Genomic DNA, 225,985 nt, shown 5'->3' on the forward strand with positions numbered 1-225,985 from the left:
GGGGCTGCCTGGGGGCACTGGGGCTGTCCCTTGGGGTGTCTGTCACTGTGGGCTGGGAACGGGCTCAGCCCTGGCTCCAGACGGGTCAGGGCAGCCTCAGCTCCTCAGGGACCTCAGCCATGAGGTCCCACCAGGAGGATGTGATGTCCCACTAGGATGACGTGTGTCCCGCCACGAGAATGTGATGTCCCGCCAAAGCTGGATCTGATGAACCACCAAAGGAGAATGTGAGGTCCCACCAAAGCTGGATGTGATGTCCCCCCAAAGTTGGACGTGATGTCCCACCAAAGCTGGATGTGATGTCCCCCCAGGAGCATCTGATGTCCCACCAAAGAAGGGTGTGATGTCTCGCCAGGAGGATGTGATATCCTACCAAAGTTGGATGTGATGTCCCACCAAAGTAGAATGTGACGTCCCACCAGGATGACATGCGTCCCACCATGAAGATGTGATGTCCCACCAGAAGGAGGATGTGGTGTTCCCAAAGGAGGATCTGATGTCCCCCCATGAGGATGCGATGTCCCCCCAGGAGGATGTGATGAGGATGTGATGTCCCCCATGAGGATGTGATGAGGATGTGATGTCCCCCCATGAGGATGTGATGTCCCCCGATGAGGATGCGATGTCCCCCCAGGAGGATGTGATGAGGATGTGATGTCCCCCCATGAGGATGTGAAGTCCCACCAAAGCTGGATCTGATGTCCCCCCAGGAGGATGTGATGAAGATGTGATGTCCCCCCAGGAGGATGTTTTAGTTCCCCCAGGAGGATGTTTTAGTTCCCCCAGTGACGATGCTCTGCCTCTCCACTGCCTGTGTCCCCGCAGCAGCGCCGAGCTCAGCGCAGGATCCCGGGTGACCCCGGAGGAGAGCTGAGAACCTGAGCCCGTTTTATTTGCTGTACAACACAACTGCTCCCTCGAGCCTCTTTGTGGAGTCCTGAAGCTTTTTATCGGGCTGGAGGAGTGCGAATAATTGATTTTTCCACTCACTGGCTAAACCAAAATGCTGGAGGGAAGGGGGGAGGAGAAGGAATTGTTTCAAGTTTATTTGAACCAAAAAGTTTTTCTTTTGATTCAGCGCAATAAAAACACGGTGGGAGAAAATCTTTCGGGTGGTCAGAGTGAATATTTAACCCTTTTGAATATCTTTTTGAAAGCATTGGGAGCATGAAAAACTTTAAAAAGATAATAAAACAGAGGGAAAATATTTTGAAAAGGGGGAAAACCATTTGAATTTTTAAAAAGCTCTCTTTTCTAAAGTACAAGCATTTTTTTAAGTGTGCTCTGGATTTACTGATTTTTTTCAACCTCAGTGTCTGCAAAAGCCATTCCTTCCCCCCAAAAACCCCATCTGTTTATTGTAGAGAATGTAGGGGACTTGGTAGAGCCCTGACTCAGCACTGGATCTTTGCCTGAGCACCTTGTGATCCTAAAATCAAACATTTATTTTGTGATCCCTCTGCTTTAGGAGCTGTGGTTGTGCCCCTGGCACACAGCCTGTGGGCTGTCCTGCCTGTCCTCGGACACAGCCTGTGCATCCCTTGGCACAAACACGGATCTCAGGGAAATCCTGCCTTTTTTCCCTGCAGCTGATGGAGAAGGAGCTGGAAGGAAAATTAAAATACATTGTGCAAATGTGCATCCTCACAAGGTACAAAATCCCTTTGGTTCTGCCCATCCTGCCTTTTCCCATCCTCCCAAGTCTCACTGAAAGCAAAATGAGAGAGCACAGACAGGTTCCTGCACCCTGGAATGGCAGAGCCTTGGTAAATCCAGCAGATCCTGCTCAGGCAGAAGTTTTCCATTTAAATTTCTGGGTGTTTTGATTTGGGCAGATCTCTAAGCCCAGACTGGGGGCAGAGGCAGCCCAGAGACCTGTGAGCTCAGTGGCTTGGAAGGGTTTGGAGCTCTTTTTGGCCAACATCTGCTTCCAATTCCCTCCCTGCTCGTGGCTGAGCAGTGACAGAGAATCCCACCTGTGTCCCGCTCCCTTTGCCTCAGGCCTGATGCTGTTGCAACACTAATTTAAAATGCAGGTGAAGACTTTCCCAGTTATGGAAATCAGAGTCACCCTCCAGGCTCCCTGGCAGCTCCAAGTGGGGATTCTGGGGAGCCACAAAGTCCATCCTCATTCAGAAACTGGGAATCCTCAGCTGACCCCCCAAGCCTGCTCAGTCAGGTTTGTCCCTGAGGCAGAGGGAGGGTGTTTGAGGAGCTCTTTGAGGAGGAGGATGGTGATGATGGAGCTGCTGGGCTGTGCCAGAGCTTCCAGAGGGGTGGGAGGTTTTCCTGGTGCCTTTGGGTCCTTCTGCACACTCCTTGCTGAGATGCCATGAGCCCAGTGGTTCACTCATGGCTCCATGAGTGGCTTTGGGCAGATTTGGTGGCATTTCCATGTCCTGGGATGTTGGTCGCTCCCTTGAGCTCATCCTGCTCAGGGCTGGGATCTTTGCTGGCCCAGGGCAGGGCTGGACACTGCTCCTGCTCTTCCTCCTGCTCAGCCTCCTCCTCCTCCTCAGTGCTGGTGTTTACCCACATTCCAGCTTTCCACCCCACAGCTGGAGCTCACCAGGCTCCACTTGCAGCACTCCCAGCACCTTCTGCTGGCTGTGGAGGGAGCTCAGGGCTGCTCCTTGTGCTGATGGTCCCTGCTGGCAGTGCAGAGCCCGTGCCACTGCAGTCATCAGCTCTAACTGGGAATAAATGAACTCCTGGGATTTCCCACTGGCCTGGATGCTCTGTGCTCATTCCTCCCTTGTTTCACCATCACTCAGCGTGGGGCTGCTGGGCCTGCCTGCTCCCAGGGGACGATTTCAAAGGGGATGATTTATTTGTGCTGCCCGAGGAACCGGGAATGAGAGGAGAGCTCATAAAAAACCCCATCTCATTTTCCCTGAGCCTCTGTGTGTGGCACTATTGAGCTGTAAACATTCCCCAGGTTAGATTGATGGGGATAGAAGGAGAACCGATCATTAGCACGATTAATTACTGGTTTTGTGGGTTGTGAAAGTCCAGAAAGTTCAGCCACGCCGCTGAGAGCCAGGAGATCCATCTTGCACAAGCTGGCAGCTCCTTTATTATGTGCAGGAGGTGGCAGAGCTGTGGGAGCTGAGCTGTGGGAGCTGAGCTGTGGGAACTGAGCTGAGCTGGTGGGGCTGGTGCTGCTGGATGCTGTGCAGGCGTGAGCTGGCCACGGGCCCAGCTGGGCTGGCCACACCTGAGCCTCCACCTGGGGATTGCAGGGATGCTGCTCCCACACCCAGAGTCCCCGTGGGACAGACACCCACGGCCTCTGCCAGGCAGGACACGCCTTTCCCTGCAGGAGCTGGGATGTGTGTGTGGTACAGGAAAGGCCCGTGGATAATGGAACTGCAGAGGGACTGGCTCCTGAGGAGCCTGGTGCCCACAGGGCCATCTGGGGCTGTTGCAGGGACCATGAGGACAGCCAGCTCTGTGCAAGGGACTTCCATCCAGAGCCAGGGATGTGCTCAGTGCTGGCCTGCATCCCTGAGGAACAGCTTCTGAGCGGGCCCGACGCTGGAGGAAATTCCTTGGGGAGTTTTCTTCCTCCTGGTACCCGCAGGGGCCATTGTGTGTGCCCGGGCCAGCCCAGCGTGAGCTCACGGCAGCTCCCCCGGTTCCTGCCCGGCCTCTGCCCTTCCCAAACCCCCCCTGGCTGCTGCTGCTCCCCTGGGAGAGGCCGGGGAGCCGGGAAGGAAAGGGAGCTGCCCCGGCTCGGGGTGGGACATCTTCCTGCCCGCCACAGCTGCTGGGATTCGCCCGCCCTGGGCCTGGGACGGAGCGCCCGCTGGCACCGGGCACCGCGGGCACTGCCAGGCCCTCTGTGACCACGGAACACCAAGGCAGCCCTGGGCATGGACCCGGGCCACATCCAGCTCCGTAGGAGCAACAGGGGTAGGATGGTTGGGATGGATGGAGACGAGAGATCTCTGAAATCAGGTCGTGGAATTTGGGGTTTATTGCACAGGGCCGGGGTGCAGGGCCCTGCTGGGAGCTGCCAAACACAGCTCAGAGCAGGCTGAGAGAAGAGAGGGGGAGAGAGGATGAGAAGGTGAGAGAGTAAAAGGGTAAGGGAGTAAAAAAGGTAAGAGTGAAGTGCTCGTTACAATACAATAAATCATCTTCTGTGCTGAATATTCTAATTCTCACTAACCAATCTAGTACAATATACAATATACACACAGCCTGTAAGAATCATTACATTACCGCACTGTGTTACATTTTAAACCCTACAAACTCCTCTTTGGACCCTTCTGCCAAGCTGCAGGGTCTGCTCTGACCCTTGGGCCTGTCTGCAAGCAGAGGGTGTTGTTCCATCAACAGGGGATCGCCTTCAGCTGGCCATGCCATTGTTTTCTATTTGTTCAGTAACTGAGGTATCTCAAAGCTTGCTTTCATTTCAATCTCGCTTATAGTTTCCATATTCTCAACATCTTTTGTCAGACAATCATATTGATAAGGCTTTCCTGTCTCATCCTCCCCAGCACAGCTCCAGAGCCCAGGTGTGCTGCATGGGCACCCTGAGCAGCCTCATCCCTGGGCTGCCCAAATCCACACACAGGGCAGGGGCACAGCAGAGAGCCGGAACATCCGTCCCTTCCAGGACCTGTGGCCTTGGCTGGGGCCACGCAGGCAAAGTGGCACGCACGGGGGCAATTCCCTGCTCTGCGAGGGTGCAGGGATGGGGACGTGGTGGCAGGGCTGGTCCCAACCTCCATGGTGGCTGCTGTGACTACAAGAGGGCCTGGGGAAGGCGCCGGCTGTCACTGCACTCCTGGTGGCACCTCCTGTCCACCTCCCCACCGCCCCCAGGACATGGTGGGAGGGAAGGGATGGTTGGTGCCGCTGGCACTGGACGATTCTGAGCCCCCCATCCCAAAGTGCCATTGGGAATTGTCCTCCTTGGCTGCAGTTGTCCCTGCACAGCTGCTCTGGGGAACAGGGAAGGACCAGGACCCTGAATGGGGCCAGGGCCAATGCACTGCTGCAGCTCTGCGCCTCTCCATGCTCCTCTCTAAAGCTTTTGTCCCCTCACTTTGCTCCCAGCTGTGAATCCCAGATGTTGGCACTCCCCCTGGGCATCCCTGTGGCTGCATTTCATTTTGGGGCATTCATTGGGGCCTGGACAGGGCGTCCCTGTGGCCCAAGCCATGGGATCTTGGTGATGGGGAAGAATGTGGGATCTCCCTCAGGATCAGCGAGTGAAAGGATCAGATTAACATCCATTAGGGATGGCTGGGTCCTGCCCTGAGGTGGGAGGGTAATTAAATGCCTTTTTAAGCCTCCTTCCTTTTTATTTGGCTCATTGACCCCCAGGGAAGGCCCAGATGTCTCCAGAGAAACAGCAGCACAGAGGAAATGATTTTACAGCCCCAGTGGGGAATCAGCTCGAGCTCTACAGGAAAAATGATTTTCCAAGGTGAGGAGTGAAGGGTTTGTGGTTTTTGCTGAATGTCTCATGGGTTCACTCCAGCAAGTGGCACGTTCAAGTGTTTGCTGCCAACAGATGAGGGTCTCTAATCCCATCACCCTTCACCCTCCTGGGCACTCTCCTGTTCAAAGCAGAGCTTTACCTGTTCTGCCTCATTTTATCCCTTCTTTTCCTGGAGGAATTGGCCTCATGGCCACTCCAGGGGCTGCTGGCTCCTGCCAAGGATGGATTCAAGTGCAGCAATTGTGTCTCATCGGGCCCATTCCAGCATCCAAGGGCAGGAGTTGGAAAATCGTGGGAGGGGGGAAGGAGAGGGGACATGGAGGAGAAACTGGTGGGGAAAACAACTGGGAGAGAATGATCCTTCATGGGTTACAGCCCCCAAAATCCTCCCTGAGAGCCTGCGAAGGGTGACAGAGCCCTGGGGTGAGGGGAGCATGGCAGGGAGGGAATGGCCTGGCACTGACATGCCCCAGGAGGGGATTTTCCTTCCAGACCCCAACCAAAGGCAGCACAAACCTTGGCAGGAGCAGGGGGTTCATCTAAAAGTGGTGGAAATAAATGTTTCTTTTTGTCAAATTTCCTGCAAAATCTGCTGGCAGGTTAAAGCTCAGCAGTGCCAGACTCAGCCCCCTAAACCTCAGTTTTCCCTAAATCCCAGATGCCACCCACTCCAATGCCCCTTCCCCACATTCTCCTGCCCAGCCCTGAGGCTTCTCCCTGTTTTAATGGGGATTGACATTTATCTCCATCAGTGGGAGTATATAGAAATCAAACCGTAAAACACAAGCAGAGCAGTGAGGGCTCGAAGAGCTTTTGTGCAGCCCAGTTGAGGAAATATCCCAAAATTTTGTCATCTGAGCTGGCACTTGGCCTGGCAGTGACTCCTCAAGAGGCAGTAAGAGATTTACTGTAAAACTACAGAAAAAATTGTGTCAAGGAGTTAAATCATGCCAGAAAAATCTGGGACTGACCCAACTGCTGACGTGTCTGCCCCATGCAGAGCTGGACCAGGTTCTGCTCTCAAAAAATCCCCACCAAGACCCTGTAAGAGCACCAGGAAGCCAAAGTTTCCTTTGATCACATCTCATTTTAATGAGGGCAGGTTCCGAAGAAGCGAACAGTACATGTTTCTGTAAGAATGCAAACAAGCCAGTACAGAAATGTAAAAAAAATAAACAAAAATAAATATCTCCCCTGTTTCTTTCTCCCCGAGTTCATAGCGCAGGGCTGGCCTGGAGACAAGATGGATTTACCGCTGCAGCTGGGCAGCGGCTGTGAGAAATCAGAGTTTTGGGATGTCAGTGTCTGTGTGCTTTCAGAGAGGTCAGAGTGCCCGCAGATCCAACGAGGAGAGCCTTCCCTGCCGGCCAGGTGAGCAGCTCCCACCTGGGAAGCATCTCCACCACTCTGTCAGCGGCTCAGAGCCAGGTCCTCAAGAGGGAAGAGCTGGAAGGAGAAGAGGAATTGGATTATTTTGGAGTATCCAGCTCCAGCACCACCTCCCTCCCCACGTGGGACCCCGTTTCAGTGCTTAAAGCACAGCTCCATTCACAAGTTTCATTAAATCTCCTCCTCCACAGGCTCAGATGTGACCTGCAGATTCCCTTTCTGCCACCATGCATGCAGAAAAACCCCACGCAGATCAACCCCACGCAGATAAACCCCACGCAGAACCAAATTCCAGGTTTGGACCTGCCCACAGGGTTCCCAGTGGGGATTTGGCTGGGAAATCAGAAGGATTTAATCAAGGGTGTACCCAGGTCAGAGCTGTGGAGCCCAGGACAGCACAACGTATCCAGGGCTGGGCTGACCTGTCTGAGCTTTCCCAAAATGATTCTTATCCCAGATTTCCTCCAAAAAATGAAGTGGGGGAGGAATACAGCTACATGTTTCAGGGGCTGATCCAACAGCTAAAAGCCTCGGTGGATTTCAGCTGGATGTTGGCTCCAGCTTTACATAAGAGGAAAGAAATGTAAAGGCTGGAGCCGGCCCCGAGGCAGTCCCACGCAGCCCGGCTGAGCCCCGAGGGGCAGGAGAAGGGTCCTGAGAGGGGGAGGCCATGCTGGGGTCAGCCCGGCATCACCGGGCTCCCAGCCCCATGGATACCCCATGGACACCCCATGGACACCCCATGGATACCCCATGGACACCCCATGGATAGCCCATGGACACCCCATGGACACCCCATGGACACCCCATGGACACCCCATGGATAGCCCAGGGACACCCCATGGATACCCCACAGATAGCCCAGGGACACCCCATGGATAGCCCAGGGACACCCCATGGACACCCCATGGACACCCCATGGATAGCCCATGGATACCCCATGGACACCCCATGGATAGCCCAGGGACACCCCATGGATAGCCCAGGGACACCCCATGGACACCCCATGGATAGCCCAGAGATACCCCATGGATACCCCAGGGACACCCCATGGATAGCCCAGGGACACCCCATGGACACCCCATGGATAGCCCAGGGACACCCCATGGATAGCCCATGGATACCCCAGGGACACCCCATGGATAGCCCAGGGACACCCCATGGATACCCCAGGGACACCCCATGGACACCCCATGGACACCCCATGGATACCCCATGGATAGCCCAGGGACACCCCATGGATACCCCATGGACACCCCATGGACACCCCATGGATACCCCACGGACACCCCTCGGGCACGGGCAGCTCGGTCCCACAGAGTGCGGGTTTGTGATGCACCTAATGGGGGACACAGAAATCCTACAGTCCTGGAATGGTTTGGGTTGGAAGGGACCTTACAGATCCCCCAATTCCGCCCCCTGCATGGGCAGGACAACTTCCACTACACGAGGTTCCTCCAAGCCCCGTCCAACCTGACCTTGGACACCTCATCCAGATCTTTTTCTGCCCTGAAGGCAAAGCACAGCCCCTACAAACACTCACTTACCTGGTGACGCCCCTCCAAGCTTCCTCGAACCCCAATTTCCTGCTGAAACCCCTGCACGGCTCCACACTCCCCACAACCCGGTGACCCCCAGCACCCCGGGAGCCGTGGAGTGACCGCAGGGCTCCCATCCCGTGCGCCCCTCGAGCGTCCCGGAGTGACCGCAGGATTCCCCATCCCGTGCTCCCCTCGAGCGTCCCGGAGTGACCGCAGGGCTCCCCATCCCGCGGGTGGATCGCGCCCCTCGAGCATCCCCAGCCCCGCGGAGTGACCGCAGGATTCCCCATCCCGTGCTCCCCTCGAGCATCCCGAGCCCCGCGGAGTGACCGCCGGGCTCCCCATCCCGGGCTCCCCTGGAGCATCCCCAGCCCCGCGGAGTGACCGCAGGATTCCCCATCCCGTGCTCCCCTCGAGCATCCCCCGGAGCCCCGCGGTGTCCCGGGCGTTACCTGAGGCTGGCGGGGCGCGGGCGGGGGCCGGGCAGGGGCCGGGCGGGGGCCGCCCCATCCCCATCCCCGCCGGAGCAGGCGCTGCAGGAGGCGCCCCGGGCCGGGCGGCGGCGGCGGGGCCGGGGCGGCGCCCGGGGGGCTCTCCCCGCCGGGATGGCCCGGGGCTGCCGGGGCGCTGTCCCCGGCGGGGCTCCCGGGGTGCCGGGGGGGCTCGGCCGGCAGCTCCCGCCGCCACAGGTAGGGAGAGCGGCGGACCCCCATGAGCAGCCCCGAGGCGCGACCCACCGTGTGGTACCGGGGGCTGGCGACGTGCTTGTACCAGGCGCCCGCCGGGGCGGCCGGCAGCATCAGCCCCAGCAGCACCAGGGCCCCCCAGGCGCCCCCCGACAGCTGTCCCCTGGCCATGGCGCGGGGCACGGTGCGGGCAGGGCTGTGCCCGGCCCCGGGCACCCCAGCGACGGCTGCCCCGCGCCCGCGCCCCGCCGGTTTATAGCGCCGTCGGGAGGGGCCCCGCGGCTCCGCCCCGGCAGCCCCCGGCCGCCCTCCCCCGGCAGAGCCCCCCCCCGGGATGCCGGCACCCTCCCCATGGCCCCCGGCATCCTCTGAGCATCCCGAGCATCTCCCTGCAGCCCGCAGCATCCCGCGCACCCGTCAGCATCCCCATTTAACATCCCCCTCAGCATCCTCCCCATGGCCCCGAGCATCCTCTGAGCATCCCGAGCATCTCTCTGCAGCCTGCAGGACCCCGCGCACCCGTCAGCATCCCCCTTGTTGCCTTCTCATCCTCCCCATGGCCCCCAGCATCCTCTGAGCATCCCCCTGAAACCCAGAGCAGCCCGAGCGTCCGTGAGCAGCCTCCCTGCAGCCTTCAGCACCGTCCCCATGGCCTCGAGCGTCCTCTGGGCATTCCCCCGGAGCCTGGAGCATCCCAAGCATCCGTGAGCATCCTCGTGGTCCCTGCGGTGAAGTGCTCAGGGCCATTTGCAGTGGGTTTGCCAGGCTGCTTGCCCTCCTCTTCTGCCACTCAGATCTTAAATACGATATCACCATCCATTCTGCCTTTGCAGTCAGCTGATTCCCCCCTCCAGATTCCTTAATGAAACCAAGCAGGTCAAGTTTATGCTCAGCAGAGAGCAATTCCAGTTCCTCTTGTTGATTAGGGAAGTTCTTTATATGCTGAACTAGGACTAAATAATTTCTGGGGTTTTTTTCAGGCCACACAAAGATTAATTTTAATCTCAGCATTTTAGAATTACGGAATGGTTTGGTTTGGAAAGGACCTTAAAGCCCATCCAGTTCCACTCCCTGCCCTGGGCAGGGATACCTTCCAGTAACTCAGGGTGCTCCAAGCCCGGTCCAACCTGGCCTGGGATACTTCCAGAGATGAGGCAGCCTCAGCTGCTCTGGGCAGAGGCTGGAATTTCTCCTTGTGGATTTCATTTTAACACAGTCCAAAGGAATCCCATCCAGGCTGCTTCCCATCATTGGGATCCCCCAGTCCTTCACCCTGCAGCCTCCTCTTCTCCCACCCAACAAGCACAAGTCCCCAGTGGAAACTTTAACAGCCCAGCCTGCAGTTGTTGGTGTTCTGTGCCCCTCCACTCTGGGGGATGTTTTTCCAGGCTCACACTGGGGACAGAACCACACTGGGAACCCCTCAGAGTGTGGGATCTGAGCCAAGCAACATCCTGCTCCTGTGGGAGCCAGCCCCTCGGCCCGGCAGGGATCAGGGCGTGTGGGATGGGCAGTGTCAGTCTGGAGCCTCTCGGTTTTCCTCTTCTGAGAAGGCTGGGAGTGAATGCAAATCCCAGCCGGCGGGAGGGTGATCCAGCCTTTCGTGAGAGGATGCTGGAAGTTACGTCTGTTCAGAGCACAACTCGTTCCTGTAATGACCCAGAGCAGAGTCCAGCCCAGGCACGGCCTGAGTTCTTGGAAGCGCCCAGCTTTACAGTAAGGATGCGGCTGCTCCCGTCTCACTGGGAGCCAATCCTGGCTGAATGGGCTATTTTGGTCACCCCTGAGTGCTCTGGACATTAGAAGGCCTCAGCACTTTGCTGTTTGCTGGAGCCATTAATGAATGGCAGCAGTACAGCCCAGCTCACGGAGCAGCCCAGCGCATCCCCGGTCACCTGGCACAGGACACGCTGCCTCCAGGGCTCTGCTCCCTCCGGCTAAAGCCATTACACTGCCTCCTCCCTGCGAGGGAAGGATCGATTCAGGAGCACCCAATGCTCCTCTTGGCTCGTTCTGCACCTGCCCTGTGCCCAAACAAAGGCAGGTTTAGCAGCTCCTGTTTCACTGCAGCCACGCTCCAATGTGGGCTCAACCTTCCCAGGCAGGAAAGGAAGATTTTCTCATTCCCAGAGATCTGCCTGAAGTGTCTTTTCTGTGTGTTTTTGGTGTGACTTGGGTAACTTGTCACCCTGATAAACTCTCCATGAACTGAACTCTTTCCTCCCGGGAATGATCCCTGCTGACAGCCAGCAGCTCTGTCCACAAGGCCGAGAGCCTTGGGATGCAGCACGGCTCCGGATCTCCAGTTTCCTCTCCCAAGTATTTTTAAATATCTTTCCAACGAAACAGCTGATAAGCAATTTGTCTGCTATTTATATTCTAAGTAAGTAAAGATAATTTTAGGATTCTTCTTCCCCTCACAGAAGTCGATGCTCTGCAAATACCGTAGCACGTCAGCGGGCACATGGCACCGAGCTGCTCCGGGGTGGGCTTGTGCCAGGAACTCCCCCAGAGGAGCAAAATCCTGCTTATTTTTGGGAGATAAAAAACTTTTGAAGAAGTCCTGGTTCCTATGGAAGTCTTGTACAGACTCACAGGAATAAGAGATTTCAACCTCTCGGGTAATTTCCATAGCTGCAGGTGTTTACCGACCTCGGGCAGGGTCCAGCTGACCCCAAGCCCTTTTGGAAACCCCATTTTTATGTTCATATTTAAACCCTCAGATTTTGGCTCCAGCATCACATTTTCCCAACCACACAGACACAGCTCCCAGTGCTGGGGTTCATCCCAGTGCTCAAATGAACCTTTAATGATGTCATTCCACATTTGCTGAGGGGAAGAGGAATGGGATCATCATTGAATCACAGAATCCTGGAGTGGTTTGAGTTGGAAGTGACCTCAAAGCCCATCCAGTCCCCTCCCTGCTGTGGGCAGGGACACCTTCACCATCCTGGGTTGCTCCAAGCCCTGTCCAACCTTACCTTGAACACTTCCAGGGATGGGGCAGCCACAGCTTCTCTGAGGAACCTAACCATAGGGATTTACCACGTCTCTGCCGCTGAAATGACTTAAGGTTTTCTTCTCTCATTTTGGAACAAAATCCCTCTTTTTGTAAGAGGAAGGCTCTGCTGCAACCCCCATCCTGCTGGATGCTCAGGTTCTCCAGAGGGTACCTCCAATTTCCTCACAGCACCCACCATCTCCACCACAGCTCCAGAGCACGAACTGGGGCTTGTGGAAAACATCCAGAGGGACCCCACAGTGAGGGGAGAGAGGGGTGAGCAGCTGGAGGCACCACATCTTCACCCCTGCAGTAAACTCAGCCCAGCTCTCAGAAGAGCCTCTCCACCCGATTTCATTCCTGCTGTGCTCTCACCTCCCACCACACACATTACTGCAGCCACTCAGGATTTGTGGCTTTGGAGAATGAGCTAAATGAATTTGATGTCCCAGAAAGAGGCACTTGAAAGCGAAACCGGTGGGGTTTAATGACAGCATTTTCCACATTTTTATGATAATGACTCTGGTGTTTATTGGAAGGTTAGCAACTCAGCGAGCAGGAAAACAAAGCAATCGGAGAGGCCAGCCCTGCCATGGGGCCTCTGCACTCTTGGGCATTAATGCCTGCTCTATTCATGACATTTTTGGGCCATTTGGGCTCTCCAGCATGTCCCTGTGGGAGTATGAGAGGATGGAGGTGACATCACTTGGGATGAAGAGGAACAGAGCCTGCCCTCCTGCACTCTGCAAACTCATCCAACTCTGCTAATTGGGATCATCCTGTCCTTCAGGCTGGGAAACTGAGGCACAGCATTCAGCACATTGCCAAAGACCACCCAAGGAAAAGCAGTTTGGCCTGAGTAACCTGGAGCCTCCTGCTCTGAGGGCCTTCACTTGGCCACTGCCCAGCTCTGCCTTCCTGTGCAGGCTGGCCTTGGAGAGACGGACACAAATCAGCCAAAAGCAGCTTCACCGCTGTGAAATCAGCTGGAGGCACAAAAGTGAAGTTGGAGGTTGGAGAAGGGATGAGTTTTGCCATACCAGGCAGTGCCAGGCAGTGCCCAAGGTGGAGCACAGCCAGTGCTGCTGTGAGGAGGTGATTTCCAGACAAGGCCGGAAGCTCAGCAGCTGAGCGAGCTGGGACTGCAGGCCCCACTCAGAAATGTCACATCTTTGTCACATTTGTGTGAACACCCTGCTGCCCAGGTCGCTGCTGTGATTCCCCAGCCCTGCCAAATTCCTGCACTTCCCCTCCTTTCCCACATTCACATCCCTGCTGCCTCCTGCCTTACTTCAGCCCGGAAGTGAGCAAAGTCTTGATGGCAAGAAAAGGACATTCCCACACGTGTGCTCAGTAAATCCTGGTGTTTTCCAGCACCCATCCCAGTGCTGAGCTCCTGGGCAGTCAGAGCAGGGTTTGTGTGGGGCTGGGATGAGGCACTCAGCCAGGGGGACCCAAACAGCCCCTGTGCCTCAGGTGCTGTGCGGGCAGCACACCACAAAGCCCCAGCAATAACAACCTTTGCCATTTTCTCACATCTCGAGTGTGTCCTTGTGTAACAAACTCGGATCACGGAGCAATTCCTGCCCCCGGTGATTCAGAACGTGATTAAATGCTATTTGTCTGTTCCTCTGAAATAAAGGAGCTGCAGTTGCTACAAACAAATTACGGCTTCAAGCTGTGAGGTAAAACACACCTTGACTCCTGAGAAAGCTGCAGCAGGCTTTGGTGGCTCTGAAGAGAAAGAGAAAACAAGGGGTGTTTCCTACTGTTGCAGATCTTGCTAAAGTGCACTAAATTAATTATTTGACTCCTAAGAAGCAACTTATTCCCCACTATTTTTAGCCTCATGCACTATTTTAAGAGGTTTTGTCTTCAGGGTCCAGTCACGTGCAAGTTAAACAGAAGGCAGTGAAGTCTCCAAAGGATAATAAACTATCTCAAATTACTTTGCTAATGGAACAAAGAGTACTGTAAATGTCACACAGGATAGAACAGGAGCAGGAGAAACCTTTACACGAAACAATGGATCCATTAGCACAAAGGTAAGGAAAAAACCCCACAGACTTGTGATGCTTGTGCAGAGCTCCACGGAGCTGCTGCTCCAAGCCAAGGGAATTGGTTTCCTCTCTTGGATTCTGTGCTGAGCTCACACCACAATCACCCACACTCTCAGGGCATTGATCCTTCAGGATTTCAAAGCCCTTTACAGACAATAGCTAAGCCCCAGGTGAGTCAGTGGAATTATTTCTGCTTCAAACCCAGGTACAGAGAGGGAATCACTGAATCACTGATGGGAGACCAAAACCAAACAGAGGTCCAGACTCACCAAACCCACCGAGGGGTCCTCACCTCCAGCTTAATGAAGTTGTCCATCACCCTGCAAGCTGCAGGAGTGACCCTTCACTCCTGGCCTGACTCATCAGCAGGAGAGCCCAGCTCTGGTGGGGCCTCCTGGGTGAGAGGATGGACTGTGAGACACCATCACCCACCCTGCCCTGTATTTTGCCTCTCCTGCGCTTGGCACAAGATGATAAGTCTTCAAACACATCAAGGGCTGCAGCAGCAGCATCACAGAGTGGTTTGGGTGTGAATAACACCACGGAGGAACCGTGACGAGAAATTCCCCACCATGGGGGATGACAGTGCTGCCTCAGGAAAGCAGCAAAGACAAAAACTCAGAGAAGCAGGGAAAAGAGCAGGGAGGAAAGATGCCATGGGCTGCTGTCTGAAATGTGAGCAGATCCTCAGCTCCCTCCAGTCCACGAGTCAGGCTTTCTCCTGGAAGTAATTCCCAACTCCACCAGAGAGTTAATACCCAGATGTGTGAAGTGCAGAGTACATTTGGCTCTGCTCTGCAGAGTTTGCTGTGAGGAGAAAGAGCTGGGAGATGAATCTTTCATTTGACAGTCCTGAGATCTCCTAACCAAAGTGCACACCACTCCCAAGAGCTCTCCTGTTCTCCTGAACTGTAATTAGCTGAGGCTCTCCAGCACACACGTGTGAGATGGCTGGAGGGCTCGGAGGGGTGTAGATGAGAATAAATCTGCCTTCAGGCAAATCTGCACAGGTTAAGGTTGGAGAAGTCCTCTAAGATCCCCTTGTCCAACCATCAGTCCGTCCCCTCCTCGTTCACCCCTGCGTCCCCAAGTGTCACATCCACACATTTACTGAGCAGCCCGGGGACCCTGACTCCACCCCTGCCCTGGGCAGCCTCTGCCAGGGTGTGACAACCTTTCTTCCATGAAGAAATTTTCCCTAATATCCAACCTGAACCTCCCCTGGTGCAGCCTTGGACAAGGGCCTGGAGAGCCAGGACAGGGAATGGCTTCCCCCTGCCAGAGGGCTGGGTTAGATGGGATTTTGGGAAGGAATTCTTGACTCAGAGCGTGGGGAGGGTGCCCAGAGCAGCTGTGGCTGCCCCTGGGTCCCTGGCAGTGTCCAAGGCCAGGCTGAACAGGGCTTGGAGCAGCCTGGGACAGTGGAAGGTGCTGGGATTGCACTGGATGGGTTTAAGGTCCCTTGCACCCCAAACCATGCCAGGATTCCATGCAGTGAGGTAACTGTGGGAAGCCACTGCTCAGGGGCTGGCTGAGACTCATTTTCCTTAAAACAGAACGCTGAGAACATCATCACTTTCAGCAGAAACTTTATCAAATGAAGACAAATTTCCCCGTTCTGCACTGAGAGCCTTGGCTGCAAATGAGCCGTGTCGGCACCAGGCTGGGAATGGGAAATTAATCCAAGGCTCAACCTTTGGTTCTACACTTGGACAGGATCTCGGCACTGAACAATAAATATCGGGTCTGGGGCTCTGCTGAATGCAATGGGCTTGTTGTGCTCATCTCCAGACTGATCAATTATTCCAAAGGGTATTTATTGCTGATGAAATGACTGGAGAAGGCCTTTCCCTGCAGTTATTATGGGATATTTAGTGAGTAAACATGGAAATCAACTATCCCAAGTGTCAATATTAACCCTTTTACTTGGGAGGGAAACATTACCTGCCTGCCAACACACTGAACTAAGCACCAACTAAGATATTTAGAACCCAGTTAATTCTATAAAATTTTATTTCTTTATGTTTTGGGGTCACACTCGGTGCTAAGATCTGACTCTCATTTGCAATCACCAGAGAAATAAACCGGCATCTTTAAATCATCAGCAAAGAATGATTCAATCCTTTCAAACAGGCTTATAAAAACCTCTCTGCACCACAAAATAAATGAATCTCAACACATGACTCACAGGCACCAGCAGGATGGCTCTCCAGAAGGGTGAGGAGCTGGAAACAGGATTTGGTGAAGTTTGAAGGTTTCAGTGTTGGCTTTTTAGCAATACTTTGTGCTGCTTGCTGATGGTGGGAATGCCAGGAGAGTGGGAATATCTTGTATGATGATGACAAAATGGAACAGAGAGGTTTATTTTGGCATTTTACAGCTGTGGAAAGATGTGTCCAACTGCTGGAAAAGCCATGGTAGCAGCAGAGCTGTGTTAGCAGGATATGGAGCCATGGAATCACAGAATCACTGAGGCTGGAACAGAGCTCCAACACCACTGAGTCCAACCATGCTCCCAGCACTGCCAAGGCCACCACAAACTGGTGTCCCCAGGTGCCACATCCAGGGATGGGGACTCCAACACTGCCCTGGGCTGGACAGCCCGTTCCATGAGGGAATTCTCCCAACATCCCTGAAGGTTCCCTGGTGCAGCCTGAGGCTGTGGTGCCATGGAAGGGCTGCTCCAAGCTGCTCTCTGTGGTGCCTGGAGGAAGAGCAAGAGGCAGCAGTTCAGGACGCCCAACTCTGGCAATGGCACCGTGCCACAAGCAGGATCTGGGCTGGGATGGGTCATCCCATGGAGGGTGTACAGGTCAGGGATGGATCTGGCCTCCAGGAGGAACTCTGGAAGGAACACAGATGATCTGTAAGGTTCCTTCCAGCCCAGGCCATGCTATGATGTCCTTACATGGGTTTTGTGCCAAATGAGTTCCCTGGATCTGAGAGCTGAGGATGGGATCTGACCTGGCAGGAGCTGTCAGAGCTGGGGGAGGTTCACCTGCACCATGAAGGGACATGGAATCTTCAGTGGTTTCCCCTCACCCACTGATTATAACAAGTATCATCCCAAAAGCAGAAAATGCCCCAGCTGAGGAGCTGCTGCCTGCCTGGCGAGCAGCAGGACCAGGAACATCACACCCTCCTCGGGGCAAACCACACTGCTGTGGACACACCGTGCAGGATCAGGGCTCTGGATCAGCTCCCTGGTGCTCCTGGGCTGGTGGGAAGTGATGTCACCACCTCTGAAATGTCGTGCTGAGTGTCCCTGTCCCTTTGTCCTGGCAGTGAGTAATGTCCCTTTCCAGGTGTGTTTATGATCCCGAGCCACGGTGTCACTGCCCAGCCAAGTGACACTCAGGGCAGCACATCACTGCCAGCAGCCTCCAGCTCATTTCATGCTAATTGCTCTCCAAAATTGGGTGATGCAGTTGGGGCACAAAAACATTTTCAACAGTGTCATTAATTCGGGGAACATTTCCTGGAGTAATTACAGCCAGCATCACCAGTCGTTCCTAATTATTCCACGCAGCCCCACCCAAACACACTTCAGCCTTGATTAGCAAGACGTGTGTTATCCCACTCCAGGTTGAGAGGGATAAATGGGGCTCTCTAGGAGAAAGTAAATATTACCTGTTGTACCCAACGATCCAAATCGTTGAAATCCTTCATTATCTGCTCCCAAACACTTAACAAAGCTATTACTTAATTTATTTGATGGCACAGATGTCATTAACCGAGGCTGGTGAACATCATGGGATTTTTTAATTATCTGTTTGATGAGTTGCTTTGTCCTGAAATGATTGTTTATGGCTCAAAGAAAATGAAGAGCAACTTTTTGACTCAAACGACAAGGAATTCAGGGAAAAGAAAGGGACCATAGAGGTGCTAGTCAGACCTTCCAGGAAGACCCTAGGAATTCAGAAGGAATTTCATCATGGAGTGACAGGACACGGGGGAATGGCTTCCCACTGCCAGAGGGCAGGGATAGATGGATATTGGGGAAGGAATTCTGGCTGTGAGGGTGGTGAAGGGGCTGGGATGGAATTCCCAGAGATGCCCCTGGATCCCAGAGGGCAGGGATAGATGGATATGGGAAGGAATTCCTGGCTGTGATCATGGTGAAGGGGCTGGGAAGGAATTCCCAGAGAAGCTGTGGCTGCCCCTGGATCCCAGAGGACGGGGATAGATGGATATGGGAAGGAATTCCAGGCTGTGATCATGGTGAAGGGGCCGGGATGGAATTCCCAGGGAAGCTGTGGCTGCCCCTGGATCCCTGGGAAGGTTGGACAGGGCATAAAACACCCAGGGACAGTGGGAGGTGTCCCTGCCATGGAGGGATGGATGGGGGCTGCTGGCGGAGAGGCAGCAGCCAGAAAAACAAAACAACAACTCAGCACACGCCTGGAGCACACAAAATGTCCCGTGCTGAGTGCCAGGTCCCAAATAGAGGATTTGGGCGTGGCCAAATCCCAAAAAAGGGAATGTGGGTGTGCTAAACCCAAATAAGGAAATGTGGGTGTTGGCTAAACCCAAGTAAGGAAATGTGGGTTGGGCTAAACCCAAATAAGGAAATGTGGGTTGGGCTAAACCCAAATAAGGAAATGTGGGTATGGCTAAACCCAAATAAGGGAATGTGGGTTGGGCTAAACCCAAATAAGGAAATGTGGGTAGGGCTAAACCCAAGTAAGGAAATGTGGGTTGGGCTAAACCCAAATAAGGAAATGTGGATGTGGGCTAAACCCAAATAAGGAAATGTGGGTTGGGCTAAACCCAAATAAGGAAATGTGGGTGGGCTAAACCCAAATAAGGAAATGTGGGTTGGGATAAACCCAAATAAGGAAATGTGGGTTGGGATAAACCCAAATAAGGAAATGTGGGTGGGGCTAGAGACCAAATAAGGAAATGTAGGCGTGGCTAATCCCAAATAAGTATTTAGCCATGCCCACATCTCATTATTTGGGCTTAGCTCTGCCCACATTTCCTTATTTGGGATTTAGCCCCCCTGTGGGTGTGAGAGCCCTGCACCTGGCACCTCCTCAGGGATGCTCCACAGCCCTCAGCTCAGGACGCCCCTGGCACAGCCCCTCCTGCCCCAGGAGCTGTTTGTGACCTCCCCATGCAATTTGAGCTCATTTGGGGTTTGCTGCCAGGCCCGGGGCCAGCAGTTCCAGCAAACAACCAGAGCCACCAGGACACATGGCTGGGACTGGGATGCACAGTTTGGGATTGGGATGCACAGTTTGGGACTGGGATGCACAGTTTGGTACTGCAAATCTTTGCCCTGCAGCACCCCCCAGACTCCTGAGGAGCTCTGGGACAAGGAAAAATTGGTGACAGCGAGTGCCCCAGGCTGGGGGTGGCAGTGCAGGGCTGGTGACACTGGGGACACCACCACGCTGCTCCCAGCCAGCCATCCCGGAAAAGACAAAAAAAATCCAGCACAGAAATCTTTGCTTTGGCATTTCCTGATTGTTTTTAAAGAGGCAAATCAGCCCTCAGCAGAGCTGGGCTTGCATAAGGGGGAAATAGAGCAGAGAGGCAAACAAAGCAGGGAGGGCTTTGAGGTTCCTTCCAACCCAAAGCATTCCAAGGTTTTATGACTCAGTGATCCTACGCTGGTCACTTAGCAGAGATCTGTGGGGGAAAAGAGGTGAGAGGCTGCAACCTTTGAAAAAACTTCCTGTGTGTTCCTCTGTGCTATCACCAAACAAGCTTCTATCCTTTATTTTTCCTATTTTTTTTTCCTTTTTCCCCACTTCCAGAGGAACATGGCTGCTGTTGAAGCATTTTTCCCTGCTCCTGGAGCACCCTCTCCTGTCCAAGCAGCAGCAATTCCCATCTATGAGAAATGCATATTATATGATTGGCTCTTCACAAATACTAAAATTAATGTGTTATATTGGAAAGTTATGTTGTATTAATATTTTTTAGTAACGTTGTATTAATATTTTTAAGTAGTGTGGTAAGTATAGTTTTTAGGCTATAGCATAATATTAAAATAGAAACTTTGTGATGTAAAAATACTTTTTGTAACTAGTTCAAGGAATGGATAAGATAATACAGAAATTCTTCAAAGAGAAAACAGCAACAAGACACTAAGATCTCAAGAAAAGAATTATTGCCTCCTCAGACTTCGAGGAGCCAAGAAAATTGATTTACAAGATGAAGGGAGGAAGTAGACATTAAGCAGAAACACCTTCAGTTTTGGATCATGTATGAGGTGTATGAATATGCAATAGGCTGCTGTTTTTAAGGGTTAATCCTCTGTTAACGTGGGTCCTTTTTTGGGCTTGTGCTGCCCAGAAAAGGTACCCGGACTGTCTGTAACTCTTTGTTTTTATTGTCTCATATTGTCCTAATCCTAATTGTCCAAATTTGTATTACTCTAATTATATTACTATTTTTATAACCATTTTATTACTATTAAACTTTTAAAATTCTAAAAACAAGTGATAGGCGTTTTACACACCTGGGCTGCCTCTGCACAGGGGGAAGTGTGTGGGACTCACCCCCTGCAGCAAATAAAGATTTATTCGTGTTACATACACTGAGCTCGTTTGTGTTCCTGCTGTAGTGGATATCAAACCCCAGTGTCTGCAGTGCTCCAAGAACGTTTTTAACGCTTTTATTTCCCCAATCACCCCCGGTTTACTTGGGAAAAAGCATGGCTGGGTTATAAAATTTAAAATGAAATCAAGCAGCGGAGCTGGCGATAGGATGAATCCATGGAGGATCTGCTGGCACCCCAGGGGAGGCGTTTGATCTGGGAAAATCCCACATCCATCAGCAGCGGGGCACGGGAATGGGCTCAGGGCCCCGTGTCACCACAGACTGAGATACCAGAAGCAGCCTTGGGTCCCCTATGTCCCCACTCCCAGAGGTGGCAGGAGCGGCCCTGGGTCCCTCAGACTGAAGTGCAGAGTCCGAGTCCCCATGTCCCCACAGCCAGGAAGGAGCTGGAGACCGCAAACGTGTCCGAGACCGCCGACCGCCTCCGGGGTCCTCCTCCGCCTCAGAGCCACCACCGAGAGGGAACCAGAGCGGCGCAGCCGGGGCCGCTCCGCCCCGCGCATCTCTATGGTCACCACGCTGCGTCTCTATGACCGGCCGCTGGAGGACCGCGCGGTGACATCAGTATGGCGGCGCTGTGGCCCTGGGGGGGGAATCAGTTCCGGCAGCGCGGCGGCGCTCTGGGCGGAGCTCTATGGCCGCTGAGCGCTGTGTGAGCGTGCGTCTCTATGGTGGGGCGGCGCTCTAGCCCGCGCTCAGTGGTGCGGGCGGGGCGGCGCGGGGCCGAGGCCGCCATGGCCGCCATGGCCGGCGCGGGGCCGGGCCCGGCGGAGGGGCCGTGCGTGCTGTGCTGCGGGGAGATGGACGTGGTGGCCCTGGGCCGCTGCGAGCACCCCATCTGCTACCGCTGCTCCGTGCGGATGCGGGCGCTCTGCGGCGTCCGGTACTGCGCCGTGTGCCGGGAGGAGCTGCGGCAGGTGAGGCCGGGCCCGGGGCTGGGGCTGGGGGGGCCGCGGGCCGGGCGGGGCAGCTCCGGGCAGGGCCGCACCGGGAATGGGCCGGGTGGGACCGACGGGGACGGAGCGCCCGGGTTATCCCCCTGTGCCCCGCTCCCGGGGGTGCCGCCGCCGACTGGGCCAGTGGGAAACAAAACGTGGAGAAAATGGAGTTAGAGCGAATGTTTATGGTGTGAAGTCAGCGGGGCTCGCCCTGGCAGCACAGAATGGAGCCTTTGCTCCCTGCTCCAGGAGGCTGCAGCTCTTAGGGGGGATCATGGAATCGTAAAATCCTGGAATGGTTTGGAATGCAAGGGACCTAAAGCCCATCCAGTGCCATGGCAGGGACACCTCTCACTGTCCCAGGCTGCTCCCAGCCGTGTCCAGCCTGGCCTTGGGCAATTCCAGGGATCCAGGGGCAGCCACAGCTTCTCTGGGAATCTACTTCTAGATTTCTGATGTAGCTTTTGCTGTAAGAACTGAAATTCCGTGCTGTATTTATGTCTCAGCCTGTCTGGGCTGGGGCTGGTGACTCCAGCAGCAGTTCCCGGCTGGCAGTGTGTGCTGGAGGTGGGAGCTGCAGCGCTCCGAGCCCGGGGGGCAGCTGGCAGCAAGGAGATGCCCTGAGTGAGAGGGGTGTGCGGTACAGGGGATTCGGGAGGTGCTCTGTGTTTAGCTCCTCGCTTTCCTGGGAGTCAAGGGAACACGAAACGGTGCTTTTTCCCTGCCAGCCTTAGACACTGAGTCACCTGGAAACTCCCGGTGCCCGTGCGATGCCCAGGGAGGAGCCGGGGGCAGGGCTCCTGGCGGGCATTGGCTGTGGCAGGGGCTGTGCTGGTGCGGCATATTTACTCTGCGAACAGCTGTGCGAGCAAAACACACCAGGAGCGTTTCCTAACCCCGTTCAAACTCCACAGGCCACGCTGCGCCAATCCCTGGCGGGTTGATAAGATGTCCCGTGGCCCTGCTGGCAGCAGGGGACAGTGCCCGAGGGAGGTGACAGCTGAGGCTGGCACAGGGCTGCGGGCATGGGGCCGTGCCTGCTGCAATGCCCGCCCCGGTGCTGTTCCCACAGGTGGTGTTCGGGAGGAAGCTGCCGTCCTTCTCTTCCATTGCCCTGCAGGAGCTGCAGCATGAGAAGAAGTACGACATTTACTTCATGGACGCCGAGGTGTACGCGCTGTACAGGTGAATGTCCCCGCGGTGTCCCCAGCACGTGGTGGCGCACGGGACGTGGCAGGAAGTGCCTGCGGGAGGGCGGGGTGCCCTGCTCTGCTCTCCTGGCATTTGGGCAGCTCTGAGTCACCTGTGCAGGTGTGCTTGGCGAGCTGACAGCTGGAGCAGGCACTGAGCACTCAGCAGCTCCTGGGGCTGCCGTGTTGGATTCCCCAGCACAACGCCTTTGCTCTCTCGATAAAAATCCCTTTTGGCATCTTTAACAGCAGCAGAATTGCTGAAAACCTTCCCCTTCCTTGTGTGGCTGCTGTGGAAATTGATAAAGACTTAATTACTGTTGTAATTGTAATTACTGCTGTGCTGAATAAGGACTAACCAAAGCAAGGTGTGCCAAGTATTGCATGAAGAGTAACAATGTCTTCACACAAAGATCTTAATTCTGAATGGGAGGGAAAAAAGGTGAAGTGAAAAAAACAGTGCAGAATAAAAACGTGGCGTTAGCATCATGTTCTACAGTTATTTTTCATAACAATCCTAATTGGGAAGGCTTGAGATAATGGAAAGAAGAGTGTAAAAGATGCATACAGGCAGTGGAGCTTTTTCCTTGGAGAATTGGGTATTATTTTCACCCTGATTTGGGCTGAGAATGTAACTTTAGGACATTTACAGTTTTGGCTTGATATTTGTGGGAATGAGGGAGTGGGAGTTCTCCCAGTGAGACCAGTGCTCATCTCTTCCTGGGAGCCACTGTGTGGCAGGGTTTTGGGATGGGTTTTTTTCCCCTCCTTTCCTAATACAATTCTTTAATTTCAATTTATCTCTCCCCACTGTATTCTTCAGTTTCTGACAGTGGGAAGTGTACTGGAATTGGAAGTGACCCATCAGGGGAAGGGTTTGTTTCAGTTTACTCAGTTTTGCAGTGAGTTCCTGCTGTGGTTCCTGCTCCATGGCTGCTCAGCTCTGCTCCAGCAGTTGGAACCTCGGTGTAGTTTGGTTCCATCCTGTTCCTGCCATCCAGCAGAATTCTTGCAATAAGCAATTCTTGAAGTAAGCAGGTCACAACCCTCCCTGCAGATTGCAGGGGCAGCCTTAAAGCTGGAGATGCCAGGGATGGAACATTTGTGTTTTGCTGAAGGTGTGGGGGTGCTGAGAGGGAGTTGGGTCATTTTTGGGAATCTCTCTCGTCCCTCAGGAAGCTGCTGCAGCACGAGTGCCCCTTGTGCCCGGATGCAAAGCCCTTCAACACCTTTGCAGATCTGGAACAGCACATGAGGAAGCAGCACGAGCTCTTCTGCTGCAAACTCTGTGTTAAACACCTAAAGGTGAGCTGGGCCTCTGCTTGGATGTGTGGGAAGGAGGGAGTTTCCTTCCATGACCTCCAGGAGTTCCTGGGAAGTGGGAAGGCAGAACAGCAAGGATTTGTGTAAGTTCCCTCTTCCTGCAGTGAGGCCAGTTGCTTTATTTTAAGCCTTTCTTCTTCCATAAACTGATTAATGAAGAGGGCCTGGAGGTTCTCCAGGTTTTAAATTAAACCCCACGGTGGTGGTGCCACAGTTGGTTTGTGCCAGGTGAACTGGAGTTTGCTGCCAAAAGGGATGGGATCCAGGAGCGAGCAGGTTGACCTAAATGAACCCTAATAAGTTTGGGAACTGAGCTGAGTCTTTCCTGTGGTCTTGGAATTCCTGGAGCTGATTGAAGGGAAGTGGGAAACGAGGGCAGGACTTCCTTTGGTTTCTGGTGTCCTTTGAGCTCTGGTGAGGTGCTTCATGCCCAGGGTTCCCTCAGCACTGAGGGAACTTGTTTGCCATTTTCTCTCACAAACAACATTAAAACTGTTGCTTTTTAATTTCAGAATACTGTAGAGATTTTTATTTCAAAGAAAAAAGTCCCATCTTACTCATACCCACTGAAAAGAAACTCCTAAACTCATGAGAGCTTCAGTCCATCAGCCTTGGCAAAGCCAAACCAACCTTTTCCCAGAGCAATTTCCCAGTCCTTATCTAGGCCAGAAATAAAGGGTATTCTGTTCTCAAGGCTGGGTTGATCTTTTTGGCATCTCCAGAACCCTTCCTACCAAAACAGCTCACAAGGTGGTGGGGACAGAGGGCTGGCTTAAGATACACGAGTTGTTCACTGAAGTGAATCCTCTGTGTGCAGATATTTGGGGTGGGTACTGTGAGAGGAAGGTAAAACCGGTCCCTTGGGGTTTCTAAATTTGAGAATGCAAAATACTGTTTGTTGATAAATACATAGTTAGGCTTTTTCCACTCCAGAGATTATAATTTAAATTTGTTACAGCATAAAAAGATTCCAAAGGGAAAAAAGTGAATTAAATTCATTCCCAGTGTTCAGAGAAATGCAAGTTAGATTTAATTTGAATCCATGAGTTAAATTTTACTTCCTGTCCACCAAAAATTTTAGTAGTTGGTGGTCAAGCTGCATCTTTTTGAAGCAAATCTTCCACCCCTACGGATGGAGAAGTTGGACGCAGCCTGGCTTGTTCTGTTTAGTTCTGTGTCCATAGGAAACAGTACAAATCTATAAATACAAATCTCTAAATACCAATGCATTAACACAATCCCTGCCCTCCAGATCTTCACCTACGAGAGGAAATGGTACTCCAGGAAGGACCTGGCCCGGCACAGGATCCATGGGGACCCTGATGACACCTCCCACCGGGGCCACCCCCTCTGCAAGTTCTGCGACGAGCGCTACCTGGACAATGACGAGCTGCTCAAGCACCTGCGCAGGGACCACTACTTCTGCCACTTCTGTGACTCTGAGGGGGCTCAGGAGTACTACAGGCAAGCAAACATTACTGATAGGAGTCCTTTTCCCGGCTTAAATTCCCCTTTTCTAGCTTAAATTATGAAGTAGAATTCCTTGGGTGTGCTATGAATTTAGGGGTAAGTAGTGTTTGAAAGCAGAGTGGAGGAGTGGCAGCAGGTTAGGTGCAATTCTGTAAATAAGTAGCCAAAATATTCACTTTGAGTCTAGTTCATGCTTTAAAATTTTCTTCATTAAATAAAGTTAATTTTGCAGCCTGACAGCAGCTGTCTGGTGTGTTACCTCTAGTGGGGGACAGGATGAGAGGAAGTGTTACGTTGCATCAGGGGAGGTTTAGATTGGATATTGGGAAAAATTCCTTCATGGAAAGGGTTGTCAGGCACTGGAAGAGATTAGCCAGGGAAATGGTGGAGTCTCCATCCCTGGAAATGTTTAAAACCATGTGGATGTGGCACCTGGGGACACAACTTAGCGGTGAACATGGTGGTGATGCTGGCTGATGGTCTTAAAGGCCTTTTCCAACCTTAATTCTGTGATTCCTTGGTCCTGCTGCTCCAAGGTTTGTGTGCAAGGGGAATAGAAGTAACTTTTTTGTTGTGTGCACAACTGGATGTGCTGAGCATCTGTGGGTTTGGGTTAACACCTGGATCATGTGTTGGCTATACAGAAACAGGGCCAGCTGGAAAACATTCCTGGGATAAGGACAAATGAACCACCAGGGCTTGTTCTCACTTCCCCTTGATGCCTTGAGAGTCTGCCTGGAACAGGCTGGGCAGAGCTAAAGGAATAAAGCAGGGATTTATTAAAAGGCCTCAAAGGATACACGTTGGGCAGTGCAAGGGCCTGGCTGTGGCTACACCCAAGATGGACAATGGGTCAGGAGTTTTCACACTTTGATAAGTTTTGGTCCATTTCTATATTGGGGTTCATTGTCCAATTCCAGCTCAGGTTGTGCAGTCCCCCCCTCCCAGACTGCCCTCGGTGTCCTTGGTTCTGGGGCTGGACAAGGATTGTTCTGTGTGCCTGAGCTGTGAGGAGAACTGCTGACACATTCTGTGGAGTTCAGAGCTATGTACCAATGCAGGGAATTCCCAAGAATGTGGGAAGTGGGAGAGCTCAACCTGAAGGCATGACTGTGTCAGAGTGACAGGGCTCAGCTCTGTGCTTTCCCTCGCAGCGACTACGAGTACCTGCGGGAGCACTTCAGGGAGAAGCACTTCCTGTGCGAGGAGGGCCGCTGCAGCACGGAGCAGTTCACGCACGCCTTCCGCACCGAGATCGACTACAAGGCCCACAAGAGCGCCTGCCACAGCAAGAGCCGCGCCGAGGCGCGCCAGAACCGCCACATCGACCTGCAGTTCACCTACGCGCCCCGGCACCCGCGCAGGACCGACGGTCAGCCGGGCTGAGGGGCAGGGGGGGCAGGACTGATGGTCAGCCGGGCTGAGGGGCAGGGTGGGCAGGAGTGATGGTCAGCCAGGGTGAGGGGCAGGGTGGGCAGGACTGATGGTCAGCCAGGGTGAGGGGCAGGGTGGGCAGGACTGATGGTCAGCCGGGCTGAGGGGCAGGGGGGGCAGGAGTGACGGTCAGCTGGGCTGAGGGGCAGGGTGGGCAGGACTGATGGTCAGCCAGGGTGAGGGGCAGGGTGGGCAGGGCTGATGGTCAGCCAGGGTGAGGGGCAGGGTGGGCAGGACTGATGGTCAGCTGGGCTGAGGGGCAGGGTGGGCAGGACTGATGGTCAGCCAGGGCTGAGGGGCAGGGTGGGCAGGAGTGATGGTCAGCCAGGGTGAGGGGCAGGGTGGGCAGGAGTGATGGTCAGCCGGGCTGAGGGGCAGGGTGGGCAGGAGTGATGGTCAGCCGGGCTGAGGGGCAGGGTGGACAGGACTGATGGTCAGCCAGGCTGAGGGGCAGGGGGGGCAGGACTGATGGTCAGCCAGGGTGAGGGGCAGGACTGATGGTCAGCCAGGGCTGAGGGGCAGGGTGGACAGGACTGATGGTCAGCTGGGCTGAGGGGCAGGGGGGGCAGGACTGATGGTCAGCCAGGGCTGAGGGGCAGGGTGGACAGGACTGATGGTCAGCCAGGGTGAGGGGCAGGGTGGGCAGGACTGATGGTCAGCCAGGGTGAGGGGCAGGGTGGGCAGGAGTGATGGTCAGCTGGGCTGAGGGGCAGGGTGGGCAGGAGTGATGGTCAACCGGGCTGAGGGGCAGGGTGGGCAGGAGTGATGGTCAGCCAGGGTGAGGGGCAGGGTGGGCAGGACTGATGGTCAGCCCAGCTCCCAGGGCAGGGATGGGCACCCCACCAGGGTGGGCAGGTACCACCGCAGCTGCTCCAGCTCTGGAAGCATCCTGGACAGGCCTTGGAGCAGCCTGGACTGGTGGAAGGTGTCCTTGCTCTGGAGCAAGGTGTTCTTTAAGATCCTTCCACCAACCAAACCAATCTATGGGTCTCATTCTCTAAGAACGCCAGTGAATATTTCATAGGCATGAAGATTCTTCCCAAACAAGGTAGACAAGCCCTGGAACGGGACCAGGAGCTTGTAGACTTTGAGAAGGCCTCTCCAACCTGAGGGGTTGCAGACTTTGAGAAGGCCTCTCCAACCTGAGGGGTTGCAGAGTTTGAGAAGGCCTCTCCAGCCTGAGAGGTTACAAAGTCTGAGAAGGCCTCTCCAACCTCAGAGGTTGCAGAGTTTGAGAAGGTCTCTCCAGCTGAGAGGTTGCAGAGTTTGAGGATAACCAGAACTTGCCCAGACAAAACCCTCTGATGTAGTTTTAGAGCTGGCCTTGCTTTGAGTAAAGGGCTGGAGCAGGTGATATCCAGACATCCCTTCCTGAATTGTTACAGGATTTTTTCCCTGTGTATGAGTTTAATGAGGACAGGTAATTTTAGAACTGCTGGCTTGGTCATCAGAAAGAAATGAAGATAATTTATTTGTACCAGTATGTTTTTGCATTTTTCAGGCACAGTGTGATGCCCACACTAGAGAAATAACTGAGAGTGATCATCCTTCCCCTCTGTTTTAGGTGTTGTAGGTGGAGATGACTACGAGGAGGTTGACAGGTTCAACAGGCAAGGGAGGGCGAGCAGGTTGAGCAGCCGAGGCAGCCAGCAGAACAGGAGGGGCAGCTGGAGGTACAAGAGGTGAGTAGCACAACCTTGTGGGGAATTTTACTCCAGTTTAGTCTTGGCTTTTATTTACCAATTCACAATATTTTGGTGGATTAGGAGGAAGGAAGTGATACAAAATTTGGAAGCCTCTGTGGTGAATCCTTAGCTGACAGCTTCCAGTCCAAGCCTGTGTCCTGGCTATGTGCTCAGTCATCATGGAGTTATTTTGTGTGAGGTTTCAGCTCAGGAAGCAAACAATGTAACCCTCAACTTTTGGGTCAGATAAACTCAGAACCCTGAATTAATTCCAGCAGCTGTTTTTATGCAAACTTCTCTAAATAGGATTTTCTGAAGTAGGTGACAAGTCTGTGCAGGTTTAATGGAGTTTTTGGTCTGAGTGGTCATGAAATTCCTGTTCTAAGGACCATGCTTTTCATTGAACTAACAGATCTCTGTGTGGCCAGACTGAGTGCTTTGGAAAAGAAAGAGGGTTAAGTATTGAAATGAAACTTGCATTTCTATGTGTCTTCATCCACACCAGACCCGAATGATTTTACATCCTGCACATCTTATTTTCTTCTTTTTCTGGCTGGACGGGCAGCTGGTTCATTACTGGTGATTCCACTGGGGAAAAAACTCCATCCCAAAGCACTCCTCTGTTGGTGTCACATGTGGGTCGTGCATGTGTTGAGAGTTCATGCCCAGCCATGCCTCAAGGAGTTCCTGTGGCCTCCAAGAATGATTCCATACATTTGGAAATGAATGGGAGAGACAGGTGCCCCCTGCATCCCTGGTACTGTCTCTCCCAGTTCAGCCTGGTTTCTTCTGGCCTGGATTGTTATACCCACACGTGGAACTTGGAAATCCAGAGTGGATTGGAGTGGTGGGGCTGGTTTGGGTTTCTCAGCAGGTGGCAGCACAAGATCAGGGATGTCACCAGAGCTGGCACCGCAGAGGTGACACTGCAGCGAGGCAGTGCTCTGTGATCCTTGCTGTTGGACCAAGTGAGTCTGCCCTGTCCTGCAGGGAAGAAGAAGACAGGGATGTTGCAGCAGCAGTCAGAGCATCTATGGCAGCCAAACGGCAGGAAGAGAAGAAGAGGGTGGAGGACAAGGAGGAAGGCAGCAGCAGCAGGGGGAGAAAGGAGGATTTGAGGGATCCCGACGTGCTCAGCTCCAAACGTGTGCCAAAGTCTTCAAATGATGTCACAGGTGAGTGTTGGACAGGTCCTGCAGCTGCAGGGCATCTCAGTGTCTGGAAGGTTCCCTCAGAAAGTTCTGCCTTAGCCATGATTTACTCATTTAAAGCATCATGGATTTCCTGAATGCCACAACATAATGGGCAGCACAGTTAATTGAAGGAAATAGTGATGCATGGATTTAAATGGTTCTTCTGGAATGTCAGTAATGACATCACCAGCTGCTGAAAATAGGCCTTGGTGGTGCTGCAGTCATGGCCATTGATAGCCCCTGCTCTGGAATGAATGGGTTTGGGTTGAAAACAATGTCTTTGCTCTTTCTGTCCCTGTTCCAAAAGAAGCAGCTGCTAACGGAGTGCTCAGCCAGGAGGACTTTCCAGCAATCGGCTCTGCTGCAGGACCTCTCCCAGGGTGAGTCTGCAGGGCTGCAGCAGGGACAAAGCACGTTTAGAAGCTGATAGACGTGTTCTGCATATCTGGGGAAAATAATTTTCCAGATCATTTGATCCCTCCAAAGTTTCCCCTGCCCCGTCCCCTCCTGCCTGGAGCTGTTTCTGTGCTGCTCACCAGCATGAGCAGCATCAGCTCCTGGCTTGATCTTAGAATCATGGAATAGAACCATGGAATATCCTCAGCTGGAAGGGACCCCTGAGGATCATCTGGTCCAATTTCTGTTGTGTCACTCTAAGTGACAGTCTGAGGGGGAGTGGAGAGCTGTGGGTTTGTGCTGTCCCTTGGGGTTCTGCTGCCTCAGTAACTCCAACCCTCTCCCTTCCCCACAGCTCTGCCCAGCCAGCTCTGGTTAAGCTTAAGGATGAAGATTTCCCAAGCTTGTCCTCCTCTGCAGCTCCCAGCATCTCATCAGGGATGTCTCTGATGTACACAGCCACTGCCAGGAAAGCAGCCTTCCAGGAGGAGGATTTCCCAGCCCTGGTGTCCAAAGTGAAGCCCACCAATAGGACAGTAACTCACATCACATCTGCGTGGAACAATGGTTCCAGTAAAAACGTCGTCAAAGCCATGTGCAACCCCTGTGTCAACCAGCCAGCCAAAAAACCATCCTTGAACACCTCCAAAGGAAATAAGAAGAGCAATAAACTCTGTGAATCGGACGACGAGGACGGCAGCGGTGGCCTGACCACCCAGGAGATCCGCAACGCCCCGACCATGTTCGACGTCTCGTCCTTGCTGGCAGCTTCTACCTCACAAACTTTTACAAAAGTGGGCAAGAAGAAGAAGATGGGGGTTGAGAAGCAGAGCCCATCGTCCCCACGCCCGCCCCAGGAGCCACCATTGGCCAGGCCAGGCACAGAGAAGCCCCCGGAGGCCGAGCAGCCCTGCAGGGCCTTCCCTGCTGCCCACGGCCCCCTCGTCAACGGGCACTCAGAGAAACCATCAGCTGCCTGTGCTGCACCCAAAGAGCCCCCCGGCCTTAAAAAGCCCCCAGGGACTAACAAATGCCCTTTACCTCAGGAAGACTTCCCAGCTCTTGGGAGCTCAGGATCAGCCAGGATGCCCCCACCACCAGGTGAGCAGGGAATGAAGCTCAGAGTCGTGGAATGGTTTGGGTGGCAGGGATCTTAAAGATCATCTCATTCCACTCCCTGCTGTGGGCAGGGGCACTTTACACTAGAGCAGGTTGTTCCAGGCTGGCCTTGGACACTTCCAGGGATGGGGAAGCACTGCTGAGCACAGCCAGCTTTGCTTGGGGAGAGCCCAGAGAACACATGGATGTGTTGTGTAAGCTCCTGGCTCTTGTGTGGTTCTGCCACCAGCTGACAGGTAAAGTCAGCCTAGGTGTCACAGGGGGGCTGGAATGTCCTCTGGGACTCACCTCTGCCCCACAGCTGGAGGGGTTTGCTCTCTGGGGGTGGCTCCTGGATGTAGAGCTGGTTTTTCCCTGTCCCCAAGGCTGACACATCCGTGTGCTGTGCTCCAAGATCTGCCTTGGAAGCCGCTGCAGGCAAAGGGAATCTGGCTGTGTCCTGTCCCTGCTGGCACTTGTCACTTCACTTCCTCCTGTGCTGGCAGAGGTTTCCTGCCGTGCTTTTAGCCATGACCTTGTGAAGGCAGGGCGACAGGAACAAAGGTGACCTGGAGTGGTTTTCGTGGCAGAGGGGTCACATCGGGAGGCGCCAGCACCGCTGTTTGTGCAGCCCCTGCTGGGAGAGGCCAGGCTGGGTCTGCTGCCTCCTCCCGTGGTTTGTGTTCACTTTAATAATGCAAAAGTGTTTCTCATTGTGACTTGGAGTGGGCTTTCAAAATTATTTTCCATTGAGAAAGTAAATGAATAATTAAAGCACTTTCTCTGTAGAGGAACATCAGCCACTCTCAAGTGCTTCTTGAAGATTTTTTTTTTAGGTTTTCTCCAATATAGTGATGTCTGCACTGCAAACTCTGCTTGGTGCTTCTGCAGAGCGTGTCAGGCTCTGGTGTGGGTTTTAGCCAGGGGTCTGTGGGTGCTCTAATTCCTGTCTCTCCCTGCTTCCCTCAGGCTTTAACTCCGTGGTGCTGTTGAAGAACCCTCCTCCGCCTCCGGGCCTGTCGGTGCCTGTCAGCAAACCCCCCCCGGGCTTCGCTGTCATCCCATCCTCCACCATCTCTGAACCCGTCACTACAGCTCTGAAAGAGTGAGTCAGGGGCCTGCCAGGGGCTGTGGGACCCCTCACACCTCCCTGGTGTCACAGGGCTTCAAACAGCACACGGGGGGTGACTCTGAGGGATCAGCCAGGGGAGGTTCCCATTGGGAAGTCCCAGGGTGCTGGGGGTTGGATTCAGGAGAATTGCATAAAACAGCTCTGTGTAGTTACAAGTCTGAGGAACTGCAAACCTGTGCAATGTTTTGGCTGCTCAGACCTTGGCCTATCCTGGATTTATTTGGGAATCTGCAGCTCCAACATATTCCTGTACTTCTCATCAATTCTGTGGGAGTCCCAGCAGGAAGGTGCTGAGGTTTATTCTCCTGGTGACCTTCACTGCTCTGGTCTTTCAGGATCTGCTCTCTGGTTTCTTCTGGGACAGAAAGAGGAGTTTTTGGGAAAAGGAGAGGGAAAACTTTGTGTCAGTTTCATACAGAACCTGAATTATCTGTTGGTTTATTCACAGTGAGGTCTTTGCTCAGATCTTTCGAGTGCACCCAGCTCACAGAGCAGCTCGTCAGGGCCATGTTAAACTTGGATTTTAAACGTTCTGTTTGTGTAAAGCTGGAATCTGATATGGAAATCCCATATTTTATTATCCTGACAAGACAGCTGTGTGCTGCTTTTGTGTAGCTGGGTGGAGGAAGGACGTGCAGCTGTAAACCATAACAGCCTTGTGATTTATGTCCCAGGACATCTTTGTGTGACACAAACCAGTGTCAGGGTCACTTCTGGTCTTTTCCAATACAGGCCAAAATCCTGTCATGGATCATACTTGATACCTGAGAACTTCCAGCAGAGGAACATCCAGCTCATACAATCCATTAAAGAATTTCTTCAGAGCGACGAGTCCAAGTTCAATAAATTTAAAACTCATTCTGGGCAGTTCAGGCAGGTGAGTGGCTTCCCAAAGCCTCCCTTTCTGGGAGGCCTGAATTCCAGTGGGATGTTTAATAGATAAATACTCATTTTCCTCTGATTCTTACCCTTCCCTGTCCCCTGCAGGGGCTGATCTCTGCAGCTCAGTATTACAAAAGCTGCCGGGAGCTGCTGGGGGAAAACTTCAAGAAGATTTTCAAGGAGTTGTTGGTGTTGCTGCCAGACACAGCCAAGCAGCAGGAACTGCTCTCTGCCCACAACGACTTCCGGCTCAAGGAGAAGCAAAGCTCCAACAAACCCAAAAAGAACAAAAAGAACGTTTGGCAGACGGACTCCCCCGCCGACCTCGACTGCTGCATCTGCCCCACGTGCAGGCAGGTGCTGACCCAGCAGGACGTGGTGACCCACAAAGCTTTGCACCTGGAGGATGAGGAGTTCCCCTCGCTGCAGGCCATCAGCAGGATCATCAGTTAGCTCTGCCCAGGGCCAGCAGCCGGGCTCTGGCTGTGGCTGTGCACTTTGGAACGAGGCTTGGCAGTAGCTGGGGGCTGGTGCCCTTGGGGCAGAGAGGAGCAGGTGATTTGGGAGGCCCTCCTGGGCACAGGGGTCAGGGGAATGTGCCAGAGCTCGTCCCCACCCTCTGTCTGAGCTCCCAAAGCTGGGCTGGGGTTAGGCTGAGCTGCAGGGGGACGGGCAGGGCTCCTTCCTCCTGGAACATGCAATAGCTGGGAATCCTTCTGGATCTGCAGAATGACAGGGGACTCACTAGGGGAATAAGCTTCTGGTTTGGGGGTTTCTTTCTGGTTTGGGGGTGGGGGAAGTTTATGGATCGCTGAAATGAATGGAGGTGGCTTCCCTTATAACATTCTGATTTTTTTTGTGCTATTTCAGTGAAGATCACACTAGTCAGGGGTAAAAGGTGCAAGAGAGAGTGCTGCTCCCTGGGCTGTGTGACCAGGGGAGCTGCACACACTGGGCTGCAGAGTTTCCCTTTCTGCAGAGTCAGTTCTGCTGCTTGGAGAATTGGGCCGATCTGTGCAAGATTTGAAGCTGCCTCTGACTTTTCCTGTAAAGTTCTTTCAAGAAGCTGATTTTGTAGACCTGCATGTACAGTAACAGCATTAAGGCTTTACTCTCCGTAAAGCACACGGGAATTTTATTTAATGACTGCCATGTTTCTAATTTCTTGGATGTATTACTGGTGGGAGCTCCCAACAGCATCCTGGGACATTAAATGCTGCTGATTACTGACCATGTTTTCTGCAGTGCCTTTAAGTGCATTTATCTGTTTACAGTAGTCTGACACCTGCACCTCCCTGGGTAGCACCGGGCTGGCTTGGCTCCTGTTCCTTGGCACCCCCAAATTCCACCCCAGAGGAAGAGGGGGATCTCTTCCTCCTGTCAAGTGACTCCTCCAGCAGCAGCTCTGAGCTGATGGAGTGCCAGGAGTCCCCCCTGGCTGTAGTTCAGTGTCTGATTCTCTCCCAAATCCAGGTTTAGTTATTTCTGAAGTGTAGGAACAAAGCTCACATTAAGTTATGTAATTTGTAGTGATGAAAACACAGCTTTTCTAGCATCATCATTTCTATGGAATCGAGCTCAGAGTATTACCCAAGAGCTACTCCTGCCCACAGCCACTCTTCCTTGCCTTACCTGTGTTATTTTTGCTTGCTCTCAGGCTGCAAAGTGCTTTGGGTTTATTTTCTTGAATATTTAAGACTGTTGTGACCACCTGTGCACGTTGGGTTTGGCCCAGAAGGGGCTGGGGAGGGTGATTTGGGTGCACGAGCCCCTGGCAGTCCCTGATCCTCACTCAGGATCCTGGAGCTGATCCCCTGAGGGAGCTGGGTGCTGCCACCACTTCCAGCCAGCAGCTGTCCCCATTTGGTTTGCAAAGTTCAGGGAGTGAAATGTCTTCCCTGGAGGAGCATCTTGTCTTCCCTTGGGTTTCAGTTCCTTCTCCATCAGCAGCTCTGAGTTCCCTGGGAGGTGCTGCTGGGAGTTCCCTCGAGCTGCTGCATCTCTGGGGCCTGATGTTGCAGTTTCCTTGTTCCTTGTGCTCACCTGATTCAATAAAGTTATTACCAAATCTTTTTTTTTTTTTTTTTCTATTCATTTTTAGCTCTTTATTGAAAATAAGTTGCAGTTGGTTACACAGACACCGAAAATACAGAATCACAGATTGTTCTCTCAAAAGATATTTTTATATATATAATATATACAAAATTGTAAACATTTTAAACTTATTTCCATACACAGTCCACTTTATACTACACTGCACAGAGGTTAGTGACAACTGCAACTCCTGGAAGCGTCTGCTCGGACAGAGGTATTGGCAAAGAAACTGAACCAGCAGCCCCCGGGTGGGAGCTGTGGAGATTAAAACTCTGGAAGGAGCTGAGGTTTGAATGTGTATTGCAACAAAATCCAGGCAGCTGAGCTGGGGCTTCAAGTTGAGGCAGCGAGGGCTGAGCCTCACTGAGGGGAAGAGGGGCTTGTGACAGACATGGGGACAAAATGGGACTGAGAATGGGACCGGGGGGACCAGAGCCACCTCTTGGGGAGGGGTCTGAAATGCACAGCAGTGTTTATTGAGAGAAATTCCCATTGCATGGAGCAGGGATGGCAATTCCCAGGGAACAGAGGGCAGAGCCAGGAGCCAGCGCTGTGCCAGGGAGGGACAGGGCAGCCCTGGGAGGGCCTGGTGGGCAGAGAACAGCAGTGCTGGGGGTCACTGGTTGTTTTGGCATGGACTGGTGGGAATCTCATCCCAAGAGCAGTGAGATCCCAAATGCTGCCCTGTAGAGGGAGGGCTTTGCTCTCAGGCTCTGCTCCAGCCCCTGGCACTCAGCAGGTAATGCAGGGGGAGGATGTTTTTTACTGAACATCACTAAAGCAGAGCTTCCACCTTTGCTAGGAACAGCTTGAAATGTTGGCAAAAACTCCAAATCTTTTAATATGCCTGAATGCACAGTGCATGATGGGGTGAGCTCAGTGCTGAGGAACAGCGGGGCTGTGACAGAGGCTCCTGGAGCAAGAGGCTGGGTGGGGCAGAACGCTGGAATTCTGCTCTTCACACCCAAATTTAGAGCTAACACCGTGCAGAGGCTTTGGGGCTGGGCTGAGCACAGCTGAGCCCTCTGTGAGCTCTGGGGAGAACAGAGGGCTACAAACAGCCTGTGAGGATGGCAGAGCCCTGGCACGCTCAGGACAGTCCTGGCACGCTTTTGGGACAATTCTGGGACAGCCCTGGCACCCTCCTAGGATGTGGCCTGGGTGCTTACAAGGGGGTGAGTGCTGCTGTTGCACAGCTGGCAGAAAAAGAGGAGAAAAGAGGAAAATTGATGTTCCAGATCCCTGAGCCCCCAGCAGCCCAGGGTCACTGCAGCCATGGCTCTGGTTCTCCATCCACAGCCCCTTTGGGGTGTGTTTGGTGACAGCACTCCCTGCACACCCTGATGGGCACACCCAGGGCTGCCACCAGGCACGGTGACACCCAGCACTGTGGGGACACTGGGGGGACACTGTGGGGACACTGTGGGGACACTGGGTGAAGGCTCCCACCACAGCCAGGGAGTTTGGGGCTGTCCCATCCTGCCTGGTGACACGGCCTTGGCACGGCCCATGGGACACCAGCCCGGTGCCATTCCCTGGAAAAACGCTCCAGGTGTGGCTCCTGCCTGTGCCAGTGCCACCCCAGCAGAGGTGCCACCCTGCCCTGCCTGGCACGGGCACTGTGGGTGCAGAGGAGCAGGGCTCGCCTCCCTCCAGGTGCCTGTTGAGTGCTGAGGCTGACAGGTTATTTATTCCATCTCTGCTTTAACCAGGGAGCAGGTCATTTATTCCATCTCTGCTTTAATCCAGGAGCATCTCCTGTGCTGCCAGAAGCCCCCCAGCCCTTCCTCCTGCCCTGCCCTGCCCTGCCCAGCACAGCAAGGAAAAGGAAACGCTGGGAAGCTGAAACGAGCCTTGGGAAGCACCAGGAGCGGTGCTGGTGCCATCCCCGTGCCCCTGCTGCTGCTCCAGAGGTCACAGCGTGGTGGGATGTGCGTGTGGGGGCAAAGAAAGGCAATGCAGGCCTGGGGGGACATTCAGAGCGTGATATATTCAGCAGGGGGCACACGGGATGCGTCCCGCAGGCAGACACAGCTTTAGCTCTGTACGGTTACACGGAAACTCTGCAACAGTTATATCATAGTTAGAAAAAATACACTGTACCCAACGAACATTGTCTCACGTACAATCAATTTAAACATTTAAATTGATTATAATTTTGCTAAAATATTAACACAAGTACTGTTTGTGCTGCTAAAGTTTCAGTGTTCCCTCTAAGGAAAATATTGCTACAGTTCTACCGTACCCTGTATTAAAATCCTCGGGGTTTTTATTTTCTTTTCTTTCCCGGCAAATCTGACTCCACAAACCCACAAAGATCCCGGAATCCCTCGAGGCTGAGGCTGCTCTGGGCTGGGTGTTCATGGTCAGGCACCTGTGAGGGGCTGGGCACAGCCAGGACCTGGAGCCAAGGCAGGGAACGCCACGGGCAGTGACCTGGGCACGACTGGCTGCTTAATTAGTGCATTTACCTGCTGCTCGTTAATGAGCGCTCTGATCCCAGCAGCAGGACGGCAGCGACCAGGCCCTGTGGCAGGGAGGGGACAGCACAGGGGTGGCTCGTGCTCCTCTCGAGGTCACAAGGCAGTGGTGGCTCTGGAGGAGCCCCCAGGGATGGAGCTGCCACCCCCAGGCTGGGAATTCAGGTTTGAGCCCTTGGGGACACAGCCTGGAGCAGCTGCCACACGGGCAGGGAGAGCTGGCAATGGATGTTTTACACATTCCCTCCTTTCCTTTGCTCTTAGCAGCTGAACCCCCAGCCTGAGCCTCCCTCCTGGCTGCTTTTCACTGACTCTCCCCACACCAAACCCAGCGTGAGCCCACACAGGATGGATGGACTCCAATGGCCTGTGCTGCCTTCCCAGGTCCCTGCCTGAATAATCCCTCATTTCTGGAGGCTGCAGGGTGACACACGTGTCCCCACCTGGGTTCTGCTGCAGCTGCCAGATGGTGGCTGAATAAAAATACAAGTCCAATATTGCTCCTAATGGCCCTGGATGTGGAGTCTGAGCCCCTCATCTCGGTCCTCACCTCTCCAGGGTGAGGATGTGACAGCGCTGCCAACCAAAAATTCCTTGGGAATTTACAAATTTCCCAATCCCCCACGAGGAAATGAACCACAAAGTGCCACATTCCCACTGATCACAGGTTATTCCCAGTTAGCAACCAGCTCCTGCTTGTTTCCATTTCAAACAGACACTTTTTAAATCCTCAACCAGAACCTGCTGAAGCATAGAAGCCCTCTGGATACTGACCCCAACCCCGGCCTGCTGTGCCTCTAAACCAAGTTGGGAAACACCTGTTTGGATATTTGCTTTGTACAGCAAGTATATACAAAGGAAACAACACAGACAGCACTGATTTCCCCGTGGATTTGGCACTTCCCTGGAAGCTGGGCTGGGAGCTCCACGCTGGGAGCAGCCAGGGCCAGCTCTACCCACCCTCCACGGATTCTGTGTTAGCTCTGGAAGAACGAGATAAGAATTCCTCAGCTGCTGTTTGCTGAGAGGAAAAGGCATCCTGGGCTTTCCCAGCAGAGCTCGGAGGGGACATTTGGGACATTTCCTCCTCCTCCTCCTCCTCACGCACAGGCGATGCGCTACCAACCTTCCTTCCTCCCGGCTTAGAGGGAACACTGCTCTTAGAAACCCTGGGACAGGTAAGACAAGAACCAATACCACTGTACAGAATTCACTGCACAACGAGCTAATAAAGGGACCCGGCACCGAGCGGCCACGGCGGGGGGACGGGGCTGGGGACAGCGGGGCGGGACAGCGGGGCGGCCCCGCCGCGGCCCCTCAGTAGGCTGGCACTTGGTAACCTTTGGGGTTGGCCTCTAGGCTCTCGCTGAAGGGCGGGCTCTGGTAGGTCTCGGCGCTCTCCACGCCGCTGCCGCCCGGGTAGCCGGGGTACGAGGCGCTGGGCTCGGCGCCGAACTGCTCGGTGGCGAACAGCGACATGTCCGTGCCCAGGCGGTACCGCTGCAGCGCCCGCAGCGCCAGCACCACCTGCGGCACCGCCACAGACGGACGGAGGGACAGACGGACGGAGGGACAGAGAGAGACAGGGAGGGACAGGGAGGGACAGAGAGAGACAGGGAGGGATGGAGGGACAGAGAGGGACAGCGTCACACGGGGCAGGGCTGAGACCCCACTGCACCCTAGAACACACCCCAGGGCCCCGTGTCCCCCCAGCACCCCGTGTCTCACCAGCATCACCCCAGGACCCCGTGTCCCCCCAGCATCCCCCAAACCTCGCATCCCACCAGGACCCCAGGTCCTCCCAGGGTCCCCAAATCTCCAGGACCTCCAATCCCACCAGGACCCCATGTCACCCCAGGGTTCCCCAAACCCAGAACCTCGCATTCCCCAGGACACCATGTCCTCCAAGGACCCCCCCAAACCCACCAGACCTCAAATCCCCCCGGGACCCTACAGCCCTCCAGAGCCCACATTCCCCCATCACCCCATTCCCCCACCATCCCTAATCCCCCCAGCACCCCACATCCCCCATCACCCCACATCCCCCATCACCCCAAATCCTCCCAGCATCCCGCATCCCCATCACCCCACACCCCCCATTCCCTGCAGAGCACCGAGCCCACGCAGCACCCCACATGCTGCCACCCCACCCTTGCTGCACCCCAGAGCCACCCCAGCCCCAAACCCCACGGGAACGCTCCAGAGCCGTTTCTGTGGGGCAGGGGGACCCCCAGAGCTCTGCCCGGGCTGGGGGGCCCTGGCCGCGCACATCTGGCACAGCTGGCCCAAATAAACACATCTGCTGTGGGGAGGGGGAGCTGCCGAGAGCCAGCCCAGGAAAATAGGTCAGTTCTGCCGAGGCTCCTTCACCCCTTTCCAGGTTGCTGGAATTGAGGCTGGGCGGCAAAGCCGGGAGGGCCCCGAGCTCCTCTCCTTCCAGGAGGACTCATTAACAATTCAATTAGTTTGTAAATGACGTTCTGAGGAGGCTGAAAACGCCTGCAGAGGCCGGGAATGGCTTCCCAACCATCGGGATGGGGCAGGGTGACAGCGGTGTCCCCACGGCCCTCCAGGGTGGGAGCAGATGCTGATGGGATGGGGAGCATCCGTGGCAGAGATGGGGAAGAGCTGGGATTAGAGGAGATTTATTGGGATAATCACAAAGCAGGGAGCAGCTAAACTGGGGAGAACTGGAGCGAGGCTTGTGCGGGAAAGCCTGCCCTGGCTTTGCCCCCGTTCCTTGGAGGCAATGTGGAATTGGGGCACATCCCGGGGCTCTGTGCCCTGGGGAAGCTGGGGATGACCCAGAGCCACCCCTGCCTCTGCACACACAGCTCTGGGCACACATCTCTGCTGACATTCGCCTGCCATTTGCCTGCTCTGTAGTGACTTCTATGAGATCCTTTGGTGTTTCCTCACAGCTGACCCTCATCTTTGCCAGACTGCTGTTCAGCCCTTTTCCAAACTGTTCATGGATATTTTGAACATAAGATTCCTGAGGACTTTGGTACCTTTGTTTGTTACAATTTCTCCTGGTAGATGCCAGACATGCAGGGATTTCCCTTTGTCTTTGAGAGGGCTCCCAGGTGATGGAACCAGAATTATGGTGCTCATCATGCATTGAGGTGCCATTGTGATGTTCTCTCTTCTTTATTCTATTTTCCTATGTTCTGCCTTTCATGTTGTTTTTTGACTGCTGGAGAGCACCTCAGTGATGTTCTCATGGGTCTAGCTATGATAAACACCAAACATCTCCAGGTATGAGTAGCCAGCCAAGGGCTTGTTGTCATGTGTATAAAGTTAGGATTGCTCTGTCTGAGGTGCATGTGGGGGTCCAGGTGAGCTTCTCACAGCCCTGGCTGGAGTCCCCCTGCCCAGGTGGAGCTGGAAATGGGATCAAGGGGGGTTCCTAAGCCCCTTCTCCAGGTGGACAGCAGAGGGGCCAGGCTGGTGTGGCCCAGGAGGAGCTGGAAATGGGATCAAGGGGGGTTCCTAAGCCCCTTCTCCAGGTGGACAGCAGAGGGGCCAGGCTGGTGTGGCCCAGGAGGAGCTGGAAATGGGATCAAGGGGGGTTCCTAAGCCCCTTCTCCAGGTGGACAGGCTGGTGTGGCCCAGGAGGAGCTGGGAGCTCCCAAATCCCCCAGGCACCCACGGAGCTGCTCAGCGCAGAGATCTGCTCAGGGGACTCCCTGCCTCCAAGGAGGCCCTGAAACGAAGGCAGCTCGTGCCTGGCCACACGTTTTCAACAGGAACAAAACCTCCCAGCCCCGGGAGAAAGGGAAGCCTGGGGTTCCCCAGGCAGAGGAGACTGAGCCGAGCTCCCCAGGTCGGAAACCACCGGTTCCACGTGTGCAGGCTCCCCAGTGCGGCCCCTCTGCACCCACCAGGGACCACTTCTGCAAAGGCAGCCCGCCCCAGCACCCCGGGCAGGTTTCATTTCTGCTGTGGCCCCCCCAGCCCCTCACCCAGATGATGATGGAGAAGAAGGAGAAGGTGATGGCCGCCCGCGCCGCGTCCGCGCCCTGCGCGAAGCCGCGCGTCAGCGTCGTCCTCTGCCACTGGTTGGCCAGGAAGCAGAAGGCCACAAACCACAGGAAGGCCAGGAAACCTGCGGGGGAACACGTGCTTGGTGGAGATAATCAGAACTCCACAACTTTTGTGGAAGTTGTAAAGCTGGGATGTTTAGTCCAGCGCTGGGCGCGTGTGGGAATCGTTCCCCTAAAATGACCTAAAATGACATGTGTACCTCTGGGGGCTTCAGGTCCCTTTTTATCCCCCTCTCAGATACACGTGCATACAATTTCACAATAGGCTCATACATATTCATTTTTTACGAATTTCGTGTGACATTCGCCGCTAGTTCTTTATCAGAAAGAATTCCTAGGTCAGCACATCCCCCCTGGACGCCTTGGAGAGGGACTTTGCACAAGGGCACTGAATAACAGGACAAGGGAGGGTGGATTTGTATTGGATCTGGAGGAGAAATTCTGTCCTGTGAGTGTGGGGAGGCTCAGAGCAGCTGTGGCTGCCCCTGCATCCCTGGCAGTGCCCAAGGCCAGGCTGGACAGGGCTGGGAGCAGCCTGGGACAGTGGACGGTGTCCCTGGGACGGTGGGAGATGTCCCTGCCATGGCAGGGGTGGGATGAGATGGATTTTAATGCCCCTCCCAACCCAAACCATTCTGTAATTCTGCGATTCCAGGACACGTGAGAGCTCTGCTCATCCCTGCAGAGAACCCCCCTGGGCCCGTGGGGCTGAGCAGGAACACTCTGGTGATTATTTGATTATTCCTGCCTGGAAGCAAAGCTGGCTGAGCAAGATAGGGCTGCAGCTGCCCTAATTCCATCCCCAGCCACCAGCCCTGCCCAGTGCCAAGCAGCTCAGGGCACAGCCAAGGAAAAGCCAGGAGCACACAGGGCCAGCAGCAGGGGTGTGTTCCAGCTCTGCAGCACCTGGACCCTCCCATGGTGCTGCTTTCAGGGTCCCCATCGTTGCTGATGTCCCAGGTTCTGGGTGTCAGTGCACACGTGGATGTTGGGAGTGCTGAGCTGCCCAGCAGCTCCCAAGGATCATCAGCACAGCAGGGTCAGCAGCCAGGCTGTATTCCTCCTTTAAACCTCCCTTTATTCCCATTTATTCCCATTTCTCTTGCCAGTTTTCCCTAAATATGCCATAAAATGCCTGGGAGCATCCACACCAAGTGCTGGGGGTGCAGGGCTCAAGGCCTTAATTCAGAATTTGCCCCTCACTGCAGTTTCAGACACATTCCCTGTCTCCTCCTGCATGGCTGGGCCTGGGGATTCCCAACACCAGTTCTGGCCATGGAAGGAATCCTCCCCTCACAGGGAGTGAAGGTTTGGTTTCCTTTTCCAAATGACAGAACCTTCACCAAATGCAGCCAAGCCTGTCACCAAACCCACCCAAATCTCCGCATGAGCATTTTCACTTCCCTTCAGCACAGTGCCTGCTTGCCAGCACTAAAGGGCAGAGATTTACTGGGATTTTCTCCTCAAAGGTCACCCTGTAACCCAGGGATATTTTCTGTTCCTGCTGTTCCAGGGGGGCTTCTCCAGCAGCTCCTCCCTGCAATGGGAACCAGCCCCAAAACCTACATTTGTACCTCAGCCACCGCTCAGAATCACACTGGGGAAACTCTGGGAGTCAAAAACCCCGAGGTGAAACAAGAGCAGCTCCCAAAGGTTAATAATTCCCACTGTGGGAGCAGCAGGACATGGCTCAGGGACAGGGCTGGGACACGGGGCTGGCACAAGGGACATGGGGATGGCACAAAGGACATGGGGCTGGCACAAGGGACATGGGGATGGCACAAGGGACATGGGGATGGCACTGTTTAGGCTTAGGGACAGGGCTGGGGACACAAGGCTGGCACAAGAGACTGGCACTGGTTATAGTCAGGGACAGAGCTGGGGACACAGGGCTGGCATAAAGGACATGGGGCTGGCACTGTTTAGGCTCAGGGACAAGCTCTGGGACACAGGGCGGGCACAAGGGACAAGGGGCTGGCACTGGTTATAGTCAGGGACAAGGCTGGGGACACAGGGCTGGCATAAAGGACATGGGGATGGCACTGGTTATAGTCAGGGACAAGGCTGGGGACACAGAGCTGGCACTGGGGCTGGCACTGGCTGGGCTCAGCAATAAGGCTGGGGACATGGGGCTGGCATAAAGGACATGGGGATGGCACCGGTCAGGCTCGGGGACAGAGGGCTGGCACAAGGGGCTGGCACCGCAGCTGGCACTGGTTTGTGGAGGGGAAGCTGCTCCTGTGTGAAGCCCTGGACCCAGCACAGCTCGTCCTCCCTGGCACTGCTCCCCTGCCCACCGTGTGTCCCCAGTGGCACCCCGGGCTCTCAGGGGTTAAAGTGACATCATTTTAACAGCCAGCACGGCTGCGCTGGCAACTGCAGCTGCCACACCAATCCCTCCGCAGCACCGACCTTCCCATTTTGAGCCCCCAGTCCCTCCCAGTATAAACCAGTAACAGCAGCCAGGTGTGGGAGATGCTCGGACAGGAATTTCAAAACCCTCTGAGAGGGCTGAGCTGGCACCGTGGGTGAGGCCGAATGGGCAGCCCCAGCTCCTCTGATGGGGAAAGGAGGGCCAGGAAGCACCGCGGGAGATAACGATCAATTAAGGAGATAATGATCAATTAAGGAGATAATGAGCATTTAGGGGTCTGCAGACGGAGTGCAAACAGCCGGGATGTGTTCCCACCCTAATCACGGCTGGAATGCTGCACACCCTGTCCATGGGAACAGCTGGAGCAGCAGCTGGAGGAGAAGGCTGCAAATGCCGCTCTCAGCGTGGCCCTGAGGCCGTGAGCCACCCAGAGCCACCTCCCAGTCCCTGCCCAGAGGCATTGCAGGAATCGGTTCTTCCCTGGGAGCGTGGAACAGGCACAGGGTGCCCAGAGCAGCTCCGGCTGCCCCTGGATCCCTGGGAGGGTTTAACTGGCTTTGGAGCACCCTGGTCTAGCGGAAGGTGGAGCTTTAATGTCCCTTCCAATGTCCCTTTAAAGGGGAGCTTTGATGTCCCTCCCAAAAAACCATTCCAGGACTCCAGGATGGTTCTCTCCTTTCTCCTCCCATGGATCCACCCCAGGGACAGAGGGACAGGAGGCAGGGTGTGAGAGCAGTGCCAGCCCCGTGGCTGGCAGGGAGCAGAGGCTGCCAGGGTGAGGGACTTCTTTCTCAAAACCCTCTAATTTTATAGATCCCAACATCCCCCTTCTGCTGGAATCCAGGATTTCAGGCACCAAACCCCACGGAAGGGGCTGTAAAATTCATCTAACAAGGGCTGGGTGCTCTAGCACCGTGGAAATGAGCTTTGGAGCGAGGAGGGAAGGGAAGGGAAGGGAAGGGAAGGGAAGGGAAGGGAAGGGAAGGGAAGGGAAGGGAAGGGAAGGGAAGGGAAGGGAAGGGAAGGGAAGGGAAGGGAAGGGAAGGGAAGGGAAGGGAAGGGAAGGGAAGGGAAGGGAAGGGAAGGGAAGGGAAGGGAAGGGAAGGGAAGGGAAGGGAAGGGAAGGGAAGGGAAGGGAAGGGAAGGGAAGGGAAGGGAAGGGAAGGGAAGGGAAGGGAAGGGAAGGGAAGGGAAGGGAAGGGAAGGGAGACCAAAGCAGCACAGATGAGGGTACCTGAGAAGCCCAGGTCCAGCAGCACGGCCCGTTTGCGGTCCTTGACGCTGCTGATCTGCTGGAAGTGCAGGTCCAGCACGAAGAAGAAGATGCAGCCGAAGAAGGCGATGACGCCCACGGCGATGCCGTAGCTGCAGGCACTCTCATTCTCGTTGAAGATGCAGAGCAGCTCGGGGTGCTGGCTGTCCTTGTTCACGTAGCACTCGTTGACGATGGAGCCGAACACCACAATGGAGAAGATCTGCAGGAGCGGGCACAGAGCACAGCTGGCTGCTGGCACTGAACTCTGCTCCCCAACAGCAGTGACAATCCCCTCCTCAAATCCCAGCCCTGGCTCCATGGCAACGTGGCATTTGTCAGATACATCCCAAACGTGGCACTTGTCAGACACATCCCAAACGTGGCATTTGTCAGACACATCCCAAACGTGGCATTTGTCAGACACATCCCAAAACGTGGCATTTGTCAGACACATCCCAAACGTGGCATTTGTCAGACACATCCCGGCTCTGCTCTGGTTGGTGGCTCCAGGCTGCACCTGGGTGTTCCATCCTGGAACCTCCCCCTGCCTCCCAATGCCCTGCTGGGCACAGTGGAGCAAGGACCTGCTTCTCCAGACACGCTGGGCAGGGAAAGGATGCCCACATCCCCGCAGGGACTCTGTGCTGTGCCGCTCTCCGGGCCCCACAAAGCCCCTGGTGTCCCCAGGGACAGGGGACAGCTGAGCAGCTGAGCCAGGGAAGGGCTGGATGGCGGCTGGAGGGGACAGGGGACATGTGTGGGGAGGTGGCACATCTCCCTCACACTGGGAGCCTCTGATCTCATCCCTGCCAGCACCAGCAGCGCTGCTGCCTCCCTGCTGCTCCCAGGCATGCAGGGCAGAGATAAGAGGCTGTCCCTGCAGGGACAGCACAACCAGCACCAGTGTCACACAGTGTCACACAGGTGAAGCCCAGCTGGTGGCTCTCACAGTCACCTGTGTCACCTCCTGCAGCTCCCAGGGCAGCTGTGTCCCAGAGCAGGGGGAACGGAGCAGAGCCCACAGTGGGCAAACCTCCCCCGGGGCCCAACCACCCTCTAACACAGCACTGGGACAGATCTGCTCCTCTTCCTCCTCTGGGAGTCCAGCCATGGCCTGGGGCCCTGTCCCACACCCACCCCTGGCCCAGGTCAGCCCTGAGCTCCAGCCACAAGTCAGGGGCCACCCACGTCACCCTGTGGCACCTCAGGGGCCACCCACGTCACCCTGTGGCACCTCAGGGGCCACCCACGTCACCCTGTGGCACCTGCACCCTGCTCCTCCTGGCGCTGTGCTTGGGGAGCGCTTGGTGATTTATTAAAAATATGGCGGCAGCATCATCATCATATCATCATCATCACCATCTTCATCCCCATCATCATGACCATCATCACCCTCATCGTAACCATCACCATCACCACCATCATTGTCACCACCTTCATCCCCACCATCCTCATCCTCCTATCACCATCATCCCCGCCATCACCATCCTCATCGTCCCCATCCCCACCATCCCCACCCTCCTCATCCTCACCCAGGAGGGGCCGTGTGTAAGGCACAAACAACAACAACAAACAGCCCGAATCGTTTTCCCAGGGCTTTGGCGGCAGCTGTAACATCGGCAGTTGTAAAAATCTGCTCATAAATAATGCAGAATTGTTATTTACCATCAGAAATAGCAGCAGCACGGATGGAGCAGGCCCTGGGAAGGAGTAATGTGATTCTGGAAAACATGAATAATTGAGGAGCTCTGATTCCACACCATCGCTGCTGGGGCAGGGCAGCAAACCTGAACTCAGCTGCTCTGAGAGGTTCCACTCATCCCCCCAGGATTATCAGCCTGCTCCAGGCTCGTGGGGACCTGCTGCAGCCCAGAGCCCTGTGAGGAGGGGGAGCTCCCATAAATATCCCATAAACACAACTCAGGATGGCCCAGCACAGGTGTGGGGTGCCTGCACCAGCTTTGCACACCTGGGGCTCTCAATGTTGATTTTTTTTTTTTTATTTTAAATGATGTCTTATCACTTAATTTCCAGTTCCAAAGGGTTTTGGAAAGCAGAGCATCCTTCCTGCTGCCAGGCAAGCCAAGTGGCTCAAACCATGAGACACAAGCACATTTTAATGTACAAAACACAGCACAGGCAGCTTTTCCTTGGGAGGCCAAAGGAGCCGCAAATCCCAAGGGCACACATTTGATAGAGGAGCTCAAACCATCAGCACTGCCTGGAATATTCCTGTCACATCGTGCCTTGCCACGGGTTACCCCTCCCTCACCCCAGGATTGTAATGTTATGGTTTTTCTTTAAAAACCCACTGGTGCTGGTGAAACGTTTTAATGAGAATAAATTTGGCGTTGTCTTTCTAAGTTTGGATGAAAAAGTGCTTTTATTTTAGGAAAACGTGGGTGGATGAAATAAATGTGGGCAGGGAAATAAACCCCCTGTGTTTTTTCTGAAGCTCCCACAGTACAAGAGCATTTCCCCATCACCTTCACAAACCACAGCGGCTCAGAGCCCCAAGCAGCTCATCAGAGACAGAAAGGGAAAACACAGGGTCAGATTTTCCACTGTGAGCGAGGCCCGGTGGCCTGAGCAGCATCTCAGAGGATTTGCCTGCACAGGACACTTCATTTTCCATCTGAACAACCCAACTCCACCAGCAGCAAATTCTGCTTTTCCTGGCTGAGCCGGTGCAAGGTTAAAAAGTGTGATTCTAAGCAAGAAGAGACATCTCTGCAGGCCAGGCAGCATTTCTGTGACACAGGGCAGTGGGACAGACAGTGGAACAGGACAGTGGGACAGGACAAGGGGATAGAACAGTGGGACAGTGGGACAGGACAGTGGGACAGGACAATAGGACAGTGACACAGGACAGTGGGACAGGACAAGGGGATAGAACAGTGGAACAGTGGGACAGGACAGTGGGACAGTGGGACAGGACACTGGGAGGGGACAGTGGGACAGTGACACAGGACAGTGACACAGGACAGTGGGACACTCTCTCTGCTCAGAGGGTGGGCAGGCCCTGGCACAGGGTGCCCAGAGCAGCTGTGGCTGCCCCTGGATCCCTGGCAGTGCCCAAGGCCAGGCTGGACAGTGGAAGTGTCCCTGCCATGGCAGGGGTGGCACTGGATGGGCTTTGAGGCTCCTTCCAGCCCAAACCATTCAGGATTCTGCTGGATCCATCGGGCAGAGCCCAGGGTGCCCGGGTGCAGACACCTCTCAGAGTGGATGGAGCTGGAGCTGTGCCTGCCCTCCCTCCAGCCCATTTTGCCATCTGGAGGATGCTGCTGCCCAGCCTGCCTGCCCTTCTCCTGGGGCTGTGCTCTGCAGATCCCCATTCCCCCTGAAGCACCAGCAGCCTGCACCCCAGCACACAAACAGTTTTCTCCCTGCTGCTTTCAGCTTTGTGCAGCCCATCCCCTGACGTGTGCTTCAGGAGATCCCTCAGCCCGAGCAGAGGCAGGCGAGGAAAGCAAGCAGCATCAGCACAGATCAGGGGAGCAGGAGCTGGGAGCTCCGGTGTGAGCTGTCAGCCATCTTAAGGTGAGCATTTCCCACTGCTCACGAGCTGCTCTGGCACTTGGGGCCTATAAAAAACACCAGCAGAAGGTGTGGGGTGCCAGGAGACTGCAGAGCCTGGGTTTGGTTACACACACAGATCCTTGTCGGCATGGAGGAGATGGAATCCACGAGGAGAACAGCCCAGAGCTCATCTCCCACAGGTGCAGAGAGCCAGGCCAAGCTCTGGAGATCCCTCAGTGCCCCCCAAACCCCTCCTGAGATCCCTCACTGCTCCCAAACCCCTCCTGAGATCCCTCACTGCCCCCAGACACCTGGAGATCCCTCACTGCCCCCAAACCCCTCCTGAGATCCCTCACTGCCCCCAAACCCCTCCTGAGATCCCTCAGTGCCCCCCAAACACCTGGAGATCCCTCAGTGCCCCCCAAACACCTGGAGATCTCTCAGTGCCCCCAAACCCCTCCTGAGATCCCTCAGTGCCCTCAAACACCTGGAGATCCCTCACTGCCCCCAAACCCCTCCTGAGATCCCTCAGTGCCCTCAAACACCTGGAGATCCCTCACTGCCCCCAAACCCCTCCTGAGATCCCTCAGTGCCCTCAAACACCTGGAGATCCCTCACTGTCCCCAAACCCCTCCTGAGATCCCTCACTGCCCCCAAACCCCTCCTGAGATCCCTCACTGCCCCCAGACACCTGGAGATCCCTCAGTGCCCCTCAAACACCTGGAGACCCCTCACTGCCCTCAAACCCCTCCTGAGATCCCTCACTGCCCCCCAAACCCCTCCTGAGATCCCTCAGTGCCCCCCAAACACCTGGAGATCCCTCACTGCCCCCCAAACCCCTCCTGAGATCCCTCACTGCCCCCAAACACCTGGAGATCCCTCACTGCCCCCCAAACACCTGGAGATCCCTCACTGCCCCCCAAACCCCTCCTGAGATCCCTCACTGCCCCCAAACCCCTCCTGAGATCCCTCACTGCCCCCAAACACCTGGAGATCCCTCACTGCCCCCCAAACCCCTCCTGCTCCGCTCCCTGCCCATCCCAGAGGGAAGGAGTCCCCACCAAATGGGAAAGGAAAACAATTCAGGTCAAATTAGCAGAGGCCAAATCCTGCTTAGCAGCGGGCATTTCCCTAATTCCCTGTAAGCCCCGGGCAGTGCACGGGCCTGGCACGGATCCCCTGGCACGGATGCCCTGGCACAGATCCCCTGGCACAGATCCCCTGGCACGGATCCCCTGGCACGGGGGGCACTCAGCCCCTGCTCCCCCTGCAGTTCATCCTCACAGGGGTTTCCAGCACTGATCTGCACCATTTTGGGGGCTGTGAACCAAAGCTCAGCTTTAGGCCCTGCAGATCTCCCACCACGGAGATGCCACCCAGGGAAGGCCTCTGTGGGTGCTGGCACAGCAAGAGGGGGCTGATGCTGCCTGTAATGGGTTTAGGGCCACCTCCACCAGGCTAATCAGCTTGGGAGGATGTCTGTTGATGGCCACATGACTGATTTTTCCTCAATTACTTTTTCTGATGTGGCAAGGGATGCTGGCTGAGACACGGCGCTCATTCAAGGCTCCCAATCTCGCCCTGCAATCTGAGCACATGGCACAGCAGCAGGGCTTGAAACCAGAGATGACAGAGCATGACAATTCAGAGCCATTCCAAGCTCAGATGCAGCAGAGCTCCCCCATAATTCCATTACCAAAATGTTGAGTTTAAGTTCTGCCTTTAATCCACAGCCTGCAGAAAGAGACAATTAAGGCAGAAATCTGATGACCCTTCTGAAAAGCGGTCAGGACTGGAGTCTGAGGCTGCTCAGATCATGGTAATGGCTCTGAGCACTGCTGGGGCTCCTGGAGTGCCAGGGCAGCCTTGGAGCTCTTCCCTGAGAGCCCTGAGAGCTCAGGAGTCAGTGAAACCCCTGAGGAACCATCCAGAGCCCATCCCCTGCACCTCTGCTGAGCCCCAGCGAGGCTGGGATGGGATAAAGGGATCCATGGGATGGGATAAAGGGATGAGATGGGATGGGATGGGATGGGATGGGATGGGATGGGATGGGATGGGATGGGATGGGATGGGATGGGATGGGATGGGATAATGGGATCCATGGGATGGGATAATGGGATGGGATGGGATGGGATGGGATGGGATGGGATGGGATGGGATGGGATGGGATGGGATAAAGGGATGGGATGGGATGGGATGGGATGGGATGGGATGGGATGGGATGGGATGGGATGGGATAATGGGATCCATGGGATGGGATGGGATGGGATGGGATGGGATGGGATGGGATGGGATGGGATGGGATGGGATGGGATGGGATAAAGGGATGGGATGGGATGGGATGGGTGAGTCAGGAGGATGAGGATGCACTGCTGGGACCCAGCACTGAGCTTCTCCTGCTGCCCTGCATGGAATCACAGGAATCACCGAAAAAGTTTATTGCTGAAAATATTTTCCAAAAGTGCTTTTAAAAAGCGAAGCTAAGCCTGTGTTAAGTGAACAGTTGCCCTGGGGAGCTGAGTGGCCACTTGAAAGGCTGGCTGGCACGGGCAGGGACAGAGACAGGAGCTCATGGTTCTGCAGGCAGCCCTCGTGAATATCGACTCTGTTTGGCTGTGCAGAAAATGTCTCAAAAGGAAACCACAAGAGCGATCACATCTTCATCTGACAAACTGCATCAGACAGAGGGGGAACAGATGAATGAGGAACTGTTAAATGGTTCTTTCCAGCTTTTGATTTCGCAGCTCGAGGCAGGAGCGGTGTTTTTCCCCCTCAGATACTCAGAATTGCTCTCTCAGGGGGAGGCAGAAGCAGGAATCCCCTTTGGGCACCGCTGACATTTGGGGATTTCTGTGCCGGTCACTGTTCACCTGCCAGCCCCCCACATGTCTGCCAGCACAAGGCGGCCTCTGGAGCTCCAGAAAAGAGAACTGGACCTTCCTTTGGTGCTGGGAAGCCCCAGCAGTGGCCATCACCCACAGCAGACGGGGTCACCCACCTCGGGCACTGGGGCTGGCCCCAATCCTGTGGGGTTTCTCCATCACCCCCGCCCAACCCAGCCCATGCTGGCAGCCCTTCCTTCCCCGGGAGAGGCTGAGCCCACACCCAGAGCAGGGCTGTGGCATCCAGCTGTGGGATCCAGCTGTGGGATCCAGCTGTGGGATCCAGCTGTGGGATCCAGCTGTGGGATCCTGCTGCTCGGGGTAACCAGGGCACTGAGCTGCATCACCGAGGCACAGGAAGGAAAACCACGTGAGAAATCCCAGCCCAAAGCTGCCCCCAGCCCAGCAAACACCCACCGTGGCTGCTCCGTGCAGCTCATGCCCCTGGGAGGGCAGGCAGGGAGCCCTGGCAAGGTCTGGCAATCAGGGATGGCACCTGGGCATCGGCTCCAGCTCCTGCCCTGCCACCAGCGCGGTGCCACCACGTGCCACAGCACTGCCACCCGCCCAGGACAGCGGCAGGAAGGCAGCAGGGACCCCAGCAAAGCTTTGGGTGTCTCTCCCACCCAGTTTCTCTGTGCTGGCACGGGTTTGGGCTGGCACAGGGCACAGCAGCAGCAGGGCAGTGCTGAGAGCGCAGCCCCAGCTCACACTGGGCAGGATCACAGATGCTGAACTGGTTTTACACACGGGAAACTGGGCTGGGACACCAAACTGGGGCTCTGAACCCTCAGGCTGGATAAACCCTGACCCTGATAAACCCTCCCCCAGCCCACTGCAAAGGGCAAGAGCTCCCTTTTTGCTCCGTGGGCTTTGGGCAGCTCTGAACGCTGCAAACACTTCTGGGATGGCAGCATGGCAGCATGGCAGCATGGCAGCATGGCAGCATGGCAGCATGCTCATCCCAGTTGGTGCACACTGCTGGCCCTGCACCTGTCTGGAGTTCAGCTGGTGCATTTCTGTGGCTGGGAGCACTCGTTTGTCACTGATTTCCTGGGAGCACAGAGCCAGGAGAGTGGTGATGGGATTCAGCCCTTCACCCCTGAGTAAACCACTGAGTATATACAGGAATATCTCCTAAACTGGGGTTTTTGTTTTGTACCTACATTCCATACTCCGGTCCTGCTTCCCAGCAGAGTCCAACCCCCTCCATCCAACAAGGACGGGGAGCCCTCTGGATGCAGGGTGACACATTTATTTTAGGATTTTATGGGGGGCTGAACTCACCAGACTGATTTAACTGTACCCAAACCCTACAGCACTGCCAGCAAGGAGGATCCAGACCAAGTTCTCTTCTAGGAAACAACTTCTACCCTGGGCCTCAACCCTGCCCAAAATGCCCCAAGATCCACACCAAGATCCACACCCCATCCATGGATCCTGACGCCCCAGATCCATCCCTGGCCCCGTTTTCCCCCATCAATGGCGCTGTGGGCCTCCTGCAAGGCCTGGGAAGGACAGCAGCTCCCCTCAGGCTCACACTGCAGCGTGTGGTTCCACTCTGAGCATGTGACTGCAGCTGGAACCGCTCATGTGCTGCTGCTGGGGCCTCTCCCAGGGCAGCCCAGGCCGCAGAGCCCCTCGGTGCCAGGGCTGTGCCCGCTGGCAGGAGGGCAGCTGGGGATGGCTGCGCCTCCCAGCACGGCTTGGTGAGCCCCCTGCCTCGCTGACACGGTGACACAGGGCCAGCACAGGTGTGACATGGGCGAGGACGAGCCCCAGGCTCAGCCCCCAGCCCCCAGCCAAGCGCTGGAGCCAGGTGAGAGCCGGGCAGATGGCACATCCTTCCCGCAGCGGGGTTTTTGGGAAGGACCTGGCATTCCTGACCTGCCAAGGCCCTGCACACCTGCAGATCTCAGCAAAAGCCAGGCTGGGGGAGGCAAATCAGGGGCTGTGCTGAGCCCTGGGCATCGGGGCACCACGGCCCCGGGGGCACCCCGGGCAGGGACCACCACAGCCTTCCCTCAGCCCTGCACTGCCCATTCCACCTCCTGCTCACACCGGGAATTCACAGATGGGAACGTCCAACGAGCACGACACCCTCTGGGCAGCACGGGGGAGCTGGGCAGGGCCGGCTCCCGGATTTCTGTCACACACACGCATGCACGGAGCGTGGAAGGCAGGAAAATGTCCTCTGCCGGCGGCTCCGAGCCGCATCCTCCGGCACCGCACGGCAGCGGGGTAGCGGCGCATCCCGGCCCCGTTCCCGGGGAAACTCCGTGCCCGCGGGGCTGGGCAGCGCCCGCCGCACCGGCACCGGGAGCGGCTCCGGGAGCGGCACCGGGAGCGCAGCGAGCACCGGGAGCGCACCGAGCACCGGCAACGGCACCGGCAGCGGCACCGGCAGCGGCACCGGCAGCGCCCGCCGCACCGGCACCGGCAGCTCACCGAGCACCGGCAGCTCACCGAGCACCGGCAGCGACACCACACCGGCGCCGCACCAAGCACCGGGAACGATGTACCGGCTGCGATGCACCTGAGCTGCCCATCGCCCCGGCAATGCCCATCGCCCGGGCGCTGCCATCATCAGGCACTGCCATCACCCGAGCACTGCCATCGCCCGAGCACTGCCATCGCCCGGGCGCTGTCCCCGCACCGGGCGCTGTCCCCGCACGGCCGCTGCCCATCCCCGCGCTCCCGCGGCCGTTCGGCCTTACCCAGGTGGTGACCCGCAGCAGGGTCTGCGGCTGCTTGAGGAAATCCACGGGGTCGATGGCCGCCCCCGCCCGGCCCGCTCCGAAGGACGCTCCTTCCATCTTCCCCCGCTCCGCGCCCAGCCGAGCCCCGCCGCGCGCGCCCCGCGCCGGCCGCGCGCCCGCCCGCCCCCCCCGCGCCCCTCCCTCGTGGGCTCGTCCGCAGCGCCGCGTGCGGGCGGCGGGAGGAACCACCCGTGGGGTGAGGGGGGGGCACAGGGGGCGGTGGGCACGGGCAGGTGCGCGCGGCCGGCGCGGGGCGCGCTCCCGGCGCTGAGAGCCCGAGATGAGCCCCCGACACCGGGATGGGGCTGTGGGCACCGTGACAGTGAGACGGGCACTGTCACTGAGCTGTGGGCACGGGAGAGGTGACACTGTGACAGGCACTGTCACCAGGATGGGGCTCTGGGCACTGTGACACTGTGACAGGCACTGCACTGTCATCAAGCTGTGGGCACGGGCACTGTGCCAGTGGGACAGGCACTCTCACCGAGCTGTGGGCATGGGAGAGGTGACACTGTGACAGCTGCTATCACCGGGATGTGGGCAAGGGCACTGTGACAGTGGGACAGGCGCTGTCACCCAGCTGTGGGCACTGTGACAGCCGCTGTCACCCAGCTGCGGGCACGGGCACTGTGACAGTGGGACAGGCACTGTCACTGGGATGTGGGCACGGGCACTGTGACAGTGGGACAGGCGCTGTCACCCAGCTGAGGGCATTGCCACCATGGCACAGCTGTGCCAGTGTCACTGTGCTGTGGCCATGGTCACCATGCTGTGGCCATGTCACTGTGCCATGGCTGGGGACACCACGGAGCAGCCGGGACACCTTGTCACTGCCAGGGTCACTATGCTGTTCCAAGAATGACCATCCTAGGTCATGGTGCTGCTTTTGGGGACAGCAGGGGTGGGGTGTCCTTGCCCGGGTCACCATGCCACGCCAGTGTCACCAGGCAATGGCGACGGCTCCCTGTGAGCAGCTGGGCTGTTGGCAGGAGGGCAATGCCATGGTCTAGAGCACAGGGAGATGACCACGCTGCTCAGCTCACCTCTGCTGTGGGCACTGAGCCTAAAATAAATCCCTTCTGTGTGCAGACCCCCAGAAAGGGCGGCTGTCACCCTTTGGGGACCCTCAGAGGCCCTGCAGCCGGGACAGCTCTCAGACCAGGGCCAGTGGCCGAGAGCAGAGGGCGAGGTTCGGCTGGTTTTGCTCTTTGCTGTTGCACACCCAGAGCTGCTGCAAGAAAAGGGAAGTGAAAATGGAGGGGGCTGACCTCTCGCTTTCCTCATGCACGGAAGGAGCCGCCCAGAGCTGCCGTGGGACGGGAGGAGGCCAAGCCCCATCCCTGCTCCCTCCCATGGACACCAGCAAGGAGGAAAAGGAGGCAGCTCAGAGGGAAACCCCCGATGAGTGCGGATGTCGGGAGTTCCCCCCGCGGCTCCAGGCCCGTGTCCCGAGCTGGTTTTGAGCGATGCTGATCCCGGTTCCATAGCTACCGATGCCATGACAACCCTGACATCATCCCCGCTCCGGACGGGAAAGGCGCAGCCGGGAGGAGCCACCCGCCCTGCTGGCCCGGGCTCTGGGGCTGGGACTGTGGGGCTGGGGGCTCTGGGGGCTTCTCCTGCCCCCACACAGCTTCCCTGCCCCTCTGCAGCCCCATTGCCCCGGCAGGGACCCTGTCACTGCCCCAGCACACGGGGTACCTGTGGGGCAGGTGTGTCACACCCCTCACACATGATGCAGCCCCAGAGCCAAGGATTGCCGGGCGCTGGATCCTGTCCCCAGCCCCTCTTGGCCCTTTGCTGCTTTGTCAGTGTGTTCTTTCTGGCAGGTTGGGATCGGGGTTTAACTGTTGAAGCTCGTAATGGTGCCACGCAGTTTTTCTCAATTACAGGTGAGTCATCATCTCTCCAGGTCTATTTCTGACGCGCAGCAGGAAAAGCAGAATTCAGGCCTTCATTCCTCAATGTCACCAGCTCAGGAACCAGCACATTTTTCTAGGCAAAAAAACCCACAATGGCCATGAAGAAAATGACAGGTTGGTCCCTCCTGCTTTCTGCTGGCAGGATGGCTCGTGGAGCTGGCCAGGGATGGGAGCCCAGTGCCAAGAGCATCACTGCCAGCTCATCCCTGAATTGCAGGGCAGGAACAAAGACCAAATTAACTTGAAGGGATTACCCGAGGTGGGGTTTTCAGTCAGCCTCAGCAGTTTAGCAGCAGCTGTTTCAGCATCCTCAGAAATCCTTTTCATGCTTTGGGCACAAACCATCCCAAGCCCACCAGCCCAGAGTTCCTGGCATGGCTGCCCTGCTCCTCCAGGGTGGCCAGGGCCAGGGAAGCAGAGTGTCCCAGGGATGCTGCACAGGGAATCAGCTCGACCTCTGGGCTCTGCTCCTGATTTTCTGATGATGTTGGGAAAAACACTTCTTTCTCCTTCTAACCTGTCTTGCCCAGCTCATCTGTCCCAGCTGGAATTGTTGGACAATGCAAAGCCCAATAGAGCAGGACACTGCCTGGATCTTTGAAATGTTACCCTGGAACAAATCATGACCATTTCCAGACAGGTATGGGCTTTATAACCTTCCAGGCACTGAAATTTCTGCTCCTAAACTCGTCCTTTCTTTGGGGTTCATCCCCCAACTTCTGCAGCGTGCAGGGTTTAAAGAACCATTGCCCACATCGTGGGGTGCCAGTTTTCTCCCCCTGCTCCAGCCCAGACAGAGCACAGGAGCTATCTCCAGCCCACATACAAACTGTCTTTCTGCCTCGCTTCCTATTGCTGCAGATCAACAGATACACAGAGCCAGCCAATAATGGGGAAGGATATTGCAACTTCCACATTTTCCCCATCAAACAGAGAACAGCAGTGTTTGGAAATGGCCCTTCCCAGAGCGTTTGTTTGATTTGAACAAGTTTTGTCTCTGTTTACCATTCCCACTGGATTTCAGGGACAGGGAACAAGGACAGGAAGCAAACAGAGCAGCACATAGACAACTGCCCAAGAGCTGCCCATGTCTTTATTTTACATGAATTTAATTAAAGGTAGTGGAAAACCTCTATTTGCTTTCTGCTTCTTCTGGTCAAGCCAACTTCTTGTCTTTGTCTCTATCACAAAAAAACACATCAGGTTTTCTCAGGGCTAAGTATGTGGACATGAACAACCTGGAGGAGACAAGATGCGGGGCTTCCTCCTTCTTCAAAACCTGTTCCAATGAGCCCAATACCCTGTAGGATACCCTGGGAGGGGCTCCAATGAGACCTTGGAGCCTTCTCCTCTCCAGGCTGGAGACCCCCGGCCCTCCCAGCCTGGCTCCAGCGCAGAGGGGCTCCAGCCCTGGGAGCAGTGACCCCAACAGATCCATGTTTTCCTCGTGTGTGGGGTCCCAGAGCTGGACAGAGTGCTCCAGGTGGGGAAAGCAAGGTGAAACCGCCTTGCTCTGGGAGCAGCTGCCCCAGAGCGTGTTTGGAGTGAGCAATGCCAGCGTGCAGGACACAGCCTGGCTGCAGAGCCTGGACAAGGCAGCTGGGCAGGCTCTGGACACGGATTCCAGCAGCTCCCCATGGTCTGAGCTGGCCCTGGCACGGGCGTGGGTGGGAAAACAGCTTGTCCTTCACATTCCCCGGGCAGCAGGCTTGCAGCAGCACTTGGAGAGATGCTTAGTTGTTGCTCTGAAATGCTTTGCTTGCCCTTCATTAGAGCTTGGCTGACGCTGCTTTTGGCCATCAAGTGAGGAAATGAAAATGAGTTGATGGGAGTATTGAGGAGAGCTTAGAAGCCCATAGGGCCCAGGGGCAGGGAGAATGGGCTCCTGATGAGCAGTACCTTAGCCCACTGTCATAGAAAGCTCTTCATGCTTTCCACACTAAAAATATCTGGATCATCCATTAGCTGGTTACTCATCTGCTTGTGAAACATTTCTCAGGTGGGATTCAGCACTTACTGTACGTGGATAAACCCAGGATAAGAGTGCCAGAAAAACCTGTGGAAAACTTTGCTGACTGAAATCACTGAAGGAAGGTTGGGGTAACAGAGCTCAGTGAGCTGAGGCAGCACTGGCTTTGAACAGGGGATTGGTGTCTCAGTGCTTGCGTAAAACCCAAACTGAACCCAACCCCAAAGGGTTTCAAAACTCCTCTCAGGGGTGCAGCCGTGGCCTCAACACCTCAGGAGGGAACTCAGCCTCTGCTCCCCCAGCACGAAAATTTCGGGGCTTTTGGCAAACCAGAATCTAATCCGATTCAGCCACTGCTGCCCACCTTGGGAGCAGCTACCGGCTCCCCCATTTTCCCCTTGAAAAAGGGGAACAAGGTCTTTGCTGTCCCAAACTGGCCTCCCTAGGAGCACACCATGCTGGGACGTGCCAACCAACAGCTGACATTGGTGCCTGTCACCTGCAGCTGTGCACAGGTGAGCAGAGCTGACAGGTACAAGGACGTGGGGCAGCTCAAGCCATACTGGGCGTGAAGAGCATCCACAGCTACACCGAGCTTTGCTGCCAAAATACACTGAAAATAAGAAAAGCTTTGTTTAACTGAACACAGCCCCAACAGGTCCTCAGATTCACGAGCAGGATGCGACCTGATGGAAAAGAGATTTGTGGGATGGATGGAGATGAGGGATTTTATAAGTGTGAACGTTCTCAGGCCCAGGCTTGTGCAGCACAAGCCCATTAAAACACCCTCTCTGAAAGAGATTTTCATAAACAGGAAATACAGGCAAAGGCTGCCCTAACAGCTATTTTTATCCCCTTATGCAGAAATGAAAGTGGAGCTGCAGAAGAAGAAGTGACTTACCTGGTGTCTAGCAAGAAGCTTATGACTAAAAAAGAACTGAATTTTGATCTCTAGAGCCTCCAGCCACGTGCTCTGGCCACAAAGGCATTGTCTTTTATTCCTTGTATATCTTTCACACCATCTAAGCAGCAGAACATGAGGCACAGTCACAGAATCCACTTTCTTTTTTATTTTTTTTATGTACATCTGGATGGAAAAAGCAGGGAAAGCCCAGCTTTGCCTGACCATATTCACAATTCACAGGGCAAGTCTCCACCCAGCTGTGGGACTCGAGCTTAGAACTAAAGCTTGGTGTTCTGGGGAACATGGAAAGTTTAGGGGCTACATGAAATGCCTGGTGGGACAGACATTAAATTAACTGGAAACAGCATTTTATTCTACTTCCAAGTGCAGATTTCAGTGGCAGGCAGAGGAGTAACACATCCCTCATTTTGGTAAATATAAAAGAGGCTTGCACACTCGTTCAAAAAGTAATTGAAGACACCAAGATCTCCTCCCAAAGTCACAGGAAAGGGACGAGGATGAGGTAAAACACTTGGTATCCAGAGCAGTCTTGTTCCAGAGATGGGTAAGAGGTGGGAAAGTCAAGGAAATGCAAGGAAGTGCAAGGAAATGCAAGGAAATACATGGCAATACATGGAAATACATGGAAATACAAAGCAATACAAGGAAATACACGGCAATACATCCTCTGTTGCCCTCTACTGTTGGCTTGGTCAGATGTGGAGGGAATTTTCCCGGTACCTCCCCATAGGAAGCACACTGCAGCCAGGAACAGAAGCCAAGGAGAATCACGGGATGTGCTGGATGGGAGGGAAAACTGGGACCAGGAGGGAAAACTGGGATCAGGACGGGGCTTCTGGATTTGGAGTGCTCGGGAGGAAAAGCATCAGCCTGCACTAGCACAGCACGTGGGAGGGGAGGGCACCTTTCCATAGGAAGCAAGGGCAGAACTGGGCAGGTGCCAGTGCCAGGGAGCCCTTTAGGGTGCCAGCCCGTGCCAGGTGCTGAGCCCAGAGAAATGCCAGCAAACTTTCGGGGCTGGATCAGCCACCCCTCAGCAGGACTGTCACATGCCAAGGGGAACACAGCCCAGCAAAGGCTGGTATGGATGGTCCCTGTGGGTCCCTTCTGGCTGAGGATATTCTGCGATTCTACTTGTGGAAATCTTAACAGCGGTTACAAATGTTCAGAAATGACAGAAAAATCACCTCCATCTGGGCTGGGGGTTATTTTACATGCATCAGCACAGAGTAGGGTACAAACCCCATTTATCTTCAGCAAACAGCCTTTGTTCACAGTTTTGCAGAAGATGCCAGCTAGCATCACCCCTCAGCTCCCTGCACTGTGATTAACAGCTGAACTGAGGGCTGGCCAGCCTGGAACCAGGGTCTGGTGCTCATCAACACTTCCCTGTGGGACTGACCCAGAGCAGTGCCCCAGCTGGCCCCAAGGCTGACTCTTACCCCCTTGGATTACAATTTAACTGATTTGTCTCCGTGCCATTATTTGTGGTTTGCTTTCCATGTTTTATTACTTTTCCCATTACCCTGCAAAATGAAGAGTTGACTTTACATCACCTTGTTGGCTGTGCTTAATCCTGTCTTCAAATAATAGTGGACAGCTCCTCTCCATCCTTCAGACAAAAGCCCTGAGCAGCCATTCCAGGAACGGAATAAAACCCCAACAAAATCAGTGCTTAGAGGGAAAGGAAAGAAAATCCTAAAAAATCCAAAGCCTTCCCTCTCCAAGCCTGTAAAACTCCAACAGGAAGGATCTCCCACACTGCCTGGAACAGACTGAAGCAGAGAAAACAAAGCAACTCTTGGGAATCCTTCTGCAAACAGGAGCCTGCGTACGCCCAACGCACTGCAAAGGAACAGCTAATCCCTGGAAAAATGTCAAAGGCACAGCGCTGCTCCTGCCAGCATCTGCAAGCCTGCCTGCCATCCGTGGAACAGATGATTCCCCCAGGGCTCCCTGCTCTTTGCTTTTGGGCAGGGAATAAAAATTCAAAAAAAAAAAGAAGGAAAAAAAGCAAAGCACGGTTTGAATGCAAACCATTCTGGAAACAGAGCAGTTTGGGAAGCTGCAGGGTTGGTCAGGCTCCTGTCACACAGCAGCAGCTCTTGAGCAAGGTCCCACAAGCCCCTCAGGCAGCTGTTGACTCTGTTCTTCCTCACAAGGGCTCCTTGCATGGAGAGGAAGCAGCTTCCCCGTTCCAGGCAATGGGATTGCCAACCCTGCCCCTCAGGGATGCCACCCTGCTCCAAACCAGCAAGAGCTGAGCTACTCCCAACTCTAATGCTGCCCCTCACGCTGTCAGCAAGCCAAAAAAATCACTGGCATCCCATAAAATTCCCACTGTTCCCCATATAAAAGCAAATTCTGACCTGACAGAATTCCTGTCAAATTCCTGCATTTTTGTAGGGCCAACAGAGAACTGCATCAATTCAACAGCACAAGAGGGAAGGACCAGGAGCAGCCCCAGCTTGTCTGATCAATCCACACAGAATCACACAATTTACCCGAGCCACCAAACTATAATATACACATATATAATTATATTTATATCTATATCTTGTTTTTTATATATAACAGTAGTACCTTGGCATGCAGAGGTTGGACCCACCAGCTCAGCATGACCCCTTTTCCTAAGATCCCATGCAGCAGGAGTGAGCCAGGAGTGAACTCAGTTGCTTTATTATTTTTACATCAACAGGAAATACAATTTGAATACAGAGATGTTTTAAAACTAGATTTAATCAAGTGCAATTAGCAAAGAAGTCACAATTTTCTGTACACGAGTATGAGGACCTCCAAAGGAAATTCCTTACCCAAGACTAAAACTTGTGGTACAAACAAGCAGCAGAACAAATTCCCCCAATCCTCACATGGTCAAGTCCACAGAGCTGAGGATATGCCTGAGAAACAACTACATCAGAGCTCTTCTGCCAAGCCAAAACAATGAGAGAACAAAGTGCAAGCAGAGATTTTATCAAATGGCCACTTGGTAAAGATAGAAACTGCCCTAAAAGCATCCTGGCTACAGCTGGTGGCCTCATTTTTGGGCAGGATTTGCTAAAGACACAGACTCAGCTTGAAGGCTGTTCCCAAGCTCTGCCAGGACAGGAGAGCTTTTCCTCCTGCACTGCAGCACCGCCTCCCTGAAGGACACAAAGTGACAGAAGGTGTTGGGTACACCCTCCCTTTCCCCTCTGCACTCAGGGAGTGGACAGGAGTGCTGGCAGGCTCCGTGTCCCTGCTGGCCCAGCCTGGGCCCCTGGCAGGTGAGGGTGACAAAGGATGGGCAGGTGTTTCACCAGCCTGCTCGTTTACACTGAAACAAACGAGGGAGAAATCTCCTCACCTGCTCCGTGGGCGAGGACACTGTCACACACAAGAGCGGAGGGCAGATTGGAAAGGAGGAACACAGAATTCCTGCTTCAGCACAACCAAACCCACAGGGAGATGCCTGCCCACACCTCCCTCTGCTAAAAGTGTCCTGACAGAACTGAGTCAGATGGGTCCTACCTGCAAAAAGGGAGGGCTGCCCTTTTGTTGGTCCTTTCCCCTCTAGTGGATCCCAACAGGCTTTGTTTGGGGGACTGAGTTTATTACCAAAAGACAAAAACCCAAGAGCTGAGGTTTATTTGTTCTAAGAACCTCAACATGCTGGTAAGGAAATTTTCTGAGCACTTTTAATCACCTGAGTGACACCTTCAATCACACTCTTCATGCAGCGTCTCGTTATCAGTTCATTTGGGTTTGTGTTTAGAAATGTTACGACACAGAAGTTTCAGAAATCATTAGTCCATAAAAGTCTCACATTAATTTAACAGATCTGACTTCAAAGGCCTTGACTGTGCCACAAAATATTAAAATGTGTCCAGAGGTGTTCCTGGTTCTCTAACCACTAAGGAGCCCACAGAGTGGTGTGAGGACCAAAGGTTCAGATAAGAGGTGCCTCTGCTCTAGTTTCAGCAGCACCATGAAACCTTCCAGTCAAAACTTGCCAAAAACTCCAAGGCTAAATTCACAGGTGTGCTGTAGGGCATGAGATAAGGAAGCTCAATAAAACAGACAAGAAAACCTTAGCAGGAAGCGGGGAAGGAAAAAAAACCTGTTGCTGTCAGGGTTTGTGCAAACCTCTCCCAGGCAGGAGTGCAGGAAGGGATGAGATCGTCACCTACGTGAAGAACTTGAAATTATTGTGACTCTGTTGTGTCCTCTGACATGTTAAGTTGAAATACAAAACCAAATTGAGAAATCTGGGCTCCATATTTTAGTGTTTAAATTAAATGTACTTGCCCTCAGGACTTTTACCAAGGGAACTGGACAAAAGAGTAACAACAAATGTTGGAGATGCTGGAAAGAGAAATCCAGGGGTACAGACTTGGCACAAAACCCAGCATGAGTTTTCTCTATCAAAACAACTGAAATTAAAGTGACAATTAATCAGATGTATTTTCTAAAACATCAGGCAACGCCTTGGAGAACATCACTGCATTCAGGGAAAATTAACTCTAGCTACAGAAATAAGCAAATGCCCCCAAAATCAGGAAATGTCATCATGAAATGAGTTTGTCAGTGACCCAGTCTCAGCGGTTTCTGGCAGCCTCAACCCCTCAGGTACCATTACTTATCAAAATATCATTGGGCTAGGATCTTCAATTCTCCTTTTGGCCTTGGATCAGCTCTGAATCAGTCGCACACAAACAGAGTTATTGGCTCCCTCTGTCCCTGCAGCAACCCCCCAGGGACTGCACTGCTCTGCTGGATTCCCAGAGCAGTCCCTGTGGGTTAATCACAGCTGCCATCCTTCCAGCCATCCCTCCAGCGCTCATCCACGCGGGAGCAGTCGAACTGCGGCTTGCCCAGCTTCCTGTTCACCTCGTTGTGGAGCAGACACAGCCACCGGGAGAAGTTTCTCCTGGTGCTCGTGTCGGGTTGGTTCGTCCGTAATCTGCAAACGGGAACGGGAAACAAATCAGTGGAAACTTCTGAGAAAGAAGCTGAGAGCAGCAGAGAACCTCACCACAGAATCCCAGGATGGTTTGGGTTGGAATGGACTTTAAAGATCATCTCATCCCAAACCAAATCAAACACATCAGCCCATTTCAGCCCTTGCCTCCACTACTCAGATTGCCAATACAGGGCATTTTAGAGGGTAGAAGAACACTTGTCTCCTGAAAATTATCCCAGTCTAATTCTATAACTGTTCACAAGCCCATTTTGAATCAGAAAACTCCAAAATCGCCTCAGGGAAGCCTTGGAGGCAGCAAAGAATCCAACAGCATGAGGACAGGTGTTTGTTTTTTGAGTAAGTGCATCTGTGATTGATGCAATAACGGAAGAAACCAGTTCAGGTAGCTACAATCCCCAAGTGCAGGAAGAGCTGCTGATATGCAAACTATCTGCTGCAGCCCAGCACTTCTGGCAAGCCCCTCCAGCACAATGAGATGCTGAGGCTACTTACCTTTCCCTCAGATCTTCAAAAAACCCACTGAGGAAACTCACCTTTTCTCAGATCTTCAGAAAACCTGCTGAGGCCACTCACCTGTCCTTCAGAGCCTCAAAAAACCCACTGAGAAAACTCACCTTTCCCCAGATCCTGAAGAAACCCTCTGAGGGTTTTCCCACTCACCTCTCCCTCAGGTCCTCTGCGCAGTGCTTGCAGGGGTAGAACTTGGAGAAGAGGTTGATGAAGTCCTTCATCTCCTTCTGCTGTGTCCCGGTGGGCCGGTCAGGGTAGTAGGCAGCCATGGTGTGCAGGAAGGCCCAGGTGCTGCGGCCCAGCTGCTCGATGTCCAGGGGACAGTCCCGAGGGGGCTCTTTCGCCTCCTGCAGGGGACAGAGGGGTGTGAGGGGACACCGGGGCGGGTGGGGAAACAGCCCTTTTGTGCTGGGTGGGAAGGTGAGCTGGGGGAACAGGTCCTTCACGTCCCTTCTGAGGTCATGGCAGAGCCCCCTCACACCTTCTGTGGGGACATGGCAAAGTCTCCCTCACACCTTCTGAGGGGACAAGGCAAGGACCCTTTCACACCCTCACGGAACATGGCAGAGCCCCCTCACACCCTCAGCGGGGGCAATGGCAGCGCCCCTCACCCCCAGGGATAAGATGGGGACTCCTTTCCCATTCCCACTGAAGGAAGCCCTGTCCCCGGCTCCTTCACACCCTGAAGGGAACACCCAGCCTCGTCCCACTTGCGGGGGCAGGATGGAGGACGGAGGGAGCGCGGCAGGGACCGGGGGTCGCCAGGGGCCCCAGGGAGAGCTCCCGCCGCGCCTCACCGCGGTGCCCGGACCCATCTGCTTCCTCTGGTGGCGGAACCAGCTCTTGAAATCCATGCAGGCTCGGCATGGCTTCTTGGGTGTCTCTTCCGTCTCACCCTGCGGGACGGCGAAGGAGAAGGAGCCGCTGTCGGTGCCCGGGAAGGGCTCGTAGCCCCGACCCGCACGGCCCTCGCTGGGCGCCGCCATGATGGCGCCGCGGTGCAGGACGGGCCGGGGCGGTGCCATTCACGCCCGGGCGGCGTGAGGGGGCTGGGACCCGGCACGCGGCCGAGTGCCATTCCTGGTGGTTTTTTTACCAAAAAACAGCAGCAAACTCTGTGTTTAAATGTCGTGTGTGAGGAGAACATCCGGTCTGTGCATCCTCGGTTTTACTTCACATCGCCCTTGGGGTGTGGTGGAGCTGTGCTCACCCACACAGCGGAAGGCGGAAGGGGGTCTCCCTCTGCCTCCCCTCTGTGTGAGGGGGGTCGGCCATGATCCCCCTGAGGGTGTGAAGGGGCTCTGCATTGATCCCCCCGGTGGGTGTGAGGGACTCTGCATTGATCCCCCCTGAGAGTGTGAGAAGGACTCAGCCATGATCCCCCCGAGAGTGTGAGGGGCTCAGCCATGATCCCCCCGAGGGTGTGAGGGGCTCAGCCATGATGCCCCCTGAGAGTGTGAGAAGGACTCTGCATTGATCCCCCCCGAGAGTGCGAGGGGCTCAGCCATGATCCCCCCGAGGGTGTGAGGGGGCTCGGACATGTCCCTTCAGTGGGTGTCAAAAAGCAGTTCCCCTCCTATAGCCCTCCCGAATGAGCACAAAAATACGTATAAATATGTGTTCCTATGGGGTCTGTAGTATCTCTTTGATGAGGAGAGACTGCAGGAGCTGGGCCTGGTCAGTGACCTGGCCTGGCCAGGGGCTGCACTGGGTGATCTCTTCCAAACTCCACTATTCTGGGATTGTAGATACTGTGTGTGGCAGAGCCCATGGCACACAGCAGCTCTCCTTCGTGCCAGCGGTGCTGACGGGCACCTCAGCGTTATCTCCAGCAGACTCATGCAATCAACAGGGCGATTTTATGGACAAACAAGTGGATAACTCCATTCATCTCATGCTCCTTTATAGCAACACGCCCATATGAAGTTCTCCATGCTTTTAACACCCGTCACATGCTTGTAAATCCATACTGAGGGAGGATTTTCCTCTTTCTGGGAGCGCTGGCATGTGTCACACCAGGGCAGGCACTGTCTGGGAGTGGCTGGGCTCTTTGGGGTGATGGAGAGCCAAACCTGGTCTCAGGGCCTGGGTCTTGAGTGGAAATTTAGCATTTTTTCTTTTATTCCCAAAGAGCCACAGGCTTGTGAGCACATGAGGGTGGTAACCTGGGCAACTGTGCAGCCTGGCATCAGACTTTGGAGCTTGCTCTTTCACCCCTGGGAAATGTTAATTAGCTGTGGCCTTACAAAATTCCTAATAGAGGTCAGAGAGTGAAAACTTGGAGAGCAGCACAGACTTGCTAACATCCTTCTTTTTGGCTTGATTCTGTCATGCTCTTAAAGGTTTGAGAGCCACAAGTGTCCTACAATGAACAATATGAATTTTGTATCCACTTCAAGTTTTCTCCTGTTCATCACCTGTAGGTCAAGTGAAAAATATGATTATTTTGTTTAATGCAAACAAATCTATGTCCAGGATGGAGCTGGATCAAAATTTAAAAAATACATAGAAATATATATAAAAATATAAATGAAAAAAATATATATGCGATTTATTTAACACAGTGGGGTGTAAAATGTGTATTAGAAAAAGCCTCATTTTAGAGAAATACCTCAAAGACTTGCCCTCAAAAATACTTCAACACTTGTTGTGTTTCATGTGGAAATGGCTGAGCTGTTCCTGCTCTGTGGAGCACTGAGCTGATGGTCTGGATCTCCATCTTGGGGTCTCTATTTACCAGTGCTCCTTTATTTTTATTTATTTGCAGTTTCTTGGGAATACTTATTTGCTGATTTTTGTGAGGGAGGGAGAAGACACGTGAGTAACTGGTAGGAGCTGCTGGAATGGCTTTGTTTAAAGTTGTAGGCAACTGTAAAGATAAATTTCACACGCAAAAAAAAGATCAAGTAGGGACAGCAACATTTTTATGTCTGTTTTCCTTGCCCACCAATAAATGTTTTATCTGATGCTCATGACCTCATTAATTTTTGTAAAGTCAGGAAAAAAGAGAATGAGATACTGAGGGAATTTCCTCTAGAGCTTTATTGTTTGGTCTTCAAGCAATTAAACAGGCACAGAGATGTTTCCAAGTCACAGCAATCTCCTGGTTTGACCGTTAGCAGACTTTGCTTCCTTGATTGTGATTTAATTTACGGATTCAGTTAAAACATCAGCATTTTTATTGAAAAGGAAAGGCCTTGAAGGAGGCTGTTGGTTACAGAGATCTGTGCTCCACGTTGCTCCCCTTGCCCATTTCCTGCTCAGCTCTAGCAGCAGAGCTGGCTCTTTAGGAAAAGGTCCTCCCAATTTTCTCCACTTGCCATCACCTCCAGCATCAGCTATGATTTCAAAGTTTAAAAAATAGAGAAATGCTCCAAATGAAGTCAGAGCAAGGAAATTCACTTAACTGTCTCTAATTGAATCCAAGTGCAGAGCCAAACTATTTCCATCCAAAGGAAGGAATGTGGTGCAGAGCCGAGGAAGGATGAGGGGACATTCCCTCCTGCTCCCCTTTGGACAGCCCTAACCTACCCAACCCTCTGCTCCCAGCACTGATTCAGGAGCTGGGGTGTGCTAGAACCTGTTACCAAACAAACTCCTCACACAAATTCAATTCTGGGGAGCAATCCTTCCCTGTGAGGGTGGGCAGGCCCTGGCACAGGGTGCCCAGAGCAGCTGTGGCTGTCCCTGGATCCCTGGCAGTGCCCAAGGCCAGGCTGGACAGGGTTTGGAGCAGCCTGGGTTGTATTCCTGAAATACAGCAGGAAGCTGTCTTGTATTTACAGGTAAGAGTATGAGCCGAAAGTCTGACCAGTGATAAACCAGCACCAGGAATTAGTCATAGACTTGCTTGAGAAATTACAGCCAGCTAGGAAATAGCAACAACAACAAAAAAGACGTTTATTTCTAGGTATGTGAATCATATTGATCCTCTCTGCCTGCGTAGAAGAACTTTATCACCTGCAAAATTTCCCCAAAGCATGAATTTATCCCTCAGATATCACGAAGAAGCCTGCAGCCCCCTGCCAGGGAATGGGTGAGGTGTGTCAGATCAGATCCATCCAGAACTGTTGAAATGTGTTCAGAACAGTCTGAAACACAGCACAAGGCACTGCCTTGCTCAAATCTGGGCACCTACACCCGACACTGAGTTTGTTCTTTTAAAGTTGGTGCCATTTTTATGTGTAGATCCTTTTGCTGATTAAAATGAGAATCCATGAGGAATGGTGATGGCAGGGGCAGAGGAGAAAACCAAATTATTTATTATTTCTGTTTGTGTCATGCTCCAATCTATCTCCTCCTTCCCAGACCCACCCTGAGCTTCCCTGGAATCAGTTCATCCATTCTGAGGATAAACACAGCAAAACTGGCCGTTCCTTTTGTGCTCTTGAAAAACAAAGTCTTCAGTGAGGAGCTCCTGTTCCTCTTGGCTTTGCAATAGGAGAGTGGCCCCCGACTTGGGATAATTCCTTTTTTCCAGAGGAAGGTCAAAGGAATTCAACAGGAAATCTCCTTCAGTGGGAGAGGTTTTCCTCAGGTAACAGTTGCTGTGTTTGGATTCATTAAGAATTAAACGTAAATGAAAGAACAATCCCTTCCACATTGCTCTTCTCCCACCAGGCTTTTGAGTGAAGATTGGGTCTGGTTTTCCCTGGTTTCTGGAGGGGCCAAGGAACACAAGTTGCTGTCTTTGCTCTGAAATGCAGGTGGACATTTAGCTGGTGAAATCCCCAGAAGAGATCAGGCTTTGCCTGCTCTGCTCCTCGATGGCCGTGGGGAATGAGGAAAGGGAAAGAGTGGGATGAGCATCTCTGACTAATCTGGAAGGAACACAACGGTCCTGTCTCCGATCAATTTACTATATTTAGCGTGATGTAAGAACAGATTTTCCCCAAGTGAAAACAGTATTTCTTCATGTTCACTCGTGCTTGCTGCGCTTGCTGTTGGCTGTACTGGTGTTGCTGGGATTTTCTCCCACCAGATTTTGGAATGTGTAGGGCAGGCTGAGCACTGCAGAGCCTCAAACGTCCTTGGAAACTCCACCCTGCTTTTCTTCTGCCTTCACATCTCATTTCTGGGTCACAGCACGTCCACAAAGCTCTGCCCTCGTGCCATGCACTCATCAAACACAGCTTTTTAAAAAAAAAATAATTCAGGAAACCTCCTCTTCTTGAAGCAGCTTAAGTTACATTCTCACCCTTTCTGGAAGATTCCTTCTCGAATCACGCTTTTGTATTTTGCATAACCTTAGGAAAACATGTCACTTTTATAAAACAACAAGGAAATTATTTCAACAAGTGCTTGGTAAACAAGAGCCCGTCCACTGTGCGTGCCCCAGGCAGCGAGCAAAGCTCCTGAGACAGGCAGAGCTCTCCTTGGGCTGGACAGGGCCATCCCAAGGGCTTTGCAAAGAAAATGACACCTCAGGAGTGAGGTTTGAGGGAGTTTGATGCCATGCTGAGATTTTGGATCCTGAAATAAAGCTGCCTGTGAGGAGTGAGTGACCCCCTGCACTGAGGAGGGATGTGCTCCTTGGGAAGCTCCTGTGATGGAGTGGGAAAGGGCTGGGCTGCTCCCTGGGCTCAAAGGCTTCCTGAATTGGGTCTGCCACAGAGAAATGCTTTAGTGCCTGCAGCAGCTGCTGGAATTAGGATAAAATGAAATACTTTCTTCTGGATTAGTTACTGCAAAATCTCTCATCCCAGCCTGTGTGAAAGTTCAACTGCTCCCTTTGTTCGTGATGTGAAGGAGACTTTTGTCAACTCCAGTGTCTGGGTTTTCATTATTCTTTTTAAATAAAGGTCTGTTTCTCTATTTATTAAAAGTCTAAAACCTCTTTGTACTTTTAAAATCGGCTTTTAGCATCTGGGCTTTTCATTAAAGGTGCTGATGGGTCATGTGTCATCACAGGTGACCTTCAAGAAAAGTAAAGGGCAGGTTTTGATCCTGAAGGTGAGCAAGGGAAAGATGAAGCTTTCCCACCAGCTTTGTTCCAGGCCCCCTTGGCTGTGCCCACAGCTCCTTTCTGTATCTCTTCCTTGCAGCTGCAGTGTCCTGAGGGTGGCTTGAGGACTTTTCCTCTCTTTGCCTTTCCTGTGCCGGCCATAGAAGGAGAAATCCCTGATGCACAGTCCCACACATCGTCAGCCATGAGGGGCACAGGTCACTCAGCAGCCCAGACACAACCTGTGTGTGTGGGACAGATGTTCAGGACACAGCTGCTCCTCTCCAAGCATTTGGGACAAGGCTGTTTCTTGCTGGACCTGGAAAATGGCTCAGGAGGAGCTGGAGAGGAGCTGCCTTTGGCTGCCCCCGAGCATCTGTGCACTCAATTCTGCTTCTGCTGAAGTTACTCCTCATCCACACCGAAATGAATAGAAAAGAGAGCATCAGTGTTTATTTGTCATGGAATGAGGCTGATCCTGGAATGGAAATACTCAGTGGGACAGCCCTGGTGACTCTGGGGCCTTCCTCCAGCCTCTGGGTGACCTCCTTCATCTTCCCAGCCGTGGGCAATGTGGGGCAGGCAGCCTGGTGTGAGTCCCTGTGACAGTGCCTTAGTCACCTGCTGTGACACAAACATGTTTCTGTCCCCAGAGGAGCTGTTTGTGGCTGGAGTGATGCTCCTTGAGCGGCACAGCTGCACCTTGGTGGGGTGCAGGAGGCTCTCTTGGAGCAGACTGCAAAATTATGGGAGTCATTGTGGAAAAATCTGTGTGTCCTGCATCTTGGCAAAGCTGGGCAGTGCACTCCTGCGTATTGCCTGTTAATTTATGATCTCTTTGGTACCTTGTAAAACAACTAAAGGAAAATTAACTGCTGCCCTCAGAGCTGTGTAAATAAATATCAATGATGAAACAGCAGCATCCAGTAATTCCTGCTGAGTATCACTTTTTCTGGGCAGCCCCCTCCTCCCCTGCCATTAATTATTACCCACGAGAGGCGCTGATTTATGGCAGGATGACACGGGAACTGTAGAAAACACAAAGTAAACTTGATAATGCCGGAAAAACAATGTTTGTCTTGTTTTTTATAAGCGAGTCCAAACGCATCCAGCAGAGCAGTGGAGTTGTGGCCTCTGCTGGTGGGTGACCCATCCTTGCCAATGGGTCCTGCCATGGCTGGGAGTTGTGGAGAGCTTTGAGGAGCACTGTGCCCATCCAAGGCCATCTGGCCCAGCCTCCTTCCAGTTTCATGGGCAGTGTCACTGCAGAGGTGACGTGGCTCCTGAGGTCATCCTGGAGCTGACAGTTTCATGACATCACCCTTGACACCGCTGGGACACCGATACTGCTGTGACAGCTGCAGAGCTGGAGCTGGGCCCTGCAGGTGACTCCGGAGGTGTTGGTGTCTCAGAGGAGTGGCAGGCTTTCCCCCTCCCCTCCCTGCACCTCAGTTCTGTGTCACAGAGACCTTCACTTCCACAAAACATTTTCTCAATAACCAATTATTAAGTTTTGAGCAGTTTTGTTCATGTTTGGATTTATACAACACCGCAGTCACCAGCAAGCTCAAGTCAGTCCAATCTTTTCCAGAAGATCAGCTCTCCAAGCTGCAGGGCTGGTCCTTCTGCCTTGGGTGAACTTGGAAACCCCTGTGTAGCTTCACCTTCCAGTTGTAATATTCCATTAGATGTTTTCCACACCCCCTTTCTGCTTGAATTCCCTGAGAATGATGAAATACAGCAAAACCAAGGCCATTTCCTACTCTTCTGGTTTTTATGGCATCCTCAGATCAAGGTGCTCTCCGAGCCTCCCCAGCTGTCTCCTCATCCTGCAGCTCCTCCAAGGCTTTCCTTGTCTTTGGCTTTTCCCAGTCAGGATAAACATGCTTAAACCTTTACATTCTTGGAAATACGTCGTGGTTTGTGTTTGCTCTGAGACAGGAAACCAAGCCAAGGTGTTTCACTGGGAGTCTTGGTCCCAGATATTTCCAAGGGCCACTTAACAGAGCCACATGAGGGGGAGCTTGGCCCTGGCTTGGCTGCCCAGGAGAAGCCAAGGAGTGCAGGTTTGAGGACATGGAGTCAGCAAAGGGTTTTGGCACCTCAGAGACTGGAACTTTCTAAAGAAGTCTGCTGGATGAAGTGATTTCCTCTCACTCCATAAAATCCTCACTCTGTGATTTGGGGAGATGTACCAGAGCATGGTTTGGCTGGAGGATGGAGGGTCTGATTCCAGGGCTGTGGAGGGCAGGGAGCTGCTCCAGATCCCTTTTTCACAGGGCAGCTCCTGTGCAGCTTCCTGAGCCAGGAAATGCCTTGGACATGCTGTGGGACAGATTTTCTCTCCAAAATCCACACTGAACCAAAGTGCTCTTTGGATAGCTTTCCCTTTTTAATGCAGGTCAGATATCCAGCAGCAATAAATCCAACTGCAATAAACCTGCTTTCTTTTCTTTGTCTCCAGAAACTGCTGCCCTGCTGTGTGGGAGCAGCCTCCCTTGCTCATGGATCACAAACCAAGACCCTCCTGACTGTATTTTCCAGAAGGAATCTGGTTTGGCTCCCTGTTCCAGTTCTGGGGGGGTTTTTGGTAGATGAAAAATCATCTGTAGCCATTGCTGAGGGTTTGAGACACCAGGTGTAGCTGGGAAATGAAAGGGAGGCACGGCCGAGCCTCTCAGTTTGGGTTCCAATAATGATAATGATAAAGATAATTATAGTGAGAATGGTCCAATTGAGGCTTTATCAAAGAAGAGGCGCTTTGATCACTCGGTGCCCATCAGCCCTGAGGTTCAGCGAGAGGACAGGCTGGCCAAGGCTGGAATTATCTCCGCTGCTGAGCCCCTGGGCAGTGGAGCTGCTCCTTAGGAAGAGCTGCTGGCTGCCCTGGGAGGGTGACAGGGCAGAGCACTCAGAGCTGAATTTCCATCACCTATTTACACCTGAGGAGCTTTCAGTCTTTTAGTTACATCCTGGGAAAGTGTCTGTTCATTACATCGGCATCTCAATGGAGTTACTGATAAAACTGTCTGAAATCTATTTAAAGTAACTCGGCAGGTGGGACAAAGAAGGAAAAATATTTGCAACAAATATTACTCACATTTAATGGTGCCTGATCTGTGTTTTACAACCCACGTTCTAAGTCAGCCTTTGTGGCTGGAGTGAGCTCAGCCCGAGCTGCAGGTTGCGTATTACAGCCATAAACCCTCACCTGTGTCCCGGAAACATCTCGGGCCAGGTTCTGCAGCCCCCGTGACCTACTCTGCCCCAGCGCTGGCAAACAGCCCCGCTCCCTTCCCTGCCTTCCTTCCCGGCACTGCTGAGTAAGGATGTGATAACAGAGCGTGTTTTTCCTCCTCGGCTCCCTGAACTCTGTCCCTCCTGCAGCCGGCAGCATTTGCATGTTAGAAGCGGGGCGAAAGGTAAAAGGCACGCGGAGTTTGGCAAATCGCGGAATTTCTGCCCGGCCTGGGCGGAGGAGGAAGCTCGGGAACACCTCTGCCCTGCCTCCCGCTCCGTGGCATTTAAATTGGGCAGTCGGGCTGGAGCTGCATCTCTGCTCACTCCAGCTCCCATCGCTCCAGCTCCCATCGCTCCAGCTCCCATTGCTCCAGATCACATCCCTCCAGATCACATCCCTCCAGCTCCCATCCCTCCAGCTCCCATCCCTCCAGCTCTCATCCTTCCAGCTCCCATCCCTCCAGATCACATCCCTCCAGCTCCCATCCTTTCCTTTCCATCGCTCCAGCTCCCATCGCTCCAGCTCCAATTGCTCCAGCTCCCATCGCTCCAGCTCCCATCCCTCTAGCTCCCATCCCTCCAGCTCCCATCCCTCCAGCTCCCATCCCTCTAGCTCCCATCCTTTCCTTTCCATCCCTCCAGCTCCCATCCCTCCAGCTCCCATCGCTCCAGATCACATCCCTCCCTCTCCCATCCTTCCCTCTCCATCCCTCCAGCTCCCATCCTTCCCTTTCCATCCCTCCGTCTCTCATCCCTCCAGCTCCCATCCCTTCCTTTCCATCACTCCAGCTCCCATCCCTCCAGCTCCCATCCTTTCCTTTCCATCCCTCCAGCTCCCATCGCTCCAGCTCCCATCGCTCCAGCTCCCATCCCTCCTGCTCCCATCCCTCCAGCTCCCATCGCTCCAGCTCCCATCCCTCCAGCTCCCATCCTTCCAGCTCCCATCGCTCCAGCTCCCATCCCTCCTGCTCCCATCCCTCCAGCTCCCATCCCTCCAGCTCCCATCCCTCCAGCTCCCATCCTTCCCTTTCCATCCCTCCATCTCTCATCCCTCCAGCTCCCATCCCTCCAGCTCTCATCCCTCCCTCTCCCATCCTTCCCTCTCCATCCCTCTGGCTCCCCACGAAGGAGGAGCAGCAGCCGTGGGGAAGATGAGCTCTAACAGATATCCCGTGGATGTGAAGGCTGTGGGCTTCATGCAGTGCAGAAAACAGAAGGTACTTTAATTTTTATTCTTTTTTTTTTTTGGCTTTGTTTTCTTCCTTAAATATAATTTACAAACTGGGAGACTAGATGATTTTGAATTACTCTTCCAGGGGTATGTTTGCTTATTCCCCATAGTATTGGGATTGGAGCCTAGGGGTCTAGGATAAGGGTACTTGGTTTTTAATGAGCTTGATATCTTGGGGTTTGCTCTCTTTTTGTCACCATAAAATTCTCCTGGTTTCAGCAATCATTACCTATTTGGGACTATGAAATTAAAAACATTTTTGTAGGTTTAATGCTTTATTTAACTTTTTTTATGTGACATTAAAAGCCTCAACTAAGCCACAGCAAATGCTAATTATCTGGAAGCATCTAAAATTGAACATTGTGAATAAACTGCTTTTCTTTTCCCAGAACTACATGATGTTTGTGTCCTGGTCAGATCAGAACAACATTCTCATCTACAGGACGTTTGAAGACTTTAGGAAATTCCATGTAAGTGAATTTCCAATTCCTGAAAGTTCAAGGTTCCTGTCCTGGGGAGGGGAAGGAGCCCAGCCATGTGTCAGCTGTGAGGAATCACTGTTCTCTCCTTCTCCTTGCTTTTAGAAAGAGCTGAAGAGAAAATTCCCCACTGACAATGGGTCACTGAGGAGTTTACCCAGGTTTAAAGGTAAGGACAAATCTCTGATGGACCAACAAACCCAAGAGTGATCAGGGACAGCCACAATCCATGATAGAGCCTGAAGCCTCTGAGTCTGACCTTCCCCTGGAACAGATCAGGGGCTCACTGCTCCTGCCATGGCACCACTGGGTCACATCATCATGTTTGGGTCTAGTACAGACTTAAAATGACCCAGAAAGGCTTTTTTAATAGAGACCTGCACTTAGCAAATAATGCTACACTTCAAATATTGACCTAGAACTTCTTGAAACGTTACATGTGAAAAAAAGAGAAATCTTAGATGTTAAAAAATCCTATCAGGAGCTGTTAAAATGACAGGGAGGCAGGGACTGTGACTTTGTACACTTTGGGCTTGGGCAGTAACGGTGGTGGCTGAGGGCACCCACTGTTCAGGGAAAAGATGCTGCTCCAGGGACCCAGATCCACTGCTGTCCTCTCCCAACTGTGCCCTTGTTATTTTGAAGGAATAACTATGCAGCAGAGGAAGGGTGGCAAGCTGAACAGGTGCCTGGAGATCCTGAAACTGCTGGAAACCTATTCCCAGGAGCTGCTGAAAACTGATGTGAAAATCTCCCGGGGTGAAGAGGTGATTCAGTTTTTCAAGGCACAGACTCAAGACCTCGATCCCTCCTTCCCTGAAAACAGGTGTGAAATATGAATTGTATTTTTTTGTTTGTTGGTGAAGCAAAAATGTCATGGGATATGGATAGAAGGGAAACACCAGGTACACTCCAGGGCAGTTCAGCTGGGTGCTTTTAATTTTGTTTCTGGTGCCTGAAGCTTTTCTCAGCCTACTGCAGAAATGATTTCACCAAAATCAATACTAAACTCAACCTCTCACGTGAGTTTTTGATGTGCACCTTCACCTTCCAGTGCTGTGATCATGCCATCAGTGTTCAGGAGGGAGAAGAGCCCCCGGCCCCTCTCCATCACCCTCCCTCAGGCGTCGCAGAGCTACCGCTGCATCGAGGCCTTTGAAACCAAAGACACAAAGAACAAACCCTTTACAGTGGCTCAGGAGGAGATTGTGGAAGTGCTCATCAAGGACATGACTGGTAGGTCTGAGAGGATTCAGTGCTGGGGTGGATGGGCAGATGGATTCATAGCTTGGCAAATGCTGAGGTAGTGTCAGGGGTTCAGGCGTTTGCACTTGTCCCTCCTGTCCCTTGTGTCCCCTACCCAGGGATTATTGTCATGTCTTGACTTGCAGGCTGTTAAAGTCGGGGTGTTCTTCCTCTTTGTAGGCTGGTGGCTGGTGGAAAATGCAGACAAGCAGATAGCCTGGTTCCCAGCCTCATACCTGGAAGAGCTTGATGCCTGTGAGGACATCCAGAATGACTTCAGCTCAGATGAGGAGGGTGAGTCTGTTCCTCCTTCAAAACACGAGTTCTGTAAACCCCCACCACTTTACCCACTGCCTGGAGTCCCTGCCTGGACCTCTGACTCTTCTGGTTGGCTCTGCCACCACCTGTGGGTCATGGAACCCTGGGCTGGTTTGGGTTGGAAGAGAGCTTAAAGCCCATCCAGTTCCAACCCCAACACCTTCCATTGTGCCAGGCTGCTCCAAGCCCTGTCCAGCCTGGCCTTGGAGACTTCGAGGGATCCAGGGGCAGCCACAGCTTCTCTGGGCAACCTCTTCCAGGGCCTCCACACCCTTTTTGTAAAAAAAAACTTCTTTATATTCAACTTAAATGGATCAGACTGGGGTCCCTGAGCAAAACAGTCACTCTGAGGGACAGCTGCCCTGCAGCTGGGCTGGTCTCTCACAGGGATCAGAGCATTTTCTCCACAAGCATTTTCTCCAACCTTTCCCTCTCTCTGCAGGTAGTCTGTATTTTGTGGTGCAGGCCTATGAGGCCCAGAAGGCAGATGAGCTCTCTCTGAACCAGGGGGTGGTCGTGGAGGTGCTCAGGACGTCCCACAATGGCTGGTGGCTGATCAGGTGAGGCTTTCCCAAGCCCAGCTGCTTGCTGTTCCTCCTGTGTGGGATGCACAGGAGCCCCCAGAGCTGGATGTCCTTGGCTGGGGATGCTTTCCCTGTCCTCACACCCCATGTACAGCACTGACCTGCTCCCCAGGTGCTCCCTCCCCTCGGCCCGAGGTGCTGGAAGGGTTTTCTCAGCGTTTTTCCATCCCTGCCCTCAGGTACAACGGCTGCACTGGCTACATGCCCTCGCTGTGCCTCCGGCCCTACCAGAACCCTCACCACAGGCTCCAGAGCATCCTGAGCTGCAGCCGGCACACCTGCACCCCGAGCCTCAGCCCCCGGGAGGAGCACAGCTCTGCCAGGAGCAGATCCCGCTCCCTGCCCCAGGCCAGCTCCACCCCAGGGCTGGATTTGGGCCTGGACAGCTCCTCCCTGAGCTCGGGCAGCAGCAGCAGCAGCGCCGGGAACGCCCGGCTGGCCTGGACACCCCAATTGTCTCGGTCCCTGCCCGAGGTGGAGCCGGCCAGGAGCTCTCCCGGCCCGAGCCACGAGCTGGGCACACACAGCAGCAAATCCCCAGAGCTCGGTGCCAGGGACAGGAACGACTCCGGCTTCGTGGAGCCCTCCACAGCCGCGCCAGCCGCGGGCGTCCCCAGGGTGCCAGCCCGTCCCTCAGCCCAGGAGATCCTGCAGCGCTGCAGCACCGTCACCAAGCGAGCTGTGCAGCACTCGGCCCCCCGGCCGGCCCTCCCGGACCCCAGCCAGCGTTAGGGGCCCTGGCAGGGGACACGGGGACAGCCCTGACACCCTGGAGCCCCCTGGGCGCCGTGGGCAGCAGCTCTGGACGTCAGGGCTTGGGACTGTCCCTCCCCAGGGACACAGAGATCCATCACTTCTGGAGTGCCAGGGCTTGGGACTGTCCTTCCCCAGGGACACAGAGATCCATCACTTCTGGAGCATCAGGGCTTGGGACTGTCCCTCCCCAGGGACACAGAGATCCATCACTTCTGGAGTGTCAGGGCTTGGGACTGTCCCTCCCCAGGGACACACACACATCCACCACGTCCCTGGGCAGCTGCAGCTTCCCCAGGGAGTCACCAGGACAGGGCTGAGTGGGGTCACTCAGAGCTCTCCCCCAGGCAGGTGCTCCCCTCCCTGCAGTGCAGCTGGGCTATTCCCCATGCCAGGATCAGCTGGCACAGCCACAGCCACCATGGAGGGCACAGGAGGGGCACTAGAGTGCCTCAGTGTCCCCTGGCACAGCCACGGGACTGGGGAGAGATGGGATGTATGATGGCACCTACTGAACCCCCTGTTTTATAGGTATTTTTAAAAACTTTTTGACTTTTGGTATTGGTTGGAGGTTTTTTTAATAAGTTAGTGGAGAGGTCATGAAATACAGGGATGGGCTGGATGTGCTGAATGGTTGTGAGAATAAAAAACCTGCTGGGGAGGAAGCTCATCCCTGCTCCCTGCAGGCACAGGAACACAACCAGGGGAGCCACAGCTCCTGTCCCACCTGGGGCTGGGAACAGAGGTCACCTTTATGGACAAAACATTCCTCTTTCCAGGGGACTGGCTAGTTACTGAAACAACAATTCTAATCCTCAACTCATTAGCTAGAAATGAGTTAGAAAAAGAGTTACAGGAAAATCAAGACTTTTCTCTACACTGATGGCTTTAATTGTACTTATTCTCCCAGGTATCTGTTAATATTTTTATAAAGAACTTGTGAGGTATTTGTGTTGTTTGAATTTTATACATTTTTGTCTATGAAATAAAATACATGTAAAGATCTCTGAAGCCTGCTTTTGTTTTATGCTTCAAAAATTTGCTATTTGGGGAATTTAAATTGTGCTTCCTTCCTCCCAGGTGCTAAATTTTGGGTGGGCACAGGTGAGACCCCTGCCTTTGCCCAAGCAAGATCCCAGCTCCATGAACCCTTTAAATCCCAACTGCTCATTGGGATTTTGCCTTTTTTAAACCCCAAACTGCCTGCTGTTTGTGAGTCTGAAAATTGAGGGTGTGAAAACACAAACCCTGGCTCGCCCAAAGAAATGACCTTTTCCTTTCATTCATCCCTGAGGAGACTGAATGTTAGACTTGGCTTAGAAATGAAAACATTTATTATAAAATACAGGAGTAAAAATCCTGGTGGGAAAAGCTCTTTGGAAAGAGCACTTGGTGGGAGGAGGGAGGGTCACAGAGTGCCCTGGTCCTGCTGGGCCACATCTGCCAGCCTCATGTTGTGCCACATGAACTCGATGAAGGTGGAGGCCTGGAGCAGGCGGCTCAGCCTCTGGAAGTGGCGCTCTGCAGGGAGGGAAGGAGGGCTCAGGGAGGCACCAGAACCCTGCCCTCGATTGTGGAGCCAGGCTGGGAGAGCTGGGAATGGCCAGCCTGGACAAGGGAACACTGCAGAGGGGCCTGAAGGGGCTCCAGGAGAGCTGGAGAGGGACTGGGGACAAGGCATGGAGGGACAGGACACAGGGAATGGCTCCCACTGCCAGAGGGTAGGGATGGATGGGAGACTGGGAATTGGGAATTGTTCCCTGGCAGGGTGGGCAGGCCCTGGCACAGGGTGCCCAGAGCAGCTGTGGCTGCCCCTGGCAGTGCCCAAGGCCAGGCTGGACATTGAGGCTTGGGATGGGGATCCCACCCTGGGATGGAGGCTGGGGATGGGGATCCCACCCTGGGATGGTGGAAGGAAGGTGTCCCTGCCATGGCAGGGGTGGATTACCTGCCCTGCCCCTTCCACCCCAAACCATTCCATGATCCCTGACCCAAGCCAGCCCCTCCTGTCCCCACAGGGCCTCACCTGTGTAGGGCAGCAGGGACTCCACGGCAGATTTGATTCCTGAGAACTGCAGGAGGGTGTCGGGGGCCTCGTGCCTCAGCAGGGTCTCCATGACAGCCTGGGCCTCGTGGCAGTTCCTGGAGTTGGTGTTCCACGTCACCAGGAAGGCCAGCACGGCCTCTGTGGGGGGAAGGAAGCCTGGCCAGGCTGGCACACAGCACAGCCCACACTGAAAACAGCCCTGGGCTCTCACCGAGGTTCAGGTCCCACTTCCCATCCCTGCAAGTGCCCAAGGCCAGTCCTGCTCTACTCAAGGTGTCCCTGCCCATGGCAGAGTGTAAAACTGAACACTCTCCCAACCCAAACCATCCCAGGATTGCAGCATTCTGATTTCAGTGACAGAAAAGCCTCTGGCCTGGACACTTTCAGCGCTTCAGCAATGCCACAAACCTTTCTGATCCTTGCGGAGCCGAACAATGTTCTCCTCCAGGCGCCTCCTCCCCTCGGGCTCCCTGAGGATGGCTGGGGAGAGAAACCACAGCAGGGGCACCCTGGTGATGGCACTCAGGGAAAACTCAGGATTTCAGAGTAATTACTGCCCTGAGCTGGCTGGAAGGGGTGTGCAGGAAAGGAGGGAGGGCAGGAAATGCCCTGGACTCACCCTTGACCACGGTCAGCACCGTGTGCGGCCGGTCCAGGGAGATGGCCAGGCCCAGAGCTTTGAGGAACCTCTTCTCATGGAGAAGGTTAGACAGCTCCTGCTCTCTGGAAAACAAATCAGGAGGGAGAGTGAGACAAATCTTCAGGTGCTGGAAAAACCAAAACCACAGAAAAAGCAGCAGATTTGGAAATAAAAGTTAAGGAGTTTGTGGTGCTCGTCAATAAATGCCCTCACTCCAATATTGGGATCAGGTGGAGCTGGATGGCTCCAGGTGGGGACAGTTCCACTGCACAGTTTGCCTTTCACAGCTCTTCATGACACAAGATCAACTCACTTCATAATCTGCTCCTCCTGTTTAGCCTGTGCTTCTTTCTCCTCAATTTCAGTCACATCCTATTAAAAAAAAAACCAAACAAACAGGTTAAAACTTTATCAAATCCTGCTTTAATATAGAAGGGTTTTGATTTGACCATCAAGTGATGTGGGACCAGTTTCTGCAGCAAAATCTTGGGGTCAAGTAATTTAAATGTTAAATTTCCAGCTTCCCTCCGAAGCTCATTGCTGGGGCCCAATTGCTACTCTGAGGAAATACAGAATGGCCAAAAAATACCCTGAAACCACAAGGTCAGCCTTGTTAACCTAGTTTCAAACTGCAGACAGGGAGAACACATGAAAAACAAGCCACTGAGACCCTGAGCTCTCCAATTACCCCCATTATTAACCCAGGGAGGAGGCAGGCCCTGCTGTACCTGCCACAGGGTGATGCAGGAGTCACTGGAGGCTGTCACGACCATGTCATCCTTCTTGTTGGAGTGAAGGCCCCAGATTTTGTCCTCATGACCATCCAATGTTTTCACACACTCGTTTGTTTTAATTGTCCAGAGTTTTAAGAGACCGTCAGATCCACTTTTGGAAGAGAAACACAACAGAAAGAATCACTGGACAGATCCATTCTTGCTCTGTCCCACCTCAAATATCAGATGGACTTGAATGAATTGAACAAATATCCCAATTCCTTCCAAACAGGAGCAGAGTTAACCAAAAATGTGGAGGGCAAGATGCACCCTTGGCTTTGTTACTGAGTTTGTCCCAACCCAGCAATGCCACAGCAGCCACATGGAACCCATGGGACACCCGGAGAGGAGGAAGATGAAAATAACCTCCACAGAAAGCCTGGCCTAAACATGGCATCTTCCTATAAACCTGTCCAAAGATTCTTTGGACACAGGAGTGTTTCCTCTTGGTGCTGCTGATGGGCTCAGACATTCCCTGACTCTGGAATCAGGCACAAACCTGCTGAGCAGCTGAGCCCCTCGGCTCACAAAGATGATCTTCAGCACTGAGGCATCGTGGCCCTCAAAGGTCTGCAAAACACAAAGGGAGCTCAGCAGTGCCAGGCCTCTGGAGAGACCCCAAAGGATCCCAGTTACTCCCAAAGCCCAAAGGAATAAGCCCCAAATTTTGGAAGGATCCTTGAGGAGTCCCAAGGTTTTGCCCAGGGCAAGAGGCAAAGCTCTCATCACCTTCAGACAGCTGAAATCCCGAAGTCCCCAAAGCTTCAGGGTCCCATCGGCCGAGGAGGTGGCCAGGACCTGGTCCACAGGGGAGAACTGCACGCACCAGATGCCACGTTTGTGCCCAGAGAACACCCCCAGCAGGGAGCAGTCGGAGCAGGACCAGAGCTTGGCCAGCCTGTCCTGCGAGCCCGTGGCCAGCAGCTTGTCATTGGGGGACACTGCCACGCTGTTGATGTCCTGGGGAAGCCACAAGAGGAGGAGGAGGAGGAGGGAGAGGGTCAGGCCTGGCTGTGGGACACTGAACAAACAGAGGCTGAAGCACTGAAAGATCAGCTGGAGCTGTACCTTGTCATGGCCCCTCTCAGTGACCCTGGCATGGAGGGGCTCTGGGCTGGAGACCAAGGCTGCTTTAGCTTTGGAAGTGAGGGATTCCGGGATGTTCCAGATCTTGATGGTGCAGTCCTGGCTGCTGGTCACGACAAAGCTTTCCTTCATCCTGAGAGCAGTGAAAGCGTCAAGGGCAGGGAAACAACTCCGTGGTTTCTCCTCCCTGACCGGGATCCCCACACTCAGCCACTGCTGGCTGTGGGAAATGGTTTCACGGCTCTCCAAGCTCTTTCAGAGGGACTCCCCCATTTCTGGGAGGATCCAGGGCCAGGCTGGACAGGGGAAGTGTCCCTGCCCATGGCAGGGGTGGCACTGATGACACCTGAGGTCCCTTCCCACCCAAACCACCCCACGATCCCTTGCCAGCCGGGCACCAGGAGAAGCTGGGAGCAGGGCTGAGGAGCAGCACAGCTGGGAAGGGACAGCACCCCAGGACATTCCCCTCCCTCCCTCCCTCCTGTGTTACCTGGAGCAGGCGACAGCGCCCACGTCGTGGGCATGGCCCAGGCCCTGTGCCACACAGGTGACCCTGCCAGCCCTGCCCATGCGCCACAGCCGCACGCTTCTGTCCTGGGGGGCACAGAAAAGCCTCAGCTGGCTGGGGACAGCAGCTCCCTGAGCTTTCACCCCATCCCTGAGCCCCGCTGGTGTCTGCTGCTCCAGCCTGAACCTCACAGCAACATCAGCCCTGGGGCTCCAGCATGGAGGGTTATTGCTGCTTCTCTCAGAGCTTTGGGTTTGGCTCTGTCAGGGCTCTTGGCACCTTTTCACAGAATCACAGAATTTCTAGGTTGGAAGAGACCTTTAAGATCATCGAGTCCAGCCCATGTTCTAACACCTCAACCAGATCATGGCACCAAGAGCCACATCCAGTCTTCCCTTAAACACATCGAGGGATGGTGACTCCACCACCTCCCTGGGTAGATGATTCCAGTGTTTGACCACTCTTTCTGTGAAAAACTTCCTCCTTAATTCTAGCCTGGATCTCCCTTGGCGCAGCTTGAGATGTGTCCTCTTGTTCTGTCTGTTGTTGTTTCCCTCATCAATCTCACACTAACAACTTTTCTGAACTCTAACACCAAACCAGAATGTTTGGAGAAGGAAATATCTCCTTCAGGCCAATAAAATAAAATACAACCAATTTTCCCAGGGACAATGTTAAAAAGGGACAGGGGGAGAACCCCTTTGGGGCATGCAGCAGACTGAGACTGTATGAACAGAAAACCCTTTCTGGATTCCTAAAATAACGGAATTTTGCCCACCAGGTTCAGTAGGAATGAAGAGTTTCATTAAATGGAGAACAGTGACACACCTTGGCACAGGTGACAAACATCAGGCCTTTCCTGAACACGTCCAAAGCCAGGATTGTTTCTAAAGAGAAGAAATAAAAGCTGGTGGGTGCAGAGCAATGCTGAGATGGGACAACAGAAAGGGAGGAGTTAATGAGCCCAGTGCTTAATGAGCCCAGTTAATGAGCCAGGGGACAGGTCTGGGACACACTGGTCCCTGAGGACTGAGCCTGTCACACATCTGCACCTTCAGCTCCAGCTTACACTGATCTCACTGCCAGGGACAGGGACAAAGGGACACGTCCTCTCCCCACACAACTCCCAAACCTGCTGTGGTGCTGCTCCACCAGGAACTCGGGGACTGCTCTCCACCAGAGCTCCAGGAGAAGCTGGACAAAGGCAGGGCTGTCACCCACCTGTGTGCCCGTACAGGATCTGGCAGTGGGACGTTGCCAGCTCAAACACTTTCAGCTGGGGGCTGTTGGTGGCCACCACGATGTGAGAGTCACCAGGGCCCAGGAACTTCACATCCAGCACCTCCTCGTTGTATCCTGCGAGCTGCAACGGCCCAAGGGGGAAATGGAGCTGAAGGGGAGGTGGGAGTGGCTGCTCTTCATTTCACACTGTCTGTAACTTCTACACACAGGAGGCATTTCTGGCTTAGTCTGTCCTGCTTTCTGCCTCCTGTGCTCATCTCTGGGCAACATTCCCCCAAAGCAGTGGAATTCCCTGCCCATGGAGCAATCCCAGAGCAGGCTGGAGCCAGGGGTGCCCTTGGTGCCTCTGCCAGAGCACAGCTGGTCCTGGAGCAGGGACAGAGGGACAGGGAGGCTGGGGCTGTCACCTGCTTCCTGAGCTGCAGGCTCTGAGCATCGTAGAACAGGATGTTGTGCTCCATGGACACGGTGAGGATCTCGTTCCTGGCGGGCACAAACTGGCACTGGGAGAGGCTGCGCTCGCTGGGCTCCTCCCGCAGCGCGAAGGGCACGGCCTGGCTGTGCACACAGGCACCCGAGGCTGCCTCCCACACCCTCAGGATGCCTGGAAAAACAGGAGAAAACAGGAGAAACCATGGCAGGGCCACTGCTTCACACAGGGAACAGACAGGAGAAACCATGGCAGGGCCACTGCTGCACACAGGGAACAGACAGGAGAAACCATGGCCGAGCTACTGCTTCACACAGGGCACGGCCTGGCTGTGCACACAGGCACCCGAGGCTGCCTCCCACACCCTCAGGATGCCTGGAAGAACAGGAAAAAACAGGAGAAACCATGGCAGGGCCACTGCCTCACACAGTGCATGTCCAGGGAACACCATCCAAAGCACAGTGGGAAAAGCCACCCAGCTCCAAGGCAAGACTGGGCAGGTTGCAGTGGCTGGAAAAGCCCCAAGGGTTTGGTTGTTCACTCAAACTCATCGAGTTTGAAAGTGGAGATAAATGTGTTTGAGTGGTAATTGGATCTGTGCCTGCTCCATCCTGTTCCTGCTCACCCACCCTGCCCAAGGAGCTCAGGAGCAGGCTCTGCTCTCCACCCAAGGCTCCTGCCATGGAGAACACACAGCCTGGCAACAACAGCAGTGAAGTGACCCAAGTGCCACCCTTCAGTGTCACTCACCTTTGCTGCCAGCTGTGACAAAGTGCAGCCCTTGATTCTTCACACCCAGCTGAGAGAAATCTCCCTCCTGAGGCAACAGCACAGCAGCTTCCACGGTCTGCAAGAGTCAGAGAGGCACAGGCTGAGCTGAAAACCCCTGGGAAGGGGGAGAAACCTGATTTCACAGCATGCAGACCCTGAAGAGGGAGAGCATGGCCTCAAAGGAAGGGACAAAGGGCAGTTTCACCTCGTAGACAGGCACAGTTCGTTTGCTCTGCCTGCTCTCCAGGTCCCACACCATGCAGATCTTGTCACGGCCAGAGCTGCAAATGGAAAGCTCAGTTTTAGTGCTGAACCTGTCCAGCTTGGCCCTGGGCGCAAATGTGGCACTGTGGGAGCTCAACACCTCTCTGCAGAGGCCATGGGAGAGAGAGCAGCAGCATTCCCTGTGCCAGCACAGGATACTCCCAGGAACACAGGCAGGTGGGATGGGGCTGGGAGCACCCTGGCACAGTGGAAAGTGTCCCTGCCCATGGCAGGGTGGCACTGGATGGGCTGTAAGGTCCCTCCACCCCAAACCATTCCATGGTTCCAATGCACACCCACCGAGCACCTGCACCACCCCTTCCCCTGAGAGCAGAACCCAGCCAGGCCCCGCAGGAGTGAATGGATGGAGGTGCAGCCCTGCCAGGATACCTGAGGAGGCTGCTCCCATCTGCAAAGGCCAGCGAGGTGACAGCACTGAAGTGTCCCTCCAGCACTGCCACACACCTGCTGCAGCTCAGGTCCCAGATGCGGATCTTGTAATCGATGGAGGAGGAGAAGAGCTGCAGGCGGGAGATGTCGGGGTGGAACTGCACCAGGCTGGGCAGGGCAGAGGACAGCACAGGAATAAACCCCAGCCTCTGAATAATGCACATCCCAGAGCAGCCTTTAAACCATGCACATCCCACAGCAGCCTTTAAATCATGCACATCCCACAGCAGCACAGCTTGGGTGGGCTCACAGCATCCTGGCCTACTGGGAGGTGTCCCTGCCCAATAATTCTGTGAGAATTCTGTGAAACAATTCCACAAAAATTCTGTGAAACAACTCCACGAAAATTCTGTGAAGAAATTCCACGAAAATTCTGTGAAACAACTCCACGAAAATTCTGTGAAACAACTCCACGAAAATTCTGTGAAACAACTCCATGAAAATTCTGTGAAACAACTCCACGAAAATTCTTGACCAGACTGTTTCCTCTCTGGGCACAGCCAGCCATAACCCTGCTCTCAGACAGCAGGAAGAGCCCAGAACCTGCTGGGAATTTGCCTTCCTGCTGCATTGACTCCAGAATTGCACCTCAATCTCAATGTCCCAGCACAGCAGGGACTGACAAACAGCACAGCTCCTTACTGTACCACTCCAGAGGATCCCTTCAGGTTGTGTGTGCAGTAGTGTTTGACCATGTCCCAGACCTTGATGGTGCTGTCACAGCCGCCTGGAAGAGAAGGAAGGAGGAGCCCTGAGCTCTGGAGGGCAGAGCCGGGGGAGCTCCAGGCTGGGCACAGCCCTGGGACAGGGTGGCTCGTACCTGTGGCCAGCAGGGTGGCCGTGGGGTCGAAGGCCATGGTGGCCACGGGCGCGGTGTGCACGGCGCGCCAGCTGCGCTCACACCTGGGCTCCCTCCAGCGCCAGCGGCGCAGCAGCAGCGCCCTGCTGCCTGTCACCAGCACCTGGGGACATGGGGACAGCCCTAACCATGGGTAACAGCGCCCTGCTGCCTGTCACCAGCACCTGGGGACACGGGGACAGCCTGAGACACGGGTAACAGCGCCTGGGGACATGGGGACAGCCCTAACCATGGGTAACAGTGCCCTGCTGCCTGTCACCCGCACCTGGGGACATGGGGACAGCCTGAGCCACGGGTAACAGCGCCCTGCTGCCTGTCACCAGCACCTGGGGACATGGGGACAGCCTGAGCCATGGGTAACAGTGCCCTGCTGCCTGTCACCAGCACCTGGGGACATGGGGACAAGGGACAGCCTGGGCACAGGATGGGTTTGGGCTCCTGTCAGTGCCACACAGCACAGGGAGCAGCTGGGGGAGCTCAGGCTCTGGGCAGGTGTGGGTGTGAGCCAGGGCTCTGAGTGTGAGCCACAGCTCCCAGGGCACCTCAGGAAGCACACGGGGCATGGAATGGAACCATGGAAGGGATGCACAAGGATCATCGAGTCCAAGCCCTGGCCCTGCACACACACCCCAAAATTCCCCCCATTCCTGGCTCAGCCTGTCCCAGGCTGCTCACAGCCCCCAGCACAAACCCACCTCGTCATCAGGGCTCAGCACGAACGCTGTGACATCCTCTTCCTCATCCTGGGAAAACAGAGGGGAAATGCCACAGCTGAACCATCCCTGCAGGGATCTCCGAGCTCCCTTCTCCAAGGGCTCTGCTGATCACCCCAGACCTGTGCTTGCTTGGTTCCCCCCTCCCTGCGCTCCTCACTCCCGGGAGCTTTGTATCCACAGCGAGAAACCCCCCCGGGCTCCTCGCAAGCCACCCAGGAGAGGCGGATGCCGGTCACCTGCTGGAGGCTGTGCAGCACCGCTCCCGTTTCCACATCGATCACGTTGACTTTGCTCCCGCAGGGGCAGAACATGAACTTCCCATCGCGGCTGATCTGGAGAAAGGGATGGGGAACGTTAGAGCCGGGAGGCGCGACATGCCGGGATGTCCCTCCAGAGCCGGGGTTACCTGGATTCGCCCTCCTTTGTAGAACGGCTCGATCTTGCGCGTCGCGGCATAACTGGAAGAGAAAGAGACGCGCCGGGAGGCTCCGTTAAAACGGAGCGGCGGCGGCCCGGGGGCTCCGGTCCCAGCCCAGCCCGACCCAGCCCGGCCCGGCCCCTGGCTCGCCCTCGCAGCCCCAGCCCGGGCCCGCGGCTCCCTCACTTGCTCTTGAAGCGCACGGGAGCGGCGGCGGCGGCCGGGTCCGTGTCCGCCATGGCCGCGGCCCACGTGCTTCCGGTCACCACTTCCGGGAAGTGAGGGAACACTTCCGGTCCCTCAGTGACGTAAGCGAGGGGCGCCACCGGCACCACGTGGGGAGCGCTCCGGAGAGCGGGATGAGAAATCCCGGTTCCCCCGGGACAGCGGCCACAGCCCGGCCCCGCAGAACGGGATGAGAAATCCCGGTTCCCCCGGGACAGCGGCCACAGCCCGGCCCCGCAGAACGGGATGAGAAATCCCGGTTCCCCCGGGACAGCGGCCACAGCCTGGCCCCGAGCGGCCCCTGCGCTGCATTTTTCCGCCATCCGGAGCGTTCTCCAGCACAACCGCCCCTCCCCGCCGCAAGGAAGCGTCAAGTAGAACTCCCTGACCACAGCGTAAAGGAGAACTTTGGACAATGAGAAAGAAGAAAGACGCTCCATCTTTTAATCATTTCATCTTTTATTGCACATCAAAATACAAAACCGAATCGTTCCCAGCTGTGACTCCCGTCCATCACGACAGCCCCGTGCTCTTCACAGCTCCTCCGGGGACGGGATCGCCGTGAAGTGCCAGCCCAGCCGAGCCCGTGGCGGGGCCGCGCTCTCAGCGCCCAGGAACGGCACCTGGATCAGGGAACAAACCTCAGACACAGCCCCACACCCCGCGGTGCCGGTACCGCCGGGCACGGCGCTTATGGGAACATGGGTTTCATTCCCCACACACAGCCGTGGGAAATAAGCTTAATGTTCCCGATGCTCTGGGCGCCGTTATCTCACCCGGGGCCACCGCAGACCCCGAGTGATTTTCAGACAGCGCCGGGCACAACCGCGGCCCCCGGAGCGCCTTCCCGGGCAGCACCATTCCCATTCCCCAGCAGTTTTACAGCGGCTGAAGGCGCAGGGCAGGAGGGAGGTGCGGCAGTGCCCTCACTCCCGCCCGCACCCGCAGCTCCTCACGCCAGCCCCTCACCTGTGGCCGCCGCGCCGCGCTCTGCGCGCTCCGCCCGTGCGCGCCCCTACACCCCGGGCGCCGCGCCCGCCCCGCGCTCTGTATAAATAACAACAAACCGCCCGTTCCAGCCCGCAGTTATTCCTCATCCAGCGCGCAGGGCCCACTGGCGCGGCTCTCGCGAGATGCCCGCGCACTATAAATACCGCGCGGTGCCGCGGCGCGGCCTTCTACGCTGAGGGATCACGTAAGTATGGCGGGAGCGGCGGCGGCGGCACCGCGCGGCCCGGACCGGCATCCGGCCCCATCCGCGCCCGCCGCCGCCCGCCTGACGTCCCGCTTTGTTCCAGCAAATGGCGGACGACGCCGGTGCTGCGGGAGGAGCGGGAGCGGCCCGCGGGGGCTTCCGCGGTGGATTCGGGACCGGGCTGCGGGGCCGCGGGCGCGGCCGCGGGAGAGGCCGTGGGAGAGGCCGCGGAGCCCGCGGAGGGAAAGCCGAGGATAAGGAGGTGAGTGGGGAGCGGGGAGGGGGGCGCTGCCAGCCCCCGGGATGGGCCAGCAGAGCCGGGCCCCGGCCGGTGCTGGCACCTGGTGACTCTTGCCCCTGGGTTTCTCTGCCAGTGGATTCCTGTCACCAAACTCGGCCGCCTGGTCAAGGATATGAAGATCAAGTCTCTTGAGGAGATTTATCTCTTCTCGCTTCCCATCAAGGTGAGTTGCTGTGGACATGGAAGGGAGGGGTCAGGGAGATGCTCCAAGGGGTGGAGGCAGGCAGGGAGAGCCGGGGTTGTTCATCTGGGGAAGGGAAGGCTCTGGGGACACCTCAGAGCCTAAAGGGGCTCCAGGAGAGCTGGAGAGGGATTTGGGATAGGGTCAGATGGGATATTGGGAAGGAATTGCTCCCTATAAAGGTGGTGAGGTCCTGGAACAGATTCCCAGAGCAGCTGTGGCTGTCCCTGGATCCCTGGAAGTGTCCAAGGCCTGGTTGGATGGGGCTTGGAGCAGCCTGGGACAGTGGAAGATGTCCCTGCCCTTGGGATGGGGTTGGATTAGCTGATCTTTGAGGTCCCCAACAACCCAAACCATTCCAGGATTGTGTGATTCCTGTGTGCTCAGTGCTGACTCTTGCAGGAGTCGGAGATCATCGATTTCTTCCTGGGCTCCTCGCTGAAGGATGAGGTGCTGAAGATTATGCCTGTGCAGAAACAGACCCGTGCTGGGCAGCGCACCAGGTTCAAGGTAATCCCCTTTTTCTGGAGTCTCCTGCTCACAACCTCCCTTTCTGCACTTTCAGAGCCATTTTAATCACTCCAAATCTCTGTTACTGTGGCATCTAGTAAATAAGTATTTTGTTAAGAAAACTTTTCTGACACTGCAAAATTCAGTTGTTCTTGCACAGCAGTGCTGGGTTTTCATGGAGAAGTTTTGGGTGTAAGCAGGGACTGCTGTTGGAGAATTGTGGGGAGTTCTGACCATAGTGAGGCTGCAGCAAGGAATTGAATTCCAGTGCCTGGCTGGTTCTGCCTGCAGGATGAACTCTGAGGGGAGAAACGGGTTTTGAGAGCTGTGTGTAAGGTTTGGGGGTGAGCTGTGAGTTCCTGCTAAGCACACGCCACCATGCATAGCCCTGGCTGGAGCACTGAAAACTCCTCTTGTGCTGCAGGCCTTTGTCGCCATCGGGGACTACAACGGCCACGTGGGGCTGGGGGTGAAGTGCTCCAAGGAGGTGGCCACGGCCATCCGCGGGGCCATCATCCTGGCCAAGCTGTCCATCGTGCCCGTGCGGCGCGGCTACTGGGGCAACAAGATCGGGAAGCCACACACGGTGCCCTGCAAGGTGAGAGTCCTGCTGGCCTGGCCCCGGGCTGAGCTCTGGGGCTGACCCCGCCGTGTCCCTCTGCTTGGGGCTGACCCCGCTGTGTCCCCGCAGGTCACCGGGCGCTGTGGCTCCGTGCTGGTGCGCCTGATCCCGGCCCCCCGTGGCACTGGGATCGTGTCCGCCCCTGTCCCCAAGAAGCTGCTGATGATGGCCGGCATCGATGACTGCTACACGTCAGCGCGGGGCTGCACGGCCACCCTCGGCAACTTTGGTGAGCTCTGGGGCTGCCACGGGGTTTAGGGACAGTTGTGTCACCTATGGGGCACAGCAGCTCCATTTGTGCAGTCAGTGCTGCTGCAGGTTCTGCCAGAGTTGGTGCCAGAGCTGTGGGGTTCAACGCTCCCGGATCTCCCAATCTGCGCGATTGCACTTGTGTGCCGTGGTGTAATCGTCGTAACTGGAGAGAGAGAGCAACCTGAGCTTTGTGGGTTCATCAGAGAGGCCCTCCCTGGTCTCCCTGATCCTTTCAAAGTTCTACATTTTTGTAACCGGGGGCTATTTTGGAGCTGTGGGTTGATCAGTGGGGTGGTTCTGCAGCCGTTGGCGGGCACTGTGTGACAGTGTGTGACATCTCTCTGCAGCTAAAGCCACCTTCGATGCCATCTCCAAAACCTACAGCTACCTGACTCCTGACCTCTGGAAAGAGACTGTCTTCACCAAGTCTCCCTACCAGGTAAGAGTGTTTTGGTAACTTAGAACTCAAAATTGCCCCTAAAATTCAGATTTCTGTACCCAAAAGTTCAGTAGCTATAAAGTTGAGCCACCCCAACCTCAGTGCACACGAGGGGTGGGAGTGGTGCTGAGGAACCCGTGAGGGGTCTGGGGGAATAACCCCGTTGGTGTTTCTTGCAGGAGTTCACTGATCATCTGGCCAAGACCCACACCAGAGTGTCGGTGCAGAGGACCCAGGCAGCCGCTGTGGCCACCACCTAAGGGGTTTTGTAGGTCAATAAAGAGATCAGAGAACCAGGAACCCATGCTTGGTGTGATGGGGGTTGGGGCAGGTGGGTTAAACCACCTGGGGTGGGTTGGGAAGGACCTGGAAGCTCATCCAGTTCCACCTTACACTGAACAATGCTGCTCCAACCTCTGTCCAGCCTGGCCTTGGGCACTTCATCTTCACTCAGTGAGGGAAGTCAGAGCCAGGGCAGAGCAGCACACAGAATGTTCTGGAGGCTCATGGAGGAGAGGAGGACAAACCCCAACAGTGGTGGCCCCAAGTGCCTGGAGCTGAGGGCTTGCAGAGCTCTTCAAAGAATGAATACAGAGCCCAGCTGTACAGAGGTCTGTTTATTGTGGAGGCCAAGGAAGCAACATGCACTGGGATACCAGCACCACGGAGGGAGGAACTGTGTCAGGGCCGACCTGAGCCAGTGCCTGGAGGGCATGGATTTTCTGCTGCCTTCCTCTCCTCCATCATCCTGTGCTTCTGCTTCATCAGGCATGTCCGTGCATTGCCATGGAAACCCAGTTCACCGTCTGAAAAAGAAAGGGGATGCCTGAGCAGTGCCTCCATGATGAGTGTGGGATGTGATTTCAGAGCCCCTTCCCTGGGCTCAGAGCCCTTGCCCTGTGTGCTGCTGCCACACTCACATCTGTCCTGGTAGGCCTTGGTGACCTGTTCCAGCAGCTCCATCTCCTTGGCACAGTTCTGGAACTGGTTGGGCCCTTCCCTCTGCTTGCACGCGGCCATCCTTTCCCGGACTATCTCCACAATCTGCTGATCAACCATCCTGCAGGAAACGGGGTGAGGAATGAAAAGCTGAACCAAGGGCTGAGGACGCCCTGTGGAATGCCAGCTCTGGGATTTTCAGTGTCCTGGTCCCTAATGGCACCGGGCCCAGACGTGCTGCAGGGACAGCAGGACACAGATGTGCCACGGGTGGGCTAGAGGTGGTGCCTCAGCACCCCAGCATCCCCCAAAACGCTGCAGGTCCCAGGGCTGTGTGCTCTGCTGTGAGCTGGCCGGGGACAGTGCAGGGGCAGCCATACCTGTCCCTCCTCCACTGAGCCTCGGCCTCGTAGTAGCACAGGTAGTCGCCCTCCAGGCACTGGCTCAGGTCGGGCACACGGCGGAACTTCTGGTGGTAGTAGTAGAACTTGTTCCTGTTCTGCCACCGCTCGATCCAGCCTGCAGGGACAGCCCGGTCACACACCTGGCCCAGCTCTGAGGGCAGCACAGCCCACACAGGGCTGGCACTGTCCAGTGCCACCTTCCCTGGCAGCGGCAGTGGCTCCGCACTGTCCAGCTCATGCCCAGCTGTGTATCTGCCCCTCTGTGCTGTGTCCCATGTCCTGTGTCATTGTGTCCCTGTATCCCCTGCACACTCCCAGTGTCCTGATGTCGCTGTATCTTCACAGTGTCCATGACATCTCATGTCCCTGTCCCACTACCAATATTGTGTTCTTGTCTGGGTCCCATGTTCCCATGTCTGTGCAGTGTCCCATGTCCCTGTGTCTGTCCTATCCAAGCTGTGTTCCTGTCTGTCCCATGTCCTTGTGTCCATGTTGTGTTCTACCGTGTGTCCCCCGTCCATGTCTGCCCGTGTCCATGTTGTGTCTCATGTCCCCTGCGCTGTCCCTCTGTCCAGGCCATGTGTGTATCTGTCTGTGTCCCATGTCCCTGTGTCCATGCTGTGTTCTTGTCAATGTCCCGTGTCCCTCTGTCCCAGTGTCCTGTCCCTCTACCGTTACTGTCAGGACCGGTGTCCCTGTGTCCTTGCGCGTGCCCTTTGCCTGTGCAGGTGCCCGTGTCCTCACGCCTTTGCCCCGTGCCCGGTGTGCCCATCCCCGTGTCCCCGTCCCCGCGCCGCTGCTCAGCTCCCAGGGGAGGAGGACAGGGAAGGGTATCTCGTCCTGCCGGTACCTCGGATTAAGGTGACGGGCGAGTCGAGGACATAGTTGAAGGCGCTCTGGAAGTAGTCGACGGGGTTGGGCACCGAGGTGGTCCTCTCGGAGACGGGGGTGCGGGTCGGAGGCACCTTGTACGCCTCCCAGTCGTGATCCTCCGGCATCGCGGCGGCGGCGGCGAAAGATGGCGGCGACCCCTGAGGGGGCGGGAGCCCGGGAACATGGCGGCGACCCGAGGGGCCGGGCGCGGGAATATGGCGGCGGCCCCGGGGCATGCCGGGAGTTGTAGTGCGGGTGTACCTCATCCGTGAGGGGAGCCCGGCATGGGGCGGGCCGGCAGAGCCCACAGCGGGTCCCGACTGTCCCCTCACTGCTCACAGGGTGTCCCGACTGTCCCCTCACTGCTCACAGGGCCATCCCGTCTGTCCCCTCCCTGCTCACAGGGCCATCCCGCAGCCCATGGCACAGTGCTGGGAGCAGATGGCTTTGGGATATCCCCGGCGTGGGAGACTCCACGCCCTCTGTGGGATCTGTGCTCGGTCACTGCACAGGAATAAAGTTCTGCCTCGTGTCCAGTGGAACTGTCTGGGATCGGTTCTTGCCCATGGCTCTGGTGCCATTGCCATTGGGTCCTGCACACAGGGACACCCCGGCTTGAGTGAATGGGGCTCATCCCTGGAAGGTGTCCCTGCCCATGGCAGGAATTGGCACTGGATGATTTTTAAGGTCCCTTCCAATCCAAACAGCTCTGTGATTCGGAGGTGCATTGTCTCAATCTCTTTTCCAGCTAGGCTCACAATCCTGGGCTGACAGACTCTCAGCCTGTGCTGGGGGTACCTGGTGCAGGTGTTCACAGCTCTGGGTGTGTGGTGCCCCTTTTGGAAACTGTCCCGAATGCAGGAAACTGCCCCAATTCCTGCCATTCACACCAGAGTTGTTCAGGAGGGAGCAGCGTAAACTGAGCCAGCAGCAAGTGACCTTTACCACGCCACAACTGTCGTGTCCAACCTGCCAGGAATGAAATGAATATCGCGGCGGGTGAAGCGAGCGGCTAAATTTGTGTCTTCAGACCCATTCCCATCTCAAGTATTAATCTGGGGAGGCACCTCCTGACAGCCTCTCTCTGCTGCTGCCTGGCCTGAAGACGTCCCATGGTTGGTAGAGCGCTGCTGTGTGTGCGAGGGTCGGCGAGCAGGGCTGGGTTGTGCTCCTGGTAGTGCCACAGGAACGGGTCAGAATCCTCAGAGCTCCACTCAGGCTGGAAAAGAAGCTTGGTGGAAAGAACAGCTGGGCGCTGGCACTGATCTGAGCTAGGAAGGAGCTGCAGTGGGTGCAGGACTAACTCTCCGCTGCTTGTGGTTGAGGTTTATGTGTTTATCTCTTCTCACCTGGCTTTCAAGGTGCCTGTAGAACCTGTGCATGTTCGTGTTGCCAGTTCCTCTGGGCATCCTTTCCCCTGTTTTCCCAATCCTTGGCTGTGCTTGTTCTGTGCCATTTGCCTTGATGACATGAAGCCCAGGAATTCCAAGCAGGCCTTTTTGGTGCTAGAGGATACAAAATAAATTGTTATCATTAAGAGCAGAGAAGGACAGACCTAGTAAAGAATGAACTTCTCCTTCAATGTTTTTTGTAAGTTTTTTATTTAAGTGGCATCATTTCTCCAGAAATTTAGTAAATTTGCTGACAGAGAGTAGATTTAGAAAGGGTGTTAGGAAGAAATCCTTCCCCTGTGAGGTGGGCAGGCCCTGGCACGGGCGCCCAGATCAGCTGTGGCTGCCCCTGGATCCCTGGAAGTGTTCAAGTGATGGGGCTTGGAGCACAGTGGAAGTGTCCCTGCCACGGCAGGGGTGGCACCGGATGGGTTTTGAGGTCCCTTCCAACCCAAACCATTCCAATATTCTATGTCATTTTCCATGTACGTGACAGAAGCTTGAACAAACCCCTGTCCTGTTGGGACTCGGTGAAGAGCCCAGAACCTCCGTGCCATTCCACTCTGAAAGGGGGGGATTTTTGTTGTGTTTTTGTCGTGTTTCTGCCGTGTTTCCCTTATCCCCATTTCCCTGAGCTGAGCGCGCAGCTCCCTCCGTGTTCCCCTCCGCAGTCCCACCGCAAGTTCTCGGCTCCCAGGCACGGCCACCTGGGCTTCCTGCCCCACAAGCGCAGCCGCCGGCACCGCGGCAAGGTGAAGGCCTGGCCCAAGGACGACCCCAGCAAACCAGTGCACCTGACAGCTTTCCTGGGCTACAAGGCTGGCATGACCCACACCGTGCGCGAGGTGCACCGGCCCGGCCTCAGTAAGGCTGGGCTGCGGCGGGAGGGAAACTGGGAATGGGCTCCTGGAAAAGAAAGGCTCCTCATGGAAAGGGGGGTGGAGTGTGGTGGTGTTCACAGGGGTTCCAGGATGAGAGATGAGATGAGAATCCTGAGTCCATGTTTCAGAAGGCTGATTTATTATTTTATGATATATACATTATATTAAAATCGATTAAAATATATTATAATGTTAAATATATTAAAATATATTAATTTATTTTAATATATTAAAATATATTAAACTAAAAAATATATTATATTCTTTTAATTATATATTATATAATATATATAATATATTATATAATATATATTATATATTATATTATATAAAAAGAAAATTATATATTGAAACTATACTAAAAGAATAGAAAAAAAATTTCATCAGAAGGCTAGCAAGGAAAGAAAGGAATGGAATGATAATAAAATCTTGTGACTGGCCATATTATTATTTTATGATATATATTATATTAAAATATATTAAAATATTAAATATGTTTTAAATATATTACATATATATTAAAATAAATTACTTTATATTTTTAACATATTAAAATATATTAGAATATTAAATACAGGATATTAAAATATAATAATATATTATATGAAAAGAAAATTATATATTAAAACTATACTAAAAGAATAGAAGAAAGGATTTCATCAGAAGGCTAGCAAGGAATAGAAATGAATGGAATGATAATAAAATCTTGTTACTGACTAGACAGTCCGATACAGCTGACTGTGATTGGCCATTAATTAGAAACAACCACATGAGACCAATCACAGATGCACCTGTTGCATTCCACAGCAGTAGATAATTATTGCTTGCATTTCGTTTCTGACGCCTCTCAGCTTCTCAGGAGAAAAAAATCCTAGCAAAAGGATTTTTCATAAAATATGTCCGTGACAGTGGAGCCCACAGCGCTGGGTTAAATCCTGGCTGTCCACATCTTGATGGTCAAAGCTCAGCATGGGCTGAGTGTGGAACTGTGCACACTGGGATGGTGAGTTTGGGATGTGAGGAGGCTGTGGCTGGCTGAGATCAAACACAAGCTCGCCCCCAGCACTCTCTGTGAGAGCAGGAATCCTCCAGGGAACGATCGCAGAGGATGCCCAGCACCCCTTCCCTTTGCTGCCCTGCAGAGGTGTCCAAGCGGGAGGAGGTGGAGGCCGTGACCATCATCGAGACGCCCCCGATGGTGGTGGTGGGGGTCGTGGGCTACATCGAGACCCCCAAGGGCCTGAGGAATTTCAAGACCGTTTTTGCCGAGCACATCAGCGATGAGTGCCGCCGGCGCTTCTACAAGAACTGGTACGGGCTCCCAGAAAGGGTCACCAAACACTGGGAATGCCCAGGGAGGTGGTGGAGATGATCAAGGCACCCCTGGGTGTGGCACTCAGTGCCCTGGGCCAGGGGACAAGCTGGGGATCAGCCACAGGTCAGACTGGATGATCTGGGAGGGCTTTTCCAACCTCCTGGGATCCCCAGAGTGGGGTTTTCCTGTGGGGCTGCCGGTGAGGGATCCCTGGCAGGAATCCCACAGGCTCCCCAGGATGCCCAGACAGCTCAGATCCCGAGGAGTGAGCCTGCTGCCTGTTTAGTCATGCACAGGGATACACTGCAGACAGCCCGGTGCTGGGGAGCAGCGTTTGCATATGTAAATTTATTCTAATAGCTGAACCAAGTTAGCTCTCTCCACAATATCGTGTGGCAGGTTCCTTTTCCCTCGTGCAGCTCCTCGGCTCCCCAGTTAACCAGAATCCTTGAGCTGGACTGAAACCAGATTTGCCAGGGGGAGAATTGATGCAGAATGTGGCCCCTGACCCCTATAAATATCAACACCCCTCAGCAGAGAGGGAAGTGGGAACATGAATTTCCTGGCTGTGGGAATTGTGTCTCCTGTCCCAGCGCCATGGAGACCCACCCACCACGCTGATCCCTGTTTGCTCCTGTCAGCCCTTTTCATGCTCATCCCTCTTCCCACCGAGCCCTTGGCAGGCAGGTGAGGCTCAGGTACCCACAGGTAGCAGGGAAGTGATTTCCTGGCTGCAGGAATCCCCTGTAAGTGCCATGGGGACGCACCCACCCCAAGGCTCTGTCCCTGCTTTCTCCTGCCTCTGATTTTGTGCCTGTTCTGACGGTGCTGAGTCAGTCAGTGGGAGAGAACCGCATTCCTCATGCAGAAAGGTTTGAATTACCCTTGAAGGAGCCCTTTTCAGGGCTCATTATCCACCTCCCTCTTCCCACCTCAAGGTCCTGACAGTCGGGTGAGGCTCAGGTATCCACAGGTTCCTTGTGGCACCGAGCAGGTGGCAGCCAGGGTGACCTGTCCCCTCTCTGCAGTGTCACCAGCCCTTTATCAGCTCTGATGGCTGCTAAACCACTCCTGTCCCTAGGCACAAGAGCAAGAAGAAGGCGTTCACCAAGTACTGCAAGAAATGGCAGGATGAGGCTGGGAAAAGGCAGCTGGAGAAGGATTTTGCAGCCATGAAGAAGTACTGCAAGGTCATCCGTGTCATTATGCATACACAGGTCAGAGCCTCCCCCTGGCAGGGGCAGGGGGCTTGGGGGCTTCCTTGGCTCTGAAGGGCCTGGAAATGGGATCAGGGGGTGTTTTGGTGGGGTCAGAGGGGCTGAGAGAGCAGAGGGTGTGAGATGGGGATAGGAGGTGCTGGCTGACCTTTCCAGCTCCCAGAGCCCTCCCAGCCCTCTGCTCCAGGGCTGCCATGGGGGCTGTGGTTTGGGATCCCTGGGGAGCCCCCACACCCCAGTGGGAGCCCACACACCCCATGGAGGAGAGCAGGAGCCGGGCAGCGCCTGGGCAGGTCCTGAGTCCTGTGTCAGCAATGGACCTCATGATCACCTCAAATTAGCAACTGGTGTCAAATGTTTTGGGCAAAAATAACCCCACGGGCAGGCACAGTTTTGCCAGATGCTGATTCCTGGATACACACGGGGCCATTTTAATGCTGATCCCTGGAGTTAAGGGCTGCTTTGGGGTCTGGGGGAGAGCTAAGCTGGCTCAAGGCCAGACGGGGTCTCTGGGCTCAAGGACAAGGAGTTGGCTCCATAAAATCCCAGCTATAAAGAGCTGCTGACCCAGAGCTGCTATGAAAGGGGGTGGCTGTGGCAGAGAGATGAAGCAGTGGCCCTGCTCACCCCTGTGCCCCTCACAAATTGTGAGGGACCCATCCCTGCGGCACCCTCCTGTCTGAGGGGCGAGGATCCACCCTAAAGCGCGGTGTGCTGCAGATGAGGCTGCTCCCCCTGAGGCAGAAGAAGGCCCACATCATGGAGATCCAGCTGAACGGGGGCACGGTGGCTGAGAAGGTGGACTGGGTGCGGGAGAGGCTGGAGAAGCAGATCTCTGTGCACAGTGTCTTCAGCCAGAACGAGATGATCGATGTCATCGGCGTGACCAAGGGCCACGGCATGAAAGGTACAGGGCTCTGGGGCTGTGCTCCTCACAGGGCTCGGCCCAGCAGCTGCTTTTGGGGTAGGGGAGTGTTAACCATGCTGAGAACCCCTCACTTTCTGTAGAGGGAGCAGCAAAAAGCCTCAGCATCTAAAGCATGACATCCAGTTCTGGTGTGGCAGGGCTCAGCTTCCTTAATCTCAGCAAGGGAAAAATCCAACAGGGGCACCTCTGGTGTAGATACAGAGGAGCTGACAAGGTAATCTCTGTTGGAAGGATTTCCCCTGAGATTAAGGCCAGTGAAGGCCTCCTCCCAGGAGGCTCTGAGGCACTGTCAGTGCAAAGAGCAACCAGGTCTAATGGGAGGTGTCCCTGCCCATGGCACGGGCTGGAACTGGATGGTCTTTATGGTCCCTTCCAATCCAAACCATTCTGTGATGGTGCCAATTTCACAAACCCCACATGTGCAGAGGTGTGGGCATCCCTGGGTGTGTACGTGGGACCTCCAGGTCTGATCAGAGCCCTGGAAGGTGAGAATAGCTCCTAATCTCCTCCCAACACGGCCTCCTCTGATAACTGCAGGAGAGCCATGGGACTGTTCCTCAAGAGAGGCATGGGACTGTCCCTCAGGGACTGTCCCTCAGGGGAGCCACAGGACTGTCCTTCCCAGCCCCAGCCCTCCCTGCTGGCCCTGCTGACTGTCCCCACGCCCCCAGGGGTGACCAGCCGCTGGCACACCAAGAAGCTGCCCAGGAAGACGCACAAGGGCCTGCGGAAGGTGGCCTGCATCGGGGCCTGGCACCCGGCCCGCGTGGGCTACTCCATCGCGCGGGCCGGCCAGAAGGGCTACCACCACCGCACCGAGATCAACAAGAAGGTATGGCCAGGGGGCTCCATCCTGTCACACCCTCCTCCCCACGCTGCCCTCAGCTCCCTGCATCCTCATGGATGTTCCCCTGGACACCTCCATGTCCTTCCTGGTGATTTCCTGCTGATTGAGGGCATGCCAAAAACCTGTAGGGCAATTCGGTATGGGTTAATGAAGGTGGTATAGGATGTGACCTTATCCCACAAAGAGTTGCAGCTGAACCAATTATTAAAGATTAGGAGCTGGCCTGATGTTAACAGGCCACACCTCTAGCCAATAAGAAGAGTGTTATAAAATAGTGGATTGGTTGGTTGAGGGGGAACTGAGAACTGGAGTCAGTTGGTTCCTGTGAGGACAAGGCAGGGTCAGTGCCTGGAGGAGCTGTCTACAAGAAACATCAAGGAGTATGAAACTCTAGCAATATGGAACCCTTGCAATGTACTGATAGAGAGCTTCTGCAATATAATGACAACAAAAACCACGTGGTTCTGTGGGAGATTCTGGCACCCTGTAAGGCTCCTCAGCAAGGGGCAGGAGAGCCTCCATCCCCACTGCCTGTGTGTCCCCAGATTTACCGCATTGGCCACGGGATCCACGTGGAGGATGGCAAGGTGGTGAGGAACAACGCCTCGACGCACTACGACATCACCGAGAAGACCATCACGCCCATGGTGAGGGCTGAGGGGTGACAGGGCCGTGCCCCCCTGACCCTCCCAGCCAGCTCTCCTGCCCACCCACCCCTCTGCTCTCCCCACAGGGTGGTTTCCCTCACTACGGGGAGGTCAACAACGATTTCCTCATGCTGAAGGGCTGCGTGGTGGGCACCAGGAAGCGCGTGCTCACCCTGCGCAAGGTGAGAGCACCTGGGATGGGCTGCAGCTCCCCAGGAGCACATTCCCCACATGGAGAACCCTCCAAGTGCTGGGCAGGGACACTGGGCAGGTCCTTGGTGCAGTGTCAGCAGGTGGATGGAGCTGGAGAGCTCTGAGGGCTGTGGTTCATTTCAGAAATGAAACCTTGGGTTGTCACAGCAAGGTGAGTGGGCACTGGAATGGGCTGCCCAGGGATGGGGTGGTGGAGTCCCTGGTGTTTAAGGACAGAATGGATGTGGCACTCAGTGCCATGGTCTGGGTGACAAGGTCAGGTCATAGGTTGGACTTGGTGATCTCAGAGGTTTTTCCAGCCTGGCTGATTCTGTGATTCTGTGCAATGCTGAGCAAAGAGCAGCTCTGCAAGCTCTCTCCCATCTGAGTCCCAGGGTGTCGCTGTGAGAACACAGATTTTTGAGGGGATGTTTTAGAGGATATTCCAGCCCTGTTTCCATGAGACCAGCTGTTCTGTGACACTTCCCCTGCTGTTGTGGCTGTTCTTTCCCAGTCCCTGCTGGTGCACACGAGCCGCCGGGCCCACGAAGCCATCGAGCTCAAATTCATCGACACCACTTCCAAATTCGGCCATGGCCGCTTCCAGACGGCTCAGGAGAAGAGAGCTTTCATGGTGAGTTCCTCAGGCTGCCGCTGTCTGACTCCAACCAAGCATCTTCCATGGGCAGGGAGGTGGAACTGGATGAGTTTCGTGTCCCTTCCAACCCAAACCATCCCAGGATTCTATGATTCCATGGTTCTGTGTTGTGTTCATCAACACAACAACAGCCAAGTGAATGTTTGAGGCTCTCTTGCCTAAAGGCAGCCATGAATTCCGTTCACACAGCAGAAATGATGCTGAGGAAGAACAGGATGGTTGTGTGAGTGATCCAAGACAACTCAACCAGCAAATAAAAGACCATATGGGCAACCAGTTCACATTCACCATGGGAAGTTTTAAACAAGCAGTTAACTTGGCAGGCACTGTCTTGGCCATATGGTGCCTTTCACTCAGAATTGTGCACTGCTTTGATTTGTTTGGAATGATTTATAGCTTTAATGTTCTCATAGGAAAAAAGTTTGGGTCAAATTCAGATGCAGATTCATGGTGCTTTTGTCAGAAGCTTTCAAGAAGGCCAAGCAGTGTATTTTTCTTAAATCCAAAATAATATAATTAAATAATCCAAACACAGCAGTTTCCTGAATAGTTTTGCAGCCTTCACCAGGCTGGGGTGAGTCTGAGTCTGAAGCGGAGGAAGCACTGAGTAAACCATGAGAGGGAGAAGGGAAAGAAACAAGTGTCTGTGTCCCACGCAGATGTGAACTGGGTCTGGCTGTGGCCTGTCAGCCAGAAATGCCATGTGAAGCTGGCTAAGCCTCCTTAGTGCTGCCAGGGGGATTGGTGAGGCACTGCCTCTGCAGAGCTCTTTAGAGGTTAAGCTGATTTCCTTCAGCTCAGTGTCAGGAGCCTCTTGTGTCACTGCCAGCCTGAGCTGCTGTGACAGGAGGAGGTCTGACCTGGGTGCAGCTCTTTTCTTTGCCATTTTGCCCCATGGACTCTGTGGTAAAACATCACATTTGTCTGGAAGTTGAGGGACACAAGTAATTCCTGCCACCTGCTCCCGTAGGATTGATTTGCTGTGGGATAATCCCATTTTTTAGCTGATGGCCCAAGCTGCCTTTCTGGTCACCACAGCCCAGACACAGCCAGGTCTGTGTGTCCCTAAATCCAAACTCTCCTCTCTGCTCTCTTCCAGGGCCCCCAGAAGAAGCATTTGGTGAAGGAGAAGCCAGGTGTGCGGGAAGAGCTCTGAGGACAGAGATCCAAGGCTGCCTGCTGGGCATTTGCAATAAAGGGGCTCCAAGCCATGCCTGCTCCTCTCTCCTTCTGGAAGGGTGTCCTGCCTTCCTGCCTGTTCTCAGGCTCCTCAGCAGCTGGGGATGGGAAAAGTGGCATTTGGGACTGGCCCACATGGATGGGGACTAACTGGGACAGCCAAGTGCCAGCTGTGCCCTCAGGATCCTCCCTTTCCTCTCCTCCCAGTGAATTTTTCCCTCTCACCCAAATCACCACAAAGTCTCCCCCATCTCATCCAGCAGAGAGCAGAGCATGTTCCAGCACTTCTGCCCCAGTTTCCACTGGGAATACTGGGCCAGCCCATGGCCTGGCTCTGCCCAGCTCCCCGCCTGTCCCCTCCTGCCTCTCCCACACACCTCCAGCACTGCTTTTGCCAAGCTGAAGGTGCAGCCTGGGGGCTTCTCCTGCTCAAAGCCCCCTGATCGTGGCTGGGACCCTGGCAGAGGTGGGAATTGTGCACAACAAGAGGGCTGCCAGGCAGAGATGGATTTATTCACCTGGGAGCCTTTCCCACCCGTGCTGTCCTTGCAGCCCAGCTGCCTGTGGGGAGGGGGCATGCCCCAGAGCTGGGAATTCTGGATCAGCAATGATCCCAACTCCTTCAGTGCCGTGATCCAGGTGTCCTGCACCCTCTTTGGAAGTAGACAATGGGAAGCCCAGCCCTCCCGTGCCCCGAGCTGCCTGCTTGACCAGGAGTCCTGGAGCGTGGCCGTGGAACCCCTGGGTCTCCAGCAGCCTGGCTGTGCCCTGAACGTGTGCTTGCAGGATCTGAGGGGGCTCATCTGCACAAGCAGAGCGTGAGGATGAATCCAGGCACAGCCCTGGCTGCAGGCAGTGGCCAGGCCTGGCTGTCCCGTGTCCCAGCGAGGTCCCTGAGCTCTGGGCAGTGTCCCTGCCCCTGGGCTGTGCTTCAGAGCCTCCTGTCCCCCGTGGCTGGTGGATCCTGGGGCGGTCCCGGGCTGGGGGGCCAAGGATCCAGGCCAGAGCGCATGATGGGCATGATGAGATCGTCCATGTTTGGCATCACCAGGATTTTCTGCAAAGAGGAATTCAGAGTGACAAATCAGTGGGTTTGAGCAGCACGGGGACACTCCTGGAGGTGGCTTGGCAGGAGCCACGTGGGGATAAACTGGAGGTTCTGGGCTCCCACCCCACAGCAGCAGCCCCAGGAGGGTCCCAGCTCTGGGTGTCAGGGTGGGGACAAGCAGGGACAGTTTGTCCTGGCCACCTCAATGGCTGCAGGGGTGGCCACAGCAGAGGGGAGGGACCAGCATTTGGAAACCATCCAGATGGGTGGCTTTTGGGGGGCCTTAAATATCTGTGGGGATATTTCTGCTTTTAGAGCAGAGCTGAGAGGCTGAACACAAACCCTTGGGAAGGCAAATCTCCCAAACATCCCCAAAGCAGAATGGACAGGTGAATTCAGCTCTTCTGGGGCTGAACCCTCCCTGCTTGGGGCAGGGCTGCAAATGATGGGAGGAAATCACTTTTCCTCAGCCCTTGAACTCGTTCTTTGGGTTCTGTGTTGTCACTGCTCCAAGCTGGCCAGACCAGACCAGTGCTGGCTTTTTGCAGAAACAACTGGCCCCAACTGAGGCTGCCTCTCCCCGATGGCAGCAATGCCCAAGGCTCAGCAGGGCTTGCTGAGGCCCTGAGCAGCAGCCCAGGCACCTGGAACTCGTGCTTCAGCTTCTTCTCGATCCACTCAGTGACGTGCAGGAATGTCACCTCCCGCTCGCCCAGCTTGGGGCGCACCCTCAGCTCCAGCTGCGGGGGCACTCGGAAGCTGTACCTGTGAGGGGAGAGCAAACAGGCAGAAAGCATCACCTGCATCACAGCTGTGCCACAGCCACTGCTGGGTTTAGGGAGGGAGTGACAGCTCAGGGTGCCCAGATCTGTGCTGGCCTGGGTGCAGACCCAGAGGAATGAGCTCTGTGAGCCCCTTTGGGGAGCAGCTTTGGGTTGTTGTTGCCAAGATGAGCCCAGAGCCCTGGGATGGCTCCTTGCAGGGAGCAAGGGGCTCTGGCAGCGGGATGTGATGAGGGGAAGGAGAGCTGGTACCAGACACGGTCGGTGGGTGGCGGGGGGATGTTCACGGCCAGGGTTCCTGCCAGCTCCTGCACCTCCACCGTCAGCAGCAGCGGCGTGTTGGACACCTCCTCCATCTTCTTCTTGATGAACTCGTTCTCCGTGGCCTTCTGGAAGTACTTGGACTTGGCGATCTTATCCACGAAGCGCAGGATCCTCCTGCTCGTGCTGTTCCCACTGACGTGCCTAAAGCAAGGGGGGCCCCAGCTCAGCCCTGCTGGGTTGGGGGGTCCCCCTGCCCTCTGCCACAGCACAGAGGGGGACAGAGGACGGGGACAGAGGACAGGGACAGAGGACGGGGACAGAGGACGGGGACAGAGTCCCCTTTGGAAGCTGCCACAATGTGCTGTGTGTGTCCTGCCATGGACACCATCCCCATGCCCCTGTGCTGCTGTGGCACTGTGCGCCCCCATCCCCTCCCTGAGCCCCCCGTGGCACAGACAGACCCCAGACAGACCCCCAGCACCCCCGTACCCCTCGGTGCCGGGCGGGGGCAGCCGCTCCCCCGGGGCTCCCACGGGCTCTGCACCGGCGGCATCGTCCTCGTCGGAGGAGCCGGCGCTGGAGGACTCGGCGTCGCTGTCTGCCAGCAGGATCAGCCGTGGCCGGGCCCTGCCCGCCCAGGAGGTCACAGCCAGCTCGGGGACAGCGGCCTCGCCTCGCCGGGGCAGGAGGAGCAGGGTGAGCCCACCCACGGGCAGGTTCCTTACCCCTCTCTGCCTGCCTCTGCAGGGCCGCTCTCCTCTGCAGAGCTCTCCTTCCCCAGCTTGCTGAGGTTCATCTTTGTCTCCAGTGTCATCTGCAAGGAGCCGCTGTAGGTGACCTCCAAGTCCACCCAGAGCCCTGCCAGGGAGAGGGACAGGGTGAGATCAGGTCAGCACCACAGGGGTCAGAGCTGCTTGGGCACTGCCAAGCCCTCCCAGCTCTGGGCTGGCAGCTCTGCAAAGCCATCCTGGAGGCAGCACTGGGGTCCCTGTGCCTCTGGGGGGCTCTTACCTCGCTCATTGATGGTGGGGCTGGAGGCACTGAGCACTGAGGGGATGGATGTGCCCATGTCCAGCTCTGTCAGCGTCAGCTCGTTCATGAAATACGGGAGCTGATGGAGGGAATCCCCCATGGGGACAGTCACCACTCACCGTGGGGCCTTGGGAGCAGGGCTCCCTGAGTGATGCTCCTGCCTCTCACCTTGATCTTGCTCAGCTTCTTCTGGATCTTGTTGGACACCTGCTCTGCCCAGTACTGCTCCCTCAGGAAGTCCCAGAAGATGCGTCCCACCAGGGCGTTCATCCAGGCCATGCTGGCCGTGTCCTCCTGGGAGGGGACAGCGGCCACCAGCCCCTGCAGAGAGGTGGCTCTGTGAGCAGTGGGACCTGCTGTCTGTGCTCCCTGCCCCAGGGCTTGGCTGCTCAGACAAACCACACACTGGAAGCGTGGCTCCAGCAGCCTCCAGCCCGCTCCCAGGGCTGGGTTTGTCCCTCTCACCTTTGTGGGCGTGGGGCTGCCCAGAGCTCCATGAGAGGGGCTCCTCTCCGGGCTGGCTGCCCCCTGTGCTGGCACAAATCGGGCCATGTAGGTGCTGTAGTCCAGGTAAATCTCCTCAGTGCTCCCTGACACATCCCTGGAGGGATCTGTGGATGGGATGTCCTCAGTGCTGCCCCCGCTGCTGCTGCCGCTGCTCTGTGGGGCCCATCCTGTGCCTGGGGAGGTGGAATCACGGAATCACTGAGCTTGGAAAGCCCCTCTAATGTCATCGATCCACTCCCCAGCACCACCCAGGCCAGCACCAACCCGTGTCCCCAAGTGCCACATCCACATGGCTTTAACTCCCTCCAGGGATGGGCACTCCAGCCCTGCCCCAGGCCTGGACAGCCCTTTCAGTGAAAGAAATGTTCCCAATACCCAACATTCACTAATACCCAACATTCACTAATATCCAATATTCACTAATATCCAACATTCACTAATATCCAGTCTGTTCGGTCAGGATGGCATCAGAGGTGACATGACGCCTGTCCATGACACCAGTGACATGCCACCCACCCTGTGCTGACCACCTGAACCCTCCTGGCTCCACTTTGGGCTCCTCCCCGTCCCCCCACACTCCCTGCTGCCCACCAAGGCATTGTGCTCCTGGCTCAGCCCTGGTGGCTGCCCCTCACCTGCCCTGGTGTCACCGTGGCCGCTGGCTGTCCCACGGGAGGCTTGCACGAGGTGCTGGTACCACTCCTCCTTCTCCCGGCCCGTCCTCCCAAACAGGTACAGGCACCTGTCCCTGCTGTCCCCCGGGCTGTCCTGCCCGGCCGGCGGCACCTTCCTGCTGCCCTCGTCCCCCTGCGGCTCCGTGTCCCCCTGCTCCTCGCCGCCCCCTGCCCCGGCCGCCTCGGGCAGCAGCACGCAGATGGGATATTTCTTGTTCCACGTCCGCTTTCGGGCCAGGCTGGGGGGGCACAGGAACACCTGCGGCACCGAGAGCGGGGTGAGCCAGGCTGGGGGGCACCGAGAGCGGGGTGAGCCCGGGCCAGGCTGGGGGGTCCCCGTGGGAAGGAGGCTCCTGGGGACCCCCGGGCTCACCTTGGCGTCCGTCAGGTCGTAGCAGCGGTGGCTGACGAACACGGCGTCCAGGATCTCCTCCTCGAAGGTGGCTCGGCGCGGGATGTTGCTCTTGGGGTAGGACAGCTTGAGGGTGGCCCCGTCCAGCACGGCGAGCACCGAGTGCGTGAGCGACGGGTGGAAGAGCTCGGGGTCGTAGGCGTGCAGCTGGTTCATCCAGCCCTGCAGGACGGGGAGAGGCAGCCGGCTGTTCCCCTCCTCACCAGGGACACCCCCAGCCCCCATCCCGGAGCGCCCGCTCCTACCTGCAGGTGCGGCGCTTCCCGCGGCTCCCCCGGCAGCAGCTTGGGGCGCAGGCGGCCCCAGGGTCCCCGAGCGGCCGGCGGAACCCTGGGCACGAGGAGGAGGATGGCGAGGAAGCCCAGCAGCAGCCCGCAGAGCAGCCCCAGGCCGAGCCCGGCGGCGTAGGGCGGCAGCGGCAGCACCAGGTAGCCGTAGGCGAGCAGGGCGATGCCGCCGAGGGCCCTGCCCGGCACGGAGCCCCCGGGCCGCGCCGCCGCCGGGGCCTCCTCGGCCGCTGGGACCGGCGGGGGCTCCGCGTCCCTCTGTGCCACCTCCACCACCTGGATCACGTCCCCGTAGGAGCAGATCTCGTAGCGGCAGTTCTGCGTGGGCTCCCAGGGCGTCCAGTCCCGCAGGCGGCGGCCCCCGGCCCCGCGGCCGCCCCCGGGGCTGCCCCCCGGCTCCCTGGGCCCGCTCTCCTCGGCCATCAGGCGGCTCAGGCGGCTCAGGGGCTCCTGCACGGCCTCCGACAGCCGCCGCCTCGTGTCCTCCAGCCTGGCGTCGCGCAGCCGGAGCAGCGCGGCTCGGCTCTCGGACGGTGACACGCTGGGCGACGGCGGAGCCGTGCGAGACCGGGCCGGGCTCAGCCGGGGCTGGGGGGCCCGCGGGAGCTCGGCCAGGAGCATCCCCGCGGGCTGGGGCGAGGGGGGACGCTTCGTGTCCCCGTCTGCCGAGGGAAGGAGCCCGCAGCCGTCCCGGCCGCCCGCGTCCTCCCGGGCGTGCGGCGTCGGTGCCTCCGCGTCCCCGCGCCGAGGGGAGCCCGGGCTCGGTGCCAGGGCTGGAGAGGCCTCTGCTGCCGCCGCAGCCGGGTCTGCCATGGCTCGCATCGCCGGCGGCACTGCCGGGGGGCAGGGGAGCGGCTGTCAGAGCTGGAAGGGCTCCGTGTCACCTCCGTGTCACCGCGGGGCACAGAACATCCATCCCTGCCCTGCTCCTGCATCCCCCGGACCCTCACGCCGGCCTGGGCGCTGCCAGCCTGTTCCCTCCATGGCTGCGTGTGAGAACCTGCTTGTCCGAGGAGGATAAACCCCAGCCAGGCAATTATCCACGGGGCTGAGAGAGCCCGGAGCTGCCAGCCAGGCTGCAGCCAAACAGGGGGATTTTCCACCCCGGGATATTCCCCTGCTCCCAGTGCCAGCCCAGGGCTGCCAGGCCGGCGGGCAGGACTCCCTGACTCCTCTGAACGTTCATGGTTTGGCCCCAGCTTCGAGCACTGCATGGATCCAAACTGGAGCCGGCCCAAGCTGCGGCCCCAGTGCCCAGTCAGCAATCTCTGCCTTCACTGGGGATGCAGAGGACAAAAGTTTTTCTAACACCAAGTTTCCATTGTCCTGAGGGTGTCCATGGCCTCAGGGAATGCTGTCCTGTCCCCACCACCCCTCACTGCTGCTCTCCATGGGCTGGCCTGCCCTGAGCCGTGTCCCCTCCGTGATTTTGGGAGGGAGAAGGGATCTGCAGGACGGGCTCTGAGGGCACCGCGGTGCTGAGTCAGCCCCCAGCGGGTCCCTGGAGCTCTCAGCCCCTCCCTGTCCCCCTCCCCTCACAGCAGCCCTGCAGCAGCAGCAGGAATGCATCCCAGGGACCCTGGGGCTGCCTCATCCTCCCATCGCACCGCCCTGGATCTTCAGAGCTCCTCGGTGCCAGGAATTAATCACAGCCTGTGCCGCAGCTGCCTCCAGCCCCCTTTATATAATCTCAGCTCTTGCTTGGCTTCTCCTTTGCAGGAGCCACTTGTTAACCCCGGATCATCCACGGGTGATTGCCCCAGCCCCCGGCAGAGCCTGGCTGGTGCTGGTGGCACTGCTGGCACCATTGGCAAGGCACCAAAACCGCCAGAGGAGGAGTGAGCAGGGCAAATGAGCAGTGGGGGCCCTGCTCTAGGGAAGGTGCCCCTGTCCATGGCAGGGGGGGTCTTTAAGGTCCCTTCCCCTTAAGGTCCTTTCCAGCCCAAAGCATTCCGTGTGTGGTTCCAAGGGACCCCTCCCCTGACCCTGCAGGGCCCTGTCCCCCTCCCACCCAGCACTGCAGTCCCTGCCCCTCACCATGCAGGGTTCTCATGGCCCCATCACAGCCACTCCCAGTATGCCCAGTATGCCCAGTATGCCCAGTGCTGCCCACCACCCCGGGCTGCTCCTACCAGAACGGCCCTGGGCTGGTCCCTGGAGGGTCCTGGCCGGTCCCTGCTCCGTGTCCCTGCCAGGTCAGGGGACAGTGTCTCCCTGTGCTGGCCTTGGTGCTCCTTGTGGTGCTCACTCCACCGTGCCCAGCTCTCCGTTCCCACCACTCGTGGGTTTTCAAAGCTAAAAAAAAAAATAAAAAATAAAAAAAAAAAAGGAAAAAAAAAAGAGAAGTCTGTTTCCTGAGAGACCATTAGCACGGTGGAAGACAGAGATAATAATAGCCTAGGTTTGTATGGGAGTTCTCCTCTGGCAGGGATGGTGAGTACGGGGGGGGCTACGCTGCTGCTGCTGCTGCTGCAGCCACCTCTGGGGAGGGTGGGCAGCAGGACAGACCCTGCTGGGTGTCCTGGCTGCACCCCAGGGGCAGGTGCAGCCCTGGGGAGGCTCTGCTGCTGCCTCAGGCTCCGAGAGCCAGCACTGAGTGTGTGGGTGCCCAGCACTGAGTGTGTGGGTGCCCACGCTGCGGCCCTGCAGGATCAGGGGGATCTTTGTGCTCTCTGCAGGATACATCGGACATGAAGGTCCTTGCAGGGGTTGTCACGGGGGCAGCGGGGTGGGTTCATGGGGGCACAGGGCAGTGGGGATGATGGAGGTGCCAGCAAAGAGCTCTCAGGGGTGATCCCACCCCTTCCAGGACACCCCTGAGAAGGACTGGGGCTGAGGGGATATCTGCTGAGTGGGACACCCAGCCCAGGACGGTCACACCTGTGCAGGGCAGGGACACAGGACCCCCAATGACAGTGTCCCCCCTCGCTGTGTGAGGACACACCAAGGCCATGACCATCAGTGAGCCTCTCCCTGGATTCCAGCCCCAAAACTCCTCTCCTTGCTCCCAGCTTTGGTTCAAATCCAGGGCCTGACACAACCTGACAGAGACAAGCTGTGGCCCAGCTTGGGCTGGAGTCCTGGAGTGTGTCCCCCTGGAACATTCCCTGATGTGGCCAGGGCAGCAGAGGTGGCCTGGCACAGCCTGGCAGGGTGGCAGCTCCGGGTGGGCACCGCCTGCCTGGTGTTTGCTCTGCTTGTAGGATCAGGGAGTTAATTGAAATATCAACTTCATTAACTTCCCTCAGTCCTCTGTGGTTAATTAGGGCGGCAGTGGCACCACAGCAGCGCTTTCCTCACGCAGCCAAAGGAGCTGGAAATCCCTCTCCAATTATCTGCACAAAGCACCGTGACAGAGCCGGCTGTCCCTGCATTATCCCGGGATCAGGGAGCACTGGGGTGGCTCTGAGGGAATTCTGCAAGCTCAGATGTAACTGTGGCCAGAGGGCCGGCCAGGGTGGGATCCCAGCTCCATCCCCTGCCCCCAGCTCCACATCACATCGCTGCTTCTCAGGGGTTTTACTGGTGGATACTGGGGTGGGTTTTGTGCTGCTGGGGGAGCAAGGAGCCAGGTGAGCTTTGGAATGCCTGAGAGCCAGTGAGCCCCAGGTGAGCTTTGGAATGCCTGAGAGCCTGCCAGCCCCAGGAGCCACTGCCAAAGCCTCTCCAGCATCCTGTGGATCCCAGGGCTGGAGCTGAGCCCTCCCTGTCTCTGGGCTCTGCCTCACTCCTGTGTCTCAGCCATTCCCAATTTCCATTCCTCTTCCTGAGCTGCGTGGCCCCTGCAGCTCACAGGGGCTCTGAGCCATGGGGCAGGGTCCAGCCACTCCCCACATGCATCCCGTTCCCTCCGGCACAGCCTCGCCGCAGGAATTGCAGGGAGCAGCAGTTTCCCGGTGGATGATGCTGCCGGGAGCTCCTGGCAGCTGCAGCTCCTTCCAGCGCCTGCAGATCCACAGCGCTGGGCTGTGCGGGGCCCTGTTTGGAGTCTGTTTGGAGCTTTCCCTGACATCCCGCTCCTCTGATCTCGGTGGATCTTACGGGAGGCGCTTTCAAAGCAGCGCATCCCCCCCCCTCCCTGCCTCGCTCCGTGCCGTGCCGGTGTTGCTGCGGGTCCCCGCTCCCGTTCCCCGCCGTGCGGAGCCCCTTCCTCCCCCTGCCCGCGCTCCTGCCCCGAGCCGTCAATCGCGGGGCTGCGGCGGGAGCTCAGCCCGGCCGGGCTGGATGAAGCCTGACCTAATTCCGACAGGGCAGCGGCCCCACGCCGGGGTCCCGCAACGCCCGCCTGCATTTGGGAGCGGGGATCCATCCCCGCAGGGCCGGGGCGGCGGAGCCAGAGCCGCCTTTTGGCCAAAAAGCACCAAAATTTCTTCCTCTTGCACCAAGGAAGGCGCCGCTTCCAGCAGAGCCTAAACCCGGGCACTCACGCCGGTGAGAGGTTGTGGATAAAGTCCCCGAGCAGGGATTTGTGCTGCTGATCTCTGCAAGGATCAGAGGCTGCAGCAGCTCAGCCCCTTTGGAACCTGCCCAGGTTCACCTTCAGAGCCCTCACCTTGCCACACTCCGGGCTGTCACCTCCTCCTCCTGCGGGGATCCCCGCGCCCACCACGGGCCCGCTCAGAGCCCGCATCCCCCGGGGGCCCCGGTCGGACCCCGCATCCCCCGGTGACCCCGGTCGGACCCCGCATGCCCCGGGGGCCCCGGTGGGACCCCGCATCCCCCGGTGACCCCGGTCGGACCGGGGGGTCCGTGCTGTGCCCGCTCCCATCCCGGGACAGGGGGGTCCCTGCTGTGCCCGCACCATCCCCAGAGCCCGGGAGCGCCTGAGGGACCCTCGGTCCGCACCGCCCCCAACCCTGCTGGGCAAACCGGTGCTGCCCGGCCTCGCCGCCCGCCCCGGGCCCCGCAGCGCCGGTACCTGCGGCAGGCGGGGGGCCCGGGGAGCCGGGAAGGGCCGGTCGGTGCCGGTGGAGGAGAAGGACGAGCAATGCCGGGGAATCGGAGTGGTCCCAGTGCCGGGGGAGGATAACGGGGGCTCAGTCCCGGTGCCGGGGACACGGGACCTTGTGCCGGGGAAGGAGAGCCGGTGCCGGTGTCAGTGAGGCCGGTCGGTCCCGGTGCCGGGATCCAAGGACTGGTGCCGGTGCCGGGATCGCAGGGCAGGAGCGCTGCCGGTACCGGTGGCGGTACCGCCGTTGAAGAGCCGGTACCGGCGGCTCCGTCGCGGTCGCGCTGCCCGTTACAGACGCCCAGAGCCGGGCTGGCGCCCGCCCCGCTGCCACCGGCGGTGCCGGACGGAGCATCCGCAGCCCCGAGCGGGCTCCGCGCTCCGCCCCGCGCCCCCCCGCGCCCCCGCCGGGGCTGCCCCCGCTCCGCCGCCGCCACCGGGAGCCCGCGCGGGGGCTGGGCCGGGCCGGGGCTCCCGGGGATCAACGGGGGGCTCGGAGCGGGGTCCCCCCGGTACCGGGACCGCCCCGGGACCGCCCCGGGACCGCCGGGCCCGCAGCGCCCTCTGCGGGCGGCGGGGCGGGACCGGGGAGGGACCGGGGAGGGACCGGTGGATGGGAGGGACACGGGGATGGCACCGAGAGAGGCGGGACACGGGGGCGGCACCGAGAGAGGCGGGACACGGGGATGGCACCGAGAGGGGCGGGACACGGGGGTGGCACCGAGAGGGGCGGGACACGGGGGTGGCACCGAGAGAGGCGGGACACGGGGGTGGCACCGAGAGGGGCGGGACACGGGGGTGGCACCGAGAGGGGCGGGACACGGGGATGGCACTGAGAGGGGCGGGACACGGGGATGGCACCGAGAGGGGCGGGACACGGGGATAGCACCGAGAGGGGCGGGACACGGGGATGGCACCGAGAGGGGCGGGACTCGGGGGCGGCACCGAGAGGGGCGGGACAGGGGGGTGGTTCGGGGGGGGGGGCGTGGCGGGGGCGCGGCCGGGCCGGCGGAACGGAACAGAACGGAACGGAACGGAACGGGCAGCGGGCGCAGCCATGTCCTTCTGCTCCTTCCTGGGGGGAGAGGTGTTCAAGGACCACTTCCAGCCGGGTGAGGGGGCTCCCCGCGGGCTCCGGGGGGGTCCCAGCGGGGCGGAACCCTCCGGGGGAGCGGTTTGAGGGGGGTTTGGGGTGTTTCCTTCTGCGGAGCATCCGGGCGGGGGTCCCCTCTGTGCGGCCCTTGTTGGGGTGGGAGAACCCTCCCGATGGGGACGGGGGTCCCGATAGGGGGTTCCATCCCTTGTGGGGATCTGCCCTGCGGGAACCCCTATGGGGAGTGGGGGTCCTGCCCCTCCACACCCTGCCTGGCCCTAGGGGTTCCCTGGGGCTGTCCCGGGGTCCGGCAGCCGCAGCTGGCAGTGCCCCGTGTGAGTGCTGTGTGTCCCGTGTCCCCGCTCTGACCTGACCCCGCGCTGTCCCTGCCGTGCCCTCTCGCAGGTATTTACGTGTGTGCCAAGTGTGGCCATGAGCTGTTCTCCAGCCGTGCCAAGTACGAGCACTCGTCGCCCTGGCCGGCGTTCACCGAGACCCTGCGGGAGGACAGCGTGGCCAAACGCGAGGAGCGCCCGGGGGCGTTGAAGGTGCGGACCCCGAACTCTCGGGTGTGACCAGAACACCCCCGGGCTGGCTCCACACGAGCCCCGGACTGCTGCAACCCCTCCTTTGCTCCCCCAGGTGACCTGTGACCAAAACACCCCCGGGCTGGCTCCACACGAGTCCCCGATTGCTGCCAACCCCTCCTTTGCTCCTCCAGGTGACCTGCGGCAAGTGTGGCAACGGGCTGGGCCACGAGTTCCTCAACGACGGCCCCAAGAGGGGCCAGTCCCGCTTCTGAATATTCAGCAGCTCGCTGAAGTTCGTCCCCAAAGGTACCAGCGCGGCTTTGGCCCCTGCCCAGCCCAGGGAGTTGTTTCTGGCACGCTGAGAGCGCTGCACTGCTTGCAGCAGGGCGGCTCTGGCCAAGCTGATAAGGGCAGGGAGCTGCTCCTGGGATAAATCAGGCTCATTGTGCTCAGCTTGAGGCTCCCCGAGCTCAGCTGGAGCTCGTGGCTCTCACCAGCACCCAGGGATTCCATGGATTTGGGGGTGGCTGAGTTTTGGGGGGTGCAAAGTGAGGGCAGGGATCTTCTGTGCTGGGACTGAGGGGCTGGGGGGGTTTGCTGGGCATTCCCTGGGGAAGCTGTCAAAGAAAAAAATGTCGAGGAAAGGCCTCAGCACAGCCATGAGCTGCTGTCCTGCTGGTCAGGCTGTGGTGGTGGGAATGTTGTGTAACAAAAATCCCCAGATAAAAAGGGCTGCTGGTTCTGGAGGAAGAAACACGAGCCCTCATTGCTGCTCCCCTGTTTTTAGGTAAAACTGACCTGAAGGAGAAATAAGTGAGCTGCTGCACCTGCCACTGCCCTGGGCTAATCCTGCCTCCACTCCTGGGATGCACTGACCTGCCAAGGGACCCACAGCAGGAGCAACCCCAAGGAGGCTCCTGGTCTGAGTTTCCCCTGATTTCCTGGTCACGGTTTCCCCTTGATTTCCCTGTCAAGGTTTTATTCCCTCATTTCCCTGTCAAGGTTTTATTCCCTGATTTCCCTGTCAGTTTTCCCTGTTGCAGTTCCCCTCGATTTCTCTGTCACGGTTCTCTCCTGGTTTCCCTCTCACAGTCCCCCCTGGTTTCCCTGTCCTGGTTCTCTCCTGGTTTCCCTGTCCAGGTTCTCTCCTGGTTTCCCTGCCCAGGTTCTCTCCTGGTTTCCCTCTCACAGTCCCCCCTGGTTTCCCTGGCCCGGTTCCCCCTGGGGCTGTTCCAGCTCCACCCAGGAGCTGCTGTGCCTGTGCTGAGCCCTGGATCTTTGCTGTGACAGTGTCCAGAGGCAGGCAGGCTGTGCTGCAGCCCAGGCAGGCTGTGCTGGCACTCCCAGGCACTCAGGCAGGATTAGCTGGGCTCAGGCTCGGGGTTAATCCCTGGAGCTATTCTGGGATCATGCTATGAAGTGCCCCATATAAACCCTGCCAGGGTGCTGGGGCAGGGATGTTTGATGGTCCCACTGGCACATCCAGGGGTTTCCCCCTGCCCACCCTGCAGGGACGGTTCCACAGCGCTGACCCCGACCCTGCCTGGCCTTAGCCCTGACTCAGCACTGTGCAATCCATCCCGGGGGCACTCGGGGCCCTGCTGGCCCTGCCCTGTGGGAGGGAGCTGGAACTGGGCCCAGGGGCTGCCCTCGGCACTGCTCAGGCTCTGGGAATTGTGGCTGTGCTGCCTCGGTGCTCCCAAGGGCTGCCACACTCATTCTCCTCAATCCAGTGCCTCGTTCCTGCCTGTCCCAGGAGCCAGATCCTCCTCTGGAATGGATACACCAGGATTTCAATGAGGGAAGGGGCTGCTGCTGACCCCTGGGGTTTGGGGGGCTGCACCCACACTTGGGGACACCTTGGGGCCTTTTCTCTCCCCGTGTTTTCCCTCAGTCCCACAGATCTGAGGGCACCGGGGGAGCTTTGCCACCCCAGCTCATTCCCTGGAGCTCACTGCTGGACCTGTCCATGCTGAAATAAAGCACTGATTCACTGTGTTGGAGTGTTGAACACGCTGGGAATGGCATCCCAAAGCCCTGGGCTGCTCCTCTGCTCCCTGGCTGAGGGCTGGGGGGTGGAGGTGTGTGCTTTTACCTGGAATCTCTTCCCATTCACCAGGTTTGCCTTTGCAAAGGGGGTTGGGGCATTCCCAGAGCCAAAGCTGCACTGGGAAGGTTTCATTTCACTCCTCTTAGCACTTTTCCCCAAATGAAGCCAGTTTCAGCTTGTTCCAAGGGTGTTCTTGGTCCTTCCTGGGCACAGGGAGCTGAGTTTCTCGCCAGAACTTCCCTGCACAGTCTCTGCAGGTCTGGAAGCCACAGCCCTCGGTCTCACAGGGGATCTTCACCCCTTGGAGCTGGATCCTGGATCCCTGGAGGCTTGAGCTGGGCTTTGCTGGGCTCCAGTTCCCTGCTCCAAGGGGTGAAGTCCCCTCTGGAGCTCAGGAGCCAGTGCCAGCTCTGCCCCCATTGCCCTCAGCTCGGGGCAGCCTCCAGCTCTAATTATTCACCAGGTTCCAGTCTGAAGGTCCAAAGTGCCTTTTCACTGATTAATCCTTGGGTCTTAGGGCATTAAGGGGGGAATTGTTCCCTGGGAGGGTGGGCAGCCCTGGCACAGGTGCCCAGAGCAGCTGTGGCTGCCCCTGCATCCCTGGCAGTGCCCAAGGCCAGGCTGGACAGGGCTGGGGCAGCCTAGGACAGTGAAGGTGTCCCTGCCATGGCAGGGGTGGCACTGGGTGGGCTTTGAGGTCCCTCCAACCCAAAACATTCCAGGATTCTCCAGGTCAGGTAACATCCATGGGGGCCCTGGAAGGGTGGCAGGAAGGGATTTTTGGGTGCTGCAATGGGAGGAAACCTCGGGAATGCCAGGCATGAGGGGATGGCAGAGCTCCCTCCGCATCGTGGGCAGCTGTGCCAGGGATCCAGCTGGAATTGCTCCATCCCATCCCTTTCCTGTAGCCCGTGCCAGGGGGATTTAGCCAGGATTGCTCCATCCCGGCCCTGCCCGCAGCAGATCCAGCCCGGATTCCAAATTGCTGCTGCCTTGCAGTTTGTGGATGCGGGCACGGGAGGGTGCCAGTGCCTTTCCCAACCCTTCCAGCAGGGAAGGGAAGGAGGAGGATGCTCCTGTGGGATCCCTGCATCCAGCCCTGCAGCCACGAGGAAATATCCCCGGAGCCAACACCCCCTCGGGGATGATTTAAATAGGAGTGGGGTGTTTTCACGGAAATCTGGCTGGAGATGGGGTATTAGCAGGAATGTTGAAGTCCTGAGGGTGGAGAGCTCCAGGCAGCGCCTGGTGCTGAGGATTTAGGATGCAATCCTGCAAGAGGGATCCCATCCATCCCATTATCCCATCCCATCCCATGCCATTACCCCATCCCATCCCATTATCCCATCCCATTATCCCATCCCTTTATCCCATCCCATCCCATCCCATCCCATGCCATTACCCCATCCCATCATCCCATCCCATCCCATCCCATCCCATCCCATCCCATCCCATCCCATCCCATCCCATCCCATCCCACCATCCCATCATCCCATCCCATGCCATTATCCCATTTTCCCATCCCATCTCCCGAGCACCCTCAGCCCTGGGCACACACTGTGACCCCTCCCGGACCCCGGGGCACTCAGAATTCCTCTTTTCCCCCCTCACTCCCGGCCCGGCCGTTCCCTGTGCCGTTCCCCCTCCTTTCATTACCCCACTAATGACAATTCCGCCCGAACCAGAGGATTTTCCCTGCTCGGGCGCAGCCGCCCTGGCCCGGCTTTAACGACGCAAATTCAATTACGTCTCCAGGCCGACACAAACTTCCCTGATTGTTTCAGAAATCGCTCATTTCCTCGCCCGTAGCCTCCAGCTGACCTCCCTTTGGAGTTTGGCCGGATTTTCCCGCACGCCCCGCACGGGACCTGCCCCTGACCCTCCCGGGACGGCTCCAGCCGCCAGCGCAGCATCCAGAGCCCAGAGATTCAGATTAATTCTCCAATAAGACAACACAGCCCCACAGAAATGATATCCGAGGGAAAGGCGATGACCTGGAGGCGCTCGGAAGCTCCAATTACCGCTGCTCCTCGGAGCCGGTGCCCGGCTGCTCCTGCTGCACCCCTGGAACGCTCAGTCCTGGTTCCAGCGGCTGCTCGGCATGGCAGGGATGGCTCCTTCCATATCTGTGTGATTTTATTTCATTTTCTTTATTAATGGATTTTATTTTTATTTTATTAGTTATTTAATTTATTTTATTTTTAATTATTAATTTTATTATTATTATGTATTATATATTATATACATTTATTATACATTATATATTTATATAATATATAATATATATTTATTATATATTTTTATTTTTAGTTTTAGTTTAGCTTTTTATTTATTTGTTATTTAATTTATATTATTTTTAATTATTATTTATTATATATATGCATATATCATATATAAAATATAATATATTATATATTATATATTATATATTGTATATAATATATAATATATAATATATAATATATAATATATAATATATTATATATTATATATTATATATTATATATTATATATTATATATTATATATTAAATATTATATATTATATATTATATATTATATATTTTATACTATATATTATATACATTTATTAGATACATTTATTTTTATTTTAGTTATTTTATTTATTTATTAGTTATTTTATTTTTAAAATTAATTTTACTTTATTTCATTTATTATTTTACATTTCTCTTTATTTATTTAATTTTATTCATCCTCTGATCCACGTTTTTTCCTGCTCCAAAAGGCCAGGACCCCAAAGCAGCACTTTTAGGGGGTTACACATCCTTGTGGACAGGAGCACAGCCTGGTTTGGGATGCTCTGGCACCCTCATCCCAGCAATCATTGCCTTCATGCCAAGCTGTACCACCTCCCATCCCTTGGTGTCCTTTGTCATCATGCCACGCTGTGCCAGCTCCCATTCCTTTCGTGGCCTTTGGCACCATTTTGCTTCGAAGGGGTTTATTTGGGTTTTTTTGGAGGCTGTGAATATGCAGGTGTTGTGTTAAATATGGGAAATAAAAGGATGGAAATTAAAAATTATCCCACCCCATCATGATTTCCTGGGGCTGGCAGGAGGAGAGGAGCCTCCATCACCTCACCTGTCCCAGCACCTCCAGCTGCAGAGAATCCAGGATTTCTTTATTCCAGTTTATCCAGCAATAACAGCTCCACCCTGTCCCAAACCCCCTCCGGCTGGCCCTGCCCGATCCCTTCCCCGGCTCTGGTTGAACCTCCCAGAGCCACAAGGTGGGGAAGTTTATTTGTTTGGGGTTTGTGATGTGTGTTAATTAGGGAGATAACGACTGGGGACGCCCACAGCGAGTCTGAGCACGCCGCAAAAATGTTTAGCCCGGGGAAAATTTTAATCCTTTTTTTTTCCCCCCCTTCCCTGGCTGTCGAGATGTGACTTTTTAAGGCAATTAGTGAGGGTTTAGCTGTTAATCAGTCATACTTAGACGCTTGCTTTGGGCTCCCATCTCCTGCTCCCAAGTGAGCATCGCCTGGAATCGCCAGCTCCGTTTTTGATGTGGGAAAATCAAAAATGCCTGTCCCGGGTGGGGAGTGCCTGTCCCGGGTGGGGAAAATCAAAAATGCCTGTCCCGGGTGGGGAATGCCTGTCCCGGGTGGGAAATGCCTGTCTCAGGCCTTAAAGGAAAGAATTAAACCAATTATTATCTGTCTTTTTGTGATTGTTGTTTATAGATACGATTTTTTAGAGTGTGTTGTTCATAATTCACTAACAGTGTGAGAAGTTTTTACTTTGAGGCTAGTCAAGTCTCAGTTTAGTGAGGTGCATTATAAAGAGACATGTTACTCTCTATTAAATGTCTTTTTTTCACTTTTCTTTCCATCCCTGACTCAACAGTGACAGAGAATGTTCCAGGCTGTGCCAGCATCACTCCAGCCCCGTGCCAGCATCAGCCTGGCCTGGGAGTGCTGGGCCAGGCTTGTGCCAGCACCAGTCCAGCCCTGCCAGCACCAATCCAGGCTGGAGAGCATCAGTCCAGCCCTGCCAGTACGAATCCAGCCCTGCCAGTATGAATCCAGCCCTGCCAGCACCAATCCAGGCTGGAGAGCATCGGTCCAGCCCTGCCAGTACGAATCCAGCCCTGCCAGCACCAGGTCAGCCTTCCCAGCACTGCTCCAGTCCCACACCAACACCACCCCAGCCCTGTGAACACCCTGTGAGCCCCATCTCATTCCTGTGAGCCTCATCTCACTCCTGTGAGCCCCATCTCACTCCTGTGAGCCTCCTCTCATTCCTGCGAGCCCCATCTCATTCCTGTGAGCCCCATCTCATTCCTGTGAGCCCCATCTCATTCCTGTGAGCCTCATCTCATTCCTGTGAGCCTCATCTCAGCCCTCCCAGCAGCATCCCAGGCCTGCCATCATCATCCCAGCCCTGTGAGCATCATCCCAACCCTGCCAGCTCCATCCCAGCCCCATCCCAGCTCCATCCCAGCCCCACATCACCTCCATCCCAGCCCTATGAGCCCCATCCCAGCTCCATGAGCCCCATCCCAGCCCTGTGAGCATCATCCCAACCCTGCCAGCTCCATCCCAGCCCCATCCCAGCCCCATCCCAGCCCCACATCACCTCCATCCCAGCTCCATGAGCCCCATCCCAGCCCTGTGAGCATCATCCCAACCCTCCCAGCACCATCCCAGCCCTGTGAGAACCATCCCAGCCCCATCTCAGCTCCATCCCAGCCCCATCCCAGCCCCACATCACCTCCACCCCAGCCCCGTGAGCCCCATCCCAGCCCCGTGGCCACCCGGGTGTGCCCCCATCCCAAGCCCCTTTTGGGGAGGCCGATGCCCTCCGGGGCTCTGTCCCCACGTGCTGCCGTTCAGACGATCCCCTGCGCTGTCTGCAGCCGTGATTTGTTGCTTGTAAAGCCGCCGTGATTAAGTACAGTTTAGCCTGCCGGTTTCATGTCTTATCATGTTTCATCTCGCACAAAAGACATTTTCGGTCTATTTTGGACTTCAAAGCGAGCGCTCCTCGCGTGACCACGGGGCGGGCGGGTCTTTGAGCACAACCTGCACGGCATTAGCGTCCCTTGATGTTCCCTGCCGAGCGAGGATGGATGGCTGCCCCGAAAGGCAGCTTTTTCCTATTGTTTTATGCACCCGTGATTAATATTTCATGTTCCCACTGCTGCGGATTTGCTGGCTGGCACTGGCCTGCCCTGACAGCGCTTTCTGCATGTTTTACATGTCCAGCTTTGTGCTCTTGGACACGGGGAGGGCGGCTCTTGGCAGGGTCCTCGGGGCTTATTGAAGCCTCCTGCCCCAAGTTTTTGGGTTAAATTTGTCCTGATGGCATCAGGGAGGGTGGGGGGCTCTCCTTGCCCACCCTCACCTCTGTCCTGTCCCTCATGGAGCGCCCTTGGCTGGCCCAGATTTTGGGGGTGCTGTGGCCCCACGGGATGGGCACAGCAGGGATGGCACCAGGGAATGGATTCTGCACTCTCGGGTTTTGGTTGATATTTGCTGCCTCCAGATGTGCAGGGTGTCTCTGCTTCAGCCCACACAGCTGAAGAACGAGTCTGGACTCTTCACTTTTCAGTCTTGAGGTTGTTTATTAATTATTATATATAAAATTTTCTCTCTGCCCAGCTGAGATCTGCTCAGCAGGGCAGCCACAGGCACTCTGTGTTGTCCTTTTATACAGCAAACTACGTATAACATATTTACACTGAATTCCCAATGCCCATCACCTGTGTTAGACAGTGCACTTGTACTCCAAACCAATCCCAAAGTGCCAACATCACTGCAGAAAATGGAGAACAAGGAGAAGGAGAAAAAAGGCTGGACATGCCCGGTTTCTTCCATTTTGCCCCCATAACCCCCGTACCAAAAATCCTGAAATCCACACTTTCACCCTGTGATAATTTTATTATTATACCGTTCAAACCTGTGTGACTTTCAGGTCCTCATACAAAGCTGGTAACTTGCTCCAGGGGTCACAATCAAATCCCCAGGGTCTCTGATCCCCACAACGGGGTCCTGGGCAACTCTGGACACCCAGAGGGATGCACTGAGCTCTGACATTGGTGCCACCCCCTGTGACACTGGTGTCACCCTGGGCACTGCCACCCCAGCCTGGCACTGCCATGGGGCTCTGCCCCCCAGCTCCAGAGGGAGCCTTTGCACGGGATCCACCACCCCTTCCACACCACCATGCCCAAAAAAACCCCCACGGAATTCCCACCCAAATAAAATAAAACAATAACAATAAAATAAAAACCATTTTATAGGATAAAAACCGTTTAATAGAGAGTAACATCCCCAAAATTTTGTGAGAATAAAAACTATTTAATAGAGAGTAACATTCCCAAAATTTTACAGGAATAAAAACCTTTTAATAGAGAGCAACATTCCCAAAATTCTATAGGAATAAAAACCGTTTAATAGAGAGTAACTTTCCCAAAATTTTATAGGAATAAAAAGCACTGAATAGAAAGTAACATTCCTAAAATTTTATAGGATAAAAACCGTTTAATAGAGAGTAACATTCCCAAAATTTTACAGGAATAAAAACCATTTAATGGAGAGTAACATTCCCAAAAACCCCACGGAATTCCCACCCAGGGCAGGTGGAAAGAGCCCAGGACCCAGAGCAGTAAATGAGAATAAACCCAGGGGCTGTGAGGGCAGGCTCTGCTTATCCTCCAGCCTGGAGTTCACCTAATTCAATTAGCCCGAGCAGCAAATAGAGCCCGTTTGAATTCTCATCCAGGGGCTGCTGTGGCTTGGTCCCTTCATTTCAGGAGCAGGAGCAGCTGAGGGAATCCTGCCAGGAATCTCTGCAGGGCCCACGATGGCCCTGGTGCTCAGAGCTCACCTCCAAGTGATGCTTGGGATGGGGTGGGAGCTTCCCAGAGCACCTGGGAGGGCGCAGGGATTTTAAACTGCGTCATTTTTGGGTGGAAAATAAAGCTTGGAAGGCACCAGGAGGGAATAAGTGGCGGAGTTTATTTAAAGAGGAAAAGCGACGCTGGGGCCATGTGTCTGCAGGGCTGTGCTCATTCCTCCCCAGATTATTTTAAATTCGAGCATCTTTTCTGCATCACAGTCTATCTTTGTTACCCTCTGACGTCTCGGGGTTTTACGGCCGGGGCTGTCGCTGCCAGCTCTGCTGGAAATCAACTTCCCAAATCAACTTTGAACCCAATCCTGCGGCATCCCGCCCAAAACCGGGCTCCAGATCGCTTAATCTCGCCCTTTATCTGCGCCCTTTGCATCCCTTGGTCTCCTCTGGTAGTGCTCTTTATGCAAGAAGCTTCAGAAATTTGCATTTTCCTACGCCCTTTGTACCACGGCAGAGGTGTCTTAAGTAAAAAGGTTAAAACTCAACACAGGCTAAACTTTACTTAATGCTTAATTCACATCGCCGATTCAAGCGAACTCCAAAAATCTCGATTTCACTGGGGCAATAGCTCGGCTGGCTCCGGGGTCCTGCTCCCCGGGGCAGCCCCGGTGACCGCAAACCATAAATGAGTCTGTAAAATTAGCGGCTAATTAGCAGAGACTGCGGGGCACCGCGGGCCGGCTGCGCTGCTCCGGAGCCGCCGCCTCGGAATGGCAAAATTGGGGCAAAACAAGGGGATTGTTGATATGAGGAGATGGAAACACCGCCCGGCAGAGCTCTGGCAAGGCCACAGCAGGGTCTGGTGTCGCCTGCCACCAAATTATTGTCCCCTGATGGGCTGGCACAGAACGGGGAGAGGATGAACCAGCAAATAAGCAAAGAAAAACCCCCATGGAACAACAAATAACCCCTGGACACGGGTTCTGCTGGAGCCTGTGCAGGGCTGGGGTTTTCCCTTTTTCCCTTCCCGCCGCTCCGAGCCGGGCAGAGCCGAGCACTGCAAAGCATTTGCTGCAAAATCCGAGGAATTCGGAGCGAAACCCCCAAAGAAATTAAGGACAGATGGGTTAGAGGAGGGGATGAAAAAAAAGGAACTCAAATTCCTCCTGCTGCTCGGTGCCTGCCTCCGGGGCACTGCCTGGGCCCTGCTGGGCTGTGCTGTGCTGAGGGACGGACCGACGGACAGATGGATGGATGGAGGGATAAATGGATGGATGGGCATCTTTCATGCCAGGCAAACACTGTGAGCACAACTCTGCAGCACCAGGGCCATCCCCAGCCGGTCCCGGTGGTCTCGGGGTCTCCTCTGGGGATCCCCGGTTCCCATCCCGCCGTCCCCATCCGCTCCTCCAGCGGAGCAAAGCGAGGGACGCGTGGGGAAAATGAAATTTTCCTCATCCAACCACCGGAGCCCCATCCCCAGCCCGTGTTTATCGCCCTAATCACCGGGATTAGGGGTTTTCTGCTCGGGCTGGCGCTGGCAGAGTCACCCAACACCTGCGTGCTGACTTCAGCACCTCAAATATTTCTGATGCAATTCCTTTTATTCCCCTCCCGAAGCGAACGCGATGTGCTAATGGGTAAGAGACGAAGCATAATTGCTCCTTTGTGCGGGATCAGTCGGGGGAAATTGCAAAACTGGAGCTGCAAACAGGTTTGGGGTGGGACCCGCCTGGGCTTGGGGTGCCCCCCTGGAGACAGGGAACCTCCCGTGGGGTTTGTGGGGTGGAAATTGCCGGGATAACTGGCTGGTCACCACAGTGACCCAGAGAAAAGTTCCAAAGTCTCTTTTCCCAGCCCGGCGCTTGAAGAAAGAGTCAGGGCTCTTCATTTCTGGGTCTCAAGATTGTTAATTGCTCCTTATCTATAAAAGTTTTCTCCTGTCCAGCCGAGGTCAGCTCAGCAGGACAGTTCCAGGCACTCTGCAGTGTTATGTCTTTATACTAAAATCTACATATACGATATTTACAATTACTTTCCAACACCTATCACCTGTGTTAGACAGCGAGCTTCTACTCCAAACCAATCTCTAAGTGCCAACATCACAGCAGAAGGTGGAGAACAAGAAGAAGAAGAAGGAGAAAGGCTGGACACGCCCAGATCCCTCCATCTTGCCTCCTGAACCCCCATACCAAAAACCCTAAAATCGACTTTTTCACTCTGTGATAACTTCACTAATTTTCTACCTAAACTGTTGTGGCCTGCAGATCTTCATGCAAGGTTGGTAACTTGCTCCATGGGTCACAATCAAACCCACAGGGGCACCTTGGGCTCTGTGCCAGGGTCCCTGAGCCCCCCGGCAGGGTCTGGGCTGCCAGGACAGCCGAGGGATGTGCTGGGTTCCCACTGGGGTTATCGGGCATCACCTCCTCTGGGGCCAGGGCTGCTTCCCAGGCCGGGCTCGGTGCGTTCCCGTGTGCCAGGCTGGGGAAAGCAGCTCCAGATGAAGGCAGCGCCGGGGCTGGTGGAGGCTCCAGATGCGAACAATGCGGCCGGCGGGTCTTGATTTCATCTGCGGGGTAATTGGGCTGGCAGTCTGTGATGCTAATGACTCCACATCAAGCGCTCACATGTGACCCATCCCCGGCCGGGGGCGGCCGCGGTGGCCGTGATGAATGTCCCCCAGATGTTCTGGCCCAGATGTTGTCCCTCCCGGGGAGGCCAGAGCCGCACGTGTGTGTTAATAACGCCGAGATCTGAGGCTGGCAATGACCGCGGGGCGTTCCTGGGCGGGGCCGGTCCTGCTCTGAGCTCGGGGCTGCCCGGGGTGGGGACACCCCTGGCTCTGAGGAGCCCCCTGAGACCCCTCCGGGCAGCCCTGGGTGCTCTGGGAGGCAGGGGATGCTCTGACAGCCGTGAGAGCCAAAGATGGGGGTGACACGAGGGACAGGGATGCTCTGGGAGGCAGAGGATGCTCTGAGGAGCTCCAACAGCCACGAGAATCAAAGACGGGGGTGACGAGAGGGTCAAGGATGCTCTGGGGAGGCAGAGGATGCTCTGACAGCCACGAGAGCCAAAGACCCCGATGCCAGAGGTGTGTGAGCAATCCCGGGTTGCTGGAGCAGGAGGAATTGAGCCGGGGCACATCCCGGAGCAGATTCCGGTGGTGTGTGAGCAATCCTGGATCGCTGGAACAGGAGGAATTGATCCAGAGCAGATCCCGAGGATGCATGGGCACTCCTGGGTTGTGGATGGTTTGAGCAGGAGGAATTGATCCCGGGCAGGTCCCGGGACAGATCCCGGTGCCAGAGGTGTGTGAGCAATCCCGGGTTGCTGGAACAGGAGGAATTACAGCCTGGGGCACATCCCAATGGTGTGTGAGCAATCCCGGGTTGCTGGAACAGGACACATTGACCCGGGGCAGATCCCGATGTTGTGTGGGCAATCCCGGATTCATGGGGCGGGAGGAATCGATCCCGGGCAGGTCCCGGTGCCGGGGCTGTGTGGGAATTCCCGGATTGCTGGAACACGAGGAATTGCACCCCACGCCCTCCCGGCTCTGGAGCCGCCCCAGCCCTGCCCGGGATCGCTCCGCGTGTGCCCCGCAGGCGATGAGGGACGAGCGGGGCTGGGCGCGGCTCTGCCGAGCTCCGCTCTGCTCCTGCTGCCCCCCGAAGGCCGCGGTTGGCTCAAAACAGGGGGGGTTTCACCCAGAATGTGAATGTGGCCCCAGCAGGACCTGCTGCCCCCCGAGAGCCGGAGTTTGCTCAAAACAGGGGAGTTTTCACCCAGAATGTGGGTGCCGGCCCCAGCAGGACCTGCTGCCCCCTGAGAGCGGGGGTTTGCTCAAAACAGGGGATTTTTCACCCAGAATGTGAATCTGCCCCCAGCAGGAGCTGCGGCCTCTGGGTCCCGCTCAGGCTGCATGCAGTGATGGGGAAATGGGGGTCACGGCGTTCTGGGCCGGTTTGGTTGGGTTAAATCCCATCCAGCACCGCCTTCCCCTGCCCCAGGCTGCTCCAAGCCCTGTCCTGGACACGGGCAGGGATCAGAGCTCAGGGAGTGGGGCTGTCCCTGAACGGGAGGGTGAAAATTCACCATTCCGGCCTAGATGGGGGCCTGACTGTGCTGCTACTGCTGAAATTCGGGCTTTAACTCATTAAAGCCTGGAATCTGTGCTGCCCACAGAGGAGGTTTGGCTGGGGTGCAGCTGGCCAGGCTTTGATCCAGGGCTGGGCTTTGTGTCCCTCTCTGACCCCTCGTTTTCTCCTGTTTCCCAACCCCACTGAAAGAAGGACACTGGGAGCCTCCTTCTGCTTCTGATCCCCTTCTGAATCCCCCTTTCCCTCTGCATCCATGAGTCATTCCCCTCCAAACCTCACTTTGCGTTTCCCCGCGCTTGGCTCTGCTCCAGGTGTTCCAGTGCTCGGTCCCACACCTTTCCCTCCCTTTGGCCACTGGGTGTTTGCCTGAACCTGAGCCAGAGGAAAGCTCCCCCCCACCTGTGCATGGAATTAGCACGGGGGGCATGCCAGACCTCCACAGACTCCCAAACGTGCCCACCTGCACCTGGCAGCAGGATTTTTTAATGGCAAACAAGGAAAACACCCCCTGCTCCTAAATGGGTTGAGGGGCTTTTTTCCCCCTCTGGAAAAAGTAGGGGGGAAAAAAAGGGGGGGAAACCTGTAAATTATTTGCTTGGATGCTGTTACTTCTCAGGACCCCATTCCCCCACCCTAAATCCTATTACTGCTTAGGACCCCATTCCCCCACCCCAAATCCCATTATTGTTCAGGACCCCATTCCCCCACCCCAAATCCCATTATTGCTGCTCAGGACCCCATTCCCCCCACCCCAAATGCCATTATTATTGTTCAGGACCCCATTCCCCCCACCCCAAATCCCATTATTATTGCTCAGGACCCCATTCCCCCACCCCAAATCCCATTATTATTGCTCAGGACCCCATTCCCCCACCCTAAATCCTATTACTGCTTAGGACCCCATTCCCCCACCCCAAATGCCATCATTATTGCTCAGGACCCCGCTGCTCCCAAAGGGACATTTCCCACTGGAAACGCCCTTGGCTGCTCCACATCCAGCCAGGAGAGACAAATCCCTCTGGTTCCTCAGACCTGTGTGCCCGCTGGCTGGGTTACAGCAAATTAAACACCAAAAAAATGTAATTTTTGTGCCTCCTCCCATCCCTGTAATTTTTTCACTCCCAGGACGGTGTGAAATCCGTGTCACAGCTGTGTCCCCGCCCAGGAGGGCAGAACTGAGGGGATGAGTGCTCCCAGTTTGTGTCAGATGGGCAATGAGGAGGGGACAGGGCAGGGATGGGGTTTGCCCCAAGCCCTGTGCCTCTGCCCCTATAAAAACTGCATATTTCATCTATGGTATTTTTTAAATTGAAGCTTAAAAAGTAAAAAACCCAAACCAAACCAGTGGGTTTTGGCTGCCTTATCCCCTTATTGGGATGATTTAAATCAAAAGCAGGGACTGGGGGGAGGCTCCTTTTGTGGCTGCAGCTGGGTGGGAGCCAGGCCTGGCTCTGCAGCCACGGGGTGCCTGTGCTCCTGCAGCCCCAAATCCCCAAATCCCCAAATCCCACGGGGACAGGGACACACAGCTGCTGCCCCCACATCCTTTTTGGGCTGCTGGAGGTGCCCCAGCCAAAATCCTCCTTCCTGGGATGCTGCTGCCTTCCTGAGCCAGGGAAATGGGTTTGTGCAGGCTCCTGGGATGCTGCTGCTTTCCCAAACCATGGAAATGGGTTTGTCCAGGCTCCTGGGATGCTGCTGCTTTCCCAAACCAGAGAAATGGGTTTGTCCAGGTTTCTGGGATGCTGCTGCTTTCCCAAACCATGGAAATGGGTTTGTCCAGGCTCCTGGGATGCTGCTGCCTTCCTGAGCCAGGGAATGGGTTTGTCCAGGCTCCTGGGATGCTGCTGCTTTCCCAAACCATGGAAATGGGTTTGTCCAGGCTGCTGGGGTGATGCTGCCTTCCCAAACCATGGAAATGGGTTTGTCCAGGTTTCTGGGATGCTGCTGCCTTCCCAAACCAGGGAAATGGGTTTGTCCTGTCCACGCAGGCTCTGCCCCAAATCCCCGTGAGCTGAGGTGGCCAAAGCTCCTGTTGGGGACAGGGACAGCTGGAATTTTGGGGTTTTTGTGCTCCCCCTCCCAGCACGGGGCTGTCTGCAGCTCCCCACGAGCCCTGTACCCACGGGCAATTCTCTGTGCTGGAGTTTTGCAGAACCATATTAAGCAAAAATCTCGCCCTGGCGCTGCTGGCTCGGCTCCAGGCTGGAAATTGCATTCCCCTGCTTGAAATTCCTCCCGGAGTTTCAGATGGAGAATGTACAACTTCACTTTCCATCTTGAGCTGCTGTCACACATTTTAATAACAGGGCTGGGCTCCACCCCAGCCGTGGCTGCGTGCCAGGGCTGTGGAGGCAGCGCTTGGAGCTGCTGCTGGAGCTGGGGCTCAGCCCCACGGCCCAGCTCAGCCCCGCGCAGCCAGGCTGGGCTCTGTGCCTTGGCTTTAACCCCTGCTGCTGAGGTTTTGTGTCCCATTTACCCCGGGTGATGGGGAGGGGATCAGCTCTGTGTGCTGTGATCCCAGTGAGGGGATGTGATCCCAGTGAGGGGATGTGATCCACCCCTCCTTGCACCTATCCTGATTCTGTGAGCAGCCCTGGAGAGCTCTGCCACATTGGGTTTTCCCCTCTCCATCCTGCCTTTCCCCACTGCAGAACTGGGACAAATCCCCCTGCACCCTGACACTGATGATGGTTCTTCCCCAAAATCCAGCAGACAAACCTCAAGTCTTGGGGAAAAGCTTTTGCTGAGACCTTGGATGGGACAACAGCAGCAGGGTGGCACTGCCAGAGCTGCTGGGGACACCCCTGTGTGGATGATCCCATGGTGGGGACAGTGAGGGGTGACCTTGCAGGGCCGTGTGGCTTTGGGGACATCCTGAGGTTGGGACATCCCTGGAGATGGGCATCCATCCATCCATCCATCCATCCATCCATCCATCCATCCATCCATCCATCCATCCGTGCATGGATCCATCCACCCACCCATCCATCCATCCATCCATCCATCCATCCATCCATCCATCCATCCATCCATCCATCCATCATCCATCCATCCATCATCCATCCATCCATCCATCCATCCATCCATCCATCCATCCATCCATCCATCCACTCATCCATCCGTGCATGGATCCATCCACCCATCCATCCATCCATCCATCCATCCATCCATCCACCCATCCATCCATCCATCCATCCATCCATCCATCCATCCATCCATCCATCCATCCATCCATCATCCATCCATCCATCCATCCATCCATCCACCCATCCATCCATCCATCCATCCATCCATCCATCCATCCATCCATCATCCATCCATCCGTGCATGGATCCATCCATCCATCCATCCATCCATCCATCCATCCATCCATCCATCCATCCATCCATCCATCCATCCATCCATCATCCATCCATCCGTGCATGGATCCATCCATCCATCCATCCATCCATCCATCCATCCATCCATCCATCCATCCATCATCCATCCATCCATCCATCCATCCATCCATCCATCCATCCATCCATCCATCCATCCATCCATCCATCCATCCATCCATCCATCCAGCCCCCTCCGAGCCCCAGCAGTTTTGCCCTATTTGTCCAACAGCGGCTGCAATCAGGGAAACAGCGGCGCTAATTGGATTGTGCCGGCGGCGCTAATTGGCTGCGCTAATTGCGGCTGTTTGGAGCAGCCGCTCCCCATCAAGCTGTGCGAGCCTTTCAGAGCCCTGCGAGCCTTTACCAGCCTGGCAGAGTGCGGAGGGGACCTGCTCAACGCCTTCCTAAAGGACTTCTCCTCCCCGCTGATCCCCCCAGCCCTTTGCTTTCATTTTCTCTAATAACAAACTGGGGAAATCCCAGAAATGCCCGAGCAGCCCCTGCCTGGGCTGGGCTGGGGACCCGTGGGGTGGCGGGGGTCCCATCCCGGTGGGTTTGGGGCGGGGGAGAGGGTGGAGCTGTGCCAGTGCTGCTGGGTTCGGCCCTGGTGGCACTTGTCATTGTCCTGGATCGGGCAGGACAGTCCCCTGCTGCAGGACGGGGTCTGGGGGAGGAGCTGATCCCAGGGAAGGAGCAAGGTCTGGGGATCCCACTGCTCTGAGCGGGGTTTGGGGAAAGAAGAGCTGATCCCACTGCTCTGAGCAGGGTTTGGGGAAAACCCCCCTGCTGATCCCACTGCTCTGAGCGGGGTTTGGGGAAAGAAGAGCTGATCCCACTGTTCTGAGCAGGGTTTGGGGAAAGAAGAGCTGATCCCACTGCTCTGAGTGGGGTTTGGGGAAAGAAGAGCTGATCCCACTGCTCTGAGCAGGGTTTGGGGAAAGAAGAGCCGATCCCACTGCAGGACCAGTTTATTTTTGTGGGAAGAGCTGCTCCCACTGCTCTCACCCGCGTTTGCCCACTCTCCTCCATGCAGCCTCTCCCTGCCCATGGCCTCCCTCCTCACCAGCCCAGCCCTGGGGCTGCCCAAGGGCTGCTCACCCCTGCCAGGACCCAGGGAGGGAGAACCAGCCCTGGCTGTGCTTCCGTGGGGACCATTGAGGGTGGCGAGCCCTGGCACTGCCACCCTTGGGACACCAAACATGGGGAGGACGCTGCAGAACTCATTTATTTCACCCAAAGTGCTCTGATTCTGCTGAAAACCTGCATGTGAGCTGCTCACCCTCCATGGCCTGGGCTGCACCCAGGGACCCTCCTGCAGGGCCCCCCAGGCAGGGGCTGGGGTGACCTTGGGCCCATCCCAAGCCCTCGGCGCCAGCCCTGACCGCAGACTGGTGCCCTCAGCCGTTTTCCCCAATTTTGGAGGTGAGAAAGGAAGGCTCTGACTGCTCTGTGGGGAGCTGGCGGTGCCAGGAGGCCCCGTGGCACCAGCCCTGGCAGCCCCCGTGCTGAGGATGAGGAGGGCGAGGAGGGGGAGTGCCCTGCTCCCCCCTCGCGGAGTCTCCCTGGCTGCGCTGGGACAGGAGTGTGTGTCAGGATGGATCTGCTGCTGCCAAACGCTCCCACTCTGACAGATTGGCATTTTCCAAGAGCAACATTGGCCCTCCCAAGGCAAACAGGGAGCTGGAGCAGCTCCTGTTTGCAGAGGCTCGGGGAAAGGCAGCCAGGGCTGGCCAGGCGCAGCGTTTGGATGGGGCTGTGCTGGTGGAGCTGCTCTGATGGGGATGCCTGGGGAGGCTGAGTGAGAACAGAGCCTGGGCAGAGCTCAAGGATAAAGCAGGGATTTATTAAAAGGCCTTAGTGGATACACCTTGGGCAGTGCAAGGGCCTGGCTGCGGCTACACCAAAGATGAAACAAAAATGGTCACAGAATGGATGAGGTCTCACATTTTCATAAGTTTTGGTCCCTTTGCATATTGGAGTTAATTGTCCAGTTATAGCTTTAGGTTATGAAGTTCCATCCTTCTTGTTTTTCTCCCCTCTATTCCCTGTTGTTTGCACTTTCTGGGCTTTAGCTGCAGCGGTGTCCTTGGTTCTGGGGCTGGACAAGGATTGTTCTGTGCGCCTGAGCTGTGAGGAGAACTGCTGACACTTTCTGTGGAGTTCAGAGCTCTGTACCAGTGCAGTCCAGAACCTGGGAAACAGGAACAAACCCAAAGCATCATTGACAGCTGCCGGCCCTGGAGCTCGGGGCTGGGCTGGGAGGGCTCTGGGGCTGTCCCGGCCCTCCGAGAGCACCGCGGGACCGGCCACGAGAGGGCACAAAGCCCCGGCCCTGCGGCCAGGCAGCCGTGTCACCGTGTCCCCTGAGGCCCCGTGTCACTGCCGCCGTGCCACCCTGCCATCCCGTCACCGTGCCACCCTGCCATCCTGTCACCGTGGCACCCTGCAGCTTTGTCACCTCATAGCCATGTCCCAGTGCCACCCTGCAGCTTTGTCACCCCCCAGCCATGTCCCAGTGTCCCCCTGCCACTTTGTCACCCCCCAGCCCTGTCCTACTGCCACCCTGCAGCTTTGTCACCTCATAGCCCTGTCCCACTGCCACCCTGCAGCTTTGTCACCTCATAGCCATGTCCCAGTGCCACCCTGCAGCTTTGTCACCTCATAGCCATGTCCCAGTGCCACCCTGCAGCTTTGTCACCCCACAAGTCCCCACTGGTGCCACTGTGGCCCTACAGGACCTTCACGGACCCCAGCCCAGCTCCGCTCCCCCCTGCCCATCCCAGGCCATGGATCCCCGTCCCCAGCTCTTGGAGAACCCGGGGATTAATTAAACAGAGTTAATTACATTAATAGGCTAATTAAGACACCAGCCTGGGAGACCCTGCTCTGCTGCTGGAGTGGGACCCTTCCCCAAAGCAGCCCCCGGGAATGGGGAGAGGAGGAGGAGGGAACACGGGCAAGGAGAAAAATGGATGGGAAAAATGTGGTGAAGTTTGGAGAAATGATGTGGGAAATCATGGGAAACGTGTGAGAACACAGGGAAGTGTGGGAAGCGTGTGAAAACATGGGGAAGCGTGGTAAAAATATGGAAAAATAGGGGGAAATGTGCGGAAAGGTGGAGAAATAGGGGAAAATGTGGGAAGATAGGGGGACATGTGGGGAAATAATGGGGCAAAATGGGGGAAAATAGGGGAAAAAGTGAAAACATAGAGTAACATGGGGAAATGTGGGGTAACATGGAAAACCAAGCAGAAATGTGGGGGAAAAAAGGAAAATACAGGGAAAATGTGTGAGAACACAGGGAAATGTGGGAAGTGTGTGAAAACATGGGGAAGCATGGTAAAAATGTGGGAAATGTGTGGAAATGTGGGAAAATGTATGGAAATGTGGGAAAACATGGAGTAACACGGGGAAATGTGGGGTGACATGGAAAAACAAGCAGAAATGTGGGGGAGAAAGGAAAATACAGGGAAAACCATGTGAGAACACAGGGAAATGTGGGAAGTGTGTGAAAACATGGGGAAGCGTGGTAAAAATGTGGGAAAATAGGGGGAGATGTGGGAAAATGTAGGAAAAAATGAAAACATGGAGTAACATGGGGAAATGTGGGGTAGCATGGAAAAACGAGCAGAAACATGGGGGGGGAAAGGGAAAATACAGGGAAAACACGTGGGAGCACAGGGAAATGCGGGCAAACGCGTCCCGTGCGCGGCAGGGCCGGGGCCGGGAGCGCTGCCCCGCGTGGGGGGCGCAATCCCCGATCCCCGATCCCGCGTGTGCCGCGCCCCCTCCCCGCTCCCAGACCCCTCCCCGTCCCTTCCCCGCCCCACGCGCGTGTCCTCGCCCTCCCCCGCCCCGCGTGGGGGCGGCGCGGCCGGGCCGGGCCCGGGGGGAGCTCGGGGGGCCGCGGGGCCGGGCGGGGGGCGCGGGATGCGCGGCCCCCGATGGGATGTAGCGGGCGGCTGCTGGGAGCCGCCGGGGGCCGCGGCGCCTCGCTGCTGCTCACCATGATCCTGTTCTTCACCTACTTCTTGTCCTGCCTGCCCGGGCCCTGCGAGCCGCTGCCGCCCGCGCTGCTGCCGCCGCCGCCGCCCGCTGCGCTGCCCGCGGGCCCGGGGGAGGCGGCGGCGGGCGCGGCGGGCGCGGGGGGCGGCAGCCGCCGCTTCCCCCAGGCCATCATCGTGGGCGTGAAGAAGGGCGGGACGCGGGCGCTGCTCGAGTTCCTGCGGGCGCACCCCGGGGTGCGGGCGGTGGGCGCCGAGCCCCACTTCTTCGACAGGTGCTACGAGAAGGGGCTGCGCTGGTACAGGTGGGTGAGGACGCGGCGGTGTCGGGAGGGCTGAGGGGGTCGGTAATTAGCGCGCCGTTAATTGCCGCACGGGTTGGGATGTGGTAGGTCCGCAACAGGCGGGTCCCGGGAGAGGAAGGGGGTCCGGGGGGCAGCTCCGAGCCTCGCCGGGGTTGGGGCTGCTTTTGGGGGGCTGTCGCGGCGTGGTGAGCGGTGTCCTTGTCCCCGCGTCGCTCCTGTCCCCGTGTCCGTCCCTGTCCCCGTGTCCCTCCCTGTCCCCACACCTTCCATCCCGCATCCCGCCCGGCCAGGGACGAAAGCGGCAGCAGAACTGCGCTCGTTTCACTCCGCAGCCTTTGAGGTTTTAACCTTTAGTCCTTTACGCCCAGCCGTGCCCCCGTCTGCCCACCGCGCTCCTTTAGGAATTGTTTTATCGGTGTGGCTTCTGAAAAACAGAAATGAGCGAGGACTTCAGGCTTGATCCTGAGCGAGTCCGTGGGATCCCCTTGGGCAAAGGGCAGAGCTGGAGCGATCCAAGGGTTTTGTTTTTTGAGAGTTTCCATGGGATTGAGCTTTTGGGGCGATAAAGCGTTCGGAGGAGCAGCTACTGTGCATGTGGAGCGCATTAAACTCCGTCTCCCGGCCAGCTCCGGAGCGCTGGGCCAAGGCGGTCGGCAGCGATAACTCCCTGCAAGCCGGGGGTGGAATCTGAATCTGCCCCGTTATTCTGAAGGCAATCCAAACGTGTCGATGTATGAAAGCGCCGTGGTGCTCTCGGGGAAACATCTGAAAACAATCAAAGGAGCAGCTCTGCTGTCCTTCCTGCCCCCCATCCCGCTCTCCCCGAGCCCCGCGTTTCTCCCTCTCCATCCTTTGGGGGAGGCTGCGGCTTCCCAGCCCTCGCCCAAGTAACAACCTGTGAAAAATCAGCGTCTTTAATGGCAAGAGTCATTTTAGCGGTAATTTTACCCGCAGACTTTCAGCTCTCCGAGCCCACATCTGGGGCCGTAAAGTTACGACTTAGCACACCTTCAAACTCCAGTAAGTAGCGGCGCTCATTTTTACGGCCGCATTAATATTGCCGTGATTTACGAGCTCATTCCTCGGCTCCGCGCCGCTCCAGGAGCAATAATGATGATCACCAATCTTTTTTGGGGCGAGGGCTGCGAGCTGGCTCTCGCTGCTCGGCAGAATGGGGCTTTAATGACTGCGAGCGCATAATTAAAGCGGGGAAGGGAAGATCGAACGCTTTCATATCGCTCGGGAGGCTCGCAGGACGGAGCTCAGAGAAGGAGCAGAAATAAATCTGAGTTTGGATGGCTCTGCCGCGGGTTTTAGTGCTGGAAGCGCTCGCAGGGAGCCTGGCCTGACACCAGGATCAGGGCGATCCCGCATGTGGTTGTGGTAAATTTGGGGAAACGGAGCGGGGAAGGTTTGCTGGGCTGGGGAGAATCCGCATCCTCCGGGGCGAGGCAAAAATCGGGAGATGTTTTACTGAAGTCTGCATAAAGTGTGGTTTTAATCACACACACACACACAAGCATTTCCCTTCGCTTCCTCTCCTCTCTGCCTCTTGTTTTGTCTTCTCACAAGACCTCGCAGCACCGAGGGATTTTATCCCCGGCAAAGCCAGACAGAGCTAAATGTTTAAAGCTGGGGTGTGCTGCAGTGGAGGGGAAGAGGAGTTGGACAGAAAATCGGGTTTTTCCTATGGATATCTCCAAAGTGGCGTAAACATTTTTAAAATATTTGAACTTGCTAGGAAACCGAAATTACACCAAGTGCTTCTCACGCCAAGATATTTGGCCCGAAGGCACCTGTAGGTTGTTGCTTGTTTTGAGCAAATGTGGAAGAAGAATTCCCTTGGAAATATCACTCCAGAATTATTTTGTTGCTCTGTCCCGTAGTGATTTCCCTGCTCTGGCAGGAGCATCTCCTCGTGGGTGATGAGCAGTTTGTTGTAAGTTACTGACTGAAATAACTTATTCTTTCTGGATTGCTTTATTCAATTTAAATTTGAAATGGCCCAAAGCCCCCCTTGGTTTTGGAGTAGCAGCGAAAAGAAAATGTTCTGCAAAAGCTTCTCCTACAGAATTCCTTGAGTTACTACAGCTTTAGCTAATTCTAAGAGGATTAGACACCTTTCGGAGGCTGCAGCATAAATGATTTAATGGCTGATCCAAGCACGATGGGATGCTTTCTCCTCAAGCAAAACACAATTTTAATTATTTTTTTTTGGCACTCAGTGCTGCTTGAAGGAAACCTACATAAAAAGAAGAGAGGATGCTGGGGTGTCTGCTGCAGTTTGGGGTGTGGGGGCCTGGGACTGTCTGTGGTGTTTTGTGGGAATGCAGGTGAGGAGAAATGGTAAAAACTGAATTGAATCCGAGCAGTTTGGGGTGAGATTCAGAAATCCATTGCAAAACTTGGAGCACCTGTGAAGGTGTGGGGCCAGGTGCTGCCTGTGGGGATGGAGGAAAACAACATTTATGGGGTGAAGGGGTTTGTGGCAGCATCAGCTCAGTGTGAATGGGCTTCTCCCGTGGCTCAGTGTGGATGGGCTTTTCCTCTGGTTCGGGTTTCCCTGTGAGGTCTGGGGTCCCTGTCCCTCTCCCCCATCCCATCCTCCTGCTTTTCCCAAGGGCCAGAGGAAGGTTTGGGCAGGAATGGTGCTGGGCCAGGGCTCCCTGCACCCCGTGTGTCCCTGGGCTTGAGCTCCTACAATCTGTAGGGATTGTAAAGGATCCTCAATTTTCACACAGTTTGCATCAGAAGTATTTAAAAGTACCGGGGGATGTCCGGTGATTGTCCCTCTGCAGCCAGAGGGACACGAGGGGCTGCAATCCCACCGAGCATCCTCAGGCCCCGCAGAGCCAGCCCAGAGCTCCGAGACACTCCGAGGCCAGATTCAACTTTTCACTGTAATTTCCCCGTCCCATCCAACACGAAAGCTGGCAGGAGGAGGGAGAAACTCTCCTCAGGGGGCTCCTCATCCCCCTGCGCTGCTGCTGGGCCGTCGCAGATCGGCAGCACCTCCGGGAAGGTGCAGGGGGAGCAGAGAGCCCTTCCCGGCCCATGGGCTTCGCCCCCTCCCCTTCCCAGCCCCATTCACGGGAGCTCGCAGCGCTCTTGAAAGGCTTCCAGCATTTCTTGGGGCAGACTTTGTTATCTCGGAGCCCCTTTGAGCGGCAGGGGCAGGACGCGGCTGCGGCGCTGCTCTTTTGACTTCTGCGTTATTGGCAGCTGAAAAGTGCGGCTGAGAGCGGGTGCCCGGAGGGGTTTTTGTGCGTGCTGTGATTGCACAGACAGATCGCGACGCTCCATAGCCCTGCTGAATGGGAGCGGCTCCTCCGGAGCCACCGGGCTGCGATTTGGCACCGCTTGCAGGGCGAGCTTGGCTCGGCTTTCCTTTCCTTTCGGGGAGCGCAAAGGTGGGGACGGACAAAGGAATCCGGGCCGGCGATGCTCGGGCTGCTCCGGGACGTTATCTTTATTCATTGGCACCGCTAATCTCCCCTCGCGATGGGCTCGGTTTCAGGCTCAGAGCCGCCCTTGTTCTCCGGGGCCGCTCGCAGACGCTCGGCCCCGCAGCTTCTCGCCTCTATTTCTGTGCGATCTTTTCTCCTTTTTTTTTGCGCTTCCATTCACAAGTGAGACCTTTCTGTCTCAGCTTGCCGGATCCTCACCCCCGTGTTTGGGAAATGGAACCCCGAGTACAAAGAGAACATGCGGGAAACCTGAGAAAAAGCTGATTTTAACTAAGAACAAGATACACTAAAGCTTTTATTGAAGGCGGAGTGTTTTGGATCGGCTTTTATGCGCTGTTTTAGCCCCAGCCCTACCCTTAGGACCAGGTTTAAGCTCTGGGCAGCCGGATGGGTCTTCCTGATGATGTGCCCCTGTTTTCTGCTCCCAGCACTTGGGAAGCAATCCATAATTCGTGCAAAGTTTGGGTTTCTGCAAACTGCTTTCACGTGGGATTAAAAATAGCTTTTACTGCCACGATGAGGAATTAACATTTGAAACCATTTAAAGAGCTCCCAGGCAGGGACTGCTGCGGGTGGGGAGGGACAGGGGCTGTGCCTGTCCTGGTTTGGGGGGTCGGGGATGGGGTGAGGAGGAGCTCAACCCTCCTGCCCCCCAATTTCACGTTATTCCTTGATTTCCACCCGGCCAGGTTTTCTTCCCGGTCCCATCAAGTGCTTCTTGCTGAGCCAAGCAGGTTTGGGGGCCCGAGTTTGGGCCTGAATTTGGGTCTGGCTCAGCCTCCAGGCTGAAATGAAGTCGGGTTTTCCTTGTGCTGCTGCTCAGATCGCGTCAGGCCCGAGCGATTGGAGCTGCGTGTTAATGCTGGCTGGGATTTTGGGGATAAAAGCTGCGACTTGCAGTGTGGAAGGAGCTCTCCCCGCCTCAGGAATGCTCTCCCTGTCTCTGCTCTGTTAAATAAATGGGGGGATTGCACCCGGGCTGGGCAGGGGGTGTGCAGGGGTTAAGGATTTCACATCTGCCAGGATTTCTATCCCAGGCTGCTTAAACACACCCAGAAATCACAGGGCTAGTTTAAAAAAAATAACATTATGGGAATTAATACCTTTGGAAAAGGCTTCTTCATTCCTGTCCTTTCTCTGGTTGTAACCTCAGGGGGTAGAAATTGAAATATTGAAACGTGGCTTTTTTTTTTTTTTTTTTTTTTTTTTTTGGTCCATGTAACTCCAGGGAAGTTTTGAAAATATGTCAAATATTGCCAAAAAAATTCACCAAGAGCCGGGAAAGCCACAAGGCTTCTGTTAGTGGAATTACTGAAAGCTTGGAGAAATAATCACTGCAGTGTAAAGGAAAGTTTGGGAGTTTCTCCTGCGAGGCATTAGGTGGATTTCTTTTCCCTGGATTTTTTCTTGATAGTGACAGAAGGTGGAAAAGGCCGGTGGATTTAGAGGGTGCTTTCATGCAAGGAGAGACAATTACTTAAGAGAGTTCAAAGCTTATTTATAAAACAGTAATTACCTTCCCCTGGGATGGAGACGGGCAGCTCTGGCGGCGGGGAGGGGGTTCCAGCACTTAATTGGCAAAGATGCTTAAAAGCTTCCTCCTGACCTTTTCAAAAACTTTCTGCTGCAACAGGCTCGGGCAGAGATTGAAAAGCTGCCCGGGGAAAGGCCAGGTTTAATGCCGGGACTTAGCTTTAAATGGCTTTTCAAAGGGCTGTGGAAATCCTCCTGCTCAGGGAGCTGGGGGTGTCGGAGAGAGGAATGAGGGATGAGGGATGGATGGATGGATGGACGGATGGACGGATGGATGGATGGATGGATGGACGGACGGACAGGGATGGATGGGTGAGGGTTGGATTAGGGATGGATGGATGGATGGATGCACAGATAGATGATGGATGGATGGATGGATTGATGGGTGAGGGTTGGATTAGGGATGAGAATGAATGATAGATGGATGAGGGATGGACAGATGAGGGATGGATGGATTACGGATGGGATGGATGGATGGACGGACAGACAGACAGGGATGGACGGATGGATGGGTGAGGGTTGGATTAGGGATGGGAATGAATGATGGATGGATGGATGGATGATGGAGGGATGGATGGATGGACGGATGGACGGACAGGGATGGATGGGTGGGTGAGGGTTGGATTAGGGATGGGAATGAATGATGGATGGATCAGGGATGGATGGATGGGTGGACAGACAGACAGATGATGGATGGATGGATGGATGGATGGATGGATGGATGGATGGATGGATGGACAGATTGGTGAGAGTTGGATTAGGGATGGGAATGAATGATGGATGGATCAAGGATGGATGGATGGGTGGATGGATGGACGGACAGACAGGGATGGACGGATGGATGGGTGAGGGTTGGATTAGGGATGGGAATGAATGATGGATGGATCAGGGATGGATGGATGGGTGGATGGATGGATGGATGGATGGATGGATACATGGATGCTCCTTGCCTGCAGGACAGAACTCTGGGAACAGGGTGGAACCTGAGCCTTGCAGTTCCCTCCCCACATCCCGGCTCTTGGGATGGCCAGAATATTAAAGTGAGGAGCACAGGGATGCTCTGAGAGGCTTCTGTGGGGCCTGGCTGGAAGCCTGCTCTGGGGGGTGAAGGCAGCCAGGGCTGGTCCATGCAGGGGTTTCAGATGAGTCCTCCCTTTCCTGTGGGAATTCATGGAATGGTTTGTGTTGGGAGGCACCTCAAAGATCAGCTCATCCCACCCTGCCATGGCAGGGACATTTCCACCATCCCAGGCTGCTCCAAGCCCCAGTGCCCAGCCTGGCCTTGGGCATTTCCAGGGACCCACAGCTGCTCTGGGCACCTGTGCCAGGGCCTCCCCAAATTCATGAGGAACAGCCCAGACCCCCCAATCCCACCATGACAAACTCGTGGTGGTCGCAGCCCTGAGCTTTGCCCGTGGCAGGGTTGAGGTCTTGGCTCAGGTTTTACACACTCACCTTTTGTGGTGATGGTCCTGAGTGGGACACTCACAGCAGCTCCTTGGACTTGCCCTCCTTCTCTGCTCAGAGACAGCTCAGATCACAGGAATCCTCCAAATTACTCATGCATCCCTGCAGTGAGTGACTCTGACCCGTTTGAGATGGAAATTTGGATGTGGCACTGGGACTGTGACAGGGCACAGGGGAGCTGTGGGGTCCTGCAGGTCACCCCAGGACTCGGGGTCCGTGTCCAGCTCTGTGTGTGGTACCAGGGCTGGTGGAGAGCAGGGATGGGCCAGGTTTGCATGGCTGGGATGGTCCATGGAGAGCAGGGATGGTCCATGGAGAGCAGGAATGAGCCAGGTTTGCATGGCTGCGATGGTCCATGGAGAGCAGGGATGAGCCAGGTGTGCATGGCTGCGATGGTGCAGAGCCATGGAAAGCAGGGATGAGCCAGGTTTGCAGGGATGAGCCAGGTTTGCATGGCTGGGATGGTCCATGGAGAGCAGGGATGAGCCAGGTTTGCATGGCTGGGATGGTCTATGGAGAGCGTCCCTGCTCCACCACAGGCTGTGCCCTGACCTGGAGCTCAGGGAGTGCTGGTCCCAGATTGAAATGCAGGGAAAATGGCTGAAATTCAGAAAAATTCACTATCTGGGCTGTTAGAGCCCCAGCACGGGATGTTTCAGGCAGCCTGGGATGAGAGCAGCACTTTGGGAGTGGGATGAGCTGCCCGGCTCCTCCTGGGAGTGATTTTGGTGGGCTCCACCAAGGAAATCTCGTAATAAACTCCTCTCTCCCTGCCAGCAGCTCAGAGGGAGGGGTGGCAGGAGCCTCCCACGCCCCCGGGGCTGCTCTGCATCTTAGCACACAGAATTGATCAGGAGCAGGAGGGAATTACATTCATACAGTCACTTGTCACTGAGGTCTTATTAGGAACCTGCGCTCATTAGCGTGGGGAGAACAAGGCTGTGACCTTGTTAAGCTCCTTGGGCAGGGAAAGGCTCATTGACCACTTTGCTGCTGATTTATCCCCGAGCCCCTGAGCTGTGTGTGGCACACCTGGCCCCGGGCACACCTGGAGGGCTTTTCTGTAGCTGGAGTGAAGAATTGGCGTCCCCTCCCCTGCCCCATCCACACCCTCCAGGCTGATCCAGCCGGCAATTCGCAGCCGCGTTATGCAAATAAAATAAAATAAATGAATAAAAGCAGGCGGCGGTGATTGATGGGAAGGGCCAAGGCAAGTGACAGCGCCCGTCCCCGGGGGGCACATCCCGGCTCTGCTCCTGCCTTGTGCAACCTCCCAGCTGCTCCAGAGCCGCGGCGTCCCAGAGCCATCCCAAACCTGTCCCAAACTGATCCCAAAACCATCCCAAAGCCGTCCCAAACCTGTCCCAAAGCCATCCTAAAGCCATCCAAAGCCATCCCAATCCTGTCTGAAAGCCATCCCAAGCCTGTCCCAAAACCATCCCAAACCTGTCCCAAACCTGTCCCAAAGCCATCCCAAACCTGTCCCAAAACCATCCCAAACCTGTCCCAAACCTGTCCCAAAACCATCCCAAACCTGTCCCAAACCTGTCCCAAAACCATCCCAAACCTGTCCCAAACCTGTCCCAAAGCCATCCCAAACCTGTCCCAGGGCTTGGCTCAGCTCTGGGGACAGGTTTGGGCACGGCAGGAAGGACATGGAGGGGCTGGAGCGTGGCCAGGGAGGGGAATGGGGCTGGGCAGGGGCTGCAGAATCCCGGAGGGAGCCGGGCAGGGGCCCAGCCTGGAGCAAAGGGGGATCAGGGGGAGTTTCTGGCTCTGCACAGCTCCTGCCAGGAGGGCACAGCCGGGAACAGGGGCAGGAGCACAGGGAACGGCCTCAGGGTGGGATTTTAGGGAAAATTCCTTCCCGGAAGGGCTGCCCAGCCCTGGCACAGCTGCCCAGGACAGGGTGGAGTCCCCATCCCTGAGGGGATTTGACAGCCCTGTGGATTGCTGGGCTGGGTGATCTTAGAGGGCTTTTCCAGCCATGATTCCACAAGTCCATAATTCATTCTGGGGGTGAAATCAAAGCACCATCGGGGCAGGATCCCGAAATGCCTCTGCCATCTCCACAGATTATTTAATTTGATTTTATTTTCCTCTCTCTGGAGGCTTCTGTGCCCGCATGTTTCCGTGTCCCCACCTGCCCCATCCCGCCTGAGTCCCCGGTAATTCCGAGTGACAAATGTCCCCTCCAGGGCCACCCTGCCAGGCAGGAATTGTCCCTTAAGTGGCGGCCAAAGAAATCCTGCAATTCCCGGGGGGGGGGGCTCGGTCAGTGCCATCGATCGATCGGCCACTTGTCACTGTCAGCGTGATGGCTCAGTGCTGATAGTGCCTGGGGACGGGGAGGGGACACTGCTGTGCCAGGGCACGCTGCTGTCTGAGGATGGCATACTGCTGTCCGTGGGGACACTGCTGTCACACTGCTGTCCTGGAGAGGGGACACTGCTGTCCCCACTGTCCCCAGCGTGCCACAGTCTCTCCAGGGCTGTCCCCCCTTTTCCTGCAAGCGCCAGCCTAGCGGTACAGGGGAGGGGGCTTTATTTTTCCTCTGTCGCTCCTCTGCTTCCCAAAGTCGTCCCCCAGAGCCACACAAGCCTGAGAAAAATTTCGAGGGGCCGCTGCCAAGGACTTTGAGGCGAGGTTTGGGTTTTGTTGAGGGCAGGCAGGGTTTGTGTGCATGAAAAGCCGGGTAGAATGTCCCCCTGCAGTGCCCGAGCCCCGAGCGTGACAAACCCGCATCCGCCGGGACACAAAGGAGCCGGGAAAGGGGCTGGGATGGGGTGGGATGGGATGGGCTGCTGCCAGTGGGACAGGGACACAGCCCATGGGACACAGCCCACAGGACACAGCCCGTGGGACAGGACACACAGGTGTCCCCATCCTGCTCCCTGGGGTGGGACACAGGGCTTGCATCAGCCCGGGAAGGGCCCTGCACGATTGGAGCTCTGGGTATTGGGATTTTTAGATTTCTGTGCTGACAGACTCTGACTCCCAGGAGGGCACTGAGTTTGTCCTGAGGCCCTGGAGAAAATTCCAGAATTGATGGATAACACCAGGATTGCAAGTGTGCAGTTGGTTGGAAGTGTGTCATAGCACAGAGTCAAAAACTTCAAGTTTTAGAATATAGTAATATATAGAGAGTTGAGACACAAGTTTTAAGACAATAACTAATCTTTCTTCTTCACCTTCTTCTTCATTGAGTGGTGTTTTGGGTTAGGGCTGGGGATTTCACCTGCTATGCTCAGGCACTGTCCTGCTCTGGTCTCCCAGGGTTTTTTGGGGATCCTGGCTGCCCCTGGCTTTGGGGTTTGTTTGGAGCTGGTGTGAGGGAGTTTGGGGAGCTCAGAGCTCATTTTGGATGGTGTGGGATGGATGGATGGATGGATGGATGGATGGATGGATGGATGGATGGATGGATGGATGGATGGATGGATGGATGGATGGATGGATCCCCAGGGCAGGGGACCCCCAGTGGGTCACCCTCGTTAGCCTGAGTGTGACATGGCAGTTAATTACCCCCTGTGCCATCAGAGGGGACGTGTGGGGCTGGTGTCACTGTGCCACCGCTCTGTGTTTGATCCCCGTCTCGTTACAAGGCAGATAATGAGGGACAGCCTTGTTCTGGTCCTGGTGTGAATATTAAAAATTCATCTTTGGCTGCTTTGAGGAGGATCAGGAGCGTGTGAGGGTGCCCTGCATGCACGGGGCTGAGCAGGGATCACACCCAGGCCTCGCTCATGTTAGAGCTCATAAAACTTGAATTACTGAGCAGACACTGGCCAGGGGAGATTCCTTTCACCATTAATCACTCCGATGGTGCAAGACCTTTTCTAAACATTTTTTTTCCTGGGCAAAATGCCTTTAAATGAAGGCTCAGAGGCTCAGTGAGCACCTAATTCCAGCTGTGCCCAGCTGTGCGAGCCTCATGTCAGCGCCACAACCAAACAAATTCCTGCGAGTGTCAGCACACGCCTGGCTGTGGGGGGTTTCTGGTTCCTGACACCCAGGGCTGATGAGTTCCACGCTGAGCTGTGTGTGTGTGATGTACCCAGCCCTGAGCCCACTGCTGATGGCTGCAGGGCTGGGCAGGGCTCTGTGGACAGAAACCTGGCTGTGAGACCCTCTGGGATCACTGGGGAGCTCCCAGGGACAGATCTCACTCTCTGCACGCAGCTGAGAAGAAATTAAAGCACGATCTGGGTGGAGGACAGGGTGGGAGCTCCTCTGATTTAATTCGGCATCCCCAGGGATTTGATGATTTTTGAGCCTTGGCACGGGGGGAGTTTCAGTTCTTGCTCGAAGCCAGCGTGTCCTGAAGACAAGAAAACTGTTCCAGGGACAGGAGAACCTTGGCCCATGTGAGCATGCACAGCTGTGCTTGAACACACTCCCAGTTTGGGCTGGAACTGGGCTGCAGGTGTGTCACTGTCACATTTTCTGCAAAAATCCCCTTTGCCCAGGATCCTTCTCCTGGGATGCTGAGAAGCCTCAGAGAAAAAGGAAAACAATAATGATCTGATTTGCTTCTCCTGTGTTTTGCTGCTTTGGAATGTGGTTGGAGATTGTTTCCTTGGATTCTGGTGTGAGTTGATTTCACTCTTTGGCCAATTACGGTCGAGCTGTGTCAGGCTCTGAAGAGAGAGTCACGAGTTTTCTTTATTATCTTTTAGCCTTCTCTAAGTATCCCTTCTGTATTCTTTACTATAGCTTAGTATATAAGAATATACTATATAATATACAGTAATATATAATATATAGTACTATATAATATATAAGAATACTATAGAATATAGTATCTTAAAATAATAAATTAGTCTTCTAAGAACATGGAGACAGATTCCTTCCTGCCATACAAGAGAGGTGGTTCATGATCTTCTCACCTGCAGAAAAACTTCAGCAACAGAGGTTAGGAAGCCATTTGGAGATGTAAACATCTCCCAGACCATAAAAACCCCCAAACCACCTCCCATACCACAAAAACCCCCAGCCCACGCTGGCAGCCCAGTGAGGAATGGTGGTTCCTGTGGTCTGAGGAGCTCAGCGGGTCAGATGAAGGCAGGAGGGAGCAGCAGGAGCTGCAGGTGCTGCAGGTGCCCCACAGCCAGGCAGGTCTGCCCTGCCCAGCCCAGGATGAGCCCCACAGTGCTGTCCCCGAGCAGGACAGAGGGGAGCAGCCCTCGGAGAACAAGGGGAGCTGCTGCCACTTCAAAACCCGCCCGGGAATCGATGCCAGGCCTCCAGCAGGCCGATGCTCCTTTCTTCTCCCCGTTAATTAATTCCTGTGCCTGCAGTGAGTTTCCATCTCTTATTTGTGTGGCAATCAAAGGCTGCGAGCGGCGAGGCTCACATGAGGAACAGACCCATCCAAACCCTTTTTTCTCCTCTTCCTGCATCACTCCTGGCCCTCTCCTCGGGCAGCCACGCTGCAGCTGAGGCACAGATGCCCAGAGATGGCTTGGCTGGGGCAGGAAGGGGCAGCAGAGCCCGGGGTGGCTCCCAGCAGGTCCCCTTGGCTGTGGGGAGGAGGGAGAACGGGGCTGGGATCTGCTCAGAGACACAAGTGGGCAGTGAGGGGTCACCTGGGAGTGCCTGGGGATTTACAGCCTCGACAAAAGGGGATGGGGAAAGCAGGGAAGGTTTGTGGGATCTGCATGGAAACCCCTGGCCTGACCCTCACACCCCAGAGAGAGAGAGACTAAATATCCAGGGATGCTTTGGGGGACAGCCCTGCACATCTGGGGATGGCTTTGGGAGAGCCCTGCACATCTGGGGATGGCTTACCTAATTCTTGGGTGTTTTCCTCTCCCTCTCTTTGGGGGAGAGCCCTGCACATCTGGGGGAGAGCCCTGCACATCTGGGCATGGCTTTAGGAGAGCCCTGCACATCTGGCCGTGCTTGGGCTGACACCGAAGGCCCTGGACCTTCCATGGGATCAGGGAATTCCAGACTGGATCGGTGGGGAGGGACCTTAAAGCTCCTCCAGCTCCAATCCCAACACCTCCCACCCCCCCAGGCTGCTCCAAGCCCTGGCTTTGGGCATCCCGGGGATCCAGGGGCAGCCACAGCTGCTCTGCAGATCCATCCCTGTCCCTCCCCACCCTCCCAGCCAGGAATTCCGCCCAATATCCCACCCAAACTCCCCTTTTCTGAAGCCATTCCCTGTGTCCTGTCCCTCCATGCCTTGTCCCCAGTCCCTCTGAGCTCTCCTGAAACCCCTTTGGGCCCTGGAAGGGCTCTGAGCTCTCCCTGGAGCTTTCCCTTCTCCAGGCTGAAAAAGGAGATTTGTGGCTCAGGGAAAATATAAAAATTGTATTTTTAGGTGATTTTTATGTAAAAAACCCCAACCAAAATACCTGTGAGGGCAAGGGCATAGTAGAAGCAGAAACTGCAGTTGCATCAAGCTGGAAATCCTAAATAATCCCCAAATAACCCAGGCTGCAGGTTTGGAAGTTGCTTCTTTTCCTTGTTTGAGGAAAGGGAGAAAAAAAATGAAACCTGTGTCTAAAGCCTGTTGCAAGGAAATGAATTGCAAATAAGAAAAACAAATTGGAGTTAATTCCCCTTTTCCAGCACGGCTCCATTCAGTGTTCTGGGAGCCAGGGGATTTAGGGATCTGCAGATAGCTCAGTGTTTTTGGGTAACAAGTACAAACTGTAGCAGCTTTTAAGGCTTCAGAAGCTGTTTTTGATTAGGATCTTTTCTTTTGACAACTTTTTTTTCTTTTCAGGAAAGAAAAAAAAAAAAAAGGAGGGGGGAGGAGGAAAGGGCTTTTTGTAACAGAGTTGGGTTAGAGATGAGGGGAAAATCTGTTTGAAATATGCAGGGACCTGAAAGCAAATCTTGAGTGAATAATAAGTTTAACTGACCTTAAAATATCCCATTGCCATGAGGGATTTGAGAGTAATACTTCAAATGGATTTTTGATGAGGCTCTGCAGGCTGTGGGGAATTGAATATTTTTACCCAACACGTTTTCTTATCTAAAATTTTCACAACAACTAGGGGGGGAGAAAAAAACTATTTGGGAATGCCCAAAGAAGGGTTGGGGTTGTGTTGTTTTATTCTAAAGCTGCTGCTGGGCAGGGAAAAACCAATCTGCTGCAAGGTCACTTTTCAGGAGGACTTTAATTCACCAATATTTGAATTTAATCCTGCAGCAGGATTCCTGGGTGGCACCCTTGGCATTCCTGGGTGCTTTCCTCATTGGGAAAATGGATTTACCTGATCCCAGGGGGTTTTTCCATGGATTTACCCGATCCTGGGGTGTTTTCCTCATTGGGAAAATAGATTTACCTGATCCCAGGGGGTTTTTCCATGGATTTACCTGATCCTGGGGTGTTTTCCTCATTGGGAAAATGGATTTACCTGATCCCAGGGGGTTTTTCCATGGATTTACCTGATCCTGGGGTGTTTTCCTCACGGGGTCCTGGCCAGAACTCAGCTGCAGCTTTCCATGGAAATGTGCAAGAATCCCTATTTTTAATCCTCCTCCTCCCTCAAATCTGGAATGGGCTGGTGGGATCTGACAGGGCAGACAGCTGGACAGACAGACAGACAGACGGAGCGTGTGATTGCTCCAGCCACGCTTCCTTAGGAAACCAGGCTAAAAATAAGCAAAATCCAGTTCTTTCCCACAAAGTTGCCACAAAGTGAGGCTTTTCCAGTGGAAAGAAGTGTTTTGTTAGAGAATTCCCAGTTGTTCCTGCTGGAACGGGGAGCGAGGGAGCCCTGACAGGACAGACAGAGCCCCCGTCTCCATCACCTGGGGCTCACCCAGAGCTCTGGGAGCTGCAGAAAATTCAGGATATCCTGGAATTCCGGCGTGGTTTGGGTTGGAGGGACCTTCAAGCCCATCCAGAGCCAAGGGCAAGGGACATTTTCTGCTGTCCCAGGTTCTCCAAGTCCTGTCCAGCCTCTCCTGGGACATTCCTGAGCCTTCCCAACGTGTCCACAGTCCCTTTGGCCATGGCTGGAGGAACAGATTTCCCTTTTTTTTTGTGCTGCAAAGTGCATAATCCAGCCCAGCTCCCTGCTCAGGGGGCATTTCCTTCACCTGGGGACCAGCTGGGCAGCAGCATCCCCACATTCCCAAACCTCCCACGTGGATTTGGGGGGCTGCTCCCTTACCTGGGGCAGGCTGAGGGGCTGAGCAGGTTAAGGAGACCAGAATAATTTATTCCATGCTGGGGCTCCTCTCCCATTTCCCTCCCACTGGGATGGGATGGCACAGAGGAGTTTGGGGATGCTGGCTCCCATCCCTGCCAGGCTGTGGGTGAAGCTCCTTGCCAGGAAATGAGGCTTTTTCTGATAGTCACAAAAAAAAAATAAAAAATAAAGCTAAATTTGTTTCCCATCTTCCCTCAGGCCGGATTACAAATTTGACCCAGATGGGGAATCTGTGTTGTTTCTGTGGAAAACTGGATGCATTTTCCTTTTCCATCCCAAGGAGAGTGGCGTGACAGCGTCAGGCCCGAGACAAACAGCACAGAAACCAGTTTGGGGTTTGGAGGAGAGGAGAGGGCACAGAGGAGCTGCTGCAGCCTGGAGCACCCTGAGCTGGGTGGGACACGGGATGAGAGAGGCACAACCTGCTCTGGGGGGACACGGCAGCCGAGGGGGGCCAGGACGGGGCTTTGGGGTGATGCTTTGCAGGTTTGGGGTGAGGCAGAGTAGAAATTTCCCAGGGTAGAAATGCATTTTGATTTAGGTGAAATTCTTGCTCGCCCTGGCTGTGCAGGAGCAGGGTGAGGGAGGGGACAGCCAGGGGACCCCCAGCCCTGCCCACGGTGGCCTCGGGGCCATCTGGAGAGCCCGGCCGCCCCTGGCCGGGGCTCGGCCCCATCCCGAGATCAAATAAACACAAACAGCCTGAAATTATTCATGGCTCTGGGGACTTGTCTGCTGCCCGTCAGCAGCTGCTGAGCAAATCAGGGCAGCTGTCAATGGGGCAGCGGGAGGGGCTGCCTCTGCCTGACATGTGTGGGCAATTCCTCCTCCTCCTCCTCTCCTTCCTTCCTCCCTTCCTTCCTCCCTTCCTTCCTCCCTGCTGCTCCCGCACCTGCGGCACTGGCACGGGCAGGAATTCTTTGGCTGCACCCCGGGATTGGGACTGGGACAGGGAGGGACCCCCGGGAGCCACAGCCAGAGAGGGGATGGGGGTCCTGCCCTGGTTAATTAGGCTGGGCTAATTAGCTGGGAGTTGGTGGGCTGGGAGTGACTCCAGGGAGTGTCCCCTGGGATGGATGGATGGATGGATGGATGGATGGATGGATGGATGGATGGATGGATGGATGGATGGGATTTTGGGAATAAATCCCTCCTGGAGGGTGGGCAGGCCCTGGCACAGGGTGCCCAGAGCAGCTGTGGCTGCCCCTGGATCCCTAGCAGTGTCCCAGATCAGGTTGGAGGAACCTGGGGTAGTGCAAAGGGTCCCTCCCTCCCTTTTCCTTCTGCTCAGCCAAGCATCAGGAGATGGAAGAATTCCTATTTCTGCTGTCTGTGTAACTGTAAACTGCAAACCTGGAAACCCCAGTGATTTTTGTGACCCTTTTATGCCTTTCCTCTCCTCCATCAAGGTGGGAAACCAGGCAGGACCAGCCTGTTGCTGTGAGGAGATAATTTAGTGAGAACTAATGAGTGTAATTTTAAAATTTGTAATTGAAACCAAGATCTTTAGACAGAGTGGTCTCAGGAATATTTTTTGCTGTTTTTTTTTAAAGAAACCTTGGGCTAGTCAGGGTTAGCGGGGTCCCCTCCCTCCCCAGCAGCTCCAGGAGCAATTTTCCCTCATTTATCGGCGCTCCCAAGGACCCCGGTTCCCAGGGGGATAAAATCTGTCACCAGTGTCTGTGCTGCAGGTTCACAGGAGGGTAATTTGTGTTTCCCCTGCTCAGACAGCAGGTCAGGTCATAAAGCACCAGATCCGCGGGGAGGGGAGAGGCTCTGTAAAGGCTGCCCGTGCTGAAAGGTGCAATAATCCCCCGGATTACTGCCGGGGGAGCTGCAGGGAAATTTACTGCCTTGCAAAGGGATTATCCCAGCGCCGCCGCTGCCAGCGGGTTCCTTCCCTTTCTTTCTTAGAGGAAGGAAGTTTTTCATTGAATTCCTGCTGCTGGAGCCACCGTGGGGCTGGGAGGGGAGGGATTGGATCCATCCCACCGAGCCGGGGTTGTTATCCCATCTCCCCGGCTTATCCCATCATCTCCCCACCCAGGTGGGACAGCGAAACTGGAGCTGGGCTGGGATTGAGCTCCTGCAGGGGTCGAGATTGCTGCAGAGGGATAAAACAGGAGGATGGATAAAGAGGAGAAGGGATAACCAGGAGGAGGAATAAAGGGGAGAAGGGATAACCAGGATGAGTGATAACCAAGAGGAGAGATCAAGAGAAGGGATAACCAGAAGGAGGCATAACCTGGAGGAGGAATACAGAGAAGAAGGGATAACCAGGATGAGAGATAACCAGGATGAGGAATAAAAAGGAGAAGGGATAATCAGGAGGAGAGAGAACCAGAAGGAGGGATAGCCAGGATGAGGAATAAAAGGGTGAAAGTATAACCAGGAGGAGGAATAAAGAGGAGAAGGGATAACCAGAATGAGAGATAAGCAGGAGAAGGGATAACCAGGAGGAGGAATAAAGAGAAGGGATAAGCAGGATGAGGGATAACCAGCAGGAGGGATAAAGAGGAAAAGGGATAACCAGAAGAAGGGATAACCAGGATGAGAGATAACCAGGATGAGGGACAACCAGCAGGAGGGATAAATCCTCTCCAGAGCAGCTCCAGCTGCAGGAACAGCCTGTGCTTTACTTTGAGCACTCCAACCCCAAGCATCCCCTCCTGTGAACGGGGACCAAACCCAAGAGCTCCATCCCCCATCCCAAGCAGAGAACGGGGCTGGAGCAGCTTCCCAGGCTGGAGCAGGAGCTCAGGGCCACTCCCGAGCTCCCGAGTCCTTCAGCAGAGCCCCCCGGGGCTGGGGAGGGTTGGTTTTGTTTGATTTCCTTCCCCTGGAAGGCAGGAGAGGGGGCTGGGGCAGGCAGGGCCTTTAATTGTGTGCAATGAAGGCTGACAGTGCCGAGGCACGGCCTTTAAAGGGGGTACTGAACCTTTAATTCCTGAATAAATCATCTCCAGTCTGTTGCTCCTTCATCTGCAAGCTGTTTGAGGGGGCACACGGGCACTGCTGGGAAGGGTCACGGCCAGATCAGAGCCCAGGTCACAGGCAGGACACCTGCCACAGGCTGTCCCCTCCCTCGGCTCAAAGGGACACCCAGAGGGGAGGAGAGGACATTCCTGGCTGCTGCCAGGCTGGGGGGCTTCATTCCAGAGGGAGGGAGAGCTGCCAGGGCAGCCCTGTCCCCACCGGGCACAGCCCAGGGTCACAGCAGGGTGGGCATGGGCCAGGCCCCATGGCTTGAGGGGTTTGGGGATTCAGTGCCCCATCGTGGCTGGGCACCTTCCAACCCCATTTCCTGACGGGTTTTTGGGGATTCAGTGCCCCATCATGGCTGGGCACCTTCCAACCCCATTTCCTGATGGGTTTTTGGGGATTCAGTGCCCCATCATGGCTGGGCACCTTCCAACCCCATTTCCTGATGGGTTTTTGGGGATTCAGTGCCCCATCACGGCTGGGCACCTTACAACCCCATTCCCTGACATGTTTGGGGATTCAGTGCCCCATCACGGCTGGGCACCTTCCAACCCCATTTCCTGAGGGGTTTTTGGGGATTCAGTGCCCCATCATGGCTGGGCACCTTCCAACCCCATTTCCTGACGGGTTTTTGGGGAATTTCAGTGCCCCATCATGGCTGGGCACCTTCCAACCCCATTTCCTGACGGGTTTTTGGGGATTCAGTGCCCCGTCATGGCTGGGCACCTTCCAACCCCATTTCCTGACGGGTTTTTGGGGATTCAGTGCCCCATCATGGCTGGGCACCTTCCAACCCCATTTCCTGACGGGTTTTTGGGGAATTTCAGTGCCCCATCATGGCTGGGTATGTGCCAGTCCCCATTTTCCTCGGGGAGGGTTGGGGTGACACAACCCCCCCTCCCCTTTTCCTCCTCCTCTGGGACTCTTCATCCACCCAAACCCAGCCCAGGGACCCCGAGGGGTGGCACTGGGAGAGCTTTGGGGTCCTTGTGTGGGCTGGGGACCCTCCCTTGTGGTGCTCTGTGGGGTGAGGGGGGAATTTGGGGTTCTGGGGGGCAAGAGGAGCCCCCGGGGATGCCCCAGCTGGGAGCACGACCCCCGGAGCCCCTCGCTGTGTGATGTATCAAACGGTAATTAGGAGCAAAGGGCAGAGGGGCGCAAAGGAGCATTAATAAATTATCTGCCTGCCTGTTAATTGACGTGTCTCAGTCAGCCCGTGGTGGAGCCCAGGGCCCGGCTCCCCTTCCAGCGCATCGCGGCCTTGTTACTGCCCTCATCAGCATATCCAGGGCTCCCTGCTTAAAGCCAATTAGCTCCCGGCCAGGCCTGATTGGGAAGCCGCGGCCTCATTTGCACATTTGTGAATCGGCGAAAGAATCAGAAATGATGGGGGCAGCTCGGGGGTGGGGAGCGCTGGGGGGGCTCTGCCAGGACCTGCCGGGGAGGGCGAGGGGCAGCAGCTCGGTAATTAGGGGAAAAAGGAACGTGGGCTAATTGAGTCCCGGGCGGCTCGGGGAGCTCATCCCTCCCGGTTCATCCCTTCCCATGTTCCTCCTTCCCAGCTCTTCCCTCCCGGTTCATCCCTCCCGGTTCATCCCTTCCCATGTTCCACCTTCCCAGCTCATCCTTCCCAGCTCTTCCCTCCCGGTTCATCCCTCCTGGTTCATCCCTTCCCATGTTCCACCTTCCCAGTTAATATTTCCCGGTTCATCCCTTCCTAGCTCAGCCTTCCCAGCTCATCCCTCACAAGTTCTTCCCTCTGGCTCATCCCATCCCTTCCCAGTTAATTTTTCCCAGTCCATCCCTTCCCAATTCATGCCTTCCCAGTTCATCCCTTCCTAGATAATATTTCCCAGCTCACCCCTTCCCAGTTAATATTTCCCAGTCCATCCCTCCCAGTTCACCCCTTCCCAGTTCATCCCTCCAGCTCACCCCATCCCTTCCAGTTCAATCTTTTCCAGTTCATCTCCCCCAGTCCATCCCTTCCCAGTCCACTCCTCTATGCCCTGCGCTGGTTCCTGTGGCAAGGAGAGGTCCTGGAGACCCCTGGGATGGGCTCAGCACATCTGTCCCCCCTTATTTGGGATCAGGGCTCTGCCATTCCCGCAGCAGTGCCCAGCAGGGATTCAGGGCTGCAATTCCTGTCCCTGCCCCTCGCACCCTTTTCCCCAGCGGAGGGGCTGCAATTTGAGCTGTCTGCAGGAGAAGGTGGCTATCTACACTTGGCAGCTCCAGTGTGACACCCGGAGAGCCCCGCGGGCACAAAGGCAGCCTTGTCCCGGCTGTGATAAACCCGGCTGTGATTGATAAACCCCGCCAGGATTCCTCTGCAGATCCGATGGCACCGGGCTCTGCCTGCAGGATCGATGTCCCGAGCCCTTCCCGGTCCCAAACTATTTTACATTCACACAAAACCGGCTCTGTCCCTGGCCTGCTGCCTGTCACCCTGCCCGGGGTGTCCCCTGGTGTGATGGTGTTCGCAGGGGTCCCAGGATGAGGGAAGAGATGAGAATGTTGACTCCGTGTTTCAGAAGGTTTGATCTATTATTTATTTTATTTCTTTTGATTTATATATTACATTAAAACTATACTAAAAGAAAAGGATTTCATCAGAAGGCTGGCTAAGAATAGAAAAAGAAATGATAACAAAGGTTTGTGACTGAGACAGTCCAGATAGCCAGACTGTGATTGGCCATTAATTACAAACAACCCCATGAGACCAATCCCAGATGCACCTGTTGCATTCCACAGCAGCAGATAATCAATGTTTGCATTTTGTTCCTGAGGCCTCTCAGCTTCTCAGGAGAAAAAATCCTAAATGAAGGATTTTTCAGAAAATATCATGGCTACACCCTGGAGCTGGGGGTGTCCCCTGCCTGCCCTGGGGCCGGCGGAGCTGTCACCCCTGAGCTGCTCTGGGTTTGTCCCCAGCCCCATCCCAGTGCCTGGAGGAGTCACTTTGCCATGCAGAAAGCTCTCAGCTGTGTCCCCTCTCTGGTAGAAACCTCTGCTTTTCACTCCTTTGGGCTGGGCTTTTTGGTGAGGGCTCATTTTGTAAAAATAGTGGTGGAGAGGGGAATTTTTATCCCCCTTTTTGCTCATTTTGGTGATAACATGGAACCTGCAAGCCTTGACCCCGCAGCACCCATCATTTCCACCCGTGGCTGGTCTGGGGTTCTGGGCTCTCCCAGCTCAGGCAGGACCTGTGTCCATGTGGAAATTTCTCCCTGGCAGAGCCCGTGCTGCTCTCCTGCTTTGGGCTGGGATAGAGTTAATTTAACTGCTGGAGCTGCCCTGGGTGATAACTCAGCGATGCTTTGGGCTGGAGACTTGTTTATCTCCAGAGAATGCATCCCCATCGGTGCTGGGAGGAGTTCTGCTCCAAAAACCATCAGGAATCGTGAAGCAATTAACTCTGGAAAGTTCTGTTGGCCCGGTTTTTGAGTCTGCTTTGATTCCCTGCCTGCTGTGGCTGTTAATCACTATTTAATGCAGCTCTCTGCATTTTTATCATCATTTTGTCTGCTGTAATTTATTGCGTGTTACCTTAACCGAGGAAGCATTTTCATGTGTTGAATGTCTCTGTGCAGGAAACCCCTGCTCCGATGCCTCTCAAGTGCCAGTTTTATTAATTAAAAACAAACATTTATCACTTAACAGAGAGGCAAAAGGGTTGTTATCCCTCCTCCTGGGCACACAGCCTCCTCTGGAAATCCCAATTCCTTCCAAGGCTCCCCAGTGCCGCGTCCTGTACCTGCAGGCACTGCTTGGCATTCCCAGGGTGCTTTCTGAGGGTCAGGAAGAATTAACTGTAAATTTAATTAACGTTCCTAATGTTTGGGTTAAAGCGGAGCCCAGCAAAGCCGGCTCTGCTCTTTGGCGGTTTGAGCCAGAGCTGGGTGTTATCAATAATTAACTGTGCTCATTTAGGGGAAGTATTGGGGCGTTAATGAAACTGTGAAATGTTTAATTGTTGTGCCAGGAGCTGGGGCTGCCGAGGAAGAGGAGGTGTGGCACAATTAATGGCTGTTCCCGAGGGGATGTCCCTGGGATGAGGAAATTCAGGGATGGAGGTCCCCGCACCCATCAGAGCCACAGGAGCCGCTGGGAGACCCCTCCCAACCCTGGTTTTCATTAAAACTTCTGTTAATTACCTTGTAATTAAGCTGTGGGGGGTGTGGATGTCCCCGTGCAGGACAGGGAGGGATAGGAGGGGTTAGGGAGAGATAAAGACGGGTTTTCCAGAGGGGCTGTGCCTGTCCCATCCCTGGAAGGGTCCAGGGCCAGGCTGGGTCGGGTGAGGATGAGGATGGAGCCGTTCAGAAATCCCAAGGAAACACAGAATGGACGCCCCAGGAAGGTGCCAGGAGAAGCTGGTGGAGCAGCCTGGAAAGCCCGGTGCCATTTCCTGCATGGGATTAAAGTTCAGGACGCTCGGCTGGGTGGGAAGGCCCTCAGGAGGGTGGTGGAGCTGTGCTGTGCTCCCAGTGAATCCCAATCCCCGTCCCGTGGGTTTTCCTGGGCTCTGGGACAGGGGTGGGTCTAATCCCGGCTGGGAAGGTGATTCCCAGCAGGAGCTGTGTCAGTCAGCCTCTGGTGAGTGCAGTTATTTGGGGAAAACCGCTGGAAATGATGGGAAAAGCAGCTGCGGCTGCCCTGGGATCCATGGGCACCCACTGGTGCCAAACAGGGGCTGTGCTGCCAGGTGAGGGCACCAGGGATGGGAAATGCCTCTAAAAACGCTGGCACTGTGCAAAAATTAAAATAAAAGCGGGGGAGAAGCCACAAATGGCTTTGGCTCTTGTTTGGGGGAGGGAGCTGTGCGGGCCCAGCGCCGCTCACAAATGCTTTTAATAAAATGTTCTTTCCTGAGTCCAGGGGAAAAATCCCGGAAACCTCAAGCTTTCCCCATGACATAAGGAGCAGATGCTGCTGGGCACAGCCCTGTCCCCGTCCCCAGCTCCCTGCCAGGCACAGCCCCAGCGCTGGGATGCAATTCCCAGAGAATCCCCGGCTCTCCCTGGCAGTGCCCGGGGCCAGGATGGGGCACCGGGGGGCAGTGGAAAGGGTCCCTGCCCTGGCAGGGGTGGCATCTGTGAGCTCCCTTCCTGTTGGGGAGGATGAAACAAGAAAGCCTTATCAATATGATTGCCTGGCAAAAGATTTTGAGAATATGGAAACTGTAAGTGAATTGAAATGAAAGCAAGCTTTGAGATCCCTCAGTTACTGAACAAATAGAAAACAATGGCATGGCCAACTGAAGGTGATCCCCTTCTGATGGAACAACACCCTCTGCTTGCAGGCAGGCCCAAGGGGCAGAGCAGACCCTGCAGCTTGGCAGAAGGGGCCCAAAGAGGAGTTTGTAGGGTTTAAAATGTAACACAGTGTGGTAATGTAATGATTCTTACATGCTGTATGGAAATGCTGTAGGATTTGTATATTGTACTAGATTGGTTAGTGAGAATGAGAATATTCAGCACAGAAGATTTATTGTATTGGAACGGGAACTCTTAGCTCTTACTTTTCTATGCTCTTACCCCTTTTATGTTTTTACTCTCTCACCCTCTCATCCTCTCTCCCCCTCTCTCAGCCCTGCTCTGAGCTATGGCAGCTCCCAGCAGGGCCCTGCACCCAGGCCCTTTGCCATAAACCCCAAATTCCACAACCTGGCTGCAGAGATCTCTCGTGTCCGTCTGTCCCGACCGTCCTACCCCCGATATTCCTACACCTTCCCAAACACTCCGGGATTTTGTGGGGGGCAGCAGGGCAGGTGCCTGTGCTGGTGGCAGGGAGGACCCGCTCTGTCACACGGGGTGACACGGCTGGGTAATTTCTGCGGCAATTAATGCCTCATTAAAGTGCACGAGGGAACAATCAGAGCAGTGAATTTTACCCAGCACAATGGCTGGGCCCTCAGGGTTTTTTTTCTGCCTTTCTTTTGAAAAGGAAACAGTCTTTTTCTGGCTTTAACTGCTCCCTGTCTGGAGGCAGAGGAGGAGGAGGAGGGAGCCTTGGTGGGCACCTCCGCTCCCAGCTGGTGCTTGGGCATCACCTCCGTGATGGGATTTCCCGGGATTTTCCTCCGCAGTCCCACGGGGACGTGAAATCTGACTCGAGGCAGGGATGAACACCAGCCCCGTCCCAAAATATTTGTGTTGGGATGGAGGCGGGAGCAGGCAGGAGAAGGGCAGGAGGGATTTGCAGGGCTGGGGAGGGATTCCAAGGGGGAGCAGCAGCCTGCAGGGTGGGACAGGGGGACACTGGAGGGGACAAAGGGAATGCTGAGGTGGGCAGAGAGCCTGGAGCTCGGGGCCTCCTAGGAAGGGTTTTAAAGATGAGAAATGACCAGAGGGATGTGACAAGGTGGGGCAGGAGGGAAGGGGAGATGTGGCTGTGGCTGGGTGTGGATGTTTGCAGGCAGCCTCTTCCTCTTCGTCTGGAAGACACGAGAATCCGACTCCATGTTTCAGAAGGCTGGTTTATTATTTTATGATATATATATTATATTTAAAAATTAATGATATATTAAAACTATACTAAAAGAATAGAAGAAAAGGATTTAATCAGAAAGCTCGCAAGGAAAAGAATAGGAATGGAATAATAACAAAAGTTTGTGTTTGAGAGTCTGAGATAGCTGAGCTGTGATTGGCCATTAATTAGAAACAACCCCATGAGACCAATCCCAGATGCACCTGTTGCATTCCACAGCAGTAGATAATCAATGTTTGCATTTCGTTTCTGAGGCCTCTCAGCTTCTCAGGAGAACAGATCCCGGCAAAGGGATTTTTCAGATAATATCACGGCCACAGCTGGGAAGCCCCTGAGCATTTCTGGGTTTTGGGGTTGTTCCCACCCGTTGAGACATCAGGTGGGAGCAGCTGAGCCCTGACTGTGTCTGTCTGTCCTCAGGAGCCTGATGCCACGGACCCTGGATGGACAGATCACCATGGAGAAGACGCCCAGCTACTTTGTGACCAAGGAGGCCCCGCGGCGCATCCACAACATGTCCCGGGACACGAAGCTGATCGTGGTGGTGCGCGACCCCGTCACCCGCGCCATCTCGGACTACACACAGACCCTGTCCAAAAACCCCTCCATCCCCAGCTTCCAGGCCCTGGCCTTCAAAAACCTCAGCACGGGACTGATCGACACCAGCTGGAGCGCGGTGCGGATCGGCATCTACGCCAAGCACCTGGAGAACTGGCTGCAGTTCTTCCCCCTCTCCAGGTTCCTGTTCGTCAGCGGGGAGAGGCTGGTCAGCGACCCCGCCGGGGAGATGGGCCGTGTCCAGGACTTCCTGGGGCTCCACAGGCTGGTGACAGACAGACATTTCTACTTTAACGAGACCAAGGGCTTTCCGTGCCTGAAGAAGCCCGAGGGGGGGAGCAAACCCCGGTGTCTGGGCAAGTCCAAGGGGCGGCCGCACCCCACCATCGACGGGCAGGTGGTGCAGCGCCTGCGCGAGTTCTACAGACCCTTCAACATGAAGTTCTACCAGATGACAGGCCAGGATTTTGGGTGGGACTGAGCCCATCCCCAGGGCACGCTGCCGGGCTGGCACCTGGGTTGCCAGGACTGCGGTCCAGGGATGTCTGTGGTCATCATTGGCCAGGGATGCCTGTGTTCACTGTGATCCAGGGATGTCTGTGGTCATCGTGGTCTGGGGATGCCTGTGGTCACTGTGATCCAGAGATGTCTGTGGTCATCATTGGCCAGGGATGCCTGTGGTCACTGTGATCCAGGGATGTCTGTGGTCATCGTGGTCTGGGGATGCCTGTGGTCATCATTGTCCAGGGATGTCCATGGTTACTGTGGTCCAGGGATGCCCGTGGTCATTGTGGTCAAATGATGCCTGTGGTTATCATTGTCCAGGGATGCCCATGGTCATCATGGCCCAGGGATGCCTGTGGTCAATGGATGCCCATGGTCATTGTCCAGAGATGCCTGTGGTCATCATGGTCCAGGGATGTCCGTGGTCATCATGGTCCAGGGACGCCCATGGTCACTATAGTCAAGGGATGCCCGTGGTCATCATTGTCCAGGGATTCCCGTGGTCACTGTGGTCAAGGGATGCCCGTGGCCACCCCACCAGCACCCTCCTCCCTTTGTTCTAATTTATATGGGACCTTTTCTGGCAAGAAACAGACTTTTCTGGAGTAGAGAGAAATATTTAATAAAACCTCAGATGAGCCCTCTCCCCTCCCTGAGCAGATTAAATATTCTTCCATATAAACCTTGCTGATCTCCATTAACTGGGAGCGTTCTGGGTGGGACTGTGGGTTTGTGTGCACGGGGATCATGGATCCATCCAGAATGAAACCTTTGGAAACCTCTGGGTGACACAGCTGAGGGTTCTGGGGGTGACACAGTCCCTGGGCAGCAAACCCCAACCCTGGGAGATGTTTTGGAGATGGAAAAGAGTCTGCAGGAATTTCCCAGCTGAGCAAAACAAGGAACAGCAGCGGTTCTGAATGAATGCCAGGTGCTGGCTTAGGGAGAGGGAGCTGTGGATCACCTGCCCATGTTCCTGGAGTGGCCCAGCTGGTAGGGCAGGGCCTTTCTAACCCTTAGCAGGAAAATTCCAGCTTCTCCACAATTTACCCAGCTCTGCCCTTTCAGTTCAATAATCTCAATAGTTTTTCAAACCTGCAGCCATCGAGGGTCATCACGGGAGGCTGCAGAAATTACTTTAATCTCTACTAACTAGTTTTCCCTTAATTAAAGATGGGGAAAACATTTAATTAACCTCTATGATCGTATTAGTGACTTGTATTTGTCTGTTTAATGAGCTAATTATGAGTTTTGGAGGGCCCTCAGGCCCTGCATTATTTGCAGATCAGCTTTGGCTGTGGTTCCTTCCATCATGCAGCATCCCAAGGCTGCTGAGGTGCCTCCTCTCCTCTCTGCTGCTGCCTGGGCAGGAGGAGGGAGCAGGTCCCACTTCTGGCATGTACAAGGGGCCTCATCCCTTCTCCTCCCTGCTCCAAGGTGCTTTCACACCCACACCTGCAGTTTCATCCCACACAGCTCTCCCTGTCCCGGCTCCTGGCACCTCCCTCGTGTCCCTGGGGGTGAGCTTGGTGTCCTGCCCCATGCTCCAGGTGCAGGTGAGGTTGGGCACGTTCCTGTTCACTCCCAGGACAAGTGACACCTGCTGAAAGTGATGCTGCAGGGAAAAGCAAACCAGTTTCTGTGTGGATTGGGCCATCGAGGAGGTGACAGTCCCCAGGGCTTTCTCACCGGGGTAAAACAGGATACTGCCAAAGCGGTGAGAGGAGATGGTTGAAATCCCAAAGTCCTGGGAGTGATGCAGCTGTTCTGGGATGGGCTCAGCACCCCTGCCCTGGCTGTGACACCTCCAGTCTGTGACCCCAGGCTGTGTCACAGCCACCAATGTCCCCCTCAGGCTGTCCCCCCAGGCTGTGACCCCCTTGCTGTGTCCCCCAGTTGTGTCCCCCGGCTGTGTCCCCCCTGTTTGTGACCCCAGGCCATCAATGTCCCCCCCAGGCCGTGTCCCCCGGCTGTGACCCTGGCCGTGTCCCCTGTTTGTGACCCCCCAGCCATGTCCCAGCCATCGATGTCCCCCCCAGGCCGTGTCCCCAGGCTGTGACCCCCGGCCGTGTCCCCTCCAGGGCGGGATGTCGCAGCGGCTGGAGCCCCTTGTCAGCCTGGCTGGCAGCTCCGCATGATGGACTGCGCTCTGCTTGTTTAGGTTTTGTTTCCAGCGACGACATTCGACCAAATTATTCTCCGCGAAGGGCTTTAAAGTTTCCCAAGTGCCTGTGAAAGGCTGGAAGCGCTGATAGTGATCCTATTTCCCAGCTGAGTGACTGCATTCAGCCCCGGCCCTATTGATATGCAAAACCTTGAGGGTCCCGGCTCTAAAGATGGTTTCTGTCTGCCCTGTGAAAGGGAACCATACTTTTTTAAAGCCCGGCCCTTTCTAAAGCCGCACAATACCATATAGACTATGCCATTTGAAGCATCTGAAGCGACCCAAAATGTATTGAAAGCTCGCTTTGCAGACTCATTAAGACTACTCAATGCGCTCTGCCAAATACCGTGCCAGGGCTGACCGCACGGATTAAGACTTTTGAAGTGTTACACAAACCCCCTGCTTAAACTAATTGCTGCCCCGCAGCTCACGAGGTCAAGTATTTGTATTCATTGCCTCCGAGAGGAGCCACTTATGGCTCTGTCCAGGTGAAGTCTGCACTTCATTAGATCAAGACAATAAAAGCAGCTTTGGTAGGAAGGGGATGAAATCTCCCCGGCTCCTGCTCCGAGCTCAGCGCGGGTTTAAGTCCACCTCGGCGGAGTTTGTGGTGCTTTCAGGAGGGATGTGCTGCCGAAAAAAGCGTGTCACTGGGGATGGTGACAGCAGCCCTGTCCCATTTGTGCCGTCCTGGAGGGTTCGGCTTGAGCAGAGACTCCTTGGAATTCCCAGTGCTCACTGGGACGCTTCATTCTCCAGGGTCATGGAATCCTGGTTTGGGTTGGAAGGACCCTAAATCCCACCCAGCGCCGCCCCTGCCATGGCAGGGACACCTTCCACTGTCCCAGCTGCTCCAAGCCCTGTCCAGCCTGGCCTGGGGCACTCCAGGGATGCAGGGGCAGCCACAGCTCATCCAGGAGGAATTGCTCTGAAACTCCCACAGAGGCTCAGAGAGGTGGCACTGCTGGATATCCCTGCTTAAAACCTCTGGGAATAAAGTTTTTTATAAAGTTACAACGAGAGGATGCTGGGCTGTGCTGGTGTTTTTGGGACACAGGGAGCTGGGGCAAACACCCCGTGCTGGTGGAGCTGGAAAAATGTCCCAGGTTAATTGGGGCAGTGCCAAAACAAGAGGATGATGAAGATCCTGCTTTGCAGCCAAGTATGAAGTGAAGTTTTCATCCCCGTCTCAGTTAACCAGAGTTTCCATTTCTAGACCCAATTTTGTTTTGAAAATCCAGCTATCCAAAGTTTTGTGGTTCCTGAGCTCTGGGCCTCCCTCTCCATTCCACTCCATAAGCCAGGAAGAGCAAGGCTGGAAAGAGCTTTCCAAAATTCTTTATTTGCTCCTTTTTCTGTTATACCAGATTTAGGAGGACAGAAGGGAAAGAACAAAAATAGGGAAGAAAGAAAGAAGAAAAAAAAAACCTCCAAAAGCAAGAACTTAAAACTTCCCTGCTTTTGCGTGGGTCTGGAAATGAGGAGAGCAGCAGGGCTGATTTGCAGTCCCACATTTCATCTGGAATGTTTGTAACCTGTGACAGGGAAATAATGATCCTGCCTGGAAATGCCCATCAATCCCCACTTCCTGCTGGCACACCTGTCCCAGCCCACACTCCCCAGGTGAGGCTGGTGCTGCCAGGCACCTGGGGGCTATAAAAGCTGGGAGGAGGCACCAGAACCTCCTCCAGGATTTCCCCCAAGGTGCAGAGGCTGTCCTGGCCCAGGGAGCAGGAGCTGGCACTGCCTGGTGAGTGGGGGCTGTGCCAGGGCTGTTGGGCATCCTCCCTGCTGGTTTTGGGGGCTGCAGCAGTGTGGTTGTGTGCAGCCATCATGTGCAAATGCCAGTTTTGTGCTCTGATTTGAGCAAGGCATTGCCTCGCTTAATCAATTTATATCAGATAAAGGAATACATGGATGCTTTTCTGGCATTATTCCCTTGGAGGAGGTGAGCTCCAGGCCCTGACTGTGACCCCCTCATGGCTGTGGGGTGGATGGGGCACTGCCACCACTGCCCCTTCCCCAGGGGATGGGCACACAGGGGTAGGGGATGGCTGGGCTGGCTCATGGTGGTGCCACAGCTGGTGTTGGAGGAGAGACTGAAGCTGAAAGGGCTGATCCAGCCCCATTTTTCCCAGGTTATGTGGCTGGGAGTGCCTTTGACCCTATGAGCTGGACAGGGGAAGTACATGTATTGACCCAAGTGAGATCTGTTGTGCAGCAGAATGTGGACATCAATTGGAAAGCAGAACTGTACTGTGACGTGACCTGGATGCAGGACGTGAGGAAATTCTAAGAAAGTTTGTACTAAGCAGTGATGGGAAGGATCAGGCTGGCACAGCAGCTCTGTGCCAGCACTGCCATCCAGGCTGGCAGCCATGCCTGCAAATCAACAGCGACGGAATGAGGGAATTCCCCCCCTTTTTTTCCCTTTTACTCTGAGTTTAAACTTCCATCTGATGGCTGATTGCTGCAGACCCCCCCTGGCAGCCCCAGCACGCTGCTGGCAGATGCCAGAGGGAAGGAAAGTGTGAGGGATGGAGGGCAGCAGGAGAGAGGCCGGGAAACTGGGAAACACTCCTGGTGGGGATGGGAGAGGGGCCTGTGCAACAGCCAGCCTTTAATTAAGGGTCTTTAAAGAGCTTTCCCAGCTGGTTAGCATTGCCTCGCCGTATTGGAGTGGTTTAGAAGCAATGCTCCTCTGGAGTGGCTCCCTTCCTGTCAGCCCTGTGTGTGTGAGATGGGTCCTGGTCCCTCAGCCCTCTGCAAAAATGGGGCTGAGAAAAACGGGTCCGTGTCTGGCTGGAGAGGACAGGGAGAGCCCTCCACCCAGCCAGGGGAGAAGCTGTATTTTCTGTGCTGGTTGCTACACACAAATGTCTTGAAAGCAGCTCAGCAAACGCTGGACTTGGGATGCAACTTCCTGGGCGCTTATCTCATCCCTTTTGGCTTTATCTCTCATCCCCTTCCTTCCTGCATCCCACTCTGGAATTGCCCTGTACAAAATCCTCTTGGAGGCACAAGCAGAGCTGCCCATGGGCTGGGGACCCTAGGGTGCTGTCCCTGTTTCTGCAGGAGCTTTATGGGTGCCCAAAACCTCCTGCTGAGGTTTCAGCCTCCAGCTGCATCTGCAGAGGAGAGGGCGATGCAAAGCAGCTCCAAGTGTGCTGAGAGGGTTTTGCTCCCCCTTTCCCAGAAAAGCATCCCTGCATCTTGCTCTGCTGCTCCCTTCATCCAGGCTGGAGCTGAGGGATGCACAGCTGAGCACCATCCTCCTCCTCCTCCTCCTCCTCTGCATGTCCCAGCCTCACCACAGCACTCCCAGCTTGAGGTTCCCCACTCTGTCAGCTCCAAGGACATGGATATTGCTGGGGCTCCCTCTGCTCCCACAGCCTGCTTTTATCTCTGGAAAAACTCCTAATAAAAGCCAAAAGGCAACTTTAATAGTGTAATATTAGAGAGGGCTGGGAGGGAAAGGCTCCTGCCTGGGGCCATGGCACAGCTGGGGTCCCAAGCACGGATCCACGCTTCCATTTAGGGATGCACGGGGAAAATGGGGGGAAAACCAAATTAAATCAATGTTTGCTGGGCTGGGCTGTGCTCAGGAGGGGAGGATGGGGTGGGAGCCATGGCTGAGCTTCCTATTACTTTTAGGACAGGTATTGGGGTTGTTCTGTCTGAGGAAAGCCCAGATGTGACCCTGCCTGTGGAAGGTGAGGTCCTGGGCATCCCTCAGCAAGGGGCACAGCCAGGCAGCAGAATGCGGGCAGGGCTGAAGGAACCGGTGGAAAACATTCCAAGTCCGGAGAGGCTTCGCAATAATTTCCACATTCCGTAATTTTTCTCAAGAGGGGAAGAGAGGCAAGCCTGGAATAATTACCCGCACAAGCAGCCATTGAAACGTTTCTGTGCTGTGAGTACTGATCACTTACTGTACTTAACAAGACAATTTTGGCTCTCAGCACATAAAAGCAAGCAGTGATTAAAGCTCTTGTTTGCAGGATCCCTGAGCCAAAGCACAAAAGTCTGTTGCTCGATCCAAATGTGGGCTTGGCAAGCGGCTCCTGCGTGGGGAGGGAGCCAAGGTGGAGTGGCTGTGCTGGGGATCCGTGGGGCTGCAGGGCTGCTCCCCCCTGCTGCCAGCGCCAGGGCTGGGGGCCGAGCTGTGCTCCAGCCCCAGGGATGCTCTGCAGGGTGGGGAAGGTGTGGAATTCTTTGGGTGAGCCTTCTGGGGTGCTGGGCTGGAAATGGGGTCACTGGTGTCTGCTGCTGTCTGCCCACGGAGCAAGAGAAGGTAAAAAGTGCTGCTGTGGAGGATGAGAAGGCAAAAGGCCCTGCTGTGTGCAGGCAGTGCTGCAAAGTGAGGGCTTGGCTGGAGGCAGAGCCTCTGGCACCTCGTGCTGCCTGGATTTGGGGATCCCAGCCTGAGGATTCTGGGTTCGCAGGGTGTCTCAGACTCCAGATAAACTGGAGGAGCTGTTCCCTGCGTTGGGATATCAGGATTGCCCACGGGGAAAAGTGCTGAAAGTGTCCTTTGTGCTGTGCTGGGCACCACCCTGCTGGGAAAGGCTGCCCTGAGATGAACTGGGACCAGCAGGGCCCGAGCTCTCAGCAGCACTGGGGGTGCTGTCTCTTGGAATCCCTGATCAGGGGCTTTCTCCCAGCCTGGTTTGTGGCTGACACATGAGTTTGGAATCCCTGATCTCTTGGAATCCCTGCTCAGGGGCTTTCTCCCAGCCTGGTTTGTGGCTGACACACCCTGGGCAGCCCTGGCACACCCAGAGCAGGGTTTGCTGCAGCACAGTCCTGTCTCAGGGGCTTTATTTTACCCTGAGGGTCTTCATGCAGCCCACGTCAGTGGTGCAATGCCCGGTGTGAGTGTCCCAGGATGGGATGTGAGTGCTGATGTCCTGTATGGCTCTGCCTGGGGGGACAGAGGGAGCTGGGAATGGGTTGGAGCCAGCACACCGGGCATAAATCAGCCCTGTTTGGTTCAGAGCAGCTGTGTGATTGAGATCAGGTCAAGATCTGGTTCAGATCTTCCTCTGTGCTTGTTAAGCTCCCGTCCTTGAGGACAGTGTGGGCTCACCTGGGAGGGAAGATGAACGAGTCCCAGTGCAGCAGCACTAAATCTGTCTGGCCTTGTGCTGGGCTTCCCAGGGCTCCCTGTGCTGCAGGACAGGGAAAGCATCCAGGGAAATCCTTGGGATGGCTCAGAGACACAGCTCTGCATGGAAGCAGTGTGCAGAGTCCCCTCTGGCCTTTCCTTGGAAAAAAAAAAGCAAGAATTCAGATCCTGAGTAAATTCCACAGCCATTACCTATGCTAAATGAGTAAGTGCTTGCACAGGGCTGTTACTGCTGCCTTCTCCTCAACCATCAGACCAGATCAGGTCCTTGCAGAGAGGTTTTATGTCAAGCAGTGGCCTCCTGGCTGTCCTGGAGCACTGGGGGTGCTGTGGAGGTCCAGATCTGGTGTGGCTGTGTCCCTTGGGTGCCTCTGCTCCAGCTGGGGTGCAGATGAGCAGTTGTTTTCTGTTAAAGTCCTCCTGGCATGAACTGGGAGCGTGCCATGGTGGGCAAAGGTGTCCTGAGGGATGTCCCTGCAGTACTGGCCATCCTGCCAGCCCAGGGCACAGCTGCCACCAGGACCCACTTGGGAGCTGCACTTGGCTTTCTTGGCTGCGTTTTGGATGGAAAAGAGCATTTCTGGGGCAGGTCTGGCAGCGCTGGAAGGGCCCTGGCAGATGGGCAGCCTTCATGCAGGGCCCTGCTCTCTTGGATGAGTTGTGCTTGTTGGAATTATTTACTGCACTGGTCGATAAACACTCTGGGCGCTGGGCTGTATTTCATGAGCACCACGCTCTCCATGTGCCTGCTGTTATATTTCAAGAGCATAAATAACAGTGGGGCAGCAGCAGAAATTAAAACCAAACACACACAACGATTTACACCCAGAATTCTTCAACACAGAAAGGAAGGGAAAAGAACACCACCCCACTTAAACCTTGCTCCTGCCTTTCCTGGGGTGCTGGTGCCTCTGGCTTTGCTCCTGCTTCCAGCTGGGGGGGTTTTGGCTGGGAAGGGGATATTGGTTCTGGGAAGGGGATGTTGTTTCTGGGAAGCCACCTGCTTTGCCCACATCCCCTCGTGTGTGGGGACACAGTGCCAGGCTGGTGCCACCATTTGAGAGCCCCCCTTGGCACATCCCGCCTGCCATCAGCGCTGCCACCCCGGCGTTTGTTTTCCTAGCAGAGGGAAACATCCAGCAGCATGTGCTGCAGCCTCCAGGTTGTTTGTTTTCCTTGAAAATGCAATAGAGCTGTAATGAGATGAAAACAAACTCTCCTGAGGAGCGGGGCTGCTCGGAGCAGGCAGCCAGGGCTGGTTCCCTTCCCTCTGGTAGCGTTTAAGCGTTTCCCCCGTGCGGGTGACGCAGCCGTTCCCCATAAATCAGCCGAGGTAGGAGCACATTTGCTCCCCTGGCTTTGAAGAGGCGTCAGATCTCCGAACAGAGGCTTCTTGCTGGGTGATCCTCCGGGGCTGGTTCTCATTTCCTTGTAGGAGGTGGGTCTGGAGCCCATTTTGTGCATTTGGGAAGGCTGGCAGGGGGGGAAGGGGGAGGGAAACGAATGACTTTGCTTCGTTGACAAAAAAAACGTTAAAAGAGCCTCGACACCACGAGCACTGTGCCCCATTAACGTCCCACTGACACAATTATTCACCAGGAAGGCGCAGATATTGATTTGGCAGGAACTGCACATGGCAGGGCTGAGGGTGGATGGATCCATGGACTGAAAGTGGGATCCCTGCAAACCTGGGGTTAAGGCTGGGCTAAGGCCACCCTTTGAGGCATTGCTGTGTCTTTCACCCCTCTGGTATTTGAGCACCATTTGAGGTACTGCTGGGCCTTTCACCCCTCTGCTGTCACTGCTGACTTTGCCATGTGCCCAGAGCCACCATGGGGTGGTGGCACTGAGGGCTGTGCTGCTCTTGGTCCTTGGGAAGGGTCTTTGGGGAGCCACCTCCCAGGGGATGGGGATGGATGGGGGTACTGGGAGGGGCAGCTCCATCAGCCAAGGAATTGCATTTGTGCATTTTAATAGATGGAAAACTGCCAAGGTGAGGTGTTGAGTGCCCCAAAAATAGAGGTTTTCTGTTCAGTTCTGCCCAGTTTTTATGCCTTGAAGAGAAGATGTTAATGCACACTAGTAGCACAAGGCATCCATTGCTGTCCCAGCCATGCTCATACCCCTCCCAAATCTCTCCTGTGCCTGCATTATTTGGGAAGGCCTCAGAGATGTGTCCCTGAAGAAGCTTCAGCTCCGTGTTAGGGGCAGTTTGTTTTAAAATGAGGCATTTTCATCACTTCTAGGTGTGGCTGGGCTCTGAGGAGCTGGACACTAGGGCTGGACACCCTCTGGATGTGGCCTGGCACACACTTCCACCTGGAAATGCTTTGGCTGCTGCCCTAGAGGAGCATGGCAGGCTGCAGACAGAACCATTGCGCTCATCCAGGCAGCAAGAAACTCCTGGGAAGGATTTGAAGGCATTCATCTGGCAGGTTTGGAAAGGTAATGGCCATGCCAAGGTGGAGCTGGAACGTTTCTGCTGCTCTGGGCCGTTTGCAGCGAGAGGAGCTGGCAGCAGGCGAGCTGCTGAGTGAGGAGCGGGCGCTGCCATATGGAGCTGCTCGCTCGTGGAGAGCTCAGCAGGGCCAGGGCTTGGCAGCCCCTGAGTGGGGATAAATAAAGGTTACGCCTTGCACAGAGCCCCTGGGTGGGGATAAATAGATGTTACCCCTTGCACAGAGCCCCTGGGTGGGGATAAATAGATGTTACTCCTCGGGGTACTTGGGATTGCAGGATCTGCCTGCAGGCAGAAAGAGCCACGATTTGGCCCCACTGCAGGGGAGCAGCAAATGAGACTCCCCAGCTGAAGTCTTGTCTTAAACTCGCTCTCTGCTGGGTCTGAGCTTTCATCTGGCTTGATTTTGTGCCTTGGGTCACCCTTGGCTTTCCCAGTGCAGTGGCCTCCTGTGCTCCATGGAGTTTGCCTGAGGCAGAAGGTTTGTGGAAGGGAATTTGGGATTTGCTGAGGAAGGTGGCAATGGGGAGGCTGAAACAGGCTGGCAGGGTTGTGTTTTATTTCTGGTGATAAGAGCAGGGAAGGGGGAGGAAGAAACTGGCTGGAATTGGAATATTGGGCATTTCAGAATGGTAAAGTAAAAAAAGCTGAACCAAAAGCGATTTTAAGCTGAAAAAGTCTGTGGGAGTTTGTAGTCTCAAGGTTCTCCAGAATCTGAGCATGGGAGATGAGATGAGGAAAGCATGAAGTGCAGGACTGAAGTCACTCTGCTGCTGTTAGGTGGGAGATGCATTGGAAGGGAATCAGAATTGAAATCTGGAAGTCCCAAACTCACCCCTTGCATCCCAGCCCTGTTCTTTGCTGCCTCTTTTGAACCACGGGTTTGTGGCTGCTCCTCCCTGGCAGTGCCCAAGGCTGGACAGGGCTTGGAGGAGCCTGGGACAGTGAATGTGTCCCTGCCATGGCAGGAGAGATGAGACTTTGTGAGCTTTAAGATCCCTTCCAACCCACCCCATTCCAGGGTTTATCCATGGGATGGGATCCTGACCTGCCTGTTGTGGGTTTTCACCTGCACAGCCCTGGCTGCTCCTCTGCTCCTGCCCTGATCCTTAATCGAACCTGAGCTGCAGTGGAGCTCCATCAGGGACACATTTGGCCTCCAGCCTCCTCACAGAAGGCCCATTCCCCCTTTCCTCCCACAAACAGGGAGCTCAGTGCATCAGGGAGCCCCGTGATGGGACAGGGACCGTGTGGGAGAGCTCTGGAAAGGAAATGCTAATGGAGAGCGAGACAAGAGCAAATCCCAAAGAACAGAGGAAACCCTTGTTAGATCGGGCCGAGCCAGGGGGTCTGGAGGTGGTTAGAGCTGTACGGAACACAGCAGTCTGTAATATTTTATTCCAGGGATGTATATTTCCGGGACAAGTTGTTAGATTGACCTCTAGTGTTCATTTTCTTAAGGGAGAATTCCGCGATCCAGTCCCGTTTTGGTCGAGCCCCGTACCTTTGCACTTTGAACAGGCTTTGAGGGGAGGTTTTGCTTTTCCAGTGGATAAACCCTCCAAATGTCAGTGTGGGTCTGCAGGAGCTCTCTAACGAGCTGCCTGACGGGCAGCCAGGAGGGCTGTGGAAATGTTGACACACGATTCCCTCGGAAGGAAGGGCTGGATGCAGTCCTGGCTCTCCCTGCAGCGGGAGCCCTGCCACCGCCAGGCCGGGGCCAAACGCTCCGCCAGGAGATCAAAGGTGGATTTGTGCTGCAAAGTTTAGCTTGGATGGGCCCTTTGGATTGCTCTGGTGCTCCCTTCACTGAGTTCTGTGGTGAGGAAAAGTTTGATTTATTCTAAGGTCCCAGTTTTCCTTTACAGCCACCCTCATATGTCTTTGGGAATTATATCCTAAAGTTTCCTTGTGAACTGCTCATGCAGGGACCAAATTTATACTTGGTTGGAAACTGGAGCAACTGGAGTTTGGAAGGTTTTTTCCCAGTATTGTCACTGGGAGATGCTCATTCCATGCGTCCTAATTGGTACTGGTCAGCCTCATCTGTCTCCAGCTGAAATCCAGATAGAACTTGGGTTTGGTTTCATGGATTTGAATGGCTGGAACTGTCTGAATGGCAGCCAACAATGCTAAATATCTCCTTTTCTTCCCCCCTCAACGCATTCTTCCTCTGTGTCAGGGAGCTGTCACTAAAACTATTTTTAATTGTTGTGTGCTTTAATTCATGATGTTTTGTTGGAAAATATTCATCACTTGTTTGCTCAGAGAGGGAGGAGGAAATTCTGGTCTTGGGGAAAGTGATGAAAATCCAAGTCATTTCACTGAGCTCACATTATTTTGGAATTATGTGCAGGAAAAGTTATTCTCTGTTGCCTGAAGGCTCTAAAAAGAAGAATTTTGAATTTCTGTAGTCTCAGTCAAGTTGAACAGCAGACTGAGGGCTTTAAATCTTGGGCAATCAAAGCCTGAGCTTCAAAAAAGGGAGAAAATTGAAGAAAAAAGGCCTTGTGTCAATGCTTTCAAGCAGTGAGTTTGTATATGGGCATCTTATTCTGCTTTTTTGGTAGGAAAACAACACAGGTTGGTTCTGGGGTAAGTTTATTTGCTAATTATACACTAAAAATAAGCTGAGTGCTTAGTGATGATCCAGGAGGTCTCAGATGCCAGCTGTGGTGTTTCTGTCGGGCTGTCACTCTGCCCTCGCCCCTGAGGGGAGCTGGTTTTGGGGCAGGGGCTGGTGCAGATGGCTCCTGCTCCTCCCCGGGATGTGCCACATCCTTTCCGTGACATTCCTGCTCCACCGCTGCTGCAGAAGGGATTCATTAGTGATGGAATCATGAGGAGCTGAGCTCACTGATGAGCAGACATGATGAGCCTGGGAGGGAGAGGAGCAATGCCGTGCCAGGCTCCAGCCCTGACAATGCCATTCCCTCCCTGCCCGTGGGCACAGCAGCTACATGGCCCACAGGGATTTGCACCTTTAAAAAAAAAGCTTTTTTATTTTGGTCTTTGCCAGAAATGGAGCTTTTCTTGTGCAGAGAGAGCTGTTGGCATTCCCAGCAGAGCTCCTGGCCTGTGGTTCTCTTTGCTCATGCCCGTGTTGGGGTTTGAGCTCCCTGCAGGCTGGTGCTGCTGCCACATGAATGCACCAGCCTCAGGTCCTGGCATCTCCCTGGCCCCAGAAAGGCAGAATTAGCCCAGGTGAGGTGGGAACAAACCATGGGTCATGTTAATTTTACAACAAGGCTCTGGGTTGTTGTGTTTTTCCATGCTGCAGGTGGTGGTGGTGCTGCTCCCACTGAAACAGCACTGGGATGGCTCCAGTGCTGGGGTGGAGAACCAGGCTGGAGTGAGAGCTGAACAAAGACTGGGAGAAATTTGGATTAAATATCCCTAAACACACACTGAGCACCTGTTGGCTGCATCAGCGCCTGCACTGCTGCTGCTGAAGATGTCCATCCTTATTCCATCAGTGCTCCCGAGGCTCTGCCAGCTCAGGTATCAGCCAAAACCACTGAACACTGAGCACCTTCAATAATTTGCTGCTCTTAATGCATTCAGTCAGGCCAATTACATAAAATTGCATGTCTGCCCTCTCCATTTTACCAGTTCTTTTGGTCTTAAGGATGTATAAATATTCAATAAGCCCTCTCAGTAAACGCTGTGGGCAGCGGAAAATGCACAGAGCAAATATTTTTATATTGCTCTGGGTTTGGAAATGATTTCAGAAATGTCCCTGCTAGTGCTGGACTTTCTTCCCCTGAACGCAAAGTGTACTGATGGTCACGTAACAAATTGCTAAAGTGAATTACGAAATGGCATTTGCACTGCCTGGCCATGCCAATGAGTGTAATTTAAATAAATCTATTCATGAAGGCTAATTAGCAGGGACTGGGCAATTTGCAGCCCAGTGTACGGGGAAGCTCTGCCAATCACAGGAGGAATGGGCAGAGCGCTGAGTGCTGCTGAAGTGCTGCAGAGTTCAAACCACTTGGAGCTTTCAGGGATCAAGCACTAGATCAGAAAAGCACTGAATTAACACCGGTGCTCTCCCGCGGGGGCTGCTGCTGGAGAGGGCAGCTGGTTCTGTGTGGCTCATGGATTGTAGGAAACCTCTTCTGGCCTTTCTCTTGTCTGTTTTCCCAGTTGTCAAAGGGAGATAACGATGCTGATTTCTTTTTGAGACCACTTTGAGGTCAGCTGAGGAGGAAAGGCTGAGTAAAGCAGGATACAAGTTGAATAACATTTGTTTTTACAGATGCTCTCCAGTGTTTGTATTGAAAATTCCTGGCTGGGAGAATCAGCTGGCATTGTAAATCAGCGGGATAAAGGCAGGTTAGACATTTGTTGGTTATAAACACTAAAAAAAGGTGTTATTTGTTTGCAGTAACCACAGAAGTCCCTGGCAGTCCCTGAGGTGCCATGTGCTGTGTGAATGGCAGAATTCACAGTGTCACCTGAGACAGGTACGGGCATCAAACGAGTCCTTGGCTCAGTATCTGCAAGGCAGAAATTCAGCATCTAATCAGACATCTCAGAGGGAAAGAGCCGGGTCTCACTTTGTCCCCTGCCTTTGTGCCTCCTGTCACGATGGCTCTGATAACGTCTTCCCAGCAGGAGCTATCCTGGGAAAGTAAAAAGCAGCTTTTTTTTTTCCCCCCCCCCAAAAGTAGATTGAAAATAGGAGTGGAAGCAGCCCACAAAGCAAACCCTGCCGGTGATTATGGGGAGCCAGGAGAGGCACAACAGCACCCTTGTTCTGGTGGCTTTGAAATGGAACAAAGGCCTGGAGGGGACACGGCAGGGTTGGGTTTCACCTGCCCTTTGTGCCTGTGGGAGAAAAGCAGCTCCACCTGGACAAAACCCACTGGAACTGGGGACCTACCCATGCACAGGATCCCTGCAAGGCTCCACTGCAGCAGGTGCTCGTGTCCCACCAAAACCTTGCTGAGATACTGGCCCAGCTCAGCTCCTGCAAGCCCCTGGGCTGTGGTGCTGGTTTGTCACCTTCTGCAGCAGAGGACACCCCACAGGTCTCATTTCAGGGATTCTTTTTCCTGTTTTGCATTGAGTGGTGGCTGTAAGAATGAGACCTGTGCCTTTGCCAGCATTTCCCAGCCAGTGTCCAGGTTCTCGTTCCCATTCCATTGGGATCCTATCACCAGGCTCATTACCTTCTGCTTGTTCATTAGCTTGAGATAATGAAAACAGCAGAACTGACAGGAAAAAGTGCCATGTTCTGTTTAGTGGAGACATCAAACCTACAAAACAAAATTAGATCCATGGATCATACTGTATAAAAGGTGACCTAAAAAGGAAAAACCCCACCCAGGCTGTCAGTTCCCTGGCATCCTGTTTGTCATCAGCACGGGATAATTATCGTGGATTTTTGTGACACAGTAAATGCGAAAGCACAGGTGGGATCCATTTTCAGCTGTTTAATTGAAGAAATGAAAGATCCTGTAAGACAGAGTCAACACAGAGAATTTGTCAGGCTGTGCTGAAAACTTCCAATAGCTGAGACCTTGGGGTTATAAAATTACTCATCAGGAGTAAAGTTTTTTTATGCGCAGAAGTGAAGGGTATTGATTTTATAAAATATAATTTTATATTCAATATAAATGGAGAAAACCGCTCAAGCCAGCCTTCTGCAGAGCCTGAAAATATAGAACTATTGGGTGTAAATCAATACAAATAATATCTTTAACCCAGAAATTTTGATTCATTTATAAAATACAGGCTGCAACTCTTTTTTTCCCTTACAGCTAACATTTTTAAAAAAAGGAAGTAGGGAATGGTTTCTCCAGGGATTTCTGCGACTTGCTTTGTCTTGCTGGTGCATTGTGTGTTTATATTTGTAGAATGAACCTGATTTTTAATTCCTGATATGGTAAGTCACAGAATCATGGGATTGTTTGAATTGGGAGGGATTTTAAAAACCCTTCCATTACCCCAGGGAGCTCCAGCCTGGCCTTGGGCACTGCCAGGGACCCAGGGGCATTCACAGCTTCTCTGGGCACCCTGTGCCAGGGCCTGCCCACCCTCGCTGGGTACAATTCCAGCCCAAAATCCTATCTAACCTTGTTGTTACCTCCTCAAACCCAGTGACTCCAGGCCTGCTGGAGCTCCCACTGAACGTGCCGGGATGGGAGAGCGTCTCCCCTGAGCCCTGAGGGACGAGGGGGCGCGGGGCCCTTTTCCCGCCACTGCGCCGGCGCCATCTTGTCTCCCTCAGGACCTGAGGGGCTGAAGGGTCAGTGACAGGAACCTGAGGGACTGGAGAGTTCAGGAGGAGGCTGAAAGGTCAGTGAGGGGAACCTGAAGAGTTCAGGAGGAGGTTGGAGGGTCAATGAGGGGCATCTGAGGGGTACCTGTGGGGATGAAGAGCCAGGAGGACACCGAAGGGTCAGTGAGGGGCACTTGAGGGACTGAAGGGTCCAGGAGGAGGTTAGAGAGTCAATGAGGGCAACCTGAGGGGCTAAGAGTCCAGGAGGAGGCTGAAGGGTCAGTGAGGAGAACCTGAAGAGTCCAGGAGGAGGCTGAAGGGTCAGTGAGGAGAACCTGAAGAGTCCAGGAGGAGGCTGAAGGGTCAGTGAGGAGAACCTGAAGAGTTCAGGAGGAGGCTGAAGGGTCAGTGAGGAGAACCTGAAGAGTTCAGGAGGAGGTTGAAGGGTCAGTGAGAGGCACCTGAGGGGAATGGTGGATGTGTGAGGAGGTCTCTGATGGGTTGAGGGGTCCCTGAGTGGGGCAGCTCTGCTCCAGCTCTCAGAACTCAGAGAATTTAAAATCCTAAATGACCATTTTAATCTCTCTGATACAGGTGTTCCAGTGGTGGTTCCTTTTGACACGACCCAGCTGGTGTGGGGTACAGCAGGTAACAATATTTAACTTCTTCTGAGGTGAGAATATTACCCTGCCTTGGAGGTAATTTTCCTACAGAAGGAAACAAAAATTCTTCTATCTAATGGGATGGGAACAGGTTTGAGGGCCCCATTGTTCAGTGGTTTCTGTAAAGCAAATTTGGTCTGTCTCTCTGTGAGAGTGTAGTTTGAAATGCTCTTTTAGAAAAATCACTTGGTTCTCAGATAACTGCTTATTTTTCTTTAAAATGTAGACTTATTTGTTCTCTAGTTCAACAGACCTTTATCCTAATGCCTGATGAAATGGTTAACAATTCTCACACGAGGTTCCAGGTATAAAGATTGTGAAAGCCATTCAAGATTTTCTTCTAAAGATTGAACAGGCATCCTCTGAAAAATGTCAGCAGTTCTCTCCTATTAAAGGTTATTAAGATTTGGACAATGCCATGGTTCCTTTTACAACAAAAACCAGAATTTGACAACCATTTGTTAAGTATCTAAATGTCTCTGAGGAACCCATGAAATAATAAGAGGCATTCAGAGGGGCTAAAAAAGCACCCATGGCCCCACTTCAGCATCTCCAGAGAGATCCTAGGTGTTCTCAGGGCTGGGCAGTAAACGCCACATTGGCAGCCTGAAAAAAACTTGTTTTCACAAATTTTATTTTAATAAATTCACAACTTTTCTATTTTCAGGAAGCAATAAACTCACATTTTAAAGCAGTTTAATATTTAGTCCAAAACCTCAGTTAAAGGTGCTTTGCAACGCAACACTTCTCTTTTCTCACATATAAATTGCCTTTTAAATATGAGCTGCCTCATTAAATTCAGTTGGCTTCCCAGAGAGAAGGAGGGTAAATATTTTTCAGAGCCTGGTGCTAATGGAGTCATTTAATGATGAATAATAAATAAAAATTACAGGCCTTTATTTGAGAAGCTTAGGTAGAGCTGTCACAGTAAAATTCATAACTTCCATCGCCAAATCCAAACAATAAAGAATTGTCTACTTCAGATGGCTTGAAATGCTTCTTATTGAAAACAGATGCTATTAGGTCAAAACATTTATGTTAAAAAATAACTTGTTATTCTCACTGTGAGTGGTCTTAAGTGATTTGTTTGGATATTTACAAAATCTGAGTCAGTTTCCTTCAGTTTCAGATAAAGAATGGCTCATTCTCGTTCAGCACGGGACTTTGTTGCACTTTCAGATCTGCATCCAAACCTTGCTCGTCCTGTAAGTCTCACAGCCTTTTGTTCCCAGAGGAAATTGTATCTGAGTGTCTTATATTACTGCAAAATTATGTAATTGATGTGTATTTAGGTACTGGTAGCATTAGTGCAATTGTTGGGTAGAAAGGACCTTCCCTTCTTTGTGTGCAAAGCAGCAAAATGAAAATTGATGCTGTTGCTGTCCACAGCCCATGGGTACCACAGGCACAGATATTGACTGGACAATTCCATGTATCAGAGGCTCTTTTGTAGCACTTGAAATGGATGTGCTGAATTAGTGAAGACATTATTGAGGACATGACAGAGTCAGCATTATGCAGCCACAATCATCTGGGACCTCAGCAGGCTCTCGGGCACACTGGGAAGGCAGGGTAAAAACCTCACAGTTCCATGGCAGGGCTGGTTCTGTTTCTTTGGGATGAAAAATGGGTTTGCATAGGATCACAGATTGGTTTGGGGTGGAAGGGAGCCTAAAGCCCATCCAGTGACACCCCTGCCATGGCAGGGACACTTCCACTGTCCCAGGGGGGCTTTGGGCACTGCCAGGGATCCAGGGGCAGCCACAGCTTCTCTGGGCACCTGGGCCAGGGCATGCCCACCCTCCCAGGGAAGGATTTCTCCCCAGTATCCTAAGCCCACTCTCTCTGTTTGAAGCCATTGCCCCTTGTTCTGTCCCTCCATCCCTTGTAAAGAGGCTCTCTCATGTTTCTTGTCAGCTCCTTCAGCCCCTGGAAGCCACAATTAGGTGACCCCAAAGCTTCTCTTTTCCAGCATGAGCAATCCCAATTCTTTCAGCCTTTCCAAACATCCTGGAGCCTCCTCTGGACTCACCCCAAGAGCTCCAGGTGCTCCCTGTGCTGGGACCCAGGGCTGGAGGCAGCTCTGCAGGTGGGGTCTCACCTCAGCAGAGGCAGCATCCCCCCTCCCCTGCCCCAGGGAAACTCTGATGTTCCTGGAAAGAGTGAAAATAGGGAGTTTTCCTAGTCCCACCACTTTTTATTTGGGATGGCACAGTTTATTTTCTCATTTACTTTAAACAAATGAAAGAGGAACTCACAGAAAAGGGATGACCTAAGAGAAGTTTTCTATCTCCTTAGAGCCATACTGATCCAAACTGGTGTTCAGCAATGCTAATCTAACCTGCCATTCACAGTTCCTCCCAAATAATGATCCACTAATCCAGTTAAAAGCTTTTATTTTGCAAATAAAAGCTTTTATTTCACAAATAAAACTTATCTTGAGTATTGCAGTTAGCAACACACAGCAATGAAAGTATTTTCATAAAATAATAATTGATGATAGAATGATCAGTGTGTGTTGTGTTAGGCTGTGAAAACAGCTGAACACACAGTTTGAAGTATCCAAATGGCACGGTTTATGAGTTTGCTGTTTATTTTAAAAAGTGAAAGAGATTCAAGTGTAAACACTTGCAGTGCTCAGGAGTTGGTTGAGCAGCCTCAAGCAGAGCTGTGCCAAAATAGGCACCATAGGGGGGGTTCCCCTCCTCTTCTGGGGAAATGAGTGCTTGGGCAGTTGCACAATGAGCTGATCAAGGAAATGATCTCTGGAAGTTTTTCTGCCTTCCTCAGTCCAAAATAGTTTCCAGCCAGATCAATTCCTTCTGCCAGTTCCCCATGCAAGTTTGGGGTTGGAGACACAGAGGTGAACATTTCTACAGCAGGGCCAGGGCAGATTTCTTTGGGAAATTGGATATTTACACCAGAAATTAGGCACAATCAGCCTAATTTCTGCAGGCACTGATCCTAAATGTTAGTTCTTTTGACATTTGGTGGTGAAATACAGGGAATGTTGCACTCTAATTTAATAGATTTTTTTTTATTAATTAATTAAGAAACAAAACCCAAAATAGAAAAACAAAATCCTAATCAGGATCACTGCATGCAGTGGACATAGAGCATTCGGTCTGGAAGGGGGATATTACCGTGCTGCACGCAAGTGGCCTCTTGCTGAGTGTGTCCCTCCCTGCAGCATAAGGCAGTGCCCGTGCTCCCTCTAGTGATCCCAAGGAAACAGGAGAGCTGCTGGTTTGTGAGCACGTCCTCGACATCGTTGCAGTGAAGTCAGGCAGATCACACTGGTTTGGGAATAGGTACAAAGTGAATCCTGACTGCGTTATTGACCTGCAGCCCTGCCCTTCCCAGCTGGCTCTGGAATTCTGCTGGAATGGGACACTCAGGACTGCCAGAAGGGCTCGTGTGAAGGAGCTGGGGCTGCCACATCCCTGGGAGGGACCAAGGCCAGCCTGGACAGGGCTTGGAGCCCCCTGGGACAGTGGAAGGTGTCCCTGCCATGGCAGGGTGGCACTGGATGGGCTTTAAGGTCCCTCCAACCCAAACCATTCCAGGATTCTGTGATGAGGAATTGAGGCAGGATGCTTCACGTTTGAAGGATCCTGGCAGTATTGCATTGTCAGTCTGTTCTTCCAGCCCTTGTCCCACTCTGATTGTCCTTGCTGAACTCTTAAATCCCAAATGAGCACTGCAAAACTCTTCTCTACACCAAGGACCATCCGAAAAACAACAACAACCCACCACAGAGCTGTTATGTTATGTTGTAGATAGACAGATAATATATCTATACCTACATGTGTGTGTTTGCTCCCAGTAGTTGTGTTTGACAATTGAGAACAGGATGTTTTTACACAATAGACACAAGTTTAGCAAAGCAGAATAAGATTGATTTTGGTCTGAATCAACAGAAAAGCTCCTTGCCTCGGCTCCCTTGGAGTCACTTGAAAGATAGCAAGAGAGAGGCACCTGTAGAAATTTAGGCAGCTTGGCTGAGGCAGGACAAGCTCCTGTAGGTGCACATGTGTGGCTAGTGGTGCTGAGAGCCAGGAAAACCTTGGACACTTCACTGTGAAATAAATCCTGTCCAGACTTTGCATGGAGCATTTGAGGAGATCTGAGACCTGTGCAGAGAGCATGAAACAACAACATTGCTGCCTACCTGAGGAGAGATTGCTGTAAAACAGCCAAAATTCTGAAGGCTTGGGGTGAACTTTTGTCCTCTCATTTTCTTTGCAAACAGAAACAGATGCATTTATTTTAATATTTTTATTAGTCACAATTTTTTCCTAAAGTAAACTTGTGTGTTTATATTTTACTCTTTAGCTCATACAGTACTGTAGGATAAATAGATTAAAATGATTACCAGCCAGAAATATGTTTATTATCATCAGCAGAGTATAATTCCATGAAATCTAATTCATCATCTACATCTGGGTTTAATACTTGTACTCTATAATCTTTTTATTTTTCAGAATGTAATCGGGCTGGTTATTGGGAAAACAGATGTCAGAAGCTTTCCAGACCGAAAAAGTACAGTCCCTTTAAACTCTTTTTACTTCATTTTCTTCAACGGTGTAATTTGGCAGAGATGACTGAAATCAAGGTTTAAATGATAAACAGATTTCTCAGTGTAAAATGGATAGAATAAAATGCACTCAAAAAAATGGTGTCTGTTTGAGAACCAAGATGAAAGAGCAGCATTGGTTTGGCTGAGCCATATCAATTAGAAATTGGAAAATCTCTGTCATGGAAGAGTTTCATGCTCTGAAGATGGAACCAATATGAACCCAGTCTTCCATAAATACTGCTGGAATGGAGCTGGTGCCTTCATATTTGTTCTCTCTTAAAACAGAAATGTTGAGGACATGTCTTGTGGAGTGACACAAGTAATTTCTGGCCTGAGTAGCAACAGCTTCATCTGGGACAAAATGGGAGTTATATGTTATTAATAATGTTAATTGGAAATTGAAATAACAAGTTTACAGTCAGGGTTGGTGCAGACACTGTCAGGGAGCACCTCCAGCCCTGGAGAGCCATTCCAGCTGCAGGAGAAGGGCTCAGTTTTTCTGCTGCCACTGGCTCCTGCTGAGGTTTTAGGGGAAAGTCATTGTTGTCACCCGGAACTGGGGCCAGCCTAGTGCAGAGTCCACAGAGGGCTGTTGGTGTGTGTGCCCCATGGGCCTGCACTCAGGGCACTCTGGGAGATCACTCGAGTTTTCCTGGATAATTTGGTCATCTACTGCATCATGCTGTGATCCTGGAAAGCTTTATTAGTTACCTGTATGCGACAGGGCAGGGATGCAGACGCCAATATCCTGAATTTTCCACAGCACTGGAAACTTTGCTTTATTGAATTGCCCCCACTGGCAGTGACCCTGCAGCCTGGGCCATCAGCCAGCCCAGCTCCCACAGACCTGGGGCTGTGTGACACAAACAGCCCTGGTGTCACCTCCCACAGCTCCTGCCCCTCTCCTGTTTGAGGTTCACACCTGCGGGGTGCTCAGGTACAGCCACAGCAGGAGCTGCAGCCCATTCCCAAACACCACCGTGCTCCTGCACCACCTGCTGGCCTCCAGCGGGAGAAAATTCCTGCTTAAACACAGGAAAACCCCAAAATAGTGGTTTTTATGCACATATTCTAGTTAGAAATCAAGCTGTGCTGAGCAATTGCTGCAGCCCTGTTTGTTTTTGCAGACATTGGCACTGAGAGATACACCTTCAATTTCACCATTCGTGATTCCCCAACTTATTTCATTAATGTCCAGTCCTGGGGCAGAGAAGAGTACATCAGATCCCTCTCAGAAAGCTTCAGGGTTGGTGACTGTGGTGAGCTTGTTTATTTTATTTTATTTTATTTATTCCCACCACGTTTCTGTTTGCATGGCAGTCAGGGTTGTGCTGGTGGCTTTGCTGTGTTTTGCTCTGAGGACTCACAAACAGCCTAATTGGAAACAAATTGTTCAGTTCTGTTCAATAGAAAGAGGAAAGGAACAAGATTCCAAGGATTTCAACTGAAGCCCAGTAAATATGTCAACAAAAGAAACCCACTGGGTGCAGCAGCTCAGAGCTGGCCTGCAGTTAATCAATGTCAAAGCTCACATTATATTGAGGTCTTAAACATGATGAAAAATAAGCTGTAAAGCAGTTTGCTGTTTGTCTTCCCTCAGTTATAGATATGACTATGATTGCTGATAAAACCACAACAAAAATCCTGTATTTATTTACAGGATGCATTTTTATCTTTTTTAAGTTCATTGAAAGATTTTGCTGCCTGTGGTTGTATGAGTAAAACTTGTGAGCATACAGACTGTACACACAAAAATATCTATAACTGCACCTATAATCAATTTCTAACATTACTTATCAATGTTTTATTTTAGTTACAATTGAAAATCCATTAATTCAGTCAAAGGAAGCAGAAAGAGAAGAAAAATTCAACCCTGTAACTCCTAGGTAAACTTAAAGCATAGAGTGGTAGTTCTTTCTAGAAAGATCAGAGTTAAGACTTGCTTTAATTTCCAGCCACATGAAATTGGTAGAAATTTTTGGTGTTTTCTTCTTGTGTAGCTGTACCTCCCTCCTGTGCTCAACAGTGTCTGGTCAAATCTCAGAGGAGAATATATTTAATAAACAAAAGGTCATAAAGCAATAATGTTCTTTGTTACTAAAGAGTAAATTTCATTCTTTGAGTAAAATTGACAAGCTTTTTTTATACCTTTAGGAAAAACTGTACTGGAATAAAGTTGCTTTTCCATATGAATGAACATTTTACACTGTTGATACCTCAGTGAGTGCTGTGCTGATCCATGGGATTTGTTCTGTTCTAGTGGCTACAAATTATTGCTCAGTGAAAATCACTCTGTGGTTAAAACCTCCTCCTGCTACGACACAGACACCAGGCTCCTGACCCTGCTGCACCTGCCTGTCAAGGACCCTCAGGATTATTATTCCCTGGGGGACATCGTGGCCAATGGACAGAGCCTCCATGGGAGAGTCCTCAACGTGCTGGCAGCTGTCATGGCAGTGAGTGAGGAGCATTTCTGTGCTCTACCACGAGTAACTTCATTGTAAATCTGTGTAAATGTGGATTTGGGGCTGTGATGGCAGTGAGTGAGGAGCATTTCTGTGCTCTACCACAAGTAGCTTCATTGTAAACCTGTGTAAATGTGGATTTTGGACTGTGATGGCAGTGAGTGAGGAGCATTTCTGTGCTCTACCATCAGTAACTTCACTGTTAATCTCTGTAAATGTGGATTTTGGGCCTCACAATCCACATTTTGGATTTTGGGTCCTTTTGGAGTGGCCAGGACTCCATTTGTTCAGCTTGGCAGCTGAGTGACAATAACCACACACACCTTTTGATGAGATTTTTATCAACAAAATGAAGGGAAAATGAAGTGATCCCACTTTTAGTAGTCTAGAGTCTTTCTTCCCTTTTCTAACCCTTCTCTAGGTTATGAGTTTTATTCTTCCAAACACTGAATAGAACACAAGTGACTTCTCTTTCTTCCTCAAGGTTGGGGAGCCAAAATATTTCATGACTTCGGACAAAAGGAAAGGCCAGAGGTGTGAAGTAAAGCTGTATGATGAAACAGAGAGGTCTTTCCCAATAGTATGGTAAGATGTTCTTTAATTGACTAAATGTTCTTTAATTCACTAAAAATATTATGCAAACATGGATAAAGAAATTAGCTATAACACACACTAATTAACTATAAACCCGTCTTTTAATTTAAATATATTGTTTTTTAGAAGGCAACTGAGATGAGGCAACAATGCACACTGAAAAGAGACTTAAAGAAGAGATTCATTAGAATGTCCTTATATATCTTGTGCAGTTCTATGGCTTGCTGACAGCCTGCTGGCTCATGAATGGCAAAATGAAGCTCAGTTCCAAATAATTCCTTTTTTTTTTAATGTGGACATTTGAGCTAATTCAGGAAATGACTTTTACAACCAGCTGCAGAGGCTGTTTTGTCTCTTCCACAAGCACGAGGGCAGGAAAATGAAGAGCATGATCCATTTTTAAAGCCAAGCAGAACTGCAAGTGGAGTGGAAATAGGTTGAAATAGTTTTTAAATATTTAAAATAATGCAGAAACATTTTGATGTGACTTTGGCTGTATTTTGAAACTTTGTCCTGTTTACAAACACAGCTCCACTGAGCCCATCCCTGAACAGGGCCTTGTTCACAGAGGAACCTTTGCATTTTGCCCAGAGTTTGTTCAATAAACTCGTGGCTTTTACAAGTGCAGGGGCATGTGGGGCTGTGGTGTCCCCTTGCCCTGGGATTGCTCTTTGGTGGTTAAAAAGTGACTTCAGGGACCTTTGTTCCCTCGGGGGAAGCAGGCAGCCAGCCCTGCACTGTGGGCTGGGAGCTGTGTTACCACCAGGGATGTTTAACACAATTCATGGCCACAAACCAAGAGAAGCAGCTCTGGGGTGAGCCCCTCCAGCCCAGGGTTCATTTGGAAATTACCTCCTCCAGCAGCCCTCTCAGTGCTGGCACTTGGGCACTGTCAGGGGATTCCAGAGCCCAGCAGTCAAGAGCTGCCTGGGCAATATCAGATGAAAAGGAAATATCTTAAATCTTTTCCCAAGGATTAAGGAGAAAACCCACCAGAACAAATCTGTGCTTTGGCTGTGCTCTTGCCAGCCAAATTTAGGAGGAGCTGAATGAGATTTTATCAAGAGACCATGAAATTACCATTTTTGAGGGATGTTTCTGACCTCACTCCAGTCTCATCATCCCCAGCCACAAAGATCCCAGTGTTGGAAGTGCTGAACATCTGGCCTGGGGATCTGAGCAATCAGCCTGGCCCAGCACACACAGCTCCTTTAACTGGGATTTGCTTTAGCTAGAAATGACTTGGATAAAAGCTGAAACACAGCATTTTCCCTGGTATATTCTGCATTTAGACCATCTTTATTTTATCCTGTTTGAGATAAAGCAGGAATTTCATGGCACATGGAATTTCAGTGCCATGTGTGTCACAAAGGAGTTGTGTCCCCTTTGGCCAATTTTATTACAACTACATTATTTAGTAATTTAGTACTAAACACTTTGAGTGCTGTTTCAAAAAATGTTTTCATAATCCACTTTTGTTTAATTTAGCTGGGATAATGAATCCATCCAGCTGGCACAGAGTTGGATCCCCCAAGAAACAGGTAAAGCAGTCTGGTTTATGGTTTTATTGAAGTTCTTCATGTGATATTTATTCTCCAGTAACATGGGGGTGTTTTCTGCACAGTTATATTTGCATCAGATGTGAGAATCAATTTTGACAAATTTAGGAACTGCATGACTGCAACTGTGATATCCAAAACCATCATTACAACTAACCCAGGTAAGAACTGCTCAAGTATTTCTTTGTTTTTAGTAATTATTCTAGTCTAGAATGCATTAATTAATCTACTGGAACTGTGATTTCTTCTGCTTGCTCCTCACAAAGCTCCCTGCTTTTTGTCTGCTATGTGATGACCAAGTCTTTTGGCTTCTACTTTTATTTTATTTATTTCTTTATTTTATTTATTTTATTTGCAACCTTCATATGTTTATTCCATGCAGGATTAACAGTAAAAATAAAAAGAGAAAAGCAAATCTTGGCTAATTCCAATGTGTTGGTGCTACCAGAATAAAAGCTTGTAAAATATAAAAATGCTGTGCTTTTACATGCAACATATACTGATAACTTTTAAAAATGCATCTTCAGAAACAGCAGAAGCAAATGTTCTCTTCAGCTTCATCAAAGAGAGTGCCCAGGCAGGAGCTCTGCCCAGCCCCATGAAGGAGCTGCCAAATGAAACCATTAACTGTAAGCATTTGATTTTATTTACCTGCACAGACTCATTTCATAGTGCAGCTGAAAGAGTTCCTGCTCTGTGTGTTCACAGAAATAAAGCTCAGGTCCAGCCTGGCTGAGTAGGTAAAGTCTGGATGGTTTCTTGGGGCTGTCCCTTATTTTATCTTTATGTATCTCAGCTGCCTGTGCCAGCTGCAGCCTGTCTGCTGTGTTCTTCCTGTCTGCAACCAGCTGGAGAAGTGAGGGGGAAAGCTTTTGTCAAAAACTCCTTTTGGAGGATGCAAAGATTAAATCATAGATATATTCCTGATCTGAACCCCTTTTGTTTTACTTTTTTTCTCTTTTTTTTTTTTGAGGGGAGCTTTACTGCTGCTTTAAATCTCCTTTTTATTGCCTTATTGCCATTGCTTTTTGAGTAATTTCTGGCTCAGACACACTTAACTTGTCTTTTAAACTTGTAGTGGAGACTGTAGTGGATGTCTACACAGTGGAACAGCTGAAAGAAAAAGCTCTCCAGAGTGATGGGAAGCTGGAGCCTGTCCATGGAATTATTTATGGCTACATTTCCACCCTGGACATCGACGAGAGCGTGTCCAGAGTCCTGCGCAACAGATGGTGAGCGACTGCCTGCCTGGAGTGTGTGCTGAAACTGCTTGTCCCTCCTCCCCAGAGCCAGGTGACATGGAGAAATGTTTTAGTCCCATCCCAGAGAAGAAATAAAACTGCTCTGGAGGATGCCATGTGGGCTTCTGGTGGGGGATTTTGTTGTGGGGTTTTGTTGAGGGTTCTTTGTGGTCCTAGAGTGAAAAAGAAAGAGGTCACTTTGTCTCAGACAGACTCAAGAGTTTAGGAGAGGAATAATTTTTTAAAGACAAAGTCTCTTGGGAAATCTCAGTCTAGAAAAATGTTTCAGGAAGAACAAATTGCACATCTGCATGAATTCTCTCCTTGTGTCTCAGCTCAGTGTGCCGGTTCATCGTGAATGAGGTGTCAAACACCTGCACCTTCTGCACCGACGTCTCTCCAGAGGCCAAGTCCACCTTTGCCAGCTTTGACATCCTGGTGGATGTGACAGACCACACAGGCACCCTGCGCTCCTGCTACCTGGCTGACTGTGTGGCTGAGGACACCCTGGGCTGCACAGTAAGGGGCATTGGGCTGCTCCTGCTCAGCTGGGGAGCCTGAGGGGAATTACAGATATCTGAAAATGTTCTCTGTGTGTGGGTGCAAGAGTGACAAAAATGGGAGGGAGGGAGGCATGGATGGATGGATGGAGGGATGGATGGACGGACAGACACACAGAGCTTGGCAGAAGTTGGAAATCACCAGATGCCAACAGGAATTGTGTTCAGTGTAAGACTGAACCCAGTTCAGAACACTGTTTTTCTGAGAACGTGGCTGGAAATCCCTAACTCTGATTTTCAAACACCCTGTAGTTTATCTGGTTAATGTGACTGTCTTGGTACACATCTCATACCAAGCACTAGGTTAAAATAGAAAAATACAGCTTAGAAATGTATAAAAATATGTAAGATGTTCTTTTCATCATCATTCTGTTGTGGAGATGATTTAACCACCTGCTGAAGTGCTCTGTGGTGTCCTGTTAACAGGTCACTGAATTCCTCATGCTGGAAGATGACCAGAGGACTGCAATGAAATGGCAACTCCTCTTGGAACGAAGCAAGATTTATTTCAAAGTTAGTATTTAATGCTTAATTCAAAACAGTAGCTGGTTTTCACTTTTATACTTGTCCTTTTGGGCAAAACTCTTTTTACTCTCCCATCTCCACTTTCTCTGTCCCTATTTCCAGGACAAAATGAAAGTGTTTGACTTCAGCAGTGACAGGCAGATGGCATAACTGTGTACTCACACAGGAAATAATGTAAATAAATCTGTCAAACATCTGAAAATAATCTCTGTCAAGGTGCTGTGATAACAAAGATCCTTAATTATTTTTCCAGGTTACTTCATCACCCAATTGGAGAACTGGATTAAAAGTGAATCTTCTTTCCTGCAAACTGGCAGATCCCATAGAGGCCAGTCAGAGCTTGTTGGGAAGAGACTGGAATTATTTATAAATGCTAGGAAAGGCTTCCTTCACTCTCTTGTTAGAGATGGAATTCTGCTGTTGTTAGGTTTTGCCAAGTCCGTTCTGATGGTAAAGGAGAAGTGCACGTTACAATACCTCTAAGTGAGCTTCTGAGTTAATATTTTTGGGTGATTTTACTTTAATAAGTATACTTGGGCCTCAGCCTAAATGTTAATTCTAAAAATTCAACTCCTTTCAAGGGGGCTGAAAATTTCCTCACTCAGCTGAGATCTTTGAAAAAATCAGAAATAACAAATAGGTTAAAAGAGATCTATTGAACTTGTGTGGTTTTAACTGTTTTTGTGTGAAAGAAATAAAGACCTCCCTTGAAACACTGCCTGGGTTTGTGCTGCATCTGGCTGAGGCCAAACATGGAGCTGTGGGCAGAGGAGGGCTGATTCCCTTTGGGCAGACTAGATCTAATTAGAGCAGAGTAATCAATTAGCAGTGACCTCTGACAAGCAAAAATCAAGCTGAGGCTGTAAGCAGGACTCTGGTCTCCAAAGCTGGATTTAAAGAACCCAGGTATGTATATTTCTCCAAAGCTGGATTTAAAGAACCCAGGTATGTATATTGTGCCTTCTTCCATGTATTTTTTCCCCTGTTTTTAATATATTCCTGTCCATAGCTTCACTCCTGAGCATGTTGGGACTCAGCCTGTTTCCAACAGAGGGAGATCCCCCAGCCCTGCTCTGCCAAAGGGTCTCAGGCCATGACATCCCAGGGAACTCTGATCCCCCTGGTGCCCTCTCGACCCTTAAAGCAACGTGGCACAGAGAAAACCCCCCAGAAACAGGAAATCCTGACAAGCAATCCCAGACTGCACCCCTGGCTCATGGGTGGCAATAAAGACCCCAAAAATGCTGCCAGTGCTGGGTCACAGCATCCCTCTTGTAGCAATAAAGGATTCAACATTTCCCAGCCATAACAATTCCCATTCTGAGGGGAATGTTTCCCATAACTTAATCCCAACTCTGTCAATACCCAGGGCTGGAGACCAAACTGAAAACGGTGCCCTGCTGCTGTTGCCAGAGATGGGAAATGCAAACAGGACAGACACTTTAATTCCATCCCTCCTCTTCCAGAACTGTTCACCCTAATGGCTCTTTTAATTCTGAAGAAATTCTAAAGGAATTCTTCAATTTCTTCTGCCAGTGTGGTGTGCAGCACCCTGGACTGTGCTGCTCCGACAGAGCTGCTTGTCTTTGGGAGACAGGATTTTTCTCTGTAGAACTCCCCATTTTTAAAACCAAAGCTTTTCCTAGCAGTTATTAAGATCTGGCTCTGATAAATGGAAGTGTTTTGCTGGTTTGCATTTATATAAAAACAAAACCAAAAAATTCCATCTGTTTTTATTAGAAGTGAGCCAGTTCTGTGCAACCTTTGAAAATCAAGGTTTTGATGTTTGCATGGGGAGGATTTTTTAAATTATATTTTACAACTTGCTGTTGAATTGAAAGAGAACTCGCTGTCATGCAAACCGGTGGGGAGTGCTGGAACAGCTGGAGTTGGGAACTGGGGAAAGTTACCCAGCGTGGCTTTCAGCAGCTGGAAACACTTAAAACTCAAAATGCTGCACTGCACTGGGTAACAGCAACTGCTGCACTTACTGTTTCACTAAAAATACATTGAAATCACTCAAAAGAAAAGTTTGGTGGTGATCTTTATCCATATGCTTCTTTATTCTTGATCATTTTACATTATTTCACTTTTAGAACATTTTAAAATCTCAGTTTAGGCAAAAAAACAATCTGCCAAACATCTGGCACGCTTCCTGCTGCCTTTGCCCCCTGGAGTGGAAGGAAAAGCCATCCTTCTTTAATTTGTATGTTTGAAAAAAGCAGGGAGGATCACAAAACTAATCCAAAAAAATCAAACATCTTTCTCTTCTAGAGGAAACTCTTTGCGAAGCTGCAATTCTTGATTTAGGGCTGAACATCTTCACATAAACCTTTGATTTTCCATAGCACAGCTGAGCCTTAGCTCCTACATCATCATTTAAATTGTTTTGATCAGTAATTTTTATTTTAAGGCAACACTCAAAGCACCAGCAGAAGAGAAGCACATGCAGAACGACAGCCACACCCACTGCCCTCTCCAATGTCTCAGCCTCCAGTTCCCAGGTACGGTTTTGGAATTAAATGTTGGAATCTGGAGCTTCTGGGCTCCACCTGCTCCAGGCTGGGCCGAACTCCAGGTGTGCTGAAGCCTCCATGGAGATGGGGCAGTGGCACTCAAACACCTTTTGGGCTCTGGGGTTCCGTGCCCTGCACCACCTTGAACCTCATGGACAGCACGTCCCTGATCCCCGCCTCGATCTCATCGTCGGCCTCCACGGACCCCACTCCTTTGGGAGACCCCGTGAGAATCAAGTCCCCTTCTTCCAAGGTGAATATGTGGCTGATGTAGCTGATCAGGTAAGGGATGGAGAAGATCATGGACGAGGTGTCCCCCTCCTGCCTCAGCTTCCCGTTCACCTTCAGCCAGATCTGCAGCTTGTGCGGGTCTGGGATCTTCTCCTTGGGCACGAAGTCACTGACGGGGCAGGAGGAGCCGAAGCCTTTGGCCAAGGTCCAGGGCAGCCCCTTCTGCTTGCACTGCTCCTGGGTGTCGCGGGCGGTCATGTCCAGGCACAGGGCATAGCCCGCCACGTGCTCCATGGCCCGCTCCTGCGGCACGGCCTGCGCCCTGCGGCCGATGAGCACGCCCAGCTCCACCTCGTGGTGCAGGTTCCGGCAGTAGTAGGGCCGCACGATCGGGGCTCCCTCCCGCACGTAGGCCGAGGAGGGCTTGAGGAAGAAGAGCGGCTCTGCGGGCAGGGCGCTGCCCATCTCCTTGGCGTGCTCCGCGTAGTTGCGCCCCACGCACACGATGTTCCTGCCCCACTCCCAGAAGCGGGACAGCGGTTTGGAGCCGGCCATGGCCGCCCTTGCCGCGTCCTTGCGGGTCCCCGCACGGCGCCGCCGCTGCTCCCGCTCCTCCTCCGCGGGCCGAGCGGGCGGGCCGGGGGCCGGGCCCGGGGCCGGCCGGGCGCAGCGCCGCCCCCCGCACGCCGGGCCGGGCCGGGCCGGGCCGTGCCGGCGCTGCCGCCGCCTCCTGGGGCGGACAGCCAAGGTAACCGGGCCGGGCGGGGTGCACGATGCTCCGCGGGGGCTGGCGGGGGCTCGGCACCGCCCTGGCAGCCGGGGCCGTCCTCGGGGCCGTTCTCCGAGCCGGTACGTGCGGCGGTTGCTCTCGGGCCGTGCCTCGCGGCCGCGGGCGTGCCGCGCCCTGGGGCTGACTCACCGCCCGAGCAGGCCGGCAGCTCTGGGCTGTGCCGTGCCGTGCCGTGCCGAGCCCATCGCGGAGGCCCTGCGGAGCCCCGGGCCGGCGGTCAGTGCTCAGGGAGGAGGAGGATGAGGAGGATGGGGGGCCGGGCTGCGTTCGGCGGGTGACAGCTTGTACCGGTGATGGAACCGACCCCAAACGGTCCGAGCTTGCGGTTGCATTTCGGGCCTAAACCCTCAACGCCTCTCCTGGGCTCTCTGGGAATCTCCTCAGGTGGTTTTGCATCGCTGGGGTTTTGAGACGTGGCTGTGATGGGCGAGAATGGCCGGGGTTCTGTGGCAGGGACGCTGCCGAGAGCTGCAGCGTGGCAGTGCCAGACCGAGCCTGTGACAGGTCCCGAGCTCCCAGGGTGGGCTCTGCACCTTCCCCTGCCGGGCCTGGCAGCTGCCCTGGCTTCAGACGCATGTCCTGGAGCCACAACCTCGCTGGGTGTCCCAAAAATCCTCGCAGAGTGTAAAGAGTGAGCGTGGTTCTTGTGAGGCAGCGCAGCAGCTGGGCGTGCAGTCATTTCTGAGTGACAGCCCTGCTTGGAACGGGAATTTTCCACTCTTTTATGTAATGGAGTAACCCCAAACGTTCTGGAGGAAGTGTAGGAATCAGCTGGGTTCTGAGAGAACCTGCCTGCTGACATTAACACCTCCAGCTGCAAAACCTTTCCCCTGGGCTGCTCCAGCTGTGCCCATGATCGTTCCACAAGCCCAGGTGGGTGATTCAGAGCTGCTGTCCCATTCCTCTGGTCCAGACAAAGCTTGGCGAGAATGAATCACTGGGCATTAATGAATTCTGGGGCAGAGCTGTGTGTGTGACAGGATCTGAGCGTGGCCAGGGAGCTCCTCTGGGCTGGACAGGTCTGAGCAGAGCACGAGGAGCTCCCTGCTCTGCTCCTGAGCCACACATGGCAACTCACAAAGCGTGAGTTTCATTCTTGGTGGATGTTTTCTCGTTCCTTTGTTGAAATTACATGTTTGGAAACATTTCCTTATGTGGCGCAGCTTGTTTGTTTGTTTGGAATTTCAAATTACACATGCAAAGAGGCTGTGGGATCCGGGCCGAGGTTAGAGATGGTTCATAGGAAAGAAGCGTTTGAAGTATGTGAATATTTCCTTTGAGTTGAAGTTAAGGTTGGGTTGTTTCCTTTCGTTTGGTTGTATTTTTTTTCCTAGTTGGTGTCTGGTGTGTAAACAAACACCCAGTATAGATAACTCTTGTGACTGACAGATCCAAAAGTTCTCCCTGTTGGTGAGCAGTTGTTTTTGGGCATTTTTTTCCCTCATCAAAGACTAGTAAGGGCTTTTTTGTGTTCTGTTTTTTGAAAGGAGTCTTCTCCAGAGGAGCACTGCAGGTAGGGATGCTTCTCCCAATCCTGTAAATACTCAGTGCATGCCTGTTGTGTTGTGCTTTGGGTTTGCTTTTGGAGCACTATGTTTAATTTCAGTGGTTCCCCATCCCTCATGAGCAGGGATGGTGGAGGTGGAAGGGGAAGAAGCTCTGGGCAGGATGGTTGTGCCAGAGGGCCCTGGCAGCAGGAGCAGATCTGCAGGACCATGGGGCTCTTATCAGGGGTGGGCAGGCTGGGACAGTGGGACAGGGTGGGCACCAGCACAGGGACCCTCCCTGTGGCACGGAGGGAGGTGGCCAAGCAGGAAAGTCAGGAGCCTCTGGGAGAGTCAGCGGTGCAGAATAAAATGGGTCTGAGCCAGCACAGGCACCTCTGGGTTGTGCAAGCACCTCGTGGGTGCTCAGCCAGCAGTTCCTGACCTGCAGGGACTGGCACCTCTTTCCCTGCGAGTGTTGGAGCTCAGCTCTGAGCTGCAGGGCCCCAGCAATGCCAGGCCCCGCTGTCTTTGCTTCCCTTCCTTCAGTTCCTGGGGTAACACCTCCCAGGGTTGGTTATTTCTTTAAGAGCCTGTGCACTGAGCAGTGGAGCCCAGGCTATTTGCATCTGGAGTTTGCTTCTTGGATCTGATTAAACATTGAACCCAAAGCAAACATGGAGGCTCTGGTGTTGCATCAGGGCAGCCATGAGCAAGGGCCCTGTGTTACCTGGCCAGGTAACCCTTCCTCCCTTGGAGAACCTGTTTGCTGTCCATGTGCACTGCAGGATGACATTTCCCCCAGAAATACAAACTGGATATTTCTGTTAGAGCAGTGTATTTCTGTATTTCCCTTTTTTTTTTTTTTTTTTTTTTTTTTTTTGCCCTTCTTCCTTTTTGTTTTTTTTTGGCTCTGACGTGTCCTTTGTGCCTTTTTTGCAAAATCACCGTCCCAGGCTGACCTTTGCCCAGCTCCATTCTGCTCTCCTGCCCCTTGAAATCTCCTCTCTGGTGCAAGTGCAGAGTTGTCCCTGCATGGAAAGCAAAGTGTCCTGTCCTTCTTGGGGCAGCTCTGGAGCACCCAGAGCTCCAGAGTTTTGTCCCATGGTGGCGTCTCCCCTCATGTCTGAAGGGGGCAGGTTGGGCTGTGCTGTGAGCTGGGGCCCCTGCCGTGCCCTGTCCCTCCTGTCCCCTCCCAGGGCTGAGCTCTGGCTGTTTTTGGTGCCCAGGTGCAGCACAGCTGCGAGCTGGATTCCTGCACACCGAGCACGAGCTGAGGGAGCCCAAGGCAGTGAGCCAGGCCGACATGAAGGTGGAAATCCTGCCCGCCCTCACTGACAACTACATGTACCTGCTCATTGACCAGGACACCAGGGAGGCTGCCATCGTGGACCCCGTGCAGCCCCAGAAGGTAACACGCCCCTGCTCTGGGGTGGCCTTGCAGGAGGGAACGAGCCCCAGGCTGCCTCAGGTGTGGGGGGAAGGCTGGAAGGGCTGGCTGGGCACAGGGACAGCCTGGGGACACCCCAGGGACTGCTGTGTCCCTCATTTCAGGGATTGCTGTGTCCCCAGCTCACCCCAGGGACTGCTGTGTCCCTCATTTCAGGGATTGCTGTGTCCCCAGCTCACCCCAGGGACTGCTGTGTCCCTCACTCGTTTCAGGGATTGCAGTGTCCCTCACTCCATCCAGGAATTACTGACCTGTTTTGGGATGTTGGCCTTAATTTGATGTAGGGCAGAAAAGGGATTTCCAAAGGCACTTGGGGCTGGGTCAGGGCTCGTGTGCTCTCCTCTCCCTCCAGCCCGTGTGGCATGAGCTGCTGCAGGGCTGCTGTGGCTCTCTCTCCTTGTGCCCAGGTGCCACCAGGGGTGCTGCCAGCTCATTCCATGGTGTGACTCTCCTCCTGTGTCCCTCCTGCAGGTTTTGGATGCAGTCAAGAAGCATGGAGTGAGGCTGACCACTGTCCTGACCACCCACCACCACTGGTAACCACCCTGTCCTGGTCCCTCACACACACACAGCCAGGATCCAGGGTGATCTCTGAGCAGCAGCTGAGGCAGAAGGACCAGAGCTCATCCTTTGGCCTTGCTCTGAGCTGTGTGTCAGAGCCTTTCACCTTTGAAATGGTGATTTTTGCAGGCAGCCAGTGCAGTGCAGGGTGTGGAGGCAGCTGTGGGTGTGGGAGGGAGCAAATTTGTGCTGAGGTGCCAGGACAGGCCCGTGAGGCGTCCTGCAGTCAGCACTGTGGGAGGATCACACAGGTACAAGTTGGCTCTGCCAGGGTCTAACATGAAGGTTTTGTGTAGTAACCTGTGTGTGGGTCAGAGTGGAGCCACCCCTGTAGCTGGAGAGTGAAACCAGCAGCCCTGAGCTGGACAAAGCAGCAGCACACCCATGCAGGGCTCTGGGCTGGCTCTGTGCCTGCTCCCTGGTGTTCTGTGGGGTGCTGGAGTGCCCATTTTCCACTCACCCCATTCCCTCCCTGCCCCAGGTACTGCAGGGGTTACTGGGAGCCCCTAAGCTGCTGTTTCCCACCTGGGATGGACCTGTCAGGGGTTGATTCCCCCTCTGAGCGCCCCAGTTACTGCAGAAATGATCTCCACTCCTCTTGTTGTGCCTGTCCCTGGCTGTGAGGAGTGGTGGATCCTGGGAGAGGCTGGATCAGAAATGATCACCCGGAGCTCAGCACTGCCCTCCCAGTGACCACAAACCTGTGCTCATCCCTCCCTAAACCCCTTTTTCCCTTGCAGGGACCATGCAGGAGGCAATGAGAAGCTGGTGAAGATGGAGCCAGGGCTGTACGTGTATGGAGGGGACAGCAGGGTGGGGGCCCTGACCCACAGAGTGTCCCACCTGACATCTCTCAAGGTAAAGGGAGGCACTGCGGGGCTCTGGGTGTCCCCTGCTTGTGGCACAGCTCTGTCCCACCTGGGCTGGGCACCTCTGGTGCCTTTCAGCACATGGGGGGTATCTGAAATGCAGCTTTCACCATTTTCCAGCCCTGGGACTGCAACCCCTCTGCCTTGTGTGAGGACAGCACTGGGACACCTGGGACGTGCTGGGTGTCCCTGTGCAGCTGGGGGACAGGGCAGGGGCAGTGTGACAGGGCAGGGATTGTGGGATGGGACAGTGTGACTGTCCTGTCACACTGGACTGGGGCTGTGTGACAGGACAGGGTCAGTGTCACAGGACAAAGACAGTGTAACAGGGTCAGTGTGACAAGGCAGGGACAGTGTGACAGGGCAGGGACAGTGCTCTGCCAGGAGCACAGTGAGATCCAGGAGAACAGATCCAGCTGTTCCTGTGGGATGCCAGCTGGGAGATGGGCTGAGCACAGCAGTGCCAGCCTGGCTGTCCTCTGCTGGCAGGGAGCTGGGACAGGTGACAGCACTGCTGGGACAGGTGACAGCACTGCTGGGACAGGTGCAGGCAGGCATGAAGGGCCTGGGGTGCACCCCAGGAGGGGCACAGCACAGGAGGGAGCACAGGAAGGGGGGCACATGAGGCTGTGTTGAATCCTTGCCTTTTCCTCATCCCCTTCAGCTCCATTTCTGTTTGGGGTTTTTTCCACGCTCCATCAGCTTTGTTTAGGATTCTCTGTTGGCTCCTGCTGCCAGCCAGGCTTTGAGTGCATGGACATGAAAGGATGTGGCAGTTCCCTTTGTCAGGACACCTGCTTGAGGAAACAGCTCCGTGCCAGCCTCCCTCCCTGCCCGGGCTCTCCCAGGAGCAGAGCTGCTGCTTCCTGCCAGCCTGGGGCACATTTAGGACTATTAGAGCACTGAGAGTAGCAGTTCTTCTCTAACCATGCCATTGCAGCTTCAGCTTTAGTGTTCTGCCTTCTTCCCAGGTGGGATCTCTGAGTGTGAAATGCCTCAGTACGCCGTGTCACACCTCGGGCCACATCTGTTATTATGTGACTAAGCCAAATAGCTCCGAGCCACCTGCAGTTTTTACAGGTGAGGAGTTGGGAGGTTCCCTTGCAAAAAACAGAAGCTCCCCCTCTGCCTGGGTGCCTCTGGATGTGCATCCCTCCCTCCCTTCCTGCCAGGATATCCACACCCTGCTCCCCTTTCCAAGCAGGTGGGGCTGGGGAAGCCCCTGTGGATTTGTGAGCCAGGGCTGCACACCCTGCAGGCAGCATCAGCAGCGAGCCCTGCATGAGTCCTACATCCAGCTTTTTTTTTTTTTTCCTGGACAAAAGAGCTGTTGGTTTCCTGTTTGAGGCCAAACTGATCCCAAATCCTGTTGGCTGATCCCAAACCCTGTTGCTTTTCCATATATCTGTGCTCAGGTCTGACAGCAGAGAGAGGAGAGAGTAGGGGAGTCAGGGAGGGCTGGTGCTCCACTGCTGCTTTGGGGCCTGGATCCTGCTTTGGGGAGAAGGATTCCCCTTCCCTGGGGCTCTGCCTCATCCCTGTGTTCTCCAGAAGCTCCTGCATGGAAGAGAAAGAGCCCTAAACGGGATTTTAGGGAGCACTGGTCAGAAAATAGAGGTGACTCATCTTTGTTCAGTTTCACAGCAAAGTGTTCCTTGTCCCCTGTGGAAAGGACAGCAGGGGACAGGGGCTGCCCGCAGCTCGGAGGTGCTGGCAGGAGGTGCCCAGTGAGGCTCCCACGTGTGCCAGCAGTGCTGCTGTGGCTGTGCCCGTGCTCAGCTGCTGTGCTGGGGCTCAGGCTGGTGTGGGCAGCCTGCTGTGGCCTGATGCCATTGTCACCCCTGCAGGTGACACCCTGTTCGTGGCTGGCTGCGGGAAGTTCTTCGAGGGCACCCCAGAGGAGATGTACAGGGCACTGATTGAGATTCTGGGCAGCCTGGACCCCAGAACGGTACAAACCTCTGCTTTTGTGTGAGTGAGCAGCCCAGAGCAGCACCCAGGGCAGAGGAACAGCCTGAGGGTGCTGCTGGGCACAGAGAGTGGAACGGATGCTTACAGGAGTCCTGTGGTGCTGCAGGGCCCTGGGGAGGGTTGGCCTGCCCCAAATGTGTTTGTGCTGTGTGGGGAAGGAGCAGGGGCTGGTGGTTCAAGGCTGCTGGGCTGGGACATGGGGCTCTCACCTGTTCAGCTGGCAGCTTGTCCTGCCTGCTGAGTCCTGGCGCGTGTGCCTGACTCCATTTGGGGCTGTTGGGTGGAGTGTGCTGTTCCTGCTGTGCTGCTGGCACCTGGCAGTGCCATTGCAGTGCCCAGTGTCACTGTGTCACTGCCCCTTCTCTTCCAGAGGGTTTACTGTGGCCACGAGTACACCATCAACAACCTCAAGTTTGCTCGGCACGTGGAGCCCAGGAACCCCCACATCCATGAGAAGCTGGCCTGGGCCAAGGTGAGCTGAGCTGCTCCTCCTTCCCTGCACACAGAGCCTTGCTCAGGAGCTGCAGGAGAGGAGGCAGGGCTGGGAAAACAGAGGGAGTTAAGAGCCAGGATGCTCTGTTCCAGGGGAGCAGGGTTTGCCTGTGCCCACAGTTTGCTGTCTGGGGGAGAAATTCCCTGCCTGGAAACTCCTGTTGTGTCCAGGACCCTCCCTGCTCCCCAGAATTCCTGGTGGAGCAGCCCTGTGTCCCTCTTTGCAGGCCCAGTACGACAGTGGAGAGCCCACCATCCCCTCCACCATCGCTGAGGAGTTCACCTACAACCCCTTCATGAGAGTGAGGTAGGGAACCGTCCCAGTGCCTCCCACATTCCTGCTGGGAGCCTCCAGGGCTCCCTCTGGCTGTCCTGGCAGAGGGTTCCTGCATTTGGGGGTTGTGCTGAGCCTCATTCCCTGACCCAGGGGGCAGAACAGCCTTTGGTGTGTCTGTTCCCTCACCCTGCTGGGACACAGAGGTGCCGTTTCCTCCTGGGCCTGCAGGCCAGGCTGGGAGCTGTGCCAAAGGCCAGTGTTTGGTGCTGAAGTGCAGCCCTGAGCCCTGACCTGGTGCCTGCAGGATGCCACCCTGACCCTGCTCTTCCCTCCTGGCAGGGAGAAGTCAGTCCAGGAGCACGTTGGGGACAGCGACCCTGTGCGGGTCATGGGCGCCATCAGGAGAGAGAAGGACAACTTCAGAGTGCCCAGGGACTGAGCCCTGCCTGCATCACTTTAATGTCACTTCAGGTGTCACTTAGACCTTTCAGATGTTTTAGGAGTCAAATCTTCTGTCGTGGTTGAAGTTTTCTTTAGGTTTTCTGTTTTGTTTTAATTCAGAAAAAAAAAAAGCACTTTGCCCTTGTTGAGATGTTCTACAGCATATTTATATTATGATGAAGAATATTTATCCTCCTCTTGCTCTCTCAAGCTGTCACGTGTCACCTGCAGATCATTGTGCAAGTGTTGGTGTGAGACCCCAGGCTGGGCAGGATCAAGCCTGGGGGTTCAGGAAGCAGCTCCTGTCCTTGCTGTGGATGCACAAGGTGGGACTGAGATGTCTTTGTGTGAAGCAGAGACCAAACACAGGAGCTGAAGATCTCAATGTTTCCTCCATGCTGCTACTTCACCATCCTGGGTGTCCTCCAGGGCCGGACCTGCCGTGCCAGTGCTGCTTCAGGGTGTCCCCTGTCCCCTGCCCTGGCTCTGGGGTGGCTCTGGGGCCATCCCGCTGCTCTCTTGTCCCCAGCATTGCTCTGCCTGCACCCTTTGAGCCCCAAGCTGTTGCATGAAGCTGCTCCCTGCTGTCCCCTGTGTGTGAGCTGTGCCAGGCTCTGGCTGGTGCCTCAGAATGCAGGAGCAGCCACTCCTGGGGGGTGCCTGTCCCCCTGAGGGTGGTGGCAGCCCTGCAGCAGGCCTGGCAGTCACAGGCAGCTGAGCAGTTGTTACCTGTCCCCAGGTGAGCGGGGATGGGGGGTGGCACCAGGTCTCCATTTGCTTTAGAATGCTGAATTTTCTGTGGTTCAGAGAGAAAAGTGTTACCTAAAGCCGTGCTGCCACACCTGAGTGTGACTGGCCTGAGGGCTGGGCAGAGGGGAAATAAAGAACAGCTGGAAGCAGAGGTTGTTAACTCACAGATTCCTGAATTTCTTGGGTTTGCACTAGAGATTGAAGTCAACCAGCTGGGAGTGTCACTCTGCCCAATCCTGGGGTGAGTGGGTGGCACTGTGGGGACCCCAGGGGCTTCAGTGGCAGCTGCATTTTTGTGGAAGGGGAACACAGAGAGGGTTCAGCCCTGGTTCTGCTGCCTGTGAGTGCCCGTCCTTCCTCAGGACAAGAGGGACATGGAGGGGCTGGAGCATGGCCAGGGAAGGGAACGGGGCTGGGAAGGGGCTGGAGAATTCCTGGGGGAGCTGGGAAGGGGCTCAGCCTGGAGGGTTGGGCTCTGCTCCAGGGAACAGGGACAGGAGCACAGGGAATGGCCCCAGGCCGGGCCAGGGCAGCTCAGGGTGAAATTTTGGGAAAATTCCTTCCTGGAGGGGCTGCCCAGCCCTGGCACAGCTGCCCCGGGCAGGGGTCCCCATCCCTGAGGGGATTAACAGCCCTGTGGCTGTGGCACTTGGGGACATGGGACACTGGTTTTTGGGGGGAATGGTTGGGCTCTGTCTCGGGGGACTTTTCCAGCCTCAATAACTCCACGTGGGAGCCATGGCCAGCCCTGGGGAAGCTCAGCTCTGTTTCCTGAGCCTTTGGGGCTTCCTGCACTCGGGGTGGGACCCTGTCCCCGGGGCAGAGACCCTGCGGGACCCCCCTGCAGCAGTTGCAGTGTCCGGCACCGCTCCGCACCTTCTGTCCCCGCTGGTGTGTCCCTCCAGCGCCAGCCCCCCATCCCTGCCCTGTCCCCGCTGGCCCTGGGGACAGGCAAGGGCTGATTTTGGGGACAGAGCCGAGGGGTCCCCTCCTTCCTCCGTGCCGGGGGTGCCACGATGCGCCCGGGCTGGCACTGGGGCTGTCCCCATGGCCGGGCTGTGCCCGCCCCACGCTGCGTGTCCCGCCCCGCACACGCGGCACCGCCCCGGGGGTGGCGCTGGGGACGCGCCGGGGTCCCGCAGCCTCCCGGGGCCATGAAGGTGAAGGTGATCTCCGTGCTGGAGGACAACTACATGTACCTGGTGATCGAGGAGAGCACCCGGCACGCCCTGGCCGTGGACGCCGCGGTCCCCAAGCGGGTGAGCGGGTCCGGGGGTGGCGGTGGCTCCATGGCGGGGTATCCGTGGGACATCTCCGGGCAGGACCGAGCCCCCCATGCCCCGGCTGTGCTGGGACCCCTGCCCTGCCCTGCGCTGTCCCTGCGGGTCCCCGAGCCGCTCCCAGCCCGAGCCGCGCCCCGCAGCCCCCACACCCAGCGGGATGTCCCCAAAGCCAGCCCTGTGCGCGGTGACCCCATGGGCACCCCCTTTCCCGGCCCGCCGTGTCCCTGTGTCGCTGTCCCGCTGTCCCCAGCCCTCCCTGTCGAGGCTTTTCGGCGTTCGGGGCTGACTCGGGCATTTCCTTCCTCCCGGGGCCGGAGCTGCTCCTGGCCCTGCGTGTTGAGCTGGCACCGGAGCCTCCTGGCACCGAGCGGGGCTGGCAGTGCCCTGTGCCAGGGTGGGTGGCACGGCCGCCGTGTCCCTGCCGTGCCAATGGCACCGTGCCCTCCTCTGTGCCTTCCCTGAGAAAGCACCGGCCAAAAATGCTCCCAAGGCCGTGGTGCCACCCCCCTGCTCCAGGCAGGGTCGCACCTTTGTGTCCCACCCTCAGGGGTGCTGTGGGGAATTGCCCTGCCTGGTGGCACGGGGGACAGGTCACTGTGTGGGTGTGTGTCACCTCCCGTGCCCTCTCAGCGCTGCTCTGGTCCCTTTCAGCTGCTGGAGATCATCAGGAAGGAGGACGTGGTGCTCAAGGCCATCCTCACCACCCACCACCACTGGTAGGTGTGACCCGCTCGGGGTGGCCGTGTCCCCACGGGGATGGTGGCCGTGTCCCCACGGGGACGGTGCCCGTTCCCAGTCCCGTTCCCAATCCCAGTCCCTGCTGTGCCCCAGGGACCATGCCAGGGGCAATGAGGAGCTGGCCCAGCTGCTGCCAGGCCTGCAGGTGTTCGGGGCTGACGAGCGCATCGGGGCCCTCACACACAGGGTCAGCCACGGCCAGGAGCTCTCGGTGAGGGCTGCAGGGCTGGGGACACCGGCTGGGGACACACACGGCTCCTGCTGCTGCATGGGGTCCTGGGGGGGTCCCCATGGCGGGGAGTGGGGCGGTCACACTGTCCCCAGTGGGGAATGCAGTGGGGTGGTCACACTGTCCCCAGTGGGGAATGCAGTGGGGCGGTCACACTGTCCCGAGTGGGGAATGCAGTGAGGTGGTCACAATGTCTCCAGTGGGGTGGTCACACTGTCCCCAGTGGGGAATGCATTGGGATGGTCACACTGTCCCCAGTGGGGAATGCAGTGGGGTGGTCACACTGTCCCCAGTGGGGAATGCATTGGGATGGTCACACTGTCCCCAGTGGGGAATGCAGTGGGGTGGTCACACTGTCCCCAGTGGGGAATGCATTGGGGCGGTCACACTGTCCCTCAGTGGGGAATGCAGTGGGGTGGTCACACTGTCCTCAGTGGGGAATGCAGTGGGGCGGTCACACTGTCCTCAGTGGGGAATGCAGTGGGGTGGTCACACTGTCCCCAGTGGGGTGGTCACACTGTCCCCAGTGGGGAATGCAGTGGGGTGGTCACACTGTCCCCAGTGGAGAGCAGAGTGGGGGTGGTCACACTGTCCCCAGTGGGGCTGGTGCTGCTGGGCCGTGCTCAGCTCTTGGTGTCCTGGGGTGGGTGCAGATGTGGCCCCACAGATTCCAGGGAGCTCATCCCAACCCCAGCCTGTTTGGGGTTGTGCTGGAGGCTCCCACCCTCTCCTAGATCCCAAATGCCATCAGGGCAGACACAGCTGGACCCACCCAAAGCCCCTTCAGGTCTGTGACCTGCTGGGCCCCAGGCAGGTGTGGGGAGGTCTGGGGGGTCTGTTTGTCCCCCTCAGGGGGACCCTGACCCTCTGTCCCCCCAGTTTGGGACCATCAGGGTGAGGTGTCTCTTCACGCCGTGCCACACCTCGGGCCACATGTGCTACTTCATGTGGGAGGACGATTCCCCGGATGCTCCAGCTCTTTTCTCAGGTACCCACGTGCCCCCCATGGCTTTTGGGGACACACTCCCTGTGTGCCGCCTGTCCCCACACTCAGCACTGCTGGGGTGACCCTGGCACCCCCATTCCTGGTGTCCCTTGGTGCCCACCCCTGTCCCACAGGTGACACCCTGTTCGTGGGGGGCTGCGGGCAGTTCTTCGAGGGCACAGCGGAGCAGATGTACACCAACCTCACCCAGATCCTGGGCACCCTGCCCAAGGACACGGTGAGAGCCCTCCCCTCCCTGCCTGGGGGCTCCTGGGGCCGGGAGGGGGCTCAGGGCAGGGATCTGGGGCTGGGACAGGGATCTGGGGCTGGGACAGCGATTTGGGGCTCAGGGCAGGGATCTGGGGCTCAGGGCAGGGATCTGGGGCTGGGACAGGGATCTGGGGCTGGGACAGGGATCCTGGGCTCAGGGCAGGGATCTGGGGCTCAGGGGAGGGATCCTGGATTTGGGGCAGGGATCCCAGGCTGGGACCTGCCCTGGGAGCAGGTCTGATGCCCGCTGCCTCCTGCAGAAAGTTTTCTGTGGCCACGAATGCACCGTCAGAAACCTCAAATTCGCCTTGAAGGTGGAGCCAGAGAATGAGGTGGTGAAGGAGAAGCTGGCGTGGGCCAAGGTAAGTGATGGGATGTGCCAGGGGTGCCAGGGGGTGGCATGGCAGCGGGATTTGGACATCTCTGTCCCCTGGCAGCAGAGGGATGACGAGGACCTGCCCACGGTGCCCTCCACGCTGCAGGAGGAGTTCCTGTACAACCCCTTCCTGCGGGTCACGTAAGCGCTGCGGGCGCCTCCCGAAACTGCTCCCAAACCCTCCTGCCCCAAACCTGACCATCCATCCCTGCTCCCAAACCCTCCTGCCCCAAACCTGACCATCCATCCCTGCTCCCAAACCCTCCTGCCCCAAACCTGACCATCCATCCCTGCTCCCAAACCCTCCTGAACCAAACCTGACCATCATCCCTGCTCCCAAACCCTCCTGCCCCAAACCTGACCATCCATCCCTGCTCCCAAACCCTCCTGCCCCAAACCTGACCATCCATCCCTGCTCCCAAACCCTCCTGCCCCAAACCTGACCATCCATCCCTGCTCCCAAACCCTCCTGCCCCAAACCTGACCATCCATCCCTGCTCCCAAACCCTCCTGAACCAAACCTGACCATCATCCCTGCTCCCAAACCCTCCTGCCCCAAACCTGACCATCCATCCCTGCTCCCAAACCCTCCTGCCCCAAACCTGACCATCATCCCTGCTCCCAAACCCTCCTGCCCCAAACCTGACCATCCATCCCTGCTCCCAAACCCTCCTGCCCCAAACCTGACCATCCATCCCTGCTCCCAAACCCTCCTGAACCAAACCTGACCATCCATCCCTGCTCCCAAACCCTCCTGAACCAAACCTGACCATCATCCCTGCTCCCAAACCCTCCTGAACCATCCATGCTCCCAAAACCCTGCTGGGAAATTCCAGCCCGTGGCCAGAGGAGGCTGCCTGGTGTCACCCCAGAGTCACCGTGTGCCCACTGTCCATGCCAGCACAGGGTGGCAGTGCCCCAGTGCCCATCCCAGCCCAGGGCTGTCCTCAGGCTGACGGCGCTGTCCCTTGCAGGGAGGAGCCCCAGGGTGTGTCCCCAGGGCTGTCCCCATGCTGACGGCGCTGTCCCTTGCAGGGAGGAGCCCCCAGGGCTGTGTCCCCAGGGTGTGTCCCCAGGGCTGTCCCCAGGCTCACAGGGCTGTCCCTTGCAGGGCTGTGTCCCTGTGTCCCCAGGGTGTGTCCCCAGGCTGACGGCGCTGTCCCTTGCAGGGAGGAGCCCAGGGCTGTGTCCCCAGGGCTGTGTCCCCTGTGTCCCCAGGGCTGTCCCCAGGCTGACAGGGCTGTCCCTTGCAGGGCTGTGTCCCTTGCAGGGCTGTGTCCCCAGGGCTGTCCCCATGCTGACAGCGCTGTCCCTTGCAGGGCTGTGTCCCCAGGGCTGTGTCCCCTGTGTCCCCAGGGCTGTCCCCAGGCTGACAGGGCTGTCCCTTGCAGGGCTGTGTCCCCAGGGCTGTCCCCTGTGTCCCCAGGGCTGTCCCCAGGCTGACGGCGCTGTCCCTTGCAGGGCTGTGTCCCCAGGGCTGTGTCCCCTGTGTCCCCAGGGCTGTCCCCAGGCTGACGGCGCTGTCCCTTGCAGGGAGGAGCCCAGGGCTGTGTCCCCAGGGTGTGTCCCCAGGGCTGTCCCCAGGCTGACGGCGCTGTCCCTTGCAGGGAGGAGGCCGTGCAGAGGTTCACGGGCAGGACAGAGCCCGTGGAGGTGCTCAGGGCCCTGCGCTCCCACAGGGACACCTTCAAGAAGCCCAAGGAGAGGCCCAACCCCCAGGCCATGCTGGCCTTCGACTGGGGGCTCTTTGGGCCCTTCCTGGAGAAGAAGTGACACCCCGAGGTGCCAGGGCTCCCCCTGGCTGGGCACAGCTCAGGCTGGCTCCCGGCTGGGTTTTGGGGCTGCATTTTGTCTTTAGGCTGCTTGTGTGAGGCTGCTCTGCTCTGCTCTGCTCCCCCCTGGCTCCTGGGGTTCCTGTGCAGCTCCCGGATCCCTTTGGGGGGATCCCAGGCCGTGGGACCCCCTTGGGGTGCTGGCAGAGGGTCAGGACGTGGCTTGGAGCAGGGGACAGTCCTGGAAGGAGCCAGGGGTGCTCAGGACTGTGGTGCTGTGCCCATGGAGCCCCTGCCTGCCCTGCATCCCAGCCCAGGGCTCTGGGACTCCTGGAGCCCTCCTGACCCTGCCTGGCCCTGGCCCAGTGTCCTGGCTGATGGACACTTGGATCCCCCCATGGGACACTGGGACAGGACTGGTGGCACTGGTGTCACCAGAACCCACCCGGCTCCAGCCCTGTGCTGACAAACCCATCACAGCAGGGTTTGGGTGGGTTTTGCCCCCATTTTCCCTATTTTCCAGCAGGTCCCACAGGGATCTGTGGCCGTGGCTGCCTTGGGGAGCCCTTGGTTGCTGTGGGGTGTCCGTGTGAAGCAGGGTCAGCCCCAGGAGGATTTCCCAAGGTGGGACAGAGTTCAGGCAGCCCAGAACAAAGTGCTGCCACGCATCCCTTTCTGCTTTTTGCCTTTTCCAAGATAAAACCTGGGAAACACTCGGTGCCAACCCCATGGACATTGCCTTGCCAAGAGCCAGGGAGCAGCTGGGGCTCCCAGGCCTCCCCAGCCCTGCCTTTGTGCAAATCCAGGGCTGTGCTTTATTTATTTTTGCCTGAGAAAGGAGCAGAGTTTTATTTGCAGCTGTGGGGAGCCACTTCACACCACTGAAGTAATTCCTTTTTTTATTTTTGTGAAGAAAATGAGTGTTTGATGGCAGCTCCCAGCACTGGGACAGAGTTATTTCAGGGATTTTCATGTGTGGACTGTGAATTTCTTTGTTGCCACTGGAGTCTAGTTTGGGGCTTTTTCCTGTGCTACAAACCAAGTTGGGTTGGTTTTTTGTTTGTTTGTTTGTTTGTTTTCCCTTTTACTAAGTTATAGTTTGTACTTCCTTTGCATGGAAGGGAAAAGATTTATCCAGCTGCAAAATGGTACCATGGCCTGCATTCCTCAGTTCCCATGAAATGCTGGATTTTGCATGTCCCATTTGGGATTTTACTTCTCCTGGGAGCAGGGATGTCCCTGTGGGTGTGACCCAGCCCTGAGCCTGGGACAAATTCAATTCCACAGCCCAAACTGGGACCAATTCCAGCTGTTCTGGTGCCAAACGGGGAGCCCAGGGTGGCCCTGTCACCCCTGTGTGTGTTGGTGACGTGGGAACCCAAGGGCAGAGCCCTGGGGGTTTCATTCCCAGCCAGTTCAGCCTCTCTGGATTTTTTTGCATTTCTGGGCTGATGTGCTGAGCCCAGCCTGGAGCCCCTGCACAGCCAAACCCCTGCATGGCAAAGGGAATTCTCTGCAAGCACCAATTTGCTGCTCAGGAAGGAGAGGGGGGGTTGATGCCTTAGAACACTGTGAGGTCAGGAATGATCAGCAACAGCTGAAAAATGGAAAGCTTTTAATTAAAAACATGAAAATTCACCGTTTGCTCTGTGGATTCATTGGAACCAAGTGCAGAGGGGGCTCTGGTTCCTGCCAGCCCCAAGGTCAGGAGTTATTCTGTGGTAATTTCAGGATGTTATCCAGCTGTAAGTGCCTGTTCTGTCTGGATTTAGGGATTTTATCCCTCAGGAAGTGGCTGCTGAGGCTGGGTAAGGGTGACACTTCTGTCACTCCCTGCTGAGTGTTCAGGAAGAAAACACAGAGAAGGAACTGCCTTGGTATAAATTATTATAATTTAGGGAAAAGGAATCACAGGGTTTTGTCCAGCATTCCCTCCAGTCCCTCTGCAGCCCCAGGGATGATCCCAGGCCTTGGATCCCCTCTCTGGGGCCACAGACCCAGTGAGAGGGAGGGCTCCAGGCTCAGGAGAGCATTTCCAATGGGCTGAGGCTGTTCCAGCAGAGGCGGGCACAGATCTGAGTGCTGTGACAGCCCAGCAGGGCCTGGGCAGGGACACTGGGCTGTGGCACAAAGCTCAGCCTGGAGCTGGGCTCCAAATCCTTGAACTCTCAGCTCTGGGGCTGTCCCATCAGCCTGGGAGGTGTTCCTGCCTCTCCTGCTGTGTCCCTGCCAGATTTGGGGTTTATTGCCCTCACCTCACATTTGGGGTTTATTGCCATCAGTTCCAGCTGAAGGATTGAGCAGTGTCAGGCACTTACCCAGAGGAAGATTTGGGGTTTATTGCGCTCACCTCAGATTTGGGGTTTATTCCCATCCCTTCACTCTCCAGCTGGAGGATTGAGCAGTGCCAGGCCTTCCCCAGAGGCAGATTTGGGGTGAATGAGCAGTGCCAGGCCTTCCCCAGAGGCAGATTTGGGGTGAATGAGCAGTGCCAGGCCCTTCCCCAGAGGCAGATTTGGGGTGAATGAGCAGTGCCAGGCCCTTCCCCAGAGGCAGGGGCTGCCCAGAGTCCCTGGAGGATCAGCAGTGGAGGTCAGAAGGCACTGAGGCTCTCTCACCATTTGATGCTGAGGGCAGAGCTGGCTCTCTCCACAGCGTGGTACTGGGTGTGCAGCACCTGCAGGGCCCTGTGTGAGCCCCAGCCCCCCAGCCAGTGCTCATAGAGCTCCCTCACTGCCTGGTTCTGCTCTGGCACCTCAGCCCTCAGGGATTCATACAGCCTCTCCACCTGCTGCAGCTCCTCCTTGCTGGATTCCCCCTCCAGTTTGATCTGCCCTCCTCCATTCAGACAGCCTGGGGGGAAAAAAAAACCAAAATAGATTAATAACTTCAATAACTTTAGCTGGGAAAACAGCCTCAGAAATTCCAGGTCAAACAGCTGCAGGGATGGAAACAGCCCAGGGACGGAGGTGCCCTCCCAGTTATCTGCCAGCAGCAGGGAGATGTGGGCTGCCTCCAGCTGGGGCTCTGCCAGCTCTTATCTCTTATCTCCTATCTGCTGCCCCCAGGAGGGAGCCTGAGCCCAGCCCAGTGAGCCCAGCCTTGCAGGACAGGGAAAAGTGCCTGGGATGAGTTCTGGGGGCTGGGGGGGTCCTTGGGAAGGAGCAGCTCCAAGGGAACCTCAGGGCTGCCCCTCTCCCAAGGGAGCCAGCAGCAGCACAGGGAAAATGGAATCAAATATTAAATATTCCTCCACCAGCCACAGCAGCATTTTCTGTCAGTGTGATGCCAGGCTTGGGCAATTTCAGGGGGAAAATCCCCTCAGGTGCCAGAGCTCAGGAAATCCTCCTTAAAAGCAATTAATTAATTAATTAATTATGCAAATGTTATGTGATGGAATTCAGCTGCAATTCTTTAAATCCTGAGGAATTTCTGGCTCAGAGGTAGGTGATGGTGTGGCTGCCCAAGGGGGTGAGGAATCTCCCTTTTCTCCTGTCTGGAATGCCCTGGAGCTCCCCCAGGGTTTGGAGCAGCCTCACCTGAGGGACAGGCCATGACCTCCACGTAGTGATAGGGGCACTTCCCTCTCTTGAGCTTCTGCACCAGGTTCTGGATGTTCCTGAAGCCATAGGCCAGGGCAAAGTGCAGCAGGACCTGCCCATCCCTCTCCAGGGTCACCTCCTGGAAGTCCTTGTTCCTGAGGGAGCAGAGCACAGCAAGTGGCTTCTCCAAATCTATTAAAATCTATTTTAAGCTTCAAAGAGCAAAACCCAAATTCTTTGCGAGTCTCACTGAAAAAGCTGTCCCAGTTCTGAGCCATCCAAGGAAAACAGGAAGGAATTCCTTCCAGAACCTTCCTGGAGCCACCTGAGCAGAGTTTGCAGGAGGACACCTGTGCTGGATAAAGCCTGAAAAGCTCAGCACAGGGAGCCCCTCCCTGACAGACCTGAGTTCCTTCAGCCAACAGCAGTTGGGGATTTTTGACTTCTGCTGGACCATAAAACGTGGGAACAAACCCTGACTGAGGATTCCAGATTTCTAAGGTTAGTGGGAATACCTGGTCCTGATAAAAAAGTAAGTAATTTGGTTTTTATCAAGTTTTTGAGACTGCTTTTTCTGCTTCTTAAACCAGGGAATCCTAAACATAAAAACTGCTCATTAGGGATATAATTAATTCTAAAGGATACATTAAATTAGAGCTGGGAAGGCAGAATGAATCTCAGGTGGATGAACCTCAATGCCCAAACTCAGTGATTAATTTTGTGTCTCACTCCAGTTAAACAGAGCCCCAAAACCCTCCCACAAGGTTCTTTGGGATCAACAATCAGTGACAAATCTCCTTGATTGGCCTGATCCAAGGTGAGGAATCTCCGCTCTGCCTTTTCAATTACTCTAAAATTTTATAATTATTCTAAAAATTATCAGTGGGAAAATCCACCAGGCCAAACTGCAGGGTGTGGATGAGGAAGGGGCTGGAATTCTCCCTGGAATTGGCTGATTTATTTAATATTGGCTGATTTATTTAATATTGGCTGATTTATTTAATATTGGCTGATTATTGCTGAGCAGCTGGAGGATGGAGCAGCCAATCTCAGCCTGGACATGAACTTTAACATTGCGAAAAACCCCCAAAAATTCAGCCCACCAACAGGGAGAGAATTCTTGAGAAACCCAGAGTTTGCAGTGGGATTGCAGCTCCTTACTTGAGGGGTCTGTAGTGGATGGAGGCGCCGTGGATGCCGAAGAGCTCGCGGGCAGCGTGGATGAAGATGTGCTCCAGGAACCCTCCTGAGCCCCCACCGCGGTGAGAGCTCAGCTCCTCTGCAGCCCTGCCGAGCCTGGGGGGCACAGAGAGAACCCTCAGGGCACAGAGAGAGCCCTCAGGGCCTGGGGGGCACACACAGAACCCTCAGGGCACAGAGAGAGCCCTCAGGGCCTGGGGGGCACACACAGAACCCTCAGGGCACAGAGAGAGCCCTCAGGGCCTGTGGGGCACACAGAGAACCCTCAGGGCACACACAGAGCCCTCAGGGTCTGTGGGGCACACAGAGAACCCTCAGGGCCTGGGGGGCACACACAGAGCCCTCAGGGCACAGAGAGAACCCTCAGGGCCTGGGGGGCACACACACAGAACCCTCAGGGCCTGGGGGGCACACACAGAGCCCTCAGGGCACACACAGAACCCTCAGGGCCTGGGGGGCACACACAGAACAACCCTCAGAGCACACACAGAGCCCTCAGGGCTTTGGGGGCACACACAGAACAACCCTCAGGGCTTGGGGGGCACACAGCAGCACCCTCAGAGCTTGTGGGCACACACAGAAAAGGGAATTCTGGAATCCCTAAATCCTGGAAGAAAGAGAACAAGGAAAAGGGGCATTCTGAACTCCCTAAATCCTGGAGGAAAAGGAACAGCACTGAAATGGGATTTTGCTCTCACATGGTGTCCAGGGGAGAAGGATCTACATCTGACAGGGACACTCCTTCTTGCTCCAGCAGCTTCAGCACTTCTCCTAGGGCAGAACCAGGCACAAAGAGTTCTTATTTTTGGGGATACAGGCAAACAAACCCCACAGAGCAGTCCCTAAACTGCCCCTGCATTTTACCAGGGCATGATTTGCACTGTTAAATGTAAATCTAGATCAATATCCAACCTCTGTCAGAGACAAAGGGTTAGTGAAGCCAGGGAACACTGCAAGGTTCCCAGAATTTGCTGGAATTGGGAATCTCCTGTGGCTCTCTTACCTGTGGTGATGACACAATCCACATCCCTGGTCTGGAATTCCTGGTTGAAGAAGTCTGGCCTGGAGGCCTCCAGCTTTTTGTCATAGCAGGGCATGACAGTGACGTGGTAGATCCTGTCAGGGGGCAGGTGCTGCAAGGGAGACAAGGCTGGGGCAGCCCAAATCCCCCTGGCCCCAGGGAGAGCATTCCAGGGGCAAGGAGTGGGGGAAATAATGCTACTGTGCCCCTGAAATGGTCCTACTATGAGTATTTGTGTATTTATATACTTATGAGTAAATGAAATTATTTCAATTTCAGCTACAGGCAGTGACAGCAGTTATGGAGCTTCAGAGGTTTCATGGAACCCTGGAATGGTTTGGGGTGGGAAGGACCTTAAACTCCAACACCTCCCACTGTCCCAGGGTGCTCCAATCCCCATCCAGCCTGGCCTTGGGCATTCCAGGGACCCAGGGGCAGGCACAGCTGCTCTGGGAATCCCCTCCCAGCCCCTCCCCACCCTCCCAGGGAGGAATAATCCCTTTCCATCTCTCCTTCAGCTCCTGCAAGTTTCCCTCACTCTGGTGCAATGATCCAAGGTGAGGCAGAGAAGCCAATAATCCCTAATGAAGGCATTAGGGAATAAACTTCCTGCAGCCCCTCAGGGCTCGATCTGGAATCTCACAAAACCTCGGGATCATCCAAGCTATAAACACAGGCTGAGCAATCAGGTCACTGACCCAGGGCTCCTGTTTCAGTCTCTTGTGCCAAATATTCCCAGAAACTGCCAAATTTTGTCCCAAATCTGCAGCTGCTCCATGCAAGTGTCACAAGCAGTAACCCCCAGGAGAAGTCCCAGTCCCTTGCTGGCTGTGGGGATCTCCACTCCCCCCTGGGAAGATTCCAGAGGTTCCAGGCTGAGGAGAGCAGCAGAACATGAGGCTGGGAATGAGGGATCACCTTTGGATCTGCACCTAAGCCCCCACTGCAGCCTTGGCTTGGGTCACTTATTTGAAATTATTCACCAAATTTAAACAACAATGGCACAAAGACACTGAAAATAATAGTAATAATAAAAGTTCCTCAGCTCTCCCAAATAATTCAGGTTTAATTTAATTAGCCCATGCTTAGTGTTCTGCTCTAATTACTACTCATTAGCTAAGACAGAAGTGAGGAAGATTTCTGCCTTCTGCAAGGCAATACTGACCCTTAAGTAAGTATTACAGCAAATTTATAAATAATCAGCCTGAAGGGTTGAATTGGAGGAGTTTCTGAGTAAGAAGAGCATTTTTAGAGCTGTACCTGCTGCTCTGCAAAGTAGCCCTTGACCAGGGAGCCCATGACCTGCTGGGGGGATTTGGTGGTGCTGATGTGGGGGATGATGAAGCTGCCATGGGTTTTCTCAGCATAGCAGATCCAGCCTGCAAGGAACATCACCCAAAAATTAATTACAAAAACAAGAATCAGGCCTTCACTCTGCCCATCCTCCCCAAATGGCACCCAGGTTTGGTGCCATTTTCAGCACAAAAAGCAAAGCAAGTGTCAGCCCAGACTGATTTTAAGGTGTCTCTCCACTGCTTTAGCACCTAAACCTGTGCTGTGATGAGAATCATCCTGCAGGTCAGAACATCCATCTGCAGCTTTCTGAGCAGCTGCTGGGTTTGGGATTGCAGCTGGAACTGCAGGCATACCTGGGCAGGCAGAGGCCAGCATGGGCAGGGCCTTTTTGTCCTCTGCTTGTCTCTGGAAGCGCCTCACAAACTCCTGCTGGCTCTCCAGGAGGCTGAAGTTCCTGGAGAAGGTTGTGTCAAACACGTGGTGCACACCTGGGCAGGACAGCAGCTGGGTTAGAACCCTCAGGACACAGCAAAACACAGCAAAAACCCTCCCATTTCAACCAGGGGCAGGCTCAGGCTCAGGCACAGGGCCCTGCAGTTGGCAGGGGATGTTTTTCAGCAGGGGAAAGGAGGAAAGGTCACAGGAGAGGTGGAAATGTAAAATGTTAAACTGTTTCCAGTGGTTCTTTACAGGTTTTATGGACAGATGGAATGGTTTGGGTTGGAAAGGACCTCAAAGCTCAGCCAGAGACATCTCCCACTACCCCAGGGTGCTCCAGCCTGGCCCTGGGCACTGCCAGGGATCCAGGAGCAGCCCCAGCTTCTCTGGGAATCTGTGCCAGGGCCTGCCCACCCTCCCAGCCAGGAATTCCTTCCCAAAATCCCACCTCTCCCTGCCCTCTGGCAGTTTAAATCCCTTCCTTTGTCCTGCCTTTACAAAAAATCCCTTCCCCTCCTTTTCCCAAGCTTTTCCCAAGCTCTCCTCCCCTCCCTCCAAGCTCACTGTGTGACTGAAGTTTTGGACAGTCTGGAATCCCTGTGGGGGTTAAATCCCTTTAACCTGAGCTCAGCCCAGAGAGCAGCAAACCCCACACTTGCCCAGGCCCTTGAGGAAGGTGGTCAGCTTCTGGGCTGTCTCCAGCAAACCCAGTTTGCACCTTGCAGCCAGGGAGGCTCTGGACTGGGGGGACACAGAAACCACCACCAGCTTCTGCTCGTGGGCAGCAGCAGCCTGGAAAACACCAAACAGCCCCAAAGTGGCAGAGCTGGCAGCACCACAGGGCTCACCCCATGGCAGCAATTTACACCAAACCCTTGAAAAATGAGAATAAACCCCAAAGTGTGGCACAGGCAGAGCTGGCAGCACCACAGAGCTCCCCAGGCTCACCCTCACAACTTTAAAAATGAGAATAAACCCCATGAGAGGAGTGGAATCCCTGAGGGCTCAGGAATTCCCTTTCCCTGTGGATTTTCCCCCCTTTCCCTGTGGATTTTCCCCCTTTCCCTGTGGCTTTTTTCCCCCTTTCCCTGTGGATTTTCCCCTCTTTTCCTGTGGATTTTTCCCCCTTTCCCTGTGGATTTTTCCCCCTTTCCCTGTGGATTTTCCCCCTTTCCCTGTGGATTTTTCCCCCTTTCCTTGTGGATTTTCCCCCTTTCCCTGTGGATTTTCCCCCCTTTTCCTGTGGATTTTTCCCCCTTTCCCTGTGGCTTTTTTCCCTCTTTTCCTGTGGATTTTTCCCCCTTTTCCTGTGGATTTTTTCCCCTTTTCCTATGGATTTTTCCCCCTTTTCCTGTGGATTTTTCCCCCTTTCCCTGTGGATTTTTCCCTCTTTTCCTGTGGATTTTCCCCCTTTTCCTGTGGCTTTTTTTTCCCCCTTTTCCTGTGGATTTCCCCCCTTTTCCTGCAGGATGAGGGGAACCCACCTTGTTTTGGGCCAGCACCTTGCAGAGCTCCCCGTGGCTCTGCTGGCTCACCAGGACACTCTCAGCCGAGGTGATGCAGCCACTGCAGGCCAGGCAATCATTCAGGGTGATTTTGGCCTTCTCCAGCTTCTGGGCTTCCCCATCCTACAAAAAAAAAAACCACCAAAAATCCCAAAGCAGGCTCAGTTCTGAGCCCAGAATTAAAGGAGCTGTTTCCCCACTTTGTTACAAATAATGAAGGTGTTGTTATTTTGATTTTTAAATCTTTGTTTTTAATGAGATGATGACAAAGCCACCTGAATTTGGCTGCTTCTAATGGGATTATTTGGCACAGCAAAGGAGATTTCATCCCACACACTGGAAGGGAATATTTCCCTTCTACCTGCCCTGAATAATTTGATTTTCCCAAGAGATTCTCCTCCAATCATAGCCAGGAATAGACCAGGAAATGAGGCACTATTAACATTTTAAAATAAGGAACAGGCTCCTCTGGAAGTGCTGTGCCCTCCTTTTTTAAAATCAAAATCTGCCTGAAGTTCCAAGTTCCATTCCCAGAGGGATTCCCAGCCTGGTTAACTGAGCTGTGCCAACTTTTTTTGGTGAAAACAGGAAAAACTCAGCCTGAATTCTTCAAGCTTTTAAAGAAATAATTTGAAATATTATTTTTTTAAAATCCAGCACGATTTATCAAAAATATCTCAATTAAATCTCTGAGTGAGCACACGGACATTGTCACAACTAACCTGGAACTGCCAATCCTTAAATATTGATAAAATAAATAAACTTTTCATTTTATCTGCTCTCTAATGAAAATCATCACCAATTAATAGCAGTGTTTCAGAGTATAAAAAACTGGAATAAATTGGAATTACTGAGTATAAAGTGACTGCTTTGAAAAGAAGTTATAAATTAAAATGCTGATAAAGTTTAATAGAATCTTAGCTTATCTGCCCTTATATTAATAATCAGTAATTAATGCCAGCATTTCAGAGCATAGAAGTGGCACAAAATTGGAATTATTTATTATAAATTAAAAAGAAAAAAAAACCAGGAATGCTGACAGCATCTCTTTGAGGCATTAAATGGATGTAGATAATTAAAATATTTAAAATACACCGATTTTTCTGGGTTTTTACAGTGAACAAAGACCCCACATACCTGATTGACCTGGAAATAGCTTCCATCAGCTTCAATCCTGATCTTGGCTGCTGCTTTTCCAGGCTTTTTGTCCACCTTGACAGGCTTGATGCATTCCTGAAAGAGCAGCAGAGCCTGGAGGTGAGGAGCTGAGCAAGGAAGAGGGGATTGATAAAAAAAATAATATTGGGAATTTAATAAAAAATAAATATTGGGGATTGATAAAAAATCAATATAGGGGATTGGATAAAAATCAATATAGGGGATTGAATAAAAAATAAATATGGGGATTGGATAAAAATCAATATAGGGGATTGAATAAAAAATAAATATGGGGATTGGATAAAAATCAATATAGGGGATTGAATAAAAAATAAATATGGGGATTGGATAAAAATCAATATAGGGGATTTAATAAAAAATCAATATTGGGGATTAAATAAAAAATAAATATTAGGGAATTGGATAAAAATATTGGGGTTTTAATAAAAATTCAATGTAGATGATTGGATAAAAAATAAATATAGGGCATTGAATAAAAAAATAAGTATTGGGGATTGATAAAAAATAAATATTGGGGATTTAATAAAGAATAAATATAGGGGATTGAATAAAGAATAAATATAGGGGATTGAATAAAGAATAAATATTGGGGATTAAATAAAAAATAAATATAGGAGATTCAATAAAAAATAAATCTAGGGGATTGAATAAAAAATAAAGAACTCAAGGGATCAAAGAGCAGCTCTGGATCCTGCCCCCAGTCCAGGCTGGAATTTCCCAGTTCCTCCCAGCCCTGCAGAGGGATGGCAGGCAGAGGCTCTCACCCCCTGGGAGCAGGAGGAACATTTATCCAGCATCATCCCAGCCCCGCTCTGCTGCTTTGAGCTCAGCTCTGGCTCTGCAGCTGTGGCAGGAACAGCCCCTTCCTCCTCTTCCTCCTCCTCCTCCTCCTGCCCAGGTCCCAGCTGAGCTGCAGGGAGGTGCCAGTGCCCAGCCCAGCTGGCTCTGGGGACAGGAGGGGCTCGGTGCCACCCTGCCCTGCTGTCCCAGCACGAGTCCCAGGGGGTTTCTGGATTTTATCCTGATTTTATCCTGAATTTAGTGCTCAGTCCCCCCGACTCCGTGTCCTGCTGCTCCTCTGAGCACTCCGAGGCTCCCCTAAATGGATCCCCCGGCAGGAACCCTGCACTCAGATCCCGCACTCAGAGCAAAGGCAGGGCTGGTGATTTCCCGAGGAATTCCCTTACAAACCCAAGCCCAGGGAGAATTCACCATTTTGGGGTTCGCTATTGCCCTGCCCACAATCCCAGCTCGGTTCTTCTGCCGTGCTTCTCAGAAATACAGGACAGAAATCTGGATATGAATCCTGGGTATGAATTCGGGATATGAATCCTGGGTGTGAATCCTGGATATGAATCCAGGACAGAAATCCTGGGTATGAATCTGGATACAAATCCGGGACTGACATCTCGGGTGTGACCCCACAGTGTCCAACAGCGACCCCATAGTGACCCTATGGTGTCCCATAATGTCCCCACAGTGTCCCGCAGTGTCCCCATGGTGACCCACAGTGTCCCCACAGTGTCCCACAGTGTCCCCACAGTGTCCCAGTGACCCCGCGGTGTCCCCATGGTGACCCACAGTGTCCCCACGGTGTCCCCGCGGTGTCCCCGAGCCCTGTCCCGTCCCTGTGGCAGGATCAGCTCCCAGCCCTCGTTTCCCCCCCAGCAGCGGGAGGGGTTTTCTGGCCGGGCACGGTCCCGTGCGGTGACACCGAGGGGCAGAGGCTGAGGCGGCACCGCCGCCTCCCCTCAGGGCCCCTCCCCGGCGCTGTCACCTGCGAGGGGGCGATGAAATCGTCCAGATCCGTCAGCTGCAGCACCCCGCTGAAGCGCGCCGCCATGGCTGCCGCCAAGCGAGCCGTGTGTTGTGAAACCGGACTACAGCACCGCCGGAAAGCGATCCGTGTGTCGTGACACGGGACTACAGCACTGCCAAAAAGCGATCCGTGTGTCCTGACACGGGACTACAGCACTGCCAAAAAGCGAGCCGTGTGTCGTGACACGGGACTACAGCACCGCCGGAAAGCGATCCGTGTGTCGTGACACGGGACTACAGCACCGCCGGAAAGCGATCCGTGTGTCGTGACACGGGACTACAGCACCGCCGGAAAGCGATCCGTGTGTCGTGACACGGGACTACAGCACCGCCGGAAAGCGATCCGTGTGTTGTGAAACCGGACTACAGCACCGCCGCAAAGCGATCCGTGTGTCCTGACACGGCACTACAGCACCGCCGGAAAGCGATCCGTGTGTCGTGACACGGGACTACAGCACTGCCAAAAAGCGATCCGTGTGTCGTGACATGGGACTACAGCACCGCCGCAAAGCGAACAGCAGCACTGACTGTCGTAAAAGCCACCGCAATTACAATATAATATTTTTTAATTTTGCTCTGTAAATATCAACTTTTTGGAATAAACTGATACTGCATAAGGCCTTTTCGCATTCTAAGCAATTAGAAATGTGTCAGCGCCGGGAAAATTTGGTGTAATTCCTCTTCTTTCACGTGTTAGAATCTCCTGCCTCAAGGGGATGCCAAAATTAAATCCCAGCAAATGTTTCAGGCTCTAAGGAAAAAAAAAAAAAAAATTGGTACAAAATGAGGTGAATTCCCTGCAGCTGCTGGGCCCAGCCAGGTGCTCAGGGGGTACTTAAGGAGCACATTTGGGGTGGGGAACATTTGGGCTTTAGGGAGAGTGGGGGACAGGGAGTAGCTGAGGTTTGTTCTGAGTTTTGGGGCTGGGCTGTGTGGGACTTGACACCCACTGCAGGTGACTCTGTACACACACTTTTCAATATTTATATTTTATATTTATAATTTATATTTACAGTTTACCTTTATAATTTACTTATGTTTTATGTCTATATTTATATTAACGGCTCTATTCACGCTTATGTTTATATTTGCACTTATATTTATGTTTTAAATTTATACTCATCTATATTTCCTGTTTATATTGATATTTATTTCCATTTCACTCTCTATTTCCATTTCTCCCCAGCAGGTTAAGCTGCCTTGCCCATCCCCAGGTGCCAGCCTTGCTGTGCCAAGCTGGGCACACCCCGAGCCCCTTTCCAGGAGCTCCTTTTCCTGGATTTCCTTGGGCAATTCCAGCCCAATGAGGGTCCTCAGCAGGGGCTGCAGCATTTGGGGTCTCTTCCCTCTCCCTGTCCCCCCTGGGAATGTGGGGCCAAACCCCAACTGCTGGGCTGGGGGTGCTGGGGGCTCTGGGGAGGCTGGGAGGGGATCCATGGGGTGGAGTCCATGGGATGGAACTGAAGAGGATGGGAGGGGATCTGTGGAGTGGGATGAGATGGGATCCATGAGATGGGATCCATGAGAAGGCGATGGAGTGGGTTCCATGGAATGGGATCCATGGGAAGGGATCCGTGGGATGCAATAGAATAGGATGGGGTGGAATCCACATGATGGGGATGGGATGGGATCCATGGGGTGGAATGGAATAGGATAGGAAGGGATCCATGGTGTGGGAATGGGGTGGGATCCATGGGATGGGATGGAATAGGATGGGACAGAGTGGGATCCATGGGATGGGATGGAATAAGATGGGATGGGATCCATGAGATGGGGATGGGATAGGATGGGATCCATGGAATGGAATCAATGGGATGGGATCCGTGGGATGGAATGGAATAGGATCCATGGGATGGGATCCACAGGATGGGATGGAATCCATGAGATGGGATCCATGGGGCTCCTGAGCAGCCTTGGTCAGCCCTGAGTCTCCTCCTGCTGCAAACCACTCTCCCAGTGACCCTAAAACCTGTCACACCTCTCCCTGCTGTGCCAGGAGTGTCCCCAGAGGGTCCCCAAGGCCCATGGGGTGGGATGGAATCCATGGGATCCTGAGCAGGAGGGGCTGGGGCACTGCTGGCCCCATTTCTGTGCCCTGCTGATCCCCAAGCCCTGGCACAGAGGCACAGCACATGTCACAGCAGCCACTTTTCCCTTTTCCCCTCTCCTTGCTCAGTTTGTTTGCTCTGCAGGGCTTGGAGCCTTCCCTGAGCGTGGTTTGGGCCTTGTGCAATGCAAACATCACTGAGCCAGGGAAAGCTCTTGTGCAAACCTGCAGGGAGGAACAGCGGGGTTGAATTCCAGCTACAAAGGGATGTTTGGGGCTGCTGGGACTTATAGGGGTGTCCCCATTGTCCCTGGGACACAGGAGGGGCTCTGGGAGGGCTCCAGGGCAGGGGTTAAATAAGGACTGAGTTTAGAGGGGTTGGGATGTTTGTGGGATTGCTCTGCAATTTCCAGAGCAGGGGATAAATCGGGGCTTGGGTTAGAGGGTTCTGGAGTATTTGTGGGATTATTCTGCAGTTCCCAGAGCAGGGGATCAGTCAGGATTGAGTTTAAAGGGGTGGCAGTGTTTGTATTTTTGTTCTGCAGGTCCTAGGGCAGAAGATAAATCAGGGCTGGCTTTAGGGGGTCTAGAGTGTTTGTGGGATTGCTCTGCAATTCCCAGAGGAGGGGAAAAATTAGAATTGGAGTTGGGGTGTTTGTGAGTTTCTTTTGCAGGTCCCAGAGCAGGGGAAAAATGAGGATTGGAGGGTTTGGTGGTAGGAAAAGTTCTCTGGCACCCCTGCCTTCCCTCTCTCCTTCTTTGCTGCTGAAAATCCCCCTCAGCTGAGGATGGGATCCCAGAATCACTGGGGTTTAAAAAGACCTTTAAAAACCCAACCAATTCCCCCAGCACTGCCAGGGCCACCCCCAGAACCTGTCCCAGGGCCAGCTCTGAAATCCCTGCAATGACCCCAGCCCTGCCCTGGGCAGCTGTACCAGGGCTGTTCCCCCCTCTGGGGGAGGAAATTCTTTATTAATCTCCAAATTAAACTTCCCCTGGTTTAACTGGAGGCCATTTCCTGCTGTCCTGTCCCTGCTCCAGGGTGCCTGAGCTGTGACACCCAAACCCCCACCCCAGGCTGGCTCCTCTGGCATTTCTGGGTGTTGGCTCTGCGGCTCCTTGGAGCCAAAATTTGTTTCTGTTCCTGAATTCCCGGCTGGGAACTGCAGCCCTGAGCAAACAGAGTGACACCAGCTCCTCGGGGAGGCAAATATTGTCCTGTTTGTGGGACAGGGATCTCCCTGCTGGTGACATTTACGGAGGCTGTGTCACCCTGGGGGCACAGGCTGGGGTGAGCTGCTCATCCTCATCCTCGTCATCCTCCTCCCTCAGCTCCACGCCAGGTTTGGCACTGGAGATTTTTGTGGCTGAACCAGAGACAATCCAAAGGAACAAACTCCATTTCCAGAAGGTTTAAACTGTTTAAACTATTGCAGCATGCATGCTTTTATACATTCTTATAAAACTCATAAATTTAACTTTGCTCATTGGTCATGAATGACAAACAAAGGGGATAGAGAATATAGAACTGGAATAGAGAATTGCAGGTTTCTCTTATTTTTCCTTCTTTCTTTATTGGTTTCTCTGTCAATGACCTTGGTAGGGAATTCTTTCCACGTGGATGCTCTTCTCAAAAAGCTGCTGTGAAAGCTCCTGCACAAGGGCGGCTCTGGGCAGCCCTGGGGACACCCCTGTCCCCCATCCCTGTTGGAGCTCTCTCCATCCCAGGAGAAAATCCCAGGTATTTCAGGAGAAAAGGCTAGGATGAGATGCTGGAATGTGAAATGCAGGGAACTCCCAGAATAAACCAATTGTTGTGAAAAATCAGCATCAACCTTGTGAGGAAATGGCATCCATGCGTCTCAAAAATCAAAGGAGTCAGAGATGAAACAAAGCTAAAGGATTGCCAGGATGTATTAAAGAAAACCCTCAAATATTTATATATATAATAGAAATAATATATAATATATAGACATATACATTATATTATACATTTATATGATAACCATTATAATATATTTAAATTACATATATATTATAATATATGTAAATAAAGTACATATACATTATAATATATTAAATTACATACATATATTTAAAATACACATAAAATTATGTATTTACACTATAATTATAAGATATTTATAATGTAATATATTTTATATTTATATTATTATATAATTCAAATATAAGTTTATGTCTAGATATTTATATTTTTATACAAAAATATATAAATAAAAATTAGATGTACGTTATTTATATTATAATGATATAAAATATAATAATATATTTATAATAATTTAGATTTAACATAAAATATATTAAGAATATATTAAAATATAAAAATATATAGATATATATAAATATAATAAAATATATCGATATATAATGCCTATGAATGTGCATTTAAACAGTGCAATGAAAAAGTACATAAGGAAATTTGCTATATCTATTGCTGTGCTTTTGGCAGTTTGCCGGATTTTACCCCTTTTATCCCTTGTTCAGCTTTTAAAAGTTGAAATTGAGCCTCGTTGCTCGCCCCTCATCCAGCCCCGGCTCAGCCGGGCCAGCACAAAGCCCCTTTGTCCCGGCTGGGCGTGCCCGGGGGCACCGGGCAGGATTTATTGTCGCTGTCACAGCGGGCTGAGCTCAGCCTGCCCAGCCCGGCCCGCCTGGGCACGCTCGGGCCCATTTGGGGCTGTTCTCCCCATTTTGGGGCGTCCCACCCCCGTTTTGGGGCGTCCCACCCCCGTTTTGGGGCTGTTCTCCCCATTTTGGGGCGTCCCACCCCCCCGTTTTGGGGCTGTTTTCCCCATTTTGGGGCGTCCCACCCCCGTTTTGGGGCTGTTCTCCCCATTTTAGGGTGTCCCACCCCCCCGTTTTGGGGCTGTTCCCCCCATTTTGGGGTGTCCCACCCCCCCGTTTTGGGGCTGTTCTCCCCATTTTGGGGTGTCCCACCCCCGTTTTGGGGCTGTTCCCCCCATTCTGGGGTGTCCCACCCCCGTTTTGGGGCTGTTCCCCCCATTTTTGGGTGTCCCACCCCCCTTTTGGGGCTGTTCTCCCCATTTTAGGGTGTCCCACCCCCCCGTTTTGGGGCTGTTCTCCCCATTTTAGGGTGTCCCACCCCCGTTTTGGGGCTGTTCTCCCCATTTTAGGGTGTCCCACCCCCCCGTTTTGGGGCTGTTCTCCCCATTTTGGGGTGTCCCACCCTTCCCTCCCAGCCAGGGGGATTCCTGGTGCAGAACTGGGAGAGGATTTTGGGGAAAAAGCATCTGGGAGGGAGAGGCAGGGCTGTGTGGCATGGGGTGAGTGAATTAAAGGGGATTTTTTTATTCCAGGTGAGCCCCAAATGCCCCTCACAGACCCTGCAGAGTCATGGGGTGAGTGAAGTAAAGGGGATTTTATTCCAGATGAATCCCAAAATCCCACTCACAGACCCTTGTAGGGCTGGTGTGTCATGGGGTCAGATAAAGAGGATTTTTTTTATTCCAGGTGAGATCCCAAAACCCCCTTACAGACCCTGCAGTGTCATGGGGTGAATTAAACGGGATTTTTTTTATTCTGGGTGAGCTCCAAAATGCCTCTCACAGACACATGTAAGGCTGGTGTGTCATGGGGTGAATTAAAGAGGATTTTTTTTATTCCAGGTGAGCCCTGAAATCCCCAAAAAGTGCCCAAAATGCCAAACCCCGGTGTTTTGGGCCCTGAAACCCGTCTGGAGGATCCCAGAGGCCTCTTGCCCTGAGCTCCAGCCCTGTGACTAATTACTAATTACCCTAATTGCCAAGTGCTGGTGGTTGCTGCGGGGTTGGTGCTTTGGGACGGGGTTTGGGGCAGTCTCTGAGTCACCGCAGCCGCGTTTGTTGGTGACTCCCGGAATTCCAGCGGGGTGTGGTGGCACTGGGAGGGGACAGGGACACCGATTATTGATGGTCAGGAACGGGCAAGCCCGGGCCAGGCCCGAGCTGGGCTTGGCAAAAACCCGCCTGGAGAAACACCCAGAAAGGGACCAAACAGCGATTTTTTTCTTTATTTGGTTGTTATTTTGGTTTTGTTTGTTTGTTTGTTTGTTTTTTGTTTTGGTTTTTTTTTTGTTGTTTTTTGTTTTGTGGTTTTGTTTTTGGTTTTTTTTTGGTTTTTTTGGTTGGTGGTTTTGGTTTTGTCTGTTTGTTTTTTGGGGGGGGTTGTTTTTTGGTTTGTTTGTTTTATTTGTTTGGTTGGGGTTTTATTTTTCGGTGGTTTTTTTTGTTTGGTTGGTTTTTGGTTTCTTTTTTGGTTTTTTTAGGGTTTTTTTTGTTTATTGATTTTTGGTTTTTGGGGGGTTTTTTGTTTGTTTGGGGTTTTTTGGGGTGGTTTTTTTTTGATCGGGTTTTTTTTTTTGTTGATTTGGTTTGGGTTTTTTTGTTTGTTTGGGGTTTTTTTTGTTTGTTGTTTTGGGGCTATTTATTTTGGTTTTGGGGGTTTTTTGTTTGTTTTTGTTTTGGTTTTTTTGGGTTTTTTTTTTTTTTGTTTGTTGGGGGTTTTTTTTGTTTGGTTGGT

The 225,985-nt window shown here is 54.3% G+C and overlaps 17 protein-coding genes and 2 non-coding genes across 28 annotated transcripts; 10 read left to right on the top strand and 9 right to left on the bottom strand.

Annotated features, from left to right (window-relative positions):
* Positions 1 to 6,522: 6,522 nt before the first annotated feature.
* On the bottom strand, positions 6,523 to 9,286 carry NPW (neuropeptide W). Its single transcript, XM_058035701.1, has 2 exons — positions 8,838 to 9,286; positions 6,523 to 6,901 (listed from the first exon to the last, which is right to left on the bottom strand). The coding sequence occupies exons 1-2, from the start codon at positions 9,240 to 9,242 to the stop codon at positions 6,866 to 6,868; spliced, it is 441 nt and encodes a 146-aa protein (XP_057891684.1). The 5' UTR covers positions 9,243 to 9,286; the 3' UTR covers positions 6,523 to 6,865.
* Positions 9,287 to 21,370: 12,084 nt separating this feature from the next.
* ZNF598 (zinc finger protein 598, E3 ubiquitin ligase) lies at positions 21,371 to 35,509 on the top strand. 2 transcript variants are annotated; one of them, XM_058035203.1, is made up of 12 exons: positions 21,371 to 21,619; positions 22,713 to 22,825; positions 24,006 to 24,135; positions 25,406 to 25,617; positions 26,778 to 26,995; positions 28,622 to 28,739; positions 29,733 to 29,917; positions 30,243 to 30,315; positions 30,687 to 31,432; positions 32,399 to 32,534; positions 33,294 to 33,438; positions 33,549 to 35,509. In XM_058035203.1, exons 1-12 carry the CDS (start codon positions 21,371 to 21,373, stop codon positions 33,894 to 33,896), a joined length of 2,673 nt encoding a protein of 890 aa, XP_057891186.1. In that variant the 3' UTR covers positions 33,897 to 35,509. The 2 variants fall into 2 exon arrangements, with proteins under 2 accessions (XP_057891186.1, XP_057891187.1); XM_058035204.1 differs by having other exon boundaries at positions 21,438 to 21,619; positions 30,246 to 30,315.
* Positions 35,510 to 37,508: 1,999 nt separating this feature from the next.
* Positions 37,509 to 54,952, bottom strand: SYNGR3 (synaptogyrin 3). The gene is made up of 4 exons (XM_058035212.1): positions 54,814 to 54,952; positions 45,672 to 45,912; positions 41,983 to 42,125; positions 37,509 to 39,544 (listed from the first exon to the last, which is right to left on the bottom strand). Exons 1-4 carry the CDS (start codon positions 54,910 to 54,912, stop codon positions 39,335 to 39,337), a joined length of 693 nt encoding a protein of 230 aa, XP_057891195.1. The 5' UTR covers positions 54,913 to 54,952; the 3' UTR covers positions 37,509 to 39,334.
* Positions 54,953 to 62,334: 7,382 nt separating this feature from the next.
* GFER (growth factor, augmenter of liver regeneration) lies at positions 62,335 to 66,169 on the bottom strand. The gene is made up of 3 exons (XM_058035213.1): positions 65,942 to 66,169; positions 65,295 to 65,491; positions 62,335 to 64,613 (listed from the first exon to the last, which is right to left on the bottom strand). Exons 1-3 carry the CDS (start codon positions 66,167 to 66,169, stop codon positions 64,451 to 64,453), a joined length of 588 nt encoding a protein of 195 aa, XP_057891196.1. The 3' UTR covers positions 62,335 to 64,450.
* Positions 66,170 to 75,954: 9,785 nt separating this feature from the next.
* NOXO1 (NADPH oxidase organizer 1) lies at positions 75,955 to 78,917 on the top strand. The gene is made up of 8 exons (XM_058035790.1): positions 75,955 to 76,029; positions 76,144 to 76,207; positions 76,684 to 76,864; positions 77,093 to 77,274; positions 77,464 to 77,577; positions 78,044 to 78,161; positions 78,365 to 78,465; positions 78,550 to 78,917. Exons 1-8 carry the CDS (start codon positions 75,955 to 75,957, stop codon positions 78,915 to 78,917), a joined length of 1,203 nt encoding a protein of 400 aa, XP_057891773.1.
* Positions 78,918 to 80,254: 1,337 nt separating this feature from the next.
* TBL3 (transducin beta like 3) lies at positions 80,255 to 89,398 on the bottom strand. Its single transcript, XM_058035217.1, has 22 exons — positions 89,329 to 89,398; positions 89,131 to 89,182; positions 88,961 to 89,056; positions 88,704 to 88,751; positions 87,970 to 88,111; positions 87,792 to 87,876; positions 87,090 to 87,257; positions 86,641 to 86,716; positions 86,415 to 86,511; positions 85,642 to 85,838; positions 85,214 to 85,355; positions 84,821 to 84,879; positions 83,975 to 84,078; positions 83,467 to 83,617; positions 83,128 to 83,358; positions 82,898 to 82,968; positions 82,354 to 82,510; positions 81,939 to 81,997; positions 81,605 to 81,708; positions 81,394 to 81,465; positions 80,965 to 81,123; positions 80,255 to 80,459 (listed from the first exon to the last, which is right to left on the bottom strand). Exons 1-22 carry the CDS (start codon positions 89,379 to 89,381, stop codon positions 80,347 to 80,349), a joined length of 2,436 nt encoding a protein of 811 aa, XP_057891200.1. The 5' UTR covers positions 89,382 to 89,398; the 3' UTR covers positions 80,255 to 80,346.
* Positions 89,399 to 90,056: 658 nt separating this feature from the next.
* On the bottom strand, positions 90,057 to 90,181 carry LOC131090527 (small nucleolar RNA ACA64). The gene has a single exon (XR_009115323.1). It is a non-coding gene; the product is annotated as a small nucleolar RNA ACA64 (small nucleolar RNA).
* Positions 90,182 to 90,665: 484 nt separating this feature from the next.
* Positions 90,666 to 93,167, top strand: RPS2 (ribosomal protein S2). The gene is made up of 7 exons (XM_058035210.1): positions 90,666 to 90,824; positions 90,937 to 91,026; positions 91,447 to 91,554; positions 91,979 to 92,152; positions 92,246 to 92,405; positions 92,776 to 92,867; positions 93,047 to 93,167. Exons 1-7 carry the CDS (start codon positions 90,669 to 90,671, stop codon positions 93,125 to 93,127), a joined length of 861 nt encoding a protein of 286 aa, XP_057891193.1. The 5' UTR covers positions 90,666 to 90,668; the 3' UTR covers positions 93,128 to 93,167.
* LOC131090525 (small nucleolar RNA SNORA64/SNORA10 family) lies at positions 92,540 to 92,676 on the top strand. The gene has a single exon (XR_009115321.1). It is a non-coding gene; the product is annotated as a small nucleolar RNA SNORA64/SNORA10 family (small nucleolar RNA).
* Positions 93,168 to 93,469: 302 nt separating the features above from the next.
* NDUFB10 (NADH:ubiquinone oxidoreductase subunit B10) lies at positions 93,470 to 95,257 on the bottom strand. Its single transcript, XM_058035215.1, has 4 exons — positions 95,061 to 95,257; positions 94,187 to 94,325; positions 93,788 to 93,927; positions 93,470 to 93,673 (listed from the first exon to the last, which is right to left on the bottom strand). Exons 1-4 carry the CDS (start codon positions 95,206 to 95,208, stop codon positions 93,549 to 93,551), a joined length of 552 nt encoding a protein of 183 aa, XP_057891198.1. The 5' UTR covers positions 95,209 to 95,257; the 3' UTR covers positions 93,470 to 93,548.
* Positions 95,258 to 97,283: 2,026 nt separating this feature from the next.
* Positions 97,284 to 104,367, top strand: RPL3L (ribosomal protein L3 like). Its single transcript, XM_058035214.1, has 9 exons — positions 97,284 to 97,338; positions 98,498 to 98,666; positions 99,752 to 99,887; positions 100,608 to 100,794; positions 101,487 to 101,647; positions 102,208 to 102,309; positions 102,396 to 102,491; positions 103,016 to 103,135; positions 104,259 to 104,367. The coding sequence occupies exons 1-9, from the start codon at positions 97,299 to 97,301 to the stop codon at positions 104,313 to 104,315; spliced, it is 1,068 nt and encodes a 355-aa protein (XP_057891197.1). The 5' UTR covers positions 97,284 to 97,298; the 3' UTR covers positions 104,316 to 104,367.
* LOC131090087 (testis-expressed protein 2-like) lies at positions 104,362 to 114,654 on the bottom strand. 2 transcript variants are annotated; one of them, XM_058035206.1, is made up of 13 exons: positions 114,263 to 114,654; positions 111,477 to 111,639; positions 109,303 to 110,177; positions 109,019 to 109,219; positions 108,607 to 108,904; positions 107,930 to 108,144; positions 107,633 to 107,785; positions 107,444 to 107,543; positions 107,158 to 107,290; positions 106,922 to 107,059; positions 106,421 to 106,633; positions 106,031 to 106,151; positions 104,362 to 105,395 (listed from the first exon to the last, which is right to left on the bottom strand). In XM_058035206.1, the coding sequence occupies exons 3-13, from the start codon at positions 110,164 to 110,166 to the stop codon at positions 105,270 to 105,272; spliced, it is 2,562 nt and encodes an 853-aa protein (XP_057891189.1). In that variant the 5' UTR covers positions 110,167 to 110,177; positions 111,477 to 111,639; positions 114,263 to 114,654; the 3' UTR covers positions 104,362 to 105,269. The 2 variants fall into 2 exon arrangements, with proteins under 2 accessions (XP_057891189.1, XP_057891188.1); XM_058035205.1 differs by having other exon boundaries at positions 109,303 to 110,208.
* Positions 114,655 to 115,309: 655 nt separating this feature from the next.
* On the top strand, positions 115,310 to 117,912 carry MSRB1 (methionine sulfoxide reductase B1). Of its 3 annotated transcripts, none has more exons than XR_009115295.1 (5): positions 115,310 to 115,404; positions 115,791 to 115,933; positions 116,107 to 116,221; positions 116,703 to 117,006; positions 117,056 to 117,912. XR_009115295.1 is itself a non-coding variant. In XM_058035216.1 (4 exons), exons 1-4 carry the CDS (start codon positions 115,350 to 115,352, stop codon positions 116,726 to 116,728), a joined length of 339 nt encoding a protein of 112 aa, XP_057891199.1. In that variant the 5' UTR covers positions 115,310 to 115,349; the 3' UTR covers positions 116,729 to 117,912. The 3 variants fall into 3 exon arrangements, 1 of the variants encoding a protein (XP_057891199.1); XR_009115296.1 differs by having other exon boundaries at positions 116,703 to 116,981; XM_058035216.1 differs by having other exon boundaries at positions 116,703 to 117,912.
* An 18,303-nt stretch (positions 117,913 to 136,215) lies between these two features.
* Positions 136,216 to 161,746, top strand: HS3ST6 (heparan sulfate-glucosamine 3-sulfotransferase 6). Its single transcript, XM_058035209.1, has 2 exons — positions 136,216 to 136,580; positions 161,110 to 161,746. Exons 1-2 carry the CDS (start codon positions 136,216 to 136,218, stop codon positions 161,726 to 161,728), a joined length of 984 nt encoding a protein of 327 aa, XP_057891192.1. The 3' UTR covers positions 161,729 to 161,746.
* A 17,782-nt stretch (positions 161,747 to 179,528) lies between these two features.
* On the top strand, positions 179,529 to 190,323 carry MEIOB (meiosis specific with OB-fold). Of its 2 annotated transcripts, XM_058035207.1 has the most exons (13): positions 179,529 to 179,597; positions 182,877 to 182,934; positions 184,099 to 184,230; positions 184,785 to 184,857; positions 185,232 to 185,427; positions 185,921 to 186,021; positions 187,519 to 187,571; positions 187,655 to 187,750; positions 188,117 to 188,218; positions 188,668 to 188,821; positions 189,166 to 189,349; positions 189,817 to 189,903; positions 190,169 to 190,323. In XM_058035207.1, the coding sequence occupies exons 1-13, from the start codon at positions 179,529 to 179,531 to the stop codon at positions 190,283 to 190,285; spliced, it is 1,422 nt and encodes a 473-aa protein (XP_057891190.1). In that variant the 3' UTR covers positions 190,286 to 190,323. The 2 variants fall into 2 exon arrangements, with proteins under 2 accessions (XP_057891190.1, XP_057891191.1); XM_058035208.1 differs by lacking the exon at positions 189,817 to 189,903.
* Positions 190,324 to 191,946: 1,623 nt separating this feature from the next.
* Positions 191,947 to 193,276, bottom strand: FAHD1 (fumarylacetoacetate hydrolase domain containing 1). The gene has a single exon (XM_058035601.1). It carries the CDS (start codon positions 193,215 to 193,217, stop codon positions 192,531 to 192,533), a length of 687 nt encoding a protein of 228 aa, XP_057891584.1. The 5' UTR covers positions 193,218 to 193,276; the 3' UTR covers positions 191,947 to 192,530.
* A 67-nt stretch (positions 193,277 to 193,343) lies between these two features.
* Positions 193,344 to 201,907, top strand: HAGH (hydroxyacylglutathione hydrolase). Of its 3 annotated transcripts, XM_058035799.1 has the most exons (10): positions 193,373 to 193,410; positions 194,940 to 194,965; positions 196,166 to 196,347; positions 196,858 to 196,922; positions 197,688 to 197,805; positions 198,788 to 198,896; positions 199,664 to 199,767; positions 200,158 to 200,259; positions 200,507 to 200,586; positions 200,896 to 201,907. In XM_058035799.1, the coding sequence occupies exons 3-10, from the start codon at positions 196,243 to 196,245 to the stop codon at positions 200,993 to 200,995; spliced, it is 783 nt and encodes a 260-aa protein (XP_057891782.1). In that variant the 5' UTR covers positions 193,373 to 193,410; positions 194,940 to 194,965; positions 196,166 to 196,242; the 3' UTR covers positions 200,996 to 201,907. The 3 variants fall into 3 exon arrangements, with proteins under 3 accessions (XP_057891781.1, XP_057891782.1, XP_057891779.1); XM_058035798.1 differs by lacking the exon at positions 194,940 to 194,965 and having other exon boundaries at positions 193,344 to 193,410; XM_058035796.1 differs by lacking the exons at positions 193,373 to 193,410; positions 194,940 to 194,965 and adding an exon at positions 193,448 to 193,511.
* A 948-nt stretch (positions 201,908 to 202,855) lies between these two features.
* HAGHL (hydroxyacylglutathione hydrolase like) lies at positions 202,856 to 209,038 on the top strand. Of its 2 annotated transcripts, none has more exons than XM_058035621.1 (8): positions 202,856 to 203,006; positions 203,682 to 203,746; positions 203,862 to 203,979; positions 204,877 to 204,985; positions 205,117 to 205,220; positions 205,513 to 205,614; positions 205,690 to 205,769; positions 207,236 to 209,038. In XM_058035621.1, the coding sequence occupies exons 1-8, from the start codon at positions 202,902 to 202,904 to the stop codon at positions 207,399 to 207,401; spliced, it is 849 nt and encodes a 282-aa protein (XP_057891604.1). In that variant the 5' UTR covers positions 202,856 to 202,901; the 3' UTR covers positions 207,402 to 209,038. The 2 variants fall into 2 exon arrangements, with proteins under 2 accessions (XP_057891604.1, XP_057891605.1); XM_058035622.1 differs by having other exon boundaries at positions 205,693 to 205,769.
* On the bottom strand, positions 208,999 to 219,963 carry CIAO3 (cytosolic iron-sulfur assembly component 3). Of its 2 annotated transcripts, none has more exons than XM_058035618.1 (11): positions 219,359 to 219,963; positions 217,540 to 217,635; positions 216,382 to 216,525; positions 215,557 to 215,689; positions 214,813 to 214,947; positions 214,424 to 214,542; positions 213,146 to 213,275; positions 212,841 to 212,913; positions 212,104 to 212,238; positions 210,940 to 211,097; positions 208,999 to 210,253 (listed from the first exon to the last, which is right to left on the bottom strand). In XM_058035618.1, exons 1-11 carry the CDS (start codon positions 219,422 to 219,424, stop codon positions 210,015 to 210,017), a joined length of 1,428 nt encoding a protein of 475 aa, XP_057891601.1. In that variant the 5' UTR covers positions 219,425 to 219,963; the 3' UTR covers positions 208,999 to 210,014. The 2 variants fall into 2 exon arrangements, with proteins under 2 accessions (XP_057891601.1, XP_057891603.1); XM_058035620.1 differs by lacking the exon at positions 219,359 to 219,963 and adding an exon at positions 218,346 to 218,492.
* Positions 219,964 to 225,985: the final 6,022 nt, after the last annotated feature.

This window comes from Melospiza georgiana, chromosome 16 (genome assembly GCF_028018845.1).
Source record: "Melospiza georgiana isolate bMelGeo1 chromosome 16, bMelGeo1.pri, whole genome shotgun sequence".
NCBI classification, from domain to species: Eukaryota; Metazoa; Chordata; class Aves; order Passeriformes; family Passerellidae; genus Melospiza; species Melospiza georgiana.

What these genes read in the sequence shown, in the direction of transcription:
- ZNF598 (XM_058035203.1), top strand. Translation starts at nt 21,371, where the DNA reads ATGGTGGGGCGGCGCTCTAGCCCGCGCTCAGTGGTGCGGGCGGGGCGG. An exon ending in GAGGTGTACGCGCTGTACAG is followed by an intron (nt 22,826 to 24,005) that starts GTGAATGTCCCC and finishes CTCGTCCCTCAG; the next exon opens with GAAGCTGCTGCAGCACGAGT. An exon ending in GTCACTACAGCTCTGAAAGA is followed by an intron (nt 32,535 to 33,293) that starts GTGAGTCAGGGG and finishes TTTCCAATACAG; the next exon opens with GCCAAAATCCTGTCATGGAT.
- SYNGR3 (XM_058035212.1), bottom strand. Translation starts at nt 54,912, where the DNA reads ATGGAAGGAGCGTCCTTCGGAGCGGGCCGGGCGGGGGCGGCCATCGAC. An exon ending in GCTGGACCTGGGCTTCTCAG is followed by an intron (nt 42,126 to 45,671) that starts GTACCCTCATCT and finishes GTTCCCCCGCAG; the next exon opens with GTTTCCTGGCCTTCCTGTGG. An exon ending in TCTTCTCCATCATCATCTGG is followed by an intron (nt 39,545 to 41,982) that starts GTGAGGGGCTGG and finishes GCGGTGCCGCAG; the next exon opens with GTGGTGCTGGCGCTGCGGGC.
- RPL3L (XM_058035214.1), top strand. Translation starts at nt 97,299, where the DNA reads ATGACCCACACCGTGCGCGAGGTGCACCGGCCCGGCCTCA. An exon ending in GTGTCATTATGCATACACAG is followed by an intron (nt 99,888 to 100,607) that starts GTCAGAGCCTCC and finishes GGTGTGCTGCAG; the next exon opens with ATGAGGCTGCTCCCCCTGAG. An exon ending in CAAGGGCCACGGCATGAAAG is followed by an intron (nt 100,795 to 101,486) that starts GTACAGGGCTCT and finishes CCACGCCCCCAG; the next exon opens with GGGTGACCAGCCGCTGGCAC.
- LOC131090087 (XM_058035206.1), bottom strand. Translation starts at nt 110,166, where the DNA reads ATGCGAGCCATGGCAGACCCGGCTGCGGCGGCAGCAGAGGCCTCTCCA. An exon ending in GCAGCCCCACGCCCACAAAG is followed by an intron (nt 107,786 to 107,929) that starts GTGAGAGGGACA and finishes ACCTCTCTGCAG; the next exon opens with GGGCTGGTGGCCGCTGTCCC. An exon ending in CCACCCACCGACCGTGTCTG is followed by an intron (nt 106,152 to 106,420) that starts GTACCAGCTCTC and finishes CTCCCCTCACAG; the next exon opens with GTACAGCTTCCGAGTGCCCC.
- CIAO3 (XM_058035618.1), bottom strand. Translation starts at nt 219,424, where the DNA reads ATGGCGGCGCGCTTCAGCGGGGTGCTGCAGCTGACGGATCTGGACGAT. An exon ending in GCTATTTCCAGGTCAATCAG is followed by an intron (nt 216,526 to 217,539) that starts GTATGTGGGGTC and finishes TTTTTTTTGTAG; the next exon opens with GATGGGGAAGCCCAGAAGCT. An exon ending in CCTTCTCCCCTGGACACCAT is followed by an intron (nt 212,239 to 212,840) that starts GTGAGAGCAAAA and finishes TGTGCCCCCCAG; the next exon opens with GCTCGGCAGGGCTGCAGAGG.
- RPS2 (XM_058035210.1), top strand. Translation starts at nt 90,669, where the DNA reads ATGGCGGACGACGCCGGTGCTGCGGGAGGAGCGGGAGCGGCCCGCGGG. An exon ending in CACACACGGTGCCCTGCAAG is followed by an intron (nt 92,153 to 92,245) that starts GTGAGAGTCCTG and finishes GTGTCCCCGCAG; the next exon opens with GTCACCGGGCGCTGTGGCTC. An exon ending in GGCCACCCTCGGCAACTTTG is followed by an intron (nt 92,406 to 92,775) that starts GTGAGCTCTGGG and finishes ATCTCTCTGCAG; the next exon opens with CTAAAGCCACCTTCGATGCC.
- NPW (XM_058035701.1), bottom strand. Translation starts at nt 9,242, where the DNA reads ATGGCCAGGGGACAGCTGTCGGGGGGCGCCTGGGGGGCCCTGGTGCTG. An exon ending in CCGCGCCCCGCCAGCCTCAG is followed by an intron (nt 6,902 to 8,837) that starts GTAACGCCCGGG and finishes TTCTCCTTCCAG; the next exon opens with CTCTTCCCTCTTGAGGACCT.
- TBL3 (XM_058035217.1), bottom strand. Translation starts at nt 89,381, where the DNA reads ATGGCGGACACGGACCCGGCCGCCGCCGCCGCTCCCGTGCGCTTCAAG. An exon ending in GGCCACCCTGCTGGCCACAG is followed by an intron (nt 87,877 to 87,969) that starts GTACGAGCCACC and finishes CTTCTCTTCCAG; the next exon opens with GCGGCTGTGACAGCACCATC. An exon ending in TGTCACAGCTGGCAGCAAAG is followed by an intron (nt 85,839 to 86,414) that starts GTGAGTGACACT and finishes CTGTTTTTCCAG; the next exon opens with GCATCCTGAGGGTGTGGGAG.
- GFER (XM_058035213.1), bottom strand. Translation starts at nt 66,169, where the DNA reads ATGGCACCGCCCCGGCCCGTCCTGCACCGCGGCGCCATCATGGCGGCG. An exon ending in AGATGGGTCCGGGCACCGCG is followed by an intron (nt 65,492 to 65,941) that starts GTGAGGCGCGGC and finishes TGTCCCCTGCAG; the next exon opens with GAGGCGAAAGAGCCCCCTCG. An exon ending in GCAGAGGACCTGAGGGAGAG is followed by an intron (nt 64,614 to 65,294) that starts GTGAGTGGGAAA and finishes TCCCGTTTGCAG; the next exon opens with ATTACGGACGAACCAACCCG.
- NDUFB10 (XM_058035215.1), bottom strand. Translation starts at nt 95,208, where the DNA reads ATGCCGGAGGATCACGACTGGGAGGCGTACAAGGTGCCTCCGACCCGC. An exon ending in GCCCGTCACCTTAATCCGAG is followed by an intron (nt 94,326 to 95,060) that starts GTACCGGCAGGA and finishes CTGTCCCTGCAG; the next exon opens with GCTGGATCGAGCGGTGGCAG. An exon ending in GCTCAGTGGAGGAGGGACAG is followed by an intron (nt 93,928 to 94,186) that starts GTATGGCTGCCC and finishes CGTTTCCTGCAG; the next exon opens with GATGGTTGATCAGCAGATTG.
- MEIOB (XM_058035207.1), top strand. Translation starts at nt 179,529, where the DNA reads ATGGCTCATTCTCGTTCAGCACGGGACTTTGTTGCACTTTCAGATCTG. An exon ending in TGCTGGCAGCTGTCATGGCA is followed by an intron (nt 185,428 to 185,920) that starts GTGAGTGAGGAG and finishes TTCTTCCTCAAG; the next exon opens with GTTGGGGAGCCAAAATATTT. An exon ending in CATCATTACAACTAACCCAG is followed by an intron (nt 187,751 to 188,116) that starts GTAAGAACTGCT and finishes ATGCATCTTCAG; the next exon opens with AAACAGCAGAAGCAAATGTT.
- NOXO1 (XM_058035790.1), top strand. Translation starts at nt 75,955, where the DNA reads ATGATGTTTGTGTCCTGGTCAGATCAGAACAACATTCTCATCTACAGG. An exon ending in AAGACTTTAGGAAATTCCAT is followed by an intron (nt 76,030 to 76,143) that starts GTAAGTGAATTT and finishes CCTTGCTTTTAG; the next exon opens with AAAGAGCTGAAGAGAAAATT. An exon ending in CCCTCCTTCCCTGAAAACAG is followed by an intron (nt 76,865 to 77,092) that starts GTGTGAAATATG and finishes TTCACCTTCCAG; the next exon opens with TGCTGTGATCATGCCATCAG.
- HS3ST6 (XM_058035209.1), top strand. Translation starts at nt 136,216, where the DNA reads ATGGGATGTAGCGGGCGGCTGCTGGGAGCCGCCGGGGGCCGCGGCGCC. An exon ending in AAGGGGCTGCGCTGGTACAG is followed by an intron (nt 136,581 to 161,109) that starts GTGGGTGAGGAC and finishes GTCTGTCCTCAG; the next exon opens with GAGCCTGATGCCACGGACCC.
- HAGHL (XM_058035621.1), top strand. Translation starts at nt 202,902, where the DNA reads ATGAAGGTGAAGGTGATCTCCGTGCTGGAGGACAACTACATGTACCTG. An exon ending in CTCACCACCCACCACCACTG is followed by an intron (nt 203,747 to 203,861) that starts GTAGGTGTGACC and finishes GCTGTGCCCCAG; the next exon opens with GGACCATGCCAGGGGCAATG. An exon ending in AACCCCTTCCTGCGGGTCAC is followed by an intron (nt 205,770 to 207,235) that starts GTAAGCGCTGCG and finishes TGTCCCTTGCAG; the next exon opens with GGAGGAGGCCGTGCAGAGGT.
- FAHD1 (XM_058035601.1), bottom strand. Translation starts at nt 193,217, where the DNA reads ATGGCCGGCTCCAAACCGCTGTCCCGCTTCTGGGAGTGGGGCAGGAAC.
- HAGH (XM_058035798.1), top strand. Translation starts at nt 196,243, where the DNA reads ATGAAGGTGGAAATCCTGCCCGCCCTCACTGACAACTACATGTACCTG. An exon ending in ACCCCGTGCAGCCCCAGAAG is followed by an intron (nt 196,348 to 196,857) that starts GTAACACGCCCC and finishes TCCCTCCTGCAG; the next exon opens with GTTTTGGATGCAGTCAAGAA. An exon ending in GCCACCTGCAGTTTTTACAG is followed by an intron (nt 198,897 to 199,663) that starts GTGAGGAGTTGG and finishes TCACCCCTGCAG; the next exon opens with GTGACACCCTGTTCGTGGCT.